At 41.9% G+C, this 283,443-nt stretch overlaps 5 protein-coding genes and 1 long non-coding RNA gene across 16 annotated transcripts in view; 5 read left to right on the top strand and 1 right to left on the bottom strand.

The window, feature by feature from the left end:
• The window catches only part of MPC1 (mitochondrial pyruvate carrier 1), a 20,270-nt gene extending 6,150 nt beyond the window's left edge, over positions 1 to 14,120 (top strand). The window contains exons 2-5 of the mRNA XM_030556733.1: positions 2,525 to 2,528; positions 8,129 to 8,225; positions 12,314 to 12,446; positions 12,952 to 14,120. Coding sequence (XP_030412593.1) covers positions 2,525 to 2,528; positions 8,129 to 8,225; positions 12,314 to 12,446; positions 12,952 to 12,970 — 253 coding nt within the window. The 3' untranslated portion in view covers positions 12,971 to 14,120. The remainder of the gene's footprint in view (positions 1 to 2,524; positions 2,529 to 8,128; positions 8,226 to 12,313; positions 12,447 to 12,951) is intronic.
• A 25,846-nt stretch (positions 14,121 to 39,966) lies between these two features.
• On the top strand, positions 39,967 to 83,881 carry SFT2D1 (SFT2 domain containing 1). Of its 3 annotated transcripts, none has more exons than XM_030556730.1 (8): positions 39,967 to 40,216; positions 59,902 to 59,988; positions 66,793 to 66,875; positions 70,599 to 70,680; positions 76,460 to 76,495; positions 77,468 to 77,526; positions 80,718 to 80,747; positions 82,546 to 83,100. In XM_030556730.1, the coding sequence occupies exons 1-8, from the start codon at positions 40,154 to 40,156 to the stop codon at positions 82,559 to 82,561; spliced, it is 456 nt and encodes a 151-aa protein (XP_030412590.1). In that variant the 5' UTR covers positions 39,967 to 40,153; the 3' UTR covers positions 82,562 to 83,100. The 3 variants fall into 3 exon arrangements, with proteins under 3 accessions (XP_030412590.1, XP_030412591.1, XP_030412588.1); XM_030556728.1 differs by lacking the exon at positions 82,546 to 83,100 and adding an exon at positions 83,135 to 83,881 and having other exon boundaries at positions 39,974 to 40,216; XM_030556731.1 differs by lacking the exons at positions 59,902 to 59,988; positions 82,546 to 83,100 and adding an exon at positions 83,135 to 83,881.
• Positions 83,882 to 87,069: 3,188 nt separating this feature from the next.
• PRR18 (proline rich 18) lies at positions 87,070 to 90,801 on the top strand. Its single transcript, XM_030556727.1, has one exon. It carries the CDS (start codon positions 89,175 to 89,177, stop codon positions 89,892 to 89,894), a length of 720 nt encoding a protein of 239 aa, XP_030412587.1. The 5' UTR covers positions 87,070 to 89,174; the 3' UTR covers positions 89,895 to 90,801.
• Positions 89,928 to 206,248, top strand: LOC115648716. 3 transcript variants are annotated; one of them, XM_030556726.1, is made up of 13 exons: positions 89,928 to 91,115; positions 114,902 to 115,010; positions 127,860 to 127,979; positions 131,938 to 132,096; positions 152,852 to 152,938; positions 155,333 to 155,471; positions 160,953 to 161,053; positions 179,021 to 179,119; positions 192,051 to 192,116; positions 194,967 to 195,073; positions 198,434 to 198,494; positions 202,248 to 202,449; positions 203,171 to 206,248. In XM_030556726.1, exons 2-12 carry the CDS (start codon positions 114,927 to 114,929, stop codon positions 202,308 to 202,310), a joined length of 1,086 nt encoding a protein of 361 aa, XP_030412586.1. In that variant the 5' UTR covers positions 89,928 to 91,115; positions 114,902 to 114,926; the 3' UTR covers positions 202,311 to 202,449; positions 203,171 to 206,248. The 3 variants fall into 3 exon arrangements, with proteins under 3 accessions (XP_030412586.1, XP_030412583.1, XP_030412585.1); XM_030556723.1 differs by lacking the exon at positions 89,928 to 91,115 and adding an exon at positions 110,146 to 110,359; XM_030556725.1 differs by lacking the exon at positions 89,928 to 91,115 and adding an exon at positions 111,829 to 111,926.
• A 438-nt stretch (positions 206,249 to 206,686) lies between these two features.
• Positions 206,687 to 213,195, bottom strand: LOC115648719. Of its 5 annotated transcripts, none has more exons than XR_003999655.1 (4): positions 213,013 to 213,195; positions 211,351 to 211,425; positions 209,815 to 209,854; positions 206,687 to 207,614 (listed from the first exon to the last, which is right to left on the bottom strand). It is a non-coding gene; the product is annotated as an uncharacterized LOC115648719 (long non-coding RNA). The 5 variants fall into 5 exon arrangements; XR_003999658.1 differs by lacking the exon at positions 213,013 to 213,195 and adding an exon at positions 212,856 to 212,944; XR_003999656.1 differs by lacking the exon at positions 213,013 to 213,195 and adding an exon at positions 212,737 to 212,837.
• A 23,493-nt stretch (positions 213,196 to 236,688) lies between these two features.
• TBXT (T-box transcription factor T) lies at positions 236,689 to 246,403 on the top strand. 3 transcript variants are annotated; one of them, XM_030554267.1, is made up of 8 exons: positions 236,689 to 236,894; positions 237,674 to 237,938; positions 238,960 to 239,094; positions 239,894 to 239,955; positions 240,071 to 240,132; positions 241,905 to 242,078; positions 244,024 to 244,153; positions 245,960 to 246,403. In XM_030554267.1, the coding sequence occupies exons 1-8, from the start codon at positions 236,689 to 236,691 to the stop codon at positions 246,225 to 246,227; spliced, it is 1,302 nt and encodes a 433-aa protein (XP_030410127.1). In that variant the 3' UTR covers positions 246,228 to 246,403. The 3 variants fall into 3 exon arrangements, with proteins under 3 accessions (XP_030410127.1, XP_030410126.1, XP_030410128.1); XM_030554266.1 differs by having other exon boundaries at positions 241,902 to 242,078; XM_030554268.1 differs by lacking the exon at positions 241,905 to 242,078.
• The last annotated feature ends 37,040 nt before the right edge of the window (positions 246,404 to 283,443 follow it).

Genomic DNA, 283,443 nt, shown 5'->3' with positions numbered 1-283,443 from the left:
AGCTAGTACAGAATGTGCCTGATTGCTCGCCAGTCTTACAAAATGCACCCATTGCCAGTGCTCTGGCTATCATGTTGATTTAAATGTCGGGCTTATCTACCTGAACAGTTAGAGCATGGCAAGCTGGAGTGTGACTCTACCTTGCACCAGTAGCCCATGATTTAACTATCCTGCTGATGTGTGTTTACTGAGCGCTTTGAGCTAGTCCCCTTAGAAACGGGACTAGCTGAGAGCATCTTAACAAACTGTTCATATACATCAGCAGGACAGTTAAATCACGGGCCACTGGTGCAAGGTAGAGTCACACTCCAGCTTGCTATGCTCTAATTGTTCAGGTAGACAAGCGCTTAGAAATTCCTAAAAGGACCAGCTAGGAATCTAAGGGCTGGTCATTACTGGTAACACTAAACTGCTGTCGTGGCAGCGCTTTAACATGGCTTGTATGTTCGCAGCAGAGCACTGCTCTCTCCCAGTGCTCTTAAAAAAAACAAACCACCTCTACGAGGGGCATAGCTACCAGTGCTGGGGGCATGGCCTACAATGGCACTTTACAGTGCTGAAACTTGTGGCGCTCAGGGGAGTGTTTTTTCACACCTCTGAATGAGAAAATTGCAGCGTTTATATAGTTCTCTCTCAGGAGAAGAGGGGCTTTGCTTTTGAGGGGTTGCACTTACCTTTGTGGAGATGGCTAACTGGGGATATAACCGTTGTACTTCAGGAACAAGCATATACTGCAGTCTAATTACATCTAAGAATGGAGAGATTACGACATCTGTTTGTGAAACTGATCTGTTCTTAGCTGCAAAGCGCTGCGCTAAATATGTGCTTGCTTTTGAAGGAAGAGTTTGTGTAACCTTGGTTTTTCATATTCCTCCCACAGTGGTAGCTGTCTCAAGGGCACATGAACAAAAAGGATTTGGTTGGGGGAAAATAATTTTCCCCCATCTGGACAGGTTGTGAGTTCCACTGTTAAAATAACAGTATTTTAGACCCTGTTTCAAACTGGATTTAATTGGCATTAATATTGCCATTAAAATATAGACGTAAAGTCTGAGAGTTCTTTTAACTCGCTTGATTAGCAGTGTTTCCACAAACATAGCTAAACATGCCTTGTAATTGTGTTTTTATGAAAATGGCACTTACTGCCATCACTGCAACTGTCAAAAAATGCACTAGATTCATCCTGATGTAAGAGCTCTTCAGTGGAGTAGGTGGAGATTGGCTCAATGACTGTTGATTATGCAGACCAGTGGGGAAAACACATAAGCTGCACAGTCATGAAGCTAACAAATTTGTATCATACGTACTAAAATGCAGCTTACTAAAAAAGTCTATGTGGTTTATGAAGCATTCTCTCACGTCATATTTTTAAAAAACCGTGTATACTCAGCAGCTCAATAATAAGTTACTATGGGGCATACTCACAGGAGTGCACTTGCAGCATCTTGAATCCTCCAGTGAGCATGATTACAATATGGAAGAACTCTAGAAATAATGGTGAAAATATTCCTCTAGCGGTTATACTGAATATGCATTTAAAAGTAGAGGCTGACAGTTTAAATACGCTGGGGTACATGTTGGCCATGCACATACCTGTGCTGAGCTACTGCATCTAGACACATTGTCTCAAACTAATAAGAGCAATGTCTTCAGAAACTTCTTACCATACAGACTCTAATGTAAGAGTACAGAATTGTGAAATTTATTAGGGTAAAATTTGTGCCTCTCAAGACAATGCATGGCAGTTTCTAATGCATGTTGCATTTTGTCCTTTTATGTCCATCCTGTATCATGTAGCAGCAGACAGTCCCAGATGTGTGCCAGCAGCTAGCATTGACCCAACCATATCAGACCGTAATACCCAAGTGTAATAGACTTCAGTTTAGTGCGTCAAGTCATTGAAGTTTGTCAACATAGAGATTATGTACAATATAACTATGTTTTGAAGGCTGGGTCTCCTAAGCATTGTAACAGTGAAATCCTCATTGGCAACTTACCCTGAACTAGAGGGACAATTTGATTCTTGGTTTCTTTATCAAAAGCAAATGCAAATTCTTTTGTGACTTACATTAATTACTGCTTGTTTGAATTCACCAGGAATAAAACCCTATACTTCATCATATTTTTTCTTAGTTTGTAGTTAGATGGAAGAGGCAGCCAGTCCCAGTGCTTTTAGAGCTTGAGCTTTTGCCACCCTCTTGATCTTAAAAACCTAGAGGTGAAATCCTGGCCCCATTGAAGTCCATGGCAAATCTCCCACTTGCCACAGTGGGACCAGGATCTCACCCTAGTATATTAGATGAGTGAAAAGACTATTTAGAGGGTACATTTGTATTCTATCAAGACAATTGTTAAATATTTTCAGTTTTAGTACAGTAACTTAATTGAGGAAAAATTGCTGCAGCATTACTTATGTCTTCCACTTTTCCATTCAAGATCAGTAATTTGAAGGAAACTAATTCTCTTCTTTGCTCCTCTTTCGTGCATCGTCTGAATGGTGAACTATGTTGAACACTGACAACAGTACGGTAAGAAAAAGCTTTTTCTGCTTCATTTCAGCTGTTGGTAATTTTGCTATATTAGCATTGTTATGAACTGACCTGACTCTGTCTAAGGAGGTGCATTGCTAACCTTCAGGACTAGTGAGTTAGTAAAAATTTTCCTCACCTCTCTACTCCCATGTGTATCAGGCTAACAATTCCCTCATGTAAGGAGGATTAAAGCAGCTAAGGAATCACTTCTGAAAGATATGGGTTTCCTTCACAGCCTTCTTAGTCACTGTTTGCTAGGGGCATGGGATTGTTTTAGAGCTCCATATCCAACTACTGCACAGTCATGTGTTGTTGCTAGATGAATTGAATGTTTTATTTTTAACCATGTTTACTTCAGACAGTAAACAACACAGTCCTACAGCTTTCACTCTAGACTTAATCTGATGGTCCAGTTATCTTCATTACTGAATCTGGAAATCATGGCTCACTATACTGTGGGCTTCAGTATACTTAGTTCTGTACTATGGCTGAGTACATACTGACATAGAAGGCTATTCTAGTCTACTTCCCATTTAGACTGAAGACAGCCTGTACATGTGAAGTTGCACTTTATTATATTTCTATTGAATCCTGTTACTTTTTAGATGAAAAATATAAAACTTCTCAGGGAGTCAGACTGAATTGCTGAGAGGATTGGAAAGGGGATTGTGGAGCCTTTTACCGCTTGGTCTCCAGTTCAAATGTAGTCCAGATCACTAGTGATTGAAGGTTACTATTTGATGGCAGATTAGTGATTTATGTGAAACAAGTTGAGTGGACTCTGGCCTTTTTTCTAATGAACACCCCCAAATCACAATAATCATTGGACTTGGTACCTTTTGTAGGCAGTCTAATAAGGAATCAAATGCTGATTGAACATGAACTACCCTCAAGAACAAGAAGCTAGCATTAAGTCTCCTAAGGCTAAAACTGTTTTGAGGGTATATGGACAACCATTTTCCAGTGCTATCATTGTGTCAGTTCTCAAGCACTAAATTCCACTATTTTAAATTAATCCAAAGAAAACTGTAGAGGTTCTTAAAACAGTATTAGTGACAGTATACAGTATAAGCAAATTCTGAGTGTAACAGCAACTGCACAAAGTGATGCATTAGCAACATAAACTTAGTTAGGAAGTGGACTGGAATGTACCTCTAGTCGCATAAAGAGCTGTAGTTTTAAACAGAACATTGAAACTATTAACATAACTTGCTTATATACAAGCCCCCCCAATAACAGATCACTGTTGCTGAATTTCTGCTGCTGTGATTCTAGCTATTACAGCTTGTATCAACTTATTGGTGTCTCAGAGAAAGTACTAGGTGTCACTATACCACATATGCCTTCGCCTAGACATTGCCATTAATGTACAAATGAAATACCATAGCTCAGAATGTTATTGTTTGTGAATAGTAATGGATTGGTTAGATTTTAATTAGTGATTCCTCATGCATTTTCTTTCCCTGTCAATTTTCATGTTCTTCCACATTTTCAATAGTAGAAATGGAAGTCTTTAACTTCTCTAGTCTTGTACTGTCCTTCACAAGTAAATTGTGTCTCACTATTTAAACTTCTTAAATTAAACTGTTTGAATAAAATTTTCAGAAGCATCCAAGTCCCATTGTCAGGTTAACCTTGCAACCTTAAACACATGAGGTCACTTCTCACTGTAGTAATGTAAAATTGCAAACCTTGCTACAAAACAGCACTTAACTCAGCAAAACTGATCATGGGGGTTATTTTAGTTGTTTTTTGTAAGCTTTCTACCCCTTTTCTCGTACATGGCCATCCACTAGTCTGAATACTACTAAGGAGTTAGATCTGCTTATTCCACCACAGTAGAGGCAGTTTAGATTCTATCTTCCTTCCTTTGAGTTGGAGGTGGAAGCAAAATTGTCTCTATTCTAGTGCACAGGTAAAATCCACAAGCTTGTGTCCAGACCATTGGATGGCCCTCTGCAAAAGAACTAAAATTACGGGTGAAGAAACCTATTTTCCCTCTGCTTCTCTCCCCCATATACTTCCTTGTTCTGAATCACTGGAATATGTGTAATGTTAATATTAAAATAGATGCAAAAGTGGTGTTTAACTGGCTGCAAAGAATTCCAGCTTTCACTTGCAAACAGGTATCCTAATGTTACTGCTTTTGGCCTTAGCAGTTAGCCAACTTGCTGGTCTTGTGTGTGTGGTTTTTGTTAGGAGGAGAAATTCCCGATGGGTATTTATTTGATGCAGTCATATTTATTTACATAGTATGTATATAAAATCTTGTTTTCCAGAACACAGTTCCAAGTCTCTCTCAGGCAGCACTCTGCACCAGAGCTTTCTCTTACCTATTTCTCAAGATCATGCTCTGAATTCTTTTGTGGCTTTTTGCTGCCTTTTCTTTCTTCCTGTGGTGTTTCTTCTTCTTTCATGCACGTGCATGGATACACAGTTGGAAATAAATGCAGGGAAAAGGGTTTGACTTATCAGACCCCCAGAAACTCCTTGAACCGCATGGCTCAGACACTGCCCAGACTTGTATGCTATCTAGTCTTTGGCAGTGATTTTCCATTGTTTCAGCTATCACTAAACAGAGCAGCAAAGATTCCTGTGGCCCCTTATAGACTAACAGACGTATTGGAGCATGAGGTTTCGTGGGTGAATACCCACTTCATCAGATGTATTCACGCACGAAAGCTCATGCTCCAATACGTCTGTTAGTCTATGGCCTGGTCTACACTACACATTTAAACCGATTTTAGCAGTGTTAAACCGATTTAACGCTGTACCCGTCCACACTACAAGGCCCTTTATATCGATATAAAGGGCTCTTTAAATCGATTTCTGTAGTCCTCCCCGACGAGAGGAGTAGCGCTAAAATTGATATTATCATATCGGATTAGGGTTAGTGTGGCTGCAAATCGACGGTATTGGTCTCCGGGCGGTATCCCACAGTGCACCACTGTGACTGCTCTGGACAGCAATCTCAACTCGGGTGCTCTGGCCAGGTAAACAGGAAAAGCCCTGCGAAATTTTGATTTTCATTTCCTGTTTGCCCAGCGTGGAGCTCTGATCAGCACGGGTGGCAATGCAGTCCCAAATCCAAAAAGAGCTCCAGCATGGACCGTACGGGAGATACTGGATCTGATCGCTGTATGGGGAAACAAATCTGTTCTATCAGAGCTCTGTTACAGAAGACAAAATGCCAAAGCGTTTGAAAAAAAAAATCTACAGGCTCACAGTGCTGCGTGACAAGCGTAACGGGAAGCCAGAGACTCAAATGGACGCTCATGGAGGGAGGGAGGGGGTACTGAGGACTCCAGCTATCCCACAGTCCACAGCAGTCTCCGAAAAGTATTTGCCTTCTTGGCTGAGCTCCCAATGCCTGTAGGTTCAAACACATTGTCCAGCGTGGTTCAGGGTATAACTCGTCAATTTACTCCCTCCCCCAACTATGTGAAAGAAAAGGGAAAGAAATCGTTTCTTGACTTTTTTCAATGTCACCCTATGTCTACTGAATGCTGGTGGTAGACATGATGCTGCAGCAGTGAAGAGCAGTATCCACTCTTCTCCCCTCCCTGGTGGCAGACGGTACAATATGACTGATATCCGTCGTCACCATCAGCCCGTGCTTGATAACTGCTAAAAACCCCTGGCTGGCCTCAGGGGCGCCTGGGTAAAAATAGGAATGATTCCTGGTCATTCCCAGTAGATGGGACAGAATGGCTGGTAACCGTCCTCATCATAGCAACTGGGGGCTGAGCTCCATCAGCCCCCTCCCTTTTCTGTGTAAAGAAAAGATTCTGTACTGCCTGGACTATCATAGCAGCGGGATGCTGGGCTCCTCTCCCCTGCACCGCTTAATGTCCTGCCTGGACTGTCATAGCACGGGGAGGCTGCCTCCCCCTCATTTTATCTCACTAACAAGTCACTGTTTGTTATTCCTGCATTCTTTATAACTTCATGACACAAATAGGGGGGACACTGCCACAGTAGCCCCGGAAGGTTGGGGGAGGAGGGAAGCAATGGGTAGGGTTGTTGTGGGGGCACCCCCCCGTGAATGGCATGTAGCTCATCATTTCTGCGGGATCTGACACGGAGCAGCTGTGCTCTCTGATACACTGGTTCTCTAGTACACTTGCCCCATATTCTAGGCAGGACTGACTCTATTTTTAGAAACCATAAAGGAGGGATTGACTCAGGGAGTCATTCCCAGTTTTGCCTTAGCACCCCTGGCCGATCTCAGCCAGGGGCACCCATGATAGCAGCAGACAGCACAGAAGGACAGATAACCGTCATCTCATTGCCAAATTACACTGGCAGCAGACGGTACAGAACAACTGGTAACCATCTCTGCTATCATGCAAAAGCAAATTAATGTTGCTGTGTAGCACTGGAGTATCGCCTCTGTCTGCGGAATCCAGTACACATACGGTGACTGTAAAAAAAAAAAAAAAAAAAAAAAAAAAAAAATGGCTGAACGGACTCCATGGTTGCTGTGCTATGGCGTCTGCCAGGGAAAAAGGGCGCGAAATGATTGTCTGCCGTTGCTTTCCCGGAGGAAGGAAGGAATGACGATATTTTTCCAGAACCACCCGAGACAATGATTTTTGCCCCATCAGCCACTGGGCTCTCAACCCCGAATTCTAAGGGGCGGGGGAGACTGTGGGAACTATGGGATAGCTACGGAATAGCTACCCACAGTTCAACGCTCCGGAAATCGACGCTAGCCTCGGACCATGGATGCACACCACCGAATTAATGTGCTTAGTGTGGCCGTGTGCACTCGACTTTACACAATCTGTTTTATAAAACCGGTTTATGTAAAATCAGAATTATCCCGTAGTGTAGACGTACCCTATAAGGTGCCACAGGACTCTTTGCTGCTCTTTCAGATCCAGAGTAACATGGCTACCCCTCTGATACTTGACACTAAACAAAGTGCATTTAACTGTTCTCATTTACCTAAGTGAAAGGTAGTTATTGCCTAACAGCTTCTGCAATGTGGCATGATTGCTCGGAGCTCAGACCTGCTTGGTGGGAGCAATCTAGCCTCCAGCATAATACTGGAATGACCTCTTAAGTTAGTCACTGAGGTATTTTGCACTGAGGTTGGTTTTTTTTTTTTTTCCCCTGCCTTTTATATTGAATAGTGGTTTGGAGAATTTCTCGTATGAACAAGATGCACTCTTTGTTTGCATAAGTTGACTATAGACTCTAGCATAAACCTCAGGTTACAGTAGTGACCACAGAGTGGATTCTGTTGCCACTTGACAGCCTGGGAAGAATGGTGTGTTCTGTCCTTGTTCCCCATGGGACAAACTATGCCAAACCCATCTACATGGGCTTGGGAAAGTGGGGAGGATTTTTTCCTGCAATGGAGAGGATGAGACCCTTATTTGACACGAGGTGTTTTTTTCTTCTTCTTCCACTTAAGTGTGCTTGAAAGCTGTCTCTATTCTAATTTGAAAGGAAGCTCTACCACACTACTACTCTTCCAGAACTTCCTCTCTTAAAAACATGTAAGAATAACATGTAGATGATAGTAGAAAAAAATGAAATCTTTCAAAATTAGAGGATAAACTCTTTGTTTCCTTCTGTTTTATTTACAGCACTTTTGGGGACCGGTAGCCAACTGGGGACTCCCTATTGCTGCTATTAATGACATGAAGAAATCTCCAGAGATCATTAGTGGCCGAATGACATTTGGTAAGAAACAGGGTTGAAACTGGGACAGACTTAAAATGTCAAACTACTTAAAGTCCATAAAGAAACTTTCCAAATGCTACACTTCAAGCACTAATTTTAGTTTAACATACCTGTAAACTCTCTTGTTTCCTCTAAAATACTATGGATGTAAGTTTTAAAAAGTAACTAGTAACTTCTGGATACTTTTCTGAGGTGCCCAACTTGAAACATCTTAAAGGGGGCAGATTTTTTTTTCCAGAGGATGGATTAGTGTAGATGGGAGGGGCTCTGAAAAGTGTCTCAAGTGTGGGCATTCAAAATCACTAGTTGCTTTAGAAAATTTAATCTCCTTTGTCTACTACTGTAAAATGTTAGTTCCTGAACATTTTCCTAACTTATTTCCAGTGTTCACTTAATACTACTTCCCTCTTGTACCTGGGCTCTCACTGATGCTGCTTCTGTGTGGTATGGGATTTAAGTTACAATACTTGCCACCTGGAGAACTGAAAGGGAATGTCTTCTGAAGCTGCCTGCACCTTAATAACAGAATTAAATTGCCTTTAGAGAGTAACAACTGTCTATTAGAAGGTTTTCTACAAATGCAAGGGAGCTACAATCACTCTTTTAAAACTTCTCTCTACCGTTCATTAACTCTGCGTTCTGTTCAGAAGATTTGCTGCTAGAAAATGCAAGAATAGTTTCATTTAAACATTTGCTTCTGCTTTCCTTCTGACATATTGGATTTCCTTTCTTCTTGCATGATAAAAATAAAACTAAACAAAAATCCTTTTTAAGCACCAAGAGAGGGTTTGCAGTGGAGAATCCCAAGCAGAGGCAAGCATCTATCCCAGAGTTCACTCGTCTATCTCAGAGGGGTAGGGGTTAGTACACACCTCTCAGTTTGGCATTTCCCATTGGTTAGTTTAGCCAACGAGCCACCTAGCATGCTGGCTTTTGTGAATCCCTTTTAAGTTTAATATACAGTTCTTACTTACATAATGACATTTACATTAGCCAAAGTATAGTGCCTTCCACTTAATTTGTTCAATAGTCTTTTGAGCAGATTCCCCCCAAAGCAAAAACATGCTTATTATAACAGAAAATATGACCTCTACCCATTTAATTTATTTGCTTCAAACAAGTATTATTGGATAATTGAATCACTGTCTATTGAACGTTGCTCTCAAGATGGCCAGTATTGCTTACTGAGATGGAAGAGACCCCTTTGCAGGGCTTTGGAGCTGTGCTTCGGCTCCGCTCCAGCTCCAGGCAAAAACTTTCAGCTCCACTGCCCTGGTTTGGGTACCCACCCTGTGATGTGGGAGACCCACTGCTTCAAGTCCCCCTTGCAATTGATGGGGAGAAGGGACTTGAACTGGTCTCTGACACTTCTCATGTGAATGCCCTAACCACTGGGCTATGGGATAGTCTGATATGGGGGCACCATCAAAGTTTTCTGTTGAAGTGGTTCCACTTTGGATAAATAATTTAAAAGAAGTCATTGGAGCAGGGGATTCGATTCTGGGTTTTCCACCTCCCAAGTGAGTGCTTTAACTACCAGGCTACAGTCATTCCCATGCTCACTCACTTGTTCTGTTCCCTGCCCCCATGATGATTTTTTTAATTATCCACAGTGGAACACTTTCGACAGGAAAGACTGAGGCACCTAGTACATGAGGTAGTGCAGTCATGGTAACATGGACAGCAGCGAGTGTTGGCACTGGCTAGGTGCCCCAACTACTTACCCACAGGGTCTGACAGCTTTGTAATCAGGGCTGCTAGCCCATGTTGCTGCTTTCCATGCTACTCTGGCTATGCTATCTTTAGCACACTAGCTGGATGAGAGCTGACACAAGTATGTCCACTGGAGCTGGGAATCACACCCTTAGCTCAAAGCATAGACGTAGCCTCATGGAGTCCCATATCAGCATATCCCATAGCCCAGTGGTTAGGGCACTCACTTGAGAGGTCACAAATCCGTGCTCAAATCACTTCTCCCCCTCACATGGAGTGGGGATTTATGTAAAATCACCTGTAGGGGCTTAAGCCAGTACACAAGCCCTGAATGCATCAGATTGGGCCCTGCAGATAAGTTAGGCAGAGGAATGCCTATCTTCCTGCAGTTGATGACTCGTTCTAGGGCTTAGACAGCCAAATGCCTGGTGTGGGTCTGCAGTGCACATGCTCAGTGGCAAAAACATAGGTGCCTAGGGAATTTTTACTGCAAAAACTCAGGTGCTGAGCAAGTTTAGGTGCCTACAGCAACCAGGGGCAGCTGAGTGAGAGTTTTGTGAATCCCACTGGGACCTGATTCTGGGTTTTTAGATGTCTCAAGAGGAAATTGCCACTTTTAATCTAGCCCATGCTGCAGAAATTGATAAAACACATCGCTTCTTTTCTATCTTCACAGTGGAATTGCCTTGTCCTAAGCAACTAATGAAAAGGGACTTTTTGAAGTGTAACTTTGTTCAGCCTTTAGAGAGCCCTTATTATATAGCTGATGCTGGGTACTTAAAATTTTATTGCATTTACTGTACATGTTTTGCAAGGTCTTCGTTTTGCACAGGTAAAATGGATGTTTCAGGCCAATGTTGAAACTAACCATCTTCTCCATATAGTGAAATAGTACATTCCAGGATGGAAGCTTAAACATCCATGTAGGTTTTGAGAGGATTTTTAAATAGTGAAATTACACAACTCTTCAAATATTTTGCCAAAGAACTTTGCTCCATCAGATATATGTACACTACAGCACAATCTTTAGTTAGCTAGTTCAGTTTCAACTTAATACCTGTTTACAAGCAGAAGGTTATATGACTGTTAAGAAATAGTTCTGTTTACAATGTTTGATGCTGCAGTCATCCTCCAGCACTATTACAAAGGTTAGTAGGTGAGTGTTTCTCCCCACAAAGCGTTATTTTTGCTACAAGTTTGAATGAGTTGCTTTCATTTTGTAGAAAATGAAAGTTTTCTTCCTTCTTCCAAATTTTCTGCTAGGAATGCAAATAATTCTCTTAAAATAGAAGGCTTTCCCTTCTGTAAAAGCTCTGTTGTCCTGTTTTAACAGAGCTATTTCACTGGGGCTCACAAAAGGTTTTCTTGCATCTAAATTTCCATCAAAAACTGAAGTGACACTACTGCAAATTTATTTTCCTTGGATTTTAATTTTCTACTTCCTTACTCTAAAAGCACTTAAATGGAGATTAAAATTGTTAATCATTTGCATGCCTACCTTAAGTTAGACTTTCCCTTGTAAGTTGTCATTTTGGAAAATGTATGGGGCTTTTTACAAGGGAGGCGTTAGTTGCTTTTAAAAATATTTAGTCCTTTCCTAGCAAGAACCATATTTAAATATGATAAGAATTAGATTTTAAATAAGGTTCTTGCTGGGAATGTGCCAATAGATTCAAGTTTGTGAGGGCCTTATTTAGGGCCTGATCCAATTCTCATTGAACTCAATATTGACTGCAATGGGAGATAGATTTGGACCCTGAAGATGCTTTAGCAACTTGTGTGTCGTTATAGGAAGCCACTGAGCGGTTCAGAGATCCACAGCTATTGCAACTCTGTGTTTGAATCCAAGCAAACCAGACAACTTTTATAGAATTGTTTGCCTATGTTGAGGTGCTGCAATAGTAAAGGAGAAATGCATTCAGTAATTGCTAAATAGTGGTTTGCCATGAAATGGTGTCTTAACAATTAGAAGGGTTTTTTGGGGGTGTGTGTGTGTGTGTGTGTGTGTGTGTGTGTGTGTGTTTTGGTGGAGGGGGTAGGGTGTTGGTTAGTTGGGTTTTTGTTGTTTGCCTTCCTCTGCAGCATGTGGGTACAGGTCACTTGCCAGGATTATCTGGGTATAGCTCACTTAATTGTTTTCCTGCCACTGCAGAGACCTTGGGCATTGGTGCACCTTGGTCCCTCCTATTCTCTCCCTGTGGCTCATAATAGTCTAGTCTCTGGTGGGCTGTACTACTTTGGTTTAAATTTAATTGTTGGGTTTAGTGTGTGGATGATGGTTGTTGCCTGCAATACCCAGATTAGATTATATGGTGGTTCCTTCTGGCCTTAAACTTGGACTCTACCACTGACACTATGTTGACTCTGTTTTACAGCACTGTGTTGTTACTCTTTGACTTTTATGAGATTTGCCTACAAGGTACAGCCAAGAAACTGGCTTCTGTTTGCATGTCATTTCACTAATGAAATTGCACAGCTAATCCAAGGAGGACGACTGATGAAATACAAGTGAGTGAATTTTAAAATCTGTGTGGGGAAAGGGAAACAAACTAACATTTGCTAGGGATGTTCTCTGTACATGAACTCAGATTAGAAGGGTTGCAGTTTTTCATCTTCTGTAATCAGCAGTGACTATTAGCTGCCAGATTTTGGTGCCTCCTCCTGTAACATCCTATTGCTGGTTGTTCATCACTGTCATAGAGAGCAGCTACTGAGAAGGCGGCTTCCCAGGAAACAAGTGGCAGAAAAGCGAAACAAATGCTGTACATTTCATTGCCTCCTCATATGCTGATACAATAGCTTAGGAACTCCCATCTTTTGGGACACTTTAAAACTAGACTGCATAAAACAGGCAAGTTTAGGGGCCACTTTTGTTGTGGTAAGGTGAGAAACCAGATAATTTAGTAAGTCTTTCATACCCAGCCTTTGATTTTTCACAGTATGTTCAAGTCTTAGTCAATAATTATATATAAATACTAAGACCTTCACTGAATTCTCCTGTTTTTCTTGGTAGGATGGAAAAGAAGAACTAAATATCTTTATCTTGGAAAAACAGGGAATGTGGCCCTCATCATGAATTCCAACAAAGGAAGAGCTCTACAGCTCCTGTGATGCAGACTTCTGCATTTTCTTCTCATCATAAAATTCTTCATGAATGCAAGATCTTGCCAACACAAAACACATCATCCTTCCACTAAATTTTGTAGCCTGCCTTTTTTGTAAAGTACTCTTCCGAATGTAAACAATTACATCTAACTCTTTGCTGCCTTACAAGTTACTTACTTCTTTCTGTTAGTGAAATTACTTATCCAAACCATGTGTTCAATGATTTTTTTTTAAAAGGTGAGAACTTTTGTTTTTATTTAACCAGCTACATAACTGAATGAATGGCACAGGACCATTTCATGCATCTTAAGCCAGCTAGATCAATGTGAACATAGAGATCAGTAAGACACAATTGTAGGTGGTGTAATTGTTCTGCATATTTAAATATTTTAAAAACCATATTTTTTTTTAAACATAATTTCTGGTCCCTAGAATCACCTTGAGAGAAGCAAGAATTTCTTGTAAACTGAAGGAGGGTAACAGGGTTACAAACATGCATATTTAAGAAGCTTGGAATGTTGTGGATTTTTATAATTTTGTTAAACATATTCCTTTTGTACACTTGGGCCTCTGAAGATGGTTCCAGTCCTTATTCAGGCAAAAAAACTTCCCTTTACTTCAGTGGGAGCCTTGTCAGGGTAAGATCTGAAGGATAAAACTCCATTGTCTGTTTTCCTCCACATTGTGGCAGTCAAGTTTTTTTTTTTTTTCGTACTTCATTATACTTGCTTGAAAGTGGCATCAACAACTGCAGATAATGCATACAACATAAATAATGAATGTGACAGATGTAATTTTATTATCAGTAAAATGATTTTGGACAGTAAAATCTGTCCCAACTAAGTATGTACTGTCAAAAAGTTTTAATCAAAATAATGGCAATAAATAATTTCGATAAAACTCTGATGCAAGTCATCTTCGCAATGAAATAGAATATTTTTCTTATATGCCAATATGAGATCTTAAAGGAAATCTCCTACAGATGAGAAGTCTGATGGTCAAGGCCTCTCAGATATAGGGGCCATTTTTTGTTGCAATGAGCTGAATTTAAAATTAAAGCAAACTGGTATATGAAAATAGTGTTGCTGTTTTTACTGACTGGTGGAATTATTGGCATACAGTTGACAATATATAGACAGACCTTTCAGTTGTTCTTTACATAAATGGGATTTGTTGGATCAGGAAGGAGATGAGGAAACATCTCTCTGGAATTCTTACTGTGACACACAGTGTTAATTGTACCAATGACAGATCAAATCAATCTCAATAGTTTTCACTTGAGAAAATAATGTTGATCTTGATGGTTGTTTGTATCCCATTGATCAGAAAACACACAAATGGCCACTAACAAGGAGGTTACATGACTATGTCTTTCAGCTGGGGGAATTTTTCAGTTGACAATACAAATTATGGAAAGTGGGGGGGGAAACCACCAAAAATGCAAACTTTAGATAGTTTTAACATAAAGCCCCAAGCAGCGTTATTCATTTGAAACCTTAATGAGAATTAGAGTTAAACTGGTCAGAATTTCAGGTTTCTAAGAGACTCTGAAACAATTTGGGACTTCTAAGTCTTTGTTGCAAATATTGAGCATAATGTTCAAAATGAGGCAGGAAGTCTAAATATTGTATAACTTCAGGAAACTGCAGGACTTGGCTAACATGTTAACCCCCTCAAAACCAGGGTGTGGTCAGCTGTTCACTTCCTGAGTGTCTACTTTAACAAAAGTAGTGGAATAGTTCATATTAGAATTTACCTCAATTGCTGACTTCCTAAAGTTTGTTTTATTTCTATCTTTCTATAATGCCTTAGATACTAAAACAGAAGCAGAAGTGGAAAACCCTCAAAATGTACTCAATAATCATCCCAAAGCTTGCATGCATATCCAAACTGGGACTTCTTAAATGTAGTATTTAACATCAGAATGAAGAGAAAAGGTGGCCATTAACATGAGTGGGAGTTGAGAGGTGTCACCATCTCAATAAATGAGGCCACTTAGCTATCTGAATTTAAAGAATCTAAATCTGTATTTAGGAACCTACATTTGAAAAGTTTTGCTAAAATGTGGTGTTTAACCACATTCCCCCTCTCTACCTACTCCCACTTACTGCCATTTCCTCCTGTAAGGCCATGTCTACATCTAAAATTTTGCAGCGCTGGTTGTTACAGCTGTATTAGTACAGCTGTATAGGGCCAGCGCTGCAGAGTGGCCACACTTACAGCAACCAGCGCTGCAAGTGGTGTTAGATGTGGCCACACTGCAGCGCTGTTGGGCGGCTTCAAGGGGGGTTCGGGGAACGCGAGAGCAAACCGGGAAAGGAGACCAGCTTCGCCGCGGTTTGCTCTCGCGTTCCCCGAACCACCCTGCAAACCGCAGGGAAGGAGACCTGCTTGCTCGGGGGTTCGGGGAACGAGAGAGCAAACCGGGAAAGGAGACCAGCTTCGCCGCGGTTTGCTCTCGCGTTCCCCGAACCACCCTGCAAACCGCAGGGATGGAGACCTGCTTGCTTGGGGGTTCGGGGAACGCGAGAGCAAACCGGGAAAGGAGACCAGCTTCGCCGCGGTTTGCTCTCGCGTTCCCCGAACCACTCTGCAAACCGCAGGGAAGGAGACCTGCTTGCTCGGGGGTTCGGGGAACGAGAGAGCAAACCGGGAAAGGAGACCAGCTTCGCCGCGGTTTGTTCTCGCGTTCCCCGAACCACCCTGCAAACCGCAGGGAAGGAGACCTGCTTGCTCGGGGGTTCCGGGAACGCGAGAGCAAACCGGGAAAGGAGACCAGTTTGATTACCAGAGGCTTCCTCGGTGATGCTGGGATACCTGCTTATTCCACGGAGGTCAAGAAAAGCGCTGGTAAGTGTCTATACTTGATTACCAGCGCTGGATCCTCTACACCCGAGACAAAATGGGAGTACGGCCAGCGCTGCAAACAGGGAGTTGCAGCGCTGGTGATGCCCTGCAGATGTGTACACCTCCTAAGTTGCAGCGCTGTAACTCCTCACCAGCGCTGCAACTTTCTGATGTAGACAAGCCCTAAGTTGATATCAGGTTGGGTACCCTTGCCATAGATTTTCTGCATCAAATGCTCTGTTTGAGGCTAGGAGTTACCATATAACAGAATTTTTTTGCAAAACAATGTTTAGAAAAGCAGGAACTATACATCCAACATGGGGGTTTTCACTACTTACAAATTGTGTGGTCTGCAGCAATAGTTGTGTTAGACGTTCAAGAAGGCAGCAACTGTGCCTGCTATAGTCATAAAGTGTCTAGCACGTCACACGTTTTCAGAAATAAGAAGGCAGACTTCAGTTGCTACTCAAGTCAGAAGATATTCTGGTTGGCCCCACAAAATGGAAAAACAGAGACTGTTGCATTACATTACTAAACAGTTTTCATATAGCTAGGAGAAAGCACGTTCTCTACTTCCCGTCCTTAGCATTGTACAATGATCTGCACCAGTAGGTAGTGGCAGATGGACTGTATACTGCTTGTATCGGGAAGCAGAGCCTGCAATGGAGTCAGTCTCCAGGCAATCTAATGAGGCCAACTGGCCTGTAGTAGGCAGCCTGTTTGGCTATTCCACCTGATTGATTGGAAGAGTCAGCAGACTGCCTGTTAAGCCCAGCAGCAGCAGTTTAGTGGCTGCTCACAGTATTTGCCTAGGCCTCTGATAGTTGCTGCCTTCCCAGCCCTGCTTTTGCCTTGTCTCAATCCAGGTAATTGAGTCCTGAACTTTGGTTTTGATTCCTGACTTTGGCTCTGAACCTTGGCTCTGGTACTTGCCCTCTGACTCCAGTTCAGTCCCTGGGCTCCAATTCCTGACTGCTGATTCCTTCTCTAATCACTAGACCTGACTCCTACTCTGATCTCAAAACACAACCACCTGCATCCTGGTCACTGGCAATTTGGACACGCCAACACAAATGATAAGGGAACTAGAGATGATAGGGTGAGCATGGAGTCTATAAAAGCCAATGTCTCTCCAATGGTGGCAGCAGGAGCCCTGCACACCTTGTGAGCCCAAGTGGAGAATGCAAGCTTCAGCAGCATTGCCTTCAGCTCCAGCCCCTGCTGTCTGTGAACCCAAGCTCCCTGTACCTGGCAAGTTCAACAGCAATCAGAACAAATTTTGTAGGTTCCTAATTTAGTGTCTGCCATTATTTCTGCTATGTCCACCTCCATATCTGCCTTGTTCCCAGCCTTGCCTCCAGGTAACCCAGTCCTGACCCTCAGCTCTGATTTCTGACTTTGAGTCTGACCCTTGGCTCTGGCATCTGGCTTCTAACTCTTGTTCTGACCCTGAGCCCCAATTCCTGACTACTGACCCCTGCTCTAACCCACATCCCAATCACTGACAGTTTGCAGCTTCTCTAAAATAAAGGTGTGCATCAAATGTAGTCCTAGCCAGAGCTCTTAAAGAGCATAGGGATGCTGGCAGATTCCTCCTTTGCTCCTTGAATGTTGCTGGCCAGAGCAGTATTTAATGAGAAAGACTAAAGCACATGTTGCTGTTCCTCTGAAAAGGAGCACGTAGGACCTAGACAGCTTGAGCTGCAAAACAGAGCATGCATGCTAGTTAATGGGTGGTTGGCTGTGCCTGTCAGCTCCAAAGGACTGAAGAATTGGACCAGAGTGGGAGTTGAATGTTGTTCCAAATGCTCTTGAGAGACTGGAGAGAGATCTTGCCCTGCTCTTTTACTTTCATGAGGCAGCTGGGAAGAGAAAAACTACCCTTCTCCAGTTTGTCAGCCCTTAGCTCACCAATGCCACAGATGGTAGGATCTAGCCCTGATTATTCTATAGACTTTTCATGTCATTGCACCATGGTATAGCATGAATGCATTCAGCTTGGTTTTACATATGTTGATAGGTCTAAATCACACTGATACTGTATTACAAGTGTGGAAAGACCAGGTGCCTTTATAAACTACTTGTGCATATTTGACCTGTGATGCTCAGGGCAGCCCTGCACTGGAAATGCCAAGGTCAGGGCAGGCTGCAAAAGGGAGAGCAGATAGTCTCAAGACTGGTGGGTAACACTGAAGTTAACTCCCCAACCAGTCACAAACTGTGCTTCTGATTCCCCCACACTGGTTATCAAGAAGCAAAAATGCAATCACACAACCCCCTTCATTGCATTCCAGTTCTCTGGCTCCCAGTCAGCACCTAGGGCCAGTACAGTGAGAAGTTATTTTAAAACTCTACTCTCATATATAAAATGGCCTTCTGACCCCTCCCCTCCAAAAGGTCAGCCATGTTACCAGATCAATATAGGTTTGGATCTTACTCAAAATACTCCCAGCCAGCCAATCCTTTAGTGTGTAAAACTAAAGATTTATTATAAAGAAAAAAGAAAGAATAAGAAAAGAGATGTTAAATGGTAAAGCAATCACATACATACAAAGACTTCAAAGGCCATATATCAGGTTCCTAGCAGTATTGGTGAGTTTACTGGCTTGAAAGTCCCTCTGGAACACATCCACAGTTTGCATGGATCATTCAGTCCTTTGTTCAGAGTGTCCATTTGTAGCAAAGTTTCTCTAGAGGTAAGAAGCAGGATTGAAGACAAAGTGGAGATGATGCAGCTGCCTTTTATAGTCTTTTGCCATGTGACATATGCTTCCTTTGTTTTCAACACAAGCTGCCCAGCACAGGCCTTGGAAGACTTTTCTGTCTATAAGCATGCTCCTGCATGCCTTGTTGAGTCAAAAGTGTATCCCCTGCCTTCTCTCAATGGCTCAGTTGAATAACTGATGGTCCTTAATGGGCCATCAAGCAGGCTAAGCAGTGCTGATGCCAAACTGTCTGGGGGGGGGGGTGTCACCCAGAAGCATAACACAAGTTTTTGTAATACAGACATACCTATAACTCATAATACAAACATATATAAAGGAGATTATCATAGCTGGCAGGTGATAACATTTTTGCAGCTATCTTACATGGCGTATCTGACACAACTCATTGCAATTTTACAATGTTAGTAGTCATAGTAACCTAATGTGTCCCCCAGATTCCATACAGCATCACAGCATAATAAATCCTTAAGGTGCTATGGTAGCCCGTCACTTTAAAATTAAATATATCTGACCAACTACCAGGTGGCATCCACTAGAAGATGGCTCAAACTATAGACACAAGCCAGAGAAGCACAACTGTTGTAGTCTAGCTCATAAAATGCTTATTGCTTCACTTACTCCACTGTGTACATAGTATGATTCCTGCTGAGTATCAATAATTGCAGCTTGTTTATAAATTGTAACCGTTCCTCGCACCCTCCAGCATCTGCAAGTACATGACAGTCTTGCAGCAACCAAAAAAAAAAGGACGCACTTTTATATCACACTCATTACCCTCCTAAGGCTACTCTGCACCATTTGAGCAAAGCAGGCATGTATGCTGTTGTCTTGTTTAATTCTTTGGTTGGGTCCCTGTAATAAATGAAGGGATGAGGGAGCTCCCTTTTATGGACACCCAGCCAGCCAGTAGCTATAAAATCCCTCTTAGGCCATGGCTACGCTGGCGCTTTACAGCGCTGCAACTTTCGCGCTCAGAGCTGTGAAAAAACACCACCCTGAGCACTGCAAGATACAGCGCTGTAAAGCCTCAGTGTTATCAGTGTCGCAGTGCTGGGAGCGCGGCTCCCAGCGCTGCAAGCTACACCCGTAGAGGATGTGGTTTACGTGCAGCTGGCGCTGCGACCACACTCACACTTCAAGTGTAGCCATACCCTTAGTAGCTGTTGTCTAATTGCTCTACCTGTAAAAGATTAAGAAGTCTCACTGCTCTGCATAGGGAAAAGGAAGTGAGTGGGCACCTGGCCAGAAGAGCCAATGGGAAGGCTAGAACTTTTTAAAATTGAAACAAAGCCTCCCCTTTTATCTGTCTTTGTGGTTCTAGTGGCTGGAGAGGGGATTGTTGTGCAGACAAAACTACACAGGATCTTTTCAGGGGGTAAGGCAAAGATGCCACATTTCTTATGACAACAATTTGATTTATGACTAATAACTAATATCTTAATCCTTATACACACACATTATACCTAATACCTATACACACACACACACACCTCCATCAGATGTTCTGCAGCTGCTGCATAGTTACCAGTCCTGGATATAGCTTGAGTTCATGGCTTGATTTTGCAGCTTGAGTTCGTAGCTTGTGGCGGCTAACTGGCCAGGAAAGCCGGGCACAAGGACGAGCTGGGTCTCTGTTGGGCCTGTACCAATGTCCTTCCATGTTGGCAGCAGATGTTACCCTCCAAAGTCTCTCATCTCACCCATCCTTTTTGTAGGCTTTAGTTTGAATCCAGAGTCTATAGGTCTTGCTATGTCACATTGCCTCTGGGTTTGGTGATTGATCACCTGTCAGTTGTAGGCGTGACTTTCAGCCTGGGACCTGGCTTTGATCTTCCTTGTATTGTACCTTTTCTTTTTAGGGTGGACTCTTCTAACTTTGTTAGGGCTCTTGTCTGCATCTTCAGCCGATGGGTTTTGAAGTCTATTTCATCAAGACAGGCTGGGGCTGGAGGTTGATTCCATCATCCATACATACCTCAGTCACACATCTAAACTAAACTAATAAGATTACAGCAGGGTTTGCAAAAATGAAGGTTGAAGGAAGCTTTTACAAAACGGAGTGAATGTTTTAAAATGGAGTTTGAATTACAATATGGCAAACAGTGAACTGAAGTTACAATGTAGGCAAGTGTAGTGAATGGTGAATAGAAGTTACATTAATAAAGTGAACAATTAAAAACAATTTCGTTCATCAGTTCTACAGGATAGAGCAGCTATGCTGTAAGAAACTTGTGGCCAAGTATGAAAAATCCTTGGTATTATATCTAGAAACTACTCATTTAAAACCCCAGATATGTAAGTAGATCAGGAAATGTCTAGGAAGACGTGATTAGGTTTATCTCTTTTTATTCCACGTGGCTTGTGGATTCCTCTGTGCTAACCCCAGGTGCTTTTTGTTTTGCTTGTAACCTTTAAGATGGACCTCAGTCTTAATCCTTGTAATTGTTTTTTCTTTAAAATCTAGCAAATGCCTACATTCCCAGATGTCTTTTCTTTTATTAATAGAATTTACCTTTTTAAAGACCAGAATTGGATTTTTGTGTTTTAAGAAGTTTGTGCACATGTTTAATTAGCTGGTGGCAACAGCTGATTTCCTTGGTTTTTCTTTCTCAGCTCTTCCCTGGGCGGGGGAGGCGGTGAAAGGGCTTGAGGGTATCCCACAGGAAGGAATTCCCAAGTGAGTCTTCCTGGTCTCTCAAAGGGGTTCTGCACTTGAGTAGTGGCAGCATCTACCAATCCAAGGTCAGAGAAAAGCTGTAGCCTTGGGAGTTTAATACAAGCCTGAAGTGGCCAGTATTAATTTTTAGAGTCCTTGCGAGGCCCCCACCTTCTGCACTCGGAGTGCCAGGGTGGGGAAAGGTAGTGGAAAGAGGGGAGAGTGCAGCTCCTTTCCTTTGACTTAGCCCCAAACTGACTGTTTCAACCATGTTAGTGCAGGAAGAGTCTGGTACTTACACTTGCTGTTCACAAGGAGATAACTTCACAGGCATCACAAAAGCTTGGTTGTTTCTCAGCCTAGTGATGAAATTAGTAAGTTAATGGAGCATGCACATTTGGATTTACAAATATGACTCAAATACTTATGGGCCATTCCATCTGGCCCCTCCACTTCTGCCCATGAAGGTAATCCAAACTGGGCAGATCTGGGTTTGGGAGTGGAAGGTGGGGAGTGGTTCAATGGCCCTCCCACAGGTACACTAGAGGTGAGACTGGCTTGGGAGGGGGTGAGATGAAGAGACAGGCTGTTCTCAGTGGAAGCATCCTCTCTGCAATGCAGTGTGGAGTCCTGTGGTGGACTTCACTGAGTGAAGCCCTGCTTAGGAGACTTGGGACTGCGGGGGGCAGCATTGGTCACTTACAGACCATAGCAACGTAACACCCTCAGGCACCATGCTGCTTAGTGGCCTAAAGGGGCCTGTACATTTCTTTCCTTTTTTTATATTGTTGTAACAGGTTAAAACATGGCTGGGTCCCATCTACCCAGGCAAGATCAAATGAAAAAGGGAGCCAGGTGTGCAAACATTCTGGAGTGAGTTCATTTGGAATGATCCTCCAGGAACATGGTACAACTTGTTCTATAGTACAATCAGTAATGAGGCAAGGTGAATGTAACAATGGAACTGCTGACGTTAGGTGACACCGGGTATTGTATAGTAGGTTATTGTTTTAGAGGGCAGAGAATGTGTTTGAGTGGGGCTTTGATGAGGTTCCACTTTGGCCCAACAGGATTCTGAGGGGAGATTCTAGTTTTCATTTTACTTCTAATATTTATACAGTCTGGAATAAATAGTGCTCCAGGCTACTGTCTGTCAGCTGTAATTGCCTGAAGCAATAATGCCCTTCAGTGCTCATTTGATGGGACTGTTATGACTATACTACCAACTACTCTTAGTTAAGAGACCTGCCCTGTAAGGTGCTGAACACTTGTAATGGGATTTGAGTGCACTGAGCACTTAACGGGATGAAGGAATGTGACCTTTTGGCAGTTGCATGACCTGTCAATCTTTTTCCTATTGACATATAGTTTTTAGGGAAAGAGCGCCATCATGTGGTCTAATGGCTTCTTTGATGTCTTTACTAGCCAGAGTGACCAACCATTTAGCCACTAGTCATTCTCCCTGATTTGCCTAAACAAAAGTACTTGAAAGAGGAGCTATATGTAATGTTTCCCAGTCTGGTTACTAATAAATAATTGCATAGCTATCCATCCCTCTGTCCCCCTGAACACAGCGCAAAGAGATTCATAAATGTATTGTCATTGGGGGCTGTAGTCTATGGCAACCTGAAGACCAGATAAAAGTATTTTCAGTAAAAAATGTTGGCATTAATGGCTTTGCATTCAATACATAAATTTCATTGGGCTTTTCAAAATCATTAAGGATTTATTAAACTACGAGAGTAGAGATGTGCTGTCTTAAAGAGTTAATACTGGTGGTTTCGCTACACCTGGCATTATTGTGCATTAGCTGTCTACCTGTGTCATTTCTAGGTTATATAGCGTTTATATAATGGTGTTATTCCAGAATAGGTGTTGCACTTTACAGTCACACCATAACTTAATGCAATTTAACTTTCAAGCAAAGACAAGCCCTATTAGTAATAAAGCACTTATCACTGTTGTAACTACATATACCTCATTGTATTCCCCACTTCTGCATCTCCGGAATAGGGCAGAGGCCTCCATGGCCTCTCCTGTCCCTCTGTAGTGTGTGTTGACAATTTCAGTTGCTCTCCTCCTTCATGTTTTCAGACAGAAAAGAATCTCTCACCTTTTTCAGTGAGTGTCATTTGACTGCTGCTAAGGAATGTTGCGGCTCTTGGGAATTCCAATAGGAGGGAATAATATCTCCATTTACAAAACCATAGCCATTTGAGTTGGAAAAGACCTATTGGATCATTTAGTCGAGATGATTGAGAATTCATTAGTCTGATGATGAGGCTAAAATAGCTCATAGAACTCGTTTTGTCCTTGCAAGATTAAAACGTTGGTTCTGTGTACACCTATTTTGGAAGCTTGCCGTTTGCGGTTTACCCGTAGCGATTGTAGTAAGTGAAGGCCCTGATAAAGGCCCAGTATGAGGCCTGAGGCCTGAACTAAAGTAATGGTCAAGACTTAGCTAAAAAGCAAAGTCAAGCTGTGAGCTGGAAGCCGGCTCGGTTCACAGATGCTGGCAAGGAAAGGGCTGATGATGCATAAACATATCACCTAGCATATTGAAGTATAAACATGGTACCAGAACACCTTATACTGGAACATTCCACAGATAAGAAAGAACAGGCTGATCCATCCCAATGACAGGGGCAAAAGGGTAAAATAATGGATAGAGTTGTTTTGATCGAACCAACATGTACAAGGTGAGCGGCGGCACCTTACTACGTAGAGGTGTTGCACCATACTGCGTAAATGGGTTGCACCTCAATATGTCAGGAGTGATGTGTAACTTGTTTGTACCTGTGTATAAGAATACATCCCTGGGGCAGTGTCTTTGTCCGGCCGAGGGGCCAGTGGAAAGTCCCGCCACTGGGTGAGCCAGGTCCATTGCCAAGAGGCACTTTCTCGTAGTATGCCCTGAATTAGGCTAAGAAACCTACAGGGAACTGCCATTGTGTCCGAGATAGCAATAAACCTAGCAGACGTGACTTTGTACCTTACTAGAGTCTGTGGTCATTGGGGGTTCTCGTCAGGTCTGCTGCATCAGCTATCTGCAGAGCTGGGGCAGCACACGGGGCGAGCACACGCACGCAGTCGAGTGATACCAACAAGGAGACAGCAGAGCACCACACCGGTAGCATCTGACAACACCTCTGACAACAGCAATCATTCAGCCAGCACAAGAACAAATCACAGAAACAATCACAGTAGGATAATGGGAGGAGAAGGGATGCCCTTTGAGGGAAAGATTCCTTTAATGAAAATAATAAAGCGGCTCTCTAGAGGAATTGTGTTATAACCTGTCTCATATGACAAGTACTGTATATTTTCTTTTCATTTTGCTCCCATTATGAATAATGGGGTTCTTCCCACAATGAGGCCAACTGATGAAAATTCCCCTCAGCCTGATCACTAAAAATGCAGCCTTCTGGCTCTTGTAGAGAACACACTATTAGTAAATTACATTTGTTGATGGCACAGTGGAGAGTGCTCTGTTGTCCATACTGTTGGTGTCACTCTGGCATAACCCTAGGTAACTCGGAAAGGTGGTAGACCACAAGTGTCAATGAAGCCCTCCTGTTGTAGGCCTCAATGAACCAATGTTCCTCCATGTTAAACACTTTGTGTAACTTAGTGTAACATAATATGCTAAGAGCTGTAAAATGTAATGTCAGCAGTTAGTTTTCTGATTGTAACAGCCAGTTCCCTGCTGTAACACACTGGAGCTAAATTGAAGCAAGTTTCAAGGCCGCTTTTAGATACAGCATACATGTCTCAGCAGCGGGGAGGGGAGAGGGGGAAGACAAAAGATTGAGAAGAGAATGCTGCAGCTGGACAGAAGAGGGAGGGGAAACAGGGAATTGCTAGTCAGCGAGAAAAGTTCTCATGGGATATAAAGGAACAGACTGCTTGTTTTAATTGTGCTTGATTTGAGGCGTCAGCCTCCCTGCACTGCTTTGAGATCTCAAATAAACTTGTTTGCTTCTCCACCCTGGTGTGTTTATTGGCGCAGCACACCAGGCGACGGACCCACCCCCCTCCCCCCCCCCCCCCCCGCTGTTGCTTGGCCTCAGGCAGTTATCTGCCGGCAACAATACAAAGCACAATGGTGATATCTGGGGCAGGCAGGGTGGGAATGTGGAGGAGAGAGAGAAATTGACAGAAAAGAGACCTAAGAGAGGTTCCAGAATGAGAGAGGGGCACCAGAAAAGGAAAATTAACCACCCTTTGGAGGTCTACATCTAAAATTTTGCAGCGCTGGTTGTTACAGCTGTATTAGTACAGCTGTATAGGGCCAGCGCTGCAGAGTGGCCACACTTACAGCAACCAGCGCTGCAAGTGGTGTTAGATGTGGCCACACTGCAGCGCTGTTGGGCGGCTTCAAGGGGGGTTCGGGGAACGCGAGAGCAAACCGGGAAAGGAGACCAGCTTCGCCGCGGTTTGCTCTCGCGTTCCCCGAACCACCCTGCAAACCGCAGGGAAGGAGACCTGCTTGTTCAGGGAACGCGAGAGCAAACCAGGAAAGGAGACCAGCTTCGCCGCGGTTTGCTCTCGCGTTCCCCGAACCACCCTGCAAACCTCAGGGAAGGAGACCTGCTTGCTCGGGGTTCGGGGAACGCGAGAGCAAACCGGGGAAGGAGACCAGCTTGATTACCAGAGGCTTCCTCAGGTATGCTGGGATACCTGCTTATTCCACGGAGGTCAAGAAAAGCGCTGGTAAGTGTCTATACTTGATTACCAGCGCTGGATCACCAGCGCTGGATCCTCTACACCCGAGACAAAACGGGAGTACGGCCAGCGCTGCAAACAGGGAGCTGCAGCGCTGGTGGTGCCCTGCAGATGTGTACACCTCCTAAGTTGCAGCGCTGTAACTCCCTCACCAGCGCTGCAACTTTCTGATGTAGACAAGCCCTGAGATTAGATATAAAATAGATAATAGAAACTGCTGAGCTAGGTCAGCGTAGTGATGCAGCTAGTCAAGTATCCTGTATAATTCCTTCCCTAGGGATGCTACCTCAGGGCTGCCTGGGGAGAGGGGCAAGAGGGGCAATTTGCCCCAGGCACCAGGCTCCGCAGGGGCCTCCACGAGAGTTTTTCAGGGCCCCTGGAGTGGGGTCCTTCACTCGCTCGGGGGCCCCAGAAAACTCTTGCGGGGCCGGGCCCCGGAGCTTCTTCGCTCCCGGTCTTCGCTGGCGGGGGAGTCCTTCTGCTCCGGGGCAGAAGGACTCCCCACCATCGCATTACTGCCAAAGTGGGACCTGCCGCCGAAGTGCAACCCGGTCTTCGGCGGTAATTTGTGGCGGGGGGCCCTTCTGTTCAGGGACCCGCCGCCGAAGTGCCCTGAAGACCCGCGGCGGGGGCCCCCGCCACCAAATTACCGCTGAAGAGCGGGCTGCACTGCGGCGGCGGGTCCCGCTTCGGCGGTAATTCGCCGGCTGGGAGCCCCCGCCGCAGGTCTTCGGGGCACTTCGGCGGTGGGTCCCAGAACAGAAGGGCCCCCCGCCGCCAAACAGGGCCGGCTCTAGACATTTCGCCATGCAGGGGGCCCCCTGCCGCAGGCATGGCTGCGGAGGGTCCGCTGGTCCTGCGGCTCCGGTGGCCCCAGGCCCCTGGAATCCTCTGGGCGGCCCTGGCTGACCTTAATTCTGTTATGATCTTAATTACTTAGTGGCTCAACTATAGATACTATCTGAACCAAGTTTTTTTCAGTGTATGTATGTCCTCTTAAACATCTATGTGGCTGCAGTCAGGAAAATGCCAGTGTTGTGTACCAGTACAAAGAAAGGAAAAGGCGTAAAAAGGGTGGGTGGTGAGAAGTAGAATATAAATAAAATGCAGAAGAGAGTGGAAAGGAAAAAGTCCAAAGGAATGAGGAAGAAAAACAAGTGAGCAAAGAAGAAAAAAATACAGGCGGAAAAGAAGATCAAAAACAGGAGAACAAAACCCTCATGAGCGTAAGGACAGATTGCTTCTCTGTCCTGAAAAGTGACTTTACAAATGGCAGGGTGGGATCCCACCATTGTGTCTCATTTCCATATCAAAGGCATTAAGGGGAAAAAAACACCTTTTTACTAACTGCCAGACCTGCAACTCAATCTGGGATCTGGGAGCCAGGCTGGCTTGTTTCCTTTTTGCATACCATCACTAGTAAAAACAAGGAATGAAAAGCCCACTTGCCTCTTCCATCTCCCCCACTCCGGTAAATTGAAATATTGCCTAGTGAGTGGGCTGAAGAGCCATATAGGCTCCATCTGAGAGCTCTCTTAGCTGGAAGATACCTTCTGTCTCCCGACTCCTTGGCTGAGTGAGTTAAGGAGTGAATGCTACTGTAAACAGAAAGTTGCACAAGTTTGTAAGGGAGGTGGGGAGAACACTGTAAATAAATTGCACAAGGGGTTTGACCAGAAGAGGATCTCTGGGGGTATGTCTACATCTAAAATTTTGCAGCGCTGGTTGTTACAGCTGTATTAGTACAGCTGTATAGGGCCAGCGCTGCAGAGTGGCCACACTTACAGCAACCAGCGCTGCAAGTGGTGTTAGATGTGGCCATACTGCAGCGCTGTTGGGCGGCTTCAAGGGGGGTTCGGGGAACGCGAGAGCAAACCGGGGAAGGAGACCAGCTTCGCCGCGGTTTGCTCTCGCGTTCCCCGAACCCCCCTGCAAACCGCAGGGAAGGAGACCTGCTTGCACGGAGGTTCGGGGAACGCGAGAGCAAACCGGGGAAGGAGACCAGCTTCGCCGCGGTTTGCTCTCACGTTCCCCGAACCCCCCTGCAAACCGCAGGGAAGGAGACCTGCTTGCTCGGGGTTCGGGGAACGCGAGAGCAAACCGGGGAAGGAGACCAGCTTGATTACCAGAGGCTTCCTCAGGTATGCTGGGATACCTGCTTATTCCACGGAGGTCAAGAAAAGCGCTGGTAAATGTCTACACTTGATTACCAGCGCTGGATCACCAGCGCTGGATCCTCTACACCCGAGACAAAACGGGAGTACGGCCAGCGCTGCAAACAGGGAGTTGCAGCGCTGGTGATGCCCTGCAGATGTGTACACCTCCTAAGTTGCAGCGCTGTAACCCCCTCACCAGCGCTGCAACTTTGTGATGTAGACAAGCCCTGAGTTGTTTGTGGCTAGAAAAGACACAGGAGTGGAATGATGTCCTGTCACACTTGGTAAAGTTATTATTCGTGTCATTTTATACTCTACGTAGCATACATTACTTTGAATGGTTCATAGCATTTAGGGTGAGAAGAGACCATTATGATCAAGCAGTTTAACCTCTTGCATAACACAGGTCACAGAACGTCACTAGTAATTTCTGCATCAACCCCATAGCTTGTGTTTGAGCTATAGCTAGGATGTGAAAAAATATCTTTTAGAAAGACACCTAGTCTTGATTTAAAGACTCTGGGAGATGGAGAATCCATAAGGTCTTTAGGTGAAGCTGTTGCTTTCAGTAGACAAATGTTTTTTAAATGTCATTCCATCATCTCTAATAGAACAGTGCCTAAAGAGTAGGCAGGAAATCACTAAAAAGATGGGTGGAGATGTCTTTCCTTTATGACCCTGAATAAAAGGTTAATGTATATACAGCAGATTGCGGTTGTGTTCTCAGATAACTAATTGGAATTGTAGACCAGCAAACAAAAAACACCATCTAAGGACTTGGACTTACATTTGACAAGTTAGCAGCTGAGCTGAGGAGTTATGGATTTTACCGGCAGCTGAGTGCAACAGTTTGTTGGTGGAGATACAAGATAGATGAGGTAATATCTGTTATTGTTTGGTGGTGACATTTTCAGTAACGGCCTTAATACAAAGGTGCTTTTGGTGTCCCTGTACCAGACTCCAGTGAGACTGTCAGTAGGAACAATAGAGGCATTCAAAGTGTAAAGAACTGGATCCACATTTCACTGTTCAGTATGCAGCAGCAAACCGCAGAATAAATTGCAACAGTTGGTATCAGCAACAGGGAAAGCAAACTGTTCAGCCAAATCCCCTCTTTGCCTAGGGCATCAATAAGCCCGAGGCTCACCCTGCACAGGGGGCAAGGCAAGATGGTAGGGGTAGGGGAAGTGGATTACAAATTATATTATTATGTGGAGCAAACCAGGGCATTCCAATCCACAGGGCATTGTCTGGGGTTACAGACCCCCCCAACTTTCCACCAAAAAACAAATGTCTGGGGAGGGGCTGAAATGGTCAGTAGCTGGTTTAGGCACATTTGTTCTTGTGCAAGTCATCTGAGACAGTTTTATTATGACCCAATGACATTCTGTTGTCTTGTCATTCCAGACCCAGCACTAGGAGACTAATATAAATTCAGCCCTGGGATTTTGTTGTTTCGGTGGTTTTGTTTCAGTTTGGGAGGGGGGTGTATTTTCTGACAGAATCCTGCCCTGAAGAGAATTTAAGGTAATTACGACAAGACCACTATCGCTAAGCCACTAGTCCTTCTCCGCTATAACAGTTATATAAAAGGAGGAGTGACTGATATTAAGAGGTGGAGCCCTCCCACTCGCTCATCCCAACACAGTCTCCTCTGAGCCCCCAGAGTGCACTGTTTTGTTTGTCTGCCTTTCAGAATGTAAGGGCCTCCAGGCAGGGACTCTCCTCACCTTAGTGTATTGTACAGTGCTGTGTACAATGTCACCACTGAGCAAATTAATAACAGAACAATCCTTCCAAAATCCATCCTGAGCTTTTTGTTTTTCCTCAAAAAATGTATCATGGATGAACCAAAGCCTCAAATCCAAACTTTTCTGTAGGTTTTACAATCAAGCTCTTGTATTTCATGGCTCAGACGCATCGCTAGTCACAAGCAAGCTGGGCTGGACACAAACTTATAACCTATAGATTACATGTTCCATGTCCTGTTACTAATCCCCTGAGCTGTCCACTCTGCAAGTTCAACATATACACACACCATCTATTATTGAATAGAAACCTAATTCCATTACATTTCTATCCTCTGACACCTCTTTGTGCAATTTTTTCAAGAGTCTGAGATTAGCCTTCCATCCCAGGTATCCAATTCACTGCACATTTGGTCTGATCCAAAACCCATTCAAGTCAATGAGAATTTTCCACTGACTTCATGGGCTTTGGTTTACAACCCATTTTTCATGTTATTGTGGTAAATTTCAGACATGATCAATTGCAGTATTATAAGGACTATGACAGACAATAACCAACTAACTTTGGGGCCCCAAACTATACTTCTTGAGATATTCTGAGGGAAGATGGTGCATCTAAAATCCTGTCTTGCATTTGGAGAACCGTGGTGGTAATTATTACCTTGTTTAAACACAATTGGAGCTAGCACAGTTCTGCTCACATTGTGAACAGGGACTCAAAGAGGTTTATTTTGATTGAACAAGAAGGAAGCCCCTGCAAAATCCAGTAGCTGTGCTGAGTGAATAGTCATTTTTATCTTCTAAATTCTTACAGTTTGTCTTTATTCTGCACTGAACAACTGTTAAGACGTCTCTCTTTCCCTTTGTTGGTGTAATAGCTGTCATTGCACCTTGTTTTGTCACAGGGGTAGCCCTCTATAAGTAATGAATGCCAGTAAAAATCAGCACTGTAGCAAATAGACAATGGAAGTCATGGGACTCTATAATACGTGAGCAGAAGTAGTTAAGTTGCTTTTTGGAAAATGCACTAAATCTTTATCATGTAGCTACATTTCTTGATAGCCACCCACATACTCCACATATCACATTGCCACGATTTCTCATTTCTCTCTACTACCCCTAGTCTCAGCCTCTTCTTGCTGCAACTTTCCGGTAACTCTGGCAACACGCTTAACAATTTGCAGCCAACCGGGTTCATTTTCAAATCTGGGTCATGTCGTTCTCACTAAATAAAACTATTGTATGACAAATGCTGGGCCAAACTCGGCCCTTGGTGCCAAGCAGAAGGAACTCCATCTATTTGGTGGTGCCACATCTGCTTGTACGACAGCTGAGTTTGGCCCACTGTTTCAAAACTTGTGATTGTACCGGGCCAAAGAGTTAGGGTTCAGGCAGAATTTAATCCCTGCCATGCCCCAAAGAAGAACCTTGCTGTAAGTATGGTTAAAGTTTATGGTTGCTGATTTTAAGATCTGCTTAGGAACAGTTTGATCATTTTGTAAAAGTTACTGCCATGGGGAAGCATCAGCTGAGAAAGGGGCCTTATCAGAGTGGTGCTGAGTGATATGAGTGAGACTAGAAGCCTCACACTTACTCCTTGTGGAGTGTGATTAGGTCTCCGAAATCCTAAAACTGTCTCTGTGCAGGAAGAGGAATTAGTGCCTCCTCAGAGCTCTCACTCCACTTGCCAGCTGGAGCTGAGATAATGACTGCTAAATAGGGTCCTACCATATTCACGGCCATAAAAAATGCATGACAGACTGTAAAATCTGGTCTCCTCCCATGAAATCTGGTCTTTTGTGTGCTTTTACCCTGTACTATACAGATTTCACGAGGAAGACCAGCATTTCTCAAATTGGGGGGCCTGACCCAAAAGGGAGTTGCAGGGTGGTCACAAAGTTATTGCCACTCTTACTTCTGTGCTGCCTTCAGAGCTGCAGGCAGCAGCACAGAAGTAAGGGTGGCAATGTCATACCAGGCCATCCTTACTTCTGTGCTGCTGCTGGCAGGGCATCGCCTTCAGAGCTGGGCTCCCAGCCAGCAGCCACCGCTCTCCAGCTGCCCAGCTCTGAAGGCAGCAACGCCACCAGCAGTGCAGAAGTAAGGTTACCACCCCCCCCACAATAACCTTATGACCCCTCCACAACTCCGTTTGAGTCAGGACTCCTACAATTACAACACTGTGAAACTTTAGATTGAAATCACTGAAATCATGAAATTTATGATTTTTAAAATCCTGTGAAATTGACCAAAATGGACCGTGCACTTTGGAGGGCCCTACTGCTAAGATATAGAGGTTCTCAAGCTTTTTCATAGTGTAGACCACATCTTAATAAAAAAATTGTCTCCTGGTCTGCTCCCTCCTCCATTCACAATAAGGCAGACCACTTCCCTTTGCATAAGTGATCACTTAACATCCCTGTGGTAAGTAAAGTAATTGTTTACATGGAAAAATAATATTTGGAAAATGATTTAGGGTATCTTAATTTTTCTTTAGCGTGATGTGGCACTGTTGGTCCTGCCAGCAGATTGTCCATGACTGCTTATTTGATGCGTTTCCCTGCTTTTATTTTTTTTGTGACCTTGGCACAAAAAGTGGGAATGTGCTAATAACATTGGCAGATGATACAAAGTTTGGAGGTATTGTCAGTACGAAGGAGGACAAGACTATCATACAAGAAGATCTGGATGACTTTGTAAACTGGAGTAATAGAAATGGGATGAAATGTAACAGTGCAAAGTGCAAGGTCATGTATTTAGGGACTAAAAACAAAAATTTTTGCTATAAGCTGGGGACTTATCAGTTGGAAGTGACAGAGGAGGAGAAAGACTATGAGCTGCCTATGTGATGAGGCTGTGAAAAAGGCTAATGCAGTCCTAGAATGCATCAGGCAAGGTATTTCCAGAAGAGACAGGGAAGTGTTAGTACCAAGGAATTGGTGAGACCTCATCTGTAATTCTGTGTGCAATTCTATTCTCTCATGTTTAAGAAAGATATATTCAAACTAGAACAGATGCAGAAAAGGACTACTAGGATGATCCAAGGAGTGGAAAACCTACCTTATGAGAACAGACTCAAAGAGCTTGACTTGTTTAGCCTAACCTAACGAAGGCTGAGGGGAGATACGATTGCTCTCTATAAATACATCCAAGAGATAAATACCAGGAAGGGAGAGGAATTATTTATATTAAGCACCAGAGTGGACACAAGAACAAATGGAAATGAACTGGCCATCAGCAAATTTAGGCTTGAAATTAGATGAAGGTTTCTAACCATCAGAGGAGTGAAGCAGCCTTCCCTGGAGAGCAGTGGGAGTAAAAAACCTAATTGGCTTCAAGACTGAGCTTGATACGTTTATGGGGTGGATGGTATCACAAGACTGTTTACAATGGCATGTAGCTGATTTGTGATTGCTAACAGCAAATATCTCCAAAGACCAGTGATGGGACACTTGATGGGCAGGGCTCTGAGTTACTACAGAGAATTCTTTCCCAGGTGTGTGGCTGGTGGTCCTTGCCCACATGCTCAGGATTTAACTAATCACCATATTTGGAGTCAGGGAGGAATTTTCCCCTATGTCAGATTGGCAGAGACTCTGGGGATTTTTTCCTCTGCAGCATGGGTCACGGGTCACTTGCAGGTAAATGGTGTCTTCTAAATGGTGTATTCTCTGTAACTTGGAAGTCTTTAAATCATGATTTGAGGACTTCAGTAACTCAGATAGAGATTAGGGGTCTATTATAGGAGTGGGTGAGTGAGGCTCTGTGGCCTGCAGTAGATTACACTAGATGATCATGAAATATTAGGGTTGGAAGGGACCTCGGGAGGTCTTCTAGTCCAACCCCCTGCTCAAAGAAGGACCAATCCCCAGATTTTTACCTTAGTTCCCCAAATGGCCCCCTCAAGGATTGAGCTCACAACCCTGGATTTAGCAGGCCAATGCTCAAACCACTGAGCTATCCCTCCCCTCCTTTTGACTTTACAGTCTATGAATCTATTGAAGCTACCCTCCATATCTGGAGGGTATTCCAGTATCCACAATCCATGGACATGATTGGTGGCAGATGACACCATCCCTAGGAACATTGTCCATTACCCAGTGTGTAATGGAGCAGCAGGTGATGCTGCTGCCCCTATAAAATGCCACATATGCCCAAAGACAGTACTGGACACAAAGAATGTGTAAATAAACTTGCAACCAGTTACAACCAGTGGGGGTACACGATTGGCCTTCTAGAATTGGGTTTAATGGAATTCACAAAGGAAAGGAATTCTGAATTTAAATCTGCATCCATGTTCATCCCCTTACTTATTGCAGTTTCTGCACCAGTATGGCACATGGCTTGCATGGATGAGAGAGCTGGACTGGAACCGTACATGCCTTTCCTACTATAATCCAATCACAATGCTGGTGATTCAGCAATGCAACACTTCAAAGAAAATAATGTTTGCTGAATCCTCATACACTGACATTGACAGGAGACTCCACCCAGGGGCGGCTCCAGGGACCAACATGCCAAGCGCATGCCTGGGGTGGCAAGTCATGAGGGGAGCTCTGCCGGTTGCCACGAGGGCAGCGGGCAGGTTGCCTTCGGCGGCATGCCTGTGAAAGGTCCGCTGGTCCCACAGCTTCGGTGGACCTCCCGCAGGCGTGCAGCCGAATCCACAGGACCAGGGACCTCCTGCAGGCAAGCTGCCGAGGGCAGCCTGCCTGCAGTGCTTGGGGCGGCAAAATACCTAGAGCCGCCCCTGACTTAGTGTGATGGGACAGCAGGAAACAAGGAGCAGACCCAGTACTAAGTGATCAGCCACATCTCTGGACTACGAGCTAGTACTTCATGGATCACAGTCAAGGAACCACTGGCAGAAGGAGGAGAATGAGGACCAGCTCTCAGCCCACTTATTATCTAGTAGTAGGCAAATCTCAAAGTTTGGTTAAGTACCCAAAAGCTCAGAGACTTATCCAAATCTCTGTGATACTAAATCTGAGTCTGAGATACCACATGAACAGACTGTCTCACAAGATTTTTAGTACTTTTAGTGCTTTCACTGGGACCAAAAATACATTGTAAGCAGCTATTTTCCCCCAACATTTCAGATGATTCACATCTAACTATAGCTGGTACTGCAAATTGGGAGCGTCGGGGGGAGGGGAGGAAGCTAACTACATGTATTTGAATCTCAAATGTTCACATTAAGTTCACTTGAATTTTGGGTGAAGAGCTAGGTTGGTCTTGCCTTTTCTGCATCAGTTTGCCTCACCTGATTAATATCCTGGGTTATTTCCCTGCGTATGGGATGGGATCCTCAGCAGAAGCCATAGTGCAGAGCTGGATGGAATGAAGGAAAACCTTGGTTTGTAATCCTGCAAACCCTGCCCATAAAACTGGAAAACAATCCTGATTAGGATATTAAGAATGATTTTTTTTCCATGCCTTTTTGTGTCAGGGGTTAAGAAGAATACTTAACAGCTTTATAGAGACTAAACAAAACACACTTTGTATGCCTGTGTTATCCCACAGAAAGTTACAGAACAGGTTTTTGTCCCTGCCTAGCTTTTCGGTCCAACAATCAGCCATGGTAGAGAGAAGCTTTTATTCCTCCCTTCTGTCAGGTCTGCCTTAGGGACACAAAAGAGGGTAGAGACCTCATTACAGAGGGTAACATTTTCAAAAGTACCTAAGTGACTTAGGCTCTTAAGTCTTCTTTTTAGAACGTGACTCGGGCACTTAAGAGCCAATGTCTCATTGAAAGTGCTTGGGATTTAGGTTTATAAATGCCGAAGTCATTTTCAAAAAAGAAGACTTGGGGTATGTCTACACTACAAAATTATGTTGACCTAAGTTATGGCCATATACAGCCACCGCAATAATTACATTGCTTTTGCACATCCACACTGTATATCTTGTGTCTGCTGTGTGTGTCCTCACCAGGAGGGCTTGCACCAATTGAACTGTCAGTGTGGAGCACTGTGGGACAGCTTCAGAAGGCCAGCAAGAGGTGATATAAGCAACATAGTGTCTACACTGGCACTGCATTGACCTAATTACATCAACCTAAGCACTACTCTTCTCGCAGAGGTGAACTTATTAAGGTCTGGTCTACACTGGGAGTCGGAAAGAGGAATCGATCTAAGTTACGCAGTTCAGCTACATGAATAACGTAGCTGATGTCGACATACTTAGATCTACTCACTGCAGCGTCTTCACTGCGGTAAGTCGACTGCTGACGCTCCCCCATCGACTCCGCCTGTGCCTCTTGCTCTGGTGGAGTACCGGAGTCAACAGGACAGCGCTTGGCAGTCAATTTATCGCGTCTAGTAAATCGACCCCTGCTGGATCAATCTCTGCCCGTCAATCCAGCAGGCAATGTAGACAAGTCCTAAGTCAGCATAGTGGGTGAGTTACATCAGTGGGGGCAACATTTTAGGGTAGACATTTACACAGTTAGGTCAACATAGGTGTTGACCTTACTCTGTAGTGTAGACTGAGGCTTAGGCTCCTAAATCACTTAAGCATATTAGAAAAATATCACTAGTGTCTTTCCACTTGCTCAAGAACTGACAAAAATTGATGATACAGTCAAGCTACTGCATAACTGAAAACCATGAACAAAGTGGTTTTTGTTGTTGTTTATCTGAGATGAATTAGAGATGTGGGAAATACTAACAGCAAAATTCAAAATACTTGAAATTTGAGCATATGCCCCCTTTTGTTGAAAACTTAGTATTAGTCCAGGTTTCTAAAGTTTCAGTACTAATATACAGGGTGAGTCAAATTTATCTCTAGTGTCAATAAGCGTTACACAACATTGAATTTGGTTTTGCCTTTTGGATGGAAGCTGGTTTTGTGTTTTGGATTTGGTTCTATTTTTATATTTCGCTTTTAGAACACCCTCTTAAATTAAGTTTAATTTGTCAAAAACTATATGAGCATTATTTTACTGTTACCAATTCTCCCAGGTTTAGGGGAGCTGTTTAAGGCTTTGTAGTACATTGGCCAGTACTCTAAGTTGCACAAGGCAGAGGCACAACCCCAGAAAATCAAAACTATTGTAGCTTTACCTCAAATATTTGCTGTTTGCCATGCAAACAAACTTAAGGTACATCTTGCATGTAAAAAACTGCCATTTTGTTATTTAAAAAACTGGTTTTGGATTTTGCTGCAGAAATTGGGGAAATTTCACATCAGGAGCATATGCAGAAAATTCCAATTTATGCCAGAAAGAAATGAATGGCAGAGGCAAATGTTGGCCCAAAACTGAATTAGAGTATTCTAATTTTTGTATATCTAATATCTATCTGAGGTGTCTATAATAAGTCTGGCTTTTTGGTACCAAATTTAAGCACTATGGAAGTGGATAATGTGACTGTTTTATCTTTCTCCACATACAGCTACTACTATGACTTCAATTCAAAGTCTAATACTGAACCACTGGGCAAGCAGGAAAACAATGAAGTACAGGCTGGGTTTTTAAATGTTTTTTTCTTTTAAACTAAAGGGGCCAAATTAATTTCTGATGTAACTTCACTGAAGTGAAACAAGTTACCTTGGGGCCAAAGGTGGTCCAAAGTTTTTAACAGGTTGCCAAGGATATCCAATATTGGACCAGATTATGCTGGTAACACTCATGCAACTTTAATGCAATTGTGTACTTGTCATTAAGAACAGAATTTTGCCCTTATCTTATGAGAGGCCTTATCACCAGGGGAATTATCCTTTAAATGCTTATTCATATTTGTAGTCTTTAATCGCCATTGGGCATTACTGGATATACTCATGTGAATAAAGGTTTGCAGGATTTGACACTCAAATATTTAAACCCAGTCTCAGAAGTGAAAACTGACCAGTTGAAAGGCAACAATAAGGAATTATGCAGCTAAATGATTTGTGAGTTCTTCTGCAAATATTGTGAAGCTAGCAGACCATTATAGCTATAATTATATACTGAGTAGCAATGAACCAGCAGCTTTTCTGCTCAAGTTAATCGTTTTATGGTAAGTATGAGTGAGGGTGCGCAAACCACTGTGTTGTGCTGGCAAAGTTATGATTTGTGGGGGTGCAGTGTTGTACTGGCTGGGGTATTTTTTTTTTCTTTGCAGGAGGTAAATGCTGGGTCTGTGCTGTGTGAGGACTATGTGTGTTTGGGGTTATCATGTGAGCTGGTTGTGTTATGTAGGCAGTTGTGTTGATTTGTGTCTAGGGATGGGCTGTGCTGGAAGAATTGTATTGATTTATTCCAGTGCCAGTAAGGCCAAATAATCCATCATCAATACAGTCTCCTCATACAACCAATGAAACTGATGCCTGCAAATTAGCCACAGAGTAAAGATGGTGCTTAGTTGATTTACCTGTGATATCACAATGGTTTAGGACTCTTGGCATGGCATAGATAGATACGTGCTTTACTATAGCTGTACACCATCCCAGGTGTAATCTGTAACGTCAGAAAGGCTGAGAATTTAGAAATTGGACAATAACAGACCATGAAATTCAGTGATGGTTCAATCTGATGATATTCTGAACTAAAAGAGCTCTCAACCATGCTTACAGCTGTTTGCCTCACTTTTTACACTCACTCAACAGACATTGTAGGCTTCAGAGGGACACACACTGAGTAATGTTCCTGGAATCTTATCATATAGAATATATTCAAAAGTGTGTGACTGGGCAACAAAACAGCACATGAAATTCAATGTTGATAAATGAGAAGTAATGCACATTAGAAAATACAATCCCAACTATGCATACAAAATTATGGGGTCCAAATTAGCTGTTACTATTCAATAAAGAAATCTTGGGGGGTCAATGTGGATAATTCTCAGAAAATATCTGCTTAATATACAGCAGCAGTCATAAAATCTCACAGGATGTTAGGAACCATTAAGAAAGGTTAATAAGACTGAAAATATCATAATGACACTATATAAATACATAGTATGCCCACACCCTGCATACTACATGCAGTTCTGGTCACCCCATCTCAAAAAAGATATATTAGAATTGGAAAAAGTACAGAAAAGGGCAACAGTGAGTAGGACTATGGCACAGTTTCCATTTGAGAAGAGATTAAAAAGACAGACTGTTAATTTTAGAAAAGAGAGGGTAAAGGGGTGTATGATAAGAAGTCTATAGATCATGAATGGTGTGGAGAAAGTGACTAAGGAGATGTTGTTTACTCTTTCACATAACACAAGAACCAGGGGTCACAATAGGTGCTGGAACTAGGGATGCTGCTGCAACCCCTGGCTTGAAGTGGTTTCCATCATGTACAGGATTTACAGTTTGGTTCAATGGCTCTCAGCACCCCCTCTATAAAAATTGTTCTAGCACCTAGGGTGACCAGATAGCATTTTTACAGAAATCCCTCCCTATGGACTGATTGGTGGGGACAGAGCCAGCTGTTGCAGATCACTGAATGCTGTTAGCAAGAAATTATGCAAACTAACACACTGGCAGGGCACCTGGCACTGCAAGGCTGCCCCAGAGCTAGGGATCCCCAAGCTGCCCCCAGCCTGCGGCTCCTGAGGACCATAGGCATTTGAGCAACCCTCCCGTTTTCCAACTAGCTGCAGTTTCTGCCACATAAGGAAACCATCTGTGCTCCTGCTCAGGAATTGCTGCCGCCTGGTCCATGAGGTTGCAGATCGGGAGGGCAGAGAGAGGGCAGCGGCGACAGCAAAGGTTACTGGGCATGCTCAATTCATGTGCGCATGCTCAGTGCAGCCAAAGTGGGGAATCTGGAGCAGAATCTGTTTCTGTCGTTACACCGGCCGGCCGTGGGAGCACCAGAGCGGCAGGGGACAACAAGCTTGGCGACTGCTGTGCTGACAGGAATGAGAAAATGGGTGGAGCCAAGGCCAGCAGGGGGCGTGGGCACTAGGAAGGCTGAGGAGGCGGGAGCCGGAGTTGCGTATGCGAAGGGGGCGTGGCGAGGAGAGAAGCGGGGGGAGAGGGCGGGGCTAGTCTCAGGGTGGGGCGGAGTTAGGGAAGAGGGTGGAGATAAAGGGAGGAACCAGGGGGAGGGGCGGGACCTTCCCCCCGGAGGGGGCGGGGCTCGGCTCGGCTCGGCTCGGCTCCCGGCCGGACTCTAAGGGTTGGGTTAAAGTCCGGGCAGCGGCACCTCTCTTTCCGTTTGTGGTCTCGTGACTTCCGCTGGGGTTTTAGCGGGGGGCGGGGGTGGTGTGGGGCGCTTGAGGGGGGAGGGGACAGCGCGGGGCGGGCGGGACGAGAGGCCTGAGGCGGTGGCGAGATGGAGAAGCTGCGCCGGGTGCTGAGCGGGCACGAGGACGAGGAGCAGGGGCTGACCGCGCAGGTACCTCCCAGGGGTCCCGCCGGGTGCCTGAGCGCTGCCCCGGGCCGGGAAGGGACTCGTGTCCCGGGGCGATAATCGGGTTCTCCGCTGTAGCAGTGACACCTGTTGGTGTCTGTGTCGCTTGTTCCGATGGGGTTGGTAGTTAGGGATCAGCCGCCTCCCGGCGCCGTCTCTGGTGAGCGGCCTGTGGAACTCCCCGCCACAGGACAGCGCCTGGAAGCCGGGCGGGCTGGCTAGTGGGTCACCCCTCCGTGACACCGGAGCTGCCCTGCCCAGCAGACAGGGCCCACCCTGGCCAGGACCCCATGGTTCAGAACCCGAGCAGGAAATCCCATTGGGAAAGTGGGTCGGTCACTCAGTTTTATTAGTTTGTATCCTGAAGCGTGAAGGTTTAGAGTCCCCTAGGGCTTGTCCGGAAGGGGAAACAGACCGGGCTAGCTCTTCCGGAATAGGCCACTGGGTGTACGCTTCTCTGGAGTAAAAATCACTTTATTCTGGAGTAATTAGTGCATGCCCCACAATAGCTGTTCCAGGCGATTTGCTTGTGTGGCCAAGTCCTTGGGGTTTTTAATCCTACTGAAAAAAAGTGTGGATTTTCTAGCTACACATATAAATGTCTAATTCTTGTTTGACCTCTGCAAAGCTGTGAAACTCTAACGATATGTTGTGTAAATCAAGATGTGTTTATTCATTTAAATTGGCTGTCTTTCAGGCTCTGTGTGTGTGTTTCCTTCATTGTACAACCAAATGAGGGTAAAGAGGAGCACCCAATTTATATTCTCTGTAATGTTATTTTATGCATGTCTCTTATTTTTCCTCTTACTCATTTTCTTTGTAAACTAGTCTCATTCTTTTAATTCTTTGTACAACAATTTCCCCTTCAATTATTTTCATCATCAATCTGAATCCCTTTTGTTTTTTCTATTTCTCTACTGGGTGTGTTATCTGAGCTGCATCACATTATTTGAGTTGAAGGCATACCACAAATTTATATTTTTGTCATTCTAACTTCAGTATCTTGTGTGCTGTTAATTTTGTTGACTGTCCTAGCATACTGAGCAGAGGTTTTCATGGTACTGGTCACAATGATACCCTGGTTTCTTTCCTGTTAATCTAGTATTCAGCTAATTTAGAACTCAGCAACGTGTATGAGTAGTTGAGATTATTCCTTTCAATGTGCATTACGTTGCGTTAGACAGCACTGAATTTCATGTTTTATTCTCTTGCCCATTCACCTATCTTTGTTAGATTGCTCTTAAATTTCTCACATAGGATTTAAAAAATATTTCTGTCCTTTATGATTCCATGTTTAAACCAAGCACAAATTACTGGGGACTTTTCAGGAATTTCCCCTAGGAAGAGGTTCTTCTGTAAATTGTCCACTATAGGGTTGTCTTCCTGGGAAGCAATTGGTATTTGCCACTGTCTGAAGTGGGATAGTGGACTGCATGAACCATTGGTCTGAAATGGTGGTTTTGTTTGCTCTTTTAAAAAAAAAAAAAGGGAAAAGAAAGAAAACACCTTAAATTCCTTGGAGGGGGGAGCATATACATCTGAGACTGTAAGTACAAGAGACTTCATCTGACATCCTGTGGCGACTTTTATGTGGCTTGGAAATATTGTATAGATACTCATGTAATTCTACCCTATGGGACAATGTAGCATTCATTATAGGGGGTGATCATAAGATGAGTGTCTGAGCATTTAATTAATTATGTCATAATTGTTGACATATCTCTCCACAGAGTCAATCCGGGAGCTAGAAATGCATCACTCCTAAATATCTGACACTAAACTACAGTATGAGTGACTTGACTGTATTTTATTAGTGTAGTTTATAATATCACTTTCTTACATTTGTAATAAAGCTTTAAACTAGCCTTGCAAAATTCTACTTGCCCAGTTTCATGAGATAAATTACATTTTTTTAATGGGAGATTTAAATGTAGTTTTCTTGTTAACATGGTAGAAGTAGGTGAGGGCTTGTCTACACTGGCACTTTACAGCACTGCAAATTTCTCGCTCGGGTGTGAAAAAACATCCCCTGACCGCAGCAAGTTTCAGTGTTGTAAAACGTCAGTATAGACAGTGCGCTAGTGCTGAGAGCTACACCCCTTGTGGAGGTGCGAGTTTTTTTTAGAGCATGCTCTCCCAGTGCTGTGCCATGACTACACGAGCCATGGTAAAACGCTGCTGGTGTAGACTAGCCTTCAATCCCCTAGGGCCACCCCTCCCCCACACTTGCATCTGGCTGGTACAGCCATCAGCCAGTATATATTGGAATAGTCCTATCTGAAAAGATACTGTTTATGTCTACATTTTGAGATTGCATTCCTGGCAACTATATCAAGACAGGAGCATTGATGTTTTGGCCATGGATGGTTATATAGTGCTTGTACTTGGAGTATTGCACCCTGTAGTGTATGTGCATTTGAATGTGTTGTCATACCAAACCTTTGGTCTTGTTTGCAGTGGCCTTTTTCTTAATTTATGTTGTTACACTGGTTTGGTGGGAGCATTAGCATAGATAGGTTGCAGACACTTTTATCACTCTGTTCTTCTAGGCCTGTTTGAGCAGGTTAGGTGAGGTGGTGTAAACAGTGGTGATTTGTTACCACCATCAGTGAAGATGCACTAGTGTGGCCTCCTTTGAGAACTTGGATTCTTTTAAACAGGCCCACAAGAGAAGTATTGCTAGTGTAGATACCGTTCACTTTTTGCTTCAGAAAGCATGCATTTGCAAAGCTATTCTCATCTTAGCATTATACTATCATGTTGTGGTTATGGTTGGCCCAAGATTCGGGATCTGCAACAAAACTTGTATACTTTGTGCATGCTATATTTAAACCAGCTGAAGCTTATTCTGTTCAGACATACCTTTGGTGATTCCTGTATCAGGTATTATTAGATAGCTTTTAAAATTGTAGTATGGATTCACAAGATGTTAACAAACCATAAGTTGTTGCATCCCTTCATAGTGTAGAAAGGGCCTTAGCCTGACAGGCATATTCAGAAAGACTTCCTTTAAAAACAATAAGATTAAGTGTGTTTTCTAGGCTATACACAGTCTGTGTAGTTGATTCAAATCTATTCTCATGTTCTAGGCTATGCCTTCTCAAACGTTAGAGGTCAATGTGGAAATAAAAATCGAATCAGTAAAGCAAAAACACCAAAGCATTTAGATCTTTGGGTTCCATTTACCAAAGTGTTAAACATCACAACAACTGACACTGACTGTTCTTAAAAAGTTTCCTTGTTTTATATCCCGCTACAAAAAGGCATTAAATGGTAGCATGCCTAATACTGTTTGAAATATAGGGATATGGGAGAAAAATAAGAGACCTGCATTAATGTAATTGAAATATGTTATACTAGGTAATCTTTTTGAGGTAGCATATGACTGACAAATATTTAGTTGAAAACAACTGGTTTCTCTTAAGGATAGCTGGTAGTTATGCAATAGATGTATGGCTTGTTAATTTTATGTATGTCTCATCTGTCCTATTAACTCTCAATTTGGCAAGTAGGGCTATTTTCAGTTGAATAATAAATCTGATGAAGAAATTGAGAGAATTCTCTTTATCAAACAAAAGATCAACCCAGACTTTCTAAACACTCAAAACACTAAATTACACTGTCCTGCTGCAATATTTTGGAGGTACCAGGGTTGCATTTATTTAGTACTAACTGCTTGATTTTTCAAAATAAAATGAAAAACGTGTAGAAAAATATATTGCTACTTACTGGTGTATTTAGGATAGCACTATGTCAGCACACCATTCAGAATACTTGTTTTACTTTCATTTTGACACTAACACAAAGTAGTATGGGGGAAGGGTAGGGCGGAGAAAGAATAAGTTGAAATAGTTATTTATATTTGTCTTTACTGAGAGAGGAAACTGAATATTATACAGGGAGGCTTTTAAAAAAAAACTCGAGTGCATTTAAAAGTTTGTTCATATGATCTTTAAGCAATAGTTTATGGTTTACCCAGTTTTATGATCAAGTGAACATTAACTCCCAGGAACAAAAACTCCATGAGTTTCCAGTACCCTTTTCCTTTTCCTTATTGAATGTAGTATTTGGCTCCCTTTATTCTGCATTTTAATATTCTTTTTAATAGTGGAGAAGTAAACAAGACTTCTAAAAACTTTTCAATCCTACTCTAATATGGTGTTAAAAGCACAGGTGAAAAAACTTACTGAAGAAAGATTAGCATGCTTCTTTATAAGCCTTACAGCAGTAACAGTGATGTAAAAGGTCCATTTTAACAGTGAGAAAGGAATAAATGCTCTGTGTGCACTACATGGCTGAGTTAGTATTGCAGCAGAGACCTTGCACTTTGAATTTCATGAGTTTCTAATGTGTAAATTTGATATTAAAGTTGCATTCTCTCTTTAAGGTAGAGAAGTTTGGGGTCTACTGGATTCTGGCCCCCTTTCTGACAGAGTATTTACTGTGTTTTCTAAAGCAGCTGGAATGCCTTTCTTCAGGTTTCCAAAATTAAATCAGCCACCTTTGTTCTGAAACGTACTTTGGGCTAAAGCTTCCCAGACATATCTGCAAACTATCAGCTTCGCCGAAAACATAATTTAGTGAATGGAAATAGTGAAATAATGACACGTTTCTACCAAATCTTATGAAAAATCCTTTTAAAGTTAGATCTTGCAGAGTGCTGAGCACTTTCAGAGAGCTAAGGTTGCTCAATATCTTGTAGGAATCGGGACTTTTGTGTACATACTGTTATCTTTGCTCTTCAGAAAATATTTAGTTATTGTAGCTAACTATCAGTATCTTCCTTCAAATGCTCTTCTCAGAATCACCAGAAAATGTATATACCCATTCAGATATCTCCTGTAGTTCCTTTACTCTGTTTTACTAACCTCTGCTCATCGTTAATTTTGGAGCCTGTTTGAAATACATCTAATTCAGACTTAAATGTACTTAGCCCTTTTGAGAAGTGTGTTGAAAAATAGGTAGATGTTATTCAGGGCACTGAGAGGACACACCCTTTAAAAAATAACTTAAAAATTTTCATTACATTTACAATAGCCTGAACTTGTCCTAATGTTTTTAATTAGTGCATTAATTACCTAGCATGGTTATTTTTGTTTTAATTTACATAGTGACTTCTGTAATAACATATCTTGTTTTGGTTGTTGATATTAACAAGGATGTTAGCAGAGCTCTAGGAATAGTTCAGTTGCTTCTGCTGACCCAGTAGAGGAGTATGCAACATTTATTGGTTCTTCACAATTAAACGAATCCCCAAACAATACCTATTTTCATATAAACTCTTAAATTGTAACTATCCATTTAGAACTGGATGATTTTTCTCAAATATAAACTCATATTTTGAAGATTGAAACATTGAGAATCATTTCCTAGTCCTTTTTTAAACAGTCCCTCCTGTTCCTAAAAATCTCTGCCCTAAAACATCAGACCAGTTTTGTCAAGGAAATAGATAAATAAAAATTTAGAGGCTATTAATTTCTTTTTTCATTAAAGACACAGCACCTTCAGTAAAATTAAGTTAAAACTTCCTCTTAAACTAAACTTAAACTTCCTGAAGAAAATGGGAACTATACAGGTTTGTCACATCTTACACGCATTTAACATGCACAATTTCAGCTTTACATGGTCAGCAACAAAAAAAAGAGAAAAAAATAACAATTTTAATACTGTAACTGTATTGCGTGTAATTCCACCCGCCATTCAACTCCGCATAAGATGAGACTTGCCTGTATAGTTAAAACTAAGGTGTCAAAAGAAGTCATGAAATGTATCTCATCTTTAAAAAATTGAGTTATAGAACAATGTGACTAATTTTAAATAAGTAATTTTATTGCTAAGTATAAATATTCAATTTCATCTAGTGTGAAATACATAAGAGATCTCACTGTCACAAACAGATATATTGTATTAAATTTTTTGCTTTTTGTACTGGAATTCAACAGGTCAGGTTTAAATAACTGCCAAACCACTTGCTTTGCTGGATAGTCCCTATTCTAAAGGGGGAAAATATTCCTTTTTGAACCAGTCTGCTCAGTTCCTGGCTGTCTCAACTTAGTAAGGGTAGATGTGGTATTTTACCTTTCCCAGCACCTCCCAATATACATACCATTTGGGATATTTATTACTGACATACATGTGTGTTTATTAAAGTTAGTTTGTTCTAATGAACTTCTCAGATCAGGATGTGGCTTCCTGGCAAAAGGTAGGCTGCTGATCCCTAGCCTGTAATATTATTAATGTTTTGTTAACCCTGAAGCTTTAAAAAGTATGTTACCTAGTGGGGATTGGGATGTTCCCAGAGGCCCCTTTATTTGGGCAGTTTTTGATCAGAGCAATGTTTTGTGCTAAATGTAACATTTAATGAAGAAAGGACATGCATTTGGTAGGGACAGCATGTTCCATCAAAGGTTTAACTAAGTTATCATTAAAAGTGATAGTTTAAGTGGAAGAGTTTTTTCAAATCCACTATTTAAATATTACAACCCCTAATTTGGTGACATTACCCTGTGTTATATTGCCTTGATGAGCTTTAAAAACAGATGGCATACATTATGCATACTGTAGAATCTTTTCAGTTTTTTAAGATATCTGTGTAATGCTGAAGCGGGAAAGGAACTGTTCTAACTGTGGGGCTGCTAGGGCTCCTGCACAATAATAATTTGTGGGGATTACAAATAGGAGAATTACAGTACTTCTGTGTGGTTCTGGTCACCACGGTCTAGGAAGGCTTTTATTAAGGATGTTATTAAATGCTAAATGGCATTTAAATATTAAGGCTCTTCAGAAACATATTCCCTCTTTTGGATCCATATGCTTTTATTCTTTCCTTCCCTTTTCATTCTTCAGTGTTGCTTATGGCCATGAACAGTGTAGTTGTAGCCCTGTTGGTCCCAGGATGTTCAGGAGATAAGGTGGGTAAGGTAATAGCTTTTATTGGACCAACTTCTGTTGGTGACAGAAGCAGTCTTTTGACAAACCTTGTCTCTTTCTCCAACAAAAGTTGGGCCAATAAAAGCTCTTACCTCCCCCGCCTTGTCTCTCTTATGGCTGTGAAAGCAGTTTAATTAAAAGCCCTTATATTTTCACTGAGTTTTTGAAAAATACTCTTTGGGCTGGCATTTTTCATGCTTGCTCTGAACACTTACTTTATTTTTTTTTAAAGCTTTGAAGGAATCTGTTTAACACTAGCCCATATACCAACTGATCAGCTGTTTATACAAATGCAAAGAAAACATTTGTAGTTTAATCTAAAAAGTCTTTTTTTTTTTTAAACTTCAAATCCAGGGCTGAATTCTGATTGACAGTTGAAGTCTTTCCTACATTGGAAGAAATCACTTTTAGAAATAAGGACATTATAGAAGTGACTGAAAGCAGCATGCTGCACCCATGGTATGGGGCTGACTTTCAGCTAGATGTTTAACGCTGCCCTGGAGCATAGTGGTATAGAGAGAAATGTGGTAGTGTAGGGTACCATGCAGTCAGCATGCTTTGAGGAGAATGTGTATGCATGAATCATAAATATCAAGCCCTAAATCTCTAGAGTCTTTCCACATAAGAATACATGGAGTTCTAAGATCTCAATTACTAAGTACTTAATTTGAGATATTGAATTGAAACTTAATTTAACAAGTCTCAGCTGTAGTATACTTCCTATGCTTCTGAACATTCTTGTTATTAGTGACAACCTTGTCAAAGTGTGAAATGCACAGCTTTGTATAAATTGCAGTGATTTAGTCAAAAGGTATAATTTACTGAAAGATATTTGGAAGCAGCAAGACAAGGCAAATGAAATCAGATAGCTTAGCTTGGTAACGTAAGAACTAATGTACCAGTTCAGTGACTCGTTAAATCATAGGACTGGAAGGGACCTCGAGAGGTCACCTAGTCCAGTTGCCTGCACTCCTGGCAGGATTTGGTATTATCTAGCCTATCCCTGACAGGTGTTTGTCTAACCTGCTCTTAAAAATCTCCAGTGATGGAGATTCCCCAACCTCCCTAGGCAATTTATTCCAGTGCTTAACCACTCTGACAGTTGGGAAGTTTTTCCTAATGTCCAACATAAACCTCCTTTGCTACAAGTCCATTGCTTCTTGTCCTATCCTCAGAGGTAAAGAAAAATATTTTTTCTCCCTCTTCCTTGTAACAACCTTTTACGTACTTGAAAACTGTTATGTCCTGCCCCCTCCTCCCCCGCCCCGTCTTCTTTTCCAAACTAAACAAACCCAGTTTTTTCAATCTTCCCACATAGGTCATGTTTTCTAGACCTTTATTTTTTGTCGCTCCTCTCTGGGTTCTTTCCAATTTGTCCGCTTCCTTCCTAAAATGTGATGCCCAGAACTGGACACAATACTCCCGTTGAGGCCTAATCAGTGTGTAGTAGAGCAGAAGAATTACTTCTCGTGTCTTGTTTACAACACTCCTGCCTAATGCATCCCAGAAGGATGTTTGCTTTTTTTGCAACAGCGTTACACTGTTGACTCACATTTATTTTGTAGTCTACTATGATCCCCAGATCCCTTTCCACAGTACTCCTTCCTAGGCAGTCACTTCCCATTTTGTATGTGCGCAACTGATTGTTCCTTCCTAAGTGGAGTGCACCTCTACCCTGATATAATGCTGTCCTCTGGAGCCAAAAAACCTTACCACATTGTAGGTGAAACAGTATTAAATTGAACTGGTTTTGATCTGCTGGAGTGCGCAGTCCCTCCATCCCCTCCCAGAGCACTGCTTTACTGCATTATATCCAAATTTGTATTCTATCAGGTTGCATGTTATTGTGGTAGAGGGGTACTTTGCATTTGTCCTTATTAAATTTCATCCTATTTACTTCAGACCATTTCTCCAGTTTGTCCAGATCATTTTGAATTTTAATGCTATCCTCTAAAGCACTTGCAACCCCTCCCAGCTTGGTATTGTCTGCAAACTCTATAAGTGTACTCTCTATGCCATTATTGAAATCATTGATGAAGATATTGAACAGAACTGGACCCAGAACTGATCTCTATGGGACCCCACTCATGTTCTTCCAGCATGACTGTGAACCGCTGATAACTACTCTCTGGGAATGTTTTTTCAACCAGTTTTGCACTCCCCTGATAGTAGCTCCATCTAGGTTGCGTTTCCCTAGTTTGTTTATGAGAAGATCTTGCAAGACAGTATAAAAAGCTTTACTAAACTCAAGATATACCAGGTCTACCCGCTTATCCACAAGGCTTTTATCCTGTCAAAGAAATCTAGTATCCTGTTTTGGACAGTGACTAATACAAACAGCTTCAGAAGAAGGTGCAAGAAATCCTGTAGTAGACAATTTTGGAATAAATTGCCCATAAGAGAAACTTTCCCCAACTCTTCTGAGTGACTCACTTATGGAAGAACCGTAAGTAAACAATTTGGAAAGTGAAATAGATCTTTTTATGATCAGACAGGCAACATTGCAGATCAGCATTCACTTGATCTGTTGGGGGCCCATAGCAAGCTTTGCTGCCATTCAGCAGTGACATCATAAGGTGTTTTCTTTCAGTGGGAGATCCTATGTTAGACTATTACAAAACAATTAATTATGTTTCAGAAAGCCTGTCGTCCTGATTTCAGTTTTTCACTTTTCACGCCCTTCTGATGTCTGAGTGGACAGTTCCTCTCCTTGACATGTCCTTATCAGAGTCTTTTGTTTCATTGTGCTTCCTGTCAGTGGGGTGAATTAAACTTTAATTACACAAAGTGTGGAGGTGGTGGTGGTGATTTGCTTGTTCCTTTTTCATCATGACATTTTGGGCCCCTGGGAAGCGAAGCGGTAAAGGGCAGTACAGCTAAAGATGTTTAGGAGGATGTATGCTGTACAAATTCCCTTCCTTCCTATGCTACAGTTCTGATGATCTCTTTCCAGACATGGAGTATGCACTGCTATCTTTACCTGGGCCTCCACTAAGCAAAGGCTACTAATAGTGCAAGTATTGTAGTGTGTGTGGCATAATGCTATAATCAGGAGTCCAGGATGAAATAATCAGTCTTGCTTTTGTGTTAAACCACAATCATTATAGTCTTTAATTGTACCATAAGTGTCTTATTTTGCGGTTTCTGTGTCTGTCATATCCACCTGTTTGACATGAAGGACAAATTAGATTGTAAATATTTTGACTGGGACGACTCCTCTTTTGTGTTCAGTACCTAGCATGATGAAGAGCCTAAGGCCAGCAAGCGGGGAGCCTAACCTCTGCACTGCTTCTGAGCTATGCTGCTGGAGAAGGTGTGAAATTCTGTTCACAACACCCAGAACTGTAAGCCACTGTGTTAGCTCCCTGCCAAGTTGTCAGGGAGCTGACCCAAAACCTGTCTGCCATACCAGCAAGCTCTTCAAGAGTCTGACAAACTAAACCTTGGTAACAATGAAACCCAGTGAATGCCAGTTACTGAGGGCAGGTCCAGACTACAGCTTTAAATCGATTTAAACAGCTTTAAATCGATTTAAAGCTGTAACCGTCCACACTACAGAGTGCATAAAATAGATTTTAAGGGTCCCTAAAATCGATTTTGGAACTCCATCTAAACGAGAGGAGTAAACCCAAAATCGATTTCTTAAAATCGATTTTATGATAGTGTGGACGGCCATCGAAGTTAATGGCCTCCGGGACGTATCCCACAGTGCTCTAGTGGCCGCTCTACATAGGTAAAGGTACTCTACTGCTGGCCAGGTAAACAGGAAAAGCCCCGGGAACTTTGAAATTCCATTTCCTGCTTGCACAGCGTGGAGCTCTCAGCAGCAGAGAGAAGAATGCAGTCTCCTGAAAATAGGAAAAGAGCTCCAGCATGGAGCACACAGGAGTTACAGGATCTGATAGCTGTATGGGGCGAAGAGTCGGTGCTTTCAGAACTGCGCTGGAGCAGACGAAATGAGAAAACCTTTGAAAAAATTTCTAATGCCATGCGGGAGAGGGGACATACCAGGGACTCGTTACAGTGCCGAGTGAAAGTGAAAGAGCTCAGACAGGCGTATCAGAAGACCAAAGCAGCAAAGGGCAGGTCAGGCTCTGCCCCCAAAACATGCCGGTTCTACGGCGAGCTTAACGCAATATTGGGGAACAGCGCAACGACGAACCCCCCCTTGTCTGTGGATTCAGAGGTGGGCGTCGTGATTCCTGCCACTACGGAAGATTTAATTGATGGCGATGATCAGTATGATGAGGACCAAGAGGAGTAGGCTCCAGCAGAGAGCACAGAGCATTTTATCCCCCCAAACAGCCAGGATCTTTTCCTCACCCTTACTGAGGTTCCCTGCCAGCCATCTCAAGGCAGTACTCCAGAAAATGAAGCTGAGGGACCGTCCTCTGGTGAGTGTAATTTCTTTTAATAAAAGTTTTGGTTTAATGTAAGCCTTTTTTACTGGGTGATTCAAATCACTACCTGTACTATGAGTCACTGACCAAGTAGATTAAAAACCTTTCCTAAAACAGTGACCCATGAGGTGGTTTTTAGAAACGTCTCCATTGTAACAGGGCGGATTCATCCTGCTTGTTCGGGGAACGCGAGAGCTAACCGGGAAAGGAGACCAGCTTCGCCGCGGTTTGCTCTCGCGTTCCCCGAACCATCCAGCAAACCGCAGGGAAGGAGACCTGCTTGTTCGGGGAACGCGAGAGCAAACCGGGGAAGGAGACCAGCTTGATTACCAGTACAATCTACTACAGGGATTACTAGCCATTATTAACTTACCATTTTCTCGGGACATGGTCTGTGCGCTCCCCTGACCTGCGTCTGAGCAGAAATCTTTGTCCTCACCCACAAGCAATAAGTATTAAAGGAATCCTAAGGCGACCTTGTGGTAAAGTAAAATGTTCAAGGTTCGATAACAGGCAGAGGTCAGTGAGGAGAAAGACGGTATGCATTGTTGTGTGAAATGTGTCTCTTATGATTCTTTTATCACTCTTTCCAATCCCCACCCCCCCCACACACAGCTGCACATTTCTCCAGCCTCCCTCTTGCTTCTCCTCTACGTGGGGGGGGTATCATAAGAAGACTGAGGAAAAGGAGGACGCGTGAGGACATGTTCACCGAAATTATGGCAGTAACCCGTACAGAGAGAGCTCAGCAGGGGGACTGGAAACAATTGGTCGCAAAGTACAGGGAGGCTGCCAGTCAACGCGAAGACAGGAGGGACGCCAAAAATGATGTCAGGTGGCAGGAAGATCAGCGCTGGCGAGCAGCAACTGTGGATCTTCTTCGTGATCAGACTGACATCTTCCGCGATATGCTGCAAGAGCTCCGTGGTTTCAGAATGCCCCTACAGCCCGTGTATAACCTCCCTCAGTACTCACCCTGTCCCACACCTTCCAGAACCAGGCGTGTAAGAACGCGTGGGGGAAGGCTCTCTGCACCAGCCCCCTCCACCGCTGCGGACACTCCAACCAGAAGGCTTTCATTAAATTGAAAAGGCCTTTGTGTCCTGTTTTTTCCCTCCTCTAATGATCCAAACTTCTCCCATGGCACCTTTGCCTCTTTTTACTCTCAGGTCATGCTATTAAGGCAGTGTGACTGTAGCTTGGTAATGAAGTAAAGCAAGCAGCTTTGGAAAGCTGCACGGAAGCTAGTTATCAGCATCAGGATTTGACAATTGGGGATATGGGTAATAAAGGGAAAACAAAGAAAGCAGCCATACCGTACCCTGGTCCATGAGAATTCCTGTTCTGTCTTCTCTGATGCACTTTCTTCTTTCCAACCTCCCTTGCCCTTCCTCCAAACCTCCCTCGCTCCATCCCCCATAGAACGCTGAGTTATGAAATTTCATGCACAGTATTGTAACAACAAGCATGATGCTTGATTGATGAAAGGGTCTGATTTTAAATAAAGAGCACAATTCTTTTAACAAATAATAGCGACTTTATTTTTCAATAAAAAAGCAGTTAAGGAAGGTTGCAGGTACAGTGCCTAGCAGCAGACGGAAGCAGCTAATGGTGGAGGTAGGTAATAATTGGGAAATATAGAATTATATGTTTTCCAATGGACAGCTCTCGCAAGTAACCTAAGCACACAATTGAGTAATGCTGCAGGGAAAGTATCTTGCAGCAGCAACACCGCATAGACGGGGAGGGCAGCAATCAATTGAAAGGAAAATCAGCATTCAAACTGTACCCTGGCCCATGAGGAAGCTACTTTTCAGTGCTTCTCTGATGCGCACAGCATCCTGGTGTGATCTTCTAATTGCCCTGGTGTCTGGCTGCGCATAATCAGCGACCAGGTGGTTTACCTCAGTCTCCCACCCCGCTATAAAGGCCTCCCCCTTGCTCTCACAGAGATTGTGGAGCACACAGCAAGCAGCAATGACAAAGGGGATATTGGTTTGGCTAAGATCTGAACGAGTAAGAAGCGTTCGCCATCTCGCCTTCAGCCTGCCAAATGCACATTCTACCACCATTCTGCACTTGCTCAGCCTGTAATTAAACAACTCCTGAGCATTGTCAAGGCTGCCTGTGTATGGCTTCATTAGCCAGGGCATCAAGGGGTAGGCTGGGTCCCCAAGGATAACTATAGGCATTTGGACATCTCCAACTGTTATTCTCTGGTCAGGGAAGTAGGTCCCTTGCTGCAGCCGTTTAAACAGTGTAGTGCTCCTGAAGACACGTGCGTCGTGAACCCTTCCTGGCCATCCCACGTGGATGTTGGTGAAACGTCCCTTGTGATCCACCAGGGCTTGCAGAACCATCGAAAAGTACCCCTTGCGGTTTATGTACTGGGCACCCTGGTGTTCCGGTGCCAAAATAGGGATATGGGTTCCATCTATGGCCCCCCCACAGTTAGGGAATCCCATTGCAGCAAAGCCATCCACAATGGCCTGCACGTTTCCCAGAGTCACAACCTTTCGAAGCAGCAGCTTAATGATTGCTTTGGATACTTCCAGCACAGCAGCCCCCACAGTAGATTTGCCCACTCCAAATTGATTCCCGACTGACCGGTAGCTGTCTGGCGTTGCAAGCTTCCATATGGCTATTGCCACTCGCTTTTCCACTGTGAGGGCTGGTCTCATCCTGGTATTATGCCGCTTCAGGACAGGAGAAAGCGAGTCACAGAGTTCAAAGAAAGTGCTCTTACGCATGTGAAAGTTCCGCAGCCACTGCGATTCGTCCCACACCTGCAGGACTATGCGGTCCCACCAGTCAGTGCTTGTTTCCCGTGCCCAAAAGCGGCGCGGAACGGGTAGAACCTCACCCATAACTGTCAGGAGCTCCAACGTGCAGGGGCCCGGGGTGTCAGAAAAATCGTTCTCCAGTTCGTCATCGCTGTCATCCCCGCATTCAAGCATTCTCTCTTGCATTTCTGCATCATGGGTCAGCAGTGATAGAACGACAATGCGTGAAGTATTTACAGTATTCGCGATAAAGGACAAGAGCAGACCTGGATCCATGCTTGCTGCAAAATGGCGTTTCCCTCACTGCAGCCAGTAAAAACAGCGCGAACTGACTGTGTGCCATTTACAGGAAGGGGCGGGGAGGCTGTACCCAGAACCACCCAGGACGGGGACTTTGATCCCATCATGCACTGGGGTAGTAACCCATAATTCCAAAGGCCAGGGACCCGTGCAGGAACTGTGGGATAGGTACCCAGAGTGCAACGCTCAGGGAAAAGATGGACGCCAGGGAACATGGACGCTCAACATCGATGTAAGTAGCCCTAGTGTGGACGCGCAAAATCGATTTTATAAAGCCTGCTTTATAAAATCGATTTTAATGACATCGATTTTACCCTGTAGTGTGGACGTGGGCTGAGTTCCCCAGAGATGTCTCTTTGCAGTATCCAGTCCCTCTCACTGAGACACGCTCAGAAATTGTTTGCTGCCTCCAGTGAGACAGTGTACACACCAGTGTGTTAAGTTAGTTGAAGGCACACTTCACTTTAATACACAGCACTGAGATGGTTTTGTTAAAAATCAAGAATAAGTTTTTATTAACAAAGAACAGAGGTTTAAGTGGTACTAAGTGAGAGAGAAAGAAACACGTGATTACAAACAAAACAAGTCACGCTTTCTAGTGACTAAAATTTAATTTTAGCCAGTTAGTCTTTGCCTATGCAGTTTTTTTTTACTCATATCAGGTTACTAGCATCTTGAGCCCTCTAACTTCCATGGACTCAGTGTGCTGTCCCCGAAGTGATGGATAACTAAAATCCCTTTTTGCTGTCTGTCTCCCAAGAGCTTTTTGCCTTTCTCTCAAGAGCCAGGAAGGATTCCTGGCACACAGACTCTGTCCACTAGGGTACTCCTGAGTTGCTGCTAGTTAGCTTGATTGCTTGGTTTACCTTTTATGTAAATATACTTTCATTGTCCTCTGCCTGTAATCAAGCCAGTCAGACGGGGTAATCCACTTTCATTTGTTTAGGGAAGGTTGGGTTTATGTTTGGGAGGCAGTGCATATTTTAAGAACATATTTCCAGCACACATGTATGTATGGGTTTTGCACAAGTTCTATATCATGGTGATCTTTCTGGATCAGTGTGTCACCAGTTTACATAGGATACTTTACATGACATCTTTTAGATAGATATTATGACAACAGTGTTTTGGGGATAGTGGCTGTCAGGCCTAACATGAGTTACAATATGGTGGGCCCTCTGCCAGTTGGCATTGAGGGTCTCCCAGGGACAAAGAAGGTGACTGCCATATGCAGTTCCTAAGCCTACTAGAGCTGCTTGTCTCCTGGTGGCTAGAGAAATCTGCTGTTTGCACACTTAGTGACTTGCCAGAAGGGTAAGTTGTGCAGCCATTTGCTCAGCTGCATTATTCACTAGTCTCTACTGAGAAGATTCAAATAGTACTCTGTTAAGTGTTTATAAAGTGTGGATATGCTAGGTGGGAAAGGAGAATAAAGGAAGAAGCTAATAAGACATCTGGACTGCATGCTGTTACAAATGTTGAAATAATTTGGTCCAGGTTTATTTCATGCAGAGTGGGAGGTATAAAAAGTGGCCATAAATAAAACTCTTTTCTGACTTTTGATTCCTATTATTCTGCTCTGATCTGAACATGGCTGCATATGCTGGGTCGCTTTGGTCTTTGCCCAAGCTTCCCCCTCTGTATGCAGCTACTTATTGTTGGGCAAAAAGATTCTTTTCCCCAAGAATCAGGCAAGCACAGACAATACTGAAGCAGGTTTATTCATGGTACCAGGAAGACTGACAAGCAGCTTCAAAAATACAGTGCCGTAGTGGCCAGTTATATACATTCTCTTATCAATTCGTTTGTATTTATTTGTATGTACAGAGACAGACATTGTTACAAGTCAAGAGAACCCTGAACAAAGATAAAAATAAAAACAGTATGTACATGTAGAGGCCTCCTATTGCATCAAGCATCTATGGCTATCTTGTGGGGGAAAGGGGTGGGGTGGGAGGAGGTAGGGATGAGTGCTCACAGATATCCGATGGTCTGTGAAGGGAGGGTTTTTCCTGCTCCAAGAGCTGAGTTACTGGGTGGGCATTGACCATATAAGCTTATCAGTTGTTTACAGTTGTCTGTGTCCTTACTACAGAAGCATTCCTACTTGTTCTGCAGGTTTTGCTTTAACTGTTAGCTAAATTTTAATTGTTGCCTGACATCGTCAACCCTAAGTATCCAAAAATCATGAGTCAAGTCCTAAGAAATCATTAAATTGTCTTAAATCACGAGGCTTTATATTTGGAGTGGTGGAGAAGGGCTTTATTTGCCTTCTGGTTTCCAAGCATTTAGGCTATTTTGTTCATGTTTTCAGGATATTCTCTGCAACCAGGAGGGCTAAGAACTTAATTTAGTTAAAAATTAGTACTGAGATTCTCATGTAATCAGTTGCTCCAAGGAGATTAGACTTAAAAGAACCACCAAATATTGTGAAACTTGAAATAAAATTGTGAGAGTTGGCAACACTATGCCTGATAGGCTTGAAGAAACAACTGCCCTCTCCCACCGATTCCTTGTGGCAGACTGAAAATAGTGGCTTTCCAAAAGAAGCTGTCTGGTATCTTTAATGTGGTGATAGCACTTAACTTCATTTCTGAGCTGCAATGGAAAGGATTTGCCATGTTTATGTGCACTTGTGGTTATTTGCATGAATTAATGTACCTGAACATGAGATTCAAATATGTATCTTCAGCTATTTGAATGAATGTGCAGAAAATGCTTTCCATTTGATTCTTTGTTCAGGAATATAATCACTACATATTCTTTGATTTTTGAGACATATAGTTACTCTTATCTTCTTCCTTTATGCCTACATAAGGATAAAGAGTTTAATCTAGTAAGGTAAGCAACATATTCTGTCATTTGGGAAGGCGGATCTTAATTGTTGAAAACAGGAGAAAAGAACTCTGATACTTTGTATTCATCACTGCATTAAATCTGTAAGCAAATGTCAAACATTAAGTACCTGTATTCATCTGTTTTATTTTTTAAATTACCTATTTTGACATTTTAATTAAACAGACTTGGTATCTTTTATGTTTTTCAAATTCAGTGTCTTTGAGAAGTCTGAGTGGTGTTTTTTTTTTTTAAATGGTCTCCTTTTTAACTGCAGTAGTATATAGGTAAATCCACCTCATGTTAAATCATTTGAAATCCTAGCTGTGATCAAATGATAGATTTAAACCACATTTGTAGTGTATGTAATACTTACCAAAGAATAAAGTCACTGAAGAAAACTATCTCAATAACAGTTTTAATGGTTTGAGCACTTTCTATAATTTGTTTCATTAATATAGTTGTTTTTGCCAAAAATACTTTAATTAGTGTTATAATTTGGTTTAGCTTTATACCTAAAAAAAAATAAAAAAATTTCAAGCATTCACACTAACCTGACTGTGCAAAAATAACAGGTAGGTTTTAAAATAGATTCTTAAAAAAAAAATAAGCTCGATCAATAGTGGCATGAAGAGAAACAATATTCTGTCTCCCCCATCCTTGAATCTAAACCTGTGTAAAGAAAACATGCTGTATTTTAAGGTAATAAGGATTCAAAAAGATGTGCAACTAAATTTACAGATTTACAATCTGCTGAACGTTGTTCTTGAAGAATCTAGCCAGGAAATGGGTCAGCCACATATAGAACGTGAAATCAGTCAAGTCAAATCACTATAAAGTATTATCATGTCGGTTTGAAAGTAGGTAGAAAACTGAAAGCGAGGACATAAAATGAGAGTCAAAGTTTGAAGGTATGATTTAGCATATGTTAAATCAACTCCTTTATAAATTGGAGCTAGGATTTAGTTTGTAGACTGTTGGACAATGGTGCAGTTGAGTATAAATCTAATCTCGCTGACTTTGCCCATGGCAAATTATCCTATATTGTGCTTTGTGGTTGCCAGACTTGAAGCACTAATGGAAATTGGGGTTACTGCTTGTGATGTGGCTCTCTCTGATTAGTTAATGTGTAGAATTCTCCAATCATAATGAAGAGCTGGACTTGCTATTCTGCAACATGTGGTGCTTTGAAGTCATCTTTCCTGTTACTAGAGTGAATTTGAGGTTCATCCCTAACTGGTCTCTTGATACATTTTATTTGCAAAGTCTGTAACTAAGACCACTTAAATTACTTATTGCATACAGGTCTGCAACCTTTCAGAAGCAGTGTGCTGAGTCTTCATTTATTCACTCTAATTTAAGGTTTCGCTTGCCAGTAATACATTTTAATGTTTTTAGAAGATCTCTCTTTCTATAAATCTATAATATATAACTAAACTATTGTTGTATGTAAAGTAAATAAGGTTTTTAAAATGTTTAAGAAGCTTCCTTTAAAATTAAATTTAAAATGCAGAGCCCCCCAGACTGGTGGCCAGGACCCAGGCAGTGTGAGTGCCACTGAATCAGCTGATGTGCCGTGTTTGGCACACGTGCCATAGGTTGCCTACCTCTGCAGTAGTGTGTTAACCATCCCTTTAAAACAAGGGAATTGTTTTTAGGGGATGGTTATAGGAAGATATGCAATTGGGTAAGAAATCTGGTATACAGAAAACACCTGAAGTTACACAGGTTAATGGCATTTGTTTTAATTTTGGGAGTGGTTTCTCAGCAAACAAACTGGACTGTCAAATTTTGTTATACCTCTTCACTCACTCAAATATCTTCTCAATTTTCTGTTTGGCACACGTTCCATTTTGCTGTTCTGTTTCTGTAGCAGCAAAATGTGACTGCTTCCTTTGTTTGATAACGAATGGTAGCTTTGTCAAAAAGGGATGTACAAAGCTGTATGTTTAGAATGTTCACTAGCAAACTTGTATATGATCATTCATTCTTTCTCTTCCATATAGTATAAAGAAACAAATTAGTTGACAGCTGCTAAACACATGTTGCTCACTAGAGTGAACTTGTGCAGAAAATAGTCTCACTAGTTTGGCATGACATGATTTAATTGTATCTGTTGGGTGATGGATAGGTCTGCTTATCTGTGGGGGCAACATTTTATTATTGAATGCCATGGTATGCATATAATTTTAAAGTGGACTAAAGTAACCTGTTTAATCAAATTGCTAATACCATCTTTAAATTGGAACAAATTAAACATGAAATTTCTTAGGCAAGCAAGGTAAAATGTAAATACTTGTTGCAGGTTGAGAAATCAAGACAATTGTACTTATTATTAAAGCTCATTAAATGCAAAAGAAGTATTTGAGTTTTAGGTACTGTCCAAAATATATTCTAATTTTCGACTTTCTTTTCCCTCAAGGTCCTTGATGCCTCAACGCTTAGTTTTGGTACTCGAGTGAAATGGTTTGCCATATGTTTTGCAACTGGTATTTTCTGTTCTATTCTTGTAAGTGAATTTTTGTTCTACCTTTTTATGAAGATGCTGTGGTAGAATCTTGCTAATCTTCATTCCCTGGGCCTGATCCTGTGGGGTGCGGTGCACCGTCTTCCTATTGCTTCAGTTGGAATAAAGGGTGATCAATACCTTGCTGGATCTGACCCTTCATAATCCACACTACTGGCAGTCTTCCCCTATTTACAGTAAATGGTCTAGTGACATACTTTCTTATTGACAAAATTTCCTAGTACATTATGTAGTATTTTAAATTAAAACAAATATACAGTAACCAAAAAGGTTGGGCAAAACTTTCTTTTGTTTTGTCCACTGGCTAATTCATAAAGTTCAGTAACTTGCAATTAATCTCCCAGTTGTTGGTGTAATTAATGATATTTTGCTAGATAATATGTATTGTTGAAATGACTGATAATAGTGTATACCACTAAATTTGAATTAAGCTGTATTCCATGCCCTGGGGAGGACAGGTAGTGGTGGGAGGAGATAGTGGGAGAGGATGCTTTGAGAGACAGGCAAGTTGGGGCAGTAACTTTTGAAGCAAAAACCTGTGACATACCTCACAATTTCTTGTTCATCAAGCGTAACATTTTCAGAAGAAACAACAAGGAGTTCTTGTGGCACCTTATAGATTAACAAATTTATTTGGGCATAAGCTTTTGTTGGCTAAAACCCATGTCATCAGATGCATGGAGTGAAAAATAGTGTCTGTCTGTCTAATCAGCACATAAAAAGATGGGAGTTGCGTTAAGAAGTTGGAGGTCAGTGCTAACGAGGCCAATTCAGTTAAGGTGGAAGTGGCCTGTTCTCAGCAGTTCATAAGAAGGGATGAATATCCGAGGGAAAATTACTTTTGTAGTGCTGACAAGGCCAATACATCAAGGTGGATGTCACCCATTCCCAACAGTTCATAAGAAGGTGTGAGTATCAGCAAAGGGAAAATTACTTTTTTGTAGTGACCCATCCACTCCCAGTCTTTATTGAGGCCTAATTTGATGGTGTCCAGTTCTGCAGTTTCTTTTTGGAGTCTGTTTTTGAAGTTTTGTTGTTGAAGAATTGGCACTTTTTAATTACCACATGCCACACACATATGGACTACAAGCCATCAGGAACAGTATCCCTGATAACGTCAATGCAAACCTGGTGGCTGAGCTTTGTGACTTTGTCCTCATCCACAACTATTTCAGATTTGGGGACAATGTATACCTTCAAAGTGCGTGGTGTGCAGGAGGGGGTTCAGGGCAGGAGGTTGGGGTGCAGAGTGTGGGAGGGGGCTCAGGGCAGGGGGTTGGCGTGCAGAGTGTGGCAGGGGGCACAGGGCAGGAGGTTGGGGTGCAGGAGGGATTCGGGGTGAAGGTTCTAGGGTGACAGCAGCACACAATGGGGCTAAGGCCTGCTCTTTGCCTGCCCTGGCCCCACACCGCTCCTGGAGGCGGATGGCACCATGTCCCTGAAGCCTCTGGGGGTGGGGGGGAGCAGAGGGCTCCGCGCGCTGCCCTCGCCTGCTCCCCTGTGGGTACTTCTCCCAAAGCTCCCATTGGCTGCAGTTCTCCATTCCTGGCCAATGGGAGCTGTGGGGGGCAGTACCCTTCCCTGCTCCCCCCAGGGACGTGGTGCCATGTGTTTCTAGGAGCAGTGTGGGGCCCGCAGCGCCATGGGGGTGTCAGTCCCACAGGCTGAATCCAAAGCCCTGGCGGGCCAGATGCGGCCTCTTGTTTGCCCACCCCTGCTCTAAAGTGTCACAAGGACTCCTCATTGTTTTTGCTGATATAGGCTAATACGTCTACCCTCTGAAATTATTTTCAGAAGAGATTGCTAGTTCTACTTGCCCAGCTTGACACCTTTTGTCTTGGTGGTGCGGAGCATCTTGTCTTTCAGTGGTGCGGAGCATCCGACTCCTGTTGACTTCACCTAGCATTGTTGCTCAGCATTTCTGAAATTAAGCCAAAAATGTCTCAAGTTGGGCACCCAAAATCAGTGGTCATTTTTGAAAAATCTGCTGCATGTGTTGCAGAGACTTCCAAACTGTGTACCAAACAGCCACATTTAGAACTGTAATTTTTGTGAGTATTTACACCTTTATTTAAAACATCCATTAATGTGTAAATCACTCCACCCATTATGTGCAGAGTAGTGAAGGTCTTGTGAGTGTTGGTGTATAGTTGTGACATCACCCAAAAAGCACGACTAATCAGTTGAAATGTAGCTTGGAACAACTGTTTGCAAAGTGGTATGGTTTAAGTTACTACTTTTTGATGGAGTGTAGATCCAATATTGATATAATATGACTTCCAACCACAAAGGATAGAAATGCTTTACAGGCAAAGGACTTATTAAATGTCTTCTATACAGTGAAAATCAAGTAAATAAGTCTCATTCTCTCTATCAGAGTCTTAATAAAGTATGAGACACAAAGATACTTAGCAGAAGTGACATTCTTTCATATTAAGAAATGAAGCAGGCATAGTTTATTCCTCTCTCTAGCATGTGACAATGAAAATAAAAGCTTCCTTGTCAGATGCTTTAGACTTGCCATGTGATATCTTTCTTCCAAGAGTGGATGCCTATACCATGGGCTCTATTTTATTGGCCATAACATAAAATAGTAACTTATTTATCTCCTATTTAATGTGAAAAAGGGTCACATTAAAGGCACATTCAAGCATGTGGCTGAACAGCTTTCACTGTCACTTTAGAATACATATTTTATGCAGTGTTAAGTGGAGACGTATGGAGACATATCATCTCTGTCCCATTGATTGAAATCTGTTCCTGGGAAAATGCAAGTGATGCTGGCTTATGAGTTCTTATGCTGTTTCTATATGATTTTGGATGATGCAGGGCAACCTGTGGTCTTTAGGAAGCTGTGAGCTGAAATATATTTCAAAAACTTCTATTCAGGAAATAACACTTAGAACAGTTAGCTGAACATAACCACTAATTCTACATGCACCTGTGACTGAGCTGTTTTGGGGGAGGGGTAATGGAGGGACATCTCCTATTTCAAGCCAAACCCTGTGGGGAAGGCATCTTGTAGAGTACTCAAAGCAGATGTGATGCAAGACTAAGTAGTAGCAAAGTCATTTACATTTTTTTCAACGTTACTTGCTAATAGTAATAGCTCTTGCCTTGTCTTTCATGAAAGGCAAGCAAGAATGGGTGTCATAAACAGATAATTAAAGGTTAATAGAACAGGAGTACTTCATGTCTCTTTTGCCTGTAAAGGGTTAACAAGTTCAGTGAGCCTGGCTGTCACCTGACCAGAGGACCAATCAGGGAACAGGATACTTTCAAATCTTGAGGGAGGGAAGTTTGTGTGTGTGCTGTTAGTGTTTGGTGGTGGTTCTCTCTGGGTTCTGAGAGTGACCAGACGTGCAACCAGGTTTCTCTCCAATCTCTCTGATACAGTCTCTTATGTCCAGAATAGTGAGTACTAGGTAGATAAGGCGAGTTAGGCTTATGTTTGTTTTCTTTATTTGCAATGTGTATTTTGCTGAAAGGATTTTTATTTGTACTTGTATACTTAGACTGGGAGGGTATTCCCAGTGTCTATAGCTGAAAGACCCTGTAACATATTCCATCTTAAATTTACAAAGATAATTTTTACTGTTTTTTTTCTTTTATTAAAAGCTTTTTCTTGTTTAAGAACCTGATTGTTTTTTTTTATTCTGGTGAGACCCCAAAGGACTGCGTCTGGATCCACCAGGGAAATTGGTGGGGAGAAAGGAGTAAAGGGGGAGAGGTTAATTTTCTCTGTATTAGGATTACTTTCTCCCTCAGGGAGAGTCTGGGAGGGGGAGAGAGAAGGAGGGGGGAAAGTGAATTTTCCTCTCTGTTTAAAGATTCAAGGAGTTTGAATCAGTGATCTTCCAGGGTAACCCAGGGAGGGGAAGCCTGGGAGGGACAACAGTGAGGGGAAGGGTTTACTTTCCTTGTGTTAAGATCCAGAGGGACTGGGTCTTGGGGGTCCCCGGGCAAGGTTTTGGGGGGACCAGAGTGTACCAGGCACTGGAATTCCTGGTTGGTGGCAGCGCTACAAGTACTAAGCTGGTAATTGAGCTTAGAGGAATTCCTGCTGGTACCCCATCTTTTGGACACTAAGGTTCAGAGTGGGGAATTATACCATGACAATGGGACACTGAGAGAACTGGTAGAGGAATGCAAATGGAACCAAATATTCAGAGAGGTGGCAATATGTTTGGTACTGCTATCAGTCTTGCATTGAATCTGACAGTGTACAAAATAATCATTCAATCTGAGAATTATCTGGTATACTGACATTAGGCTCAAATTCACTTGGGCTGCTGCTAAAAAGTAGGGCTGTCAAGCGATTAAATAAAATTTAATAGTGATTGTTCGCATGATTTAAAAAATTAATCATGCAATTGTTTGCAGTTTAATCACACTGTTAATACTAGAATACCATTTATTTAGATATTTTGGGGGCTTTCTGTATTTTCAAATATAGGGTTAGGGCTGGGGCCTCTGGGATTCAGCCATGCTTGGGGCTTCAGGTTGGCATGGGCTGCTTCAGCCCCAGCTGCCTTGGAAGCCATGGGCTAGTGTTTCAGCCCCCCACTACGGATGTCTCCTGCCCAACCCTCAGGTATGCAGACAACACATTAATTTTTTTTAAACATGTTAATTTTCCTTTCAGTTAGTCACAGATATTAACTGTGATTAATTGACAGCCCTAATAAAAATTTTGAGATTCCATTGGTTGGTTTTGCCTCTACAGGTCTGAAGTTGATTGTACAAAGCAATTTGATGTGCTTTGAAGGTTCATATAGGTTCCCCACAATTCCATTGTCCCCTTTTCTGTACCATATTTCCATCCCTGACTGCTATTAGCAGATTTCTTAAAGAGTCAGAGATTGGACACTAGATGGGCAGAGCTGTGAGTTGCTACAGAGAATTCTTTCCCAGGTGTCTGGCTGGTGGATCTACTTGATTACCATATTTGGGATAAGGAGGAAATTTTCTTCTGTGTCAGACTGGCAGATCTTGCAAGCTTTTCACCTTTCTCTTCAGTGTGGGGCACAGGTCACTTGCTGGTTTGAGCTAGAGTAAATGGTGTATACTCTGTAACTTAGTCTTTAACTCAAGGTTTGAGGACTTCAGTAACTCAGCCAGAGGTTATGGGCCTACTGCAGGAGTGAGTAGGTGAGGTTATATGGCCTGCAATGTGCTGGAGGTCAGATGAGATACCACGATGGTGCCTTCTGGCCTTAGGGCGTGGCTACACTCAAAACTCCAAAGCGCTGCTGCGGGAGCGCTGCCGCAGCAGCGCTTTGAAGTGCGAGTGTGGTTGCAGCACCAGTGCTGGGAGAGAGCTCTCCCAGTGCTGCAGGTATCCACCTTCCCGTGGGGATTAACTTGCAGCGCTGTTTACACTGGCGCTTTGCAGCGCTGTAACTTGCTGCACACTCAGGGGTGTGGTTTTTTTTCCCACACCCCTGAGCAAAAAAGTTGCAGCGCTGTAAAGCGCCAGTGTAGCCAAGGCCTTAGTCTGTGAGGCTGTTGGGGAAGATAGTGAATGAAGTAGGTGGACTGCAGTGTCTCTGTGGATGATGCCTAGCTTTACATTGCTCTTTTTGCAGGTCTGGTTGGTGCAGACAAATGACTTAAGCAGGGCCTAACCTTCATTAGGGCTTGGCTAAGAGCTAGCTGGCTGAGGCTTAATCCAGATAAGAATGAGATGACCCTGGAGAAAGCATCTGGAATAATTGGCAGAGACTGTTTACCCATATGTGAATATGACAGTCTTATAGTATTCCTGGCCACTTCGGGATGATCAAGTAGCAGAGGCCATGTGTGCTTTTTTTTTTTTAATCTGGGTGTGGCACAGTTTTATCTGAATCTAGCCACAGTCATCCACTCCTTTGTCATTTAGAGCTGCACTTGGGTATTCCCTGTAAGATGACTCAAACTGTATTTGATGCAAAATGTCACTGCTTGCTTAAATAGTACTTTTTACATGGAACACTATGCTTGTGCTCTGGTCCATGTTGTCCTCCTTTTGGTTTGTGTGATTTAAGGTGATGGTTTTGTCTGAAGAAGCGCTAAGTGTGTTGGCTTCTGGTTACCTTTAGAATCTGCCTCTCTTGCTTGTTAGTCATGGCAGTTATGATCAGCGGAGGTGTTTGAATTATCAGCCCCCTGGTTTAAACATGGAGGCTGATAGTGGAGGTGCTTGATTCAAACTTCTCTTCCCCTGTCCATGCACATACTTTGTCTGCCAGCTGAGGTTTGACTCAGACTTCTTCTTTTTAGAACTGTTATGATTGGAGTGAGTGGGAGAAGTGACGGAGGACTTTCTGTAGTGGGTTTGGAGAGATTGTGGATATTAGTCCAGTATAACTTCATGGATGTCTTCCTTTCACATAATGTACAGGATCTTCCAACTTAGACTTCTGTTTCTTTAAAACCCATAATTCTATCTGCTGTACAATAACCTAAAAAGTAAGCATCTATACAATTACTGCTAAAAGAACCTGTGAAATAGGCCTCTTATACAAATGTTGGGTATAGTAATATTGATAGGATTTATTTTCACTCCTCTGCAATAACATTCGGGAGACTCAGTTAAATACATGAAATCATTACATCTCACTTGCCAGTAGAGGGAGGTATTAATCTGCTGGATGGTTAGTGCAGTCTCTGAAAACAGTGTATGACCAGTGTAGGTCATGGTGACTTTCTTGTGACTTAAATTTTATGGTTTTACATTTATTTTCAGACACACTAAACTGGATGGACTAGCAATTGAAAGTATGAAAATATTTTTTTCTTGTGCAGGGGACAGCATTTCTGTGGCTTCCCTCGGGGCTGAAACTTTTTGCAGTGTTCTACACCATAGGAAATATTTCTGCATTAGCCAGGTATGCATTATTTTCCTAGTTATCACTAATAAGTTCTACCGTTTTGGAATCTGAATTTCTAACTGCAAATTTGTGTGTAACATTAATATTCAAATGTGAAAAACAATGCAGCTTATAATTTCAGGTCATATGTATCTTGCACTTTACATTTTCATGTTACTAATACACTAGTTACAATGGGAATATCAGTTGTTTCCCTCCCACTTCTACACAATTATATTGTGTTTTTTGTGATCACGTCGTAAATACATCCTGATTTCTATTTACTTTGGCTGGCAGGTTGTAGACTATAGGTTTTAGACTTCTGTGTGTTTCTAAATCCATCTGCCATCTCCTCACACCCCAATTTCAGTAATTAATCACTAATGTAGGCATCTCACTATGGGCATCTTCTGATAGGAAACATCTTGCTTTCAACCAGAGTTTCTTTAATCTTATTTTTAATGGAAAACAAGTCTGGGAGACCCTAAAAATGAATCCATGAAAAATCTTGCCATAGAATAAGTTCAAGTATGGTCTTTTAAAAATTTGTTTAACTTTAAAATTTTAAAACTCTGCTGTAATTTATCTATTCTCACCACTCCTTCTTGTAGGCAGATGCCTTGCCATGTTGCTGAGACTGACTTTTGAGGCTGTGCTCTCAGGAAAAACAATAGCAAACTTAACTTTCTGTTGCTGCTGCTAAACTACAAAAGAGGCCTTGTAAGATTGTTCTGATTTCATTCTCCTATGTTTCACCGGGATGAAGTGCCAAACTCTGTGAACATGAAGTGTGAGTCTGTAAAGTTTTCTCAGTCCTGGTCCTCCCTCCCCACTTTGACTAGAGTGTTTGTGTAAAGAGTTAGCTCAGGGCTTCTGAACTTTTTCTGCTTTTACAAACCCTGTGCATAGCGCCAAAGAACCCGTCAACATTTTCTTATATTTTGATCTACATAAAATCTTGGGTCCTGTTTGGAGCTCTTTGCCAGAAAGGATCATAGTTGGGCTGCTTGTTGAGAACGCTGCCCCCTTTGTCTTCTGTCTCAGTTGTCTGAATTTCAGTGTCATCAGCTGCATTATCCCCTGAAGTGTAGCTGTTTTGAAAAGTAAGGCCATTTGAAATAGTAGCCAGATTGCAAGCTTGTGGTTTTGCTGAGTAGAATATTTAATTTGGCTCCCCATTTGCTTCAGGTGTAGAGTTTGTGAAGCATGATGATGGGTTTGCATTTGACTTCTGAGGCTCACTACTGTGTGCTGCCACCATCTTCAGCCCTCTCTTTTGTCAGTTGTCATCCTCGGGTAGAGCTGCAGTAGTGTAACCTGAAAGAAACAAAGGCATATTGCAGTGCTATCTGATAGGAGAGGGTCCAAATAGTTGTGGAAAGCGGAAAGAATGCATTGCTCCCCGTTATATCAATTTGTGTCCAGACATAGGGATGAGTACGACTCTGAAGCATGTTATCCCCTTCTTGCAATCTGATGCCTTTATCTGAAGTTGATGATAGTGTTGGCAAATGTTACTGTTTTTCTACTCCCTTCTCCTTCTGCTAAGATCACTTCAGTTTTTTCTGAGTTGAGTTTCAGCTGACTTCTTCCAAGCATTAAGATATGCTGGTAGTGACAGAGACTGCACTGATGACAAAGGAGGGGTATAGTTGTTTCATCTGCATATTGGTAATGCACAAGTCTGCAGCATCTTACCGCCTCTCTCTGGCCTTCTATACAGGGGTGTGAGGAAGAACTGAGTCTTTTGGGATACAATATGGTAGGGGTCGGGGTGATTAAGAGCATATATCAGGTCTTCATACCTTTTAGACTAAACATGGGCAAACTACAGCCCGCAGGCCACATCTGGCCCGCGGGACCGTCCTGCCCGGCCTCCAAGCTCCTGACCAGGGAGCCTAGTCCCTGGCCCCTTCCCCACTGTCCCGCCTCCCCTGCAGCCACACCGCTGCGCAGGCTGTGCTCTGGCCCCCAGCTTCTGGTGGGCAGTGTGGGGAGTGCAGCTGGCTCTGGCCAGGTGTCGCGGCTGCAAGCTCCTGCTGCTGGTAAGGGGGCGGGTAGTCCTGGGGGGCAGTCAGGGGCTGGGGGTCCCAGGAGGAAGTGGTCAGGAGATGAGGGGCAGAGGGAGGTTGGATAGGGGGTGGGAGTCCTGGGGGGGGGCTGTCAGAGGTTGGGGGTGTGGATGGGGGTGGGCAGTCAGAGGACAGGGAGCAGGGGGGTTTAATAGGGGGCAGGGGTCCTGGGAGGGGGCAGTTGGGGGACAAGGAGGGGGGGGGTTGGATGGTTGGGAGTTCTGAGGGCAGCAGTCAGGGTGGGAAGTGGGAGGTGGCGGAGGCCAGGCTGTTTGGGGAGGCACAGCCTTCCCTTCCCGGTCCTCTATACAGTTGCAAAACCCCAATGTGGCCCTCGGGCCAAGAAATTTGCCCACCCCCGTTTTAGACTAATGCCTAATGTGTTACCTATATTGCCTAGGACTCGTACATAGGTAGAAGAGTTTGTCATTTGCTTATCTCTTGCTCCATCATGGTCCCTAGATTCATTCTCCTATCTCTGGATATATGCTCACATCAGTCACCATGCCTGTTCATCACAAACACCCCATGCTGTTTGCTTAGACATCCTGAGTCACTCTCAACTCTGACACCACTCTATTTGCCATTCACCCCACCTCATCAGTTCTCTTCCCACCAGTTCTTCAGGTTTTTTTTCCTTCTTTCATCGGCTCTCCTCTTTGCTCCCATTAAATCTCAGTAGTATCTTCATGCAGCGCCTCTTCATGCAGCCTTCAGTACCTCTATTTCAGATCTCATGTCTTCTGTGGATAGCAGATACCTCACTACTTTTCGTGGCAACTCAACATAAAGTCCCATGACCTAATTTTCCAGGGTGGGGTAGGGCATTCTGTTCTAACACCACCCTTGTTTAGAGAGAGGCTATTGAAGCAGATGAAATTTTGGCCCCTCTGGAGAAGAAAGATCTTGGATATCTTCTGTTTCCTGCCTATATCTAGAAGAAGAAGGCTGAGTCCAGCTGCAGAGTGGCAGAACAGGATTATTCTGACCCTGTTCTGCTCCCTAGGCCAGGTCTGCTCCTTCCTCATGTTGTCTGGCAGAGAAGTTCAGAAGAGCTGCTAACTAACCTTCATTCCCTTTCAGTTTTAGGCACAGGGTAGAGGAAGGCTGGAGGATTCAGCAAAGGCTGCTGCAGCTGTTCCTCTACTTGATCTGGTGATGAGCTCAGGCACAAAGAATGGTGTTGCCCTGCAGGTTTGACTGGGTAATAGCAGCATATACTTTCACTGCCTGGCAGCTCAGTTGAGGTTTGAGATTTTTTGCAACTGTTAGGGCGAGAAACTATATTATTTTTAAATGAAAATGTAAGTTCTGTACAGGTTTAGCGCTGGTCATACTCATCCTGAAAATCTTCCTACTTAGAATCCTCCAGGTTTCTTCAATTCTGGTGAATTTCATTTTGAGATAGTCCTAGATAGACTAGACTCAAACTAGTGTCCCTTTGATATATCTAGGAATATTTGGAAGGAAATGGGGAGCAGATACACATGTAGGCTGATTCCCAGGACAAATATATAAAGAGTATTAATCTTTGACCCTATCAGTAGCTGTTGTTGAACTGTGGTGCCTTTCTCTAGATTAAATATTGGATGGCTCTATAAATTACCTATTTTGATACCTTGCAAAGATTATTTGGATGTGACTTACTGTTTCTTCCTTATTTCATTAGTACGTGTTTCTTGATGGGGCCTGTGAAGCAGCTGAAAAAAATGTTTGAGCCAACAAGGTTAATTGCTACAATTGTTATGCTGGTAAACTACATTTACTAATTTTTTTAAATCTTACTGGTGGGGGACGGGGAGGGAAGCAAATTTGAGGCTTTGGCCAGGAAGAACTATGTGCATCCAGGCAATTGTTTTTATTGGATTATTATGTACTGGACTGGTAACACTATCTTTTAATATTGCCTGACATTTCTCATTATAAGATTCTATTTTCAGTTGCTCATAAATTTTGCCAAACTTTAATCATTTTGGCTGAAATTTTCCATGCCAGTTATGAACCTCAGGCTGAAAACTTCACCTAAAACAGTTCAGCTGTTTGAGACGGAGGCTAGGAAAAGCATAATTTTTTTTGTTTCTTCGTCTCATGTTTTAAAAAAAAAAAAATCTGATTTTTCCTTTGAAAGGCTTTAGTTCCTTCATCGATTGGAGCAGATACCTGAAATTTGCTAGGTTTCCTTTGTGTCAGGGTGTGCCTTTTGCCATCCCTGCTTCTCCCCTACCCCATGCCCCCCCAAAAAAAATTGGGCCTGGTTATAAACCTTTGAGAAATCTCACAGTGCTTGTGATCATTGGAGACTTGCTAGAGCATCATAACTAAATTCAGCCTGGGGCTGAGCAGAAATTTTTCTGCATTTATAGGTCTGAGCTGCGGCAGCCCAGGCTCTACAAGGCACTGGAACTATGAAGGGAGATGCTCCTATGCTCTCAGTACCCTCTGCTAGGCTCAGAAAGCATAAAGGAGGGAGCTGCCTGATGTAATGGAACAGGGATAAAAGCCACACCTCAGGGTGATGGGAAACATATCTGATGATGAGTCAGGATATAGGAGAAGAATTGGGTCTGGCTGGGCAAAAAGATTGGGACAAGGAGCTGTGGTGGGTTGGAGTGGGGGATGGACCTGGCAATGGCTGGGTGGGGAGAGTGGAACTGGGATTGAAAAGCCAGGGTGGGGAAGAGACAGGACTGGGACAGGTTGGAGGGCACTGGGCAGAAGGGGCTAAGCTTCCAGGGACCAGCTAGAGCACACTTCCCTCCAGCACCTGGAATGGAACTTGGAGTCTCACCATTCTTCTACTGTCAGCAAATATCTGTAATACTCACTGGCAGTCTCATCTATCCCTCCCTCTTCTCTTCTCCCCCCCTTCAGTCTGTTGGTCCACATAGTGGATAACAACCTACCAGCACAAGTGGTAAAGTCTGTGTATTAGAACTAAAGGTTCCAATCCTGTTTATGACCCATATGGGTGTAAATATGATGCCACATGATGGAATTTGTTTTTTCTGTTTGCTTTTTTTAAAAACCCAAGAAAGTGTACACACACAAAACAGTTGCAAAGTCAAGCACTCAGAAGTTAGGAAATGCCAGAATTAAGGTTGCTGTGTAATCTTAGATCAGTTCCTTAGCACAGTGTTTCTCAAGCTGTGGTCCACAGACCCCTGGGGGTCCTTTGGCCCCACTGAGAAACTCTTTCCCCCCCCTCCCTTACAGGCATGCCTCCAGCATGCTGGGGAACAGGCTTACCTGTCTTGGCTTCCTGCCACTCCTGGAAGCAGCAGGCATGTCCAGCCCCTGGGGCAGAGGGAGGTGGGGGAAGGAGGTCTGTACACGCTGCACCCGCCTCGAGTGCCAACTCTGCAGCTCCCATTGACTGCAGTTCCTGGCCAATTGGAGCTGCCGGGGCACTGCCTGTGTGTAGGAGTAGCATGCGGAGACCCCTGTCCCTCCACCCACCTAGGAGCCACAGCCAGAGGGATGTGCCAGTTGCTTTTGAAATATGAGCATCCCGAGGTAAGTGCTGCACCTCTCCCTCACCCAACCATCTGCCCCAGCCCAGAGCCTACACCCAAACTCCTTCCCAGAGGCCACACCCTTCCTGCACCCCAACCCCCTGCCCCAGTCTGGTGAAAGTGAGTGAGGGTGGTAAAGAGGGAGTGATGGGAGGAATGGGGGATGGAGTGAGCAGGGGTGGGGCCTTGGAGAAGGAGCAGGACAGGGGCAAAGCCTGGAAAGGGGGTGGGTTAGGGCTGAGCAGGGGGACTTGGGGGTCCCTGAAAAATTTTAAATCAAAATGGGGGTCTTCAGGGTGCTAACATTTTGAGAACCACTGCCCTGGCATATATGCACTGTTCAGTCTTGAAATACATGATCATACTGTTATTTTGCTCCTTACCTGTGTCTCATTCATCGCACAAGGTGACTTGCTCTGGGGCTGAAGCAGGGTTGTATAGTAAAGGATGCTGTTGTCTGTAAGACCCATACTTTATTTATAGCAGCAGTTGGAAGGTGTGTAGTGAATGAGTCAGAAAACCCAAGGAAGGAAAAGGATGGCCTCATGGTTAATGCTTAAGGCAGCCCTAGAGAATTGGATTATATTAGAGCTGGTTGAGGACTTTGTCAATGATATTCTGATGGAAAATTCACTGTTTTTGCTATATCAAATTTTTCCAGGGGAAAATAGTTCCCAGCTCCTTGGCAGTCTGGGATGTCTGTCTGCCCGAGCTGTCTGGTTCCCTGCCCTGGTGAGCTGCTAGGGCCTGGGCAGCTTGGGGAGCCTCGGACACTTCAAAAAGGTCAAAACGAAATCTAGTTTAAAAACAGTTGAAACAAAATATCAGAATTCCCAGTCTACAGGAAATTTCAGTTGTTACATTTTTAAATGCAATTTTTTCTGAAAATGTTTGGGGAAAAGAGGGTTCCCACTCCCAATGGAATGGGAATTCCAGTTTCTGGTCATCTCTAGGTTCTGTCCCTGCCTCTGCCACAGAGTTTCTCTGTGATGCTGGGCTGGTGACTTAAAAAATAACCCTTTCTGGCATGGGTGCTGATCGAGTCTTCTGGTGGCCTGACTTAAAACCCTAAGGCAGGGGAGGCCAACCTGTGGCTCTGGAGCCACATGTGGCTCTTCAGAAGTTAATATGTGGCTCCTTGTATAGACACCAACTCCAGGGCTGGAGCTACAGGCGCCAACTTTCCAATGTGAAGGGGGGTGCTTTCTGCTCAACCCCTGGCTCTGTCAGGGGCCATACCCCAGCCTCCTGCATGCCATGGAAACAGCTGATCGGGAGGGAGGGAGGGAGGGGGAAGTGCTGATCGGTGGGGCTGCCAGTGGGTGGGAGGCACGGGGCTGGGGGGAGCTGATAGTGGGCTGCTGACATATTACTGTGGCTCTTTGGCAATGTACATTGGTAAATTCTGGCTCCTTCTCAGGCTTAGGTTGGCCCCCCTGTCCTAAGGTCTGATTTGCAGAAATGCTGAGCACTTCAGCTGCAACTGAAGTCAGTGGGAACTATGTTTTGAACGTAAAGTGCTATCTAATGCTAAGACTCTGAAAAAACAGGTCCTAGGTGTCTCAGATTGGGCACCCAAAATTAGTGGCTACTTTGGACCTTAACTGATCTGTGCCTCAGTTCCACAACTGTAATATGGGGATAATACCCAACCATCTCACAAGGTTTTGTGAAAATCAATTCATTAATATTTGTGAAGCGCTCTGTATAATGATGAATACCATAGAAAGGCCCATGAGGAAATTAATAATTCTGTCTTCAGAGCAGAATAAGAAAAGTGCAGTAAATAAGGCCTGGGGCCACGCACTGAACTATGAAGTTAAAACAAAAGATTTAATACCTGCTCTTTTAAGTGAGCAAAATCAATTGTGTACACCGAATGAGAGAGAGTTCCTGTAGAGGGAAAAAGCATGTGATCATGTAATTAGATTGTCATCATGCATATGCACACGGACCAAATTAAGGCTGCACAGATCACCTTAATTCTGGAATTTCCTAACTTTTGAATGCTAGACTTTGCAACCTTAGTTATTTTAATGTATTTTTTTAATGTTGTTTATGTTGCAGTAGCTCTCAATGTGCTCTGCATTGAACATTTGCACAGGAAGATAGTCTTTTGTCCCAAAGAAATTAAAATGGGACAAAAGAAGTGCGGAAAATAGAAACATTGCAGTCATCACCTTGACTACTTAAACATTATTTGTTCCATAGAGGTCACATAGGGCTTGTCTACATGAACATTTAATTTGCTGCAAGATAGGATACAAATCTACCCCATACTAGTCTGCCATACACTAAGTGTCTCTGTGAACCCTGCTGCCGTGCACCAGAAGTTCCCCAGTTAACTTTAATCTATCCCGTTTTTAAACGGGAGTAGAATAAAGTGCTTTAGGGAACTGTTAGTGCATGGCAGTATGGCTTACATGGATACTTAGTATGCAGCAGACTAGTATGGGGTCAGTCAGGGCTGTCTCTACAGGACAGATCAGCCGGGATGCTCTCCCCCTGCCTGGGCTGGTGAAGTGACACAAACAGCTCCCTGGCAGAATTTCCTATCGAGGGTTGTACTGAGCATACTCACCCAAATGGAGCAGGCACAGTAACTTCTGCTGAAGGAAGCCTACACCGTCCTAGTGCCCCCTGCACCCCAACCCCACTCCCCTGGGCCAGGCTATAGGTGCTGACTCTGGGTGCTAGCTGCCCCATGGATCAGCACCTCCCCCTCCCTCCCCATGCCTCCCGCTCGCTGCGAACAGCTGTTTCATGGTGTTCAGGGAGGCTGAGAAGGAGGGAGGAGGAGTAGGGATGTAGCGTGCTCTGGAAAGGGGGGAGATGGGGCCTTGGGAGAAAGAGTGAAGCGGGGGCAGGGCCTGGGGAAGTGCCTGGGGTCTAGTACCCCTCGGCAGTTTGAAAAGTCGGCACTTGATCCCGCGCTACAGATGCACACTGAAACGCAGGGGGCCCCCAAAGCACAGGGCCTGGAGCAGTTGCATTGATTCACCCTACCAAGGGATGGCTCTGGGGTCAGTTTACACTCCAGTTTGCTGGGAAGCAAATATTCACATAGACAAGCTCTTAAAAACTTTGAGCACAGTTTCAGTGGAGTGCAGAGGACAGAAACCAGATAAGGGGAAATTTAGTTGGATGAGGAACTCAAGGCAATGGTTAACTGTATATTTCTGCATTTTATACTTGATAAATTCTGAGACTAATCTGGGATTATAAACCATGTAGTTGTAATGTTACACCAAGGAAAGATGTATCATGAAGAAAGGGTAGTTGGAAAGCATAAATGTGTATAAAACATGCAGGAAAAACTATGAATTATAGAGAGTGACAGTATTTCTAGCAAGGTACTTTAGGCTCTTCATGGCCCATGCTCTGCCCTGAAGGGAAATCTTACTTTTCAATTAACTACACTGTACTTACAATTGTAAATCTCTTGGGATTTTAATTAGAAAAACAAATTACTCTGTTCATAAATAAGGCCTTTATGCTGTTTGGAATAACATATTGCAAGATACTGAAGCTAAATATACTTGGCATCCCTCCTTTGTCCTATTAAAATGCAAACTGGCAACTAATAGGAAATAACAAAGAGCCACATGAGTAGCTTGAATAAAGTTTCATCTGAGCTTTTTTTATTGAATACAAAACAGCTGCTCCCTAGTGGGCCTCTTTTCACTATTACTGGAAGACAAAAACATTGGCAGAAACCAAGTCTGTATTTGCCAAATACAATAATTGTGAATGGATGTTTTTAACAGTGGATTGTCCATCATAATGCTAGTGCCTGTCTTGTCAGAAGATGGATATTGTGAATTCTAGATTCACAGTTGTGCTGTTTATGGTTAATTCTCAGGATTAAATTCAGACTGTCCATACTATAGAAAAGCCTATGGATTTCCTTATTACAGATGGTGCATTTGAAAATGCTGATTTATTGAGATCACACACCAACTGTTTGCTTGACTGGATATTTGCACATTATACATATTGATTTTTTCTTTTTCCTCAGTTGTGTTTGATATGCACTCTGTGTGCTGTATTCTGGGTAAGTGATGTTAACTCAAATTCTTTTTGTCCCTTTTAAGAGCAAGCTGGCTAGACTAGGTTTTTGGCTGTGGTAACACTCTGTGGTTCATCTAATGTTTAAGAGCAGTTCAGGGACTGGATCTATAAAGTTCAATGAAGTCAGAGGGATAGGTGACCTTGGGCAGGAATGGTGTCCCTAGCCTCTATTTGCCAGAAGCTGGGAATGAGCGACGGGTTGGATCACTTGATGATTACCTGTTCTGTTGGTTCCCTCTGGGGCACCTGGCAATAGCCACTGACAGAAGACAGGATACTGGGCTATATGGACCTTTGATCTGACCCAGTAGGGCCATTTTTATGTTCTTATGAATTATTTTTAAAAATTCCACTTTTAATGGAAGTGTGCAACATTAGTGTTTGAATTGCATTTAGTTGATGGATGGCATTGAGCATCTTGGCTACAGAGTAAGAGCACGGTTACAACTGTTTATTGTGGGAAAGGATTTTCAGAACATAAGATCTAAAAATGAGTAAAGGAAAACAGAAATGATAAACTTTTGTATAACAGCATCTTCAGCTGCCTCAGTTCTATGCTTTTGTAATTCAAGTATCAATACAAGGGTGAAGGTAAATATGTATCTGAAAAGAACATACACTGTAATGTTGCACAGATCAAATATGGATAGTGAATATGAAAGATATAGTAGTTGGAATTCTTCATTCTGAAGAGTTTCAGAACAAGGGAAGACTTAAGTTGCAAAGATGTTAAGTAGCTCTCTTCAATTGGAATGATATTTTAACAATTGATTATAGTTACTGCAAAGGAGAAGGAGATCTGTTTAATCTCCTAGACCTTCATAACTAAGATTGACCATCATGGATCAGCTAAGGTTTTGGAGTGAACTGGATTGAATAGGCTAGTACTTCTAGTTACTAAATTAAATTATTTTGTACAAATCAATTTTAATCTGCAGTGTTTCTTTCGTTTTAGTGGGGTAAGAGAGGTTTGGCCTTGCTATTCTGCATACTCCAATTCTTAGCAATGACCTGGTAAGGCGCTTTTTAAAAAATTTATCTTGAGTTGTTTATCACTTGCCACATAACCTTGACAAGTAATTAAGAGGTACCTATGAAAAAAGATAGGGCCAAATTCTGCCCACAAGTCGCATACTGCTCTAAATTGAATTGCGTATGTGCAGCTTGGCAGGATTTTGCTCAAATTATCTTGCAGAAAAATGTCTGATTAGCTTTAGATGTGTAAAAATGTGATCCTTAATTCACTGGGTCTGAGCGTGAGTGAGTGAGTGACTCTCTATCCTGATGGGTAGGGTGCCCACCTAAGGTCCAGTCGCCTTGCTGTAATGACTGTTTGAAGTGCACCAGCTTCAGTTAGGAGAATATCCTATAGTGCAGTGGTTAGGGCACTCTCTTGAGAAGTGGGGAAAAAACCCTGTTCAAGTCTCTTCTTCCCATCAGGTGGGGGAATTGAATCCAGGTCTCCCACATCCCAAATGAGCCTTCTAAGCACTGGTCTAAAAGTTAAAGAAGGTACAACCACCTACTCCTCTTCCTCTGACAGGATTTTGCCTGGGGACCGATGTGGTAGGCATGCTCTGAACATACATACCGGATTGGGCCCCACGGATGAGAGAGTCAGATAAATGCCTATTTTTGCTGGCTTTGTGGATCACACTGGGAATAGGCATCTGGATAGTTAGAGCAAGGCGGCAGTGCATGTGCTCAGGGGCATAAACTTAAGCAACTAAGGACTTTTTACAGCAGAAGCTTAGGTGCAAGGCAGGGATGGGGTGAGGGTTGTGAATCCCATTGGTGCCAAAAATTGGGACTTAGAAATGCAGATTCCTGTGTGAATCTGGGCACTAGTGATTTTAATAGAAGGAAATCAGGTATGGTGTTCTTGTATTTGGAATAGGGAAGATGGGCACATTTATCACACACTGGACAATGTGTGGTCCAACCTCTAAGTTCTCCCAACCAAGGGGGGTGGGCAGTTATTGGGCAGTGGATTTGGATTTATGGGTAAGCTATTTGCTGGCACCCTTGGTGTCCAGTGCGAGGATGGGGCTCAAAATGGCCAGTTCCCAGAGATAAACAGAAGAAAACTCTGAGCTAACTGGTAAACCATTTTAGCCTGGAGGAAATAGGGGAGACAATAAGTTCCTGCAGATAGAGATGGCTTTCAGATCTACCCATATGTCCCCTCTCATGGGAAGGAGGGAGAATTCTGAAGTAGGCTAAATGTCTAGGAGTTGGGCTGAAGCGGGCCAACTCTGACAGTTTTTGATATGGAGGCCATTTAATGTTGCACTGGACCCAAGTAAATAACAGGTATTTGGAGACTGGCGGTTAGGGACCTATAACTAAAACTAAAAGTTAAAGTCTTCTGATACCAAATCCATCCCAGTATCTGATCTGGACAAGCAGGAGAGTGCTTGTTCATGTCCAGTTCAAAGCCATGATGGACTTAACTGCCCAAGTGTTGGCACATCCACTGACAGCAGCCCAGGTGCATCTATGTCTACTAGATCACATGGCAGCATGTACATGCGTGGCATGGCATGTGCCCCTGCACCTCAGATAGCTTCAGATGTGGCTAACATCAGTCTCCTCTCTGAGCAGGCACCGTCTGGATTCCATCTCACCATCCCAGTGTCAGTCCTTGCTTCCCTGAAGCAGTGGTTGGGGTCTAACCCAGAGGCGGGCAAGCTTTCTGCCTGAGGGCCACTTCGGGTTTACAAAATTATATGGAGGGCTGGTTAGGGGAGGCTGTCTCCCCCCCCTCCAAAAAAAAAAAAAAAAAAAAAAAAAAAAACCCGGCCAGGCCTGGCCCGGTCCCCACCTACTATCTGACCCACACACACACTCTTCTCGCCCCCTGACAGGCCCCCCCCTTGTGACTCCTGCCCCATCCAACCCCCCCATTCCCTGTTGGCCCCCTTGGACCCTCCACCCCTGACTGCCCCCTGCTGCCCCATCCAACCCTCCCTCTCATTCTTGACCCCGCGCGTGCGCACACACACACACACACACACACACACATTCCCTGCCTTCTGACCCCTATCCACACCTCCACCTGCTCACCACCACCCTGAACTCCTCTGCCCTCTATCCAACCCCTCCTGCTCCCTGCCCCCTTACCACAGAGCACCAGTGACTGGTGACATTACTGCCACACCGCCCAGAGCACTGGGACAGGCCGTGGCTCCGGGCATCAGCCAGTCCCAAGGCTTCGGCGGAAATTTGGCGGCGGGTGTGCCGAAGGCGCGTGACTGGTGGACCTCCTGCAGGCATGCTGCCAAATCCGCGTTACCAGTAGACCGGCCGCAGGCATGCCGCCAAAAGCTGTCTGACTGCCATGCTTGGGGCAGCAAAATACATAGAGCCGCCCCTGTCTGCAGCTGCACTGCCTGGCAGCCCAGAGCATTGCGCCGGCGGCGTGGCATTAGGGGGACCAGATGTTCCGATTTTTGAGTCTTTTTCTTATATAGGCTCCTATTACCCCTCCCTCACCCCTTGTCCCAATTTTTCACATTTGCTGTCTGGTCACCCTATGTGGCGTGCTGAAGCTGCGGGGGTGGGGGAGGCAGTATGGGAGGTACTGGGGGCTATTCTCCTGGGCCAAGAGCTCAGGGGCCAGGCAGGAGGGGCCTGTGGGCCTGATATGGCCCACGGGCTATAGTTTGCCCACCTCTGATCTAACCCTAACCTGAGGCCCGGTCTAACCACCACTTCAGGGAAGCCAGGACATTTTGGTATAAGAGCAAAATTCCATAAAGTAGTCTTACTCTACAACTGTGTGTGTTTGCACTATACACACCACCAGGTACATATTTGCATAAACTACTTCTGTTCTAGTCAAACTAGGCAATGATGTCTTTGCTATCTTGATTTCTGAGAGAATTGTAGGTTTCATAGTTCAATAATCAGTCTTTGGGAACCAAAGTTAAGAATCCTAAAGTGATGATAAATCTCCATATTCCATTTTGTAGTGGAATTCGTGTTCAGTGGAAGAAAAAAGGATACCAGAATCTCTTGGCAGTACACTTAGTTCTTGCAGAGCCCCTTTTATTTTCAAGTGGATATAATTTGGATATGTAATCCTGTTACAGGGTTTATTATAGCAGTCTGCTTTTGTTAATTCTGGACTAAAATAGCAAATTGATATGTAGAAAACAAATGAAACATTTCAAATTTTAACTATTGTTTCTCTCCTTTTTCAGGTATAGTCTCTCATATATTCCTTTTGCAAGGTGAGTCTCCCTTAATTGCCCTCATTTTATAAAAATAAAAGTTAACCTGTTCTATAATTTTTTTCCGAAAGTATAATTTTCTTGAAAATCACATCTTTTAACTTACTAATTTTGAAAAGCCAAATATAATATACTCAGTCTTAATTTTTTTTAGTATTTGGAGGATAATTGTTTGGATTAACAGTTGTACCATAAGTAGGCTTGGAAGGTTTAGATTTTTATTGGTATGTCTGTAAACATTGACGTCATCGGATATGCATAGATGAGAAAATATTTCCATCAAAATGTACAGATAGAGTAAGAATTTACTAGAGTGTGATTTTTAAGGATACTTATTTTGTGTGTTTTGGCAGGTGATGAGTTTGTGTGTTAACAGTTGAACTTTTTGAATCTCAGCTTCTATCATTAAAAAATTGTCAGAACTCCAATAATTTTCTGCAGCTGTGAACATTTAAATCAATAAAAATAAAAAAATGCTTAAACAGTTAGATTACAGGTCAAAATTACAAAAAATAAAACATTTAATTCTGCCAAGTCTACCATAACCAATGCCTGTTCTGAAGTTTAAGATGGGTGCAGATGATACCCAGCAATTTACTTGTTAAAGCATTGTAGCATTTTCTCTAGTTCTAATCACCAAAATAATTGTTATAATATGCTACAACACTGCATAGTTAAGGATATTTCCTACATAAAGTTTCATATACATTTGACAATATTTGGTAGCTTTAATGGACACAATGAACTTGAAATCTAGTCAGTTTAAAAAAATTAAATAGTTTGTTAGTAACTTTGTTTTTGAATCACCTGCCAGTGTTTGTGGCTTTGCCTTTTCCTGTTTTTTAAAATCCTCTCTCTTCTCTCGCCCCCACCCCCAGTTATTCCTTCATGAAAGACCCACGTGCCCAGGGGAAACTGGCACTACACACAGTGCCGTCAAATGCACAAGTAAAATTTTTTTTAGTTTAATTGAAAGATTAGAGAGAAACTATAGTGCAATTTGCTCTTTTAACAACACTATTAAAAACACTTCATTCTGATTTTTTTTTACATTGACTGCTCCTATAAATATATCCTGCCTTGCTAAATTTTTCATAGTACCTCTCCTTTCATCTTGTATTTTTTCACTGCTTTTCTATAATATTCCAATAAAACCTAACATAAGCCACAAAATTCTATGCTGTAGATTCTTTGGTGTGGCAGAATTAAACCGTAATATAAAATTAATTATAGCAGTAGGTGATCTCATTAATTCTAATAAGACTGTCTTCAAGATAGTTGCAAAGCAGTGAAATAATTCATATTTAAATACTATAAAATGTCACCTTCATTTTGACACATCCAACTTCCCCAGTCCGATTACTAGCATTCTAAATTTCTACATTTCCGGCAATCATGTCTCACTTTCTATAGGCTTATTTTTGTTCAAATCAGTTTAATTCATACTACTGTTTTAGAATGCTCAAAGATACTAACAACCATTGGTACCTGGCCTTCTTTCTCTTGTTTGAATGCTGATCTGATAAAACATGAGTTATATTATCTGAACAATTGAACTGAAGCAAATAAGTGCTATGTAATAAAAACAAAGAACCCTATGATTTTTGATAGGTTATTTAAATACTATACTAGCCTAATTCTTTTTCAGGTAACTGAAGTATTTGCTAGTATAAAATGCCACCACAAGTTGAGTTTCATACGTTCTGTCTTATGCAAATAGTTGGCTGACTTATTACATGGTGCCAGGAAATGGTATTGTGTAACTTATCTAAAGTATTCACGTGTTTTTAATTTACAGAAAAAAAAAATGGTAGCACCAAAGATACCCCAAGGAGGCTTGTTCACTTCCAGAAGACTGTGATTTGCCTTATTTTTAGAACTCCGTTTTATTATATAAATCTTAATTATAGGACAGCTGTGTTGGGGCATACAGAAATAACTTATTTCACTTAAACTCAAGAATATGGGGAGTCCCTGAATTTTCCAAGTGGCTAACAGCCAAGTACAAAAATTTTACTGAATAGCAAATTAAGTTTTGGGAAAATAAATGAGGCTGAACAAATTCAGACTAATCCAAACGGAACAGTATACAAACTAATTTACAAAATGCTCAATAGGGAAGCAATGCCCCTTCAGATCTTTCAATCTCTCCACAGAGTTTAATAAATTATCAGAATTCTGCATCTGACAAGTAATTAAAATTTTCATTTTGTCATCCAAAATAGTGCATCATTCAATTTGTGTATTTTATAACTAATTTTGGGTAATGTAACTCAATATTGTGTAGTCTGAAAAATATTAGTGACCTGAATGTGGTCTGTGTGTGTTTAGGAAAAAAAAAAAAAGAGAAAAGAAAAGTGTTTAAAAATGTTTTTTGTTTTTTTAAGGGATGCTGTGATTAAATGCTTCACGTCCTGCCTGAGTTAGACTAAACAAAAACTATTCAACATCTTTTAAAAAAGCCAACTTTATATTTTTTGTGAAGTTTGCTCAGAAAAATTATCAACTTCCACTCCTGAAACAACACCTGGTGACAGTGTTCGTATTTTCCTTGCCTTTTGCACGCTGGTGATTAAATCATTTTAGCAGAACCAAGTTTAAATATGAGCCAGGTAAGCAGTGTCTGAACCATTTGGAAACTAGAATAGGTTTAACACTTTGTGCAATGTAATCTTAAAACTGTTTGACTCAGGTTCTGTTAACACAGTTTAATGACAATTCAGGATTCTGGGTAATATGAGAACCTTTTATATGAAACTTTTACATATTATGTGCTATTACTATTTGTTCACTCTATGCATTCCTCAAAGATCAGGATTTTGTCATTTTATTATAAATTTTTTTAGTTAATTATAGCTGGTAGGGCTGCTTTGAAATGTTTGTACGTGGGCAGTATGGAGGAAGTTTGGTGTGAACATGAGAGGTCTGGTAAAAGCTTGCTCAGTTTTGTTATGCTTACATTTTAAGCACCAGTTTTTTCACTTTGAAACTTAAAATATATTTGATTAAAATGGCTTATGGATAATATATAAATCAATGATTACAAAATAAATGAATTATTGTAAGTATCTAGACTATGTAATTTTTAGACTTGAGCCACATAGGGAGGAAAATTAAAACATGCTTGCAATATATATATTTCACTTTGAAATTAGTCAACACACTTCCAGTTATTACCTCAAATCTCTCTTGCGACCCCCTTTCCTATCTGTCAGACTAAAAATAATTGTGTTTGGTACATGTCCGTAACTCAAACTGTCTCAGAATACACAAGTGACTTTAAAACATCTTAATTTTTTATGCATTTTTGAAAGAAATGCTCCTGGTGGTATAATGTACATGAAGTGAATATATAACTAAATGGAATATTTCAATAGGACACTCAATAAGGACAAATACAAAGTACTCCACTTAGGAAGGATCAGTTGCACACATACAAAATGGGAAATGACTGCCTAGAAAGGAGTACTGCGAAAGGGGATCTGGGGGTCATAGTGGATCACAAGCTAAACATGAATCAACAGTTTAACACTTTTGCAAAAAAAGCAAACATCATTCTGGGATGTATTAGCAGGAATATTGTAAGCAAGACACGAGAAGAAATTCTGCCGCTCTACTCTGCGCCAGTTAGGCCTCATCTGGAGTATTATGTCCAGTTCTGGGTGCCACATTTCAGAAAAGATGTGGACAAATTGGAGAGAGTCCAGAGAAGAGCAACAAAAATGATTAAAGGTCTAGAAAACATGACCTATGAGGGAAGATTGGAAAAAATTGGGTTTGTTTAGTTTGGAGAAGAGAAGACTGAGAAGGGGACGTAACAGTTTTCAAGTACATAAAAGACTGTTACAAGGAGGAGGGAGAAAAATTGTTGTTAATCTCTGAGGGTAGTTCAAGCTTCAATTTAAGCCCATTGCTTCAAGGGAGGTTTGGGTTGGACATTAGGAAAAAACTTTCTAACTGTCAGAGTAGTTAAGCACTGGAATTAATTGCCTGGGAGGAGGGAGTGTGTGGAATCTCCATCACTGGGGATTTTTAAGAGCAGGTTGGACAAACACCTGTCAGGGATGGTCTTGTCCTGCCTTGGGTGCAGGGGACTGGACTAGATGACCTCTTGAGGTCCTTTCCAGTTCTGTGAATATACTTTGCTTAGCTTCTGTGAAAGCAGTGTTTTGGGGGCAAGCCTCGATGGAAATATTTTTCCAATTGTAGCTATTTAGGCATTGAGGAGCAAAGAAGTCCTATGAGGATCCTGAAGCTACAGACAACCTCTTTCTTAGATGGCTGATGTTATGATGGTAGAAAGTTCTTTATTTCCCTCTCTCCACAAGCAGTACCTCCATCTCTTTCAGGTTTAGCTTTAACAAGCTAGTCTTCATGTGAATGTTGTCTCCTAGACAGTGGGATGGCTGGGAGATAGTGTTTGCATTTTCTGTGAAGGAAACAGCATGGTGGCTACATTTTACTAGCATGTGCATCTCTCTTTTCTCAGCTTCATATAGGTGTTAAATAGAATAGGGCTGGGGGAGAGGATTCAGAGGTGAGGACTCTGGAGGCAGTCCTCTGCCTTCAGGCAGAAGGACAAGGAAGTCATTGTATTGATTAATGCTAAACCCCTGTATGTAAGACGACAGCAGCATTCCACTGAAATTTATCAAATGTGGTGGAGAGATCCTGCAATATGGGTATGGTTTGATCAGCAGTTTAAGGCATGTTGGCTTTACCTGTCAGTGTGGTATTGCAGGGGGTACATACCTTCTGGGTTGTCCTGTTGCAGCAGTTAGCCAGTGGGGCAGAATATCTAAGAGAAGGGCTCTCATTAGGTAGTCCTGGTCCCTTCAACAGGTTGTTGGGTTGATTAGCTGGGACACAGGGCAGTTGACATTAGCAAACAAGACACAAGAGGGCCTTTCACTGCTCTGGCCTTCCCATCTTTGTTAGTGATGTAGGGTATTAATAAATGTGTTGATTGCAGTTCCAGCTGGTGACTTCCATGGGTCACCTGGACTGCAGCAATTGTACAGATATTGACGGACATGGAAGAATTTCATGGAACACCTTGTGGATGCCTGCTGTCAGTTGAAATGGAAATTAAAGGACAAATGAGCACTGGGGTTTTGTTTATATGCTTCATAGGATCGCAACTTTGAGCAGTTGTTTCTGGCAGCAGGGATGTCAACTCTTCCAATGGGTAGACATTGGTTTTATTCTCCCAAAACAATAGAAGTTGTATGATTTTTGGAGACACCTTCCTTTTCCCTGTGACTGACATCAACATGCCTTTCTCAAGGGTGAGCCTGAGCCATCCTACAAAGCCAAGGCTTTCTCAGGCAGTAGGCTGTTCTGGCTGTAGGCCATGATAGGCATCGGGAGTAAATCAGGCTCTGAGAAGGCCTTGGTGTTAAACCTGGGATTCTTGTGCTTGGAATTTGAGCATCAAAAAGGGGTAAGGTAGGTGATGGCAAGCATTGATCACCTTTTCTCTTTGAAATTGCTGCCAAATCAGGTTTCCCCAAAAGGTTATCCTATTATGGAATTAATGAGGTAATGAACACTTGGCTAAAAATGTCAGATATATGTATTTGTCTTCATTAGCCTCTTCAATTCTCAGTGATACTTTAAGTGCCCGTTTTATAATTCTATCTGTGCAGAAAGCATGCTTGGTCCATGAGAAAAATATGGAAAAGGTAGACAAGACCTCCTATTTGACTGACAAGTTAAAAGAAACTAGTTTTGGGCTAAAACTATTCTACAGGTGTTATTCACAGATGCTAGTTCCAATTAAACACTTCAGTTGTCATTACCATACAGTCTGAAATCAAATGCTGCTGATCCACTCACTTTGTCTCATTACATACTTTAATTGTCTTCATTAATCAGTATTACTGCTTGGTCTGGAGTATCTTATTAATTAGATCACTATCTAGAAAGCTTACTTTTGGAGAACTCAAGTTACAGTCCATGCACATTCTATTACAAGAAATGTTTTGTCAGTTACAGCAGCATCCATCCTTTCTATAAGTGAAGTGCAAGCATTTCCTCCTCAAAATATTTTCCAAATATTTTCATAAAGTCAGAAAATGTAACTGAAAACTTTATCATTAATTAACTGAAATTAAAATCAAAACCACTGATGCAGGCAGGAACTGCAGCTGTAGGATAACTGCTTATCATAGTCTCACTATGTCAGCTACTTTCTTTATTTCCAGACACTATGCAATAACTGGACAAGTTGTCTGCATATACAACTGGACTCAGCTCCACACAGTAAGAAACTTGCAGTGCTACAGTTAAAATATGTCTATAAATTTCAGGTACACTAATGAATATTAAAAAATTCTTCAATTAATGTTATAATAAGGCCTCTCTAAGAACCAGCTACTACAGTTTTTGCTCCAATCACTTGTGAATGGTAGTACTTTATCTCCAGCTGATTAAATCAACATACATTCAATCCCTTATTTTAGTAGTTACATAGCCCCACTGTATTTATCCTCCCAGCACTCCTGTGAGGTAGGGAAGTACTACTGTCCTCATTGTATGGGGTATAGAGGCACATGTTGAGCAAGTGACTTGTCGATAGTCCCACAGGAAATCTGTGGTGAAGCAGGGAATCCCAGGCTAGTATCCTAACAGCTGGGTCATCCTTACTCTCCTGCTTTTAACATCTTATCTGATTTGGCTTTAATAATTGTCCTTGTTTCCCACATTTCCCTCAGTTAGAATACCATGTTCTGAAATATTGTCTTTAAGCCATATGATTGCCCTTTGCAAACCGTCCTGCAAAATATTTCTCTGGTGTGGTTGCTCACATTCAGTCACTAGCTGTTGTGGACTGTCTTATTATAACAATAGGATATAGCTACTTTGTTGGCCTACTTGAAAGAATAACTTTGATTATCTCCCACTGTTGCTCTGACTACTTTTCTTTTCTACACTCCGGGTGACCTCATCCATGCTCTTGGTGAATGTTATGTAACCATTGCTCTCTGCTGCAGACTAATGTAAGACTGGTTGGGATGGAGAACTACATCTCAGCCTGTCTTACTGATATCTTCTTCTAGCTGTTCTACCAAATCCTCTCACTAACCTAACTTCTCATTTTTTCCTCCTAGGCTATCTCTTTTCTTATCACTGTTGATAACTTCACTATCCTCCCCATCCCTCATGTTTGCAAGCTGTTTGACATAACTTTTTAAAACTCGTCCCATAGTCATAGTATAAGGGGAGGATATATTGGTTTCTCTTGTTTCCACCCAATTGAATGGATGGGTCTTTAATATTCGAATTATCGTGGGAAAGCTAACTCAAATGAGAAATACTTTGTTATGAAAACTGAGGTGAGTTTTGTGTGTGTGTGTCCAAAACCTCATTTTGATTGCCTGTTTGAGCCTTTTTGATGTCACAGCTATGCAGCAGCTCTTAAGTGACCATCCTGAAGAACAGCAGCTCCCTTCTTCTGCCTTACTCAGATGGCAAAGATAAGAGATTAGGAAGGAGGGGGGAGTTTAGAAGAGGCTTGTGGCTAGGGTGAGGAGACTGTGAATGAAGGATAAGGGGCTGAAAATATAATGAAACCTCCACTGTGCCACCTTATTTCAGAAGAAATGTATGTCCCTTGTAGGTCTTTTTAAATGTACTTATGAATGTAAAAAGGAAGTAGTAGCTATTGACTAGTTCACAACACTTCAGTAGAGATGAACTGGTAAATTTATAAATAGCTGTTGCAAGGGTGAGGAGAGCATGTGGAGGACAGCAAAAAGGGAAAGTGACTGTCTGACTAGATAAAGGAAGCATTTACCTTTTCTAACTTTAAACAATGTACTCCATGTTCCTTTTTTAATCGTTTATTAGGAACTAATTATTACAATAGAAATAAATATTTTAAATGACTTTTTTAAAACGTTAACAGCAGTGACCCCCTGCAAGGGCTGCGGTAGGACAGTGTTAGTATTGCCGTAGCGCTCCTTTTTAAAATACATCCTGAAATTGTGTCCTAGCAGTTTACAGATGTAAATTCCATAGTCGTGCTCAAACTGTGCTTACAGCGCTTGCGAACGTTCGGGGGGTTGTGTTTTGATGTCTCTGCCTCATCTTCCTCCCAGCCACTCTTGCCTCTTATTTTAATACTTTAAAAAAAATCACGTCCCTTCTTTCCGTCACTGCTCAAAGGGGGGGATCGGGCTGCACAGCCTTCCCCCGTGAGTGCTTCCCCCGCCCCCTCGGCCCCGCCTCCCGCTTAGCCTGGCCGCTGCGTGTCTGTCTCATTCATCGGGAGCCAGCGACGGAGCCTGGCGGTCCCAGCACGGTCGCGCTCTCCTATGGAGCTGCAGTCGGGACCGATCCGTCCGCGGGGGATGCTCGGCCCTGCCCGGGGTGCGATCTGCCCTGAGCCGCTGTGAGGAGCAGAGGGGGTCAGCAGGTACCACCATGTCCCTGCCGCCCATCCTGCCTCCCCCTGCCCCGGCCGCTACCCCCGCCGCCCCCCGAGCGCTGCCCAGGAAGCCGGCGGCCCCCAGGAAGGCAGCGCCGCCGCCGCCGCCCGCCGAGGAGAAGCCGCTGAGGAAGCCGCGCGTGGCGCCCCCGGAGCGAGCCGGTCCCTTCCCGAGCTCCTGGCCCTGCGCCTCCCTGCAGAGGCAGCAGCCGCGGAGGCCCGCCCCGGCCCCGGCCCCGCCACAGCCCCGCGGCCGCCCCTGCGAGAGCCTGTGCGCGGCGGCGGGGCCGGAGGCGGGGGCTGGAGAGGCCGCTGTGCACTTCTCGCTCAGCCTGCCCCCCGAGGCTGCCCTGGTGCTGCAGCGCCGCAGCCTGGAGAAGCAGCGGGGGCGGCCGAGCCCCTCCGCCGGCACCGAGCGCCTCCTGCCGGGCTCCCGCAGCAAGGCGGCCCCGGCGGCGGGGGGCTCGGCGCGGAGGGGGGCCCGGGCCGGACCGGGGTCCAGCCCCGGGGACCTGCGCGCCCTGCTGAAGATCTCGCTGCTGAACGAGCGGCACCGCTACGACGACGTGGAGTACGAGGAGGAGGCGGCGCCGGGGGCCGCGGCGGACGAGGGGCTGGTGCGCAAATGCACCGAGTGGCTGCGCGGGGTGGAGAGCGCGGCCGGCCGGGACCTGGCCGACAAGCTGGAGACCCTGCCCCACCTGGGGGCCCTCTGAGCTTGGGTGGCACCTGCCCGCCCAGCCGCACGCACCCAGGGAGCGCTCAGCCCCCGCCCCTCCTCGCAGCAATAGCCGGGGGGCTCCCCCTGTGATGTGCCCCCTTTCCCGCATTAACCCCCCCGGGAAGCTGGACAGCACCGTATCCTGCTCCGCAGCCACCTCACGTGCTCGTCTCCCCAGACTCAGCCACAGAGAGCGGAGTTTTGGTGCCGGGTTTAACCACCCGCCCTGCTGCTATCCCCGTCTGAGGAAACTGACTTGCGCTTTGACCCCGTGGGGGCTGGCGGCTGTTCCAGACCTACATAAACGGGAAAAAAAAATGTATTTATAGCTGCTATGCACTGTGTATTTTCATCCACATCTTGTGGGGAGAGAAAAAAGGGGGGGCTGACTAATCAGTGTTGTATAGATGCTTCTCCTGATTGGCTGGGCTGCTGGATGCTTTTTATCTGAAATCAGGAGACAGCCTTTCTAGCGGATGATGGACAGGATGGGGAGGTTAAAACCTGCATGTGGAGGTGTTTGAATGTGATCAAATATGATATGAGCAGAAACAGAGACAAACGTTCTGAGCTAGTTAATTTACTGTAATTCAACAGGTGCTTTATCTGCTATATTCACTTCCCTGTTTTTTGTAGCAAAAGCTGACTCCTGACATTTGCAAGAATTGTTTATGATCTGTGGGTTAGGGTAGGGAGAGGAAAATGGGAGAAACTTGTTAAAACTATAGAGCCTTTATCAGAAACTATCACAAAAGTGTCTTTGTGTTAAACAACAAAGGGCAGTCAATCAAAAAAAAAAACAAAAAAAACGCTGCGCAATACAGGCTCTCAAGACAAAATGTTCAGTTACTGAAGGATAAATGTATTGATTTCCTTTTGAAAATAAACTACTTTTGTAAATAGAGGTAGGGTACATTGATTTTGTCTATTTGTACGTGAACATTTTTATTTATTTGAATAAACGATTAAAGCCTTTTGTGTTGCACCAACAGCACCTTTGTAACTGTGAATGGGGCTGTTTCTTAATCTATTGCAGTCATCTGATTGTATTTAGTTTGTGGGATTGAGAAAGATAAGCAGTGATTACACAAAGATAAATATGGGCTGATAATATGCAGAGAATGTGCAGCTTATTTAGGATCATTTTAATTTCCTTTCTAGACTAAAATGTCCAGAAGATGTAAAAGCTAAGGAATTGGAACCAAAACCCTTTCAGGTAGGGCCTACCAAATTCATAGCTACGAAAAACGCGTCACGGACCATGAAATACAGATTTCATGGGAGAGATCAGCATTTCACAAATTGGCGGTCTGGACCCAAAAGGGAGTTGGAGTGGGGTCTCAAGATTTTTTTTTGGGGGGGGGGGCGGTGTCACAGTCTTGCCACCCATATTTCTGTGCTGCCTTCAGAGCTGGGCAGCTGGAGAGCGGTAGCTACTGGCTGGGAGCCCAGCTCTGAATGCAGAGCTGCTGCCATCAGCAGCACAGAAGTAAGGGTGGTGTGGTACGGTATTGACACCCTTACTTCTGTGCTGCTGCTGGCAGGGCATGGCCTTCAGAGCTGGGATCCCAGCCAGCAGCCACCGCTCTCCAGCTGCCCAGCTTTGAAGGCAGCACCGGCACCCGCACCAGCACAGACGTAAGGGTAGCAGTACAACCACCTCCCCTACAATAACCCTGTGACCCCCCCAACTCCTTTTTGGGTCAGGACCCCTACAATTACACTGTGATGTTTCAGATTTAAATACCTGAAATCATGATATATACTATTTTAAAAAATGCTATGATTGTGAAATTGACCAAAATGGACCGTGAATTTGATGGGGCTTCAATGAGATGGATAGCTGGCCATGGTTTAGGGAGTGTGCAGAACAGAACAGGTTAAGATGAGCCCTTCAACTGGTTTGCACTCAACATGCAGAGCTGTAGCTCTACATATGTGTTATATATATCTGGAGCACGTACCTGGGGGCACAGTTTGAAAAAAGTGGCATTGTGCATGAACAGTGTATGAATGTTCTGACACTTTATAATCACATTGTCTAAATTAAACTCTTTCTGCCATGTTTAAGGGCACTTGTCTTGATTGAAAAATATGAGATTTTGAAGTTGATACATGCTAAATATATTTTAGTGGAGGTGGGAACCCTTTCTCTTTGCTCCATGCTATTCAAAAATTTAAAAATGCACAGCAAAATAGTACTTAACCAAAAATTTCCCCCATCACTGAGGCTGGGAAGAAATGTAAAAAATGTCAGTTGAAAGGACAGTCCGACAGTAGGCATAAGCAGACTAAGTAATTGTTTAGGGCCCTGAGCCACTAAAGGGGGCCCCCTATTTGCTTTTTTAGTGTTGGGGGGCACCCAAAATATTCCTGTTTAGGGTCCCCAATGGGCTGGCAACGCCTCTGAAGGAGTAAATATTTAAATAAAGTTAAGGGTGTGAAAACAGGCTGATAACTAAAGGGTCTCCTCAGCTACTTGTTGCCACCACAATACTATAATTCGCTAACTTAGCAAATTCATAAGTAAATACTTAAGATGCTGTGGCAAACCTTTCATAAGAAATAAATTTGTTTAAACGTGTATGAACATGTTCACTTGAATTTATCAAGTATGCTGCAAAGTACTACTTAGTGTTAGAAATTGAAAACTAAATGTTGCTTTGATGTAAAATGTTTCATGGTACTTTAGGAAAGATTCACTTTTTATGCAAATTGGGTTTAGCTTTTTATGCAGTGGATTACTCTGACATTAAAGCAGCAGAGCAGAAAAAATTGTCTATGTTGGCAATGCGATAAACTCCCAGGAGACTTTATTTTTACAGATAAATTGCTCAGAATGATGGTGTATTTTAGCTTCCTTTTAAATGATATTTTATTATTGAAATAGCAATTTGATTTTGTTCCAGAAAGTTGGGCCTTTTCTTACTCTCCTAATATAAGCCACAAAACCTATATGTCTGGATTTCTACTAATTAAATACCAGAGTGCTGGTGGCCATAGTCAAACTAATTCACTAATCTATCGCAAATGTGAAATAGTTGTGCTCAGAAGCCCAGAGAAAAATCTGGTGCATGAGAAAATAAGTCAAATAATTTAATGTTGTTAAAAATCAATTTAGAGGCTGCTTTGTAATATTGTGTATGAAATGTAACTGTCACTTAAAATTTCCTTGACATCTTTTAAACAATGCATTGCACATGCTTCTGCCATAGATGTTTGGTTTAATTTTCAGTACAGCAAGAATATTAGCACTTTGAATCCATTCAGCCCTTGCAAATAGAAATTGACTACACAACTATGATTTCTACTGGATCAGTCTCAGACATTCCTTTTATGGCCACAGTGAAAAAAAGATGCATCAACAGTTGAAGCTGTAGTTGGATTTTCTTTTCTGTTTGGCATCATTAATTGTACCACATTAGTCTGTGTTGGAAATTACTATTATGGCTAAAGACAACTGCAATGTACTTTTTATATACAAATATATTTAATCACTACATCTAGTCGCAAAGAACAGTCAATCACTTTTAAAGTGTCAAGTATAAAAAAAAACTTGTATATTTGGAACTTGCTAAGTTCAGTGTGAAGTGAGAATTCAACTCTCATGAATGCCTGACAGCAGCATAAACTCTTGGTAGCATGATTTTATTCCATATGACATCAAGTGAAATGAATTTAAAGGGAATATTACATCATGAGAAAATATGGAACACCTGAAGGCTAGTACTTGCTGTTGGAGGTAGGTGAGGAAGCAAAATTCCAAAGACTCAAGCATCAATGAATTTATTATCCCTAATTGCTAATCTGACTGAAAATATCCAGTTTGAAGATTGTCAATAGCATTTTTCTGAAGAATTAATTTGTGCAAAGGTATCCAGCTTTAACTGCATTTTGGGCTGGTGCACCAGTTGCCTTTGAATTCGAGATGGGCCTGAACCACTGGCTTAAGATTTGAGTCCAGATATTAAGGATTACCAGTTTCTCAGATGTTTGAACCCATGAATTTGGTTTGTGTACCTCTCAATTTTTAGGGGCACAGTAAGCAGAAATCAGCTTTACTTGAAACGAATATTAAGTGTTATTGACTGGAAGGATAACAAACATTGAGGTTCATCTAAATGTGTCCATAAGCCTCTATCTTTATAGCCAATGGTTTCAGAAATGTAACATTTTCCTTTGTACAGTAGTATTCTAAAGGTGAGATGGATGCAGAGGTTCAGCAACTGTTATTCACCTGTGAGCCAGATAGAAAGTACAAATATTCATATGCTACAATCATCTTGTTGGCTCTTCAAAGAAGTACAGTAGCTTTCCCTGAACTCTGCTGAAGCCACTGCCAATACATATGTTTGCGTATGCCATCTAATTGGCTAATATAGCTCCAGACCTCAGTACTCATTTGTGAGGTAAACTCTAGAAAGTGACATCACAAGAATGTTTTCATTCATTCAACTTTTCCATTGAACATACCAATAGCATTTCTAGTGGTCCGGATGCTGAGCCTCCCTGTCTTGCTTTGGGTCAGTTACTTTGTGTTTTCCATCTATAAAAAGGAGAACTTTTCTTAGGAATGTTGTGAGTATTCTTTAATGTTTATAGTGCTTTGAAGAAGAAAAGTGTCAAGTATTTTATTTCCTGTTAATACAGTGTGATACTATTTCCTTGTTGTGCATCACTGATCCATCACTGGACCTGTTAAAAGTTAACAAGCTCTTTAAACCTGTTTAAATTGTTGGTGCAGGCAGGATGTGCCTAAAATGACACTTCTCCATCTACATCTTTTGCAAACCACTTTCCTATGTAAAGATTTCCGTTTCACAACAAAATCCATCAATTTGTGGTTAGTGATTATTTTTCTGTTTTTTGTGAGTTGACTTGATTTTGTTTGAAAAAGTGCCACATGTGATTGAGAAAGATGGACTCATTAAGACATTGGAGATGATTTTATCCTTCAAGAAGTGTGCTTGTCATGAACCTCTAGATATTTTTTCACAGATAAAATATGTCCTTAATTAATCGTGCTGTTAACAATAGAATACAATTTATTTTAAATATTTTTAGATGTTTACATTTTCAGATATATTAATTTCAATTACAACACAGAATACAAAGTGTACAGTGCTCACTTTATTTTTTATTACAAATATGTGCATTGTAAAAAACAACGTATTTTTCAATTCACCTAATACAAGTACTGTAGCGCAATCTCTTTATCATGAAAGTTGAACTTATAAATATAGAATTATGTACAAAAAACCTGCATTCAAAAATAAAACAATGTAAAACTTTAGAGCCTACAACTCCACTCAGTCCTACTTCTTGGTGTGCCAATCACTCAGACAAACAAGGTTGGTTACAATTTGCAGGAGATAATACTGTCTGCTTCTTGTTTACAATGTCACCTGAAAGTGAGAACAGGCATTCGCATGGCACTGTTATAGCTGGTGTTGCAAGATATTTATATGCCAGATGTGCTAAAGATTCATGTGTCCCTTCATGCTTCAACCACCATTTCATAGGACATGCATCCATGCTGATGATGGGTTCTGACTGATAATGATCCAAAGCAGTGTGAACTGACGCATATTCATTTTCATCATCTGAGTCAGATGCCACCAGCAGAAGGTTGATTTTCTTTTTTGCTGGTTTGGGTTCTGTAGTTTCCCCATCAGAGTGTTGCTCTTTTAAGACTTCTAAAAGCATGCTCCACTCCTCATCCCTCTCAGATTTTGGAAGGCACTTCAGATTCTTAAACCTTGGCTCAATTGCTGTAGCTATTTTTAGAAATCTCACATCGGTACCTTCTTTGCGTTTTGTCAAATCTGAGTGTTCTTAAAACGAACATGTGTTGGGTCATCATCTTAGACTGCCATAACATGAAATATATGCAGAATGCAGGTAAAATAGAACAGAAGATATACAATTTTTCCCCCAGGCAGTACAGTCACAAGTTTAATTGAAGCTTTTTTTTAATGAGCATCATCAGCGTGGAAGCATGTCCTCTGGAATAGTGGCCGAAGCATGAAGGGGCATACGAAGGTTGAGCTACAAAAGTGCCAGGTGAACACCTGTTCTCACTTTCAGGTGACATTGTAAATAAGCAGACAGCAGTATCTCCCATCAACGTAAACAAACGTGTTTGTCTTAGCGATTCGCAGAATAAGAAGTAGGACTGAGTGGCCTTGTACGCTCTGTTTTACACTGTTTTGTTTTTGAGTGCCGTTATTAAACAAAAAAAAATCTGCATTTGTAAGTTACACTTTCGCAATAAAGATTGCACTTCAGTACTTGTGACTGAAAAATGCTTTCTTTTGTTTATCATTTTTACAGTACATATATTTGTAATATAAAGTGAGCAATGTGCACTTTGTATTCTGTGCTGTAATTGAAATTAATATTGAAAATGTAGAAAAACATCCAAACATATTTAATAAATTTCAATTGGTATTCTATTGTTATAAGTGCGATTAATTGCGATTAATTTTTTGAGTTAATCGTGTGAGTTAACTGTGATTAATTGACAGCCCTCTCTACCTTTCCTTTTAATCCAGTGTATCCCAGCTCATTAACCAATAATCTAGACTGCAGTAAAACATCATAAAATTTTACATATTTTTTTATCTATGATTAGGATAATATATGTTTTATGCTCATTTACAGGCCACAACAGGGTTCATAAAGGAGCAGTTGTAACAGTTGGGCTGACATATTTACCCTAATTGTAAGCTCAGTTGTAACAAGTAGGTAAAAGTTTATAAAATAATACAATAATCTATAGTAACCAATGTTAATGAAAAATAGGTCAGCTTGTTTTTTGTAATGAATGTTACAAACAGGTGCAAAAAACAGACACTCTATTTGTCCAAACAAATAAAAAGTCCACATTAATATAATTCCAGGACTATATATAATACTAAAAAACAGAATATATGAAACCCAAAATTAATAAATTAGTGTGTCAAATTTAAGCCTAATTAGTAAACAAAATAATGAGAGGATGGGCTATTCCATCATCACTCCCTTTGTGGCTCCTTAAAGAAAGACTTAGAGGAAAAAATAGGGAAAAATAGATGAAGGCTACTTAAGCGAGCTTCCCATCATGGCTGCTCTCCTGGCCGTTTCCTGGGACCCCAGACCTTTGTCACCCTGATCCTGAGAGGTGTCCTTACCAGATCAGCCAAAGAGAGGGACCCCACTAACATCTCCTCTACTTGTTCCAGCTAAATTCCAAACACCACCTGGAATAAAATAAAACCAGACTTTAACAGCAGCAACAGCTTCAGCTCATCTCAACTAACTTCTCTTTTCCGCAAAAGGACAGGTATTACCATCTTGGATACCATCTAAGACAGTGGTTCTTAACCAGGGGGTTATGGCCCCAATCTGGTTTTAGGGAGCTGTGGAGCCCTGTGACGGAAGTGCAGGGCCCTGAGCCCCGGTTCCCCCACTGGAGCTGAAGCCAGGAGTGGAGTCAATGGGCTAAAGCCGTGAGTCCCAGTGTTCCCCACCAGTACAGAAACTGGGAGTGGAGCCACAGGGCTGAATCCCCAAGCCCCGGCACTGCTCCCGAGTCTAAACCCCTGAGCTCTCCCTGCCCCCCTCCCAGCTCAACCTCGAGTCCCCTCCCCTGCACCCGGTGGCTGAAGCCAAGATCCCTAGCCCCTGCCCCCCTGGAATTCAAGTATTTTGGGGGGCCTCAGAAAGAAAAAGCTTGAGAAGCCCTGATCTAAGAGACTGCCAAACAAGGGGCATTTTCCTTCTAAAACTCTTTCCAGCTAAAGGGAAAGGCAATAACCAATGTTGTTAAAATGAAAGCCTTAATACTTTACATTTCAAATGCTTTAACTGTTTTTCCTTCTTTTCTGTGTCTTTAATAAAAGATTTTAAAAGATATTTAATAGTGTGTTTGCCATAGTACTAAGCAGCCTTACATCCACGGATTCCAAACCCCTGATCTTGTTTAACAATGTTTAATGTTAGATGGTAACTGAGTTATTTGAATCACTTTAGCCCATGTATTCCATGTAATCTGTACAACACTGATATCCTGTTGGTGGAAGCAGTGGAATACCCCAGACTTGTTATGTTGAAATCTCCCAGGATGAAAAGGCCACACAGATATATAAGCCCCCAAACTAATCTTACTTGCCTCCCTAGGAGTTTCACAGGTCACCTCTGGTCTAACCCACTCATCTGGTCACACCTGGACCTGATATTTGGCTTAGACTAGAGGACATCACAACCCAGCCACTGTCTTGGACAGGCCATCACCAAATTAAGGCAGTGGGCAGAGCTCTGTGAGGCTACAAAACCCACAACCCTTATTTAACCACAAAGACTTGTTCACTCCATCAAATTCCAAGCATGCCAAAGGACAGCAATGCTTCGTGCACAGAACAAGGAGTCAAGTACCCTTGCTTCAGCCATGAATGTGCTGGCACCCAGACTGCCCCTTCCCATCACCCATACAAATCTTGAGTTTCTGACCCTTTCTCTTCATTTGACACAGTGTGTCAAGGTTCCTCCCCCACTCTGAACTTTAGGGTACAGATGTGGAGACCTGCATGGATGCTTCTAAGCTTAATTACTAGCTTAGATCTGGTAACACTGCCACCATCCAGAAATTTCAGTGTTTGGATCACTTCCTGTCCCCCCAAAACCTTCCCCTCCCTGGGCAGCCTTGAAAGGCTTTTTCACCAAGTTCCTGGTGAACACTGATCAAACCCCTTGGATCTTAACACAAGGATAATTTAACCATCCCCCCCTCCATTTCCCCACCAATTCCTGGTGAGTCCGGATCCAATCCCCTTGGATCTTACAACAAGGAAAAATCAATCAGGTTCTTAAAAAGAAAGCTTTTAATTAAAGAAAGAAAGGTAAAAATCATCTCTGTAAAACCAGGATGGAAAATACTTTACAGGGTAATCAGATTCATATAGCCCAGAGGAACCCCCTCTAGCCTTAGGTTCAAAGTTACAGCAAACAGAGGTAAAATCCTCTCAGCAAAAAAAGGAACATTTACAAGTTGAGAAAACACAAATAAGACTAACATGCCTTGCCTGGTTGTTACAAGTTTGAAACATGAGAGACTGATTCAGAAAGATTTGGAGAGCCTGGATTGACGTCTGGTCCCTCTTAGTCCCAAGAGCAAACAACCCCCAAAACAAAGAGCACAAACAAAAGACTTCCCCCCCGCACCAAGATCTGAAAGTATCTTGTCCCCTTATTGGTCCTCTGGTCAGGTGTCAGCCAGGTTTACTGAGCTTCTTAACCCTTTACAGGTAAAAGAGACATTAACCCTTAACTATCTGTTTATGACACAGTGTGTCAGAAAACTGAGCACGCATGATGTAAAACAAAAGGCTGAAACGGACACATAAAGAACTTCTGAGCCTCTAATAAAGCTGCTACTGGCTCAGAGACCTTCCTATTAGCCTCTACTGTAGTTGTCAAATCTTGCCCTGAGGAGCTGTTCAAGGGATTAATGGATCCTGAATGCCTACAACCCACAACAGAACTCAGCACCAACCTCTGAAAAGACTATCATCCTACTTTGCTGAAAAGATCCAGTATATTCAGGAAGGTGTCTCAAACAGCATAAATCTGTTCTACCTGACAAACAGCCTGCCTACATGTATTCGCTCCTCAAGAAGTACTGGACACCCCAATGAATCACAACCAAGATCTGTGAATCCAGCTCAGGACTTTTATGTATAATGAAGGAGAAAGGAGAGATTTCTTCTCTAGGTGAGGTATTGGCTGTTCAGGTCATGAGTGGCATGAGTTGCTCATGAATTTCAAACACACAGTAGTCTGACCAACACAAAAAATGCACCCTTTTTACATAGGTTCTAGTCAATTACTATCTTTTATCAAACCATCCCTTCCTAAACAAGCTCATAAAGAAGGTAGACAAAGGTCAACTATACAATCATCTAATTCATGCGAATATCCTAGACCCTGCATAATCTGGATTCAGTCCAGGATATGGGATGGAAATTGCTTTAGTGGCACTGATGGATGATCTCCTACTGTGAAAGGATAGAAGGCAAACATCCATTCCCATTCTCCTGGATCTATCTGCAGCATTTGACACAACCAGGAGACATGGTTGTGTCATCTGAAAGATGGCAGAGACCCAGGGTAATGCACTAACATGGTTTGTGTCCCTCCTGGAGGCATGCATCCAAAGAGTGGTGATGGGCAAACTTCACCTCCACCGCTGGATCCCTCATTTGTGGAGCTAAAAGGTAGCTTACATCAACCTAACTATGTAAGCATCTATACTAAAATGTCGCTCCCGTCAATGTAAGTCACCCACTATCCCACTTTAATAACGCCACCTCTGCGAGAGCTGTAGCACTTAAGTCACTGTAGTTAGGTCAACACAGCGTCTGTGTAGACACTGTGTTGCTTACATTACCGCCTGGGGCTGACAGCTGGAGCCCCGCCAGCCAGGGATGACAGCCAGAGTCCTGCCACCGCCTCCTGATGAGGGATTGCAAGGGAAATTGTGTGTGTGGGGGGGGGGGAGCCGGAACCTAGCTGCTTCCCAGGAGGATTTGAAGAGTGATGGGGCTGCAGCTGTCAGTGCCCCACAATGTCAGTTAAATCGGTGCAAGCACCGCTGATGAATATGCGCACCGCCAACAGGAGCACGTGTGGATGTTAAAAATTGCGGTGGCTGTATGTCGACTTAAATTAACTTAATTTTGTGGTGCAGACATGTCCTGAGTACCTGTCCCAGACCTTAGGAAGAACTCTGAGTAAGCTTGAAAGCTTGTCTCTTGCGGCCCAATAGAGAGAGACAAGAAACCCACCTTGTTTCTTTAATATCCTAAGACCAATGCTGCTACGACAACTATATGCAGCTCTCATCTGTTTAATGAGGCCAAATCTTGAGAGGTGCTGAGCAGCATGAAACACCTATTGGCTTCAGTGAGAGTTGAAGTTACTTAGTATTGCTCACGATTTGGCCCACAAAATCTAACAAAGATCTAAACAGTTTTTAAATGCTGATTACTCTGACTGTGCCAGACCCATTTGAAGAGTTTTTCTATTACCTTCCCAGAAAAGAGAAACCACAGCAACAACTTTTGGAAGCAGAAATATGTTTGATATGTGCTATGGTTTTTGCTTCTCTGTTCTGAGATTGCTGTAGTTATGGTTTCAATGTTCTTCCTTTTTCAAGGTGTCATTTCAGATAGCCACTTAGTTTGGCTAACTGACCCAATGAAAGATTTCAACAAGGGGGATACAGTCATTATTGCAGACCGAAGGCTTCTTGTTATCTGTGCTTTTGCTCCTATGAGGGCATTGCTGTCGTACTGTAGGGATTGGTCAGTATCTACAGTGTCTGTATAGATCTCTCTCAAAGTATAGGTAGGGCTGGTAGCACTGCCTATTATTACGATTGCCAGACACTTCCCAGTATAAGATCCTGTTTTCAGCTGATTATAACTTTACCAAACTGTAACTGTTTGGGCTGAAATTGTCCATGCTGGGTGTCTCAGGCGGCTTTTTCTTCTTTCTTGACAATTTCAGCCAAAATGGTTTAACGGTTTCAAGAATGACACTAGAGAAAAATGTTTTGTCTGTGTTAACATTCTGATGATCTTTTTGCTGAACAGCTCTAGCATCCCCATGCTTTGGAGCAGGGACTCAAAATTTGGCAAGGGGTGGCCTTTATGTCAGGGATGTGTCTTCTGCTGTCCCAATGGTTCCGCCCAAGTTTTGAGTACCCTCAGTAGAGACTTTGTAGATTTTAGTAACAAAATTCTCTGCAGATACCATTCTCACTGAGCATGGGGCATTTGCCAGGTGCATGGGGACAGTTAGCGTGCTTAGCTTCTCAGAGCTCCTAGTACTGACCAGTCTCCATATGCACCAGCCCCACAGAGCAACTGAGCATCTTGTCATAGCTTCTAAGTGTGACCATACTGCCGATGTGTCATCCCCATAGTGTGACTGAGCATGTTCCAACCCTTGCTATGGAAGGCTCAGAAGGACTTTGCCTATAATGGCTGTTCTGGACTGTGGTGCAGCTAGGCACTGGAACAGATAGGCATCCAGCAATTCTCCAGGAAGAGCCATAATTTTGGAGTTTAATATACGCACCCACATCATACACCATTTGAAAGCTTATTTTAATGTATATTTAGATGAGGGATGATGTGAAGCTATCACGTGGAAACAGTGATACAAAAATGTGACACCTTCTCATTTTGGGTACCATTTCAGAAACACTGCAACATGGCTATGACTACAGTTTTTACTGTTTAAGTTAAAATTAACTCTGTAATGTGGTGTTTGTTGGTCAAAGCTACCAAATGACAATGTATTAAAGATTTTTATTGGTTTTGCCAGGGCAAGCTTTTTTTTCCCTCCAGAAATGACGGAGCTGTTTAGCATGTGACAAAAATGGCAAATATCAACATTTTGCAATATACTAACACGTTGCATATTCTTAATTGTCAAAGTATCTCACAAGTGATTAGAGTTTTTTATATTTTCAATTAAAATTTGCTGACAGACTGACCTGTCTCTCACTGAAGGTTGTGCACCAGTAGTAGTACAGTGCATGCCCACAGTTTGCCTTTCCTAGTAGGTAGATATAAATGTACGTGAATTTCTAATATAATGCTTCTCCATTTGTAATCTTTGGTACATACAATGGCATCTAGTCAGCCTGATTGAAGGCTTAATTGGTAATTGCTTATGCATGCTGTACTAGCCTTTGAAGTATTCTAGTAACTAGATTTTTAGTTCAGTGACACTTATGCATATATCAGTATTAGTGTTAGAGATAATACATAGTTTTTGCATATTCATAATATGAAGCTATGAGAGAAGAACGTGGCCTAACAAGAAATAGTGAAGACAAGTCCACAAACAAGTCCTTGCCTCTATACTGAAGAGGAATGAAGGGCATGTTATAACTCTTATCAACCATGTCATCAACAATATGACCAACCCATTTGACACTGAATCACATCCAGATGTGCTTATCAACATGTCTATTGGACTTCATGTAACATCAGATGTACAAAGGTCTCTACTGAAAATAGCAGATATTGGTGAAGAGCAAATGGAGAGATTTATGAGAGGTGCACTTGATTCTGACAGGACACATAGATTCTTCAGCCCAGGCAAGAAATCTGAAATCATAACGTTTGCTCACATGGCCAAGACCACCAATTAAATTTAGCAAGTGAGGGACAGTCACAGCTTCTGTCAGTCCAGAGAGTGTTTTCCACAGAGCTCTCTCCTTAGCAATATGCAAAGATGATGTTTCAATGGCAACTGTCCTTAGTCATCTAATCCACCAGGACCTCTGCCTATGTCTTCCTTCCATGCTGATGGAACAATGAGCAGAACAGACAAAGATGAATTAGGACATCAGATGGAAGCTCAAGCTGAAAGAATCCCTGAGCGAAGAGTATGCAACAAAGAAACAGTGTACAACAAAGAGGCCATGGCTGTCATACAAATGAAGACTGCAGACAAATTCCACACATTCAGTGAATTGGCTGCTGAATCCTCGAAGCAGATCCGAAAAAGACTTGACAAAGCTAACTCTGTAATCAGTCTTTCACAGATATAACAGTAAATCTGTGAAAACTGCAGAAAGCTGGTGCTAGACAGGATCTAAGGATGAGTGCAAGAGATAACAGGTGATTGGGGGATGCCCTGTGCCTCCATGGGAAAAGTTTCTAACCATGGCATCCAAAAAGCAGTCACTTGTGACTATATGGTTCCTCTGTGAATATATGGTTCAAAATGCACCTCAATGTAGGAGCTCCCCCAGCACAAACACTCCTTGCTGGGGGCTTTTACAATGCTCAAGTAGCAAAGTCCAACACCAGCAGAAACGTTGAAGAAGCCTGAGACTTGTGTGGTATTCAAGAGGAAGCAGACATAAGAATGCTTCTGCATGCTGTATGTGCCAATATGGCTTTTGGGTTTCTTGATGTTAAAGGAACCATAGGAATTAGGTCAGCTGATATAGATGTTTTGGTCCTTGCATTTCATTACTTTCCAGAAATGGGAACACACAGATTACATGTGGATTGAAACAGGCACCATTGCCAGCACAACTGACAACCATTGTTTCATACCTGTGCATGCAATTTGTCATACACTTACTCCTGCTGTATACGCATTAACCAGATGTAACTCTGTGTCATCCCTATTTGGTGTGGGGGGAATGTTTAATGTTGTCAAAACAAAAGTAGTTTATTGCTTCAGAGATCTTGCCATGCTCGGGGAGAGTGATGGACAAGCCACAATTCCTGGAGACCCACAGACACCTAAAGTGCAATCTAGCCATGCAAAAGGACAAGTCACTGGCCAAACTTCCCATGTGAGGACAGTTTTGAAGAGCATGTCAAAAGAACATCTTGGCAAACAAATACTTGGATGTTTTTGCACATATGTAATCCAGATATTGGATCACCATTGCAACATGGATGGAAAAAGGTAGATGATGAACTACTTTTATTCTTCAAGGGACCAATGCCATCTGAGCTTCTACAAGACCTTATTTGGATCTGTACCAGTAGGGGGTTCCTGCACAATCCACTGTGTCTGGAGTCAGAACAAACTTCCCTGCACAGAACTGTGTACATTCCAAGGCAATGAAGATGGTGATAATCCACGCGTTCTTGGGAGTGATCATAATGATGAGCAAGATGACGATGATGTTGACCACAAATGTCACAGTGCTATTAATTTCAATGACATCTATATACTTTTTTATTATTAAATTATGACCTCAAAGCATCAGAACCACAAAGAAATATGTTGTCTTAAAATAATACAAAGAACCATTAAACTAACAAACAAATGCAAATATTTTAAAGTTGTCATCTTAACGTGTTGATGGTGTCATTGTTTATCACCATTTCTATGGTAACAGCACCACTTGACAGCTCTGCATCATACCTCATCTTAAAGTAGACATAATAAGCTTTAAAAAGATGTATTATATGCATGTGTGGAGAGACGATATATTAAGTCAACTAAATCGGTGGTGTCTGCCACTCACCTGAGAGAGCGGGGAGGCTCTCCTGTTCTCTTAATGACCTCCTTGCCAGCACTCAGCAGCGTGGAGGAGGAAGCTGCCTGACTAATGGGGACTGAAAAGAGTAGATTAGAACAAGGAGTCTGGTGAGACTTGAACTGGAGAATGTGTGTGGGAGAAACAGGGACAAGCTTGGTAAGGAGACTGTGAACTGGGGGGAGGGGTGGCTGGAACGGGGAGCTGGAAGAGGATACACGGGGACTAGGAGTTGGGGTAGGGTGACCGGATGTCCTGTTTTTAAAGGGACAGTCCCATTTTTTGAGACTTTTTCTTATATAGGCGTATTACCCCCCACCCCGTGTCCTGTTTTTTCACAGCTGTTATCTGGTAACCCTTAATAGGGGAAGAGATTGGGAGAAGCCCTTGAGAGAAATGAGGTTGGGTAGAGGGAGAAAGGTTTGGCTGTGGTAGGGAACTGATATCAGGTGAGGACAGGGGGAAGACTGGGATTGGCTGGATGAGGAGATGGGGTTTGAGAGCCAGTGGGAGAGGGTGGAGGAGAGAGACCAATCAGAAAAGGATACTGGGAGGGGGGAACTGGGACAGACTGAGCAAGGAGACTGGATTTGGAAAGGTGGAGAAATTGGGATTTGAACAGTAAGCCCAGAAAGGGAGACTAGGCTTTGCTGGGCAAGGAGATTGTGATAAGAAGCCTGAGGAATGGACTCTGTGATTGATCTTGCCTGGGACAAAGAGCAAGAGGTGGGGAAGAGACAGGACTGGAGCAGGGATAGGTTGGAGGGGACAAGGAAAGAAGGGATCAACCTGGGGCAGGTAAGCCCACTAGAGCATTCTCCCCACCAGAGCCTGGAATAGAACTCCAAATTCCTCTACCCATTCTGCTGTTGTCAGCAAATACATTGTGCCACTGAGTTTCACATGTATCTCATCCCCATAGAGCTGGTCCGCACAGAAGATGACAATTTACCACTGCTATCTATTACTTTGTTAGTTCAAGTGGCAGAGGTCTGTGTGTTGGATCTAAAAGTTGCAGCTTTTGCTGAAGACCCATGTGGGTGTCAATGTGATGCCACAACATGGGATTTCTGTTTATTCAGTTAAAAAAAAAAAACTAGGAAATTACACATACAAACTATGTTAAAATCTATTAAAATTGCAAAGTGAAGCACTAAAAAGTTGGGAAATGCCAGAATTATGGCTTCCCCCACAACCTTAATTTTTTTCACTGTTGTCTGCACTATGATAGTTTAATTACATGATTACATACCATTTTTTTTCTTCCACAAGACCCCTGCCTCATTCAGTGCACAGAATAGACCTCCTTGGGGGATGAATCAGGGCTGTGTAGTGTAAAAAACCTATTGTCTGTAGGATCCTTGCCTCATTTGTTGCAGAAGTGGGAAGGTGAGTAGTGAGTGAAGCAGGAGATGTCAGGAAAAAAGAATGATGTCCTGGTTAAGGCAGTAGAATGCTGCCCTGGAGAACTGGAGTCTATCCCTGCTTATGACACAGAATTTCTCACTTAAGCTAAACTTTCCAAAGATGGTCACTAATTGTTTATTCATCACTTTCTGGGGTATTCAGCTTGATATCCTGGAATCTGATTTGTAGAAGTGCTGAACACTTACTCCCACAGGTGAAGTCAGTGGGAGCTATGCATATTAAGTGCTATAAAATGCTAAATACTCTGAAAAATCAGGTTCTAGGCATCTCTAATTGGACGCTCAAAATTAGTAGTAACTTTTGACTGTAATCTCTGTGCCTCAGCTCCCCATCTATAAAATGGGGATATCTTCTCACAGTAGTGTTGCGAGGAGGGGTTAAATTGAATTAGTATTTGTGAAGCACTCGACTGCTACAGTGATAAGCACCAGAGAAAAGTCCATGATGAAATTTGATAATTCTGTCTTCAGAGTGGAGTTTGAATAATAAGGCCTGGGGCCACACACTGAAAAAGGAGTATAAAACAAATATTTAATAGCTGCTCATTAAGTGAGCAGTGTCCATCCTGTGCACTAAATGAGACAAGAATCCTGTGGAGGGAAAAAAAACGTATGTGGTCATGTAATTAAAGACTCTATCACAGGGGTAGGCAACCTATGGCACGTGTGCCGAAGGCGGCATGCAAGCTGATTTTCAGTGGCACTCACACTTCCTGGGTCCTGGCCAGCGGTCTGGGGGGCTCTGCATTTTAATTTAATTTTAAATGAAGCTTCTTAAACATTTTAAAAACCTTATTTACTTTACATACAACAATAGTTTAGTTATATATTATAGACTTATAGAAAGAGACCTTCTAAAAATGTTAAAATATATTACCAGGACGCGAAACCTTAAATTAGAGCGAATAAATGAAGACTCGGCACACCGCTTCTGAAAGGTTGCTGACCCCTGCTCTATCATAACACATATGCACAAAGGGGCCAAGATTGCATAGGCAACCTTAATTCTGGCATATTTTAATCTCTGAGTGCTTCAGTTTGCAACCTTAATATTGTCTTAGTGTCATTTTCTATAGTATATAGTAAAATTATATATAGAATGGGTGAAATCCTGGCTCCAGTGTGGTCAGTGGGAGTTTTATCATTGACTTCAATGGAACCAGGATTTCACCTAATATTTTACCTGAGCAGGAAAGACCAGGAAATTGTTTATGATTTGTAATCAATAACATATGTTACATGCAGAACTTATTTAAACCTTATCTGCACTCTGCTCACTAATCCATCTCCATCAGCCTATCTTTAACATTCCAAACCAGTAAAAAGCTTTCAAACAACCCACAGTGGGGGAGAAAAAATGCCTCAATGGTTTATTTTTTCCACAATTTTTTTTTTCTCTCCATTTTACATCCAGCCCATAAAAAAGTATACAGGCCCAGCACTGGTAGTAGTCTAATATGTGAACTAAATTAATCTAATTTCACAGGCCATGAAGGTAAAAATGACTTATGTCATTGGAGAGCTGTGACTCCCCCTTTCCTAGTGGTATATGACGCTTGTTTCTAGTCTTGACAGCTCACCACATGTGAGTAATGTGGCCATTACAAATCTATGCCATAATGCCTTTTTGTAAGTCAAATGTTATTGCTTTTGCAGCATACAAAATAAAACATCGTAAAACAATACTTAGGAAACTACCCAAGCGAAGAGAGAGAAAAAACAAACAAAAACATTCTGAACATAATTATAAATCCTAATGTGGTCAGAACCTTGGAAGTAATTCTCTCTTTAACATCATGTAAGATTGGGGGTAGGGGAGAGTCAAGCAATGATATAAAAGCAGGCCTTTTAGAACTTCAATTGTGCACTAAGAATCAGTTTTAAACTAATAGGGCTGTTAAAGGTTCCTTGCAAAATGTTTATAAAAAGTTGGGCTTCTTCACTTTTTTTTTTCTTTTTGCTTCTTTATAATGTATAATGAAGGCCTGAAAGGTTGTGTGAGCTTGTAAAAGTTGGTAGGTTTTTTTGTTTTCTTTTAAACTTGGAAATACAAGGACACCAAGTTTGGGGGCAGTGATCTTAGAGCATGTGTATTGTGAGTTACTGCACCTGCTTGAAGGGGGGAAGGAGAGAAAGGAGATCTATTTATTTACAAAAACTTCTTTTCTCCTAAATGTTCATTACTTATTGAAATTACACAAAGGATCAGCAGAATCAAAGTAAAGTCACAGAGTTGACTATCTATTTTCAGTCTGTTGGCTTTTGTGATGTCATAATTGCATGAGTTTTCCAGTAATGACAGTGTCTTCCGGGGCTGATAAGAACTGAATTTCTAATTCAGAAAAACAAAAACATTTAAGCACTCTTTAAATAAACAGAAGAAAGGGGGCAAACAAAGTTGTTTTTTTTTTAATTTTTTTCTTTGCTGGTTACTTGGGGATAGTGATATATTGTTAATTAGACCCAATTTAGCCACTTTTGGAGTGTAAGTGATTGTCCTTAACACGGCTCAGTGTTTCTTATTATATCTTGTCAGGATTCTTTAATTGTGCTGCAAAGCCAATAGAGAAGACAGTTCTGCACAAAATGCTGGACTCCACAATTCATTGCAGATGTCAAAGGTTGTATCTCCATAAGGAGTGCTAACCCTCATATGAACTCCTTAGCAGTATCCCTGTAACATCTATGCACACAATTGCCGTAAAGAGTGCATAGGTTAGGATTGCATTTGCTGTATGCAAGTCTACACATCCTGTCAGTCTCCAGTCAGTACTGCACCAGAATAGATAGCAAGCACTGGCATAACAGTTGCAATGGTACAATCAGTCCTGCTATTAGCATCCTGTTGTGTAGCTTGCCTCACCAACCCGATGTAAACTTCTTGGAACTGGCCACCATGATGCACCAAGGTTTGCATCATCATACAGAGATAGCCTTTTATATTCAGGTAAAGACAGTGATGCTTATGTTACAACCATGTGAGTCTATGTGCTAAGTTAACTACAAAAGCGACAACTACCCCCAAAGACATTTTAAAGTGGTTTTTTTTAAATAAGTACAGAAAAGAACATGTTAAACACTTATGACATTTCAATTTTTAAATATTTTCAACTTTGACTGAATTACACTCCTAAATTTGTTACTGAGAAGTTAAGTAATACATCTTCAGATGGGTCCAATCCAGTTTTTCCTCATATAGCTTTTCCTGTGTTGAATGAAAGAGCATTTTCTGAATTGAAAAGTGTAATTTGGAAGAAATTTGGACCAAACTGCTTTCAATTTTTTTTTAATTTAACTGGTAAATATTATATATTGGTTAAATATGAGTAATAATTTTCATAAAGTAACCAACTTTCAAGGCAAGGGAGCACTGTAATCTTAATTATAATTAATACAAAAAACTGCCCACTCCAATTTTAATTAATTGTTTTAGCTTTTTTTTTTTTTTCCAATCCACAGCCCTTGTTCTGTAAATGTGCATGTAAGTAATTTTACTCCTGTTGAGTAGTTCCACTGATAAGTGCACAAGGGCTTGCAGGATTTGGGTCTTTAACCACAATCTTGCAAAAATATATCATATGCAAGTGAGTAAATGTTTGTACTATTGAGTTTCCTAAGTAAAAGAATGGTAAGTTGCAAAATGCACATACCTATTCAAAGATCCTAAACCAGTTGATTGAGAAAGATAGCAACAAGAACACTGTCAACAAAACAAGTCACATCACTGCTCGATGTTAACAATGGCTATGGGAATACTGTAAGTATTAGCCAAGATGGTCAGGGATGCAACCACATGCCCCAGGTGTCCCTAACCTCTGACTGCCAGAAGCTGCAACTGGAAAACTGAGGATGGATCCTGTTCTGTTCACTCCCTGAGTTATCTGGCACCAGCCACTGTCAGAAGAAGACAAGATACTGGCCTGGATGCCCAGGGGTCTGCACAGGCATTTAAATTTGACTGCTTTTGGAGAGGTACGTTAAAAACATGATGTTATGAGGAAGTACTGTACACCAGGGCTTCCCAGAGGGAAGGGCACGTGTGGCAATTTACCCAGGCCCCGCAGGGGCCCCGCGAGCCGCTCTGGGTTTTCGGCGGCACTTCGGTGGCGGACCCTTCACGTGCTCCCGGTCTTCGGCGGCGTGTCCTTCAGTGCAGCCGGAGACTCGGAGGGAGTGAAGAACCCGCCGCTGAAGTGCTGCCGAAGCCTCGGAGCGCCACCTGGTGAGTACAGGCGCCACAAGCGGCGGGAAAAAAAAAAGCCTGCAATCAGCGGCACTTAGGCTGCTCTACCACTGCCGCTTCATTCTTCAGTGGCAATTCAGGGCCGGGTCCTTCCCTCCAAGAGGGACCTGCCACTGAATTGCTGCCAAAGACCTGGTCCTGCCCCAGGCCCCCTGAATCCTCTGAGTGGCCCTGCTGTACACCCTCACTATAATAAAGCCTGGGCACTCCAAGCCATTTGGCCATTATAGCCAGGGATTCATTATAGCAAAAGAGGGAGGGGGGAACAGCTCCCTTGGCCACAAGGGGAGCTCAGCTCTACTGGCTGCGGGGGTGAGTGGGCAAGAAGAGCTCACTCTACAGCTCCCCCGTGGCCCTGAGGAGCTCCTGCCTGTCCCCCCTTATACACACACTCTGGGCTAGCTGGGCCCTTTCTCTGCCCTGACCCAGTAGGTTCTTAAGCTGTGGTCCAGACCCATGATAAATCAATGATCACTAATCAAATGCCTGATATTTTGTTGATTTCCATTTTGGTTGATGTAAGGCTTTATTGCATGATGTCACTGCATGGGATGTCTGCAGAAGAGTGAGGGGGGATTTGATAGCTGCCTTCAACTACCTGAAGTGGGGGGACTCCAAAGAGGATGGAGCTAGTGGTGGTTCTCAGTGGTGGCAGATGACAGAACAGGAAGCAATGGTCTCAAGTTGCAGTGCAGGAGGTCTAGGTCGGCTGTTAGGAAACACTATTTCACTAGGAGGGTGGTGAAGCACTGGAATGGGTTACTTAGGGAGGTGGTGGACTCTCCATCCTTCCAGGTTTTTAAGGCCCAGCTTGACAGAGTCCTGGCTAGGATGATTTAGTTGCTGTTGGTCCTGCTTTGAGCAGCAGGTTGGACTAGATCTTCTATTCTGTTTGCAGGAAATATGAAACACCCCCCCCCCACCCCTGGTTTCTTCATGTCACTCATTACCGCCAGGCTGCATGTTTTGCTTTTCCACCCTGGTGCCCAACTCAAGTGAAAAATCAACCACACATGCCCCCAAAGCAGAAGAAGCGGGCACCCCCCACCCGGGCTATGCCGCTGACTGCAGCACGGCTTATTTCGCGTGCAGGGCGGAACCCGCCGGACCGCTCGCGTGGCTGCTGCCGGCCGCTCCTCCCATTGCCCAATCCGGCCCTAGGGTCTCCCCTTGCCGCCCGGCCGCGTTCCCTGGCGGCTCCCGCTCGTCCCGTGGCGCGGGGGCTCGGCACAGCCAGGGGCGCTGGCCGGACCCGGGAGCGGCTCGTCTCACTGCGCCCGGGCCCCCTCGCAAGCGGTAAGTGCCGCCCCCGACAGGGCCGGGCGGGGGCTAGTGCGAGCCCCGCCGCGGAATAACCGCGCTGGGGAGGCCGAGTCCCGGGGCTGTGCGGCTCCCGCCCACACGTGCATGGGCAACCGGGGGGTGGGCTCCTGGGGCCAGCCCCAGAGAAGTGGGGAGGCGACGGCGCTTCTGTAGCTAAATCCCCCACGCTGGGTCGCGGCCAGGACGCGAATATTTATCAGGGGAGGGTCTGATACCATTCACCCGCCTCCAGCCCCCATTAACAAGCTTATTGCAGCTACATGCTGGTGCTAAGCGGGCGGATTTGAAACAGCCGAGAGATCGCCTTCGGGTGTCTGTCCTTTCTACTCCCACTTGATTCGCTGCGTTTCTTAAAGTCGCCTCCCCAAACAGTGCATCTGGCTGAATTTCATGTGTTGCGCAGGAGTAAGGCTGCAGTTCATTTTCAAAGCTAGTCAAACAAAGTTTGACTTATTCTGCCATTCAGAAACCAGGATTCTGCATTTCTGTGCTGCCATTCATCTCAAAGAGTCCCAAAGCAGCTAACAGCACGAACCATAGGGTGGGATTATTTCTTGTGCCACTGAGATGCAGCAAGCTCTGGGGTGCAGCACAGTTGCTATTAGTATTTTTAAAAACTAGTCCTCACCATATTCTAGCTTAACTGAAATCTACAGTGACATCCCTCTCCTGTTACCCTCCCTGCTCTTACAATTTTCCTTTAAACTTGAATCACCCATAGAGTTTCTCTTTGTTCTAAATAAATAAATTTCTGCAATCTGGACTCTTGTGGGTGTGAAGGGAAGCTTGTGCTGCCTCCATGTGAGACACTTGAATTACCATTGATGAGGTTTCCTGCAAATTGTACTTTTGTAAGTGGTATGGGGTGGGGGGTTGCTCCCTCTCTCCCACACTATTAGCAGTAGGTTTCATCCAAACTTACAGATGGGGCAGGAGCAGAGGTTTAGGGTGAGATCCATGAAGGGATACCGGTATTGCAGCACTGAGCACCTTGGTGCCTAGAAAATCACAAGGACAATGCTGTAATGCACAAAGACTGAGTTAGGCACCCTTAGGCTTCCTATGCAATGAAAGGGGAGAGAAATAGGCACCAGAGAATGGTGATCTGTAAAGCCAGCATGCTAGCTGCCTAAGCTAACCAAAGGGAGACACCGGTAAGGAGAAGGGGGTGGTGTTAAGTGCCAACTCTCAGTCAGAGATAGTGCCCAAGTCCAGGCTCCATGGAGGCACCTTGTACCTTGACTAGTGATCCACAAACTGGGCAAGAGGCCACTTGGCTGCCTAAGTTGCATGAAAGAAAACAGGAGGACCACCGCCATTATAACCTTTTGCATAGTGGATAGGGTGCTCATCAGGCAGGGGGACCCCTGCTTCAAGCCCCACATCCTCCTCATGAGGCAAAGGGGCTCAGCCAACTATCAGGTCAGTGCTCTAACCACAAGGTTATGGGATATTCTAATGGGGGGAGGGGTTTCTTAATCTCTGCTGTTGACGTGGTATCACTTGAATTAAACAATGGAATATGTAAATATTAATTGGGCCAGAGAGAGAGCGTTTGAACCATTCTGTAGCCTGGTGGATAGGACGCTTCCCTGAGCAAAGGTTCAGATCTTTTTTCCCCATCAGGCAGAAGTGGGGACTTGAATGGGGGTTTCCTGCATCTTGGGCCCTAACCTTATGCACTAGGTTAAAGATTATAAAGGAGGTTGTCTTCCTAAACTGTTCCCTCCTGCCATGCCACAGCTATTTTGTGTGAATTTGTCTGAGGGGGCCAGTCTGGTAGGTATGCTCAGAGGCCACCTACTGGACAGTCCCCTGCCCTTGACTAGGGCAGCTGAATGTGTACCTTGGGTTGTTAATCGCTCTGGGGCACAGGCGGGAGACAGGTGTCCAGATGCCTATTATGGGGCAGCAGTGTGTGTGTGTGTGCACTCAGGCAGGAGGTGGGCCTCTTGATACTGTAGTGCGCATGCCTAGAGGAAAAACATAGGTGCTGAGAGAGTTTATGTGCCTACAGTGTTAGGCGGTAGCTGAGCAGGAGGTTTGTGAATCACACTGGTGCCTAAAAATGGGACTTATGCATCTAAGTACCTTTGTAAATCCCACCCTTAGAGCATGCACACATCATGGAGGAGGAGTTAACTGCTGGTCAAACCCAAATTAAGTTCCAGACGGATAGCTATTCAGCAATTTTCATGGACTCGAGGAGAAGGCAGGCACACTATGGAATGTGGCTGCTTCCCTTCTTCCTTCTGCTCTGAGCTGTAACGTTCCTACCAGATGGAGGGGTTTGTGAGGTGTCTGTGAGGAAAGGATTGAAAGCAGCAGGACTGCTACTCCCCACCCCTCTCCAGAGTTTGATCCCTAATGGGCCATATTTTCTACTCTCTGCATCAGAGTGGCGGGTAGCACATTTAAAAGGAAAGCTATGCAGCTTCTCCATTGAAAATCATGGAGAAAATTGGCAATTAAATTGGAAGTGGTCTAAAGATTTCATAACTCTATGTAACACTATGCTAGCTGGTGGAGAGTGGGTAATATTAATGGCTTTTCATGGGAGTCAAGGTGCAGGAGTAATGGCACGAGGTCTGTATATCTCCCATAAAGATAGTAGAAATCCCGGAATCAATTTTTCTGAATTGGCAATGACCTGTCCAAAAAAAAATAAATCCTTATCTGGAAAAGTAATGCTTCAGACTGTGTTCATTTACCTAGTATTTACTTTTAAAGACAACATAATTTACTGAGGCAGTTGACTTGTATTCTACTTGCTAAGCAATTTCCCAATAAATAGATTTTATTTATGATTTAAATAATAAGATGTCAGTTTGTAATATAAAGCTTTGTAAATATGTTTAATGTTGGCTTTGAAATTTGGCTAATATAATTAGATGTAGTAATATTGTCCGTTATTTATACTGTTTTGTTTTCCTTCCGTTTCATAACAGACTGGTAGTGAAATTGTAATAGGACATGGCAACCAGCTTACAACTTTATAAGAAGAGTACATTTCCTCCTCTTCTGAATATTTATCAGCTGCCGCATTTCAGGAATCAGGTAATCATTTTAAAAGATGTCGAAGTTGTGAGTGAAATACTTCTTTAAAACGTGAGAAGTATTTGCATTCTGGGAGAATGTCTTTATGTACTCAAAACATGCAGAAGAGGTGCAGTAACAGATGGTTCAGCAAATGAACCTGGTCCCCTGATTGGCTGAAGACTCCAGCAGGCACATTCTTAAACCCTACAGCAGGACTGGTTTCCGGCTTCTCAGCAGCATTCCACATTCTGTAGCAGGACAGTTTCTGGTCATGCTTCCTGCTCTCATCTTCTTCCTTGCCTCTGTCCCTCGCTCCTGTTCCTAGTTTCCTCCCTCTGGCTCTTGCCCTGCTTTGGTTTATACTCTGACTCTGATTCTTGGCTCCTGATGCCTGGCTCTCGCTGGGCTTAGTAACTCAGCTCCTGATTGGGGCTCTGGTCACTAGGCCTGGTCACCTGCTCCAACATTAGGTAAGTCTCCTGCCCTGACCATTAGGCAAGACTGCACACGGCCCAACCCTTAACATGAAGAAAGTCTTTCCCGGAACACAACAAAAAACCCATCTCATTTGAATAACTGTCCAGGAATCAGAAATGCACTACTAGACACTATTGTGTGGCTATCCACCCAGAAACCATAGAACAATAATAAAATAGCAGTTACCAAAATACAAAGAGAGTGAAATTCAGTGCCCTAAAAATCTGAATAGAAACTGTACAAGGAAACTGCTAAAGAGAGGAAAAAAGACGTGATTTTTCAGGGCTTTGGAAGCCACACTGGGGAAGAAAAATGCATGATGAAGCAATAATGCTTTATAAAGTTGCAGAATGTAATGCTCCAAACAAGTTCAGTTTCCCTAAATAAATAACTGATAAAGCAATTAAACTGTTTCCATGAGTTAAATGTTTGCCTTGTAATGTTACTTTGCACTTCTATAGAGCTTTTCATATGAGGATCTGAAAATGTTTTACACCTTTCATTGAATTAAGCCTCACAAACTTCCCTGTGAGTGAGGGAAGTATTATCCTCATTTTAGCGCTAAGAAAAATTGTTAATCTGAGTGACTCACCCAAGGTCACACAGTATGTCAGTGGCAGAGACAAAAAGAGAACCCAATTCTCTTAACACCTGTTCCCTGCTCTGACACTAAATAACCGTATGTTCCCCCACCTAGGAATCACCAATCAAAAAGAGAAATATTATGGATAGAAGTACGAAAGACCTAGTAACTCTACCAGTAACTAGTTAATTTAGCAATTAAACAGAAGAGTCTGCAAGGTTGTGCTATAAATCAGTCTGCTATCTTGCATCCAGTTGAGTTGAATATACTTTTTCCTTGTCCTGGGTTCCCCACCTAAGAGTTTGATCTACATTCAGCTTTTTTGCCCTGAATTATTTTGAGTTTGTGTTTAATGGGAACAGAGCTATTGTTACTAATAATGCACCTGCCTACTTTCACCATTATTTGATATTCAGTCCCACTCAACTAATTTTTTTTGTGCCTATCTATCAAAAATATACCAAAAACTAATGTTTAGGTTGTTGCCAAGAAAGCTGTGGGTATGCAGGTGTGTGAATGTTTCTTTGCTCCCATCCTTGCCTTCCACAGTTAAGCAGAGAGTTTCAGTTTTGCTCTCTGTTCATTTGAAGAAGCATAGCTACGCTGAATCTCTTCTGAAGGGGGAAGAGAATATGGTTTTCCTGTTCCTGTTTTAAGGTTTCTGGAATTTGTCACACACAACTTTCAGTTTATCTACTACAGTTAATAGAAAAATTTAGAAAATAAACCCTTGTCTTGAGTCTCAGAAAAATTCACCGTCCCCTTTATAGTTGGTCACCTTCAAACTAAGAAAAAGGAGTATACTGTAAGTACAAAGAGAGATGAAAGCAGTAGCTTGTTGGTGTACTTCACATGTAATATTGCCATAGTAACAAAGTGGTAAATACAGCCATTCATCACAGAATGCTGAGCTAAAATAGACGCTATGCGTATTTACTGTAATAAAAGTAAAATGTAGGATGTTAAGGTCTCCATGATGAGCTAAGGAAAAACAGGTCTCCCTTATATGGCCCATTCTATAAGTCAGGAGTTAAGTGCCTCTGTACATTATATGAGGGTAATTAGGGCATTCAGCAGACATTTGTAGAGCTATCAGTCACAGTATTATATCTTCAACATGAAAGCCATGCTGAGCTGCGAAGTTCAGTCACAGATAATGTATTCTGACATTTAATTTATATGAGTATATCAAGTGTCTCCCTTCTACACATTCTTCTGCTTATTTTGTTTCTATAAGATCACTGTCTGTTGTTGTGTAAATATTTGTACTACAGTAATGCCCAGAGGTCCCAATCAGGATCCATTGTGTAAAGTGTATGTGCATTATAGATGGAGCTGGTAGTGCTGCCAATTAATTAAGGTTGCCCAATGATTTCCATTATAAGACTCTTATTTTCAATTGCTTGAAACCTTGCCAAATTTTAACCATGTCAGCTGAAGTTTTTCTTGTGGGGTGTCAGTCACAAGCTAAATATTTTTGGAAAGTTTCAGTAAAAATGGTTCAGCCATTTCAAGAATGAGGTTAGAGAAAAATGTTTTTTTGCCCATGTTAAAAACAATTCACACCCATTTTGTTGAGAAGCTTTAGCACCTCCATGCTTTGGAGCAGGTACTTGACATTTGACAGGAGGGTTGACTTTGTGTCAGGGGTTTGGCTTTGCTGTTCTTGTGGAAAAACTGCCTCCAGTTGATCAAACTATAAGGCTTAGAAACACCTCATTTCACATATGCTGAATAGTCTCTTGTACGATTTTCACGGTTAAATTCCCTGAAGATTCCATCTGCGTGGAACATGCTCCAGCCTGGGGCTGCAGGGGATGAGTACGAATTTCTCTGGAGGGAGACTGTGACTCCTGTTCTCTCTGCGCTCCCACAGCTGGTAACCAGGCAGTGAGGAGGAGGAGGCTGGTTGACTGGACTAGAATACAAAAGGAGCAAGAGTCAGACTTGGGGAGGTGGCAATGTCGGGAGTAAATGGGGACAAGAAGCCTGGAGAGAATGGGTGGAGGTGACTGGGATGAAGAGTTGGGGAAGGCAGGAGACTGGAGTGAGGAGCCTAACAGGGGAGTGAGGAAGAGCTAGGATGGGAAAAGGAACAAGCTGGAGGGGAGAAGGGAGTCAGGCTTGCAAGGGAACAGGGGTAGATGGGTTTCTAACCATTCGAGTATCCACCCCTCAGAACCTGGAATAGACCCCCTGCATTCCTGAATGTCACCATTCCCCTGTCAGCAAATATTGGTGAACCCTACTGGCAAAGTGTGTGCCATCCCCCTCTAGTGGCTTGGTCCTTAGAGGATAACAGTCTACTACTGCTACCAGTTATGCTAGTATCTATAATGGAAGAGGTCTTTGTAGTGGATCTAAAGGTTCGAACCCTGCTGATGACCCATGTGGGTGTCAATATGATGTCACATGATAGAATTGGTTTCTTCAATTTGCTTTATTTAAAAAACTGAGGACAGTACACACACAAAGTTTGCAAACTCAAGCACTCAAAAGTTAGGAAATGCCAGAATTAAGGTTTCTTGTACAACCTTAACCTTAATTGGCCTCCTTGCACATACACTTAGTGTTAGTATTTAAATACATGATGACACACTAATTTTCTCTCTGGATGACTGCCTCATTTAGTGCACAGATTGACCCGTACTGGGGATGAATCAGGGTTTTGTAGTGAAGGAGGCTCTTGGGTCCTGCCATGAATATTTTTACCACAGCTCCCTCGCCCAGTGATAGGAAATTCTAGCAACAATTTTTGCATGCAGTTTGCTGACTAGTGTGCTCAGTTCCCTCTAAGCTGCATGACTGTGCAGCAGGCTATCAAGGGCCATGCAGGCGGGAAGAGATTCATCTGCCCTGGCCTGTGGCAGGGGGAGAGAGCTGGGGGGAGTCTGTCCCAGTCACAGCCCCAGGGCAGCCTGCACCCCAAACCCCTGATCCCTGGCCCCACCCCAGAGACCTCATCCCCAGCTGGAGTCCTCACCCTTTGCACCCCAACCTTCTGCCCCAGCCCAGAGCCCACCTCCCATGCCCCAAACCCCTCATCCCCAGCCCCACCCCAGAGACCTCACCCCCCTCCCATACTCCAAACCCCTCATCCTCAGCCCCACCCCAGAGACTGCACCCCCTGCATCCCAACCCTGCGCCCCCTCCCACACTCCGAATCCCTCGGCCCCACCTTTGCCACACATCAGTTCCATATTGGTGCACACAACAAAATTCATTCTACACATGGATGTAAAAAATTAGAGGGAACATTGCTGGTGTGTATTGAGAATAGGTTTTTGAAACTATTAAGCTACTTGCTAGCATATCACTGGTTACATCATATGCAGAATTATTGTGGTATTATTGTACTAGACTTATCCTTTGATAAAGGGCTTATTATTATGAACTGAGTTGCTTGGTAGAGGGCATTCCTTATATCTTATCTGCTATAGAATTTTGAGACTGGAATAAATAAGGATCATGTGACCCATTCTCTTTTCATTAAATTGAAAAATTGCCCAAGGGACAGTCCCATTGTTTATCTGTAAGCGTTAAATAATTCTTTTGTAAAACTGTGGTATATATGACTTGCAGGGCCAGATTTTCAAAAACAGCCTCTAAATATTTACCTGCAGATGTGTTTGTGCAAAATACTATAGTTATGTGTGAAAGAAGGATTTGTACAGGCAACCCCATAAAAACACCTGACAAATTAGCTTTTGATTTATTTTTTTTTTCATTCAGAAATGATTGCTGTATAAACTTCAGAGGCTGGGTTGAGGCAGAACTGCAATACGGTGCTATTTAAGAGCAAGGCACATTGGAAACTCTCTCTAGGGGAAGAGTTACTAGAGGGTGAGAGAGCAGTCGGAGTGAGGGCTGGTCTACACTACAGGGGAAAATCAATCTCAGATACGCAACTTCAGCTACGTGAATAATGTAGCTGAAGTCGAAGTATCTAAGATCGAATTACTCACCGTCCTCACGGCGTGGGATCGATGTCCGCAGCTCCCCATATCAACTCCGCAACTCTGTTCGGGTTGGTGGAGTTCCGGAATCGATATAAGCACGTTCGGGGATCGATAGATCGCGTCTAGATGAGACGCGATCTATCGATCCCCAAGCAATTGATTGCTACCCACCGATATGGCGGGTAGTGAAGACGTAACCTGAGACTTTAGGAAAGGAAAGACCTGTAAGCACTGCAATAAGGAGTATAGCAAGGAAATCAAGTGTGGAGGTACAGCTTGTACCTGCTTTTTTTCTGTTCCTTTTTGGTGCTAGTAAACTGAGATTTGGCTTTCTATCCATTTAGTTCTTGGGTGCTGAGATCTAGATGATGCATTATGCAGTCTGTCTTGAATCTTCCTGTTTGTGTTACGGTGGCATAATACAGTGCAGTAAAGCTGACGTGTTCTACAGTACTGTTTACTTTGATACCTTGTTTAAAGTCCATTCATAAGGCAGGCAACACATAACCTAAAACAAACAGTAACAAAAATGTTGTAACCGTAACATTGGGCAATGTTGGTTCATATGGACTCAGTGCAGTATCACATGTATGCTATGGAGATAGTTCAACAGATAAATAATCAGTTAAAGGAAAGAGCTACATTAATAAACCAAGTGAGTGACACTCATATCTGGTTTAAACAGTGCATTTCCTTTAACTTCATATAATTGCAGGTCTGAATTTGGTTTAGGCATGTTAATGTAGCTTTTGTTCCTTTAACTGATTATTCATCTATTGAAATTTCTGTTTATCATGGCGTATATGCTGTGATACTGCACTGTGTATGAATGAATTTTATACAATACCATCATTGCATAATTTATGCTACTTCCTTTCCTTTCCTTCCTCTACAAATTGTTTCCTCACCTGACTGCTTGGAAATGAATCCCACTCAGCTGGCATAGCACAGCGTTTGGAGCCTGTGATAGCACAAAGAAAACTACCTACAGAATAATAGGCATTGCAGCTAAGCAGCCCAAAGGAATGACTTTAAAGGGGACCCAAACATTGCTTTGTTAAGTTCACTCCTGGTTATTTAATCACCTGTAGCACTGAGGCTTTTGCAGTAATAGATCACCATTTTCCACCCCCCAACCCTCTTGTTCTTGGGCCAGAACTCTAGAAGTGGAGTTTCTTGTTAGGAGATAAATGAGTAGCCACAGACTCATGATAGTCGCTCCTCATTCAGGTTTAGGTATATCGTTCCTATTACAATATTATTTAGTTTATTATCAGTGCCCAGGATTGTGTCAATCACCTTTCAATACAGACAAAAGACAGGCGCTTACATGAAGCTTGTAAATTAATTTCAGACATGCCGCAGCTGGGTGTTGTGGGGGGGCGGGTTTACAAGACAACGGATCAGGAGACAGGGAAAGATAGGGCTAACTTAAAAAAGATTATACAAATGCTCAATGAAGACAAGTGCATGCCATGATGGAGCAAAGACTTCGTAATTGTCAAAGTTAGACTCAGGACTCACAGTTTGTCAGACCACTCTGTTTTATTAGCTCAGCACTCTGCTAATAACACCCAGATAATGTGAGCACCATGCAAGACACAAACTATCTTATTTATACAGATAAAAGGGCGAGAACGTAACAAGATAACAAAGGAAGCAGAATCTGATAAGTTTACCTGGGCTAGGCATGCATATCTTATTTCCTTACTAACTATTACCGATCTTCTGTTAATGTTTCGCCATTAGCGCTATTGTGTATGCCTAATGTTTCTTTTCCTGACACCTGTATTTCAACATTTCTTTAATCCATTCTTATTTTTACAATATAATTCATTCTACTTTCACATTCTAAAATATAATAAAAACAGGAAGTTGGGCACCTAACTGGCCAGTTTCACGTAGGTATGGTGGAAGAGGAAGGCGATGATGTGGCTTTGGGGACCGGCTCTGAAGGGCACTCTGTTTTGGGGAGAGGGTAGTAAAAAGCACAGAGACAGTTATGAGAGAAGTGGTCAAACAGGGTGCCTGGGCTGACTTCCTTGGTGGAGCAAAGAGCCTGTAGCTGCATTGAGAAGGTATGGGCTTATCTACACTACTGGCCGGATTGACGGGCAGCTATCAATCCAGCGGGGATCGATTTATTGTGTCTATATAGACGCAATAAATTGGCCGCTGATCACTCTAGCATTGACTGCGGTACTCCACCTCAACGAGACGCGCAGGGGAAATCGATGAGAGAGCATTTCCTGTTAACACACTGCAATGAAGATACCATGATAAGTAGATCTAAGTACGTCGACTTCAGCTACGTGAATAACATAGCTGAAGTTGCGTAACTTAGATCGATTTCTCCCCCCTCTGTAGTGTAGACCAACCCTAAGCAAAGTAATCTTACATGCTTGGAGAGGAGTAAAGAGCATGTGTTTGGACCGTCACTCAGGCCTGGTCTACACTGGGGGGGTATTGATGTAGTAAGATATGCAACTTCAGCTGACATATCTTATTCCGACTTACCTCCCGTCCTCACGGCGCGGGATCGACGTCTGCAGCTCCCCTGTCGACTCCACTACCGCCGCTCACTCCAGTGGCATTCCGGAGTCGATGGGGAGCGCATTTGGGGATTGATATATCGCGTCTAGATGAGATGCGATATATTGATCCCCGATAAATCGATCGCTACCTGCCGATACTGCGGGTAGTCTGGACGTACCCTCAATCTCTCTTCAGACATGAGCCATGTGTCACTCAAGGCTGCCCTCGCATGGGAATAGATATGTCTGCATCTGTAATGTAAAACATGTTTATTCCACTGATTTATTTTTGATAAAGACCTCTGAGCCTTTGAAATCGTGTGCTAATGATTGTCTCAGTTCATGATTCAGGCACCTGGGTTGTAGCCAATCCAAGGCATTGGAAGGCATCTCCTGTGACAGTTTTAAGTTTAGCTCTTCTGTCAGATTTTCTTCTCTCCCTCAAATAGAACTGGCTGCACAGCAATGGCAGTGTTTTATCTCTCCATCTCATTTTTTGCTATAGTTACAGTTGATGAATCTTGCTCGAAGCAAAGTTATGCTCAGTCCAGGCTCTCTCCTTCTCGCTTTTGTTGCAACTGCTGTGCTATGGCAGGCTGCCATTTTTCTAAACTCAGTATTCACACACAGACCTTTCTGCAGGACGGGAATGGCCAGGATTATGCATGTTTGCAGTGTGTCCTTGGTAGCAAGGAATTACTTACAATGCACGGGGGTTTCTTCCCACTGTGAGCAATGTGCTTATTGAGCTGTACCTTGGTCCCCATCCAAAGAGACAGATTTTTGTAAATAGGAGGAAAATCAATAGTTGGGTTTTTGTTTTTAACATGGATTCTTTTTAGATGTAGATCATTCTTCTTTTTCTACGTTTTTAGCAAACTTTTTTGTCCTGTGTGCTTTGTGTGTGTTATACAGTAATTTTCACTAACTACCAATATAAATTCAATGCTATCCTGGACCTATTACAACCAGTTGTTTCACTGTGGAAGAATATGCAGGGTTGCATAAATGTGGTGGTGGGCTTTTTTTTTTTTTTTTTTTTTTTTTTAAATAGTACCAAATTTATATCTGAGGTAACAGTTTCTGATATTGACTTTGGTCTCCTGTCAGCAAAAGAGATGTGTTCACACTGAAGCCCAAACAACACATTTTCACTGCCTGGAGCACATGCACATAAATATTTAAGAGTACAGCCAACCTGCTATAAAGCTTGTTCTCCTTGCCCTCTCATATTTGAGGAGCAGATTAACTTTTTTTTTTTTAAATTTGACTTATTTTAGCTCCCAACCACTTTAATTATTGGTGTGGGTGCTTCTATCACTTCCAAAACAATTACCATGCAAATCTGGACCTTTTTAAGAGTTGCCTCATACAATGATCGGTTTCTGTTGGGACCAAATTCCCAGGCATATCACCCTTCTGAGGGTTCATTTTATGGAAGTAATATAGGAACATGGTAGGCCCATAAGATGGGCCAAGTAAGCCAAGGCTAGGTGATGAACAAACAAGCCACAGGTTTGTGACTTAAGAATAAATGAAGCAAAAAGAGTTTTTCACAGCCCAGAATTGCAGTATAAAATTAAATGTCTTCTTGCAACCAGAGCTTCAAGATCAAAAACTGAGCTCCTAGAGTAGGCCAGAACAGGCTGAGAGAGACGCCAATACTCACTCGTATTCTATTCACTCTGCAACCAACAGCCTTCACTAACTGCAATTCCAACAAAAATCTCAAGATCAAAGGCTACCAGATCCTCACTTCGAACATGTCTGCTCTTTAAATACTGGGATCCTGATCATTTTCTAGATTTATAGATTCTAAGTCCCGAAGGGATGATGTGATCATCCAGTCTGACCTACTGTATAACACAGACCATAGAACTTCCCCAAAATAATTCGTAGATTTTAAATCAAGATTGATTTTAAAATTGTCTGATGGAAAATCCACCATGGTACTTGGTACATTGCTCCAAATTATGGATACAGCCTGAAAGATACCTAATAAACCAGACAGGTTAGCACAAACAGTGTACATAGTTGTTTAAGGTCAGAGTTAAGGGTAATTGGATACCTCAGTTCTGCCTTTCCGTGCTTCATTTTATTTATTTTGACATAGTTTCCTGGTCCTCTAACATTTATTGTTTGTAAAACCACAATGTTCTAATCAGGTTTAGTTTGAGTAAGGCATTGATATAATCTCACTGCTATATCTCTAGATTAACTTTTCTTTTTCTTGAGGGGGGGGTCTGTGATTCTTTATTTCTTGTAAGATCTATAAGAATTTATCTGTGGCTGTCATAACCTATTCCCAGATTTGGACCTTAGCGTCCAAAATATGGGGGTTAGCATGAAAACCTCCAAGCTTAGTTACCAGCTTGGACCTGGTAAAGCTGCCACCACCCAAAAAATTAGAGTGTTTTGGGGCACTCTGGTCCCCCCAAAAACCTTCCCTGGGGACACCAAGACACAAATTTCTTGAGTCTCACAACAAAGGGGAATAAACCATTTCCCTTCCCTTCTCCCTTCCAGGTATTCCCTCCCTGGGTTCCTGGAGAGATACACAGAAGCAAGCTCCGTGAATCTAAACAGAGGGATTCCACCCTCTCTATTTCCAGTCCTGGAAAACACAAGCACTTCCCTCTTCACCCAGAGGGTATGCAAAGTCAGGCTAGTAAATCTAACACACAGAGATTTCCCCCCCCTGACTCCTTCCTCCCACCAATTCCCTGGTGAGTACAGACTCAATTCCCTGGTGAGTACAGACTCAATTCCCTGGAGTCCCCCCCCCCCAAAGAAAAACTCCAACAGGTCTTAAAAGAAAGCTTTATGTAAAAAGAAAGAAAAATACATAAAAATGGTGTCTCTGTATTAAGGTGACAAATACAGGGTCAATTGCTTAAAAGAAATATAAATAAACAGCCTTATTCAAAAAGAATACAATTCAAAACACTCCAGCAACTACACACATGTAAATATAAATATATAAATATATAAATCACTATCTGATCTTTTGTACTTACGACTGGGAAACAGAAGTTTAGAAAGGCAGGAAACAGAGATCCTCTCATAGCCGAGAGAGAGATAGGCACAAGACCAAGAACAAAGGACTCACACACAAACTTCCCTCCACCCAGATTTGAAAAAGTCTTGTTTCCTGATTGGTCCTCTGGTCAGGTGTTTCAGGTTACTTCTTTCCAGGTGTAAGAGACATTAACCCTTAGCTATCTGTTTATGACAGTGGCACCTTGATATTCCAACATTTTTGAGTTTAGAAGAATTTACTAAGTGTGTTGGACCCATCAATGCACATTACAGGTCCCTGGATTTGGACCTTCTGACTTTTGTATGTGCGTGCGGCTGCATCTAGCAGGCTTTGGGTTCTGGCAGAGATTGTAAAGTATGTATGGGGAACCTTCTACAGTTTGCTGGTGCAGCTTGCAATATCCTGTCTCTGGGGTCAATGATTTAGGACTGCATTAACCCAGGTGCTTGCATGTGTTACTTTCAAGCAGAGCAGAAAAATATATTTTTGATATGAGTTTACATCTCTACCTCCAGTTTCGTGAAGGTGTATGTGTAACCCTTCTGCCCCTCTGAGTTGGCAGCAAGAAGGGCCGGGTTCAGTATCCAAGGGTTCCGTTTCAGTAACACAATGCATAACCGGCTCGAGCCCCCACCCAGTGACCTGGGACACTCACATACCACACATCCCTGGGCGCCTCTAGGAGGCAATACTTCCCCTCTCGCAAGCACGGACTCTGAGTGTAGCAAAATTTTTTTAATAAAGGAAGGAATCAATGCGGCATCCCATTGGAGAAACACCACAAACAGGGTTATAACACAAACCATAAACAAAAACCCACCTCCAAGTACATTTGGCACTGTTGTTTTTCCCCTTAGGGTTTTAAGTCCTGTCACCCCAAAGTCCAACAACCCAAAAGTCTCTGGTCAATGCCACCCCAGAGTTCGAGAGTTTATCTGTAGAGGTCCCTCCCCCCCAGCCTGGGTAGAAAGGGGCACCTTACGTGGTCCGGGGCCAACTGCCCTGCCTCTCCGTGGGTTCTGCTTCCGCCTTCTCCACGAACTGCTCCGCTTTACCAGCCGCTCCACACTGCTCCTCCAGCCGTCCTCAGAAACTGCTCCACTCCACCAGCTGCTGTGCTCCATGAGCTGCTCCAGTTCTCTCTGCAAACTGCTCGGCTCCGCTCGATCTGTGGGCCGCTCCACCCGTCCCACAGCTACTCCGCTCTGCCAGCCGCTCTGCTGCCACCAGCTGTCCCGTGATCCGCTCCAGTTGTCCCCACAACTGCTCCACTCCGCCAGCTGCTCTGTTCCACAGTATAGCTTCAGGCTCCCCCACTAGTTAGCACAGTACTCAGTGCTCTCAGCTCAGTAATTTCAGCTCTTTAGTGATTTCAACTCTTAGTGATCTCAGCTCTTAGTGGGGGAGTCCCAGTGCTAGTGCACCATTAGCCCAAAGTGAGTTCAGCTCAATAACCTGTATTTAGATTCTTGAGGGAATAAAAAATCAACTCTGACATTCCACAGTGGAGAGAGGAGGGGGTGGAACTGGTGCTTCTGGCTCCACAAGGAGACTGCACCATCAAGCACAGATACCTGTCCCCAGCCTCTCTCAATTCACTGGGTTTTGGAACCCATGTCCCTTGTCTAGCAAGTACCACCCAACTGAGGGTGAGTCATTTGTCATCAAGCAGTCCCACAGCTCGGCAGTCTGGGATAGGGTAGGCGTGCCTATGCAAATACACTCTCTGAAATTCTTTCCACCAGATGTCAGGGTAGAGCTTATCCTGACTCTGCTTACATATGTTTAGTAATTGGGATTAGACTCTGGAGGTAGGTGGGTGGGTGTACACCATTCAAAATTGCTTTTTAAAAAAAAAGTGAAAACTCCATTAAGTAGATATAGCCATTCATGAGGCCTTTGCACTAGGAGGGGGGCAGTGGGAGATCTGCCAGTGATCTGGTTCAAGCACATACAGTGAAATCAGTAACTGACAGCCATAGAAACAAAGTTCTTATACTGGTTTGTATATATTCTCTGGAATACTTTACTAACCAATATTAATACTAAACAATAACTGAGTGGAAAATATTTATGGATTAAGACTTATAAACAAATTCTCAAGCTGAGCCAAGCATTAGCTCCACACTGCCACAATTCTGAAAGTTTAACTTTTGTATTATTTGACTATTCTTTGATTTCAGTGAAAGAGACCAAGCAAGAGTTCTGTTATGCACTGAAGATGGCATACATATTTTAAAGCCCTTGTTTTTACATTCATATATTTCTGTCCAGAATGACAAAATCCCCAAAAAGATGATAATGAAAAATGACAACGGGAAGAAGGGGAGTAACAAATCATCATTTAGTGATGAAGACAAAGAAGAAGCAATAAAACGGGCCCTGCTAGAACAGGTAATTTCAGCATGATGTTTGCAGATAATTTAAACTGTGTGTAATAATTCCATAGAGTTAGAACATTTGGATTATCAGAACCCAGAGAGTGCTCCATTGTTATCCACATGGCCTGATGGCTCCTCTGGTTGGTAGGGCTCATTCATTCCTTTAGCTGATAAAGGAACTGATGCTGATGTTAATACCCATTTTACCCTTATGTGGTGGTCCATTAATTTCAGTGGCATTGCCCTTGACCTACTTTGGTGTAAATGAGAGAAAAATTGGACCCAATGATCCAATTCTAGTATTAAAAACTTTCCTCAAACCAGAAGACTCATGGGAATTGAGGTAGCTGTAATTACCAGTATACTACTTGGGAGAGTCAGGTTGCTCTTATAACGGATAGATATATTTTTTTTAAAAGCAGCTTGCAGATAAACCAGGGAGTATGGCTTATGAGCTATTTGTAAACTATTAGGTTAGAATGCTCAGCTGTGTATCAAACTAAAAGTTTAGCTAAAGTAAACATTATATGGACAATATTAGTGAATGTTCATTTCATAATATGGCAGTTGCCAGGTACCAACTTGTGGTGTAATGGAAGGCAATTTTTTTCACCTTTATACTGCTGTACATTGCTGTGTAGTTGTGACCTGGCTTGTGCCTCCCTGGTGAGTTTACCACTGCACTTTGTTGGATGAAGCAGAAACTGTCAGGTGTGCGTATCCTAACTCCAATATTGCTAATGGCTAAAGCAGATTCTCCATTAGTTCAAGTGCCTGGGTGAAGTTCTGAGTGGCCATGGCATGTAGTAGGATGCCAGTCTTGAAGTCCTAGGAGGTGTCAAAGGAATGTTACTATATTAAGTTGAAGAGACACTGTCATTGTATTTAAAGCCCCAATTTTCATTGATTTAAAAAAGATAAATCTTATAAATATTTTTTGCTTTCTGTAATATCTCCCTGATGGACATCTGTGTACAGACAAAGTAGTATATAACATATAGAGATGATGTGGGTTGTTGCATCATATCCCCATACAACTATGATGTTATAATAAGTTCTTTGGGAACTTGGCAACAAAACACATCTGTTGTCAGGGTCCAAAACAGTTTATATAGAAAAGCAGGCAACCTTACTTACTTAGCTGCCATTGAGTAAAGCATGCATATCTACTGAAAATTGATTTGGGGTCTGACAGTTTACTGAGACACTGACCGCAGAAATTCTGCTGTGGTAGGGGTAAAATGGATGACAATATGCTCAGCTTGGGCCAATGGGAACCTGGTGATTTTGAACCAGACCATAGTCAACAGCACCATCTGCTGGGAACTCACTATGATACTTTGAGTTTATTTCAGTTATTCTGCAATATATTAACCTGAGAATATTTATTTTCTATTTGTAAATATACAGAGTGTTATCAATATAATAGTAGGTAGTATATTGGCACTTTGAATACACAGAGAAGTGAACAAAATAATTCAGACTTAAGTTTCTTCTAATTTAGAATTAAGAACACCGAGTCATAGAAGATGGAGAAAGAAAAGACCTGGTAGATTCATCTGTCCCCAAATTAATGCAGCACATAATTCCCAGATAGATCAGACATAAAACTGATATTGCACATGCATTTAGCTCAAAGACACAAAAAAGCACAGGCTGTTGTATTGTATGATACTTATGCACTTCCAGCTTTAAGTATTGAACGGTATTTGGATATAAGTTTATTACTAGTGTTCAAATGACTTACCATGAAATACATAGTGACCCAAATTTTTAAAGGCATTTTGAGATTTGTGTATAAAGTATGTGTACAATTGTGCTCTTACATTTGCATGCACAATTGTTGGGATTTTGTATATTCAGAGAGTTACATAACACCAGAGTTACGAACTGACTGGTCAACCACACATCTCATTTGGAAGTATGCAAACAGGCAGCAGCAGTCTGTCACACACACACACACACACACACACACACACACACACACACACACACACACACACACACACACACACACACACACACACAGAGTACAGTACAGTGCTAAATGTAAACTACTTAAAAAAAGGGAAAGTTTTTAATTAAAAAAAATGGACAAGCTTAAAAAAACCTGTTTCTGTACTTGTTTAATTTAAATTAAGATGGTTAAAAGCAGCATTTTATTTTTGCACAGTAAAGTTTCAAAGCTGTATTAAGTCAATGTTCAGTTGTAAACTTTGAAAGAACCATGGACATTTGTTCGAAGTTACGAACATTTCAGAGTTATGAACAACCTCCATTGCCAAGGTGTTTATAGCTCCGAGGTTTTACTGTAATTAGTATTGAACATGCAGTCAGAGTAACTGCATGTATAAATATAGGTGTGCAGTTTTATTCATGGATTTCTCAGACATCTTTCATTATAAAAGGTTTGATAGGTTTTAAATCCAGTAAAGCTGTGTTATCTGGCCCTGTACTACGGAAAACTCTATAAACTGGCATTTTTAATCTTTATAGAAAGTCCGATTTATAGTCTGGTTGGCATGGGGCTGGCAGGTTCTCCACATGGCTCCCCGAAAGTGGCAACATGTCCCTGCTGCTCCTAAGCAGAAGCGCAGCTAGACGGCCCTGTGTGCTGCCTCCGCCCGCAGGCACTGCCCTCACAGCTCCTATTGGCCGTGGTTCCCAACCAATGGGAGCTGCGGAGCCAGCAGTCTGAGTGGGGCAGGGGCAGCACGCAGAGCTGCCTCAGCAGCAGGGACAGGTCACCACTTGCAGGGAGCCGCCTGAGGTGAGCACCCCCTGGATCTGGCACCCTAACCCCCCGCCCCAAGCTCCATCCCACACCAAACTCCCTGCTCCAACCCCCTCCGTGCACCCAAACGCCCTTCCTCTTAGTTGACTGGAATTTTTCGCTCACCGACACCTCCCCATTCCCCCAACATGCAGGGGAAAAAAAACGTTTACTGTAATTGTTTAAACTACAGTGGTGGTGGTGCTGCTGCAGTCACTTCATAACTTTCTTGGCTTTTTCTTCCATCTTTCCAGGAGTTCCAGGGCCCAGGAGCCTGCTTTTCCTCCTTGCTTTCAAATGAGGACTGAATGTAACTTCCAGTGGTGCCTACCAGCTTACTTCAGGGACCAAATTCTGTGCTGATTTACATCCTGTTGGAATCAGTAGGATTGCACAGGATTTCATTGCAGAATTGGAAGAGCCAATGGGTCTGCTAGAGGGGATTGCAGGGAGAAATACTATAGAAACAGCCATTAGATAGATGAGAGAGACATGTTCTCTTCACCCCCTCCAAACTTCTTTTTTCTGGTTGATATCCACCTCAACACAATCTCAAGTATCATCCATTCCTCACAGCAGATGGATGCACATATCATTTCTTTGAGAGCAATGCAAAATGTTCTCTCCCTTCACTTCCAGCCCCTCCTAATCTGGGAGTTAGGGATCCCACTCAGCACATAGATTCTGACTCCATTCCCTGTTTGTGGTGATTCTGATGTCTGTACTTAGAACAGAAATGAGTAGAGCTGGTTGGAAAATGCAGATTGATTGAAAGTGAATTTGAATGTCATTTTGAAACTTTGCATTTTAACCTTTTTGGAATGGAGCATTTTGATTTTTTCTGTTTCCAAAATGATTTTTTTTAATTATTGTGTTTTATAAAATGAGATGAGTCCACATTGAAACAATGTTTTGGCCATCCCCCAAATTGCAGGGGTTTTGGGAACTTTGATTCATGGGAAATCTCAAAAAAAAAAAAAATTGGTTCTGTTCCAGAACGAAAAAAATTCAAGATCGCAAAACTCTTTTTCTGAAGCAAAAAATCTGGTTCCTGCACAACTCTAAAAGTGAGCCTATATTCTGATCAAGAAAGTCCATGTCCATTATTTTGGAAATGGAAGTGTAAAGGAGGAAAGAAAATACGCATTTAACAAAAAATAAACCGAAACCCCAAATTCATATGGATATTTTCTTCCAGCACCATCTTGAAAACTACAAGAATCTATACAGGCTGAGAAATGCCATGTATGTGCGTTACAGGGATTTGTTGAACAAGAAAGTTCAAAAGCAACGAATTCAGATCCAAATGTCTGATCTCAACTTCAAGCAAAATCTTGAACAGCAAGGGAGAAAAAAGGTATGAATTGTTTTATTTTGAGAGAAAAGAAGGAAGATTTGAAAATATAAGGAAATGTTGAGAAAGAAATGGAAGGCTTGACTGGAAAATTTAAGAGATTTCCCCCCCCCATATCCTTTTGAAGTTGTATGAGTTTCTTTTATCTTATTAATATGCAGGGGTTAAGTTGATAACTCCCATTAGCATTAATACAATGTAACTATAAATACCCTCCTTTCATGGGAGGATGGGCAAGTTGGTCTGTTGGTGGGGAATTACTGAAAGTTTCAAACTCAGGATTTTCTCCTGGAAAATGAGCTTGTTGCAAGAAGAAAAATGACTGATTTTTAAACTGGAAAATGTTCTTGAGAGCACAGTGAGATTAAAGATAATCATCTTTTTTTTTTTAAGTCCTTGCCTGAGTCACTAATAATTATTGATGATTAAAGACAAGCCAGATTTCTAAGAATCTTTTACTTTTCACCATTTTTGGTTTATGAAAACAAACTAGTTCATTTCACTTTTTCTTTCAGTAATTCACTTGCTAGAATGTATTGACATTTTAATAAAATCCATTAAATGTTGTTAGCTTTTGTAAAGCCTCCCCCCCTTTTTATGTAAAAACTAAAATTTGGACTTTAAACTACTTGATAGCGTTGCTTTGAAGTTATGGATGCTGAATCCCTAGCACAATCACCTAGTGTGCTTTTAATCTTCTTATTCTTTAGTGTGGAACACAAGCCACAAAAGTAAGGCCGTGTCTATTCTGAGCTTACACGTCAATTACTCTGGAGGTCTCCCTGTTTGTACCACCAGAGGAGCTGAACTGATGATGATGCAAGAATGGGACATTCTAAGAGAAAGCTCCGTGTCGATAAGGCTAAAAGTGTGTATTTGAATAGGCTAGTGCTGTAAAACGCAAGTATAGGACAGCCACATTTAGAGGAAATTAGGACTAAAATATTTTAAGAAATATCAAAATATTTAAAACAAAATTAATTTTTCTTATGTAGCAATCACAAAATTCTGATGTGTGGAAAAAACAAATGGTCTCCTTGCTCTCCTATGACACATGAAATAAAACATATAAACTGAAATGAGGAGGATGGTCCCTTAGGAGGATGGAAGGCTTGAGAGAGAGAGACGTGTAAATTTTTAGGAGTTGTTTTTTAGGCCTCACTAGGAAATGTAATGTCTATGTGTGACTTACTTTTCTTTGAGAATTGCCTCTGTGCCTTTGCACTTGTGGGATATTGTGCTTTTGGTGTTGAGCTGTGGAACTTCCTTAAAAAGCTGGGTGTGTTGGGGGAGTAGGGGGGAGGATTGCGCAAAAGAGATCTTGCGTGAAGTTGAACTTCTTGCCCCATTCTGCAGAGGGAATGCGCCTCCCTATCTGTAGAGTCCTTACATTATATAGGACTCCAATGCAGAGGGGAAGGCGGGCAGGTAGTCTGAATGCACAGAGGTGACGCTCCTGAAGAGCAACAGTTACTCTTAAGTACCCTCTTTCTTTCTTTTCCAAAGTCAATTCAAAAGAAAAGAGGACGATGCATGTGAACCAATAAAATCACTTTTCAGGCTATCATGCAGTCATTAAAAGTATCCATATTTATGATCCTTCCCCCCCCACCCCCCGCCCCTTGCTTCTTTATAACATTTGAGCACCTAAAATGCAGGAGTTCTGCAGAGGGTTTAACACAACTTCTGACAGCCCAAACCTATAGAGTCTGTTTGTGCTCAGGATTTATTGGTAACTCAAGGGGATACATTTTAAACAGTTTTCTTATGCTTAAAAAGCTTGTATGTTGCAAGGACTTAAAAAAAAAATCCTCCCTATGATGTAATACTGAGGGATAATAAAAAATAACAATAATCCAAGCCCCAGGAAGAGTGGTCATTTTAGACTCTGCCTTATTTGTGGACTGTGTGTTAAAGTAAGTTAAGAAAAGCACCTGCTTATGCAGTACAAGCCCAGGGGTCTTTCCTTTGTAGATGACTTTAAAGGCTATGGCCAAAATTTTTGAAAACAGGTGCATGAAATTGGCAGTTATATCCTTGCTTAGGCACCTACATAAATGACTTGTCTTTCAAAAGTGTTGAGGACCCAACAGCTTCTATTAAATTCAAATCAGTTATGCCAGCAGAGATTGTGCTGTGTGTTTTGTTAATGTAAGATTTACAATATTCTTAAGTATTCATGTCTTTGCATTTAAACACTTGTAGTTGTACATGTTGAGAGCTAAATAAATTGTTGTCAATTAGCAAATTTAACTAGACTTAGAAACTAGGCAGAATTATGTTGCAATACTTAGAAACCACAGCTGCTCCAGAAAAACCAGTTTCCATCGGTTGTAGCTCCCCAAATGTGGATACTGGGAATTTGCTACTCATCCATTGCTAATGGAGCTTCTTTCCTGGAGTCTGCTTGTGGATCTGTGAGGTTGTTGGGAGGCCTTAAATTCCTCTTCTAATTACAAAATAAATAAATCGGAGCTATCCCCCTGAATCTTCATTGCTGAGCATGTCATATTCATCTTAAGCACTAGAGAACGCTGCTGCCTTAAATAAAAGACCACAGTTTATTTCTCAAGGCTGCGTGTCAAGCTGAGAAAGTGAAACTGGGGATCTTGGTAATCCCTCAGAAGTTAGATGGGGAAGAAGAATTGTAGAAGGAACATTTTTGAGCAGCTGTTCATTCTCCACTGATGAATAATACTGAGGACTCCAGTAGTTGATATTTTGATCTCAGGAACTAATTGGCCTTGGTTGTACAACTCGTATTGGTGAATACTTACTAATGTGAGGAGTCCCACTGAAGCCAGTCAGAGTATGTCAACACTGCATTTTAAAAACTACAGCAGCAAATCTCAGAGCGCCGGTCTACAGACTCAGCCTTGCAAGGCTTGTGCTATGGCGCTATAAAAAGCTGTGTAGATGTTGCAGCTCAGGCTCTGAAACCCAGCTTCCTCCCTGAGCTTTAGAGCCCAAACTCTAGCCAGAGCCCAGATGTCTCCACAGCTGTTTTTAGTGCTGTAGTGCGAGTGCTGAAACTCACTACTAGGGTGACCAGATGTCCCGATTTTATAGGGACACTCCCGATTTTTGGGCCTTTTTCTTATATAGGCTCCTGTCTTGACTTTTCACATTTGCTATCTGGTCACCCAGCTCACTACTGAGGGTTTTAAAACAGTGTAGACATACCTGCTTCTCTTATCGGGAAAGGTTCCACAGTCTAGCGTGTTATTTCACATGTTGTAACACATGATGATGTGAAAATTGTGTTGTGCTGTGATGACAACGCACTGGGTAGGGACTATCTCATGTGTGTTTGCACAACCCTAGCACAGTGGGGTCCTTTGTAACTGCATGATCACCAGCTTCATTAGATGGTGTTTGTATTAGGTTCATTTGGTGTTAACAAGTTAAAACAGTGTGTGGAAATTTACGCTACTGTTTTCAAGACTATCTGGAGACAATAAAACAGACATGTTCATGAAACTGCAACCATTCTTACAGGAGTACATGACACTATTACAGAAATATTCTGAGCAACTTAAACTATTTAATCAGAAGCTTAGATTTTCCTGTAACAGGTTGTAATATTGAGGTCCAAATTTTCTGCTAGTGTCAATGGGCACAGTGCCAATAACTTCAGTGGAGTTTTGCCACAATATGCTAAAGACTTTGGTCCTATTATTTTTTTTTCCTTCCTTCAACCCCAGCGCTCACTGCACGCACATGCACATACAGATTTTTTTTTCTACACACTATAAGAACTGGCATGCTTTGATTTCTTCACATTGTAAAATGAAGGAAAATAACCCTTTTAGTGCCCAAAAGATACAAGTACTGAAGGTTAAGATCTAATATGAAAATGAAATAGGGTTGGGGAAATTTTGACTCTGTTGAAAAACCAAAAAGATTTTGGATTTTCAGTTTTTTTGACAAAGCTTAAAATTATCTCTAGAAATCCATATTTTCATGGAAAATGTCCTTTGCTTAGTCAAAAACCATGAATTCTCCATCAAAGAGTTGCAGTGGAAACTTGTCAACCAGCACTATAATAAGACTTAAAGGCAAATAAATAAAATTAAAATATTACTGGAACATGAGCTTGTACTCCCCTGAGATATTGCAAGCAGGTCTCAGAACACTTCCTATATAATGCCTGAGTGACCTGCTACTTATATACGAGCCATACAAAATGGAAATCAAGAAGATTTCAATGTGCTCACTTCTAAAAAATTTTAGTAACCAGATCCTGGTTTCGTTCTGTATGCCAGATAATATAATAGAAAGTATGTGTAAACTTCAGTGTTACATTTTTGCTTTGTTTTATTTTAAATAGTTTTATGGAATGCATTCTCAGTTAGCAGGGAGAGGGTTAATGAATTTTGTGTTTTATTGCAAGAAGGTCTCTGAACAGATAATTGCACTATCCTGCAGGATCAGGGCCAGTATTTCCGTTTTGTCTGTCCCTTTCTGTCACCTTTTTAAATGCATACTATTTCTCATGGTTAAACAGGTTTTAGAGACCTCCTGGGGAGAAGGAAATGCAGACGTCTGAGATGTTAGGTGTAACTTCTCACTTTCTTTGGATTTATTCGATCTGGTACCAGAAAATAAATCACTTTTCACGATATTTACACTGCATATTAGTCCAAATAACAAGTAAATCTGAAATATTTTAGTAAATTATTCCTACTCTGGGTTCTACCAAACATGGGTTCTTCTCAAAGGCTTTAACTTGAACTTTTCTTTCAAACCTACAAACCTTTCTCCTTCGCTTCTTTATAACATTTCAAAACAAAATAAACACTCATTTCACCTGACAGCTTGCAGAGTCATATATAGCTAACTAGCATTCTAAACAGCCACAGGAGTTCACAGAGAAAATAAAAATAATTTGTTCTCCATTTAAATGAATGGAGGAACCAAAGAACCTCTGCAGACAAAACTATATTGCCCATTTTTAAAATGGAAGAACTCAGCTGCACTCTCCATAGCAATCAACTGTTTCTTTTTGACTCCAATTCGGGAAAGTGTCCCTCCTCAGGACAGAAAGTGCATACTTAAAATTAAGCATGATTGAAAGTGCTGTCTTAATAGGGGTAGATGTAATCATGTGTTTGAGTTCTTTCCTGAATTGGGGCCTCTATGAGGGACATCCATAATTCAGACTCAAGTTCATCACTTTTCTTCACATATCTGGTCTTCACATATTTATCGTTGTGAACTGCTTATCAGCAATGAAAAATCATGAAACTGAAGTGATTTATACTAAAGCAATGAATCCTGCATCATTTCCAACTCCCTGAATAGATAATCTTTAGGGCTGTTGATTAATCACATTAACTCATGCGATTAACTCAAAAAAATTAATCACAATTAATCACAGTTTTAATTGTACTATTGAACAATAGAATACCAATTGAAATTTATTAAATATTTTTGGATGTTTTCTATGTTTCAAAACATTGATTTCAATTACAACACAGCATATAAAGTATACAGTGCTCACTTTATTATTTTTATTACAAATATTTGCATTGTAAAAATGATAAACAAAAGAAATAGTATTTTTCCATTCACAGCATACAAGTACTGTAGTGCAATCTCTTTATCATGAAAGTGCAACTTACAAATGTAGAAATTTTTTTGTTACATAACAGAACTCAAAAACAAACCCAATGTAAAACTTTAGAGCCTACAAATGCGCTCAGGCCTATTTCTTGTTTAGCCAATCGCTAAGAGAAACACATTTGTTTACATTTATGGGAGATAATACTGCCTGCTTTTTATTTACAGTGTCATCTGAAAGTGAGAACAGGAATTCACATGGTACTTTTGTAGCTGGCATTGCAAGGTATTTATGCACCAGATATGCTAAACATTCATATGCCACTTCATGCTTCCAACACCATTCCAGAGGACATGCAGTCTTTTATGATGACCCAACACATCTTCATTTTTAAGAACACTTTCACTGAAGATTTGACAAAATGCAAAGCAGGTACCACTCGACTCAAGATTTAAGAATCTGAAGTGCCTTCCAAAATCTGAGGGGGCAAGGTGTGGTGCATGTTTTCAGAAGTCTTAAAAGAGCAACAGTCTAATGCGGAAACTACAGAACCCGAACCACCAAAAAAAAAAATCAATCTCCTGCTGGTGGCATCTGACTCAGATGATGAAAATGAACATGCGTCGGTCCGCACAGCTTTGGATCGTTTATGAAGCAGAACCTGTCATCAGCATGGATGCATGTCCCCTGGAATGGTGGTTGAAGCATAAAAGGACATATGAATCTTTAGTGCATCTGGCATGTAAATATCTTGTGACACTGACTACAACGGTGCCGTGTGAATGCCTGTTCTCACTTTCAGGTGACATTGAAACAAGAAGCGGGTAGCATTATCTCTGCAAATGTAAACAAACTTGTTTGAGCAATTGGCTGAACAAGAAGTAGGACTGAGTTTGCTTGTAGGCTCTAAAGTTTTACATTGTTTTATTTTTGAATGCAGTTATTCTTATGTACATAATTCTACACTTGTAAATTCAACTTTCATGATAGAGATTGCACTACAGTACTTGTATTAGGTGAATTGAAAAATACTGAATTGAAAAATTCTTTTGTTACAATGCAAATATTTGTAATAAAAATATAAAGTGAGCACTGTACACTTTGTATTCTGTGTTGTAATTGAAATCAATATATTTGAAAATATAGAAAACAAAATACTATTTATTTAAATATTTTTGGATATTGTTTAACAGCGCACTTAATTTTTTTCATTGCTTGACAGCCGTAATTATCTTTTGTCCCTTATTTTGAGTCTGTTAAGCCCAACTTGGTGTCTCTCACATTTGGGCTTTGATAGGTTGGATGAAATGGTTCCCAATTTACAAGATGGCTACCATTGCAGAATGCATCAATCAGCTTAGTTCTGACAGTGCTGTTGAATTTTTACCTTCCAAAAAGAGAAAATACAACCAAGTTAAAAACAAAAACTACAGGAGAGTCAGCCCATATGGAAAAAGTCTATTGCAATCCATAAAGAATGATTTTAAATGGTTACAGAAAAGTTATCAGTCTATAGAGTTGTATAGTAGGAATGTAGCTTTCTAGTCCATTCTATATGTTGGTTTAAAACATCTCTGAAAAGTAGCGTTGGATGAAAAATGGGACCAATTTTCCATATGATTTTTCATTAAAAATATTCTCTCAGAAATAGTTTTGGTAGAAGTTTTCTAGCCATAAGTAATAGAAAGGACTTAATTTTCTCTTTAATTTCACAGGTGTTGGTTGTTTTTGATAAATCATATTGATGTCATCTCTTGACATATACATACTGTTTCCATAAGGGAGATGATTTATGTACTCTTCCTCTGGTCCCAGATCTTGCTCTAAAACAAGTATTTTGATGGTGGGAATAAAAACAAAGTTATCACTAAAAACGTGACTCTGCCCAGCGTGAATAAACTAAAGAACAGCAACCCTGCCATCACTTTCCAACCATACAGATCTGAGTGTCTTTCATATAATTCATGATTGACACAATTATCCTGAAAAGGACGTGATTATTGACAAGACTGCTTCCAAGCTTACTGTGGTGTTTCTCGCACTACCAAGTCTGCTGGTGAAGCATGGTGATAGCTGCTGAGTCAGATACTAGGCCTAGTGAGCAGAGTCCTGACTGCAGGAGCAATCCCTACTCCAATGGGATTAGAAGGAGCCACGTGGAACATTTTCCCATTAGGATGCCAGTCAGTACTGAAGTGTTTTACTGCATCAGACTGGCCCGTTCCCCTGGGGTTTATGGGAGCCACTGAAGAGCTTGGCAGGTAGGGAATGTGAGGCTCAGGGGCACCTGTTCTGGTGCTGTTGGAATGGGAGTTGGGGCAAGAGAAGTTAGGGAGCAGAGAGAGCTCTCTTCGGAGAGAGGGAAGTGGAGTATAAAGTGGGACTGGTGTGGGTAAGGAAGGGGTGAGAGAAATAGGAGAACAACTTTTATTCTAAAGACAAGTATGTTCTTCCTTTAGGCATCTAATGGTTTAAAAAGTATCCCACAAAGCAGTCCAGATGGGATTAGGTGAGCAGGTATGGCACTCGCTATGCACTCAGTAATAGCTCCTAGAAGAGAGAGCCTTGTGCTCTAGAAGTAGATCTGTGCCAGACTTGCTAGTTCTGGTTCACACAGTTTGAACTTCACACCCCTGGAGTTTCACTTTGAGCTCTAATGGGCCCAAATTCAAAACAAACTTGACTGAAACCAGTGAGTTTTGCATGATTCTCACACACAATTTGTGTGTGGGGGGGAGGGTGGGATGACGCTTACTTGAAACTCTGCTTAGGTTCACTTGAATGGCTGGCAAACCTCTGGGGGGAAGTGGGCATTCATAATAGATTACATTTGGTTTAGGACCATCATTAGGGAAGTTTTCATACGGGGATATGGGCCAGGAGGACACAAGGGTTATTGTCTGAAGGGCTCCCTAGAGAGGTGCAGTTTAATACTCTTGAAAGATAGTTTAGATAATGGAGGTCCTTCATCCTGGGGGATCTCCTCTCCACCAAGGACTGGCTGTGATGTGAATTATTCATGCTTCACTCTACGCCCCCGGCTTATAGTGCCAGCAGTGGGGCTGCTTTTTATTGACTGAGTTCTAGATTGTAACTTGATTGTTCCAGGGGAGTTGAGATGTCCTCCCATTTAGCGTGGCCCTGGCTGAAGTATTTCACAAGTTCCCCCTTCTCCTGCTGTCCCTTAAATCCTCTTGCAAATGCACACTCTAGTGTGCCTATGACCTAATCCCCCAGATTCATTCTGATGCCATGGCATTGCAGCTGGGGAGAAGAAGGTTGACACTGAATCTTGGGCTATCCAGCTGGGGAACCTAGAATAGATTTGCAGGATGCCCCAGATTTGCTTGACTCATCCCTGTTCTGTAGTCTGACCACTGCCATGACCAGCCCCGTCATAGCACTGACACACAAATCATTACTTTGTGAAGTGCTTTGGGATTCCATGAATGTGCAGTGTAGCAACCTTCCCTTCTCTCTCAGCAAGAGAATCTGGCGGCTGCTACACAAGAACTGCATACAAGAGTTTTCAAAGCAGGAGTCATTTATAGGAGTCCCCTTGCTAGCAACAGGTGGGACTAACCAATGAAGTTTTAAAAGCAGCTTGGTGTAGGAAGTGATTAACAGTAATGGATATATCCATCTTCACTATAATACTAGAGGGTCACTTCAATCCATGCCGTTTTGCTTATTTGAGAGTGATTTGCAGGGGATTAGATGAGCATGTGGAGGCTTAGTGCTTTTTGACTAATTTGCAATTCAATCTTGAAATACAGTTGAATGGCTCTTTGACACAACACCCCTTTCATCAGCTCCTTTTGAGAAAGAAGTTAATTTTGCCAATGAAACTGAGTTTTAGAAATGCAAAAAAAGCATTCAGATAGGTTATTTTTATTAAACCATTTAGCAACTTCATAAATTTAAGAACTGTTTTAATTTTAAAAAATTATATGTTTAAAAAACAAAAATACCAAAACTCACCATGGCAAGTTTCGGCTTTAGAGGTAACTAATGGCTGAGGTGAACTTCTTTTTCCATGGAAAATAAGTTTTATAAAAGAAACTTAGCTGTCATCTGCACTTCAGTGCTTAAAAGGACCATACAACACGATTGTGCTCTAGCCATATTTTAACCGTGTTAGAAAACTGTTTTCATTTTGAGAGATACTTAAACAAAAATATGTTTAACATAGTTTTCCTCTGTCTGTCTAGGTACAGTTTAACCCACAATTTAACTATTATATTTAATTTTTAATAGTTAAATAATGCAACGGTTTGTCTAATAGTTCAGTAATGTGGTTATTTTAGTAATGTAGATGGGGAGTTGGACACAATCTTAGAATTACTGATGTTTTCTGGAGAACTTTGGAAAACATTGCTCTGTGTTGTACAGTACACAGCCCCAGTGTGCACTAGACATGTGTCTGGGGCTCTTAGGGGCTACCATAGTAGAAAAACGATAATCAGTTTTCTTTTAAATCCTTTATAGAAGGAGCTAACGCGTAAACTAAGGTCTAATTTTAAATACTGTTTTATTTTTGCTGTACTTGAACGAGATTTGGCCAGCCAACGGGAATAGGGATGAATGTTGTTAGAACTCTTTTATCTTCGGGGCGGGGCTGAAGTGTTCTAGTTTAAGTCCTTAGTAACACAGGAGAAAAAAGGATTTTTAACACAGTTCTAACACCATCTGGCCTCATCTGTGATGTCCAGCCAGGTGAGACCATGTTAGAAATCAGCTTAGTTGATATTAGGTAAAATTTTCATAAGTGCCTAAATCACTTAGGTGCTTTTGAAAATGTTACCCATTGTGTTTTAATGAAGTAAATGTGATCCAGTATTTAGGTTTTGTATAAATAGTCCAACTCCACGAGTAATGTTTTTCCATGATTTTTCTTTTAAACTCCAATGGAATCATGATTTTGTGTTTTTTGTTTTGTTTTTTAAACCAATAAATGTTTTCCTTGCAGTGTCTGAGAATGAGACTGAGCATAAACCGAAGTGAAACCGGCTTAATTAATTTCCATTTTTTTGGTGGTTGAACTATGAAAAAGATAAACAATATAAATGGTAAAAAGCTATTTTGATTTGTAAAAATCTTTGTTTTACTCATCTAAGGGGGTGTTCATATCACAGGTAAAATCATTGTTTTCAGTGTATGATTTTTAAATTGTCAGTGTACCTCCAAATATAGTTCCTGAGTTCAGTTCTTGGACCACTGCACAACTGGATGTATGTTCTCCGGGGCTTTATCTTTCCTTTGTATTGCTGCGGAAAAATGCATGAAAACAAGATCTTTGTTTCTAGAGATTTCATCTACTCCCTTATTCCATTAATTGATGTTAAAATCCTGTCTTTGTGACATGACCTTTGGCTTTGTAGAAATGATTATAATGTCACCAGAGAGAAGATATTGGCATTATTAGCTGAGAAGTAACCAGCCGGGATAAAATTAACTGTTGAGGAACAGAGGCCTGGTTTCATGTGAATTTCCCAGGGAATTTTAAGAAAACAACCAAAAGGAAGAGAAATCTAGAAAACATAAGCAGAATTGTCTCTAAATCGAATGTTTTTCAGAATTTTTCACGAGACCTCAGCAAACATTTAAATACAGTTCTATGAGCTTCAGTGCTGCGTTATTTTGATGTGTTGTTTTTATGATCTCTTTGATATAAGTAGTTTTCCTAATTTAGTCAGTATTGTTATGGACAAGAAAAAAAAATGATAGAGACTATGCTACTAAAGTTTATTCTAGGCAGATTTGGTTCTTTTCTCTTGATGTTCAAAGACAATTTTAACTGGTCAGTGACACTGCTAAACAATCTAACATCAAAATAACTTAATAGGCAGCCTTTGCAATACTTTCTCAACTCAAAATTAAAAAGGCATGATCTGATTCTCTCTTTTACAAGAAAGGAACAAAATGTCCCTACTTAAGAAGGTTAATATATTTGGTGCCACATATCAGGCTGTCTCTACAGGTCCATGTTAAAGTAGAGTTGTAGACTTATTAGCATCCTATTAATATGTGCATAAAATGTAGTCTGTGTCTGAGCCCAGATACACAAATTGGGAAATCAAAGAGAAATCCTTCACACCTTTTGCTGGCTTCATCCTGAACTTTTATTTATCTTAAAACAACTTCCTTAAGAGAATTTCCTCTTCTAAAGGAAACACTTCTCCACATTTAACAGGAGAATACTGCAGTGAATTATGTTTGGCAGACACATAGCCACTGAAAGGAAAGAAATTACTTTAATCATAATGTTCTGAATCTTAACTTTGACTTGTATAACATAAACATTTATTTTAAAATACAACAATTTAGATCCTTTTTCAAATGAAAAAGAAATAATGAATTGTTGCTGTGACAAAGTATGCATACACCCAGTATCAATAAGTATGAACAAGAACGGAATTTTAAAGAAATGTTTTTGTTTATATACCCGACTGCAGTAGCAAGTTTTGTTTCTGAGAGTCTAATGGCTTATTTACATAGGAAAATTACAACAATCTCATTTAAAACTTATTTAGGTAGTGCAGTGAAAAACCGTATGTAGACACTTCAATTTAGGAATGGCTTATTTCTTTCTAGCCTAAGTTGGTAACCAGTTGATTTAAGCTAAATCCATAAAAGCCACTCTTAAACTAAAATAAGAGCATCTACACAGTGGTCTGCCTCACTTTAACTGAGGCCATGTCTACCCTACCCCTGAGCGACATAAATTTTGCTGGCATAAGTGGTAGTGTGCACAGCGCTCAGGGTGTGAAAAACACCCCACCGAGCTAAGAGATTTGCTGGTATAAATGGTAGTGTGAACAGCACTATGTTAGGGGAGGGAGGTCTCTCCTGTCAGCATAGAGCGACTAGATGAGAGATCTTCCAGCCATGCAGCTGCATTGGTACAGCTGTGCTGCTGTAAGATCTCTAGCGTAGAGAGAGCCTGAATCAATTGTAAAATACACTTGTAGTTAAAACAGTGCAAGTTTTGTGTCTAGGCAAGGCCTGTAATAGTTGTAAAGTCACATACAGTGACCACCTGATGACTGCATAATTAATTCTTTTCAATTAGAAGAGAGCCAACTTGGAACATGACTAACAGCATTTTTTAAAATTAACCATCCATTTTTAAAAATTGTAAATAGAAAACAATATAAAATTGACAGAACACTGTGTGCCTAACCTGCCTGTATTTATGCTGTACTCATCCCCTGTATATCGAAGTACCTTCTCCCATGGAGGTTGTTTCTGGAAGTGTTCTTGTATTCATTCTGCTTTCCTTTGCACGGTTGTTCATGGATGATTCTGTTTTGCAGTTGATATTCAGAGCTGGCTATATTTGAAGAGCACAACAGTTTTAGACTGCATTTATTGACGTGCACTGTAATGTTTATGCCTATGCAAATCAATGAAAATATTAGTGTAAAAATATTACCTGAAGCATTTAGCAACTGGAACTGATGGAAGTGCTGTTCTCATTCACTAATAATTCCATACCTTCATTCCTTAACAGGAAAGTTCCCACTCAAATGGTGTATTCCCTGAGTGAGGACTCTGCGGGTCTGTAGAATTAGTCATATATGTATTTTTTTCTCAAGGCCAGCCTGAGCTTTAACCCTTCTTGGGGTCCCACACTCACTACACATATACTTCTCTGATTCGCCAGCCCGCGCCTCATCATATGTCTTGTTCTATGATGCAATTTGACTCTGCTGGCTGGCTGCAGAAGAGAATGAATTCCCCTCTCTCTCTCTCAAAGCTCGCTCGAAAAGTTGTTCTCTGAATCCAGTCCTGGCTACTTGGCCCCCATGTATGAATGACTGCAAGCTATGCAGCTATGTGAAGAGGGGTGTTGGGAGCAGGGATTCACCATTGCCTAGGTGGGGATTGCATGCAAGATGATGAGAGCATAGGTATATGTCATTTTGCATACTGCCCAGCAAAGTAAAGGTCCATCCCTATATTCTAAAAGAGTCAGAAAATAATTGTGGGAAATAATTTTGCAGCATAAGGGTGAATGAGAATTTCATTTAGTTAAGGGAACTGAAGTTTTAATATTAAATAAAAATAAACAATCTGTGCATTTAAATAAGTGTTTTTTTTCTTTTTAAGAAACAATTATTTATAGCATTTTAAAGCCATAAATGTCTGTTGTCCAAAGCTTCTGGAATCTCATGGTGGCTTCTTAGCTTTTTTCTAATTTTAGTGAATTAATTGCTGGTGAAAGTGTTGGATGAATATCTCTACAGGGTGATGTCCTTTGTTTATCCACTGTACTGAGGCAGTCAAGAGTGTTTCTGTTCTATCTCCCCCACACTGCCATGCCAATGTGCGTAAAAACCCATGGAAAGTCACTGCATCCAATTACTAAGTTGTCATTCAGATTTGTAAAACTATGCTAATGCTCTATATTATGGGTTCTATTCACACATCAGTGATTAGGGGCTTTATGTGACTATTTCCCACTCAGTGTTAATGTGAATGAAAGCCATACATTGAGTGGAAAATATAGACCCCACTTTACCCCACCCTATGCCACTCCTAGAGAGATCAATGCAAATCTTATATTCTCAGATGTTGTAGCGTTGGGGTTGTTAAAATGGGCACTATGTTAATTTTTCCACTCTTAAAATGAATAGCTTCTTAAATATTTATTAAACTGGATATATTTCTGCACTGCAAAATGCATAAGGTTAATATGAAAACAAACCAACAGAGAATGAAAATTCATGGAAACACAGATCTTCTGCATAAAAATATACTAATAATTATAGGCGACCACATCTGCATAGATGTTTTAGTGTAAATTATCTCAACATTTCTGTTATGAACGCCTGTGTTTGCTGTTACAATGTTGTGTTAGAAATGTTCTCTGAGTTGAACTTCAGCACACACAAGGATAGCCTGTGTGTGTGGTTGGTTGGTTTTTTGGGGAGGGAGAATAAACAAATTTTAGATAAAATAATTGTGGTGGTTGTCAAACAAAGAATTCTAGAACCAAAATTAAGATCCCCCTATCCCCACAGTTTTAAATTGAATGTAAAATTTTTCTCGTATTAAAGATTTTTTTTCAAGCAGTTAGTGCCTTTTGGAGAGTTTTCTACACTTACAGATGAACTTTATTTTTCATCAGAAATTTCGTAAGAATTCTTAGTATGCGGCATTAATCATCACATCCACAGATTAATGGATTAGCATAAACATGCTTTGAAACACAGTTGTTAAATTCTTTTGTCAATGCTTTGCAGATTGAGGACTCCTTAGATACCTGTTGACACAATATATGGCATTAGTTCTGTGGAATAAGGTGCAAAGATGTGCATCCCGCTCTGTGCTAATTTCAATGCTTTTGAAGCATCTACTGTGCGCATGAGGCAATATTAAGTACATGATCTATTGAGTCCATAATATTGATGGAAAAATTGAAACAGTATTTGGTCTTCAATTCGATGACTAGTTTATGTAATGCATTAACATGGATCAGCTCAAAATGTCTATCTACAATCTCTATATCTTTTTATTTTAAACAAATAAATTAATACACAAACTTTGGGCCACGTCTTACCCTCCTGTGGAGAAACGTGTAGGAGGGGTCAGAGGTCCTCATGGAGTTTCCTTCTAATGCTCCCCTTGGTGGATACAAATTTGAGAGGCTGCAGGAGGGGCTTACTCTCAGCCTCACAGATCCTAGTGTCTTTTCAGGGATCTACAAAGTGGCCCCTCCCCCGTAAGATAGCTTTTAGGGAGCCGTTTTAGCCATTGACTACCTCCTTGTGCTGCTGGTACTGTATAAGCAAGAGAGTGGGAACCCTTCAAAGTTAGGCCCTGGTTCAGCAAATCATTTAAATGTGTTTTTGTACCAATGAGTTCAGTGCTTTTCTGAACCAAGACCTTAAGGTTTTTTGTAACTATACATAAGTTATACATGGGTCTGGAGGTAACCATGCTCAAAATGCAGCTGCTGCTTGCCTCTACTCTTTGTATGCCACTCTTTGCCTTCAGGTCCCCAATCCTGTGGGTTTCTATGAGCTAGGTTAATTAGGAATCATGCTGCGAACTGTTGCACGTGTGCACTCGCACTCTTTCTCTCTCTCTCTCTCTCTCTCTTTTACAGCCCTGGTCTGCCCAATCTTTCTCTCTGCTCGCATTACTGGAGGGGACCATAAAGCTAAGATAAGGCAGGGTTAGGCTGTGATGAATTGACGAGTAAATTATGGCTTTTTGCTCCTGTCCTTAACATGACAGGCCTACAAATGTGGTTAAAGTGATACAATGAAACATCTATGTAGGCTTCTGTGTGATATGAGACTTTATACCTTCAATAATTTAAGCCACTCTGTCTTGGATCAAGACACTGTGGTTGTAGGTATAACACACTGCCTCAACCAGGCACAGAAACGTGATTGAAGGCTGGGTTTTAAGTTTACATTTTTCTTCCATTCCACTCAAAGGTAAATATTTACAAGGCACGTCTGATTTCAGATCCACATCTAATTTCATTTGACGCTAACCTGGTGTCAGCTCTGTATTTTTTTTCCCCGCTTATAAATAATTAACTTCAGAAGTGAAAGTCCTGAATCAGAAGATAATAGATGCCTATAGGAAAAAATAAATTAATTAACTCTACATCATTATCATGCCTTTCTGAATCTGATTTTGGGTGTGTATACTTCATTTTGGGTCATAGTCACATATTCAGCAGGTCGATGTCACACATTTGGCTTATGAAGGAGCGAGTGCTCTGCTTGCTTGTTTGTTATCTGAGTTCTGAATTTTCAGTATGATGTAGATTGTGTGTATCAAGAGCACAGCCCTGAAGTCCTTAACCCTCCTGCTGACTGCAGTGGAAGTTTTGTCTGAGTAAGAATGGCAGAACTGGATCCAAAACGAGTATTAATTTTAAACATCACACACTAATTAATGTAAGTAACAGTGGCATAAAACAGGTTCTGCATTTAAAGAGGTAGAAGATTTTCAATTTCCCAGTGGTTTGGGTGGGATTTTTTGTTCTGGATTATGTTTTTGTGGGAGGATCTTCTTGCATTTGCTTCACTGACATGGGGAGGGAGAAATAACTCTTGCTGCTTTAATAACAAAGGTGAAGTAAATAACAATTAAGGCAATTGTTAGTTTATTTTTTAGTAGAGACATATTGTTGTATAATAAATATATTTTTCTAAATTAAATCTAACCAAAAAGCTTGCAGCACTGAAAATAAGGAGAACTAAAGAGAAAAATCCTCTGTGTAATACAATAAATTGATAGTGTAACGTCAGATGAAATGAGATAGCAAACAAAAGAGGAGTTAGAAGAAAAAATTGTAGCTGTTAAGAGGAGTCAAACAAAGGTATAACGGATGGTATAATTGAAACTGTACATATCTCTTCTGTGAGGGATTTAAATTTTGAATTCCTTCATGAGTATAAAGAAAATATCTCATGCGTATGTGTGTGTATCTATGTGCATTTAATTCTTTATACTGTAATATTCTGCTTATATAAAAATTATATAGGCTGGGATTTTCAAAAGTGTCTTTCACTGCATAAAAGATCTAACCTGTAGGACAAGAAGTAATTGTCTTAATTTGCAGCAAGGGATGTTTAGATTAAATATTAAGAAATACTTTCTAACGATAAGGATAGTTAGGTACTGGGATATGTTACGTAAGGAAGTTGTGGAATCCCCATCAGTGGAGGCCTAGGTAGTAGGTGATGGTGCACTGGGGCCACAATGAGAGACACTAACTAAGCCTGGCCTGGAAACCTGCAAGGTCCTATTTGGTGGGATAGAGACTGGACTAGAGAAGAGCCCTGATTATAGACTTGGCTGCCCCAGGAACCCAAACAAGAACCCCTATTGCTCACTTGAACTTTAATTGTTTAAGACTCTATAGCGAGGGTATCTGCAGTTATTCCCTTTCCTCCCAGCCCTACTAAAATATCATTTCACTGAACCAGGTGTGCGAGTGGTTACTGTAGTGCCTACAAGATGTAGGTGTTTCAGCAACTAGAACAGTTCTTGCCTCCAATTCGCAGTAACCTGGCATGCTGCGGGCACCTTAGAGGATTGGTGTATCCTGCAACAAACAGCTATAGTAATTATAGTGTATTTAATCCTTCCTCAATGCAGGGGGCTTGACTAGATGTCTAGAGGTCCCTTCTAGTCTAAAACATGTTAATGTTTTTAGAAGGTCTCTTTCTATAAGTCTATAATATATAACTAAACTATTGTTGTATGTAAAGTAAATAAGGTTTTTAAAATGCTTAAGAAGCTTCATTTACAATTAAATTAAAATGCAGAGCCCCCCTGGACTGGTAGCCAGGACCCGGGCACTGTGAGTGCCACTGAAAATCAGCTTGCGTGCCACCTTTGGCATGTGTGCCATAGGTTGCCTACCCCTGCACTGAACTACAGCTTTGCCCCTGGTCGATATAAAGTAAGGGAGGATGATTGTGCTTGTGGTTAGGTACAGAGCCAGGTATCAAGAGCTCTGGTTCTATTTCTTGCCCTGCCATAGGAGTTCTCTCTGACTGTGGACAAATTACTTCAATTTCTCTGTGCCTTAGTTTCCCCACCTGCAAAGCAGCTGCCGGTCTTTCCAAGTGACAGTACCATTTCAATACCAGGAGGGGGTCAGTAACTCGAACTCCAGCTACAGAATTCCTCTGCTTCCATGTGTCAGTCTTGATACTGCAAAGGCTCCTCAGTGCAGTTCCCTGATGTGCTGGGAGGAACTCTTATTCACTTGGAGCCTTGGCACCTGCAAAGACTCCTGGCTCTGAGTGCACAGGGAGGCAAAGGAGCTGAGGCCTGCTTGGGTCACCATTGAGGCTCTGACAATTTAGTGCCCACGTTTCTGCCGTTGATTCCCTTTGCACCTGTGGCACCAAGGCCTCCCTAACCTGCAGTTCAGTGGCGTAAACACCTCACTAATGCCCAGCATGCAGAGAAGTAGCACCTCAACAATGCATGGGCCCTGTTACATTACATCAGTGCTTGGAAGCCTGCCAGCTGCGTTCCATCATCTAACACGGTGAGCCATCAGCACAAACTGGGATTCTGAGGTATTGAGTGATTATCCTTCTAGGGTGGCCAAGTGGTGGGAAGTTGGAAGAGCATCTGTGTACTATATATCTATTTACACTGGTTCCAGGATGTGCACATAAGGCCCAAGGCATCTAGATATTCTTTCAAAATCCATTTTACATGAAACCTTGAAGCTCTGTTGCAGACTTGTCTGCACTGCTGCTGCTAGTCACATTTTACTGGAGCTTTTTGGTTCCTGCAGCCACCAGGTGGAGGGACTGTACCTATAGAGCTCTGAGAGGCTAGAGTTGCAAACTTTTATGAAAACTGGCAACGGGCTCCCTGAAGTGAGTAGCTGGCCAGTAATGCCACAAGGAACTTGGACAGGTGGTTTAATGTGAGGCTGTGTTGGAAGCTGACTTGCTAAGCTGCTGCTGATTGCAGATTTGCTTTCCTGAAAAAGAGAGGAAAAAATGCAGGAAACTAAAGACAAAGACTGAATCGTATCCTAAGGCATCATAGGATCTCAATGACTTGGGGAGTTCAAAATTATTTCAGACTATAGTCACCTCTTTATTCTGCTTATGTTCCTCTTTATTTTATTTTATTTTTTTGGCCTGTTAATAAAGTCGAGATGAATTAAGTAAGATATGAAGAAACCATCAAGAAATTATGTGACTTTAACTGAAGTTTTGGTTAACTTTTACTGTTAGCGAATGGTGAAAAAGAAAATGGCAGCTAAGTGGCATCAGTAGGTTGTTTTACCCACTTCACAGGGTCAGAATATACTATGATGTGTGGTAGGAAGAGTCCTCAAAACTCAGTCAGATTCTGATCTATCACTGGTTTTGCAACAGTGTAATTCCCAGGGAGTTCCTCTTGATTCTTGGCACAATTGAGAACAGAATCAGACACTCGAGCTTTGGGAATTACTAGTCTCTCTTAGGTCTTGTCTTTCCTGCTAAAAAAAAAAAGTCTGGGGACGGGGTTGTGTGAAAGGGGTGCTTTTTTGTTTTTGTTTTGTTTTTTAACCTTGGGGTAACTAGAGCACATAAACTATCCTGAGGTGAAAACACACTGAAGACCAGGCACAATGCTATACTCCCTCCAGGGGTTACCTCCATGAGATTACTTTATGGTAAAACTAAATTTCCTGGTCTTCAGTGTTTTTGCCTCAGGATAACTCACACATATTAGTTATTCTGAGATAAAAAAAATATCCTTTTTTTTTTTAAAGCAGTAAAGATGAGGTCTCATTTTGAAGACTTGTGACCCAAGAGTGAAAACTGATGACATATTGTATTTTGGTAGTGTTCTTTACCTCTGTCACAGGGGCATTGTGTGAGGCTTAATTCATAAATGTTTTTCAAGGGATTGGATGGTTCTTTGGAGTTTCTTGGGTGGAAGATGCTAAAGAAATGCAAAATATCTTTATAATTAATGCACATGTATAATTGCAACTACTTTACTGATTTTTTTTATTTTTTTGGGGGGGGGGAAAGGTGTATTTTTGTTTTGTTGTGCAAACACTTTGTAATGACTTAAGGCCATGGCTTAATTTTGAGAATAATCATTTTCTTCCCCTTTTTAAAAAAAAAAAAAAAAAAAAGCTATACTTTTTGAAAATTCTGCTTTGTTTAAAAAAAAAAGTATGTGGTGAGAAGAGGAAACTAGCAAAAATATTCTTCATGAATAGATTTTCCTTAAATCAGCAATTGCATTTTACATTCCTTAGCAGAAGAGAGGATGGAAATAGGAGACAAGAGAAAGAAAGAGGAGATCACAGTAGTTTCATTTTATTTTATTTCCTTGAAAGTATTCTCCTTTGGGTAGACAGTAATTGCAGTTTCTAATGACACAAACTTGAAGGGAAACAGAAGACGACTACAAACAGGTTTATGGGCCTATAAGCAGGAATATGTGGCTACAAATTGCTGAGTAAATGAAACAGCCTGTTGTTTCCTAAGCCTAAGTTTGTGAGTGTTTATGTCAAAGCATTTGAGGCGGGGCTAGAGCACCAGGCGGTGTTAGGAATACCTGCTGAGTCCTAATTGGTGCCCACTGTTGTTAATGGCTTCCTGTGGCTGAGTGTTTACTTGTCATTTGTTTTGTGCTTTGTTTCCCAGCTACTGGAAAAAAAATACTGACCAAAACTTTCTTTCTTTCAAGTGTATCCCTGGACATCAAGTGCCCTACTGCAAATTGTCTCAGGATGCTAAGTACCTCAAGTCTATTCCACAGTCCAGTCATTACCTGGTATGCTGCAGGAGTTCTGAATTGTTTTAGCAAATGTTATAAATATTGTGGGTTTTTTTTAAGGATTTGGACCAGTTGTGTCTACTATAAACCTCTGTTTGGACCTATTAAGTGAGTGCATAATATTGTCTCTTTAAAGAATGCCATTTGCCTAAAATTTCTACCATCACCCATAAATCTCAATTTATTATTGAGTTTAATGCTTCTGAAAGGTGCCAGGCTGAAAGCCTTGCACACTGAAAACCTCCGATTATCAACAGAGCAGGTACAGATTGCAGCATTTTGGGCTTTCCCACACTGCACACAAATATACCTTCACTCTAGATCAGCAGAAGACAAAATATTTCAAACCTCATTCCCATTCAGTCCTTGGCCTCCCAGTTGAGACCACCCATAAGAGTGCTGGATAGTGCCAGCTGTAATGTGGACATTTACGCACTAGGAAAAGGATTGAAACTACTAATTTAAAATAAGCCACAGAACAGCTGTTGAAGAGTAATTGATTTTAGTCACTATTGACTTGGGTAGAATTAGAACTAGTGAAAAGCTCCCAATCTCATTCTCCCGAGTCATCTGCTCTTCCTACAATGATTTTTTTTTTTTGAATTACAAATGGACCCTAAACAGCAACTCACAGACCCTTGAGAAAATGCATCTTATCTATGCCTCTCTTTAGGAACCGACCCTTAATCTGCATATCTAGAAGTTGTTTCTCAAATGCAGATTTTCCACTTTAGTTTATGTGTATATATATTTTTATATGGGGAAACAGTGTATAGCCACAGGGGATTGGATCAATTTCTTCATGATAAAATTAAGTTTGGAAGCCATCTATGCAGTGGTGATACCTTAGCTTTCTTAACGTTTTGTTTATTTCTGTCAAGGTGTCAATGTTCTGTGATACAGAGCAAATTGATTCAAAGGGGATTAGATTTCCATGTAATGTTATGCATTTTGTCCTTGTGATCCTTGATTTATTTGTGGCCAGTGCTTTCCCATGTTGACAGCCAGAATGGATGACAAATTGGTTTAGTGTAGCTCTCTTGCTAACTAACTGACTGAGGAAAATAAAATAAAGCTACATGTGAAAATGCAAAGAGTATTTTCTGTTGAGATTGAATGATTGAAGAAGTCGGGTTTTTTTTACTGATGAAAGCTTGTGCCCAAATAAATCTGTTAGCCTTTAAGGTGCCACCAGACTCCTTGTTTTTGTGGATACAGACTAACATGGCCACCTCCTGATACCTGAAGAAATTGACGTCCTGTGGTTTTATTTTTGGTCATTTTAATCACCTATTTTAGGCATATGCAAATTTCAGTTTTTTGACCTCTGCTTGGGGGGAAAAGCAACTGAAGCCATCCATCCACACCTCCAGTGCTTAATACTAACTTCTATTTTTAAACAGAAAGTGATTGTTTGAACTGACTTGAGAAGAGCTGAATTAGGGTGTGAACAGTAGCATAGCTGGTGGGATCCTGAGGAGATGTGTTGTTTTTTTTTTATAAGTCCCAGAGAGAGAAAATAAATTAAATTCCAGGATCTCCACTTAAGTCTATTTCAACTCCATTTCGTACATTTGTCACTGGCATACTGCTTATAATGACATAAAATACAAATGTACCTACACTTTACAGTTGAAGTATCTTCATGGCATCACCACATGCTCACTGTGCCATTTGGAGAGCATCTTTATTGGACACTGACTCTTTAAATTGGTGTGATTTCCAGGAAGTTTCTCCAGTATTAAAGGAACAGGATTTAGATTTAAAGTTCCAGGGTTTAATCCCATGTTCTACAGTGATGGGGTACCGGTGGGGAAAGAAGATATAGAGAACTGCTTCCCCTGTACACGTAGCCAAGCAGGATACCTGTATAGTGTACGCTTCTCTGATGGAATGTACTCTGACCTAAGGCGACGGCCCAGTCACCACAACCCCAAGGGGACATAGTCCATTTTATTTTTTCAGATTATGTCTAGATTTCATCACCATTAGCTAGCACAACCATTTTTCATTTACAGACCTCTAATAAAAATTTCAAATGGATGTCAGATCCCTTTAGAAATCTTAGACATAGTCTGTGGACCCTACAGGTTGAAAACCACTGAGCTAGCACATATGGGGGGGATGGAGGTGGGGGAGGAAGTGGGCTTTGGCCTTTCTTAGTGAAGCAGTAAGATCGGTAGTTTTATATCCCAGTGTATCACTGAAGAATTCTGCCCACACTAGCAGCTTCTCCAATGTAAAGGGCACATCAGCAGGCTTCTTTGCTCATATGCACTGCATCAACCAGTACAGGAGTTGGCCCATTGTTTGATAATTTTATATTTGGCTTTGTTGCACATAAGAATTCAGAATAGTAAGTTCTGTATTCATTTTTTCCCCTTTTTTTAGATTATAGGATTGCAGAATGAGTTAACTAGACAAGGAATCTTAAAGAACAAGCAAGATTATGAAGACTTTTGGACACTGATCCTAGAGGGCACTCACGGTTCACGGCTTAAAGAAAAACTTCAGGATATAAAATTAAAAAGTTGGGTTTCTTACACACTCTGTCTCTTCTGAATAGTTTTAAGAGCTTGCTTTTTGAATTTTTTAATCTGATTTTAAAATGTAATATCTGTAACAAGACATCAAAACAAGAGACTCGATTCACAATTGGTGTAAACCAATATAGCTCCATTGAAGTCAATGGAACAATGCTGATTTATTCCAGCTGAGAATCTGGCTAAGTTGTGAAATTTTACCCCTTCAAATCAGTACTATATATCACTTTTTTCCCTCATGTTTGTAAAATAACAAAAATCCTAGGTTGAGAAAGAAGAAAAGGAAAAAGAAATTAAATTTAAAATAGAGGCAAAAAAATTCATAAAGAAACATGGTTTTAGTAATCATAAGGAACAAGAAAACACTAAAGCTAGTGTGTACAGATGTAAGTCTTAATGTTATTTTGTAAATGGAATCCCTAAAGAGCCTAAGATGTATTTGAAAAAGCTGGCTTTAGGATTAACACTAATTTTAATATTGTATTGCACTCATCATCGTTTGAGGGAGGAAAATGAGGAAATAATTAGTCGACATAAGATTATTGCGATCAGGGCCGGCGCTACCATTTAGGCAGCCTAGGCAATCACCTATGGCACCAGGATTATTGAGGGGGCGGCATTTTGCCGGGGGGGCGGCAGGCGGCTCCGGTGGAGCTGCTGCAGGCATTCCTGCGGAGGGTCCGTTGGTCCACAGCTCCTGTGGAGCTGCCGCAGTCATGCCTGTGGATCGTCGGCTGCTCCCGCAGCTCCGGTGGACCTCCCACAGGCATGCCTGCAGCAGCTCCACCGGAGCCACGGACCAACGGACCCTCCACAGGAATGCTTGCGGCAGCTCCACCGGAGCCGCAGGATCAGCGCGGGGGGCGGCGAAATGGCCGTGCGCCTAGGGCGCGAGAAACCCTGGCGCTGGTCCTGATTGCGATCATTAATATCATTTGTACAATTCTATCCTTTAAAAAAATAATTGAAATCTGTTGCCAACTGTGATTTTTCCCACACCTGCAGAAGAGCTCAGTGTAACTTGAAAGCTCATCTCTTTCACTAACAGAAGTTGGTCCAATAAAAGATATTCACCGACCTTGTCTCTCTAATATCATGGGACCAACACGACTATAACAACACTGCAACCAAGTTGTGCTCATAGGTAGTCTCTATAACCATGTGTTTCTCTCATTGTTACCCTTGCCCTTCCTCCTCCACCCCCTCCATTTGTTTTGTGCCCATTTGTCGCATCATATCTTAATTCGGGCCTCGATCCTGCAACATGCACATGGGTAAATTTACTCATGTCAGTAGTACCACTGAACTAAATGAGACTGCTCCCATGAATAAAGTTACACACATACCTGTTTGTAGGATTCAACCTCAGAGAGTCAGAGAGAGAGATCATCAGCTGATATAAATCAGTGTAGATGCATTGATTTCATGGGAGTTCATCAGTCTATGCCAGCAGAGAATCTGCAATGTATCTTACTTTGTGGCACAATGGGGCTCTGATTTATTGGGACCTCTGAGTGCTACTATAATAAAAATAACATTTATTACATTTACTATTTATCTGTGTCCAGTCTAAAAGTCTGGTACCAAAGAGTATGAAAAAACTATACTTGAATCACTTTTATCCCTGTCATAAACCATTTTCTTATTGAATCTTTGAGAATCTGACTCATGAGCATAATCATAATATGTCTGATCCAAAGCCCATTGAAGTTAATGGAAAGGCCTCTATAGACTGCAGTGGGCATTGAATCAAGCATAATATAAATACATTTTCCCTTTATTTAATCCCATTTTCACAGCAAACAAAACTACAGCAGAGAACCCAACAGGGCAATTTATGCTTGAGAACCAACTGTTTCTTCTGCCTTAATTTTTTAGCATATAAACACAATTGAGGGAATGCAGTAATGTTACAAAACTTAAAAATCTAAACTGAGTATGTTCAGTTACGTTTTTGTATTCTGCTTATATAGAAAATCTATAGTAAATAGATTACATTTTAAAAGGCTTTCCAAAACCCAATGGCCCTGATTTTCAAAAGTCCAGTGCATAATTGCGCACACACAAATATTAATATAACCTAGGCAAATGACTATCAGTCTTTATGATAGTGCATGCAGACTTGGCAATGGACATTGAAAATGAGACCAATGAAAATAAAAATACTCTTGAATATGTCTTAGATTTCATTTTTAAAAGTTTTATTTAAATATTCTCCTGAAGTAACCATGAACCAAGATGCAACAGTTTTGTGTTGTTTGTGAGAACAAGAAAGCATCTATATTATATAACATTTTACATATACCGATGAGTTTTATGTTTGTTTGCATACATCTACAATACTCAGACATTAGTTTGGTTTTTATTTTACATATTAAAACCTCTTTAAACTGAAAGAAAGAGAAACTGATTAGAATTATAAGTGCATCTGAAGTCTAATTCCATTGCCCAAGGAGAGTAAAAAGAAAAAATAAATACTGAAAAGTTATTTACTTGATCATTAACACCCAACTGTATTTTTACTATTTTTTTTATTTTGCTATTCATGGTTATAATAGAATTTTTACACACACGTGAACTGATATGGTTGTGTTATATTTAATCATTTGTGTTTTATAATCTTATATATTTTCTAACAAAAGTTTTAATCCGTCACTAATACGTGGTTATTTAAATTGGAGCAGGGTTTACTAGGCCACGTGCCTCGCTGCTACAGTTTGAGTGTTAGAGACTAAGACTATAGCACATCTTTCTTTAAAATAAATGGAATATTTTTTAGTCGGAAAAGAATAAACGTCACTTCCCAATGTGTTAGAATGACATTAGCTAGAGGTGTGTAGATATAGTCATAAACAAAGACCAAGCATAGGTGAAATGTACTCGAGGTCAGACTTTATTACAAACTCGAAATGCAAGGCAAGCTTGCCATAATATTGGCTGAAGTTCATTAATCTTTTCACGAACTTGGGCTCTGATTTTGGTACACGTGGTCATTGTATCAAGAGCTAGGGATGGATTTATGGTTCTGGAAAATGTGTGAAATGTCATGGAGTTGCATGGTATTAATCCATAGGGAAGATGTGTTGGTTTTCACTTACCTTTGTGAGACAATGTTCTGTATGGCTGCGTCCCGGTGAAACCCTCATTTGTAAATGGACAACCCAGTAGAACTGATCTTGCAGCATTGTTAGGACCTTCTAGTGGTGAGGGATGGGCAATACTATGCAGCCACAAACCAGGGGATCAATGATATTACAGCCACTGAACTAACCATGCTGCCATTTTTAAGGCAGCAGGCAATATGCTGCATGAAGTTGGAGCCAGGATTTCCTGTGGAATTTTGGGTGGGGCATGTTTGTAAACTTGTAAACCGGAGTAATAGTAACAGGATGAAATTTAATAGTGAAAAGTGCAAGGTCATGTATTTAGGGATTAATAACAAGAAGTTTTGTTATAAGCTGGGGATGCATCAGGTTGAAAGTAAGGAGGAGGAGAAGGACCTTGAAGTGTTGGTTGATCACAGGATGACTAGAGCTGCCATGTGACATGGCCATGAAAAAAGCTATGCAGTCGGGGGATGCATCAGGCGAGGTATTTCCAGTAGAGAGAAGCGGTGTTAGTACCATTATACAAAGCATTGGTGAGACCTCATCTGGGAAATACTGTGTGCAGTTCTGGTTTCCCCTTTTAAGAAGGATGAATTCAACGGAACAGGTACAGAGAAGGGTACTAGTATGATCTGAGGAATGGAAAACCTGTCTTGTGAAAGGAGACTCAAAGAGCTTGGCTTGTTCAGCCTAACCAAAAGAAGGGTTGAGGGGAGATATGATTGCTCTCTCTAATAGTATCGAGGGATAATACCAGGGAGGGGAGGGGAATTATTTAAGCTCAGTACCATGGTGACACAAGAACAAATGGATATAAACTGACCATCAGGAAGTTTAGACTTGAAATTAATAAAGATTTCTTACCATCAGAAGAGTGAAGTTCTGGAACAGCGTTCCAAAGGGAGGGCAGTGGGGTAAAAGACATATCTGGCTTCAAACTAAGCGTGATAAGTTTATGGAAGGGATGGTATGATGGGATAGCCTAATTTTGGCAACTAATTGATCTTTGATTACTAGAGGTAAATATGCCCAGTGGCCTGTGATGGGATGTTAGATGGGGTGGGATCTGAATTACTACAGAGAATTCTTTCCTGGGTGTCTGGCTGGTGAGTCTTGCCCACATGCTCAGGGTTTAGCTGATCGCCATATTTGGGGTCGGGAAGGCATTTTTCTGCAGGGCAGATTGGCAGAGGCCTTGAGGGTTTTTCGCCTTCCTCTGCAGCATGGGGCAAGGGTCACTTGCTGGAGGATTGTCTGCACCTTGAAGTCTTTAAATGATTTGAAGACTTTAATAGCTCAGACACAGGTTAGGGGTTTGATACAGAAGTGGGTAGGTGAGATTCTGGGGCCTGCGTTGTGCAGGAGCTCAGACTAGATGATCATAGTGGTCCCTTCTGACCTTAAAGTCTATGAGTCTATGTTTCCAAGGTCAAACCCCGGCCCTTGCCTAGTCCATGTGGCTGCTGGTTTCTCTTTTCTTCCACTCCACTTTCAAAGAGGACACTCAGCTTGGTTTTCAGTATGTCAAAATAGCAATTTTACTATTTGATAGGGGTTTTGTTCCCTTTGGTGAGTTTTTCCACAGAAGGGGGTGATTTGACCCTTTACTCTGGGAAGATTGGGAGAAAATGTTTGCCATAAACATGGTTCGAGGCTAGAATTGGAGTTGCAAGTTCTTGAAGTTAAAGTGGGAAGAGTGAATCCTCAAGACTCAAGCAAATAGGAAGATACGTTATATTGAGTCAATACAATTTAAAAAAAATCATATTTTAGTTGAGAGGCAACATTATAACACAGGGAGAAATTGTTATTGTTATTATCCCTGTTGACCAGAGTGACTAGTCAAAAATTCTAGGTCTAGCAGGCTGTTCCAGTTAGGGGGAGAAATTGGTGATATTTGGGTATTTCTTTGATGCGGTTTTGTTTAGCTACAAAGAATGTACAAAGTTCTGTCTCTCTGAATGACTCAAATAGCAGGAAACGGTTTCTTTTACTCATAGCTCCAAGAACTCACTCATTTCAGCCTGCACACTTGACCCAAAACCTCTCCCCATTTTTTTCCCCCAAGGACAACCACCAGGCTTTCAGCTGTTCGCTCCCTCCCTCCCTCTCTCTGTCATTCCCAGTTTTTGTTTTTGTCTGTTCTGGCTTTCCACACAGATATATACCCCTACCCAAAACAATACTCAGCAAAAGCTCCCTGATACTGTTTTTGTTAGGTGGGGGCTTTTCCTTATAGTCATGTTAGTTGAAGCGTGAGTTTACACCTATCTATTTCCATGAGGTTTTAACTCAACCCAGAACAAGGTTTTGCTCAGCTCCGTAACATTTTGTTACTGAGATTTTCATGTTACCTTACAGTGGCTGCAGCCAAGTCTTTTCCTTCACATCCTGTTGTGAGAATCAGTGCAGCACAGTCAGCAAATGTCCTTCTGAGCAACCGATGTGGACAGCTGAAAATGGTAAGTAACAGTTTTATATTTAAGAAACTTGTGCTTTCAAAAAATGCCACTTTAATACCTAGTTCTTGCTCTGTCTAGGAGTGATGCTCCCCTGTGTCCAAACTCCATTTGGTGTAAGAGGGTGGCAGGGGGAGCTGCTGGGATGCAGCCATAACTGATTCCATGGCCCCGTCTGCACCAGCAATGGTGCAGGTGGGAGCTGCTCTAGGAGGCTGCTCAACTTAGGCCACTGGCATATATTTCCTTAGGAGCTTTCTTCTCTGCCCCTTCTCAGCTCCTTCTGCAGTATGCACCCTGCACCTGAGTTTGGGGGGAATGGGGCTGGCTGAAACATTGGCTTTACTGGCTTTACATCCATTGAGGGTCCCCCTCCCAGGAAGATACTGAGTAGCACAAAGGGGGCAGACTGTATTTGAGAATCTGTCCCACTCTCTGTCCTTCCAGTTTTTTATATTTGTGCCCATCGCCATAGTGTCAGTCCTGGAGCACTTCCCAAAAGAAAAGAATAAGAATGAATAGATCACACTCTTCCTTCCCTGCCAGAAGAAGACTGGCTTGGGATTGTCATTTCATTTTATGGCTCTTTGAGAGTGAAGTTACTATTGTGTAATTCCCATTTTACAGGCACAGTCAGTGATAACCTATCTTAGAGGGTGTTGTAAGGATTAATTAACAATGCTTACTTAAAGTTCCGAAAGTTGCTTTTAAACAACAACGAAAAGCACTGTGTAAAAGTTAGGTGCTCCTACAGCTGGGAGGATCACCTCCCTGTCTATATCCTACGTCTTCTGCTTTTCACGCACAGTGTCTGTGGAGAATGGAGCAGATGGGGAAGTCTGAGGGTCTATACATGAAGGAGGAGGGCAGGTGCTTGGAAGAAGCATTTTCTAAGGGGAGAAGCTGATTTAAAAAAAAAAGAGAGATGGTCAACAGAATTTTCCCTAGTATGTCAGTACAACATTTTTCCTTCCCACCCGCTATTGCGCAGTATGCCAGTTGGCTGCAGCCCCAGAGGACACTCCGTTTTGCTTATGACGTACATGTCTAATTGTTTATTAGTCATAATGAGATCTTCAGCACAAATGAAAGCTTTCTGATGGTCTTGTGTTGCAGTGACTGTTTTTAAGTGTGAGTGAGTGATGGACACCCAACGTCACTGAGAAAGCTCACTGGTGCTCCTGGATCCCATTTTACTTTTTTCGCAAATTGATCCAGCACTTCCAAGAATGCTGCTTTGGTGGAAAATACTTTTCTGGTGATGTGGCAACCAAAACTGCATGGAAGGAAAGGGTGGGAGTGGATGATGGAAGGCAAAGATGTCTCCTAGTTTATCTTAGGCCCCTTCTTCCCCCTCCCACTTGCTTCCCCTTTTGTGTACAGTTCACCAGCTGTGCCCTGTGAGATGAGCTGGGGTGGGCTGGATCCTTCACACCTCTGTGCAATGAACACAACACTCTTCCAATCTGCTAGACATAGCAGTATTTCTTGGGACAGTCTGTCAGGTTGCTGAATGTAACTGAAGGTTTAATTTGCAGTTTGCATTCTTTTCCAGGGTACTACATGCTCTGGAGAGAAGTCAAAAACAGTCCTATGATTATGGATTTAGTGGTTACATCTGTCTGTTTTTTAATTTAATTAAGTCAGTTCTGTCCAAAAGATATTTCATATACTGGACATCTTAAGCTTGTTTACACTGTGATGAAAAAAATTACACTCTATTACTAGTTTCAGAGTAGCAGCCGTGTTAGTCTGTATCCACAAAAAGAATAGGAGTACTTGTGGCACCTTAGAGACTAACAAATTTATTTAAGCATAAGCTTTTGTGGGCTACAGCTCACTTCATCGGATGCATGCAGTGGAAAATACAGTAGGAAGAACATGAACATGAAACAATGGGTGTTACCATACACACTCCAACGAGTGATCTCTCTCTCGACAATCTAAATATATTATCAATCTTCATCTTTTCATGTCAAATTAAATGTTGCAGTCTAGGATAGGTCTTCAGACAATTTAGATGTTCAGTTGTGTGCACATGCCATTACTTAAATTGCACACAACTGTGCACAATTGATCCCTTGTTAATGGAGTTACCTCATTTGTGCATATGACTTAATTGCATGTATGAACTAGGGGCACAGTTGCATATGGATTTTTCTGCCTGACATATCTGTTAATTTTACCAAACTGTAATCTAACTTAACAACTTCCAGGACAAGAATAGTTATATATTTTTGGTTGGGGAATTATAGAATACCAAAGTCAAAGGTGTTCCTACTTATTTTTATGTTTAGTTTGAAATTTCTAGTTATAAGAACACCATGTGTTTACATGGTGCTTTTAATCTTCACGCCGCTTTACAGTCATGATGAATACTGACAATATTCTGGGGAAAGAGGTGTAGTCGTAGTTTTACAGCTAGAGAAAGTTAAATAACCGGGTCACAGAGGGAATTACTGTCAGAGCTGAGATTAGAACTTCGGAGTTCCTGGCACCCATTCCTGTACTCAGACTTCCAGACCACAAGCAGCTGCTGTGCAAGCATTTCTGCAGCATTCCTCTGAGGCCCCTCAGTCCCGGCCCTCAACACTGCTGCTATTCCAGTCTGGAGCCTCTTGTGAGTAGGGCTCACCAATTATGCCAAACTGAGTAGAGGTTTTTTTACTGTATGTCTAGATGCCTACCAGGGGTTAGCCCAGTGGTTTACAGTGACTGTCTGCAGGCACAGCCGCCCGCAGCTCCCAGTGGCTTCGGTTCACCATTCCCGGCCAGCCGTGCCTACCGATGGTCAATGTAAACAAAATGTTTCGTGGCCCACCAGCAGATTACCTTGACGGGCCGCATGTTGCCTACCACTGGGCTAGACTGTAGTCATCAGATACATTTTCATTTATATGCTAGGCCCCAGTCCTGCAATGAGCTCCTGATATGATGCAAAATTTGAACCCTCTAGAATCAGTCCAGTTGTAGTGAATCCCTGTGCTGAAGACAGACTTACTAAATACATATACATCTGGGGAGCTCAGACTAGAGCCTCGTCCTTCTACTCCAAAAACTAGGAGTGCCGATATCCTGTCCTTGGGACCGCCGCTAAAAGACAGCAATACACACACCCGCAGTCAGTACTGAGAGTACTTTTTTGTCCCACACAGATTCCTTGGTCCAGCACCGATGAGCAGTGAGTGATATGAGTATGACCAGACTAGTGAATGACAGGGTGGCCAATTGTTAGCAAGAAATCAGGCACACCTGGAGTAGCATGTTATCATATAAACAAAAAAACCAAGGAATCCCTCTGAAGTGTTTACTTAAGCACTTGCAGCTATAATCTCTGGTCTGCTAAGTATCAGAGGGTAGCCGTGTTAGTCTGGATCTGTAAAAGCAGCAAAGAATCCTGTGGCACCTTATAGACTAACAGACGTTTTGGAGCATGAGCTTTCGTGGGTGAATACCCACTTCCTCAGATGCATCTGAGGAAGTGGGTATTCACCCACGAAAGCTCATGCTCCAAAACGTCTGTTAGTCTATAAGGTGCCACAGGATTCTTTGCTGCTGGTCTGCTAAGGCCACTTTGCAACAAAAACATCAAGGTTTTTATTTTTTTTCTCTTCATCTCCCCCCGCCACCTTTCTTTCCACTTTTTTCTCTCCCCACCCACTTTTCTGCTTCTAGTGGCAAGAAGGAAAAGGTGTGGGGGGGAATGATTGTTCTCACAAAAACTTTGGTATAGTTAAAAAAACATTTCTTTCATCCAAAAATGTTTTAATGAAAAATTTTCAATTAACTCTAGTTAACATGTTGGGTTTTTTAAATTCATTTTACCTTAAAAATCTTTTTTCTGTGAAAACTGTGGCACGAAGCAGAGGCATTTGATACTGTTACGTTTGATTATAGCTTTTATTCTCTCTATTCAGAGTTGTTATATTGTCAAAATGAGGTCAGATTTTGATACCTGTAGTTATCAGAATATCTTCTTTTCCTTATCTTTGCATTTCTAATGCACTCATCATGGTATCTAGATATGAGTTACAAAATTAATAATTGCAGTAGTTGTGTCCATAAAGTGTTCACCACTCTCTAAGTCAGCTATTGTTAGTTAAAACTTTGCATCTTCCACCAGTCTTCCACCATTGTTTCTGAGACGGCAAAATGATGGTTCTTACATTTGTGCTCTAAAACTGGTCAGGTTTGAGCTTGTAATCCTCTCTAATGGTAAAGGGTGGCACTGCCCGTTGCTTGCGAAAGTTCAGCATAGGATCTTTCAGCTTTTGTCATTATAAAGTAGAGCTGTCTCATTGTGTCAGGGATGAAGATCATGGGCTGGGTCTTACATAGGGGTCTAAGGCAACTGTAGGGCCAGGACCTTGAAGTGGGTCTGAAATGTAACAGAGAAGTTATGGGAGCACAGTGTGATGTGTTTTTTATTAAAAGGTGAGTTCCTCTGTGTTGCCCAAGTGTAAGTTTCCCACCTGACCCTCGATAGTTAGCCCAGGGTAGGATGCATCGAACCTGGAAGTGACAAAAGCCTGGATCAATAGCTGGGTCTTTGAGATGAGTGAGCACACACTTCTGATTAGCTGAATTTGAAAGAAGGCATTTCTCTTCATTCTTGCTATATGAGTATCGAGGAGCAATGTTGAATCCAAGAGAACCTCAGGACTTCAACATTACCTTGGTGACTGGAAAGTGGAGCATGAGGACAGTGTCTCACCCAGCTCCTCAGAGGTCTCCTCTCTCTTTCTGTATTATCTCTTATCTGGATTGAGTCAGTCAGCTGTTCTTGATTCATATACATTTCTCTGACATGGTCACATCTAAGTGAGAGTATTGGCTGTGTCTGCTAAGAAGGAGGTTTAGCTGGATATGTTTAGTGTACTAGTAGCATTGTAGCCAAAAGCTTTTCACAACCTCACTTACAGTCATTCTCTATATGTGATTAATAATACATAAAGAAATGGAATAATAACATTTTGATTCAGGTTGGAGAGGAAAGTTTCCTGTACAGTTATTCTTGCATAGGTGTGTTAATCTACAAAATCCTCAAGAGCCTCAGCCTGCCATCAGTTTGCAGTCAGGGATTTCCCTAGGAGTCCTACATACATGTGCAACAGTGAATCAGGCCCTTGTATTGCAGTATGTAGTCAGGTTTTCTTAAACAGGGTCACCTGACCAAAGCCAGGTTATGCCATTGCCAAGAATCTAATTTGTAGGCAATGTTCATGTTTCCCTCTGGCTTTGCTCCACTACTGAATGTTGTCTACTATAATCTTCACTTGCCAATTTTATCTGCAGCACTTTATTCACAGAAGGTAAAATTCACCCCTGTGCAGAGGACTAGCACAAGATCTATGCACCAGTTAAGATTTTAAAAGAGGGCTTAGGTCTAATACAAGCAGTGTATAGACATTATGTTATCTGTCTGCGCAGAGATGAATATATAACCCTTCAAGCACAGTGTATAAATGAATGTGTTAAGTCACACAAATACACTTGTGCATTGCACTTCATTAAAAAAGTAACTTTTAAACATATACTCACGTACAAAAACTTGCTTTGCTCTATGCCACGCACTACGCACAAACTATTGTCTCTCTGGATTCTGAACACAAAGGGCAACGCTCTGCACTTACCTACACCATTGTAAATGTTGAGTAACTCCATGCAAACCAATGGAGCTACTCTCAGTTTCAACCAGTGTAAGTGAGAGCAGCATGTTGGCCCACCTAACTCTTCTAGAAAACTTCCTCAGTAGACATTTTCAGGTGACTTTGTAATTGTTTCCAAAGAAGGGAGGATTAGTGGAGATGTCACCAAACCGTGAGGAGGCCGTGTTTGCCTTTTATCCTGCCTCAGTCTAAAGGTAGGCCACATGGGTCCCTGTTTGCCTGGCCTAAGACAAATATATCTTGGCTCATTCCTTGTTACTACGAGCCTGACTGAAGCAGAAGAGATTGTTCACAGAGATGTGAGAGAAAAATAAAACCGAAATGAAGGAGTGACCTTTTAAACATGAAAAGGGGAAAGTGCCACTTGAAAATGAATTCAAAACCAGTTTCAGGCAATTAAACTGACAGAGCATCAGAGACAAAGTTAAGTGCAATCAACATATTTTTTAAAGAAGAATTACAATTTTATGGAAGAATAATTAAGGGAAAATCAGGACTAAGATTTTTCAAGTGATTGGTGATGCAAGGTTGCTCATTTTGGGGGGATGCCAAAGAGGCCTGGGTTTTGGAGAAGAGAAGAAAAGCAAAGGGTGGGGAAATGACATATAGGCAGAATTGTTTCTTTTTACACAGAACCTTATTCTTCAGTGTTTTGTCCCCTGTGTCATCATTTCCACCTGTGCAAATCAGTTTTAAACCGATAGACATTCAGAATGGTAACATTACACTCATTTTCAGTAGTGTAAATAACTGTGCAGGGTACAAGGCAGTGGAGAATGAGGCCCAGAATGTTTTCAGATTTTCCATGAGGGGAAGTGGCTCCCAGTATAAGGCCTTGTCCTCACACCAGCTGGCATCAGTTAGCTAAGGATATGTTTTTTTGTTTTTCAACTGAGTTAGTTAAATGTCTTCAAGCTTGTGCATAGACAGGGCCTAAGACATTTTCTCTTAGAGCTAGTCTACTCTAGAAGCACTACATTGGCGCAGCTGCACTGATGCAGCTGTGTCACTGTCACGCATCTGGTGAAGAGGCTCAATGCTAATGGGAGAGAGCTCTCCTGTTGGCATAGTTGCTCCACCTCTGCAAGAGACAGAATCTCTGTTAGCAGGAGAGTGTCTTCTGCCAACATAGCACCAGTGTAGACAGTGCTTAGGTCAGTGTAATTTGCATTGCTCGGGGGGTGGGGGTGGCTTTTTCACACCCCTGAGTGACATAAATTATATCAACATAAGCGGTAATATAGACCTGCCCTTATTCTTGTATTCCACCTCCACCCCTCCATGATATACACCATATGCCTATTAACTAAGATTTGCTTATATTTTTGAGTGGATATGTTTAAAAATGGAAATATTTCTTGAGTTGGATGCTATTCTGCTTTGTTTAATGCACTATCTATCCAATCTATCTATCTATATACAAACACACTCAGGGGAGGGGAGGGGAAAGCCTGCTTTTTTTTATATCCTAGTTTGGTTCAGATACGTTGTGTGGAAGCCTTTTCAGTTGTTCCATTTGTAGATTAAGTAAAGAGCTTTAGCCAATGAATTTAATAATTCTTTAAAATAAGTCTCCCCTTTGTCTGGTTCTCATTCACACCACTCTGGCAGAGGGGCCTTTGTATTGCCAGAGTGCTAGAAACAGGCCTTCGAATAAATGAGATCCGGTCCCTAAATATATATTATTACTGCCCCATATAGTTTATATTCAGAAATTACTTTTCCATACACTATTAACATATGTTAAACCAGAACAGAAATCAAAGTGTCTAAAGACTTTGCAATTAAACTGTTATTTTGATAAATGCTCTCAGAATTATGTCCATTAAATAAAAAAAAATCAAAACATGGATAAACAGATAAGTCTATTCTAGAGATGATGCCACCACTAACAGTAGATGGTGAAAGTAAATTCTAAGCTACTGATTTAAAAAAAAAAAGGTAGTGGTGGTGGTGGTGGTTATTTAGATGTCAACAATGTTCTCGGTGCTATATATGCAGGGCCCTGTATATTTTGCAATTCCACACCGGTGGAATTTACAGAAACATATCTCTTGTATAGAAGTGTGCTCCAGAAGTTATGCTTCCCCTTAACAAAATCATTTGGTGCTCTAATGATTGTGAAGAAAATGCTGAAATCTAGCTTAGAAACTGAAGAAGTGTTTTTTGTTTTGTTTTTTTGTCTGCAGACATCTTGAAATAATAGTGCTCATAGGTGTGAACCATCCTATTCATTTCCTAAGACTGTTAAGTCTGAAACATAGAGATGACAGCTTAAATGTCAAAATTGTTAATTTTTTCACTAGGGACCATTTAGTAGAAGTATCTGGCTAATGTATTTGTCACATAACACTAAATGGTCATGCACCCTCCCCCACTCATATTAGGTTATTTGGTGAATTCTGTTCTGCTGAATAGCAAATAGCTCCTACTGATCATACAAAACTTCCAGCATGACTCAGATAACTTCCGTGATACAATTGTGTTGTCAAGACAAAAATCTGTCTCTTATTAAAAGCTGAAAATGTCGGGACAACATAAAATAAATTTAATTTAATGTAAAGATAAATAGTCAGTACAGAAGCCACTGTGTCTATATTACTCATTTTCATATTTGTTTCATTGAAATCCATGTAAGTGAAGCTACTTGGATAATTCCAGTCTGCTCTGGGTGTCAGAGAATCCAAGAACTTTATCACATAATTTAGGTCCAGATCATTGCAGATCTACTTTGAATAGACTAGAGCAATATGGGTATTGGAGCAGTCGGGGAGGAGGTGATTTCAGCTGTTAAGCAGATGGCCAATAATGTATAAACAAGTATTTTACCTACCTGGACAGATGAGAAGGCTGGGATTTTTGTTAAGTTGTGGAGAAAGATCCAGCAAGACTGGAAGAACCCAGATGTTTGAACAGAAGAATATGGAAAAGTCAAAGATGACTCTAAAGATGAAAGTTTGAGTGGAGGGAAGGATGTTGATGTTACCAGCAATGGAGAAAGTAGCTGAGAAGGAAAAATAATATATGGAGCTCAGTTTTGGCCATGTTAAATTTAAGCTGATGGCAAGCCATCCAAGGTAACATGTTGGAGACATAGTCAGATGTACAAAACAAAACTAAGAAAGATAGGTCAGGTATGGAGATGTAGATTTGTGAGTCATTGACCTAAAGATAGCAATTGAATCAGTGTGATCAGGAGAGGTCCTCTAAGTATAAAATAGAATTCTGGATCCCCCATTGACAGGAGAGAGGGAAAGAGGAGGAGAAACCACCAGAGGAAACACTGAAAGAGTCAGAGAAATAGGAGGAGAGCCAAAGAAGGACAGGACTAGGAAAGTCATGGTAGGATGGATGTCCTGGAGGAAAAAGTGACAGCTGTATTTCAGAGTGCAGAATGGTCAAGAAGGAGGACAAAGCAAAAGAGATCCTGATGAGCTGTGGGCAGGAAGAGAAGCAAGATGCTGGTGAGAACTGGTGAGGTGAGAGGAAGGAAGCCAAGTTGGAGGGGAGCAAGGTGTGAGGACAGGAAGTTAAGGCAGTGATTGTAAACAACTCATTCAAGGATATTAGGGGTGGAGGGAATTAGAAGGATGGGATGGCAGTTGGAGAGACAACCAATTTTAATTTTATGAGGCTGGCAGATACTAGTGTGCTTGTGTGCTACATGGGTCAATACAAGGGTGGGTGTTCTGTAATCACTGTAATGGAAAAACCTAAAGCTCTCTCCTCCTAATGTGTTAGGCTGGATGGAGTTCCTTTCCCCAAATTGTATTGTCTTACGTGTGTGTGCATAAATATAGTGCCTTTCAACCTGAAGTGACGTGCTCTGCGACTCACCTGAGAGCACCACTGAAATGCCCCTCGCTATAGAGATGGTTGCAGCAGTCAATTGATGTGCAGCACTGCAGGGATGGGGCACTTTGGAACAGGAGAAAAGGAGACACATTCTTTTCCTGAAATAATTTTTATGGAACTCTGTGAGAGAGCCCACTAACAATCATGCATTTGTATTATAGACCTTTCCAAAAAGGAGCGGGTCAGAGCACAAGCTGAGCTAGCAAGCTGAAACTAGTACAGACAGTGGTTCATGCAGTGTCCCCGTGTCTATAATCTCCCCAAATACACAGGCCATTAGACGTAATTCATCCCTGGTTTAACTCCATTAACTTCATTGACATTACACTAAGAGTTAATGTGATCAGATATGCCAGGAACATAGCAAATATAGCTAGATGTACAAGAGCACACTAATAAAAAGTCTGATCAACAGCAATACATCTGCCAGACCTCATATATTGCTCCCATAAGGGGTTGATACTATGTTACATATTTCACATGTGTTTGGACATATTCAGAAATAGTGAAATAAAAATTTGAAGGAGTCATTTTTTGGAGTTGGGACATCATTGACGCTGTAATTGCATGAGCCATGGTTTATAAAGGGCAACAGGTACAGCTGCATTGTTTGCACGGAGGAGGGATATGTGCCAAAGTGAATGCCTTTGGAGGCCATAGGGGACAATGATCTGGCACTTGTATGGAGCTTATGAGAGAGGGTATGTGACTGTGTTGCTTTGACTAAAGAGAGACTCACTAGCACTTGGACTGCAAGGACTGTCTGTCCATATGCTTTGTTATTACATAGTTATTAGTAAAATTGCATTCTTCTGTCTCCCAGTGTACTAATGTATCTACTCTCTTTGGAGAGGCCATTTTATTTGTTTTTAAATGGCTGAAAGTTAAGAGAAGCTTATTTTGACCTTTCCAAAATGATACTATTAGCAGACAAATGAAATATTGTATATTGAAATTTGAAACAAATGTGAGTGTGTGGTGGGTGGAGCAGCACCAGCAGTAGGAGGACAGATATGCCAGTTTTGAAAGAACCTTTACAAAAATGACTGTATATTGGATACTTTTATGATCAGGTTTTTGTAAGAATCTCGTTGAATAGGCAGTCCCATGACTTCACTTCAGCATAAAGTTTTTCTCCAGGGGAGAGTCAGATACTGTGTGTGAGAGAGTATCTTGGGGCATAGCTACACGATGCATTAGTGTGCACCAGTGGAATGTAACTTCTAGCCTGCACCAGTATACTGTGCACTAACTGGCCCAGGTGGACCAAACCAGCATGCTCTGGTTCCTTAGTGTGTATTAACATAGTCCCACTTCAAACTATACTACATTAATGCACACTAGGGAACTTTTAGTGTGCACCAGCTAATGTCCACACAGGTTAGTTAACACAACATATTAGTGCAGGCTAAAATTTACACCCTGCTGGTGCATGCTAATAAGGATGACCAGACGTCCCAATAAAATCAGGACCGTGCTGATATTTAGGTGTTTGTCCCGCGTCCCGACCGATCTTTGGTTGGGATGCAATTTGTCCTGATATTTCGCTCCGCTGGCAGCACTTGCCCTTTTTTTTTTTTTTGCTCTGCTGGCAGACCCCGCCACTCCATGTGTCCCAATATTTTCTCCCTCTCATCTGGTCACCCTAATGCTTATGCACTTACACATGGAGTTATCCCCAAGTCACCTATTGCTGGTTAATTCCATGCGTGGACAGTATTATTCTGAAATAAGAATGTCAACACATGAAGTTAACTAGAAATAGTTAATCAGGGATAACTCCATGTGTAGACAAGACCATAGAGGTGATGTTGCCTATCTCAGGGATTCCATGCAGAGATGCCTGATATTTTAAATGCAAGCTTGGGGAAGGTGAGAGCTCTGTTAGCATATTTCTAAAGCCTGGTCTACACTACACAGTTAGATCAATGTAAGCTGCCTTGTGTCAACCTAGCTGTGGAATTGTCTTCCCTTAAATTTGGCTCTTGCTGATGTAAGTGCCTCTCTATGTCGATTTAGGCTTTGTCTACACTATTGCTTTTGTCGGTAAAACTTTTGTGAGTCAGGGGTGTGAAAATAACACCCTCCTGATCGACATAAGTTTCTCTGGCAAAAGTGCTGGTGTGGACAGCTCTATGTCGGCTGAAGAGGCTCTCCTGCTGACATAGATTAATCCCGCTTATTGGGGTGGTTTAATTATGCTGACAGGAGAGCTCTCTCCCACCAGCAAAGAGCGGCTACATGGGAGACCTTACAGCAGCACAACTGTAGTGTTAACACTGTGCCACTGTAAGGTCCGTAGTGTAGACATAGTGCGGTAAGAGTCACAGCCAATGTAATTAGGTTGATGCTGTGTCAGTGTAGACACTATGTTGCTTACGTTGACTGTTAATACCCCACAGTGACAATACAATTGATACAAGCGTTCTAGTGAGAATGCACACTGCCAACACAAGGAGCCAAGCATACACACACAAACAAGTGATTTAATGGCTGTATGCTGACGTAAGTAGGTTAACATAATTTTGTAATATAGACATAGCCTAGGAGCACAGATAGGTAACTCGGGAGCAGGTGGAGGGACTTATTGTGGTACTTCAGACAACCTCGTATTGAAAAGGAAGGTCAGAATATTCATTCAGACTTGTGAAAACATGGGATTATTTATGCACAAGCAGTAGTTGATGAAGGCAGTTAATACAGTTGTCAGTGAGTTTCTAACTTAGTTTAGTAGTAGTTTGCAGCATGTTCAAGGCTGTGTAACTGGGCTCTGGTTTACGCTGGGGGGGTCAATCTAAGTTATACAACTTCAGCTATGTGAATAACGTAGCTGAAGTTGTCACACTTAGATCGACTTACCGTGGGCTGCTGCTCTCCACTCAACTACGCCTGCACCTCTCACGGCGGCGGAGTACAGGACTTGGTGGGAGAGCGCTCGGGGGTCAATTTATCATGTCTAGACTAGACGCAACAAATCAATCCCCACTGGATTGATCGCTGCCCACCGATCTGGCGGGTAGTGAAGACGTACCCTGAGACAGGTACTCAACCAGCAGAAACTGGGAAGGGATCTAGAAGAATTGCAATGATTTGTGATGACTAGTCTTTTATTAGTGTGAACTCTCACTGTTCCATCTGAAACTGGCTGCCTGGTGATAACATTCTGCCTCATGCATGTCAAAGAGCATTTCTCAGCTCTGCAGGAAACTCTGAGCGGATCTGAGAAGTGAATTTTGGGAATGTAAGAACTGTTATAAAAATGTGTTACCTATAATACAAACTATGTGGAAAATACATGTGTTTTATAAACATAGGCCATATGATTTATTTTTATAAATGTCATATATGTGGGTGGAGTATAACATACAAAAGAGGTCACTTTAATATTAGTGCATATGAGTCAATATATAATTTCACATAAGTCTAATATTTAAAATAAGTGCTACTTGTACTGCAGTCACATATAATTTACATGTATTTCAGTTCTGCAAGGAAACCCTTTTGTGTGTGTGTTAGGGCTGTTTCTTTGTCTTCTTGAACCTTGTGTTGTCATTTGCCCTAGTGCAAAGTGAATGCAAAGTGGGTGTAAGCTGGTACTAAATCAGAAGGCTATGTCTACAGTGTCCCATTGTGAGGACTACAGGATGTTAATGCAGAGAGCACCAAACAGGTGGGCTCTGAGTGCTGTGTGTGGACACTGCTAGCATGAACTAAAAGGTATCTAGTTCACATTAACGTAATCCTCTTTGAAACAGGACTATATTCACATCCCCACAGCCTGCGCTGTGACTCAGTGCAGACAAGCCCACAGAGACTCAGGCCTTGTAACTGAGGACATTATAGATACACTGCAAAATGGATTCCCCTTTCCAATTTACTTTGTGTATTGACCCATATCATTTGATCAACATTTGTTCAAATGAACAGGGACTTCTACTGTACTCCTTTGCCAAACAGCATTGTAATAGAGTATCTCTATCAGACATTCATGGATTATCTCAACAACAGAGCTGAAATTAAATGTGATAGGGGCATGTAAAGGACTATAACAAGAAATTGCTTTTTCTAAAAAGTATCCTTGGCTTTGTCTGGCATATGACCTAAGACCCACACATTCAGTTGTGAAGGTATCACTAATGATGTGCTAGTTCTCAAGGACGTATCAGCGTGCTGCAGCTAACACCCGATAACACCGCTCACTCCAGTGCTGACACACTTTGGCTGCTGAGTGCAAAAATCTCTCCTGAAAGAGACCCTAGGCAAAAAGCAAGGAACTGCGTTTACTCACAGGACTGTGCAGCAGGTAACATAAAAATCCAACCTCATCCAGGCTGCTCTTTTCCAGAAGACTAAACAGTACTATTGTTGCATTGTTCAGTCCGTTTTCCTGTTTATTATTGGCCACCTCTTTTCTTTTAATACTTCTCTTATAAATTCAACTTTCTTTTAGTTTATAAATGTCTTCAGCTTTCTTCCTGTTTAAAGTTTTCACACTTCTGTAGTTGTCTTCTCTGAGAGGTGGAGGAGCATCACTACCCACTTGCACAAGCAAGCAGCATTCACTTCTTGTCTGATGATGATTTTAACAGATGGAAGATCTGTGGCATAGAGTCTATGATGCCCTGCATCTTGTGCAGTTATTTACACCAGTGTGAAGCATACTTGCTTTGCACTGTTGTGAATTACTGTACAAGGTGAAGAGCAACAAAGAACTGGCCAGCCACTGGCCTGACTTGTTGGTTGTAGGATTGAGCCCTGCCAAATGCAATAGTTACTTTGATGTGGCCCTTAAAGTAGTTTGGTTTTAGCGCAGCTTCTTTCTCAGTGAAACATATCCTGCTAATTGTTTTCCTGTATTACTCTAAAAAGTATGGCCCTTTAATAGTGATTTCAGAGAACAAATGAGCCTGTTTTGACTTTCCTCTTCTGCTAGTTGAGTGATCTGTCAGGTTTCCTGTCATCCATGAAGAGTCTTTCTGTCTCTCTCTCTCTCTCTCGAACAAATGTATGGAAATATATTTGTATGTAAAACAAAATGAGATACTTAGCTCCCAAGCTTCCTAGGCAAGGTGTTTGTGGCATCATAATCCCCTCTAGCCGGTATTGTACCTATTAAAATGGCATAGGTGCTCTTGACTCAAATCATCCACATTTTACATATTGGCAGGAATGTTTTCTCCCTGAATGAAGTTAAAACAAAACCATTATATATAGTAAACTATGGCTATAGAAATGCTATTACTCTGAGATTGTCCTGTCCTTGAACTTTATATAGGCAAGCTAAATGTACACATTTAATAGAATATAAATCTCACAGTTGACCATGAATATAAAACATTTAATTTGACACAGAACTACTGGGTGTACATACTTTTGGAGTCAGTATAAATACATCCCCACTCTCGTTTCAGCTCTGTTTGCAGGAGGTGGTGGGCTTCTGAGGACAGAAAACAGTTTATTGTTTGCAGAGTAAAATAGATGGCTAAACATGTGGTACCAAATCAGGGAGACTAATACACTGCACTCTCTCTTTGTTCAGCTGGCCTTATGCTTTAACTGCCTGCTGTAGTAAGGATGTTTGTAGTTGTTTTATTTGTAGATAGAAGTCAGGACAATAATCTTGTGACTTGAAGAATTCTAACCGAGAACCTAGCGCTGTGAATTTACTTTACAGAATTACCATAGTACCAATATAATTCCAAACCCTGCTTGTCATAGAAGGCTCTTAAAAGCTCATAAAGTGCTCTCTCCCTAGTACCTCATTCTTTAGTCATAGCTTCATGGTTTAAGGCCTGAGGAGACCAGTAGATCATCTAGTCTGATCTCCTGTATATCACAGGCCATTACGTTTCACTTTGTTACCCCTGTATTGAACCCAATATCTTTTGTTAGGCTTTAGCCAATCTTCAGAAAGCACCCAGTCTTGAGCTAAAGACATCAAGAAAGGGAGAATCCACCACTTCCTTTGGTAGTTTGTTCCAATAGTTAATCACCCTCACTGCCAATAACGTGTGCCTTATTTCCAGCTGGAATTTGTCTGGCTTCAGCTTCCAGCCATTGGATCTTTGTAATAACTTTCTCCGCAAGATTAAAAAACCTTCTTAGTACCTAGTATTTTCTCCCTGTGAGGGTCCTTATACACTGTAATCAAGTGACCTCTTGCTCTTCCTTTGCTAAACTAAACAGAGTGAGCTCTGTAAGTATCTCATTAAGATACTTTTCATTTTCTTCCATCCTGAAATAGTTTTTGTGGCTCTTTTCTGCACCCTCTCCACTTTTTCAACATCCTTTTTGAAATGTGGACACCAGAACTGCACACAGCATTCCAGGATCTGTCTCTGCAATGCCATATATAGAGGCAAAATAACCTCCATACTCACTGCACCCCTGCTTGTACATCCAACGATTGCACTGGCTCTTGTTGACACAGTGTTGCCCTGAGCGCTCATGCTGATTGTTTGTTCACTGTGACCCCTACATTCTTTTCAGAGCCACTGCATTCCGGGATACAGTCCCCCATTCTATAGGTATGGGCTGCATTCCATGCTCCAAGATGTATAACTTTGCATTTGGCTGTATTTGCTGTGTATGACCTCCCAGTCCTCATAATTACTCACCATTTTGCCAATCTTTGTGTTATCTGCAATGTTATCAGCAGTAATTTTTATATTTACTTCTCAATCACCAATGAAAATGTTGAGTAGCATCAGATCTAGAACCAGTCCTTGTAGAATCCCCCGAGAAACACCTCTATTTGATGAGGTTTCCCTCTGATGACTACTGTTTGAGATCTGTCAGTTAGACTGTTCTTGATCCATTTAACATGTGCTGTATGGATACTGTATAGTGCTGTTTTTTAATCTGAATGGTGTGCAGTACTAAATGAAATGCCTTACAGAAGTCTAAGTACATCTTCTCAGTTACTTTTATCATTTAAGCTTGTAATCTCCTCAAAGAGTGAATTCAGTTTTATTTGCTAAAACCTAATTTTCCATGTTGACTGACATTAATTATATTTCTATCCTCTAATTTTTTACATTAAGGTATTCCAGCTAAGGGAGGGGTGGCACACTGATTTGGATTAAATAAGAAATTGACTCCAACCTTTGCACAGAACTCAGTATACTCTGATCCAAACTACACCTATTTTGTGCTTGAGGTTCACTCTTGCTATCTTGCGCATTTTTATGTACTTTTGTACCTCAAAAGTAGCAGAATTATAACAATGCTGTCTGAGATTTCCAGAACATTCTTGTTTTGGCTGAGCTCAGCCAAACCAATAAATTCTGGAAATCTGAGACCGCACTGATAAAATTCATTTATTTTTGGGAGTTGAAGGTGGCAACCAACTGCACAACCATGGGCGGAACAGATGAAGGAAATGGTAGCTAATGACACTGGGGCAAAACAACTGCTCTTACCATGACATTTTTTGTACCTTTAATGTTCACCCCGAACAAATAGGATTTTAGTTTTTAAGTTCTCTGCACATTAATTGCATGGTACTTAATGTATCCACCTTGGAAGTATGAAAGACCGAGTTGACCAGACCCTGCTTTGAACGTGTGAGTCCAAGGAATGTTGGTGTTTCATTCTGGCTCTTAGTTCCTGAACCAGATTTCATCGATTATTTTCATGTATTACTTCTCCACCTTTGTGACAAAAATGAAAGTACTGATAAAGAATCCATGTCATTTCCTAAGTAGTGACACAAAATGGGTAGTTTTTTGTATGTTTAAGTAAGGCTATATCAACATTACGAGCTAGGGGTGTGATTCCCTTGCTCGTTTGCACATACTCACACTAGCTCGACAAGAGCTAGTGTGAGTATAAATAGCAGCATACCTGTGGTAGCACAGATAGTGGCAACAAAGGTCCAATGAATTGTGCCAAGTAAATACTCACTGGTTTCAGGTGGGTATTTACTTGGCATGGTTCAGCCATTCCTCTGCTGCTACTACCCATGCTACTGCAGAGATACTGTGTGTTCACAAGCAGGGGAAATACACCCAAGCTTGTAGCACTGATGTAGGCTAAGTGTGTTAACTTAGGACAGATGATGCTTTCCATTATACCAGAGTTCATCCAGAAAAAGTCCACTGAAATCAAATGCCCTTACTCTGTGTTTTATGCTGGTGTGTCTGAAATCCGAATCTTTTCCTGAAATATAATGGTGAGTTAAAACATAAAATATTGTGGTAGGGCTATTAAGTGGTCCTATTCAGTACTCTTGGCTCTTTCAAGACAGATAGGGTTTTTCCTGAATAAGGAGCAAATAAAGACCTCTAAATCAGTACTGCTCTTTATTTTTCCCCTTTAAGGCACATTTCAAAATGGCACAGAAATGAATACACAAATCCACAATGAAGTAACCAGTTAAGTACTTACTTGTCATGCCCAGTTATGAAGACATACTGTTCTTGACTTTGCTTTCACTATCTTACAGAGCTCAGCTTCTCTACCAGGATCAGTGTCCTGCCAGCCTCCAGTTCATCATCCAAGTAAACACACAAAGGCCGAAGAAGAAACTGAGCAATTTCCTAAGGTAGATGAGAAAACCCTGACCCTTGTTGCATCCTTTCAGTTGAATTTCTCAGCTTGCTAGTTAGTTCGCCAAGCCAAGGTGGAGTGTTGGGGATAAAGGCCAATTCCTCCCTGATAGGAGTTCATTAGCTTCACTGGAGTCACACGAGGGATCCATTTTGGCCCTTTGTGCTCATAGGTCAGCAGGTTGCTTTGTTTTCTCTGGAGCTGTGACTTTTGCCGTGAAAAGGAACATACACTGCAGTTCAGTATATTTCCAGCTTTTCTCCCTCCTGCCCCAGAACTGGCAATTGTTTTTCTTGTGCTTTTTATTCTTACTGAATCATCACCAGAAATTCACCATTTTAGGTGTGGTTTTTTGTTTTTTAATTCCAATGTCTCCAAACCATTTAAGTCAAGTTTTATGCCTTAACCTACACATTATTTGTATGTGCATAAAATGCAAAGGGGGAAGTCCAATCCTGTCCGGAGGGAAAGCCTAAGGCTTAACCTTAGCGGTGCGTAGGCTTTGTGCAAGCTGTAGCATAGGGGGGATGGGCTTCATTCATTTTCTTTTTTCAGTCCATACAAAATACAGCTGCTAAAATCTCTCTCGTGTGTTGATTTGATCATGTCACTACCATCTTGGGGAAAATTCCTCCACTGCTTCCTCATATGCTGTCACATCAGATTTAAGTGATTTTGTCACCATCTTCAAAGCTACATAACTTTTCTCCTCCTTATGTATCCTTGCTTGTTTGACTTTGGATTGCCTCTCTCTGCCAGTATACTCACCCATTTGTTAGCTTCTCCCACAAATGCCTTTTTGCCTTTGTCCATGTGGCATTGTACAACTTCCCTGAATTCATCCACAAAGCCCTGTCCACAGTTTTGGAGAGATTTAAAATTCCACTACTGCTGCAGTGGTTACAGTGAATCATATTGACTCGTATTAAAATCCCTGTTTGTGCCCCTTCCCTGACCTTTGTCACTCTGTCTGTCCATCGTTAGATTGTGATCTTGGAACAGTGACAGTCCCTTCTTGAATGTCTGGAAAATGACTAGCATTACCATAAACAACTAATGCATTCTACTCATAATGATCAGAGGCTTTCCAATAGATCTATTTTTAAAAAATAGTATATGATGTGTACAAAATGGAAACAACATTATAGTTTGGACTTTGCCTTTATGAAAAGGCAAAATCAAGCCACATTTCACCGATGATGACAGCAGAACGGGATCTAAAGCTCCAAAGAAGAAATCTATCTCATCACTTTTATTTTTCACATATTAATTCAGGGCTGCCCGGGGTAGGGAAGCAAGTGGAGCAATTTTCCCCAGGCCCCGGGCCCCACAGGGGCCCCCGCGAGAATACAGTATTCTATAGTATTGCAACTTTTTTTTATGGAAGGGGCTCCCGAAATTGCTTTGCCCCAGGCCCCCTGAATCCTCTAGGCGGCCCTGATTTAACTACATTCTTACATAGAAGATCAGCATCCTTCAGGCTGATGATGAGAAAACAGGGTGGAGAATCGTGAGCCTGGAGGAAAATCTAATTTTCTCAGTGTGTCTAAGAAGTCCTTGCTTTTTGGGTATGTCTGTATTGCAAAAGCAAAACAAAAAAACCTGCAGAAATGAGTCTCAGAGCACATAACAACTGATTTGTGCTCACACTGCAGCCTAAAAGCGGCTGTGTAAATGTTCCTGCTCGGGCCAAAACTGAGGCTTTGAGGCCCTCCCCACTCTCCAGATTTCAGAGCCCGTGCTCCAGCCTGAGCCCAAACATCTACACTGCTATTTTTAGCCCCATAGAGTGAGACACATGAGCCTGATTCAGTTGACAAGGGCTCTGAGCCTCACTGCTGCAGAGTATGGGTTGGGTTTTTTGACGTGTGGACGTACCCTTTGAGCACTGTTTTGTGGACATGCAATTTAATTTCCACCTCCTGTATTTTCTCTTTAATTCCTTCCACACAGTTGTTTAATTCTGCCAGTCAATGCACTTAGGTTTCCAATTTGGTGTCCATTGATTTTTACAGCGGCTGTCATATTACCGGTTTTATATCTGGAGCGTCCTTATTGTTCTTATCCCATTCCCCTGGCCAGAGCTGACTTAAAAATTGAGGAAGAAAGGGAAATCATGAACACTTCTAAAGTGTTTTCATTCCATTGGTTTTCAAAATGGACTGTGTTTTTTTTTTTTAAATTTCCATATAATTTAATAGATTTTTTTCATATTTGACATTGGAATGTTCAAAAAACAATTTTTAAACTTTCAATATAAAAATATTTCCAAAACAAGAAGTGTTGATTTAAAAAAAAAAAAAAAGTCTTACTGGGTAATTACTCTGATCAGTCAAAGCTGGCAATGAAAGAAAGAGAAAAAGGAAAACAAACTTTTTTGTTAGAAAATTTTGAGAAAATCATTTTGAAAGTTTTCTGTTTTTGAGAATTTTCAACTGACTCTTTTTTTCCCCTTAAAAACAAGTATTTGAAGAAAAAATGTTGTGCAGCTGTGTTGACTGATGGACAGTTAATCTTTGCTCAGTCAGAATGGCTGCTGAGACTTTCAGTCTGAAGGCTCTTGGTGTGAAAACCAGATTTTTCTCTGCAATTGATTTTTCCCCTCTAGTCTGTGGAATGAGTTCATTTTTAAGGACAGGATTTGGGGGTTGATGGTGTTGTGTTTTTGTTTAAGTGTTGTGAAGTTTCACTTCTATTTAGTTTGTCTCTTGCAAGCGAACATGCAGAGCCTACCATCAGATTCCTTGGAACAGAAGCATCTAAAGTGTTTTTCTTTGTAGTTGGATGGTATTTGGAGACAAGAAATCTTATGAGGAAGCAAATAAGATTATTTTTCCTACTATTTTGCAGACATTCTTCCATCTGTCATGCTGTGTCCCACAGTATTGCCAACCCCAAGTATTAAAAAATCATGAGATGTTTAAATATATATATTTAATATTGCTATTGATTTTATATGGAAGGCATTCAGATTCTGTGGTGATGGATGGTAAACCCCTGAGATTCTCTCATGCTAAAAGGAGTTTAAACTCATTGAGACCTTAGGAGTTTGGGGCTCTAGAGACCCTGATATGGCAAACCAACTGCGCCCTTTGTGTCTGTTTGTGCTATGTAGGCGCAGGGTTGGAACTTTTGTTAGCCAACCTGTTTTATAATAGAATGAGAATAAATGCCTTAAGTGTTGGAAAAATGCCAAGGAATTGACAGAAATCAGATCTGATATTCAATTACAAAGATACTTTTATGTAATCTAAATTTACTCCCTACGAAAAAGTCCTACAGAGTTTAATAGTGATGAAACCAATAAGATTCTTTAGAAAGTACTCTGAAAAACCACAGAATTTGAGAATTGAGATCCTTTCCATAAAATCAGCCTGTAGAATTGACTAGAGAATTATATCCCACTATAGAATTCTACAGGCTTGTTTAAGAATTCTGTAGAACCATTTTCATTTTCTGTTTGCCTCTGTTATGACATTTGTGTGCCCCCCCTCCATTTACATACTGCGTAAGCTCCTCAAAATCTTTAGCGTCTCTGTCCTCACAACACCCATTGGATAGGGAAGTTCTGTTGCCCCAGTTTTGCAGATGAGACACTGAAGCACAGAAAGACTAAGCAACTAAAGACCAAGGTCACACAGGAAGTCTGTGGCGGAGCAGGGAACTGAACTCAGCTCTCCTGTGGCCTATGCTAATGTCCTAACCACTGGACTATCCTTCCTCTCCCCTTGGTAGCATCCAGGCTTCAGCAGTTGCTATCCAAACTCAGAAGAACAAAGTCCCTGCCCCAAAGAGCTTACGTTATAGGACTTTTCCATGAGGCATATAAAACAAGTGTTTAGGAAAACATTTTTGACATGTCCAGAAGATGCTAGTTGTTATAGCCAGGTGGCTGGTGTGTATGGAGCAAAGTTTACTGTCACTTGCCTGGGTTTAAAAGTAGATTTTGTTTCTCACGCTTTGCTGTTAAAATTTAGCCACTCAAACAGAAAAGGTGGATCATTACAGACTGCTGCAGGATGGGTAAATAAAGCTGAGTCTGGTGGTCAAGGGGACTGGCAAAGGCAATTACTCATGTGAACACATTTTACTCTTCTGATAGCTGAGAAACCAGTTTGGGATATTTCTCAGCAAGAGTGTATAAAGCCAACATTTTCTTCACTGTGGTCTCTCTCCTCTCTTTTCTTCCACCCCATACTGCAACGCCCAAAATAAATTCCATTCCTGACCTAGGCAGTTTTTGCTTGTTAGTTTAGACACAAGCCCATCTCTGTGGAGTCTTGGGAAGAACAAGATTTACCACAGAACCAGGCAGGGGGACTGAACGATGGTCCACACATAACCGGCAGAACAGAGGGATATGTCCTTATGTGAACAAAGTTGAATAGCTTAGTTTTCTTTTACTCCTTTATATTTCTGTTGTCAGATGTTAAATATGGCCAGTTTGAAATGCTTAGTAATTATAAGCCTCATGCCAGCTAGGAAATAGAACTAGTGTCAATGCTTGCTGTCAGCAATAGGTGCCGCTGAACTGGTGCGGTAAATGATTTTAATGCAAGTTAGACAGGACCAAACGGTGTTCAGTAGCATTTCAGAAAACATGGTGGATCCTCAAGTGTTAACACTAGCCTTTTTAAAGAAATCTCCTACCATTTCATTATTACCAGTGCTGTTCCAGTAGTACAAACAGTGGTGGGATTGCTGGCATAAACAGGGCACTGGTGATTTTAAGCTTAGGGACTCTTTTATTATGCATTTGTGCAGCACCTTACACAATGGGACCAATCCTAATTTTAGCCTCCTAGAACTATTGTAAAACAAATAATCGCATAACACAGCATTGCCATTAGTAAGGCAGTTTAGGCACTGTGCTTCCTGGCACTCAGCCAGGCGCAAAAGATTTATGCATGCACTTAACTTTACTCACTGTGAGCAGTCCCAGTGGTCTTTGCAGGATCAGGGCCCTACTTGTTAGTGGTAGGAGACACAGCTATGCTTTGGCTGATTGTTACCCCTGACTTTAAATATGACTGATAAATTAATCAAAGCATTTGGCTTGGCAGTGTAGTAATCATGTTTAATTAGGTTGGCTGTTTTGGCATGATGTTGGTTACAGGTAGTAGTAGCTTTTAAGCCAGTTTTATTTTTATGGGTGTACCTATCATCCTACAAAGAAAGAATAAAAAGTGAGCTAGGTTCTAGCAGCAGATTTGGAAGAATTGAAAAAGACTAAGCCACATATCACTGCTGAGTCCAAGAGCGGTTCTCCCAGATCTTCAGTGAGTCTTCTTATTTATTTGTATTTATTTCTTTCCATTAAAAAAAAACTATCAAGTGCTTTGGGTCATGTACAAATATTATAAAATCTACAAGTGCTTGGGCAAATGTTTTTTGTTTTGTTTGTTTAACTTCCCAATCCCCTCAGAGCACAAATAAGCCTTGCAGTGTGACTTGAAGGTCAGCAGAATCTTGAATACCAGGAACTTTAGCTGTGGTCTTTTTTTTTTTTTTTTTTTTAATTGTAGAGTCTGTGTGTGAGCACTCATTGGTTTTATTTTATTTCTAATTTAAAGAGATACGCTGAAATCCTTTGATACAGAAGAAAATGTCCCTTTGCTGTTGCTCAAATGTAAGGCCAAATCCTAGTCCCACTGAAGTCAATGGAAAGCTTCTGTTGATTATAGTGGGATCGTAACTTGTCCCACAGAGTTATGTTTTAATATATGTTCAGCTCCATCACCCAGTCTGCCTTCATAACAATAAAACATATCTTTACTGGTGGCTTGGCAGTGTTCCTATCTCTGACTAAAGACGACATGGTGATGGTAAAAATATGCAGTTCTGTGGGCTAGAGGCTGTCTTTTTGTACTGTGTTTGTACAGCTTCTAGCACAATGGGGTCCTGATTCATGAGTAGGGCTCCTCGGTGAGATGGAATACAAACAAATAATAATGTGTGTATTTTAAAATGTCCCATCACCTCATTTAGGCCGTGATTGAGGAAAGCATCCCTATTCAGGACTTCACTTGAACCTTCCATTTACTTTGAAGTGTGCTTAAATCCTGCTGACCTCAATGACTAAATTTAAGCACATGCTTAAGCAGGGCTCTGGAGTGGAGCCCAGAGCTGGAGCGTGGACCAGTAGGTTTTTGCCCAGAGCTGGAGCGGAGCCGGAGCTATTCAAAAGTTTGATTGCTTTAAATCCCTGTGCTTAAGGGCTGTCCTAAATAAGGATCAACTTCATCATTCATGTAAGTGCTTTTCTGAGTTGCAGCCTAACAAGGCAGACCTGCCTCATTCTTTTAATCAATTTTTTCTTGGAGAGAGCAGGTCAGTTTTGATTCAGTTATTTTCAGGAGAATTGTATGGGATATCTGATGTGGTTGTTTGGGGAAGCCCCAGTGTTGGAAAGATATCTATATTACCAGTTGTGTGGGTGCTACATTTTGGAACTTAAAAATCATGTATTTATTTTTTGATTTATAAAGCACATCTATCACACATATTCCTAAGTGAGACCAGAATGAGGACCTGTGTCTTTATTAGTCCCTTGTGTGCGGTGCCAAGCAGGCTGTTCTCACTTCATACAATTTGGGGAACTATATAAATAAAAGAAAGTTACTTTTTAGACCTATAAGTAGACAGATCCCTGCCTGGATAACCTTACAATCTAAGCGGACAACATACAGACAGCTGAGTAGGAGAGAAGTGCTCTCTGTGTCTACTTATCCTGGTAGCCCCTATTAAACTTCCAATGAGCCCTCAAACTTTGCCTACAGTTATTTACTAAATTATTTTGTATTTATTAATACAAGCTATTAAGACACCTAGACAATTGGATTGAAAGGTTTCAAAAGTGCTGTGTGTCCAAAGCTCTCATTTATTTAGGCACCTAAATGTAGCCTTTGGGGTAGAATTTTCAAAAACACTCAAGTGACTTGAGCTTACATCCCATTGGCTTTCAATGGCACCTAGTCTCCTAAGTCACTTGGTTATGTCTACTCTGCAGTCTGAGTGGTCACTGCAGCACAGGTAGACATACCTAATGTAGCAGCATGGGCTTCAACCCAGGCTAGTGACCAGCATGCCGGGGACGCTGGGTACATACATGTGTTGCGAGCCTGTGTTGAAATCCATGCTGTCACCTCTATGCTTCTATTTTTAGCTGTGCTAGCTCAGGCATGTTTACGTGTGCTGCAATCACACCTCAAATAGGTGTGTAGACATACCCCTGAGGCCCTTCTGAAATTTTTGCCTTTAGCAGACTAATTTTAGGCACCCCTTTCTGAAAACCTTGACTTAAATGTATTTAAATTATTCTGCAGTAAATTTGCAGTTCTATTAGATGCTATTCAGGAAAGCACTTAAGCATATGCTTAAAGTTAGGTGAATTCTTGAATCAGAGTCTTAGTTATTAGCTGTATCTTAAAGCAGCAAATGAACATTTATAAAGGTGGGATTCTCTGTCTACATTAACAAATTATAAATGTGTGTTAGGACTCCAACTAAGGCTTGTGACATAAGCTTGCACCAGTTGATGTTGATAGTGTCTTAAACAGTCAGCCTCAGTTGTGTGGACTTATCGTTGAATAAGATCATTGAATCATCTAATGGGAGGTTAAATGGAAAGTAAAAGTCTTCGTAGTGGTGTGATGGAATTCCTGTGTCTAATTAAAGCCTCAAAGCATTTTTTAAAAGCTGTATAAAAGGTGAATCATTTTTGTAAACAGCCCCTAAAGCAAAAAACCCAACACCTTTGCTGTGGGAGAAGTAATATGGCCCAGAACACCTTCGCAAACAAAGAGTTACTCTTCTGCAAGCTGCTCTCTTTCTTCAGCAACTCAGCATGGGGTGCCAGAAAAATCATTAACAGGCTCATCCTGCACTTCTCCCTTTTCCACACCTGCATATCACGATCCCTGCTGTAACTTTATGGACCGTGAGGAGGCAGGTTTGACGCCATGAAACACAGGCTTAGCTAACAGCTGCAGGATGGGCAGAAAGCCAGACAGTAAAATGTAAAGAGGAGGAAGGAGAGGGATCACCTTTGAAGTTTACAAAAAAAGCATGACTTTGACCACTTCCTTTTTAAATTAGCTGTCTCAGGTACATTGAGATATTGGCCACCAGCTTGAATGTAAAAAACCAAAACAAAAAAATCGGGTGGGTGGGGAATTGCTTGGAACTAGTCAATGTACTGTAGTTAAAATGTGAAGTCTGGTGTGGGGGGGTGTGGGGGTGTGTGTATAATAAAAATATAATTTTCTTTTTAAAACCTTTTAAAAAATTTTTAACTTTGAGTATTAAAGGAAAGAATGTATTCCATTTGGGAATCTCGGAGCTAAAAATGGTGTGTGCCTGTCAAGTGTGAAAAGTTACATTAATGCAGCGTTAAAGCTGAAATTTGAATCACATGCAAGCCAGGAAATTCATAGTTACGGTTCCCACAGCAACAATAACTCAGCCCCCTTATGCATATGCAGAATTCTGGATTACTTTATATGGTGTTAATTTACAGCAAATTCTAATTTTAGTCACAGGAGTGAATTTCCCGGGTAGCTCCAGTGGCTATTCTAGATTAGCACTAGCTTAACTGAGAGCATACTTTGGTGATACCATGGAAAAATTACAGTTGCTGTGGCAACTACAATTTTGAATTTATTCAAATCTGAACCTTTGGAGTGTGTGTGGTTTGGTTTTGTCTTGTTTTTATTTTGCATTTAATTATGATTAACAGAAGGATAAAGAAAAAATTTAAAAATCTCTGGTTGTATATTTAGGGGCTAGAATCTAATTTTGATTATGACAGTGTAAATTGGAATAACAACATTGATGTCAATGGTCTGTCTTACACTCCTGCACATAAAGGATCAGATTTTCTTTGTTTTATATGTGAGCTCTCAGATTGAGGGGACTCTCAAACATATCGAGTATATTTATTTTAACTGTATTGAACTTTATCAAACATTGATTTGAAATGATCCATGTGCTTATTTGAATGCGTACTTGTTAAAATAATCATCCATTTATTTTCAGGGTGGGGAACTCAAAATATTTGCTTATTCATCTTGTATATGCAACAAGGGTGCCACATCATGGCACATGTTAAAAAGATAAGGGACATGCATGATACATTTTCAGATGACTTTGTTTTGATAAACATGGCAAAGGCATTCATCTCCATGGTGTATTCCAAACTGGAGGTTTGATGTTTCTAAAAAAGAGAAACTGATTTGAGGAGAGAGCTGCCCAAGAAAGCATCTAAAGCCCTAACTAGTGATTTAAAAAAAAATAAATAAATACATAAAATATCATGCTCTAGTGTTTTAAGAAATGCTGGAATGAGTTCTTAATCCAAATCACTGCTGGAGTGAGAACAAGCATGAGAAAGGTACACCAAAAGAGGGTCCAATTCAGTTCCCATTTAAGTTAATGGAAAGAAAGCATAATGACTTCAATGGGAGTTGAATCAAGGCCAGAGTAGTTTAGTTGGGAAGTTACAGTACTTGAAAATAGACCCTTAGAGTAGAACAACTAGTGTCTTGATGTGTGATTTATTCCAATCAATATATTTGTTTTGTTTTATATTCACGAGTCTGATCCTACACTAGTCACTCAGGTAGAACGTCCACTGAAGCCAAAGGATATTTTGCCTGATTAAGGACTGCAGGATAAAACCCATAACTATCTTAAGTATTTAAAAGAATGTTATGTCTCTTCTTTCTTTATGTAGATACTCAACAGATGAGAACAACTCATCTTTCAACCGTTATGGTTAAGAATAAAACAACTCTGCTTTTTATTTTTTAACTGCAACAATGGGACTTGTTTCTGCCCTATGTGGGTTTTGTTTTTGTTTTTTAATTTTTATCAGAATTTAATGTAAGGCCATTGAAGTCAGTGTTACTATTCCAGATTTTCACTAGAATAAACTGGAGCAGAATTTGGCTCAGTGGGTTCCCATATGAAAGACAAGTGCAGGAGACACACTTTTGAAAAAGGTAAAAGGACAGCTTGAAAGGAAAAGAAAAAATATATCTAGTTCAACAATAATTTACTTCATTAGTACATACAGCATCATTTTTAGTTTAAATGGTTCATATGTGAAATTCAGAAACAGGGAAAAGGAGTATTTTAACTCATTTATAATCTCCAGTTAAACTTCATTTATTTATCAAATAAGGACATTATCTATATTGTCTATTACACTAATTCATATACATATTTTTTCTTTATCTGTCAGCCATTCAATGGTTTATTAACTTAGACTCCTCCAAGGGAGTACCATAAGTCCATTTGATGCTCCTTACTGTTGTATTTTTCCCCTGCTTAGGACCTCTGATTTAACTGAAAGGTGTACAAAACACACATGTGGCCAGAGAGCTCCCCGAGAAAAGATATAGGAGTGTTGATTTTGTTCCTTAAACATCAAGTACTGCAAACAAATTCATAATATTTTATCATCCTAGTCCTATCAAGAACCAATTTTGGCGGGGAAAAACTCCCCTAGCATTCCTAAATTCATGGCCTTCAGGATCTGTGAATCTATACATGTGTCAATGGGTTTCTTTTCCCCAGTCAGTGGGGAACTATGATAGGACTATGATAAATAATATGAAATTGTGTGTAGCTCTAAAACCTTTCATTTAGGGCTGCATCTCTCTCTCTCTCTCTCTCTCTCTCTCTCTCTGGAAATCTGGCATAATTGATGAGGAAGCTGTCAGAATATTGGTGAGTTGACAGTTTGGCACAAAGACTTCTGGGAGCTCTTCAAATGAAAAACATTGGCAACACCTGCAAATTTTGTGTATAGGGGAAGGCCCTGAACAAATAACATTCACTTTAAAGTTCCTGAACTGGTTGTGTTAGAACAATGTATTACATTTCTTAGATCAGGTAGTGAAAAATATAAGGTAGCATATTTTACTAAGGAACTATATTTTTCTGTCATAATGGTTTTAAATGCATTACCTATAATATAACATGATGTCTTAGCCTGATGACATGTCAAGATGTAAGGGCCTGACTGCAGTCTCACAGCACTGTAAGTCGGGAGTAACTCTGAAGTCTGCAGAGCTACAGTAATGTAAGAGGAGAATCAGGCCCCAAGACTCTAGAAGAGATGCAATATAAGGGTGAAAAACAGATTAAAAAGAAAAAGTAACAAAATCTATTTTCTGTAATCTCATTTTCTAATAAGTGGCAGTATCCTTAGTAAATAAAATAGATGTTGAGAGGGAAATACAAGGAAATGCTTCTCTTGAGGCTGATCTCTAGAGTCCTTATGTATTTTGGATCAAGGTGATTTATGAGGTCACCAGAACACAGGAGTTCCACAGTGTATTGTTTTCTATTTCAATATGGATTGGAGATTGAATACTGCTATGTTGCTCTTTAACTTTTCTCCACCAGCTGGCTACCTTTGCTTTGTATTGAAGAAAAGGAGTCTGTCGGGGTGTGTGTGTGTGTGTATGTGTCTCTCTCTCTCTCTCTCTCTGCCAGTATTGTAATAGCTGCAGTGGACATTGCTGATGAAGTCACAGTCCATTGTTCTGATGTCAGGAAGAGAACAGTGATGGCTGAATCTGGGATATGCCTTAGTATAATGTGAGCTAGAATACATTTGTTGTACTCTGGTGTATTTATGTCTGCAGCCCTAGCAGCGTGGGATCTCTGGATCTCATAAGCTAAGCACTGTTATATTTGCATAGGAGACTTGCAGAGAATGTCCAGGCACCCTAGGAAATTATGTTGATGACATAGGTGGCATTTTGCCTTTGCATTATTACTGAACCATGTCCTAGCTGGCTGATAGGGGCTGCTGTCTTGTTTTGGAGTGTGCGGCCCTTTCAAAGAGCCATAAAACAGAGGGTTTTTTCCCTTTATTAATATTTCTTAATGGCTTTGCTATTTAAAGTGGCAACTGAATAGTAAGACATTAATATTTCTGCACTGCTTGGGAAACAAAGTGCTAAATTATAATAGTAGCATGTTTGGATAAAAATAAATGTATTTTATCAGGAAATCTAATAAACACACTAATAAATGTAGCTTCTGGTACCCAGGAGATGTGTGTGTTATTTTTCTCCTTTTAAAGGAGGAGAAACTGAAGCTTAGAGAGGTCCAGGGATTTGCCCAGGGCTACACACTGAATCAGTGGTAGCGCTGGGAATAGAATCCTACTTTCCTGCCATTACGTCATGGTTTAACCACTGTCAAGGTTTCAAATTCCGTTAGACTGAAAAATTAATACCAGCTCTCTTTGTTTTTTTTCCTTATGTTAATAATGTTTCATCTGCACCCAGTGGGCCAAATTCTTCTGTTATTTACACACATTCACCTTATTTATGTGCATGGGGCTGCATAGCTATATGCAAAGCACAAGTCGACCTAATTATTTCGTTCTATATAATTTCAATTAAAATAGGACTGGTTAAAGGCTTCTGTCCATGAGGTCAGACTCTGATCTGTGTTTCACTGGTGAAGTCAATGGAGCTACTCTGCCTATGTACGTGGGTGGAATCAGGATATTTGCCCTGAAGCTGGATATTTCAAATCCCCAGCCTGTCTCTTAACTTCTTTGCTCAGATATGGTGAATCACACCACTTGAGCAAGCTAACAGTTGTTTCAGAAATGCAGTCATAGCAGTAGACAATGCTTATTTAAAATCTTAGCTGTTCCTTTTCTTCAGCTGAATGAGACCTGAACAAGGCAGCTGCATTGGATATTCTATCTAACTTTTGGATCACATGACTGTGGCTTTTCTGCCGCTACTTTAAATTACTATCAGCTTCTGAACTTCTCGAGGCAGAAGCTTGAGGTCTTGTTGGTGTAAGATGAGTGAAGCTATGGGCCACATTTGGTGAGCCCCACTTTGGTTATCTCTGTTTCATGCTAAATCTGAGAGTTGAATTATTTCCCACAGCTGCTGCTTTCTTGGCTTTCTGAATTGCAGAAAAGGCCTGAAGAGCAATCCAGAACTCAGGAGGTGGTGAGTTTCCTTCAGCAAATCTTCACAACATCTCTGCATCACCCACCCTCCCAACCAAAAAAAAAAGAAAGAAAGAAAAAAGTTTATTTGAGCTCTTGTCATTATTCTGTCTGGGAGAGGAGCCAAGGTGTCGAAGTATCAAAGTGAAATTCAGAAGAGTCAAGAGCAAGCAAAGACTTGAAGGGGAAAAAGGGAAGTAGGAAAAACACTTGTCTTTATCATGGTAATAGTAATGAAGCTGAGCAGAAGAAGCCCAGACAATGGGCTAGGTTACTGTACTATAAACTGCTTCCTGCCACTGAAATTCACAAGTCACCTTTACTCGGCTGATTAGAGAACTACAAAGCCAGGCGAGCTGGTTTTGACTTTCTGTCAGAAACTCGCCACTACTTAACATTTCTGATATTCAGAGCTGCCCTGTAGACATAGTTTTTGTTCCTGAAAAATTAAATGTGGACTCAAAAAAAATGAGCAGCTCTGTAGGGTTTATTGATTACAAATGATGAATGATGGGTTGGGCATGGTAACATTTTGGGCCTGACAATCCAAGGTTTTAAGCACCCTTAAAATTTTGATGGACTCTGGTGGGAGTGGAGGCCATTCATACTAGTCCTTCAATGTCAGTTAAATATGGGGTGTATCCCAAAGACTTATCTTGTTGCCCCTCTCCAAAGTCTGTAGGCTGGCTGGCCCTGGGCATAGTGGGGTGCCAAAAGTGGATGGGATTCTGTCACACTTGGGAGGTGGTCAGTGAAAAATTATTTCACTAGCCAGACTCTTCCCCCACTACCCTACCTCCAAAATGACAAGGCCAACTCTGTACCTTCTTCGAACTTTCTTTTAAATCCAGTGCCTCTGCCCATGCAGGATATCCAGCCCTTCAGGGACACAATCAGGCTTTCTAATCAATTAGGCAAGTTTACAGCAGGATTAAGCTATTTGCCATTCATGTCAATGAAACCTTGGTTACAGTGACTCTCTCACCACAAAAGCTTTTTAAAAAAAAACAAAAAAAACCTCACCTATCTGTCCATCTGCATCTGTCTACATGGCTTTAAAGGCAAAACTATAAGACAAGAAAAGGAAATGTCAGCAACAAAGAAGCACCCTTTTTGTGACCATACTACTTAAAATAACGTAGTCAGTAAAATGTGGAAGGATTTTTGGTGACTGTCTTTTTACCATAATAATTTTCCTTCGGGGTGGAGGAATTACTATTTTTTAAATTATTTCAGTAGATGAATATTGATGTATTTGCTCTCTACTGTATAACTTTTATGCATGAGTAGTCCTGTTGTCTTTGCAGTATATGGACCTTTATAAATGATTATTTAAATTGCACCATAAATGTACATAATGCTTTACAGAACAAGTAAAGAGAGAGTCCCTGCCACAAGGAACTTAGAATCAACAGCTAGATGGATGTATGGTTCCATATATATATATATATATATATATATATATATATATATATATATATATGCTCTGTCCCTGCAATGAGCTCCACATAGGCAGATTATTGAAGCACAGGCATCTGTCCATGCAGAGCTCATTAGAGGATTGAGAACATAGTATATTAAGTCAATTTTTCTTAAATAAAATTTAAAACACATACACTAGCCGTTTGGTATTTACAAGTTATCCCTGTATATAAGTTGTATGTAACTTCATTTGCTGTTTTGAGCATGTATTCGAAATAACTTTTTGTCCTTTTTTTTTTTTTTACATACAAGAGCTATGCAATGGTGGGGTACAGTACAAGTAACGAGAACAATTTTTAAAATACACTTGAGGAGTCCATTGAGTGTATAGACTGGGACAAGTTCGGGTCTTCATTTCATTCCTATAAGCCTACTGATTGTATTAGGGTTGCAGAGAGGGTAGAATGTGGAAGGCACTGTATAGTATGCCACTTCACTCATTGATTACAAACTGATCCTGCCTGTAGGGTCTGATGGAAAGCTCATTGTAGAGAGTAGAAGGACTCCGATTCACTTAATGGGCTTTGGATTGGGCCCTTAAGTAGCTCAAAGCTCCAGAAACCAAACAATTTGTATTAAAAATAAAACTCCTTCTCTATTTTGTTTTATTTATGGAAGTGTTATCAGCTAACTCAATCCCTGGGTGCTGAGAATTGTTCAGTTTTACAAAGAAGGCCAAATTTATGAATCAGTTAGAGATCCGTGTAATTATAAAATATGATTAGCGCTAAAAATTGTTATTCAGATGTAATTATTAATGTAGAAAGCATTTGTGTCCTATGCAAACTGGAAGAAGCGTACTAGTGGGGGGACTTGTGAGTAATCAGACCAGCCACAAAGTGATAGGAATGGACTTTCTCAAAATAAAAGGAAAGCACTGCCTATTAGGATAAGCCGTTCCAGTGCACTAGACAGCTAGAAGTTTAGGGAAAGCTAAATGCAGCTGGAAGTGTGTTGCAAGTGACTGTGAATGTTAAAAGTGTTGGTTTTAAAAATGTATGTTATATGAGAACATACGTTACCTTTGATAAAAATTAAACTAAATTAAAAAATAAACTTTACTGGCCTCATCCTGATCTGACATATGAGGTGTAAATTGACTTCTGTATTGTTAGTTTGGGTTTATGTCATTGTAATAAATGAGATTGTTTCAGTATTGGTAATAGGCCCTATTGAGTGCAAAGCTCCAAACTTTTTCAAATGAATCAAGTGCACAGATATTTCAGGACGTAAGAGTTAGTACAGAAACCTAAAAGTAATCATTGTCTTTCATTCTTCCTAAATATAAAAGTTGCTTTGAGTTTTCAACCTTCTGCTCAGTAAGCTCGTACTTTGTATAAGTTGTTACATGCTATTTTTTTATTTACAGAACAAACCTTGCAAAAGGACTAGGAAGCATTTCCACCATGAACGACATCTGATTTACTTGCATCATATGTATCATCTCGCCCTTCTTAATATGACATCTTCCAAGAGGTCAGTTAATGTCATGAACAAACTGTATGAAGATGTTTGTGTAAGTTAAGTTGGAACATTTTCATGTGCTGTATTTTTCTGTTCTTAACACACAGCTGTGTTAGCTGATATAGTTCATAAGTCAATTAATGGTCTACACATGAGGTTTGAATACCAAGTCTCCTTGGAGTCATTGGTACAAATCCTAGGAGAGTTGGCTGAGCCCTTCATCTTTCCAAGGCAGATAAACTAAGGATGGGATTCCAAGGAGGACTTAAGTGCCCAACTGCCATTTTAGCCGCATAACTCCCACACATTTAGATGCCACTGAGACCTTCAAAACCAGCTTCAGTCTAACCCCATAGTTGCCTAAAGTCCTTCCATGCCTCAGCTTCTACTGTTAAGGTCCCTGGATGTAAAGAGGGTAATTTTCATTTTCCTGAAAAAGACCAAGCCCTTTAGAAAGTCTCATCGATTATTTGTAGCATATTGGGAGAGATGCCAGGGAGAACCCATTACCAAACAGAGATGCTTATTCTGGAGTGGGAAATGTATAGAACATTGCTATATTTTAGCTAGGAAAGCAGTACTTCCTGGTTTAAAGACTTGTTCTATGAGTGACACATGTCAGTGGGGTTGGCTTACGTAGGGTCCCCTAGTGGAGATCTGCAAAGCATTAACTTTGAGTTCAGCGCACACCTTCACCAGATACTACTGTTGTATTAATATAGATGGAATAAATGGGCCCAAGGAATTAAAGGTGTTAACGACCCAGTCACTGTCCAGTATTAAACCGTTTTAAATAACGTTTGGTTTACAGAGTCCTTAGTCTTCTTGATACCATGGAAAAACATTATTTTTTTTAACTTTTATTAAAGATAGAGAAAAAAAAGGAAAAACAGTTAAAGCATTTGAAATGTAAAGAACACCTCTACCCAGATATAACACAACCCAATATAACACCAATTCAGATACAATGCGATAAAGCAGCACTCCGGGGCGGCAGGGCTGTGCGCTCCAGCGGATCAAAGCAAGTTCAATATAACACGGTTTCACCTATAATGCGGTAAGATTTTTTGGCTCCAGAGGACAGCATTATATCGGGTAGAGGTGTATTAAGTAAGGCTTTTAACAACATCACTTCCTTTTCCCTTTAGCTGGAGAGGTTCTTTAAAAGGAAAACCCCCTTAGTCTAACTGTCTTTTAGAAGATACCAAAGGTGGAAAAAACTTTCCTTTTGAGGAAAAGAAGTTAGTTGCGATGGGCTGGAGTGGTCATTGTTGCTGCTGCTGTTGAAGTCCAGTCCCATTTCCAAAAGAGGAAAGAAAAGAACAGCAAAGACAGAAAATGCAGCTTTTGTCTTTGATGTCAACTCTCATTTGTAACCCCACTGCTGGAAAAACACAGGCACAGCACATAGTCTTATTAGCCATTCTGGGTATGTCTACACTGTACTTAGAAACCGGTGGCTGGACCATGTCAGCTGTTTCAGGCTTGCGGGGTTTGGGCTAAGGGGCTATTTAATTGCAGTGTAGACATTTGGGCCCGAGCTCTAGGACCCCTTCACCCCACCTTGTTGGGTCCTAGAGCCCAGGTTCCAGCCTGACACCAAATGTCTACACAGCCATTAAACAGTCCCTTAGTCCGAGCTCTGTGAGCCCAAGTCAGCTGGCATGGGCCAGTTGCAGGTTTTTAATTGCAGAGTAAACATACTTTCCGAGACCTGACAAACATGTACCAGCATATGACTGTTTAGGGCACTGTATTTAACTGCCTCTTTCTAGTCATAGGCTTACAGCAGCATTTCAAAATATGAAGTCTTGGCTCGCTAAGCCAGACGTTCCTTAGACAAAAGGAGAGGGATAGGAAAGAAAAGAAGTAAGGTGGGGAAGGAAAAGGACACATGAGGGATGGGTGGGGTGGAGAATAAAGTCTCCCATCCCAGGTGGTATTCGGGATTCAGAAGTAGCCAATACAGCTGGAGATGTCATCTGGGTCCCTTTCTTGGCCTGGTCTGGTCAGGACATCTCAAGATTAGGATGAAGAAGGTCCGGGGTCCCAGGAGATGGTAAGGGTGACAATGATGGAGCTTATTTCTTCCCCTTTTTCCAGCCAGCCAACCTTCCAGCAGCCTCTGCTAATTTTCAGCCCACAGTCTCTATTTTAGGACCCCAAAAAGGTAGTGTTGGGCGGAATAGTCCATCCCTTCATTATTTTGTTCACTCACCAGGCATACTTTCCAACGCACCAATTTTGGTTCATTCATTTCTGGTCTTACACTTACCAGGCATAATTTTAATACAGTCCTTGAGTTTTATATCAGTTGTCCTTTGTGTTTGGACTATTTCAGTCTCTTGCTTTTGCACATTTTCCCATCGACATTTCTTGTTATAGCTTCTTGTGACAGCTAATAAACTTTCTTACAGTATTTACAGTTAAGAACACGTTTACTGTAATTGTGCAGGCCCAGTTATTACAACACTACTCCCTGGATTTAGCATTGCATGTCCAATGACCAGTTTGGGAGAGCAATGCTACAGTTCATATTTGTCTAAGAACTCCACATCCGTCATCCACCTGATGGGGCACTACTTGCTAATCTCCCATATGTGGAAATGCACAGAGGGCCTCAAACAAGAAAGAAAAACTTACCTGCAAACTGTCGTTCTTCAAGAGTCACGTCTGTGCGTTCACACTACTCATCTGACTTCCCCTCTGCCTAGAGCTCTATATAACGTGAGGACTCTGTAGTTAGGGAGAAGGAACTGAGGTGGTTGCAGTCCTTCATTCAAAGTAGGGCAATGATGTCATCTTCTCACAAGATCTTTTGTGCGCCCTTCCAGCAGACACAGGTTTTCAAGGTAGTTCCGCAGCTCAATGTCAGATGGCATATCTGTAAGTGGGAATGGACAGAGGTGACTCTCAAAGAACACCAGGTAGGAGTTATCATTAGAGCTGGGCAATTTTTTTTTAAGAGACTGGTAAATATGCCAAAAAATATAGTTTTGGAGTGACCAAATCTATCTGCTAATTTGGGTCATATTCAGTAAGTGGTTAGAGTTGTATTAAAAAAATTTCTCTCTTTTTATAATTAAGTCAAAATAGTTCACTTCAAAATGATGTTTCATTTCAAGTTAATTCTGTCTGAATCCATTGTTTTCCAGTCTTTCATTTTGATGAGAAAAAACAATTCAGTTTTGATTTGAAATTAACCAAAGTGGGTTTCCCCGCCCCTCCCCCACCCCGCATGGCCACCAGTCTGACAGATTAAATATTTGCTCAGCTCTAGTTATGATAACATCTGCTGTGTATTCAAAGAGTGATGATCCTGACTACTTTCTTCTAAATTTGCTTTTCTCTGTTTGGTGCTACCTGGAACAGACTGCTGGAGAAAAATGGTCAGTTCGCAGTTGCTGAAAAAGAGCACAGTGTCCATGATCTGGTTAGTAGTCAAGTGGTCATTGCTATCATCTATACCTTCTGCTTTTTAATGAATAATTCACCAAGGCAAAGTAATAGCTAAAGCGCTTTTCTTGACTGTCGCTACAAATGCTACAAGCCTAGAATGTTTTTATTTTAAAGCTTGACAGTATTCTTCACAGTCCAGACTGCATATCAGACAGATCAGTGGTAGGTATGTGGATTTGTGCACTGGCCTTTCACCTTACAAAACCACCACACAATTTGTTACAATTTATAGTCTCTGTAGAGGCCCAGGATTGAAATATAGGGTTCAGGCCAGTGCGGAAGTTTGCACACTTCCTATGTGTAGTATGCCTGAATCAGTCCAGCCCTATTAGCTTCCTACTTACGTAACAGCTAAAATAAACTTAGAACTAAACCCCAAGTGAAATCTTGACTTCATTTAAGGCAATGGCAAAATTCCCATCAACTTTAGTGGGGCCACAATTTTCTCCTCCTCCGTTTTCAATCTCCTTCTGCAGTATTACATGTTAGCTAAAGCAGGGGAGTGGAGTAAGGCACTATCAGGGGACTTGGTTATACCTAGGCTTGGCAGAATTTGATTTTTGTTTATAATTTTGACAGAGATCAATATTTATTTAAGCCTTTTAGATTTTTATTGTTTTAAATTTTCACAGTTGCAGGAAATTACACAGGGGCCAGACAATGAGGGCAGTCAGACAGCAGTTATTTAATGACACTAGACATTGAGATTCAGAAAGTTAAAGCTTTTATAACTAGTAAAACACACATTGTCAACATCACATGTCAAAATATACAGAGTAAATATTCTTAAATCAAACTTATACGTTCTCAAGCAGAATTTTTCTTTCTTTGCCCATCTGTATATTTTGATTACTATTGATGGAAATATTTTTTCTTGTGTTTGGGACTGTGTATAGTAAAATTGATGTTTACTGATGAAAAATCTCATCCTTCCAAGTTTAGTTATACAACTTTAAAAAGATGTGGTGCGAACATAACCTGTGTCCCCACCATGTAAGTGGGACCTAACATCAGAGAATGTGAGCAGTGATGTAGAAAAATAAAGATTGTAAAATAAAGATTGTATGATTCCCCTAGGCAATATTCTTTTAGAAGCATACTTTCCACACAGAACAGATTAAAAAACCATGTTGTTGCATACAATTGTGTGTAAGAGATGGTTTTCACTAAAACATTTTCTGGGGCTTTTGGACATTACTTGCATAGATTACTCTACTGTTAATGCTGTTTTCTTAAGTGTTTAAAAAGAGAGGTAGGATCAATCTTTCTAGACCCGGATGGTTTAGAATTAGGTTCCTAAATCCATATTTACGCCCTGATACTGCAAATATGCGTCAGGGTTGCAGGATCAGGGTCTTAAATCGCTAAATAGGTGACCTGTTTTTCAGTGAGCAGTGGGTGCTGAGCACCTTGAAAATCATGTCACTTGTTTAATTGCCTAAATATGGATTTTGGGTTCTAACTCTAAACACTGCAATCTTAAAATTTTGGGCTTGATTATACCATCTTTTTGTGTGTGAAAATTCTCTTTATATCTCCTTCCTACACTTGCCAATTTGTATTAAGATCTTGAGTCATCAGTGAAGCCCTTTTATAGTGAATTGGTTTTGTTTTTGATTTTTTTATAGAAAAGCTTTACTCTTAGCAGAGGCTCAGTGTAACGAGAATTTCAGTTTGCAGATTGCATGGCACAGAAACCGTTAGGAACTTTCATTCTACTTCACTATAACTGGAGTTTGTCTGTATCTTAGTTCACCATAAGCAGTTTTCTCTGCCTGCCTGTCTGTCTGAAATTACAACTGGTAATATAATGAGAAAAGTTATTTACTAATAAATAATTTAGCAATTAATGGGGGAAATGTATTGAATAAATCATATACAAATATTATTCAGTTATCTATAGGAGCTGTTCAAATAATGACAAAAGGTATAACTGAATAATCTATTTCAATATTATGTTAGAATCCATTGGATGAATCGATCAGGACTATGCAGGTGGCTGAGGACAGACATTGGGATGGATTTTAAGCAGCCGGCCACAACTTACTAACCTAGCGCCCCACCCCAGGGTTTACTGCCCTGTCTCCCTGTACCAGGCTTAGAAGAGGATCCAATGTGGGGTTACAGGCTATCATGTAGCCCATATCACAGGCTAGACTCTGCACTGCCTACCCCTACGATTCAGCCAGCTCTGCTGAATCCTCTCACTCTGCTCCCTGTGAAGAGGATAGAAGTATCAAAGAGGGACCTGGCTCTATGAAGACTTCAGGTCTCCCTTTTCACCCCATAGGCCTGAGGTCCATTAGTGAAATACCAGGTCTCTTATTTCTGGGTACTGGCCCTTTTGGCCTTTTATCTGCACTGAACACCCAGCTACAAGTTTCAATGGATTAAGTAGTCCTACAATTCCTAATGTTAAGTCCTATTCCTATTTAACCTAACCTGTGTCTCTGTGAGGCTATAAGGCAAAAAAAAACTCACATGCTCACCTACAATTTGGCCCTGATGGAAAAATTCCTTCCTGATCCAGGTGTCTGGTCAGACCCGTGACATCCTAAAAACACACGGTCCTATATAACTGTGGAGAGGGAGGGTGAGTTCAGCTAAAATAGGACACCAGACTCAAGAAACCCTGGACACAGGTTTAAATTAGTGATTGTGGGGAGCAAGGAGATAATTGGCTCCTGTCTCCTTCTAGCTGGCCAGTGGACATCGGAGCAACCAGAGGGAGGAGGGGTCTACATTCTAAAGATGTCTGGTTCCACAGGGAGCTAATCAAACTCTCCCACCACATGAAACTGGTCTGGTGGTCTTATTGCTATGAATATTCAAACAGTTCTTATTGTAACATTGTAGTTATGTATTATGGCTAGAATAATGCAAAAGATCTTCAAGGCAGAGAAACTTTTTCCCCTCTGGGTCCAGTCCTAGTTCCATTGAAGTAAAAAGTAGAATTCCCATTGACTCAATGGAATCAGCAGTAGCCCCTATGTTTGTAAAATGCCATAAAAAGGAGGCACTAGATTTTTTTTTCTAATAAAAGCTATAGAAATATAGGAAAGTTGAAGGGAGAATTTGAGGGACTAAGCCAATCTAATTCTGCTAAAAATATTCTCTTGAATTCCCATTTGGTGTGTGACAGATTATTAGCATAAATAAGAAACATTATTTCAAATTAAAAGGAACTAAGCAATACATAAGTTTCTCTTCTCTTCTAAATGACTGGAGATGCATGTTTATTGAAAAATACCAAAAGCAGCACAGTCCCTGAAGGCCTGTATCTGACACTGGATATAGTCTTTAGTATTACACTGATTCAGGTATTTATGATGCTGGATTGAAAAAGAAATTTCATTAACTTTTTCTTTCACAAGGTGTGTCTTCCATGGTTCACTGAGCTATATCTGGTCTGGATTTTATAGGCACTTCAACTGGATACAGCTGAGTATGACCCTACCGGCATGATTCCAGCTGAAGCAGCAGTTGCAGAAGAGCTGAGAGCTTTTCCTTTTAGAGTTTAAAACTGGTATAGATCTGAAGAGGATCATATAGTTCTAGTAACTAACAGATATGAATCACAGTTTTGAGGTTGAATTTGAACATACTATGTTGCCAGGTGCCTTGTTTCCAATATCATTTGTGTTTTTTTACAAGAACAGTTTGCAGTGTTCTGCTTTGAAAATGCAGGGCTGCTTGTATAACCTACCTTGTGCTTCTGTATCCCAAGATGGAATACTTGTTTCCAGTCATCAGAAACAACCTGGAAGTAGCTCCACTGAAAGAGGGATAGAGGAAAGCACATTTCCCATTTTGCTAGATAGGAAACAGCATGAGCAATGTCACAGGGGCTTCTCCAAAGCACACATCATTTTTAAAGAAATGAAAAACCATTCAAAGGAGAAACATGAAAATAAAGGAGCTGTTGAAATGTGAGTATGCTGTCTAAATGATTTGCCTGAATCAGTGCATTATGCCTATGCTCCTTAATTTAGAGTGGAAATAGAAACTTGTTATATAAGGGCCCCATTCCCTTCTTCCTTTTGTAAATTTGACTTGAAACATTGCAGCTCTTAAGAGCAATCACACATTAAAATACATGTAGGTGTGAGCTTTTCAAATATCCTCACTGGTGAATATTCAGAGCATCAACACCCTGGTGCTTGCTTCTGAAGTTAACATTCAACCTGCTGTGCAAACTCAGGATATGTTTTTAAATGTCCATAATTTTGTTCCATTGAAACTAGATCTCTTCAAGCAAAGCACATACTCCTCATCCAGGATTAATGTGCCAATGCGTGCCAAATTGGAAATTTTAAAATCAGGCTGATTTCATCTGACTGGTAGGAGTGCTTGTTAATATATTTCTAGACCAGTCAACTATTCTCATGTGCAAATAAAATTCATGTTACCTATTCTGGAGTTAAAATGTACCCAAAACTTAAGAGAGAGTGTGAGGAAAAAGATTGGCTATCCTTACCCCAAAAGGAGAAAATGAAAAGCAAAAATAGGAATTTTAGAACAGAAAATGTATCTCAACCATAGTTATGATGTTGCTACCATAGCACTAAATACAGATACATACACTGAGGAATTATTTAGATTGGCTTTCTAGTAAGCTTTTCTAAAGATGTTTTGAAATGTGTCTTACAGTTTGGAGGATCTGAAATACAATAACAGCGCCTTTGCCCCACATGAAAGGATCCCTGTGCCCTCTTACTATGGGAAGATGTGGTTCATGAACAAATCCAGTTGTGGCATGTATTTTTATTTACTCTTTTGTCCCCCATCAGGTAGTGCTGTATAGCCTGAAGGAGCTGTCATACACTTTTACCCCATAGATTAAAAGTTCCTTGTAGTACTCAGAGAGCAGAACTATTATAGCATCAAATTCTACTCTCCAGTGCACACAGAGTGAAGGACAGAAATATGGCCAAGTGACCAAACAAATAGGTGCAGAGACTCACACAGTTGGGGTGGATCCTTTTCACTTAAACTGCATTACAGGAGTATCGTTCAATCCACTGCTTTATCCCTTTGAATGGTGGGAAGTCAGCAGAGGGGAGGATTGAACTTGCAGCCACTTACGCTGACAAGTACAGCATACCCTGCCGCAACAAAGACAGTCTGGTTTGGTAATTTCCTGGCGTTCACCACCATGAGAGCTTCTCCACCTTTAAGAGGTTCATTAGAGCATGACCCTTGTTCCCAATCCTTTTGCTGGCCAGTAACCTTCAGGGTGAGTGGAACTATATTGGGGCAACGACGGGTGAATTTATCAAAGCATCAGAAGGAAGATGAAGGGGTGAGCAAGGCAAGACAGGACATATGGAGCATGAGGCAGGGAGTGTGACCTGCTGGGGAAGAGGGAGAAAAGATGTTAGGGAACATGGGGAGATTACAGCCATGTCAGGGCAGAAAGCAGCAGGGGAGTACTACTAGCGAAGAGCTATAGATCTCCTGGTGGAAAGCCTAAAAGGTTATTAGTTACTCTCTCAGAAACCAGTTGGCCAAGGCACGAGGCTGCAGCACCCAGATACTGGTTCAGAGCAGTGGTGCTTCATGTTGGGCTGTCTATTAGGGGAGAGGACAGAAAACTGCTAGTGCTTGCCTACCTTATACTTCTCCTGTATTTCCTCCTTCCCCTAATGTGGCTGTTTATCTCCCCAACATTCATGTTTCCCCATGTCTCCTCCACACTTCCGTCCCACCATACAAAACACTTTTCATACATCTCCAGCTCTATAACAGCGTGGAGAATCATATGGTCAGTGTGTCCAGCAGTTTTCTTTGGCAAAACCCTTCGGCTGTGACAAATTATGCTGATACAGGTTTACAGGCCTATGAAATAAAGTTATTGCAGTAAAGTTCAGTTGCTATGAGAAACCTAAACCTTTTTTTTTAAAGTTGGACAAGAACCACAGAAATGTGAGGGGAAAACACTGAAAGTTTTTGAAGAGGGAATTTTTTTAATAAGTTCCATGTAAAAGTTATTAATTCTTGTCCCAAAAAAATAAATGGAAAACTAAATTCTCCTGGGGAAAAATTATCATGGCAAATTTGGAGACTAAACCCAATCTTTAAACTGAAAGAGGGATTGTTCGTATTGTTTTATGTGCAAATCTCAAGGCAATCCCTCACTACTATAGTCACGTTGGGCCTAGCTTTTACAAAGGGAATCTCTCCTCCCCTGCAGCTGACTTCAGTAGGAGTTGTGAGTAAAGACTGCAAGACTCTGACCTTAAATGTTACAAACATCTCTGCCAAACATTAGAATGACAGGATGAGCTTCTATAGGCATCTTCCACTTTAAAGCGAATCCTAAAGCTTTAGCTCTGACAATCTCCCATTTTAAAAAATCCCTTTGCTCATATATAGGCCACTAATCTAGGTCTACTTGAGGGCATCAAAAGTAGAGCTGAGCAAAAATTCATAATTTTTGTCCTGTGAGAAATTCTAATACTTTACCATTTTTATCCCAAACTAGGACAAAAAAATTGAAATATCAGTTCTTTTGCAAAATGGAAATTCCAAAGAAAGTCTGTTTAGAAATGGCAAAACAGTTTCTCATTTTGGATCAAAATGAAACATTTCAACATTCCCAAGCCAAAAATGTTTCATTTTGGTTAGTTGAACTGAACTCCCCAAAAAGGTTCATTCAGTCAGTTCAATAATTTCCATTTGTGTTGCATTCCTTCGTGGGAATTGTAGTTTGGGAGTCAGATCACCCATAATGCAATTGATGTGACTCTCAAGGCACACCACACAACTTGGCCAGAGGGCTGACCACATTGTATACTGGGAGATGTACTCTGGCAAGGAAGCTCAGCCTATTGGGGGGAGGAAATGGGAATCCAAACTACTACTCCCATGAGGCAAGGTGACAACAGAGAAATAGACATTTTATAACACAGTATTATGGCATGCTATGACTATCTATTACAACCACAAATGTTGTATACATCTGTTAGTCTGAATAATCATCTATGATTTTTTTTTTTTAATTTTAGGAACCTAAGTCAACAGTTACCTACTGGACTAATTATGTGGACAAAGAAGAATCCATTTTCTAAAGAGGAAAAGGATTACTAAAATACAGAAACACAACAGCAATGAAATTGCAGCTTTATGTAGATCTTTACACTGTATCCCACACATACTGTAATGTACCTATATTATGAAATCACTGTACTGAATGTAATTGAACTTTCTACAGGCCAAAATCTTGGTCTCATTGAAGACAATCTGAATGTTGTCATTCACTTTAATTAGAACAGGATTTGGCTCTACAGCAGTGCTACTATGGAATGGTTCAAAACAGATAAATGTCTTGTGAAAATAGATAATTTACTGTACAATTTGGTTGAGTTCCTAATCTTTAACTGATCTACAGTATTAATTGTTATAACATACATCAATGAACTAGTGGATGCTTTTGTAGCTGCAGGTTATCCTGATGTGATGAAAAACAATTTTTCATTGAGCTCTTGCAGGCTGAGCAACGAAATCAAAGGAGAGAGTTTTAACAATAGTAGAGAAGTCTAGTTTAAGATAAACAATGACTTAGATGCAAGACACGCTTTCACTTAATCAAAGGCGGCAGACAGACTACTTATGGGCATTTGGTCAGAAATTCACTTAATTCATAGTTCTTTAATCTAAAAATCTACCTGTAAATCTATAGTGTAAGCATCTAAGCATTCACTATAAAATTAAATATGCTCACTTTCAGATGTTTGTTTTTTAATGGATACAAGAAGCTTGTGTGTGTCATGCTGTGGGAGACTTTGCACTTCATATACAAGTGGGCTCATCAGCCATTTTGCAAACCAAACACATCACTGGCTCTTGGGGCAGCGGAGGACACTTAGCACTGTGAGAGGAGAGACCAACTCAGCAGGGGAGACAGAGCAGACTTGAAAAAACACCAAGAGAAAGTGAAATAAAGGTTCTCTACTGAAAGACTGCAGGCAACTCATAGGTGTCATCATCAGACTACTTGGAGGCAAAATAATTTGAGGCTGTCAGCTGATGAGTAGTTCCCCTCAGGCACTGCTTCCTTGACTGACAGTTCTGCTGCTTCCAATTACTGCAAAAAAGATCTACCCCCCTGTGAAGGTTCAGAGGCGAACAGGAGGGAAACGTACATAGAAAATCATCCATCATAAGTGAGATATTAAAGGCAATGTTTTAAATTGATCAAAGTTTTACATACTTAAAACATATAAAGACAGTTTATCTGATTCTTCAGGAAATGTAGTATCATCTTTGGTTTTCCTACCCATCTTACAGCTGTGATGCTTAGAACAAGTTTAGCTAATATATCTATCCCTCGACCAAACTGGCCAACTTTCATGCAATTTATGCATGGCTGAATATGAATTACTTTTCATGACTTTACAAGTTGGAAGAATGGGGTTGGTGTTGCATGTTATTGTATATAGATACAATCACCACTGCACACCTGATAAGCAAATATTCCTTCGTAGCACATTACCATCAAAGAGAATAGCCTAAGGACAGAAGACAACATGCTGAAGACAACTGCTAGGGTCAGTAATCTCCATAGCTATCAAGCATTCCCAGTGCTGTGTAAAAACTCCATTGCAAATTTCAATTTGAAGAAGTGAGTACCTTGACAGCCAGAGTATTTTTAACAGGTCATTTATGTAAACAAAATGTAACCAGTAGCTCTCAAGATTGGAGTCAGAAAATGAAGCACCTAATAAGACACTTTCAGAAATAGCAAAAATGAGGCTGCTGTGAGTCCACTACTTTAAGGTGTTCATTGTTAAGCCACTTCAAGTCCAATGTCAAAATCACAACTATCTTCTCTAAAGTTGATGGGATGTTTTCAGCTCCAAGCAACCTGTTGTCCATAGCTGATCACCAGGCCTGCAGTTGTAAATATGTTCAATGCAGTTGAATCAGTGACTAACAATTCTGTGACGGCAAGATTCCACTTCAAGATAATTAATTTGATTTCCAACTTGTGCTTTTTAAAAAAAAAATTCAAAATAGCATAAGGAATATGAAACAAGTTACTTTAAATCTCCTCTCTGTCCAGTGAAGAAAATCTGCCAGCCTTTATTCATGTCTAAAAGAGAGTAGGGTTTTTTTTAAGGAAACAAAGCATAATTTTTATTTTCTTAGCCCTAGATTTCAAATCCCTAAGAGTCAGCATTTAGAATGCTGTTAATACACCTACAATACATGCAAGTTTTCAAAACATATTAGTAAAAAAATTAGTTCTTAAGAAGTCACTGTGCTAAAATGTAGAACAAAGACTTTTTTTGTTTTTTAAATCTAATGCTCTAGGTCTATGCTTAGCTACTAATAAGTGAACCATTAATTTTTAGGCCCAAGAGTCCTACCACGAGGACTATTCATGCATTGCCCTGTTTTGACGTATCAATCTGTATTAACATAGGGCACTGTAATGCAGAAATGCTTAATACTTTGCTGCAGTATAGTGCAAATAACCTAGTAGAACAAATTAATATTAGATGACTATAAAAGTGTCAGTAAGGATTACTATTACTTTTGTAATTTTATATACTTTTCTTAGAAAGGGAGATTCAACTTGTCACCTACACTTGAAACTTCACTTCCATTTTCCACAACAGAATCAGGTTCCCATAAGGAGAGTTTTTAGTCAAGTCCACATAATTACACATGAAAATAAAATGTAGATTTGGGCATTCAAATAATATTAATCCTTCCCCACTAAACCCCTAGTACCACCCAAGAACTAAAGTAAAAGATCAACAATCTGTAAATGGACACTGCAAGTTGAATTTGCCACAAAACTAGAATTTCTAATTTTTAGGTCAATTTACTTTTTTTGTGAGGGCATTTAGAGTCCTAGCATTTGCAGAGAGAAAGAAAACCAGCAATAGTTGAGTGCAGCTAAAAGTATGCATGATTAAATGCACATTGTAAGGTTACAATTTTTATTGATTTTTTATTAACTATGCACTAATATCTTAGATTTTGAAAACTGAATTTTCAAATTAATTTTTATTGTTCTTGTCCAAGATGAAGTAAGTGCAAAAAGTTAGTCCATTTTGTGATATGCAGCTGCTAAGAGCCATATCTCTTCTGCATATACGAAGAAATATTACATCATCACTCCAGGTGCATTCTCCCCCTTGAGGTGGTGTTAACTAACTGAACATGAAAAATAGTTATTTTAGCCTGAAAGCTATGCTTTTACTTGCTCTCTTCCATTCACTCCTGCCTTCTATTCTTCCTTCTTTGTTCCCTCTTCCACTGTCTCTCTTGCATCAAAGTTTTCCTCTCCATCTACTTACCTCCAGTCCTAAAACTCATCTTCTCTATTCCCCACTCCATCTCCATTATTCACTCTTCTGTTCTTCTCACAATTTCTAACCTCTCCTCCCCTGTTTCCCTCTCTCATGCTCTTCTATTGCCCATTCTCACTGACCCTATTCCATTCCTCCTAGCCAACAGTTTTGGTCCCATAGTACTACTTAGCTGTGCAGGCAGGAGCCAAACACACCTTTCTGCTGACTGGTGGAGCCAGGAGCAGTGGAAGTCCCATTGGCAGTGGACAACGAAAGGAAGGAATTGCCAAATGCTGCCAGAAAGCACTACTGTGGAACACAGCAACATTTCCATTCAGAAGAAGGAGACACGTGGACCACAAGAAACACTCCAGGATCACAAACCACAAGGAAAGCATTGACACAGTGCCACAGTGTTTAGGTTGTATGCATGCATTTAAACATACATGTCAAACAAAAACTGTTTACTGACATTAGATGTCACAAGCACATTTCTATTAAAATTAGGTTTTGTAAAACCTCTGTGTTTTTAAAAGTGAAGAGAGATAGCTGGGGGTATAAATTCCCTAGCAGCTCTTTTTAAAGGTGTTTACTCCTGGAAATAGAGACAGAGCGTGATTTCAAATTGTTTCACAGGGGGTACATCTGCACTGCAATAAAAGACCTGCAGCACAAAGTCTCAAAGCCCAGAGCAGTTGACTCAGGCTGCAGGGCTAAAAGTAGCACTGTAGACATCTGGGCTTGGGCTGGACCCGAGCCCTCCCTGGATCTCAGAACCCAGCCTGAATGTCTACACTGCTCCTTTTAGCCCCACAGCCTGACATCCCGACCGCAAGCTTAAGTCAAGTGACTGGGGCTCTGAGACTTGGTGCCACAGGTTTTTAATTACAGCATAGACATACCAAAAGCTTTTAAAGAAATTCCCAGTCTTTAAAAAAGTAGTTCCCTCTATGTGAATTTAAAAAAAAATCTCAGTAGCATAATACTAACCTGTTAGTGTGTTGTTGTTCTGGACAAGAGAATTTATCGTCTGTTTAAAAAAGAAAGCACAAGTAACAATCATGCCATCAGTTCCCAAGTTTTGGAAAGTTAAGCTAAATATCCCAACAAATGTTCATGACACTGCTAGAAATCGTGCCTCTCACCCCATAATAGGTCAGAGGAGTCTCTTTTCAAAACAACCTTTCAGACAAGAAAAACAAATCGTTAGTTAAGGTAAGACAGAACAGAGGCTTGGCTTTAATGCATGATCAAACCTTTTCCTAAGAAAGGCATTTTGTTTTTGAGAAAGAGACATCCTTCTTTTTTAGTAGGTTCTTCAAGCAGTTCTAAAATTCAGTCCAAAATAGGAGTTAGAAATCTATATAAATATTTGCGAATTTTTATATAACAAAACTCAATTAGCAAATATAAAAGCCTAATAACGTACTATCCCATAGAACATCATTTGGTTCCATGCTCCAGAGAGTGCAGCAGAAACTAGAGATGTCCTAGAAGGCATCATCCCTAAGTCACAGAGGTCCGAATAGTCTGGTGTTGTACGAGAATTCTTGCATTGTGACCTTCTATGTTCCAAAAAATCTCTAGTGAACTCTGAACACCAGCAGACATTAATAAAAATTATTTTCATAAGAACTGCAACTTGTTCGGGAGTAATCCAGGAAGCCCTACCCTGGGAAAATTCCCAGCAAAGTCAAGGGAAATTCTACCTGAATTAGGGCAGCATGGTACTTAAAGAGGGCTTTTAGCCCATATAACAACTATTAGCTTAGTCGAGTTCTAACAAAGTACTTTCATCCTTACCTGCAATTCACTAGTAATTTGTAAAACAGCGGTATATCAATTTTGCATCGCCAGGAAAATGGACAAGATGACCTAATACTTTTTTCTAGCTCTAGATTCCATTCCAATGCTAAGCCACACCTAGAAACTGCTAGTTGTAGTGAGTTCTGCAGTGGTTTGGTCACTTTGAAAGCATTCAAACCACAGATCTTATTTAAAACTTTTTGGAGACTGAAGCTAGTACAGAATACAGTATGCCCAAATAAATTTGTTAGTCTCTAAGGTACCACAAGTACTCATTCTTTTTGCTGATACAGACTAACATGGCTACCACTCAAACCTGTTACTGAGCACTGTTTCACTGGGACGTATGACACCAGTACTCTGGAATCTGCACTGGTGGTCCATTGGTCTCCAGATACAGTTTATGTCAGTGGTTATGACTTATAAAACCCTAAACAGGTCTCCCTCCTTGTGCCAAACTGCGACATTTGTAGTCAGCACACACACAGTCAAGCTTTATACCCCTTATAAGTGCAGGGAGATTCCCACAGGGTGTTCTGTGAGGACACCAGGACTACGGCTGGGTGGGAAACACTCTTCCTGTCCTGCAAAAAAACTCAAGATTTCAAAAAGTTTCCCATTCCACATCATGCTTCTTAATTGTTATGCAGTGCCTAGATATACCCAACCAGCAAAGAGAATTTATGTTCATAGAACTTTGTAAATGTGCATGCAGTTTACCTCATTACAGGAGGCAACCATTTGATGGAGGGCTCTCAGGGATGAATGCATCTGCTGAAGAGACTTTAACTCCTCCTATGGAGTTTTTAAAAGGAATTTTTTTTTAAAAAGGAAAGACTAAAACCATCATAAATAACTTTACACACCTGCATTACCACTTTGTTGGAGGACTTAACTCTATGCTTTGATTTCACATTTCTTCCCAAAATATACCTAAACCCAGCCCACATCCATTTTAATTGTACATTTTTTAAATGTTGAGGTTCTGTTTTTAAATAACATTTTCTATAGCACCAAGCATCTCAAATGTTTTACAAACAACAATATATTAAGCCTCACAACATATCTGTTAAGGGTAGGTTGTATCATTCATATATATACACACACACACACACACACCCATTATGCAGATGTAAAACAGGCACCGAGCAGCTATGAGATTTGCACAAAGAAAGCATGACATTAGCAGAAACTCCTTTTAATATTCAGCAAGCCACTTATTTCAGTAGCAAAACTGTACAAAATACTCAATAGAATAGTTGGTCTCAATGATTTTTAATTTTGCAAATCTCTAGCTAAGTTTTCATAACAAGATCACTACTGCAGGACAGATGAGTCTACACATATGATGCATTTTAAATAAAAGGAGCTAAGGCCACAAGGCACATTGCAAAACTTTTTCTGGCCTAAACGGGCTTTTCACTATTAATCTAAAAGCAGCCTCTTCCTGGGCTGAAATTTGGGTGCATGACACAAGTTACTTGCTTCACAATAATCGTAAAGTACATCATTGTAATGTTTTAGGGAAATGTAGAGGTGGTACTGAGATGTTTGTGTTGCAAATAAGGCCAGGCAATAATTTAGTTAACTCTTTCAATTTCAGGTACAAATCCTAGAACCATTTTCTGTCACTTAGGTTTTGTACACACTTATTTTTACAGCATCTCTCTTTAAGGTCAAATCACACCTGGCTGGCGCTCGCCTTTCACGTGGCGTTGGCGGGAAGGCTGGGGCACGGGAGAACTCAAACACCCTAGTCCAGGCGCGGGCACATCGCACGTTTACATTCCCTCCTTCCCCACGGACTGAGGGCAGCGCCCCGGCGAGGTCTGACCAGAGCCTCCCGGTTCACCCGCTAATCGCTGCCCCTTATCGCCCGGCACCGTCTCGGGGGGCTCTTACCCCGGCAGGCTCGGCCCGGGGGAGGGGCGATAGACCAGCGCAGCCCCGGCGGGTCAAGGCCACGGGCCCTCGCCCACCGCACTTGGCTTAAACATCGCGAGAGTTCAGCTGGCCGCGCCGGGGGCGGGTCTGCGCGTCCCTCCTGCCGCCCGGTGGGCTCCGGCCGCGCGGGGCTGCACACACACCGCCTGTCGCAACACTCACGATAAACTCAGGGAACCGGCGCCGCTGGGGCCCCGGCATCGAGGCGGGAACCCCAGGTGGCCCCCGGGGCGGGTCCTTTCCCCCCGTGACAGCGCTGAGAGCCCGCGCAGCCCCCCCACCTTGGGCTAATGCCCCGGCCGGAGAGAACGTGACCCCCCCCATCCCAGCATGCACCGCTCCACCGGACGCCACCGCGGCCCAAAGAAGCAGGTGCTCGTGACTCGGCGTGGACAGCAGCGCGCGTGGGGGCGAGAAGGGGCGGGGCTCTACTCCAACCTGCAGCCGCGCGGCCTCCTGCTCTCGCGCCGGCCCCGCTCTCGCGCCGGGGGTCCCGTACTGCTGCTCCTTGCCCGACATGGTGAGACGCCCCCCAGAGAGGGAGGGGGCGAGGGGAGGAGTCTACCGAGCGCGCGCGCCGCGGCCCCGGCCGGCGTTTGATGCAGCGCGCGGAGCAGGGCGGGGCACTACCCGGGGTGTCACGTGGGAGGGAGAGGCCGTGGCGGGTGAGCTTCCGGCGGGCTGCCAGCGCGAGAGGCTGGTGCCTGGTGGGGAGGGGGGCACCGCACCGCACCGCATGTGCAAATCCGTCTTGCCTCCCGTGAGCTAAGCGGCAGCATGAAAGCATCGCTGAACTAGCCTCTACTCGCCTGGGCTCCAGCCAGGAGAGCCTTGGTTAGGTTGACCTGCGCTGGCCCCAAGGGAACGTCTCACATCAGTACTGCTCCTAGGTTTACCTCTGGTGCTCAGCACCCTCTACACAATGAATTTTATCCATGTCAGGGGTCAGGTTCTAACAGGATATTTCCCTAGCCACAAGGCATAGACACAGTGTGGTCTCACTTAGGTATATGGGACTAAATGCATTGTCACACCATGTTACTGAACCACAGTGAAGCACTCATCTTTTGTGATGGGCATTACAGACAGTGCCATGAAATTGACAAGACAACCAACAGCTGATGTAAAGAACATGGCCCTAACTACACCAACATAAACCTATGCCTCTCTTAGAGGTGCAGTTATTACATCAGGGGACAAGGGCTGTAGTGTCTACACTGACATAATTAGGTTGACATAAGCTGCCTTACATCAACCTGTGTAATGTAGACCAGGCTAAGGGAGTGAAGGAGCAGTACTGGGCCAAGAGGGACTTGCCCCTCAGCAGCTGCGGAGCATGCTACAGGTTGGGGGGGAGGGGATTCAGGGCACCAGTGAGCAGGGCCTCGGGCAGAAGAGGTGGAGGGTTCACCTGCTGCCCATGAAACTGGGGGAATACTTATTGACCAACTAAACACTGACTTGATCGGGAACTCTCTTTTGGAAGGGGATAGGTCTGTGATCATGCTCCAGATCAAAGAGGGAGCGGGGAGGTAGGAAGGCTTATCTGGTGCACCAGGAAGAGGTGATTGAGACATTCCATGCCGCTCTCCCCTTGGGCCAGGGACCCAGTGGAGAGGGAGGACCCTGGTCTCTTTACGTTTCTCCCTCACTCCCAGTCCCTGATGGACCACAATTTGACTGCTGGCCTGTTGACCATCAGGCAAGTGACCCATCCTGGGATTTTGGGAGTGGAAAGACTGTTGAGCCACAGCCTGCCCACTTGATCTGCTGGTCTCTGAGTAGAACCTGCTACATCTTACATTCCGTTTCTGGTGCCATGTAAACCAAAAAAATAAGACTACTTCACCTGCGAAGCATTTGGGAATCAAAATCTAAATCAAAACAAAATTATATTCAATTCCTGTGTAAGGTCACTCCCAAGCCTCAACAAATTAATAACCTCCAGACCAAGAGAACAAACAACCTCACCAAACTGAATTATGCTCAAGACTTTAGACCAAAACCTACAAACAACAATATATGTCACTGGAAATAACAGATGGAAAACAACAAGTTAGACTGCTAAAAAAACAAACCTACAAACTACTTCACCATTGAACAACAATAAAGGAAAATTGGCAGAATATGGCAGAGATAGCATCATACCAGGTACCAATCTGTCAGTGATTCATAAGTTGACAACAATGACAAATGGACTAAGGATAGAAACTCAAAGACATTGTGAAACCCTATCATAGGTAGATCGATGCTTTTACTCAAGCTCAAGATATATATGTTTTCAAGATATACTCATCTACCTCTGACAGATACCCAAGATTTCCCTTCTTTTACACATTAGCTAACTTGTATAGCTTATAAAATAACATATGAACTGGCACAGTAAAATGTAATGTGTAGATATGCCTTTTACATATACAGATGAATAAAAAGTTCTGTATGCTCAGTTAGACCTTCCATTACATTTGTGTACCTTTTCATCTTAAATTCTTGCCTTCAGTGACATCTATACAAACTTACTGCTTTCAGTGGGTTGCATAGCTGTAACTATCAGGAACAAAGTGAAACAAATCTGTTGGTGGTGCACAAGAAGGAACAGAATCTACTTCTCTCCCTCCTAAACTGCATTGGGTCTGTATGGCTAACAAGACAAGAGTAAAACATATCAAAAACTTATTTTGTCACTAAGGTAAGTAGATACAACTCTAAATACACAAATGAAAGAAATGTTGAATGAAAAGGTGTCTTCTTTTTACCTAGTCTCTTTTGGAGCAGATTGCACTTTAAGAAATTAAAGAATAAGAGCGCTGTATAACCTCAAAAGCTTGTCTCTTTCACCAAGAGAAGTTGGCTCAATAAAATATATTACCTTGCCCGCATTGTCTCTTTAAAAAAAAAGTTATTTAAGAGACTGAGAATAGTAGACCTATATAGCAGTACACCTAATTTCCTTGGATTTCAGAAAGGCTTACACCACAATTGATAAAGTGAACAACTATGGTATTGATGGTAAAATAGTAAGATAAAAAACCCTAAACCTTGACATATTAACTGAGACCAGAGAGAGAGATATAAATTATTACAGATCAGATAGTAGGGAGGGTGACAAGTAGAATGCAACAAGGATCAATGTTATACCCATCTTGTTCTCTTAAGGGAATGTTCAGCAAGACTTGCACATTTTCATATGACCTGAAAGCAGGAGGGCCGACACCTAAGAAAAAGGACAGTGACTATAAGGTTACTTGGTGGGTTTAAAGAGATATAGGCTAAGTGCCTTATGAAATGTAAAGAAACAAGAATAAGATTGAAATGTCAACGGGATCATTATGGCCATAATCATAGCAAGACATTGATCCAGAAAAGGATCTGGAAGAAGAAAGATGGGGCAAAACCAAAATAATTCCAAAAAACTGTCCACTGGGCAAAAGGAAAAGACAATGCAATCATAACTTTCTGCAGGTATGTTCAATGCTTCTTAATTGTTATGCAGTGCCTAGATAGGAAAGTGATAAACACCTTAGAAGTACCAGGCATATCAGTAGACATTGGATTAGAAAGAGGTGAGAATATTAAAAATATTTCCTCTGTGTCTAGTTTTAGGAAAGCAAATGAGATATATAAATAGATGAACAGAGGAAAAATCAAAAGACCTAATTAGGGCATTGAACTAAGAGTGGAAAGAGCAGACCCCAAGCGATATAATGGGAACAATTTGGGGCATAATATTTCAGGCAGGTTATTGAAGAACTAGAAAAAGAGATAGTAAAGGACAATGGGGATGATAAAGGTTCTCTGGGTTTATAACTGTGAAGGTAAGTTAGGATAATTAGGTTTAATTATAATTAATCAGAAAAGAGTTTATGAAGCAACATAATGGATGGATAAAATTCCTCTGGCTAGAAATAAGACATGTCCCAAAACAGATTTAGAAGCAAGAATCGATAGAAGGTAAAGGACTAATCAGTAAGAGAGTTTGTGGGAAAGATATTTACATAGGGCTAGGTCCACAAAGAGGACTGAGGCTCAGTAATGCAATGCCTTATGTTTAGGCACCTTGCTTCCTATTGGAATCCAGAGCCCCAGGTTAGGCACCCATACTTACTATACAATGTATAAGGAGAGTTAGGCACCTAATAATGGGATTCACAAAAGCCAGAAAACTGACTGGGGAGCAACCTAAGCTAGCCAACACAAAATGCAGGGGAGCGGGGATGTATGTTAAGCACTGCCCTTCTAAATCTCGGCTGTAGGGAGGCACCTCTCTCTGCTCAGGATACATGGCTGTGAATTCTCCAGGGGTTATAAGCCCTCATTTGCACATGCATACATACAAAAAGGTGGCAGTGGTGCTCTTACTAACTTTTAGCCCAGCAGTTAGCACACCTATCCAGTGTATGAAAGATGCATGTTCAAATCCCCCTTCTCCACGGACAGAGGGAAGGAGGGATTTGAAGCTAGGTCTCCCACCTTTCAGGGGAGTACTTGAACCACCAGACTGTAGTGTAGTTGAGTGGGGAAGCTCTTAATCTAGTGGTAACAGCTAATTTAGAGCCAAACATTTTGTATGTATAATTGGAAATATATGTTCCAATGTGCATTACTTTGCATTCATCAACATTGAATTCCATCTGCCATTTTGTTGCCCAGTCACCTAGTTTTGTGAGATCCCTTTGTAACTGTGCGCAGTCAGCTTTGGTCTTAGCTATCTTGAGTAATTTAGTATTGTCTTCAAAATTTGCCCACCTCACTGTTTATCCCACTTCCCAGACCATCTCTGAATAGGTTGAACAGCACAGGTGACAGTGCAGATCCTTGAGGGACCCTGCTATTTACGTCTTCCCATTGTGAAAACTGACCATTTATTTCCTACCCTTTGTTTCCTATCTTTTAACTAGTTACTGGTCAATGAGAGGATCTTCCCTCTTATCCCAGGACTTGTTACTTTACTTAAGAGCCCTTTGGTGAATGACCTTGTCAAAGGCTTTCTGAAAGTCCAAGTACAATATATAAACTGGATCACCCTTGCCAACATGCTTATTGATACCCTCAAATTGGTGAGACATAATTTCCTGGTATAAAAGCCATGTTGACTCTTTCCCAACATATCATTTTTATCTCTGTGTCTGATAATTCTTTTCTTTATACTATAGTTTCAACCAATTTTCCTGGTACTGAAGTTACGCTTGCCTGTAATTGCCAGGATTGCCTCTGGAGCCTTTTTTAAAAATCAGTGTTACATTAGCTATCTTCCAGTCATCTGCTACAGAGGCTGATTTAAGCAATATGTTCCATACCACAGGTACCAGTTCTGCAATTTCATATTTAAGTTCCCTCCAAGCTCTTGAGTGAATACCATCTGGTTCTGGTGACTTATTACTGTTTCATTTATGTTTGGTTGCAAAACCTCCTCTATTGACAGCTCAATCTGGGACAGTTCCTCAGATTTGTCACTTGAAAAGAATGTCTCAGATGTGGGATCTGCCCCATATCCTCTGCAGTGAAGATGGAAGCAAAGAATTCATTTATCTTCCCTGCAACAGCCTTGTCTTCCTTGAGTGTGCCTTTAGCACCTCGATCATACAGTAGCCACACTGATTGTTTGGCAGACTTCCTGCTTCTAATGTACTTACAGTTTTTGTTCTTGTTAATTTTTGTGTCTTTTGCTAGTTGTTCAACTGCTTTTGGGGCAGGGCTTTCAAGCCTTCAGCTCCCACAATTCTTTGCACCAAAGGCAAGCATTTTGAAAAAGGACTCCATTTCTCTCTCTAGTTTTCTTTTTCTTCCAGGCTTGGTGGGAAGGGATAGAGGAAAAATGTAAAAGGTGAAACTCCTTGTAAAAGGTGAATAGTGTACTTTAAAAATGTATAGCTATGTCAGCACTCCCTTCCCAAAGCAATCCTGCTCCTGCTGTGACTGCCTTTATATCCAAGCTCTTCAGACAGTCCTGCTGCTAAGGGAAAGCTTCGTGGGTGTTGAGGCTGCAAATGAAAGATTAAACACTTGTTTCTTCAAGGTAAGCTGTAAAAGTTCTCCTACAAAATGCTGCTAGCCTTTTAGAGCCCTGGATGATGCTTTTCCCAGAAAGAGAAAAATATTTTCATGACAAGGACTGTAGTATTGTTTTCCTCTAATTGAGTCCTTCATGCCCTATTATTTCCACTAGAATGAGATTCCTTCCAAGGGTCCTGTTTCAGCAAGGGAAAGAACTCCTTGAATACTCACTATAGGGCTCCCCACATAGCCAGAGAAAGGAAGATGATACCTGTTTATCCACACCAAGAACTCCATTCTAAAGCCTGTTAACAAAAATAGAAATTAATAGGGTGACCAGACGTCCCTTTTTTAAGCCTTCCTGCAAGTGTCCTGACTTTTTCTTAAAAATGGGCAGATTGTCCCATATTTTCTGTCTCCCCGCATCAGTACTGGCAGGTCTTGTTGCTGGCTGGATCCCTGTTCTCCATCCATCTGCCCACCAGTGGTGAAGGGGGTGTCCAGTGGCTGATGATGGGAGTGTGTATGGAAGGCTGGTGGCAGGACGAAGATGCAGCACACGGGACTGGCTGCTCCCCCGGCTGGTCCATCAGCACAACCCCTGCTGCATGCTGGCTCTCCGCCAGTGGGGACCCAACCCCCATCCCGTTTCCAGCAGGAATTGGCTGCATGCTGTAAGATGCAGTGGCTGGTGAGTACGGGTAGGTGCCAGGCGGTGGCCAGTTACATGTTGCCTCTGCTGCCCACCCATCGGCCCTTTACATGCTCCCCCTCTCACTGCCCACTCCATGCTTTGTCCCTTCAGCCCCTTCGTCCCTCTGCTTCTCCATGTTCCACCAGCGGAGTGCATCCCGCATCCAGCGCTGTGCGGAGAACAGCCCCTTGATTGGAGCACTCAGCTCACCGACAGCCTGGCTGGCAGGCTCCTTCCTTCCCACTCTGCAGGCTCCACAGATTATATCATCAGGTTCCTTGGGCCCTGGTGCACAATGCATCCTTAGGGCTTAACCCCTTCCTGCCCGCACTGTAGCTAGAAGTGGCTGAGCTATGTCAGTGGCCAGGTCATCTCTCCCCCTCCACTTCCTGCTTCCCTGCAGCTGGAAGCAGCTCCCATCCCTTCCCTCCCACACAGTGCTGAAAGGCTGCTGCTGCCCACATTCTGGTGTGAACCCTGGCAGAAATCTGGGAGGGGGGGGCAAGTGACTCTGTGTGCCCCATGTGTTGCCTTGGGAAGACTTGGCACCAGGTACAGGAGAGGTGGGTCTGTCCTGGGGGCCCAGCCAGGCATGGAGGGTGGAGAGCATGGGCATGGAGGGTTGGGTAGGTCGGTCACCCTCCTGGTGTGAGAAGGGTGTATGAGAGTGTGTGTGTGACACTTCTCCCTCTGTGTGTATGTGGGGGGGGAGTAGGGGTGTGTGTGTGTGTGTGTTACCCCTCACCGTGTGAACTCTAAAGCCTTAAAGGTAAGAAGGTAAATGAATCCAACTACACAGTATTTCTTTTTAATGGGCTCAGTCAACTTGATGTTAATTTGAACATTTGTATTGCATAGTTCGGATTGATTGCTGTTGAACTTGCTTGAATATGAGTAATTTTACCAGGTGTCCTGTATTCAGCATAGGGAAATATGGTCACCCTAGAAATAAACAAAGATATTGAAGCTATATTGCTTAAATTCCTCAATCTTTGTTGTCTCAAATAAAGTCACTGAGAATGTGCTCAAGACTTGTTTGTCACCCCTTCTCAGAATTCTTGCTCAGTCTTCTGGACTGGGTCAGAGGATTTATTAAGTGATATAACTCCTCTGATAGTTATATCATCAGAAATAGTTAGATACTTACTCAAGAAAATGTATAGATTATGGATAGTTAATTACTGTAGTGAAGGTATTCACAGTGCTTTGTAAATTTTTAAACAGCTTTTAGATATATTGTCACACTTTCATGGTACATAACAATCTTTCAAAAAAAACCTAAACTGATTTTAAGCCAAATCTTAAAAAAAATTATAACATCTCTGAACACCTCTGATTTCCCTCAATATTATGGGAGTTGTAATCTGTATGTTCTACTGTATATCATAAGATTGTCAAAACTACAATTTCCTAGCTGCAAAGAGTCCGGTGGCACCTTATAGACTAACAGATGTATTGGAGCATGAACTTTCATGGGTGAATACCCACTTCGTCGGATGGAGCATGAGCTCATGCTCCAATACGTCTGTTAGTCTATAAGGTGCCACAGGACTCTTTGCTGCTTTTACAGATCCAGACTGACATGGCTACCCCTCTGATACCTAATTTCCTAGCTGTCAGTCAGTTATCCTTTATTGTTATTGTATTATTAAACACTCTGAAGAGTTTATAGTGATTTCTTCTTCGTAATCAGCTATACTGATTAGATTATCTTTTCTCCTACATTGCTCATTTACTTTGGTTGCCAAAGTAGGTTTTGTTATTTGCTCGAAGGAAGCAGAAATGGAACTAAAATAAAGAAAATGATGTAAATGTTCAGGGTTAGGATGGCTGAACATTAAACTAAAGCACATACTAAATCTGACACTATTAGGGTCTGAAATCTGAGGAAGAAAAACTGAAATATATAAAAAGTAGGTCACCAGATTAATTTAAAATAATGACTATGAGAAATAAAACATTAAACTATCAGTGGATGGGGAGGGGAGGGAAGGATTCTCTTGTCTACTTTTTTTCTATTGTCCATGTAGCTGCTGTGAACTATTTAACATAAATATATTTTCAACAAAACATTTTAAATGTCTTTTAATAGTTACAAATGAGAAGATCTACAACAGCAATAGCATGCTGCAGTGTGGATAATAGTGGGAAGCTGGTATGCTTGTTTGTGGAATGATTGAACTCTTTTGGCTTTCCAATTTGTGCTTCACTTTGCAATTTAGGCATATATCAGTGATCCATTTGTGAGCTATGAGCTAGATCAACAAAGAGATTTAGGTCACTAAGTCCAAAATTTAGATCATCAACCCAACCATGCATCCAGCTGCTGCCTAACCCTGTAGGCATCTAAATTCTCTAGGTGCCTAAGTTATGCTGGTAAAGTCCCATGGTGCCTAAATTTCTGCACTTAAGTCCTGACACTGATGTGCAGCTTGTCACCTAAGCCCTGGTAGGATCTTCAAAATAGGGACTCTGCTGCTTACCTTGCCTGCATGGCCCAATCTGGTGGGCAACCTACAATATCAGGCCCCCTACAAACTCCAATTGAGGAAGGGGTGGTGTCTCCCCCAACCCCAATTAGATGCAGTGTCCCAGTGATAAGGGGGCAAGGGGTGCTCGATTCAAGTCTCCACTTTGCATGATTTGAAACCAGGTCCTCCACTTCCCCGATGAGAGGCCTAATCATGCTGCTACAGTCATCCCCACTCTCTGTCTAGCCCAATGAATGTTTATGTATTTGGAGCAATTGAAAGACACATCCTCTATTCTAGTGGTGGGAGACCTTAGTTCAGATCCCTACTTCAACCAACAAAGTGGGGATTTGATCCTGGCTCATCCACATCCTGGATGAATGGTTTAACCACTAGGCCATAATGCTACTACCACCATATTTTGTGAGAAGAGGCTAACCTTGTTTAGCCACCTTAGTCCAGGAGATAGTCTGCAGCTGTGAGTCCCAAGTGGAGTGAAGCACCCTCTCTGCTGCAGAGATGGACATCTAACTCCCTTTGAGGAGCATGGCATAGGCCACACCCCACTCTTTGGCATTTCCTATTAGCTAGCTTAGGCAGTTCACTTAGTGTGCTGGCTTTTTTGAACACCATTCTTAGGTGCCTAATTCTTCCCATGTGTTGTATAGGGTGCTTGGGGTGCCTAATTCGGGGCTGACGATTCCGCAAAGTGGCAGGGCACCTAAATGTTAAGTGTTTCAGTGCTCTAAGTCTCCTTTGTGCATCTAACCCTATATTCTCACTGTTGTATTTGAAAAAATATCTGAACTATCCTGATATTAAATTGTCACTAGAGCTGGGGGAATAAATCCTGTTGAATTATATAGGTTCAGCTTCACTGACTTGAATTGGAATTATAACTGTGTAACCAAGAAGAAGTTGGTCGGAGATCTTTTAATATCCCAGAACTCAGTAAAAGTAATTGTATGCCAGTTTTGCAGAGAGGCCATTGCTGATGGCTAACATTCAGTTTTGCATCTGCTCATGGTGCGTGAGTAAGGCCTTGTCTTCCCTAGGAAAAATAGGTATGTTCTTAACTCAAGTTATCCAATTTGAGGTAACTAACTTGAAGTAAAATCCTTCTGAGACAAGGCAGTTTGTAGTTTATACACAAATTAGTAATTTGAGTTAAAGATTTACTTGTGTGAAAACTACAAATTGCTTTCTCTTCAATTGCTTTACTTCGATGTTAGTTGCCACGTGTTAGCTAACTCAAGTTACAAACGCACCTTTCCTGCAGCAGACACAACCTAACAAGCAACAACACACCATGACTTGTCTGCATAACAGTTTTTGTACTGCTTTAACTATATCAGTTCAGAAACTGGGTAGTGTCCTTAGTGAGGACACAGTTATATTGGTATAAAAGTGCTTATATCAGTATAGATTATTTCCTTATATTTCTCAAGGTTTTATGAAGCCTTATATCAAACGAAAGATTTCCATGATTTTTAAAACTATGAGTGGAAATTGTTCAAAGGAGTAACATTCACCTGAAGTGTTTTCATCCCAAATTTTCTATTAATTCCTATTTTGGATTAAATTTCAATTGTTTTGCTTTATTCTAGTTAGTATTTATGCATGATTTTTCCTCTTCTGCTTGTATTCATTGATACACCCAAGTGTGTGAAGTGGTTTGTGAAGGACAATACCATACTCAAGATGGGAGAAGATTATTATGCGAAATCTCCACTACTCACAACTGTCAGTTGATGATAGGAGGAAATGTTGATAATATCACTTTCTTGGTGTGAAGTTGTAGGTTGCACACCATTAAAAGGACTAGGATTCTAGTGTATCTATCTGTCTGTGGTTGCATTTTCTATTCCTATTCATCACTGTAGTAACTGAACACTTTCTGCCTAAAATAGTTTAAGAATAGCAAAGTTCTTAATGGACTTATTGGAGACCTCATTTTTCAGGTAATATGAGCAGAATTAAGGCTGGTTCAGGAATATGCTATATATGTTTTTTTTAAACATATGTCCACTGATTAAAGATACGGTGTAACGTGTGATAATATTAGAATATTTATGTATCCTTCCTTAACTTTTCATTTCCTACATTTTTTCATACTCAAGCCAAATACCCAAACCTGGGTGTCTAAAGTTAAGGCACCTAAAACCTATATTTAGAAGCCTAAATAAGGCACTGATGATGCAGACTCTTACCAATATACTTAACTGTATGTAGGTGAGTAGTTTAGTTTAGTGGGATTACTCAGATGAATAAATTAAGCATATGCATGTGTGCTGCAGGAGGCGCAGGACAGGTCTAAGTGTACATCTACGCAGGGCTAAAAGACCTGCAGCTGGCTTGGGTCATTTGGTGTGGGCTTGGGCTGCAGGGCTGAAAATTGCTGTGTAGATGTTCAGACTCGGGCTGGAGCCTGAGTTCTGGGACCCTTCACCCTCACAGAGTCCCAGAGCTCAGGCTCCAACATGAGCCTGAACGTCTGTCTACTCAGTAATTTTTCAGCCCTGGAGCCTGAGCCCTGCAAGCCTGAGTCAGCTGACCCAGGCCAGCCATGGGTTTTTTAATCCCTGTGTTGACATAGCCTAAGTGGCCTAATTTTCAAAAGTACTGTACCCACAGCTCCACTTTACTCCCCAAGAAAACAGATATCTCATTTATCTGCCTAACTTGAGGCTCCCGGGTTTAAAAATATTGACCTTATATTTTTTATGTTTTTATGTGACATGTTTTACTGAATGTTCATTTGGAACTTAAAGTTACTTAAGTATTTGTCTGTTATCTTACGGCTTTACAGTTCAGTTTCAATTGAGGAGTTAAAGTTGACAGGCCTTTAAGAAAAGTGTTTTTTTAAGGATCAATTTTAATGAGGAGAGATTGGCATTGTATTATTCTGAAGGATGTAAATACAAAGGTGGTCCCACTGTGGTATAATTAGGAGCAATGGGATAAAGTTAAGCAAAGAAAGATGTAGTCTGATTATCAGAAAAAATTCCTAATATATTAGTCTATGAGAATATTTCTTAAGGGAATTAATGGGAGTTCCAGCATGCAAGACATTTAAAAATCATCTGGACAAAGAATATATTATAGGAAACACTCTCGCACTGGCCTCTAGAAGATTCACAAGATAAGTATTTTCCATCTCTAGTTTCTATGGTTCTTCATAGGTATTTGGAATGAGAGCTGGTGAGTCTGCTTTCAGATAGAGAGAGATGAGGTGGATGAGGTAATGTCTTCTGTTGGACAACTTCTGTGGGTAAAAGAGAGGCTTTCGAACTTATACAGAGCTCCTCTTCAGGACCTAGAGAAGAGCACTGTGTAAGCTCTAAAGCCTGTCTCTTTCACCAACAGAAGTTGTCCAATAAAAGATATTACCTCAACCACCTTGTCTCTCTAATATCCTGGGACCAACACAGCTACAACAACACTGCAAACAACAGTTGGAATACAGAGGGCAGCCAAAAGCTTTTAGCCATTTATACTTTCCTGCCAAAGTTCACCTTCCATAAAACTGAATTCCTTTAAAGAAGGTGCCATACTGTCAGCACATCTGTCTCAGGAAAGGAAAGGAAGAGCTGAGGGAGGAGGATGGCTGTTCATTAATTGCATCATATTGAGCTTCAGGGCAGACATGTACTTGAGACAGCCAAAAGGTGGAGATTTCGAGGTTGCTCAAAAAAAAAAATCCTTTTCGGAAACCTCCCTGTGGCAATACAAACTGTTTTACAGAAAAGGCAGAAGGACAAAACCAAGAAGCTCTATAGAGTTGATAAATTCCTTTTCAGGAGAGCTCAATTTTAAAGGCTTCATGTATCTAAATCACAGTGACCTTGCTATCTTTATACTAAGAATCTTGATCAAAATCAGAGCAGCACATCATTTGCACAAGGAATTTAAACAAAAAAGAAGATTGTTGCCCTGAGATAACATATCAAGGAGAAAATAAACTATGATCCAGGTTCTATGATGGTAATCAATAACTTCATATGTAATCTCCTGTACAAAAAGGCAACATCCTTACAAATATGAAGATTTTCATAAAAGCTTAAGTCTTCCATTGATGCCCTGAGAACAAAATGATAAGATTTGTATGGACCAAAGTTTGTCTAGCTAGATACAGTTTCAGCCATGCAGATCTTACTCAGGTAAAATTGCCATTGAGAAAAAAAGAGAATTTTTTCCCGAGTAAACTGTAGGATTCAGCTGTTAGGCAGACATTGATTTGGCTAGGTGACCAGATGTCCCATCTTTAAAGAGACAGTCCCATTTTTTGGGACTTTTTCTTATATAGGTGCCTATTACCCCACCACCCCCGTCCCGGTTTTTCACGGTTGCTATCTGGTCACCCTAGATTTGGTATAAACTTAATTAACAAGATGATATGCTGCAGATCCAGTTTCATGATCTAAAATATACACCCATGACTTTATAATCTTGTAATATTTAATCAATGGCATCTGAAATTATTTTCACACTCTGTTGTATTTTAGATGTCAAAGAGGTAGAAAACTTATTGGAGATTTTAAAACAATGGGAAAACCTTAGCTAATCTTGAGGCTTCCCTGCTGAGTGAGTGAGACCTAAATCACAGCAGTTTATATTTTAATGGAATTAACAAATCTGTTTGCTATATGTATATGTTAATTTTTTACTGCTGATAATTGGGGAGACCTCTATCTTGAATGGAACTCTTGAATTAAAGTCTCATAATTAATCAATTCTGTCAAAGCCATGCACATGTAGGAACTTATTTAAGTAGAGTTCTTTCCAAAAGGAAAGATTCCACAGCTTGAAACTAAAGCTACACATTTTTTTTTGAAAGCTACTTAGGGTTACAAAAATTGGAGAGATCTCCTCCATAAAGCTCAGCAAGATAAAATAAAATATATGTACATCATCTTCTTTCAAGGAATTTTAAGAGTAGTCAAAGTACCCTAAATTACAATTTTAGGCAGAGTTGAAAATCTCCCCCTAGATTATTTTTAAAAAGAAATATGGTTCTCCCAGTTTGAGAGATCAGATTTAGCATTAGACAGATGACATAGACAACTGCCTCTGGGGTAGAATGTCTGAATAGATGTCAGGATAGTTTCTGGCTGAGATAAAAAAACATTATTTTACGTATCTGTTTCATTTTCATTTAATGTGAATATCTTTTTACTGTAGGCACACATGCAATACAAAATAGACAAAATAAACAAATATTAGCTCAAAAATTCTTCCTCGCCCATCTCATTCAACCTCAGATTAACAAGTACCACCCTGCTTAACCTAGTCCTTCCTCAGAAAACTGGGAGAACAGATGGGACTTGCAGCATGTAACTCTGTTACAAGAAGAGGGAAGCAAGCTCCATAGTTGAAGGCCTCTCACTGAAAATACCTTACCAACAGCTCCCTCCTGTTTAAAGCAGGAGACTTGTTAGCTAAAGTGCTTTAGCAGATCACACTTTGTTACCACAGTACATGGGGAAGAATTTAATTTTAAATCAAACTAAAGTATTTATAGGTGCTTTGTACTGAGATTCCTACTTTGAGTTAAGTGCCTCAGAATCCTTCCATCTTTTGTGCTCACTACCCTGAGACTCTTTGGAGCACTAATGCAAGTGGTATAAAGAATTCTAGAGCTCATTTGGAAAAGGTGTGTGGGGCATGGGATACCAATGCACTTAGCAACAGCATTGCAAATGACAAATACCTCTTGTAATTGGACTTGTTAGGAATATTGGACTATGTAGAAGTGATTGGGGGTCAATGTTTCTTCTCTTTCTGTGCATAATTCACATGCAAACTGCAAATAAAATGTCAGAACAAGGCACAGAGTTTTCTTTAAGCTTTGTAAATACCACTATTGTTTCAACTAGGGAGTGAGCCAAAGTTCACTGAAGTCAATAGAACAATTCTCACTGACCTCAGTAGGCTTTGAATCAGACCCCTCATGGTATCAGAGAGGCACAATCAAACATTTACTACCCAGTCATCAGAAAACTGTGCTTGTGATCGGGAAAGGAAGAAGAAATGGTTAGTGAAATATTTTGCCCATAATTCAGTTTAAAAGTAGTAGAGATGGGCACTCATGAGGTTATTTTCTTGTACTTTAGATAATGTGTTGTATTAACATTCTTGTTGTTATTTTTAATGAATAATTCACTCTCTACAAAAACCATGTATCTACTGGAAATATAAGAACCCTCAACAGAGAATGAAAGGAAACTTGCAGAACTCTCAGACTGGAGGAATGAAAAGAAATACTAGTAGCTGTCAAATTTACTGCTGTTTAATTGTACTTATCTATAAATTAGAAATTTGACCTCTGGAACCTATAGGTCAAAAGTGAAATCTTGTGGGGCTATTATGTAAGATAATACTTAACAAGTATTTAGTGCTTATCTTTGTAAATCACTTTGAATTGATTAACTCAACTAATTTAAACTAAATGAATTAATTATGTACAGTTTTTGGAATGTCTAGATTCTTGTCTGCCAATCAGAGGGAGGAATATGTTTTTCTAACAACCTCTAGAAGTATTTATATTAAGCAAGGAATGTGGTAAACAGCCAGTGGATTGTGCTAGATGATAAAGGCAGGCTCATAGTTTAGGAAAGATTTTTTAAAAGATCGGATACTTACATGAATAAGAATTTATAGTTAAAACAGCTTGGATAAAAATACAAGGGTTATCAATCATCATGCATCAGAGCATAAACAGATCACCATCTGGGGTCAGGAAGAAAATGACCCTTGTGGTAATAGCACTGCAGGATTAAGTCCTTTGTTGAGGGTAGAAGGTTACACTTTCCTATGTAATGACTGACAGGAACAAAATGTATTGTCTGGTACTGAGAACATGTATGAACTGCTAGATGATGAGACAAGTTTTAAAGATTTTGTATACACAGATTGATATACAGATTTTTGTAAAGGACCCATGAACCAAAATGGCATCTGTATAAAGGGGGGGTGTGGAATAATAAAAAAGAAGGGCAAGTGTTCTAAGGGCGTCCAGTAGGCAGAGCACATTGGGGGAAACAGACCTGCATCAATCCAAAAACAAAAAAAAACCCACCCCCAAAATACGGAAAAGTAAGTTTTAGACCATTAAGAACCAACTTACCTGATATTTGTTTCCGTGTGAATTGGTTTGAGAGATCAGAAGACTGGGATAGATGTTAATAATATTATTATAGTATATTATTATAACATTGTAGTATAATACTAATTAGTATTTCTACTGCAACTTTCCTCTGTTGATCTCAAAGCACTTTACAAAGGTTTGAAAACATCATCACAAGGCCTACTGAAGTACAAAGATATTAAAGAATTGCCCAAGGTCGCAAAACAAGTCCATGGAGAAGGTGGGACTAGAGCCCAGGGTTCCTGACTCCTATTCTCTTGCCCTTGCCAACAAACTTCATTGCTTCCTATAGGACAAACTTCAATGGCGCAAGGTAGGGCAAAATACAACTCCAAGAGCCAGTTAAGATTATTGAGCTCAAAATGGGTATTCATCGTCTTTGAGGGCAGGTAGTATTTCCATTTGCTCCTCCATCAGAGTTCTGTATGTGGGGAGGAGGGGCCAGCCTTAATTTGTACTTTGGTGCCCTGAGAAATCTACTGGGAACTTCTTCAGTGAGCTGTTACAGGCTCGCTGTTTCCTGTAAGTGCCCACTCTTCAAAAAGCACTGCCCATTCATGCCACTGCATTGACCCCTATGATCTCTTGACCCTATAGTGAAGTTGCTGCCACTGCAACCCCATCCCCTGGTGGAATTCTGGTCCTTCCATCATGTGTATCTATTTTTACAGCCTCCAGTCCCTCAGTAAGCTGCCTGATTAAAGGTTTGCAGAATAGGGCCCCGTGTCGTCGTCTTATTTATTTATTTATTTAAATTTATACTGCCATAGTGCCTAGAAGTCAACCAGATAAGGGTTCATTGTATTGGATGTCTTACAGACATAAAGAAAGTGACAGTCCCTGTCCCCAAAACTTGCAGTCTAAAAAATTAGAAATAACAGATGGATGTAGGGTGACCAGATGTCCCGATTTTATAGGGACAGTCCCGATTTTGGGGTCTTTTTCCTATATAAGCTCCTATTACCCCCCACCTGCTGTCCCGACTTTTCACATTTGCTGTCTGGTCATCCTAGATGGATGAGACAAACAAGCAGCTCAGGGTAAGGGCAGGGTAAAGAAGGTAATATGATGTGTGCAATTGAGCAGTAATCATAAATTGCACCTCACTGCCTAGCTGTTATCAAATTGCAACATAATGAATACTTAGGAAGAGGTGAGTTTTGAAGAAGAACTTGAATGAGGATGAAGTGGTGGGCTGATGGGTTTTGACTGCAGGCTTTTCCCATGCCTAAGGAACCACATGGAAAGTCAGATGATCAAGGTTGGCATCACTGATAAGGTAAAATGCTGGACAGGTAGGACAGGGGTAAGTCATAAGGGGTTTGAAAGAAAGAACAGGACATTTGTGTTTGATGTAGTAGAAAAGAGGTAGCCAGCAGAGAGAGACTTAAAGATGGGGAAAAGCAGAAACACACCTGCAGGGAGTTCAAAAAACATCCAAATTCTAGTTCAGTTCAAGTCCCTTTCTGTGGGGTAGGCTTTATTAACAGGTAATATTCCAAAACTGGATCAAAGTAATGCAGAACACTTGGTAACAAGCAACACAGACCTTTCCAGCTTTCAGCAAACTCGAAAGGGCAGAATACACACTCTGCAACAGCTTCCACTTTCCTTTTATAATGCCAACCGAGATCACCCATGGGATGGGCAGGGAACCTGAAAGTTCTTGTAACCTCTTACATGTTGGAACTTAGGAAGTGCCTTTATACCTTGTCACAACTGTGTGACCCCAACATAGTCAAAGCAACAAGCCAGGGAAATGATCTTAGCAGCAACATTTCGAAGGGACTTGAAAAGGGCAAGTTTGCAAGCATTAAGGCCATGGAGGTGCTTACCCTAGTCAAGGCATGAGATGCTCAGGACTTAGCTGACTACCAAATACTGTAATTCTTATTGCCTTTTGTATAATACACAACTAAAATATTCCTATTTTATATTTACCTTGGTGGTGGAGTTGGTAGTCAGAGGGAAAAAGTACTGAGAGAGTAGGATGAAGAAACAAAATAGAGGAAAATTAATTTTGTTTTACAAAACCTGCTCTCAGGCTTCAAATCCCTTTCTAGAAGTCTTAATGTTCCGTGAGATTTAAATGCCAAGATGATGATGGTTTTATGACAATAATTGATCAAATTCACTAGTTTTGAAATGCCCTTTCTGAGAAGGGAGGCACTCTGTGTCTGATTCACTATAGCCTTACATCTTGTATAGTCATTTACACCAGTGTAAAGTGGGCGTTAATTGCTATCATTTTGATCTGGTAGCCTTTTACATTCACTTTATACTAGACTAGTGTATATAGCTGCACAAGATTCAGGGCAATGGTGAATTGGTGCCCTATAAATGCAGATTAGTGTTGTTATGGCGATTCTGGTTGTTAGTTATAATTTTCAAATATTTTAGGAAATTACTTTTTTTGTGAGAACTATTATGGAGGAAGAGATGAATACTACTTTTGCATTATTAGATATTTTTGATCTCTGAACCACTAACTTTTCAATTAACCCTAATGTCCTTTTGCAGGCAAAAGTCCCATTGACTTCAGTTGGAGTTAGAGATCAGGATCAGTGGAGGTATAAGAAAATAGGTAGAAGTTATGGTAAAGCCTTAAACTTATAGGGGTGACCTTGCACTCTGTGTACCCCAGACTCCCATTGGCTTCACCAGGAGCAAAATAGACTTTTTTTTTTTTAACAGATGATAATCCTAGGCAGGTTTAAAGAGTAAAGAATCCCTCTTTCCTTCCCCCACCCTTCACAACCCATTATGCTGCCTCCTCTTTGCACTTTTAAAAGGAATAGGCTACTACAGTGGTGGATGGTTCTTCTGTCATCCCAGTTACACCAGCTGGCCTATGCAAAGATACTCATTTAACTAGAAGTATACTTCTAGGCAAGATTACTGTGGCATTGAAAAAATAGGAAAGAAATCATGCGACTGATTTTCAAAACAAAATATATTTGTCTTGCTAGCCCTGTTAATTAATCTTTCAGTCAGCCTTTCTTTAGAGCTTGTGTAGGGGGATGTCAGGTATTTTTAGGTCCCGCCCCATTGGTGTTAGCTACTCAAGCTCCTCCTGAAGTCAGTGGAAGTTTTGTCATTGACTTCAATGAGAGAAGAATCAGGCCTCAAGTAACTACACTGACTTAAAAAAAACAAGTAGAGGTCTTTGCAGTCCTCAAGTAAAGCTCAGGTTGAATCAATGAGAGTTTTGCCCGCAATCAAAAATGCAGGACAGGCACCTACATATGCCCTACCATCCAAAACACCAAGTGAGAAAGTAGAAATCATTTTATTTCACTCTGCTTGGCTACTTGATATGCAACTGTTTTCTGAAATGTAAAAACAAAACAAAAACACTTTTAAAGGGCAGCAGCCATATGCCTCTACAATTAAAAAACAAGAGCATGAAACTTAATTACTCATCTTTATGAACCTAAAATAAATACATCAAAACACTGGAGGTTTTTATACAATGTCATTTTCACAGTTTGGACGTATGTTTATAGGGGAACCTGTCCCAGTTAGGACCTATGTTCCTGAGTTTGATTAGGACACGTTAGTAAATTTGGGGAATTTCTGAATAAAGTGAATAATTTTGCTTGATTTACATTAAAAATTAAAGTAAAATGTTAATTGATTTGAAGAAAATGTTCAGTAAAAGGCACACCAAGACTACAGCAACAAAGGAAGGGAGGTTTCTAATGAAAAAGATATTTGCATATTTATCGAGCACATATATTCTACATCGGTAATTCTGAACTGGTTGGTAGCAGCCGGAATGTTATGCCTTCAGTTTCAAAGGGAAGGCAACAGACGTGTCTAGAGACTCAACTAGTATACAGTAAATATAAACTGAAATTACATTTAAACGTCTAAGGCTAGTCAGGAGAAAACGGACGTTTATTTTTAAGGGCTAGAACATCTTGACATTTCTAATCTGCACTTTAATTTGACGATTTAATTAATAGCCCGGTTTTTGTTGTTGCTCTTTTTGATTGTTTTTAAGTTTGCATTAAATCAATCCTGGATTTTATTTTATTTTTTGGTGAGGTAGGAAGAGTGATTTGGGGGAAAGGATCGTGTACATTCTACATAATCCCGCATTGCAAGCTGAAAAGTAGGAAAACAAATACTCCAGACGTTTATTTACTCACTGATTCTTAGCATTTTCAGTTGGACTACATTATATACATTGGTTATTATCAAGGGAGAATAATAATAGCATGCTCGGTTTATCGTGATAGCGATTATTTCCATGGCAGTCTTCGTCACATAACCTTACACCTAGGGAGATGATAATGCAGATGCAGACAGACAGATCCCATGAACGTAGGGGAACAGCTGGAAGCTGGTACTCGCCCAGCGAAAGAAGGAAAGTATTGCTATAAATTGGGAGTCTTTATAGCTGTTCGGCTGGAGGAAGTTTTTGGCTGTAAACTGTCATGCACTGCAGCTCTCGGTGAAAAGGCTGTGAAAGTGGGGAGTTTTCTCTCCTGAGAACCAAAGTGCAATTAAGATCAGAAAGGAGAAGTAGGGCAGAGGGGGAAAATAATAAAGAAGAGGGCACGAATAGCTGCCCAGGAAAAATCAGTATTTTCCCTATCCCTCCCAAAACATACACAACTCTCCCACCGTTTGCACTCATTTTTATGTTGTTTAAAAAAAAAACAACCCTGCAGGTATTCTTTTGATCATTTTTAACTTAAATCCGGGAAGACTGTTTAAAAACTGTCAGCTAAATCTTGGGATATTCCTTAGTTCTTTGGTGCGAAAGGGCTTAGTCACTAAAACAAATATAAAAGTGAAATATGCGAAGTGAAATAAACTCCATCTTCCTTTTGAATGGTAAATTAGAGAAAATGAGAACATCTCGTGATACTATATGCAACATTTAATTATAATGTTCAAAGCAATTGTGTTGCCAGTGGTATTTGAGCTTTCCTTACACGTATTATTCTTCTTTAAAATTAAGGAACTAGCCTGCTTAGAAATATTTTAATTCCGAATCGTCAATAACAATGTTTTTATTAAATTTCAAACCATCTTAATATATAATCAGATCGAATCCCGTTTCCCTTTCATACTAAATCCACTAAAGCAGACGCGTCGCCTTCGATTCCGCTTGACTCTATTATGGTGTGTCAGCTCTACAGATGGTTCATTTGTAGGCATATTAGATCTGCCGAAGAATTTAGAACGAAATTTGCCTTACCCTGGATCCACTAAAATAAAAATAATTTCAGAACACTTCAAAAAATCAGAATGTGTCGAAAGCAGAGAGGTATTTTTAAAGATCCAAACGGATCTGCTAAGCATTACGGGCTGTGAAGGAGACTCCCTCATTCTGGATTCATTTTAAGACTATCTTGAGATGCGGGATTTTGCAGTGTGATAATAAGATGTTAGAAATCTCGTCGTTTAAAAAAATAGCGCAGATTGTCATAGATTGACAGCCTCGCATAGAATTTCTAAGCTTGAATGTTCATGCCTTTTTAAAAGTAAAGTATTATTTTTTGTACGGAACACCATAAGTAAAACGAGTGAGGGATGTTCGGCTGGTGGAAAGGATCTAGTGAAAATATTCAGAGTGGTGACTCTTCTTGCCCGATTTTTGAAAACCTGCTTGCAGAGAAAGATGGTTCCCCATCAGAAGTGGACTAGGTACGCTCAGTAAGCAAAGCATGTCGATTACAAAGCTTTTAAAAAATCATGTGCAAAGACTAACCCAAAGTAGAGAAATGTCTTCACCCTGTTTCCGTAAAGTAATAGAGAATGTTTGCATTCGCGATTAAAAAAAAGCAACACGATCGAGCAAAATAACATAATCTTGATCACCTCATGTAGCTTGTAAAAATACAACTTTGATTTCTAAACTTAAGATGAAAAAAAGGGTGCAGAATATATGATGTATTTGAAGTGTGACTAATGTAGCAGTTTTATTCCTGAAATCAAGATGTGTATATAAATGTGAAAAGCGTGTTTATATAAAATGTGCGTGCATCTACATAAAACGTATCTATGTATCTATCTATCTGTCTATCCATCCCCAAGATTAACAATTTTTGAATATAGCTCTCCATACTAAACTTTGGTTTCAACTTCTTGTTCTTCCAAAGCGATTGCCATTGACTGAGAAACTTTTCTTAAAAAGCAAACTTTAAAAAAAACCTCATTAAATCAGTTCAAATAAAACTAATATCCAGTATTTTGAATGTAAGTATGTTTGCATGAAATCTTTTTTTTTTTTAGAAATCCTTATTTTTACACTGCACTGCCTCCCCTCCCCTTCTTTTGCTCCTGTTTAAAGCGATTGTTATTGTTTAAAGAGACCCCATTGAACTATTTCCTGCTCATTGTCACCTCTCTCCCCCTTCTCCCTCTATCCAGAGATTCTCACAGAAAGGTAATAAACTGTTCCCTCACACCACAGATCGCAGCTCCTCCTGAGAATTCAAACCGTTCGAAAGCATTAGTATGTTTCAAAATATTCGTTCTCTCACTCTGTATTTAGTCTTGGCCCGTGAGACTGACTGAAACTCCGAGGATTGGAAAGTTTTTCATTTAAAACACACAAAGCCCTCTTTTCCCCTAATCCAAACATACAATCTTCTCCTTGTTATAAAAGGAAGGGGGGATTAAGCATCAATTTATCGATATAATGTTTATAAATATTTCCAGTTTAAATGTTAGTGTACTTAGATGGTTGTAAGCATCAGTCGTTTAAATATGCACATGTACTATAGAGATTAGTGGTAAGAGACAGAGCTACAGTCCTAAAAAATGATCTGAGGTGGTCAGTAAATTCTTTAGGTTGTGTGAAGGCAATAGTTCAATGAGATCATCAAATTGAGGTTGAGGGTTTATTTCAGAGAAGTGCTTTCTGGTCAGTTGCTTTTTTATTCTTTTTAAACATTTCTTGTCGACTTAAAATTGGCCTCATGCTAATTTTAATGGTCAACAGGAATGTCACAATCTGTGACAATGTGAATGTGAGGTTTCTGTTTTAAGGGGTGATACTTTAAATGTCTAATAGAAATACATTGCAAATACTGTACCTTCAACAGCGGAGGGAGGACTTGTAATACTGCCTAAATAATAACTCGCGCTAGCAGTGTCTACTTTCTAGGATTGGCTGGTCTAGAATGCTGTGTAAAATAAAACCTCTAAGGTTTGCTGCCCTGTGTTGTGAGTGGCATGTCAATGTACCTATAATGACTGCTGCTGAGAAGGCAGGAGGCTGCTGCACACAGGTTATGGGGCTGTTGCTGAGATGGGCCATTTCCTCCTAGGCCGCTGAAGCCCCAACCCCGGCGGCTTTGATAGAGGTGCAAACATTTGGGGGCAGATTTACATAAAATAGCCGTGTTTAATCCCACTGGCCGCAATTAACATCACAGACTTCCCCGGGCACCGTTCTGATATGGCCGCAGGGAGCCAATCAGCTGGGTCGGCCGGACACATCAAAGGGGTTCTCCTCCAATCAGGGGAGCCCCCCCACAGGCATTGTGATGTCACCAGGGGATATTTATTGGGGGGGGTATAATTACTGTCCCCTTGGCCAGTTCCAGTCGCGCTGACCAGAGAGGTCAAGTGGATTAACCCTTCTGCCACCACATTGTAACCAGCCTGGATTCTTCCTACTGTAAGCAGCCAGGACCCCCTCCCAGGAGCCTCGGGGTCCTCCTCTCCCGCGTGGCTGTTCGGCGTGGAATCGCCTCTGATCATTTCTACCAGGAGTTGGAGCCAGACCTGAGGCTGGAGGTGGCTGCTGGGCAGTAAGTGGTTTTGGGGGAGGGGGAGGAGAGAGGATGAGTTCTCCCGGCACGGAGAGCTCCGGCAAGAGCGTGCAGTACCGGGTGGACCATCTCCTGAGCGCAGTGGAAAACGAGCTGCAGGCTGGCAGCGAGAAGGGAGACCCCACTGAGCGGGAGCTACGAGTCACTCTGGAGGAGAATGAGCTGTGGCTGCGCTTCAAGGAGCTCACCAACGAGATGATCGTGACCAAGAACGGCAGGTAGGGTCGGGGACACTGCTGGCAACCCCGGGGGGGGCCCTGCCCAGCTCCCACTGCTGTAAGAGACCGCTGCAGCCCCAAATGATTGCACAGCCATTGGGGCTGAAGACCTCCTCTCCCCTAGTCCCGCTGGGGTTCTCTCCCCTCAGTTAAAGGATCCCCCCTGCAACATTATGTTGGGCCGAGTATGCTACCCCCATGCTGCTGGAGACACCCTAATCTAATGCTGCGGGAGACTCTGCCCCTGCCCCCGTCCCGGTGGTATTTATTTCTCCCCCTTTTTACTGTAGATTTCCCTCTTTCCCTCCAATCCAGTCCTGCGGGGGAGGATCTCCCCGTAATGTGACTGGAGACCCCAGATCCGCTTCCGCTACTGGGGTCCCCTGGGTCCCCTCAGTGCTGCTAGAAGCCCCCTCCTCTCTGCACAACGCGGCACCGGAGCGGGGAAGGCTGCAGCCCGGAGCGGGAGCCGATTAGTTTTTGCCCGGAGCCGCACAAAGGGCCTGAAGCTCCGCTGGGGGGTGATTTAGGGCCGGCTGATCCTTTGCACCGGGACACCCAGAGAAAGGTCAAGGGCCAGGCCTGGGAGAGGCAGGTGAGGCGCTAACGCGGCTTCCCGGAGTCCTGTGAAACAGCCGAGCCGGGGCACACCGGAGCCGTGATCGGCCTTGCTCTGGGGCTCGAGGTGGGGCGAGCAGGAGCCCTGGCCCGGCTCCCCCGGCAGTGGGGAGCAGTTCCCCCGGACAATGCGCCTCTCCTGGCCCTGCTCTCTCCCCCAGGCGGATGTTCCCCGTGCTGAAGGTGAGCGTGTCCGGCCTGGACCCCAACGCCATGTACTCCTTCCTGCTGGACTTCGTGGCCGCCGACAACCACCGCTGGAAGTACGTGAACGGGGAGTGGGTCCCCGGGGGCAAACCCGAGCCGCAGGCCCCGAGCTGCGTCTACATCCACCCGGACTCGCCCAACTTCGGAGCGCACTGGATGAAGGCGCCGGTTTCCTTCAGCAAAGTCAAACTCACCAACAAGCTCAATGGAGGGGGGCAGGTGAGTGCCAGGCTGGAGCCGCCCGGGGACCTGGCCGGCCAGGAGCCCAAGGGAGGGGCGCCGAGAAATAGCGCCTGCAAGCTGCTAGTTCGCAGCGCTCCGGGCTGCACTAGGGCAGCAGAGACCCTTCCCGGAGCCTCCGTCTGCGGGGTGTCAGAACTCAGTGGGGAGGGGAGGGAGGAGACACCTCCACCCCCAAGTTTATCCTGTCAGCAAAGTCAATCAGGGTGTAGCTAAAATTCAGGGCTGGAAGAAAACTTTTCCAGAGCCTCTCGCTGTAACAAGCAGCTCAGCCTCAGTTGTGTGACTACTTTCCTCCCATGACACCTATCCAGCATTGTCTGTAAACTTGTGACACATTTCAAAGGCTGCCCCTGTAAAAGGCGGGGGCTTTTCTCACCTGTTGGAAATACAGCTAGGTCTTCTAAATAGACGAGTTTATGTATTTTATGTAGTGTACTGGAGTGGTCTAAAAAAAACCGGTTGCTTTTTATGAGCAAAAATAAAAACGCAGAGGTATATTCCTACAAACCAGGCCAAGGAGTCTGCCTAGTAGATTTCACCAAGAAAGGGGAGCTAGATTTCATTTGTCCCCTACATTATCTATGAAGTTGTTCTTCAGTTTTGTTGACACTGGGTTGTAATCAATATCATCTATAGTTTTAGACAAACCAACTGGACTGTTTTTGTCCTGATGAAACTTTCCAAGCAGAGGGGGACTTTTTTAAAATAGTCATTTCAGGGTTGAATTATTTGATAATCCAAAGTGTGCATATCTATCAATAGGCTGCCGTGCCAAATATAATGATGGATAATATTTAGGCAGATAATTTAGTTGCCTGATGTTTATCCTCTTTCGTCAGGCTTCACTTTTAGAATTTACTAGTGTCTGTTGACTTCTGGGACCTCCCCCACCCCAAAATATCCAGCGTTAGCTTTTTAAAATCAGATAGTGCTCTGTAACTGTAGACATGTGCATCCCATTGTGACAATGCTTATCTGTGCTATTATATATTTACAGATCATGTTGAATTCCTTGCACAAGTATGAGCCTAGGATTCATATAGTGAGAGTTGGTGGCCCTCAGCGTATGATAACCAGCCATTCCTTCCCAGAGACCCAGTTTATAGCTGTGACAGCTTATCAGAATGAGGAGGTATGCACAAAATGGGAAAGAAACCTACATGAACTTATATCCTCTGAATTAGCAAAGTGAAAGACACTGGAGCAAAATATTTGTCATGTAACATTTTTTCAAGTCTCTGTGTTTCATTTTAAATTGTATATAAAGTGAGTTTGTTTGAAATTAAATAATAAAGCCCAATAAATAAATAATAATAAAGCCCAATTAGTAACACTAATTCCCTGTTTCCTATATATTGTAACTTTATTTGTTAAGTAGAATTATAAAGAGTCGTTGGAATTTATCAAAGCTAACTACTAATGTTAGAAAATCAGTAAGAATGAACTCACCATTTTATAGTATATGAAATAATAATACATGAACTACTGGAAAAGGCATTTTCAAAATTGACTCTTGTTTTCAAATAACTTCAATTAAACTGTAAGTTACTAAGTTTATTATCCTAGCTGAGATTTGTTGTTGTTCATTCTGGTCTACCAAGAAACCCAAAACTCTTTATAACTGTCATTAGTGTATCCCCTTTCATATGTGTTTCCTTAATGGGATAATAAAACCCGGTAACTTAGTTAGGCAGTGACAGTGGATGTCTATAATTTTGTAGCGAGAATAATTTCAAGTCTACTGTTAACATTTGAGATGTTTGGATGCAGTTTAGTTACTTTACATAAGTCCATACTATGGCCTTAATCCTACTGCCCCTGAAATCAATGGTAAAACCCACTAACTTTAGAGAAGCAGGATCAGGTCCTAAATTCTGTATGATAATGAGTAGTAACACTTGCAAAATAAGATTTTTTGTTGTTGTTTTTAGATCACAGCTTTAAAAATTAAATACAATCCGTTTGCAAAGGCTTTCCTTGATGCAAAAGAAAGGTGAGAATTCTTGGCTAAACCCAGTTACAAAGTTTGCAGAAAAATTACATATTTGTGAAAACACATTTCTTTCAAATCATTTTCTTTGACTAATGAAATGTGGCTTCTTTGACAGAAGTGATCACAAAGATATGATGGATGAAGCTGGAGACAATCAACAGTCTGGGTATTCACAGTGTATGTTTAATTTCACTCTATTAAGTACATAACTTTAAAAAATACCTTATCTTTCATTTCAGCTTCTCTTGTACTTCCTTTCTACTACAATTGAGTAGTATGTTGTATCTGAGTAAAATTCAGACACCAGTGTTTGTTTGCAGGCATATGTTAACTCTCACTATAGATTAAGTATGACATTCTAGATCTGGGGTCGGCAACCTTTCCGAAGTGGTGTGCCGAGTCTTCATTTATTCACTCTAATATAAGGTTTCGTGTGCCAGTAATACATTTTAATGTATTTAAAAGATCTCTTTCTATAAGTCTAAAATATATAACTAAACTATTGTTGTATGTAAAGTAAATAAGGTTTTTAAAATGTTTAAGAAACTTAATTTAAAATTAAATTAAATTAAAATGCAGAGCCCCCCAGACTCATGGCCAGGACCTGTGCAGTGTGAGTGCCACTGAAAATCAGCTTGTGTGCCACCTTTGGCATGCGTGCCATAGGTTGCCTACCCTTGTTCTAGATAATACTTAGTCCTGTCTTGAGTGCAGAGGACTGGACTAAAAGACCTCTCAAGGTCCCTTTCAGTTCTATGATTGATGTCCAAGGCCACCCAAAGGATTCAGGGGGCCTGGGACAAAGCGATTTCAGGGGCCCCTTGCATAAAAAAAGTTGTAATATTATATAATACTATATTCTCATGGAGACCCCTAATGGGCCTGGGGCAAATTGCCCCACTTGCCCCCCCACCCCTCGGCGGCCCTGTTGGTGTCTGATTCTTATGATTATTGTTTTGTAGTTTTTCATGTTTCTTATTGTGTACAATATTTTTTATTAAACATTAATACTGCCTTAAAAATTCTGTAGTGAAATATTATAATCATATTAGTTTTCTACAAGTCAATGGGTCTTGGATATTAATAATGCAATAACTGTGGGGAGATTAATGGAAGGAGTGTTTTACTTCAAATGGTAAAAAAAAAAATAGTGAGAATAAACTCACCACTTTAATTTATTTTTAAAGTACACTAAGGACATTGGAGGCACTAGTTTTAAAATTCTTTTGTTTTCATATGGCTAAAATGTCACTGTTTTAAAATTTTAAATTGAATTTGGTTTTAAAGGAACATTGTCAAAAAAATTAGGTCCGCAACTTGAATAAAAGGGCATTTACAAATTATAATGGGAATGGAATTTTTAAAAAAATTCTATGAAAACATTTCTTTTGCATTTGAACATCATCCCACATCAGTATTGGAAACCCCAAGCACAGCAATGTTGTGCTATTGGAGGAGAACCAAAAAGAGATGCTATACACAAAAGCTTAAATTAACCAGTGTGGTTTTACCATCCAAAGTGAATGATATACAAAACGTACACACACAACAGAAAAAATGCAAAGTTTTAAAAATATTTCAGTTTTAATAGTCTAAGGTGTAATTAGTAACATAGGTAAAGACAGCATCTCCTGTAAAGGGCAGGGAGAAGCCAACCTGAATAATGTTATTCAATAGTGCTGGGAGGGAACCTGTTTTTTGCCCTTAATAAAATTGCCCTTTTCCTCAATTTTTCTTTCAAAATGAATTTTGATGCGAGGTGACATGTATCCACATTTCACTTTTGACAATTGGCATTTTTTGATGGAAAAACATTGTGTTGGAAAATTTCTGACCCGCTCTAATATTGAACTTCAGAGTAATAGTGTTAAAAAGGCTCATAACATTCATAGCCTGCCCTGTAGCATTATGTATCAGTGCTACAAAATGTCCTCTCTTTTTCATAGTAGGTGGCTGGCTTATTCCTGGAACTGGGAGTCTGTGCCCCCCCTCCAATCCTCATGCTCAATTTGGAGCACCTCTATCACTGTCCTCTGCTCACAGCTGTGAAAGATTCTCATCGCTGAGGAATCACCGTTCTGCCCCTTACCCCAATCCATATGCCCATAGAAACAACTCTCCAAGTAAGTTTTTAATATTCTGCAGCTGTTTAAAGAGGGAAATTAACCTAGTGGTCCAAATTTTGATAAATGATATCCGTGTACATCTGGAGTAATGTTATTGGAACTGAGATCAGTATCTAGCTCAGTTTGTGCTGAGGGCTTGTGACAACGATTGAAAGGCAATAACAAAAAGTAAATCCGTTTCTCTAGCCTCTTAATAATGGAAAAGTAAGATTTTGTAATGCTCTATCTAATGTTAGGTTATTAGACAATTCTGTGCTAACGCTATCCCTGTGTCCTACTGTAGAACAAGAATCTTGAAATGAAGGAATACTTCAATGATTTTTAGCCTAGGAAAGCTTGGTTTATTCTGGCAATATTTGTCAGTTAATTTTGAGGAACATCTCGGGGTGCACGGCAGGGTCTGAGCCAGCCCTCACAAGGGGGTGGGGAGGGAGCACCACCCAGCCCGCTCCGGTCCCACCTCACCCTCTGCTCTTGGCTGCTGGACCCCTTTTCGGCTCCTGGCCCAAAAGGGTGTGGACATATTTTATTACTGGTAAGGGGGAGTGCAAGAGAAGTTTGGGGACTTGGTTTAAGTGAAGATGGAATATATGTATCTGATGAATTTGAGGAAGAACCATCTTAAAGAAATGGTAGTGAATTGAATAGACTTCTAGTTATGGTCGTGGAGTCAAGTGGTAATAACCTAAGTAAATAATTGAGGGCCTAGTTCCGCCACCATTACTCACATTGAGGAACATCTTAATCAGTGTGTAGTCCCTTTGAAATCAACAAGACTATGGTCTTGGCTACACTCAAAACTCCAAAGTGCTGCCACTGGAGCGCTTTGAAGTGCGAGTGTGGTTGCGGCACCAGCGCTGGGAGAGCGCTGCATGTACTTCACCTCCCCATGGGGATTAGCTTGCAGCGCTGGGAGCCATGCTCCCAGCACTGGGGCACTGTTTACACTGGCGCTTTGCAGCGCTGTAACTTGCTGCGCTCAGGGGTGTGTTTTGTTCACACCCCTGAGCGAGAAAGTTGCAGCGCTGTAAAGCGCCAGTGTACTAAGGCCTACATGTGTAGTAAGGTACTCCTCAAAATAAGTCAGGATGACAGAATTGGGTGTGTCATATGTCTATCCATTTGCACTTCCGTGAGAAGAAAGGAGGGGATGTTTAACTAACTGCCCATCCAGGACTTTCTATGGTGTTTCTCTCCTGTCCAATAAAGGCTGTTGAAAGGGGGTTTTGTTTGTTTGTTTAAAAAAAAAACAACACAGCTTTAATATTTTAAATTTCATAAAATATTATGTAGGCTAGGTGACATAATCACCATCAAATTGTTCCAGACACAGCCCATAGCCTGACTATTCTTACAATACATAACTCTGTAAAGCATGTTAAACATGAAAATTTGCATGTAGTTGATTTTTGTTGCATCTTGAACCTTTGCATAGGTTTTGCAAATTCAAATAAAATTCCATGAGAATAATTGACTTCACTGTGTGCCCTGCTTCTTCTCCCATCCCCCATAAAGGATTTTTCTCCTCCCCTTAAGTCCATGTGCCACAGCAACCTTCTCTGGCTGTGGAGGGTGGAATGGCATTGAGGTCATTGCTATTTTAGCCCCATAGTTACCACAGAGCTACATAATGCACTCCCGTCATCAGAGGCTGAGTATTTTGGCCTAAGGAACTACTGGAGGTAGGAAGTGAAATATGCTTTGGCAACTGAACTTGGGCACCTCGTATAGCAGACTGGCACATCACCTATTCGACAGCCCCAATAAAATTGATAGTTTGACACAATTTGTAGGGGTGTGTGTGTGTGTGTGTGTGTGTGTGCGCATGTGTATAATATGCAAAGCAGTAATAAAAAAGCCATACTCTGCATTGAAAATGAGATTTGTGCCTTACTTTAACTGCTGATCTGCTTGTTTAGTGCTTGCTTGTTTTTCACAGCAGCCTATGGTGATAATTCCTCGGCCTGTCTTTCCATGCTCCAATCCCATGACAACTGGTCCAGCCTAGGAGTTCCCACACACACTAGTATGCTGCCCATGAGTCACAGCACTGGCACATCTACCAGCTCCAGGTAGGATTCAGTCCCTTTGCAATGAAGCCCCCCAAATCTTCAGAAATTGGAGTACGTTGGGTTTTTTAAATTGAAAAAAGGAGTGAACAGGTCATTGTCAGCTTGAAATCTAGTCAGTTTTAAAGTAAAGAGTTAAAAGTAGTTTCAGGTACTACACCTGTACAACAAGGGCTGTAATGGCACATCTGCAGTCCTGCACCTATGCTGCTGTAGTGTAGTCTCTTGCTATAGCAATGGAAGGGGTTTTTCCATTGCTATAGTAAATCCATCCCCTTGAGAGGTGGTAGCTAGTTTGACAGAAGAATTCTTCCATTAACCTAGTGGTGTCTATACTGGAGCATTGCTCTGCTTAACTACATCTGTCAGGGGTGTGAATTTTTCACACCCTGGAGCAACATAGTTAAATTGACCTAAGTTTTAGGTGTAGACCAGGTCTAAGTCTCTCTGCCTATTATGGTTTTATTATTGCATTTTCCTTTTTTAATGCTTCTTTTCTCTTCCCTGTTGATATATGAAAAGCCCCTATAAATATGAGAAAATAACTGGCCATACAGGAGAAACGATGAAACTGACTTTACTCACATTGCTGTCAAATGCACAATGCAAACTTATTGGAGAAATAAGGGACAATTATTATCTCCCATCTTTCAATTCTAGGAATCTTAAGAGTTATTTGTAAAAACAGTAAGTAAAATAACACTTTGACAAGTGTGAGAGATCAAGCAAACAGTATCCCTTTAAATAATAGCCCTTGTTTATTGCTTTTAAGAGTGCTCAGTGAAAACCATCCTCCTGTTACGGACATACATCATGTCTCTTCTTTTTAGAATTACGATTACCTTGATAAAATATTGGCTCACCTGTTGAAATAAGTTATATGATGTTGGATTTGTACCCAGTGCCTAGGAACCCAAACTGGAAGTTACTGGGGAGTCAGATGGGATTTTTCTATTGACTTTAATAGGATCAGGGGTTGGCCCTCTATTTTTTTTTTTAAACAACTTGCAGTTCAAATCTGTAGTCTAAATATTCTGCTAATGTACATGAATCATGGAAGGCACACTTATTTATGAAATATGCAAGTTAGCATTTATCTATTAAAATACACCATGTATTTTGTACAACGTACTAGATTCTTCTTTTTACTAAACATAAATTTATTGAAATAGCAAGTACTCCCAAGCACTACTTCTCCTTCCCAAAATTGTCTTTACATTTGGAAGGCAACAAAGTCCAGGGTACTGGACTATGAGTCAAGAGACTGGGTTGTCTTCTTGGTTCTGCCATTTAATTGCTGTGTGACCTTGGGCAAGTCACTTCACCCCTCTAGGCCCTGGTGCCCTATCTGTAAAATGGGGATAACAGAGATAATGTAAAGTGCTTTGGGATCTATGAGTGAAAAGTGCTGTGTAAGAGCTAAATAATAAATGGAAACGTTAAACTTATCCTCTTTAAATTTTTCTCACAGATCAACTTTTTTATTTCTGGCCCCCAGTAAAGAACTTTTGAATAGGTGTGTGGGTGGGGGAAGTAGAGGCATGAAGTGGGAGCTGGGAAGATTTGGGTAGATTCTTACCCTCACAGCATGCTGGCTGCAGCAAATCAGTGTGATCCACAGTTTAAGTGCCTGAGATTTCTCTAGTGTACTGAAGTAGTAAGAACCTTCCCAAAGTTCTTCACTATGCATAAAGTAGCTGAGTAAAAACACACCTGGAATGTGCTTTGTGAGGTGTAAAATTGCATAGCTGACAGGGAAAACTGGGTTAATTAATAATCCATATTATCTACCCTTCTTCTCTCTTACAGTCAGTATCCCAACTTGTGGTCTGTGAATAACAGCACCATCACACCCGTGTCTCAGTCAGGTGGGATGGCCAATGGACTGAGCTCCCAGTTTTTGCGAGGCTCTACAGCACACTACCCACCCCTTCCTCACTCTGTCACTGCCTCCTCCTCAGGATCTCCACTGTATGACGCTGGCACACCAACAGACATTTCTGACAGTCAGTATGATACCTCTGCACATAGTAGGCTGGCATCCACATGGACTCCTGTCACACCGCCTTCCATGTAAACCAAGCCCTTTCTTTAAGATAAAGACGTTGTAGCTACTTAGTTACTCTAAATACTGAATCCGCAATGAAGTCTTGAGGAGGGGAAAAAGAGACATGAAGTAAATTATAAACAAAAAGACTGCACTGCTTTTGTGTAAAGTAATTGAATTATACTTCTTACAGTATAACAGTGTATCATTAGCAGCATATAGACCTTATGAGTGCAATTCTCATCTAGCAGATCCACTGCTCTTCCTTTTTAAAATAAATATTTTTAATCCTTTTCAATTTGGCAGAGATGGGCCTGAAACACCAAAATGTGACCCCATATTCCACACTTCTCAATGTTCTGGGAGTATCTGGATCTGGGAGTTTGTTTCATACCCATCTTGACAGTTTTGTCAGTCTTTTTTTTTTTTTTTTTTAAATAAGCTAATTCCTGTCAATTGCCAGTTAACATTTTGCTTAGCTGTAGTTGTGAGAGAAGTTTTATTACGTGCACAGTTTGAATCATTCTCAAATCTACACAAATTTAGCTAATGAGTGAAATTTGGAGAACTGTGTGCACTAATGTATATTTGTCATGAGAATATGGGGTATTCTGGTAGTTAACAGTTTTATGCACAGTTATATGCTTATTATATGAATTAAATGATGAAGACAATCAGCAAGAACTTTTTAAGGTGAGTTTCATTGTTTGATCATATAGCCAGTGAGCAGCTTTCAGGCTAACTAAATTCCTGCCTTTCAAACAGCTATTATCTAATGGAGGATGCCATCCAAAGTCCTGGGAAACCAATGGAAAGACTTCCATTGACATTAATGGTCTATGGCCCAGGCCCTAAATAAGAGAAGAAAGTCAATACCTAATGGTTCTTTCTAATTTATTTTAGTTCAATATTGTACTCTGATCAATATTTATTATTTGTTAGGATGTGACTGTTTTGTACATTTTAAGATGTATATATAATCCGTCAATATGCTGTGTACCTTAAGACAATCATACATAGGACATGTCACCACATGACATATGGAAATAGTGTGGATCCAAGTAGTTCAGTTATTATACATGAGCAAATAACAAATGTCAGTAATTTGGGATGGGAGTATAGATATAAGCCTTAATGTACACCAACTGCTTGTCTTCACTAGAAGATTAGGTCATGGTAATGTTCTTGCTGTCCATGCCTCATATCTTTGAGGGCTCTTATTAACTACTGTACTATGAGTTGACCTAATCTTCTACTGAAGACAAACCCCAAATGCTGGGTCAAAATGTGCCTTTGGATGTGCATGCTTCTCCCACTGAATTCAATGAACACACAGGTGAGGGTGGAATCTGACCTTCATGCATAAATCATAACAAACCCCTTTTTGATGAAGTGTATAAGGTTGGAACGTAGAGTTCTAAGTTAGAGGATTCATTTAATATTTCGTGTGCTATAATGGCAGCTTAAAGATGAAAAAGCAAATGCTTGCTGCACCTTTGGTTTCTCAAGCCCTGTTCCGGCAACTGAATCCACATGGGTGGGGATCTGCACCAGGCACAAAAATCTGCCCAGGAAGGTCCAACAGCAGGATCTGGGAGTTAGATGTTATTCCAAATGAGCCAATCACAACAAAGGGCAGCACCAGAGTCAGATGGCTGTAAACCATGTCCTCTCTCAATATTGTAAATATGGATCTAAGCTCTCCTATTTTATTGTGAAAGTGAATCATGTAAATGATGTAAGTGTATTGTTCTTTAGACTCTTCTGTAGAAGTTAGCAAAGTATTTTTTGTTATGTTTTGTGCTTATATTTCAAAAGTATTAAGTTAAATTGAAAAACAGTTAGTAAAGTTTCTTTAATAAACTAAATGCTTAGTTTTCAATTTGTGGAAATAAGTTTAACCTAATTAATTTCATTTATTATCTGTATTGCCATAGCATTTGGGAGCCCTCGTCATTGACTACGACCTCACTGCATTAGGTGCTGTACAGACACAGAGCAAAAGCTCCCTGCCCCAAGAGCGTACACTCTAAGTATAAGACAAGATTCAACAGATGGATGCAGACAGATGGGGGAATACAATGATATAGTGAGACAATATTGGTGACAGGCAGTGGTCATATTTCACATGTGCTGAATTAATAGGTAGGCTGGCCCTTTATGGGATGGGAACATAGAACTGCCATATCAGGAAAAATGAATAGTCTATCTACTTTCACCCCTCTCAAAGATAGAACGTCTGTGCTAGGTGTTTTATAAATAACCCCACTTTGCACTTTATTGTGCAGTGTTACTGTTGTTCCATGGGAAGGGAAGATTTCCTCATGCTCCAAACTGATGATCATCTTAAACCCTTAGTCATGCGCATTGTAAAGAAATGTGAACAATAGTAATTGAATTCAGGAGTACTGTAGTATATTACTGGCTAGGAAGCAATGTTTTTCATAATGAGAATCTCATCCATTGAGTAAAGATGGACATGAATTTAAATTCTGGCAGATAACCAAACTTTTCAACTTTCCTTTAAATATATACCCATGATAATAAATGTATCCATGCATGCAAAAGCCTGCATTAGTACTTGCACAAAGTGGGTAATTCATGCCTAACTGCCCACTGACATCTTCTGGTTTTGGGTGCCCAAATGTCTGAGCATGTGCACATGGAGGACAGTCGTGTGTGTAAGTAGGTACTACAAATGTGACTCTGAAAGTCTAGTATAGTCAGTAATTAGGCCTACTCCACATGGTGGCATGAACTAGAGATCAACCTTTCACTATTCTCTGGATGGTTTGCAGTCTAGCAATAGGCTCCATTATTTAAGTCTCAGATCCATCACAATGGGAAAGATGACATTTCAAAGGGAATGGGAGTAGTTCTGTCAAGTAGGGCCAGGAAAGGAAGGGATATTGTAGGGAGGAAGGGATGCAGTGAGAGTAAGACATAGGGCTGTCTTTCCCTCTGGAACTGAAGTCCAGCCATGTTTTTGCTCTTTCTGGTCCTCTCTCAAGAGGTGTGAGCAGCCCAGCTGGAGTGTGGAATGTAGATCTGTGAAATGATATCGAATTCTTTGAGTGCTCATACCACAAAAAGAAATTGGGCTAGGTCTGCAGGCAAGAATGCTTTCTCCAAGAGCAGGAGCATCTGTTGTTTTAGAACTGCTCTTGCCAAAGTGACCTGTCCTAGGTACAATTAAGGGCTCACCCTGCTGCAGAATGGAAAGTGTCCGTAACCATTTCCTAGGTGAACTGTATACTTGGCCATACAAGTCTCTGTGACAGAGCTGAAATCAATGCACTGGAGCAGCAGGAACCTCTGGTTGCCTGGGAGATCATGTGATGTAAAACTGATGGTTGATGTTTCCCATACCCACTCAATATACCAGAGCAAATCTACCCTTATCCGCACAAGAAAACCTTGGGCTAGGGTGAGAGATCAGGCCTGTTTATTTACATATATTTAATATTATATTATAATGTTTCAACCTTATTGAAACACAAATGTTTCTTTCAAATAAGGTCAAAACATTACAATGTTTCTGAATCAAGATATTTTGAGAAATTTTGATTTGGAAAATTTCCAAATGTCAAAAATTTGCCTGGAATAGAAATTCTGTTTTTGGACCAGCACTAGTTCACAGGTTTAGCAGAGAATTTGCTACAAAACCTTGTCTATCTACACAAAACTTGATTGGTGAATCTTAAGTAGGTATGGTGTATCAGGTTGTTTTTTAAAAGAAATATTTAGGACTGAAGATAAATTTGTGTCATTATTATTCATAATTAAAAGTTGATCCATACATCTGGTACTTTCTCAACTAGTTAGTGATACAAATAGGTAACACCCTCTCTCCCTGAGCCTGTGTGGAAGGGTTAACACAATAAAAATTAATATTCTGCCTAGATTCCTCTATATGCTAAGTGGCCTACCTGTATACATCCATCCATCTTATTTTAGAAAATTTAATAGCATTAGCAGAGCCTTCCTGTGGGATCCTGCTCAATGCCCACAGGTATAATTTCAAAAACCGCAACTGCTATAAGAAGGTACGGTGGGAGTTGGGCTCTCAGACCTATAAAATATCTATGATGTTTTTATCATGTTACAGATGTCAAACTGGTCCAAGCATGGTAACACTTTTATGTGAACATGGGTGGAAACTGAACATGCATTAATGCATCCAATTCCCCTGGGGTTCTCCTCAGTTCCTCTTGTTGTCCAATGTAGAGAAATAAGGTGCCTACAGTGGTGGCAGTGCAAAAAGTCTGGGCTATCCTAGTTAAAGTGATACCAATTTCATTCACACCATCATGCAAAACACCTATTGGGGCCACCCAAATTTGCCAACTGGGAACAAACCTCTAATTTGGAAGAACTAGTTGAGCAAGGGCATTGTATGGATTTCCCAATTAGTCACTGATGAGGGCTTTGCCTCTTTTCTAATGCTAAAGCAACTTTATGACTTGCCATCCTCAAAAGGAGTGGCAGTACTTACAACTAAGGCTAGGTCTATATCTATACCTCAAATGCCATATTGGGTACAGCTGTACCGCTTTGATGAAGATGCTCTAAGCCAACAAGAAGGAGCTCTCCCATTAGCTTAGTTACTCCACATCCATGAGAGGCAGTAGCTATGTCAGCGGGAGAGCCTCTCCCACCGACCTAGTGCTGTCTGCATGGGGGGATTAGGGACGGTAGAACTATGTCACTCAGGGTTGTGGATTTTTCACATCTCATTGACGTAGTTATACCAAAGTAAGTGTGGCCTAAGACACTTGCTAACATATTAATTTGGTCTGGATGCTGTAGGACTGCCAGAGGCCTCAGAGCTACCAAGAACCTTGGAAATGCTTCATAAACTCCCCAGGCTCATGTCCAACATATACTCAGTTAATGAAGAGGAACTTTATTAGTCTGGAGTTCTTTGTGGAAATGTGGGAAGGGGATTTATCATAGCCCTTCTAATGGCAGAGCTTATTATGGAATTGTAAAAATGCTTCTGTGGATCTTGGGCTACTCTTGATACCACAAAAGATTTTATTCAAAGTGTATTGGACACCACAGAGCTTGCACAAAACAAAGGCCTTGTCCTCTGACGTTTGTTCACATTGTTACAAAGAAAAAGAACCCTATGCTATGGGACTGGCCATCAGTCAGGGAGCTGTGGGAAGAGGTGGACACCAGAGTTAGAATAGTGCTTGGCCTCAGCAGCCAAACCTCAGCCAAAAATTATATCCAAGTTATTTACCTGCTAAACAGGTAGTTAACTCCACCACAAAGACTTTCATTCTTGAGGGTTGCAATGATCACCAAGCTCATGATTTTACAAAAAGGGAAGAGTAGGCTTATGCCCAGACTAGAGCAAGTTAGCAGCCACAGAAAGAATAGCTTATCATCATTGAGATAAATTGTATGAACTCAAAGAAATTTGGATCCCCATTTCTAGATACATTTGGCTAGAAATGTTGAGATGGCTCAACGAATTGTCCATTCCACCTACCCCCCTGGTCCCTTCCTTCTTTCTTCTTCCTATTTATGTATGTCGTCTCCTATTTTATCACTCTTATCCTTACTCGAACATGCTATGTCTATGTTGTATTGTCTGGTCTTGCAACTTTGACAAGTTTTTAAATTTTGTAATTGCACAATTCTATTGGAGAGCCCATGAAACATGCAGTATTTAAAAACATATACAAGCTGTAAGTCATTTTACACTTTTTGTCTGTTTCTTCATGAAAATCAATTAAAAAAAAAGGAAAGGAAAAGTTAATCCGTCAGCAGAGGCTGACAAATAAAATCTCCTTTAGAGGAATTTGCCAAAAACTGCCCTCTTTCAAAATGGCTCTGATTTCAGGAAGACTGAGGCCATGGGTTCTCCTCACTTCAGACGTTGCCATTTCCCGATAGCCTTTGCAGTTTAGGCTGCCCTTAGCAAAGATGGCCACCCCAGATCCCTCATTGTTCCCAATGGGAGTGAACCAAAGGGAAGGTGTCAGCCCCCTGTGCTGTCAGGAGGCAGCCAGAAATCACTAGAGGAGCAAGTGAATAAGGGAGATAGGAAGGGCAAGGGGAAAACTGGGTTGTACTGGCCCAGGGAAATGCAGGAGAGAGTCAGGAAATATGGGAGGGAGCAGGAGGAATTTGAGGGGTAGGACACTGTGAGAGGGGAAGGAGCACATGAAAGACAGGCTATGGGAGGAAGAATGTGAATGGGACAGAAGCTGGGTGGAGAGGGAGGGGAGGATTAGCTGGAGGCAGGATAGTGATAGGGAGGAGGACGGAATAGTATAGAATGGCAGCTGCTTCACCACAAGGCTTAGGAGAGTGCTGTCCAAGCAGCCAGCTGGATGTCTCACTGTTGTGTGCTTTTCCTGTAGAGCAATAGCTATAGACATATAAAACACCTTTATACTAGGAGAGCTGTGTCCACACTGGGGCAGGAGGAGGGGGGCACCTGTCATAAACAGATAGTTAAGAGTTAATGTCTCTTTTACCTGTAAAGGGTTAACAAACAGGGACCCAAACACCTGACCAGAGGACCAATCAGGAAACAAGATACTTTCAAATCTGGGTGGAGGGAAGCCTTTGTTTGGGGGCTTTGGGTTTGTGCGTTGTTCTCTCTAGGTCCTGGATGGGATTAGAGATGCAACCAGGTTTCTGCCAATCTCCCTGCTACAGTCTCTTATCTATTCAGAATAGTAAGTAAGTACCAAAGGCGGTTATAGTCTTTTAACTTGTTTTTCTTATTTGCAGATGTGTACTTGCTGGAAGTAGCTTAAATTGTGTTTCTGCTGGAGAAAGCTTCTTTCTATTGTCTATAAGCTAAAAAAAACCCCTGTATATTTACCATCTTGATTACAGAGGACAAGTTTTATGTTTTTTTTTCTTTTATTAAAGTTTTCCTCTCTTTTAGAATCTAATTGATTTTTTGGTTATCTTTTGTAAAACTCCAGGGAAGGGAGTCTGCACTCACCAGGGAATTGGTGGGAGAAAGGAAAGGGAGGAGGGAAGAAAATCCTGCTCTCTGCATCTATCTCTGTACCTCTCTCCGGGGAAGAAGGGAGGGGGAAGGGGTGATTCAAGGAGTTGAATCACGGTGGTCTCCTAGTGTACCCAGGGCGGGAAAGAGCTGGGAGGAAGAAAGGAGGGGGGAAGGGAAATGGTTTATTCCCCTTTGTTGTGAGACTCAGGGAATCTGGGTCTTGAGAGTCCCCAGGGAAGGGTTTGGGGAGACCAGAGTCTATCAGGCGCTCTACCTGAGTCCTGATTGGTGGCAGCCTATCAGATCTAAGATGGTAATTAAGCTTAGGGGAATTCATGCTAGTACCCATATTTTGGACGCTAAGGTTCAGATTTGGGAATTATACCATGACAGCACCATTGTACCACTTTAACTATATTGGTATGATTAAAGCAGTACAACTTGTGTGTGCAGAAAAGACCTTCATAACTCTAGTGAAAACAAGGCAATTGTTCTTTAGCACATGCTATGTACGCTGAGTTAAAATCTAGGCTGTCCCTTATGCTTTAACTTGACCAGTTTAGCATGTGCTAAAAAATACAACTGCTTTGCACTGATTAGAGCAGTGGCTCTCAACCAGCAGTACACGTACCCCTGGGGACACATGCAGGTCTTCTGGGGGTACATCAACTCATCTAGATATTTGCCTTACTTTACAATAGACTACATAAAAAAAACTAGTGAATTCAATACAAACTAAAATTTCATTCAATGACTTCTTTATACTGTTGTATATAATATACACTGAAATGTAAGTACAATATTTATAGGCCAATTGATTTTTTTATAATTATGGTAAAAATGAGAAAGTCAGCAATTCTTCAGTAATAGTGTGCTGTGACACTTTTGTATTTTTATGTCTGATTTTGTAAGCAAGTAGTTGTTAAGTGAGGTGAAACTTGGAGGTACGCAAGACAAATCTGACCCCTGAAAGGGGTACAGTAGTCTGGAAAGGTTGAGAACCACTGGACTAGAGTTTTAGAAGGTGTTAGATCAAACTAGATATCACATTCTAACAACACACCTCTGAATTCTAGTTAATGAACCAGCCACAGGGTCTAACAAATTTCCCCTGGGTCACCTCCTGGGAAGCTCCTTTGTGACACACTATGAGAAGTTCATTGGCCTGAGAAATCATGCGCCAGCTGCCATTCCAAGGCTGGGGAAGCCCAGAGGTTAAGAAAGAAGCAGTAATTGTTTGAATTTCGATGTAGGGGTGAGATCTAATACTAAAATGTTACACATAAGATTTAAAAACCCCTAAGAAACGAATATGTCATTGTGAAATAATGAAAGTTGCTACACAAAGAAGATACCTGATACAAACATAAGGATATGAACATTTTGGGAATTCTGTAATTTGGAAACTTCCTTGATTACATGTAATTCCCCAATGTCAAGTATAATTCCCAAATCTGGACCTTAGCATCCAGGATATGGGTACTAGCATAAAGTCCTCTAAGCTTATTTACCAGCTTAGATTCTGTAGCACTGCCACCAATCAGGAATTTTTAGGGCCTGATATCCTCTGGTCCCCCCAAAACCTTCCCAAGGGACCCCAAGACCCAGATTCCTTGAGTCTCATAACAAAGGGAAATAAACCATTCCCTCCCACCTCTTTACCTTCTCCCAGATCTTTCCTGCCTGGGTACACTAGGAGATACCGTGAATCAATTCCTTGAAACACAACACAGAGAGATCAAGTTTCTCTCTCCCCCTCACCCAGAGGCAATACAAATTTATCTTTCCCTCCTTGCTTCCCACCAATTCCCTGGTATATACAGACTCAATTTCTTTGAGCCTTAATTAGGAGAGAAAAATCAACAGGTCTTAAAAGCAAAACTTTTAATAAAAAAGAAAGAAAAAAAAGTAAAAGGTTTATCTCCGCACTTTAGATGGTAAACAGTTACAGGGTCTTTCAACTTATAAACAATAGAAAGAAACTTTCTCCAGCAGAAACACAATTTAAGCTACTTACAGCAAGTACACATATGCAAATAAGAAAACAAATTAAAAGACTATAACCGCCTTTTTTCTTACTCACAATTCTGAATAGATAAGAGACTGTAGCAGGGAGATTGGCAGAAACCTGACTGCACCTCTAGTCCTGTCCAGGACCCAGAGAGAACAAAGCCAAACCCAAACCCCACAAACAAAGGCTTCCCTCCACGAGATTTGAAAGTATCTTGTCTCCTAATTGGTCCTCTGGTCAGGTGTTTGCAGGTCACTGTTTGTTACCCTTTATAGGTGAAAGAGACATTAACCCTTAGCTATCTGTTTATGACACCCAAGCTCTTCCTCAAGAAATAATTCAAAGATAAAGCTAGATTTCTAACCCTAAAATAGTAGCTAACCACTTGGGAGGCATTCAACTCTTGCCATATATGGGTAATTCTCTTTGGGTCATATTACGCCCGAGTTTAAGGCAGAACTCCCCCTTGCGCTCAGAAGAGTGTTCTGCTTAATGAAAGGGGCATGTTATGGCTCCTCCTGGATGGGAATAATGAACACCCTGGGCCAGCTGACAAGACTGGATTCCCTTAGATGTTTTCTTCTGCTATTCAAACATTTTGAACAATTTATTATTTAAGACGGGTCTGGTAATGTGGGCTATAGAAGGCCTGGTTTCCTGTGACTACAAAGCAGCCATTTACAGTGGTGGCTCTAGTATACTTTTTCTGCCCTTCATAAACTGGCCCTTTTGCCCTGGAGTTATTAAGAAACGAAATGTTTTACCGCTTCAGGCAGTAGTTGGCAGAGGCGTGTTGGTCAGGTTGTACATGATTATGTGTTTTGTTCTGGGAATGGGCTGTAAAAGCTCGTACACCATATTCCATTTTATAAGCTTTTCTTCCATATTTCCCAAAACAAACATTTTCCATGCCACTAAATATGAATTGCACAAAATTCCAAACCAGGCACTGAGGGCTGTTTGAACATTTTGCATTTATTCTTATACATCCACCCCGCAACCGCCCAGGCTCTGGATTGTACTGTTTCCCCAATACTTTGGTAACACTGCAGATAATTTGTCAAAGAAGACCCACTGGAACAGAGTGTCACTGTTATTTGTGCACATTTACCTTCCAAAGCTACTGACCGTCATATTTGCTGAAGGAGCTGTGAGGTCAGACCTGGCTAACTCTACAAATAGCTGAGCAGGCATGAAAAATACATGGAATCTGTTTGACTCATCTGGAGAGAATGTTCTCACAGTTAGGCCTGTAATAAAAGAGCAATATATCATCTGCACCCTATTCTGTCACATACACCTGCCCCTGCCCCCTTCCTGCAATGAGGCTTTGGGTTCACTTGTTTTCAGGATGGGACATGAAGTTATAAGTTTGCTGAACATTTCCAAATTCTGAAGAAAGCCCATCTAGTGAGACCTAGCTGAGTCTGCCTACAGGTGCTGTGTGGTTCTGTAACAATTGACTCAATACTCTTTCGTATGTATTTAGAGTCATTATGACACAGGCCAGAAAGATGTTAGATTACAGACTGCTGGTTACTACCCAAGGATGTCCAATTGCTCAGGGCTTAATCCAGCAGAAAATGGTCTTGGTCCTTTTTATAACATATAATATTCTGTACTGGGCCATTGCTATTGTATTTTTCTGTATAAGGAGCAGCTGTCAGCTCAGAGAAGCTCTGTGGACCTCTTGGCTTCCACCTCATCCAGGGCCAGTGCTTCCATTTAGGCAGCCTAGGCAATCGCCTAGGGCACCAGGATTATTGGTGGGCGGCATTTTGCCCGAAGGGGCGGCAGGCGGCTCAGGTGGAGCTGCCGCAGTCGTGCCTGCAGACGGTCGGCTGCTTGCGTGGCTGCGGTGGACCTCCCGCAGGCACGACTGCGGAAGCTCCACTGGAGCCGTGGGACCAGCGCATGGGGCGGCGAAATTGCCGTGCGCCTAGGGCGCTAAAACTCCTAGAGCCGGTCCTGATCTCATCAAATTGATCCCTAAGGAGGCAGTATCCTGTGGGATTAGGCATTTCCTCCCTGGGAAGAAACTTGATTTGAGTTGTGTCCCTGACAGTTAAGGCAGAGATGATGAGTCCCAGTCTCCAGAGAAGAGTTATATGTTATATTTCTGGTTAGGATCTTATACCGTGTCTGTGATGGGTGTCTTCATTTGTGTTTGTATGAAAGAACTTTCAGATAATAAGAATAAACAGTTAGATCCAGGTTCTCCCAGTTGTCAGGGAAGCACAGGATCTAGATATTTTGGGCTCTAACTAGATATTCTAGGTTGTTTACTTGTTTTTCCAAAACAATCTGTGATGGGGTATAAACTCTACACTAGCACTGAAGGGGTTAAGAGGAGTTGGCAAGCTCAGTTAGTGCATTCAGTTGCACCTGGATGAAGAGCTAGGCTCAATTTGGGATGAGACCCAGCTGGGGTGGAGCAGTGTGGGTGGCTGCTATATGAGCAGGGTATTAAAGAGGAAGAGAAGTAGGTTTTAGAGGCTGTGGCTGATAGGATGCTCTGGAAGATGGTTAGGAAGGCTGTGCTGTAGGAAAATGAACACCCCTGGATAGTGGGCTCTGAAAGAAGGGTAAGGACAGATGAGAACTTTGAAAAGGGAGTTAGCCACTAGAAGAAGAGGAAGATTAAGAAAGCTGGGCTGTGGAAGAGGCCCAGGGCTAAATGGCATTAAGCCCCCAGGGAAGGGTCAGGCTATCTATTTAGATAGACAATACTATACATAGGATGTTTCTATTTATACAGTTGTGTAAGCTAAAATGATGTAAATATGAAGACAAAATGTTAATGAATTGGCTGTTGGTATACTGTGTTGAGGCAGGCCATGGGCCTTATGAAAGGCTCTTAATTAGGTGTGGTGTTGTGCTCCTATGGATCACTGATTGATTGAAATGTTAAATAGCATAGGGCCAAGAACTGATTCCTGCAAGACTTACTATAAACACACAGATTCAATGATGACTTTCTATTTATAATCATGTTTTGAGACCTTGCCTCAGTTATCCAGCTTTTAATGTGCCATGTTGTATATCATTCTAGTTTTGAATCAAAATGTTGTTGTGCAGCACCAGGTAAAACACCATACAGAAGCTTATATCAACACAGTTATCTTTATCAACCAAACCTGTAATTCTTCCCCCCCTGGTGGGCCACCCCCTGCCAATCAATATAGTTTGATAGATCTATTTCCATAAATCCATATTGTTTCATATTCTATTATCCTCCTTTATTCTCTATTGAGTCCCATATCAGCCTCTGTATTATCTTGCCTGAGATCAATATCTCAGTGGTTTGAGCATTGGCCTGCTAAACCCAGGGTTGTGAGTTCAATCCTTGAGGGGGCCACTTAAGGATCTGGGGCAAAAATTGGTCTTGCTAGTGAAGGCAGGGGGGCTGGACTCAATGACCTTCCAGTTCTAGGAGATTGGTATATCTCCAATATCAGGCTGAGAGGCCTATAATTATTTGGGTCATCCCATTTAGCCTTGTTATGTGTTGGCACAACGTTAACTTTCTCTTAGAACTTCCCCAGTGCTGCAAGGTTAATTAAAAATCAACATTACTAGTCCAGCCAGCTCCTTTAAAGCTCTTGGATGCAAGTTATCAGCACCTGCTCACTTAAATGTCTAATTGCACTAGCTGCTGTTTAAAATCCTCATGAGTTACTATTGAAATGGAATGAGTGTTATTGTATGATAGGACTATATATATTTTTCCTCAGATACAAATATTTATTGAACACATCTGCATTATCATTAATTCTACCTCTTCCATCTAGTAACACATCAATAACTTTTCATTGTCCTTAACTCTGACCATAGACTTCACCTTGTGCCCCCTTGCTTCCCTTATAAATTTTCTACAATTCTGAGCTTCTGACCTGTATTCATTACTATTAGCTTCCCATATCTTCCATTTGCTATATACTTTTATTATTTTATTTAGCTGCCTTTACTTCTGCTTTAAGCCAGGCCAACCTTTTAAACCTGTATGACCTTTCTTGTTTGGCTTCTTGGACATCTAGTAAAGTGTTCTTAAATGTGAATGGTAATTAGGAAGTGGTTTTTCTAATTAAATGCTTCCTCCCAGCTGATTTGGCTTCTAATTGTTTTTAGCTTTGTGAAACTGGCCCCTTTAAAGTGTGCATGTTTGTGTACACACACCAAACTGGCCTGGACTCTATTCTGTTTGCACATAACAAATAGAATCAAGTCATCACTTAAGCTACTATTAACTTTTAGTTCTGTGATCAGTTCCTTTTTATCTGTTTGGACAAGGTCTAATATAGATGACAATTTCTTAACTTAATTCTATAATGTTTAGGAATTCCAAGGATGTCTTTGTACTGGTAGCATGAGATTTCTAGCATTTGTCACTGTAATTGGAGTTCCTCATGATCATGGGGCTCTTTCTCCCCTACACATTGTAAATAGCTGCATAAGCAATCAGTCACTCTGTTCCCTAATGTGATCTGGTGGTCTGTAGCAGACACCAAGTGATACCCCCATCTTGTGCTTAATCTTTTAAGATACTGATCCATAAGTACTTACAATAACTTGGAAGAAAGCGACTCTAACAGGTAACGCTAGGGTTTCTCAAACAGGGGTTGCTGCTTGTGTAGGGGAAAGCCCCTGGCAGGCCAGGCCGGTGTGTTTACCTGTCCCGTCCGCAGGTCTGGCCGATCACAGCTCTCATTGGCACGGAGCAGTGATCCGCAGCCAGTGGGAGCCACGATCAGCCGGACCTGCAGACGGAGCAGGTAAACACACTGGCCCGGTCCACCAGGGGCTTTCCCCTACACAAGCGGCATCCTGTTTCAGAAACCCTAGCATTACCTGTTACAATAACTTGGAAGAAAGCGACTCTAACAGGTAACGCTAGGGTTTCTGAAACAGGATGCCGCTTGTGTAGGGGAAAGCCCCTGGTGGACCGGGCCAGTGTGCTTACCTGCTCCGTCTGCAGGTCCGGCTGATCGTGGCTCCCGCTGGCTGCGGATCACTGCTCCGTGCCAATGAGAGCTGTGATCGGCCAGACCTGCGGACGGGGCAGGTAAACACACCGGCCTGGCCTGCCAGGGGCTTTCCCCTACACAAGCAGCAACCCCTGTTTGGCATTATCTAGGGTTTCTCAAACTTAACAGAAATAGAGCTACAGTCTTCTTCTATACATGCAGATTCCACAGCATGGAGGCATACCAGAACTCAAGGGTCAAACTGGCTGCTAGTCAAGCAGCTAGAGAGATGTTTTCACCTTGGGTGGAGAAGGCACAGAAAGTGTGTGGGAGGGTAACTGCAGGGCAATTGAAAGTGAAGTTTTTTTTCTCTAATTGACAGACTCAAACTAGTCACAACTCTCATGCATTTAGTTGGTATCAAAAGTGGAGTTTCTTTAAAAGAGTGCTTAAAGAAGGATGGTAACTCATTTGTGGACTCTTCTGCTGAATTCACATTATCACTGTTACAAATATTGCTATTTTAACACTAAGATGGCTGCCACCAGAGATTACTCAAATTACAAAACATGTTTGCGAAGACTGTTTATCTCCTGTATGACAAGAAGTGCTTCTTGCCTTATGAAGCTTTTGACTGATGGACTGGGTGAATAGGAATATTTACTATGCCCTTTTCCAAGTTTGTGGGGCTATTATTTACTGGCTTTCAATAGGCCTGGCTGAATAGACTTGTAGTTGGTTTTTTTTGTAAATTTATTTTAAATGGCATATTTACAGATGGAGTGCATCTTGAGCCTATTGTGCCTCTAAGATTCAATCTGTCCAGCTTCACATATGTCACAATCTCTTATAAGGTCCACTGTTGAGATATTGCATGCAATTGTATTTCAGGTGCATCTTGCTATGTTCTGTCAAAATGCAGCATCAGTAATTGTGTAACTGTCTTCAGTCATCCCATATGCAAATTTCAGTTCTGATACAGCAGAGCCCATTTCATGTTAGTATGGTCCTTGCCTCTCTGAGTTCTCTGCCTAAATTCGTACTTGAAGGATATGCCCGGGGAGAGGCAGTTCTTCTATAACTGCAACACAGGATATGTAGACAGAGCCTGATTCTCCACTGATGCCTACGCAAAATCCTACCACAGGTGTGAATGTAAATTCCTGTTTCGTGCTCTTTTTTTATTTTAATTTTAAGACCCACTTTGATTACAAAAATCTGCAAGGCAGTAGTAAATGCCATTTCTCCATTCAGGCTATGGAGAGAGGTTAAACGCTCTGGTAGCTTTCTGTGATAGGTGGGCTCTGCTGATGCAGCTGCTAGCTCTGTACTGTTTCCTCAAAGTTTCACACACGAGACTACGCTATCTGACACTGAGGAATTAAATCAAACTAAAAATGAAGATGAGGTTGAGGTGGTCTCCTGACTTCAGAGAGCTACATAGGAGGGGAGTGACTAATAAACTTCAGAAAATGAGGTCTCTGCACTTTCAGCATTGTATTCAAAAGAGCATTTATAGCATCTGCACTTATCTTAATACCCCACAGAAGTATTCCAATATCTTAATACAATGGGAGGGGATAGAAGTAAAATGCCTTACACCACACTCTTTTTGCTTAGTTTAGCATTCTAAATTTTAAACCAGGTCATCTGGCTACAAGAGTATTCTACTAGTAGACAACAAGAGTTCCAAATGATGCAATAGAGCTGATGAAGTAGTTCTGCAGTTTGATCAGTAGGGATCCTTCCTGAACAGATTTCCTAGTGGTGTATTTTCAGTTCACTGAGAGACTCTAAAAGTTGCATAATTCCTCTAAATATTTCTGGCAATCTTTGACTCAAACAGTGGTACAAGCGGTGCCTGCTTGTTGCAAGGTATTATTTAATACTAGTTAAATCTCCTCCTATTACTTTTAAGCCAGGTGCAAGCAATAACCTAAAAACACACTGGTTGTATGCTTCAATGTGTTTAAAATTGAACATTTTCAAGAATAAGAAAAGAGAAGGACTTTAGAAACTGGACAATCTGAGGGTTTGGCTTCAGTAATCTGTCCTCTATGTATTTTTCCTTATGAGCAAATTCTTCTATATAGGTGAGGAATGGCATTCATCTTTTAACTGTCTGCCTCTAAAAACACAGCAGCCATCAGAGATTGCCAGAAGGAACCTGACCCACAAATGCTTTGGCTGCCAGAAAACAGTAGCCATTAAACAGTATTTAAAGAAGTCCCTTTCAGAAAACTAAACTGATGCCTAGCTGAGTTAGGCCAAATTTCTAATAAAGAAATAAGATGTACCTCCTGGTTACTCTTAACTGACCACTCATAGCAAAACTACTGTAAGATGCTATGAAAGTTGAGTGATTAACTTGAGCAAAAGTAGTTTTTCTTTTAATTTTGCTTCTTTCTGTTAATGAGCAGACTGTAACATCCTTAAGTCTACTCATGATTGTAAAATGTGACTTTCTGATCCATGAACTTCTATTCTTCAAAGTTTGTATTGTAGCATATCACAAATTATGTAAACATTTTTGTTCCTCGATTGGCAGACTTCTCTTGTGTAACCAAAAAAGTGCAAATGTCTTCCATTCGTTATAAAACGTAATTTTTCTTTCAGCACTATTCAAGCTTAAATTCCTTCCTCTTGCATGTAATTGTGTTAGTAAACGCAACCACAAATACTTGCTGAAAGTGAACACAGGCTGTCAACACTGCAGATCTAAATTTTTGTCAGATCTGAACAAATAACACATTTCCCCCTCAGCTATTCACTTACAGCAGCGGCTCCAGGCACCAGCGCTCCAAGCACACGCCTGGGGCGGCAAGCCGCAGGGGGTTCCATGCCGGTCCCTGCGAGGGCAGCAGTCAGGCTGCCTTTGGCGGAGTGCTTGTGGGAAGTCTGTCAGTCCTGCAGATTCAGCGGCAATTTGGCAGCGGGTACGCTGAAGCCGTGGGACTGGGGACCTCCTGCAGGCTTGCCGCCGAAGGCAGCCTGCCTGCTGTGCTTGGGGTGGAAACAGCTAGAGCTGCCCCTATTCATTTAGCTCTAATTTAAGTCAAAGTGGTGACTCCAAGATAAATCCTGTATAAACAGAATTTAAGTATACTGGGAATCTGGGTTTTCCTCATGACCTGAGATTTTATTGTTTACAGGAGTTTGTGTATAATACATCAAACATCCATAAGTTACCTCTTATGGAGGAAAAACAGATGGGAGAAAACTATTCTTCATTCTTTAAAAACTTTTTTTCTCTCTCAGTTCTGTAGAGTGGCTCACAAAACATTTGTGTAGTAAATTATCTAAGTACTTAAAATAAATTTGATAAAACTATTAAATTGTATAGGTTTTCCCTTATTGAGGACTCCTGTCTCTTAGATTAATACAGTGCCAGATATGAAGGATATCTATCAAAATTGATCACAGGATTTTAAAACTCTGGCTAAATCTTGCCCGCTCTGGTGTAGCTGGGGGTAGGCAGAGAAGCAGACAAATGCAGTTTTTCTTCCAGGACACGATTCCATGGACCAGGCCTAGGGAATGTGGTGATGAAAGCACTTTAGGGATGCTTTTGAAAAAGGTGTCATGGGGTTGAGCTAGTAACTGTACTGTATTCTGGATACACAAAATGCTACACACCTTATTGGTCACTCACCACTTGGGATAATAAAGCACTTTCCTGCCCTATCCCCAATGCACACCCTTAGGGCCCTTTGTTTTTGTTTTAGTTAATATTTCATGGGGAATTTATCTGTTTTTGTTACTACAACAAAAACAAGTGAATCAGTGGAAAAACCTGTTTTTTCTGGGTAAATATCAGGGTTTATTTTGGTGGATGGAAGGACAGGGGAAAAGTAATCAGTAGATTAATGCTCTGAATGGAGTTCAATGTGGTTTGCAGCAGAACTAAAACAGAACCCAGAACACAGTGCCCAACCTCTGAGTTTAAGAACATGTATCTAATCCCCCTACCCCCAATAAAACTTTTCATTTGAATAAACAGCTTACTATTGTAGACTTCTAAATATTTAGAGTTCTATTTAATAATTGGGCCCTACGATTTGAAGCACATACATTCAGCTTCATCCTTTTTCTCCAGTCTGCTATTTTTTTTTAAACTTTCAAATACTTCCTGTGGTCTGACATGTAATCTGACAGATTTTCATTTTTCTTCCCATTTTAGTGTCTGATCTTTAAACGGTTATCTGTTAACAGCTTGAAATGTGACTCTCAATACATTCAGGTGTGCCTGCACTTCAGAGCTTGCATGTGTGCCTGTTATGTGTATCTTCTGGACTATACATAGTGTGATGGGGCAAGGCCAGATGACTACAGTAAAGTAGTAAGGAACAGGTATGTTAGCCCCAGGCTAAATAAATCCCTGGTGCCATGGTAACCAAATGGCAGTTGCTCCAGGTTAATCAACACTTGGGGCCAATTAAGATAGCTACATTGGCTTCAGGTGTCCCAATCAATCAAGGGCTGGCTGGAACTAGTAAAAAGCCTCTCAGTTAGTCAGTGAGGTGCATGTGAGAGGAGCTGAGAGTGAGAGCTAGCTGGAGGATTGAGGAGGAAAAGTATCAGACACCAGGAGGAAGGTCCTGTGGTGAGGATAAAGAAGGTGTTTGGAGGAGGCCATGGGGAAGTAGCCCAGGGAGTTGTAGCTGTTATCCAGCTGTTACAAGAGGCACTATAGACAGCTGCGATCCACAGGGCCCTGGGTGGGAACCCAGAGTAGAGGGTGGAGGTGGATTTCCCAACTCCTGATCAGATACAGGAGGAGTCGACCCAGACTGTGGGTTCCACCAGAGGGGAAGATCACTGAGGTGAGCAAATCTACCAATAAGCACAGGACTCACCAAGGTAGAGCAGGAACCTCATCACAATAGCTTTACTTCAACAGGCAGCTTTTGCATATACATACAAACTAAGATACAATACATATATCTCATGCAACGTTTTGTATTTCCCTAATAAAACAAGGTGTGTGTGTATATGTATGAATGATTCAAATGTCAGGTGAAAATCAGGGGGAGCCAAAAACCTGGGAATTTTTCAGTAAAAATTAGTTTAAACTGAAAATGAAGGGGCTTAGATATACTTAATGGTAGACTGTATATGCCTCTGAAACTCCCAGTAAAAATGTTTTTGACCTTGAGTACCAGACTAGTTGGTTCATTGACCCATTCTGGCACAGCAGTTTCTAAATTCTTTCTTACACAAGTGTATTTGATAAATTAGTATAACATAAGGTGCATACCCTATCAAAAGGAAAACACCTTAATTTACAAAGGTTCTTAACAGTAGCTTTTAAAAACTGTTGAATAACGTTGAGATAACAAACCTTAGCTTCTCTTGTAGGATTCCATAGTTACTTTTTTGCATTAAAAAAAGTTCCTGTATTGCATTTTGAAACCTGTGCACCTTAAACTGAAACAGTCCAACTGAAATGTAATTATAGCCAATGCTTTAAAAGCACTTACAGCATGTGGGCCAAATACACGTGAGACAAATGGTGTAAGTTTGCATAAGCAAACGGGTGTAAAAGGATGAGCTCTTAGCAGAAAACTGCTGCTGAGGGGTTAACTCTAACAGGGCCTGCGCTTCCATTAGGTGACCCTAGGCCATGGTTGCCCAGGGGGAGGAGCAAGTGGGGCAATTTGCCCCGGGGCCTGCAGGGGCCCCCATAAGTGGTTTTTGGGGCCCCTGGAGGAGGGTCCTTCACTTGATCTGGGGGCCCCAGAAAACTCTCATGGGGCCTGGGCCCTCCGGAGCTGCTTATGCTCTGGGTCTTAGGCGGCGGAAGGGCCTTTCGCTCCATGGCGGAAGGACGCACCCCCCCCCTCCCCCGCCAAATTACCACCGCAGCAGGACCCACCACCGAAGTGCAGCTGGATCTTCGGCAGTAATTCAGCGGCGGGGGGGCACTTCTGCTCTGGGACCTGCTGCCGAAGACCCACAGCGGGAGCCCCCTACCAAAGACCCAGCTGTACTTCAGCAGCAAGGGGGGCCCCCACTTCAGTAATTCAGCAGTGGGGGGGCCCCACCACAGGTCTTCAGGGCACTTTGGCAGCAGGTTCGGGAGCAGAAGGACCCCCACTGCTGAATTACCGCCAAAGTAGGGGCCCCCCACTGCCAAAGACCCCAGGCTCCTGGAATCCTCTGGGTGGCCCTGCCCTAGGCGGTCACCTAGGGTGCCAGGATTTGGGGGGTGGCATTTTGTGCGCTCCCCACAGAGCACACAAGAGCTTCAGATTCCGCTCCCATCACGCCGCCAAAGAAGGACCTTCTGCCAAAATGCCTCAGGTGACAGCAGCACTCATTTGAGCTGCTCAATTGCCTGCTGCTGTTTTCTGCTCAATGAGTGCTGCTGTCACCTGAGGCATTTTGGCAGAAGGTCCTTCTTCGGCGGCGTGATGGGAGTGGAACCAGAAGCTCCCATGGGAAGTGCACAAAATGCCACCCCACCCCCCAAATTCTGCCTAGGGTGCCAGAAACCCTGGCATCGCTCCTGAACTTCAACCTCTGACTGGGGATGTACATTATACTGACAAAAGTGTTTGGACTCTGATCCTGTAGTAGGGCTCCACATAGGGTTACCAGATAGCAAATGTGAAAAATTGGAATGGGGTGGGGAGTAATGGGAACCTATATAAGAGAGACCCAAAAATCAAGACTGTCTCAATTTTATAGGGATAGTCCTGATTTTTGGGTCATCTGGTCACCCTAGCACCACGTGGGTGCAGGGATCCATTGTGAGGAGTGTCCAGGCTTTGGGCCTTACTGGAATGACTTGTGCCACTCTGTGCATCACCTCCTTTCTTAGCCCCACACTGCAGTTGCTCAAGAACACCAGGGAAAGCTCTACCCTTGAAACTTTGCCAAATTAAGACCTGGAAGCCTCCAGTAAACTACCTGGAAACATGTTTGAAGGTAGCAATGGTTACTGCTGGGAAGTGAATGCTGTTTTGGGGTTCACTTCTGTGACTCTAGACAAAAATAACTAAGGTTGCAATGGCTGAGTCCGGGGAAAGCAATTCAGTGTGTCCTCATTGCCTTGGAGATGTCAAGTACATGTGAAAAATCCAAAGTAGCTTTTTGTTAATAGATCTGCCAATTTCAAAGGGTCTTATCCTACTTTCCCCTGCTTCCCCCACTAAGAACAGGACAGCTTTAATTTGTTAGGTGAATTTCTCTCCTTGGTGATGTGATTTCAGTGATTGTTTCATCACATCAGAGGCATACTTGCCTCACTTAAAAAAATCGGTTTCTACATATTCAGACAATTCTAAAATGGAACTCTAACACTGTACAATTAGTCATAAGACTCCAATGCAGCTGTTCCTGGGGATCTTACATAAGAATATGATTCAAAGCATATGAGCTAGCCATGGGTTAAAACTTTCCAATATGACTCAGGAGCTGAAGTCCCACAGACTTTTCAGTGAGACTCCTTTCAGTATGGCAACACCACTCAGAACAAAAACCAAAACCTCATGGCAGCAAGTCTCAGAGCCAGAGTTTACAGGCTGGGGCTCATGCTACAGGGCTAAAGAATACTTTAGACATTCCTGCTTGGGCTGGAGCCTGGGCTCTGAAACCTGGTGAGTGGGAATGTCTACACTGTTCTTTTTTTGTTTAAAAGTCCCATAGCGTGAGCATGGGTCAGTAGACCCAGCATCAGAGACTTGCTGCTGAAAGAGTTTTGGCGTTGTAGGCTTAACAAAAGCACCGAGTTTGGGTAAGTCTGACTTTAAACTGTGAACCAAAAACCAAACGTAGAAGTGATGCAAAGGTGGTGGTGATGATGATGATAGACCTCCCCACACACTAATTTAAACTGAATCTGTTCAGCCTACTGACATCTGTTAGAATACCAAAGTTGGTGACACTTGTGCCTAGAAGTTGAACAAAGGCTTCAGTTACAGTGGCTCTCACCTTTCCTTAATTTGTACCTTCTTCCAGTTCCTTGACATCCAGGCTGGCAAGCCACAGCAAACAAGAAGTAATTCTGTCCCAAGAACGAGGCTTTGGCCTGTGGGTTACTGGGGCAGGAACTTCCTCCACCTCATACTCCTCACTTACATTCTTTTCCTCTACACTTTTTTTTTCTTTTAAAACTTGAATATAGACACTCAAAAGCTGTCTCAAATCTGGTGTTTTCCCCTCTCCTCACTGAGGCGTTCATAGCTGGATCCTAGCTCTGTTCATGCTTTCTGTCAAAACGGAATGACTACTTAAGCCGTGTAGAGTTTTTAATGAAACATTGTTCGGTGTCTGCGTTTTTCTTAGTTAGTTGCTTTGTGGAGTTGAATGTATTTAGAACTATGTGAACAGAACTGGAAAATAGCTTCTCAAAATCCTCTGTTAACTGAAATCAGCAGAGACTATGAAGGCTTTGGTAGTCTTAAACATGGGAAGAGAACCACTTGTTCAAGTTCCTAGTTTTGGCTTTAAGTCTTTCTGTTCCTCCCCCCCCCCCCGCGCGCAAACAACACAGTAATGTTAGGGCTCAACTTAGTTGCAAGAAGCAGCACAAATTAAACAGTTGTAAAACACAAATTTCTTTATGCTGATTTGAAGGACAGCCCCTGACTTGTATTGGGTTTCTGTGGCCATCACAACCAGCCTTATTTGGGTCTCTATTAGGGAAAAGAGAGCTTTATCGAAGGCAGTCTGTCAGCAATATATATTCCAAGGGGCAATAAGAATTGTGGGGCTAAAACTCACAAGGATTTAATAGCTAACTACTACATTAGGCATCTTTAAAAATCCTGTTCAGCTTCTGCCTAAACCCTGTAGGTGTCTAATGGCAGAAAAACTTAGCAACCTAGAGAATTTAAAGTCCATCAGGACCCTGAAAGCCTGCTTCTAGGCATGCAGATAGGTACCTAGGTCATGCCTAAGCTGCAATGGTATCCTCAAACCAGGAGTTTGCCTATTTCTCCTCTGGGACCCAATCTGGCAGGCAGCCTCTAAGCATACCTAACAGGTTTAGGCCCTACATGAAACAACACTGGAGAAAGGGTTGTACAGTAGCTCTTTCTTATAACCTTCAGCTCAGGTTGGAGCACTCACACAGGATGTGGAAAACCCATTCCAATTCCCCTCTCTAGCTGATGTAGGTTCAGATCCCTGCTCCACATCTTCTGTCTTGTGGGCAAGTGCCTTAACCACTGGGGTGCAGAGCACTGTGAGGCAGGGCTATCACTCTCCTGTTGAAGCTGTTCTACTGCACGTAAAGAATAATTAGGGCATTCTCACTCTTTACCTGGCCCAATCACTGGGCTCTAGAGTCTCCCAACTGGAATATGGGAGACATATGTCCAAATTCCCCACTCTCCAGCACGCAGAGGAGCTAAAAGTTACAAGGGTGCTGGTGCTGCTGCTGTCTCCTCCTTGACCTTTTTGTGAGAACGGGCTTAGCTGCCTAACTCGAGGAGAGGGTTTACAGTTGTGAATTCCTGGGTGAGGGAAGTGCCTCCTCCCAATCTGGAGACACAGGTGCCAACTTTCATTTTTCTGGGTGGGTACCCCACCCTTTCCCTAAGACCATAGCCTTGTGCCATCTCTTCCTGCCCCCTTTCCCCAGAACCTCCCACCTGCTGCCAAACAGCTGATCAGCAGATGGCTGGTGGGTGCAGAGCACCCACTATCTTTTCCATGGGGTTCTCCAGCCACAGAGCACCCACGGAGTTGGAGCCTATGCCTGGAGTTAGGTACTTAATTCCCTTTGAAGGGGGGTTGTAGGCCTCTCATCAGCATTTCATAATAGCTTAAATGGCTTCCTGCTTAGTTGGCTGGCTTCTATGGATCCCATTCTTAATGACCTGACTCTCCCTATACAGGGGTAGGGAGCCTAAGCACCTAACTCAAGGCTGTGGATTCCACTAGGCATCAGGGCACCTAAATGTTATGTGTTGCAACACTGAGTCTAAGTCCCCTGTGTGGATCTAGCCTCTGGTGTTTATGAATGCATCAGACTGCTGCAAAACATTTCGTTTAATCACTTTTGTCTGATTGATCTGAACACAGTCACACTGGATGAGACCAAGCCAAACAATCCTTCTTGTCCTAAGAGGAAGATCCATATACATTTCTAGTTCTTGTGGCTTTGGAGCTAAGGTTGAAAGCATGATGTTAAAGGACAGAATTTAAGATGGAAAAGAACCCAAATCTATCTTGAAGCTGATTCATGATTTTTGAATTAAAGGGATTGGCAATACTTTGACACCTCTGTTCATGCTGCTTTGCACTTATGGAGCTCCTCTGATCAGAGAATACCCCCAACACATCCAGTAAGGGAAAACTATTGTTCATTTCTTAAGACTTTTGAAATGTACACCTCAGGAGCACCATTACCAATGACTGAGAATCAGGAAAAACAACTTTTGCAAGAAGAACATTATACAGGAAAATGACGTCTTGTTGAGTCTCCGCTCTTCAGATGGTTTTGGGCTATTTACTGTCAAACTATGAGTAAGGCATAAAAGGGGAAAAAAATAATAGTGCTGGAACTAGCTAATGAGCTCCATAACTGCATTTCCAAAACGAGGCGTCCTGACCAACAGTGAGTCATGGAAAGGTTCTGGATAGGTTGCCACATCCAGGGCCAGATTAACCCATCAATGGATCCTGGCCTTGGCAAACATACTTCTCTTCTCCCCATACTCATTTTTCCCCCGCCCCCCAACCTGATGTGGAGGGAAGGCCTGGGGAGGGGGACGGGGACTGCTGTGTTAGAGATCAAGCTCACCCTGCAACTGTAGTTCTTTTTCAGCAAGGGTGCGCCCAACTCACACAAGGCATTGTGACCAGGCTCAATGAGGCTGCCCCTTTGTCAGAGGAGGTGGTAGTGGTGGGCCAAAACTGAGTGGGGCTGCAGCCCCTTGCACCAGGACACAGTGTGGAGTGGGGAGCTGAGCCCAGCTCTGTGGCCAGGAGTTGCTTTTGTGGGATGAGCATGGAGTGGGCTCAGTCTCCTCTGCATCAAGCCAAGATTAGGGTTGATGTGTGTAAAAATGGTGGGTCATAAGGAAAGATAAAATGCAGTGTGTGGGTTCCCTTAGTAAGAAGCTTCATAGCCACTGCTTGAGAAGATGCATAGAAATCATACCTGAGGTAAAGAAGTATTGTGCCCACTTCATAGACACCAAACTGAGGGATGAGTTTAACTGACTTGCCCAGTGCCCTCAATTCACTGGTGGCTGAGTGGGCAATAGAACTCTGGAGTCAAGCCTCCTTGTTCTAGTGCTATAATAATTGGATCACATTAGCCATAATATGCAAAACATAAGCTTTCATACTGCCACTAGAATCTCAATGTCAACACTTCAAAGTTCTTTTCAGATAAGCATACAGCAAGTTCAGTGGCTGCATTGTCTGTCTGATTCTGTATTAGACTGAAGTTTTTCCTCATTTGTCTAACAACTGTCTTGGTGGATTCAGGATCTCGGAATAAGTAGATCTACCTATGGCTCTTTACATTTACCTTGTAGAAAATCCAACTGAAGTCTGAACTCTCATTTTTCCCATGCAGGCTGTTCAGTGGGGAGAAAACCCTATATCTCTTTACTTGGGTCTTGTGCCACATAAGCAGGTTCTGACTGACTATATTGGAAGAACAGCTTTTGGAAAAAAAATGGCTGCTCTTATTGCTGATCTCTGTGCTCCCCCTTGTGGCTGTAACGTGTTTTACATAACCATGCAGAAAAATATTTGTGGTACAGCATAACTCTGACTGGTCAGTTTAGAACCTCAGTTAAAAACACCAGTCACACACCTCATTTGGAACCGGAAGGATGCAATCAGGCAGCAGCAGAGACCAAAAAAAGTACAGTACTGCATTAAATGTAAAATATTAAAAAAAAATGAAGGGAAAGCAGCGTTTTTCTTCTGCACAGTAAAGTTTTAAAGCTGTGTTAAGTCAATGTTCAGTCTTCCTTTAAAGAACAACCATAACATTTTGTTCAGGGTTAGGAACATTTCAAACAACCTCCAATCCTGAGGTGCTCATACAGCAGAACCACAGCATTATGTATAGGTCAAAAAAGCTAATGACAGATGAATTTTTACTACACATGTATATTTTGTGTATGAATATGTTAAACATAATGGTCTTCCCTTGTCCCTGCTATAATTCAGTGTTTACTGAACTGAAGGTGCCTCTGTGAGTGAGTAACTGCACAAGACATCAATTATACTTATGCCAAATTCAGTCCTGGTGTCAGCAAGAAGTCCCAAAATTTTAAAATCAATATTTCACACTTGGTCTGTCACTTAACTATTAACAGTAAAATGAAAGGGCATTTCCTATTAACAACTGAAATGACTGACCAATATTCAGTTTTTAAAGTTTTATTTATATATATATAAATTTATATATATATATGCAGGGTGTCATAAGGAGGAAGATGTTTAATATAATCAAATTCTTAGCTAGATCTAACTTGTGAAACCAAGCTTTAAATTTCCCTAGCAAGCAAAACTGCCCCATTGCTGTCAAATTTGTACTATATATGCACACAAATGGTATACAAAATACTACACATAAACAAGGGCACTGAGCTATAATTGCTTTGGGTGTGAGACCATAACTTTTTGGATTTACTGAGAGCTTGTCTTCACTACCACACTAAATTGGCATCGCTGCCATTGATGGAGTGGTATTGATTTAGCAGATCTGGTCTGCTATGTCAAGGGGAGAGCGCTCACCCATTGGCATAGCGCAGTGTAGACACCACTTCAAGTTGATGTAAGTTATGTTGACTTAAGTCAATGAAACTTAACTAGCGTAACTTAGATCAGCTTACAGTGTTAGTATAGACAAGGCCTGAAATTCTCATCCTCTTTAATTTTGCTTTAACCAAGTTGTCTGTTTCTCTTCAACCAATTATTTTCTTATAAATAACTTCTACCATAAAGAGGGACAGACTTTGCAGCATGAGAGAAAGTAGGATTTAACATGTACAGTAAAGACATTTTTACAGCTTCTGTTAGGTATTTGCTCTTTTCCTCACCATTTCTCTCCCTCCCTCCCCCCCTCCCCCTGCTTAAAATCTAACAGTAAGTTCTGGAAACAAATGTTGATTTACCTGCATTAGACTACCTAATGTGGGTGCCTTTTAAAAAAAAAAAATAGTTCCAGTTGGGGATGTTGAAGCTGTATGAATTATAGTAGCTCAGTAAACACTTACAATTTATGGTGTCCAAGTCCTCTCATCTCTCTAAACTCATGAAGAGGAGACCATTTTAAACCTCTTTTGCGAAGTGACTCCTTCTTACACAATGCATAGCACAAAGGTTCCCTGTCTGAGGCTTCTAGCAGCTACTGCAATAAAAATAACTCGACCAAGATGTCCCAACTTTCCAGCTAAACTGGGTGATGGAATTAACAGCTTCATTAAAGCGTGGGTAGTTTGATAGGAAGCAAAGTAGCTAGGCAGATAAAGGGGAAACAACCATCTTGATGGCTCCCTCTCCTCAGCCAGCCAACAGAGCTTTCCATTGCTCATAGCTGCTGTTTGTTTTCTGAAGGTAGATAGGAATTTTCATTTGAAAAGGCAAATGAAGACACCCTTTTTCTGCTGAGTGATAGCACATTGCAGTTAAGAAGTGGAACAGCAGTTCTAGTTATGTCATTGCTTTATCTTCTCTGCTATAATGACTGTTAACAAGTCATATGTGTCATAGAAAGCATCATGTGCTTCAGCTACACATGACTGTTATCTCTGACATTTGCAAGCAATTCAGGAACAGGAGAATTGACATTCCCTGCTAGCAAATGTTCTATTCACCTATGATTAGGCCACTACAAGCATTAATGAATGTTTTCATTTATCCATTGAACTGGCATATTTATGCAACTTATCTCCATTCTTTTTCTGGGGTGTGAGGGTGGGACAGGGAAGGGAGTGGGGAGGAAACCAGTAGTTTCCTCTTAGTTTATTTTACATTGTTGAAAACAGGTTCTTCCTAGGCTAGGACTAAGGTCTCAAACGTTAGAAAAAGGACATGCTTTGCTGGGAAGGTGAAAAAATGATACTTAAATGTCAGGAAGCTAATTGAAAAGCTTGTCTTGTAACTTTCAGCATTTCTCTAGTGTCAGAAACAAGACACTGTTCAACTTTATGGTAAACAAACAGCTGAATTTACAGCTAGTTCTTCTGAAACTGGCTTCTAGAGCCAACTCTCAAAATCATTGCAATGCTAGCAGGGTCATCTCATGTGGCAGACTGGCAAATCCACCAGGAAGCCTAGAATCCAAAAATTCTTGTTTCTAATCTTTAGCATTTACAACTCAGAAGACAGGAATTTATTCTCTTCAGGAGTTTACTTGACTGGAATTCTGTGGCCTGTGTTAGGCAGCACGTGAGACTAGATGATCATAATGATTCTTTCTGGTCTTTTAAAAGCTCGTGGAGATTTGGCTTATTCCAACAATAGTTCCTCTTCGAGTGATTGCTCACATCCATTCCAGTTAGGTGTGCGCGCCGTGCGTGCACGTTCGTCGGAAACTTTTTACCCTAGCAACTCCAGTGGGCCGGCAGGTCGCCCCCTGGAGTGGCGCCGCCATGGCGCCCAATATATATCCCTGCCGGCCCGCCCGCTCCTCAGTTCCTTCTTACCGCCGTGTCGGTCGTTGGAACTGTGGAGCGCGGCATAGCTGTCCTCCACGTCCCTAGCTCTCCTAGTTCTCTATCGTTTATCTATCGTTCATCTCTAGTCCATTATAGTTGTTAATTAGTTGGTTAAGTAGATAGTTAAGTTAAATAGTTGTTAAGTAGTTCTTCGCCGGGGGCTTAGCCCTTCCCGGCACCCGGCGCCAGGCTCATGCCTGTTTCGCCGGGCTTCAAGCAGTGTGCGGCCTGCAAGAAGCCCATGCCTACCAGCGATCCCCACGAAGCGTGCCTGAAGTGCCTCGGGGAATCGCACAGATCTGACAAGTGCCGCATCTGTAAGGCTTTTAAGCCAAGGACAAAGAAGGAGAGGGATCAAAGGCTCCGGACTCTCCTCATGGAGGCGGCACTTGACCCGACGGCTTCGCAGGCCGTGGTATCGGCACCGGCACCGGATCGCTCCGGCACCGAGAAGACTCCTCGGCACCGACCCTCTCTGGCACTGGAGTCAGAGCCAAGGCCGTCGAAGTCTGATACTCTGGCCAGGAAGACCCGGCTAGAGCGCCCGGCCTCGACATCGGCTGTGGCGCCGCTGGCACCGTCAGCACCGTTGACTCCGGGCCCGGCGGGTCCGTTGAGTCCGGTACCGCCGAGCTCCCCCATGAGATCTGGGGTTGAGATAGTGGTCCCGTCCACACCGGAGACCTTCGCCTCGGCTCGGGACCTTATTGCTCTGACTGAGCCCACTCGGCTGCCACCCCCGGTACCTCCGGTGCGGGTCGTGTCCAGAGGCAAGCCCATGATATCGGCACCGCCCAGAGGCAGTCGTTCACGATCCAGGTCCCGACGTCTTGGGCGCTCCAGATCCCGACGCCGCTCGCAGTCCCGGCACCGCTCCCCTCAGCGGTACCGGTCGCACTCGCGGCACCGGTCGGCATCGAGACGGTCACGGTCAGGCTCCAGTCGTCGACACCGGCACCGCGATTCCAGGAGCGGGTCCCGACGCTACTCGCCGCACCGGTCGACCTCCCGGCACCGAGTTGGTGGCAGGTCCCGGTCCCGGTCGACCTCCCGGCACCGAGCTGGTGGCAGGTCCCGGTCCCGGTCGACCTCCCGGCACCGAGCTGGTGGCAGGTCCCGGCACCAAAGCGGCGCCCGGTACCGATCAGGATCCCGGCACCGTGACAGATCCCGGTCCCGATCCCGATCCCGGCACCGATATGACTCCCGGCACCGGTCCCCGGCACCGAGACGATCCTCCGTGCCGGCCCGCGCAGACCCTTACCGTCCAGGGTCGGCCCCACCATGGCCCTCGAGACAGCCGTCCGTATCTTCCCAGACGGACAGCGGGTATGCGCTGGGCACCGACAGGCAGGCGGCGCTGTTCGGTGATCCGCCGCTGCAGGACCAAGGCCCACAACAGTGGGGATTCTGGACACCCTGGGCATACCATCAGGCCCAGGGCCCCCAGCAGCTCCCTGCTAGACCGGCGACTGCGGAGCGTAGGGCCCCTGAAGCCTCGTTGTCTCGCCCCCCTCCCTCCCCGGAAGGGGAGGAAGGGTCCAAGCAGCAGGACTCCGCTATGGCTCCGGAGGCAGAGGCGAGGGCTGAGGAAGACCCTCAGTTAGACACTCTCGTGCCTGGGGTCTCATCTTCCTCCTCCCCGGATGAGGCGGTGGCGGGTACCTCCTCCAACAGTCCCCCCCCGCTGGATCTCAGGGCGCACCAAGACCTCCTCAGGCGCTTGGCTCAAAATCTGAGTCTGCAGGCAGAGGAGGTCTCGGAGATAGAGGATCCAATTGTAACCATCCTCTCTTCTGATGCTCCCACCAGGGTCGCCCTGCCCTTCATACGGACCATCCAGGCCAACGCCAATACCATCTGGCAGTCCCCGGCCTCCATCCCTCTGACAGCGAAAGGGGTCGAGAGGAAGTACATGGCCCCTTCTAGGGGATACGAATATCTCCATGTACACCCGACTCCGGGTTCACTGGTGGTGCAATCAGTGAACGATAGGGAGCGTCACGGCCAGGAGGCTCCAGCCCCCAAATCCAGAGAAGCCAGGCGGGTGGACCTCCTTGGCCGTAAGGTGTATTCGGCTGGGGCGCTGCAGCTCAGGGTCTCCAACCAGCAGGCCCTGCTGAGCAGATATGCCTTTAATTCCTGGGTGGCAGTGGACAAATTTAAGGAGCTGCTGCCACAGGAGGCTCGCCAAGAGTTTACGGCCATCTTGGACGAAGGCAAGAAGGTCGCACGCACGGCCTTACAAGCCTCCTTGGACGCTGCGGACTCGGCTGCCCGTACCCTCGCGTCAGGAGTTACGATGCGTCGCATCTCCTGGCTGCAGGTTTCCGGACTTCCGCCGGAGCTCCAGCATACCATACAGGACCTTCCTTTCGAAGGCCAGGGCCTGTTTTCTGATAAGACAGACCCCAGACTCAAGAGTCTAAAAGACAACCGGGTTATTATGCGGTCCCTCGGGATGCACACCCCCGTGACGCAGCGTAGACCCTTTAGGTCGCAACAACAGCAGCAACGTAGGCCGTTTTCCCAGTTCCGCCAGCGGCAGGACCTTTACAGGCGCCGCGGCAGGAACGGAAGGCGCAGACAGTCGGGGAACCAAGGGGGGCAGAACCAAGGCTCCTCAAAACCCCCGCCTGGTCCTAAGCCTTCATTTTGAAGGTGCGCCCGAGGGCGCGGTAACAGTTTCCCCTATGGATCCTTCCCCCCCGTTTTCCAACCGCCTTTCGTTTTTCCTCCCGGCGTGGTCCCAAATAACATCGGACCGCTGGGTCTTGAGCATGGTGCAGACGGGATACCGCCTGCAGTTTGTTTCATTTCCTCCTTCCCGCCCTCCTTCCTCGTCCCTCTTCAGGGACCCCTCTCACGAGCAATTCCTTCGGCAGGAGGTGCAGACGCTCCTCAGCAAAGGAGCTATAGAGGCAGTTCCGGAAAATGAGAAAGGCAAGGGGTTTTATTCCCGCTACTTTCTGATCCCCAAGGCCAAGGGGGGCCTCAGGCCTATCCTCGACCTGCGAGAACTCAACAAATACCTCGTGAAGTTGAAGTTCCGCATGGTATCCCTGGGGACCATTATTCCATCCCTGGATCCGGGAGACTGGTACGCCGCCCTCGACATGCAGGACACGTATTTCCACATTGCCATTTGGCCACGCCACAGACGCTTTCTCCGCTTCGTTGTGGGAGCTCTTCATTATCAGTTTGCAGTCCTCCCATTCGGCCTGTCCACGGCCCCGAGGGTGTTTACAAAATGCATGGCAGTTGTCGTGGTGCATCTTCGGCGCAACCGTGTCCACGTGTTCCCTTATCTGGACGACTGGTTGATTCGGGGCACGTCGGAACAGCAAGTCAACAGCCATGTCCGCGTGATCACCGGCATGTTTGCAAGTCTGGGCCTCTTGATAAACACAGACAAGTCCACCCTGAGGCCCACGCAGAAGGTGGAATTTATCGGGGCCGTCCTGGACGCCACTGTGGGCAGGGCCTCCCTGCCTCTGCAACGGTTTCAGACCATGGCGGCGATCGTTCAACGTTTGCGGTCAGCCCCATTGACGTCAGTGAGGACATGTCTAACCCTGTTAGGCCACATGGCGGCGTGCACCTTTGTGACCGACTACGCTCGGCTCCACTTGAGGCCTCTCCAGCTGTGGCTTATCAGTCATTACAGGCCGGCAAGGCAACCGTTAGACATGTTAGTCACAATCCCCCAGAAGGTCTTAGATTCTCTCGGCTGGTGGTTAGACCAGTCCGTATTATGTGCGGGTCTTCCCTTCCACCCCTCTCAGCCCTCGGTATCCCTGACAACGGATGCCTCAGACCTAGGCTGGGGGGCCCACCTAGGGGCCCTGCGGACACAGGGCCTGTGGTCCCAGGAGGAGGTGGGGCTACACATCAACATGCGGGAGTTGAGAGCGGTCCGCCTTGCTTGTCAAGCGTTCTGTCATCAGCTTCAGGGTCGTTGTGTCGCCATGTTCACGGACAACACGACGACCATGTACTATATCAACAAGCAGGGCGGCACCAGGTCCTCCTCCCTGTGCCACTAGGCGATACGACTCTGGGACTTTTGCGTAGCCCACTCCATTCACCTCAGGGCTTCCTTCCTCCCTGGAGTACGGAACACCCTGGCGGATCAATTGAGCAGATCCTTCCTGTCACACGAGTGGTCCCTTCGCCCGGACGTCGCTCTCTCCATTTTCCGGAGGTGGGGTTATCCCCGGGTGGACCTCTTCGCGTCCAAGGGGAACAGGAAGTGCCAAGCGTTCTGCTCCTTTCAGGGCAGGGAGCCGGGGTCGATAGCGGATGCCTTCCTCATCCAGTGGTCGACCCACCTGTACTATGCGTTTCCCTCTGGTCCACAAGGTCCTCCTGAAGGTGCGCAGAGACAGGGCTCTCGTGATCATGGTGGCCCCGGCATGGCCCAGGCAGCACTGGTACACCATGCTGCTGGACTTGGCCATAGCCGACCCAGTTCCCCTGCCCCTTCATCCGGACCTGATTACCCAGGACCACGGGACCCTCTGTCACCCAGACCTGCAGTCGCTGCACCTAGCGGCGTGGCTCCTGCGTGGCTGACTGGTTCCGAGCTGCGCTGCTCCACGCCTGTGAGAGAGGTGCTCTTGAGCAGCAGGAAACCGTCCACAAGAGCCACATATTCGGCGAAATGGAAGCGCTTCTCCTGTTGGTGCGTAGAGAGAAATCTCCGCCCTATGGAAGTTTCGATAACCGAACTCTTAGACTACGTTTGGTCCCTCAAAGGGCAAGGTCTGGCCTTATCGTCGTTGCGAGTCCACCTAGCAGCTATCTCCACCTTTCACCCGGGTGCGGACGGTCGCTCTGTTTTTTCTCACCCGACGGTGTCGAGATTCCTGAAAGGGCTGGAACGTTTATTCCCTAACGTCCGTCCCCCTGCTCCAACCTGGGATCTTAACCTGGTGTTGTCCCGGCTCATGGGGCCCCCCTTTGAGCCGTTAGCTACTTGCTCCCTGCTCTACCTCTCTTGGAAAACTGCCTTTCTAGTGGCTATCACCTCAGCTAGACGGGTGTCGGAGCTCCGAGCTCTTGTGGTAGACCCCCCATATACGGTCTTCCACAAGGACAAGGTGCAGTTGAGACCACACCCTGCTTTTCTGCCCAAGGTGGTCTCAGCCTTCCATGTCAACCAAGAGATTTTCCTTCCGTTTTTTTCCCAAAACCTCACTCCTCAGGCAGGGAGCAGCAGCTCCACTCGCTGGATGTCCGTAGGGCTCTCGCGTTCTACATAGAGAGGACTAAGCCCTTCCGAAAATCCCCCCAGCTTTTCGTGGCGGTAGCAGATCGTATGAAAGGGCTTCCTATCTCCTCCCAGAGGGTATCCTCTTGGGTTACGTCCTGTATCAGGACCTGTTATGACTTGGCCCATGTCCCTACGGGCCGTGTGACTGCGCATTCTACCAGGGCGCAGGCGTCGTCGCTGGCTTTCCTCGCCCGCGTGCCCATCCAGGAAATCTGTCGGGCAGCGACCTGGTCATCGGTCCACACCTTTGCTTCCCACTACGCCCTGGTCCAGCAGTCGAGGGAGGATGCGGCCTTCGGAACTGCAGTGCTCCGTGCCGCGACTTCTCACTCCGACCCCACCGCCTAGGTATGGCTTGGGAGTCACCTAACTGGAATGGATGTGAGCAATCACTCGAAGAAGAAAAGACGGTTACTCACCTTTGTAACTGTTGTTCTTCGAGATGTGTTGCTCACATCCATTCCACACCCGCCCTCCTTCCCCACTGTCGGAGTAGCCGGCAAGAAGGAACTGAGGAGTGGGCGGGCCGGCAGGGATATATATTGGGCGCCATGGCGGCGCCACTCCAGGGGGCGACCTGCCGGCCCACTGGAGTTGCTAGGGTAAAAAGTTTCCGACGAACGTGCACGCGCGGCGCGCACACCTAACTGGAATGGATGTGAGCAACACATCTCGAAGAACAACAGTTACAAAGGTGAGTAACCGTCTTTTCTTTTGCAGGTGTTCTTTATGCCACTTCCCTGAATGAAGTAACCTATACTTGCAAAAGGACTCTTTAGCAGGTATAAGTGCATCTCCACTGAGATTTTTTTCCAGCATAGCTTTGTTGGTTGGGGTGTATTTACTTTGTATCTTCCATTCCTATCCAAACTGATGTAGCTATACTGGTAATATTTTAAAGTGTTGACCAGGCCTTAGTGTAATAAATCAGCTGTTTACTTTCATAACACTCCTTTATTTTGTTTTGTTTTTTCATCTTAGAGAGAGATGTGAACAGCTTCTAGTTACTAAGGCTGGGGCTTTCAAATGGCCTTAAAACTACTTTCTTCTGTGTTGTCAGAGATGGGTGACTGGAAGTTTAGTGACTAATTTTCATTCTTGTATTGTGGTGGCTGGAGGCCTGAGCTCCATTTTGCTGTGCACTTGAGAAAATACCACAGAGCTGGTCCCTGGGCTGAGGAGCTCACCATTCAAGGCTCCATTCAGAAATAACAAACTGTCATTAAGCACCTCTGCTATTTGCACTTTGTTTTGGTTTTCACCAAGAAGATTGATAGTGATTGAATGTCTAACATAGTGGACGTCAGTGAAAATGAAGTAGGATCAGAGGCTAAAATAGGGGAGATGTATCAGCAGAGAGATATAGGGAGGGACTGCTGAGGGTAAAATGGTGGTGGGGGGGACATGCCTGAGAGAGGAATGACTCAAGCTGTTTAGGGGGTGGTTTGAACCTTAAAATTGTTCCCACTCCACTATCAGCAGGTACCAGTTGTCTCTGCCATAAGCACATTTGTAAGTGATGGCAGGATGGGGACCTTAGTGATCTTCAGGGGATGGGGTATGTGTGCGTGCATTTATACATGCTCCTGTCCACCTCTATTCCAGCTGTAAATAGAGACAGAGGTACCAAAGTGCCTTAACAGAGATTACACGATCTATTCTCACAAGAGCAGAGTGTTGTCTGCACTCAAACCGTGTAGATGTGAGTTTATCTTGTATTAGGGTGTTTCCCAGGATGTAACTTGCATTTAGATGTCATACTTATTCTTGCAGAATTCATAAGTGTACTATGAAAACTCCATCCAAGCTGAAACTTGGCAGCAAATTTGTGTGCGCACTTTTCAGAAAGCTCAGTTGAATATTTAAGCTATTGTAGACCTCTTAAATATACCTTCTGAAGTTGTTTTACACTTATGTAGATTAAAGCTGCCATTTCTTGCATTTTAGAATTTTGCAAGAACTGCAAAACAATTTTGTTTCCATAGAAAGAAATGGCAAGGAGTTGCTTAATCTGAAACACTGCACAAGAATAATGTCCCAGTGGCAAATTCCATCCTGTTAATATACAGATGCACACCAAAACCATAGGCTTATAATAGGCTGCTGTATCTTGCACTGAGATGTGCATGTAGGAATATAAAAACAGAGCTGATTATTCTCACATGTGGGACTATTGGTCTCCCATATCTACACACTAGCCACAATTGACTCCCCAGCATCTTTTCTCCCACTTCCCTTACCGTATGCAATTATGTCCACTTCTCATACCATATAAAAACACTTGTGTGTATTAACATTTTGAAGTAGTCACTTCTGGAAAAATGGTCTGGTGTACAGTAAAATATGACTCTTGTAACCAGATACAAGAAACTTTGTGCACCTATGGATAGGTTCATCATGGCCCCAAAACTAGCTGATCACAATGTGCAAAAAAACTAAGGGGGAAACTTTACTTAACATGCTCAATATAATTCTATCTTTCCTCTGAGTGGCATATGTTCAAATTAGCCATTCTCTAGACCTCAGAAGAAACTCTAAACAACATCCAAGATGGCACGTGGATTGGCTTGAAAATGATGAAAGCACAAAGATCCTCAAGGAAAAGAATGATGCGTTACCATTGAGCCGAATATCACCATTGATGATACAGAACTGAAGTGTCTCAATCACCTTGCATACCTCGGCAGTAGTATCTCAAGTGATGGTTCTTGATCCAGAGAACTGTCAAACAGAATACAAAAAGCAAGCCAGGCCCTGGGAATCCTTTGTCATAGGATATGCAACCAAAACACCATCAAACAAAGCTGACAACCTACCAGGGAACAGTGACAGCCTCCCTCCTAGATGGGTGTGAAACATGGACAGTTTAGTACAAACACATTAAGCAACTTGAGAAAATTCACACGTTGTCTGTCTTCTACTCTGAAGGTCCACTGGCATGATGAAGTGCCAAATGCTACCATCCTTTGGGGGTGGGGGCGGGAAGGGGAGAATAAAAACAACCAGCATCTTGGCAATGATCATCAAAGCTGAACTTTGGACAGGTCATGTTATCAGAGTGGGGGTGATGACAATCCTGAAAAAGACCTTTCTGTAACAAGCTAAAATTTGGAAAGCACAGCAGGGATGGCCAAACAAAAATGTTTCTAAGACACCTCTAAGCAGAATCTGACTTTGAAGCTAAATAGCGATAACTTTGAAGAAACAACCCATGACAGATCTGAATGGAGAGTACCTTTCAATAAAAGTTGTCAACACTTTGAGAAAAAATTTAAAAAATGTGTGAACAACATCCTGTCATGTCTTTAGTGCAAGTCTGCACATTCCTATGTGACATCTACACAATTGTGCTCCTCATAGCTTTGAATTTATAGTCAT

Source organism: Gopherus evgoodei, chromosome 3 (assembly GCF_007399415.2).
Source record: "Gopherus evgoodei ecotype Sinaloan lineage chromosome 3, rGopEvg1_v1.p, whole genome shotgun sequence".
In the NCBI taxonomy this organism is placed as follows: domain Eukaryota; kingdom Metazoa; phylum Chordata; order Testudines; family Testudinidae; genus Gopherus; species Gopherus evgoodei.
The sequence above is the reverse complement of the archived record's forward strand: the minus strand, read 5'-3'. Positions and strand labels throughout refer to the sequence as shown.

Coding starts and splice junctions, on each gene's coding strand:
- SFT2D1 (XM_030556728.1), top strand. CDS start 40,154: ATGGAGAAGCTGCGCCGGGTGCTGAGCGGGCACGAGGACGAGGAGCAG. Junction 76,496..77,467: donor CTCTGTGTGCTGTATTCTGG/GTAAGTGATGTT, acceptor CTTTCGTTTTAG/TGGGGTAAGAGAGGTTTGGC. Junction 77,527..80,717: donor CAATTCTTAGCAATGACCTG/GTAAGGCGCTTT, acceptor CTCCTTTTTCAG/GTATAGTCTCTCATATATTC.
- PRR18 (XM_030556727.1), top strand. CDS start 89,175: ATGTCCCTGCCGCCCATCCTGCCTCCCCCTGCCCCGGCCGCTACCCCC.
- LOC115648716 (XM_030556726.1), top strand. CDS start 114,927: ATGGCAACCAGCTTACAACTTTATAAGAAGAGTACATTTCCTCCTCTT. Junction 152,939..155,332: donor CACAGTCCAGTCATTACCTG/GTATGCTGCAGG, acceptor CCCTTTTTTTAG/ATTATAGGATTGCAGAATGA. Junction 192,117..194,966: donor AATCCAGAACTCAGGAGGTG/GTGAGTTTCCTT, acceptor TTTTATTTACAG/AACAAACCTTGCAAAAGGAC.
- TBXT (XM_030554266.1), top strand. CDS start 236,689: ATGAGTTCTCCCGGCACGGAGAGCTCCGGCAAGAGCGTGCAGTACCGG. Junction 240,133..241,901: donor ACAGTCTGGGTATTCACAGT/GTATGTTTAATT, acceptor TCTTTTTCATAG/TAGGTGGCTGGCTTATTCCT. Junction 242,079..244,023: donor CCATAGAAACAACTCTCCAA/GTAAGTTTTTAA, acceptor TTTTCACAGCAG/CCTATGGTGATAATTCCTCG.